The sequence below is a fragment of the Mustela nivalis genome (genome assembly GCF_964662115.1).
Source record: "Mustela nivalis genome assembly, chromosome: 8".
NCBI lineage: Eukaryota > Metazoa > Chordata > Mammalia > Carnivora > Mustelidae > Mustela > Mustela nivalis.
In genome coordinates this window covers 129,094,417-129,324,210 of record NC_139027.1, presented here as the reverse complement: position 1 = coordinate 129,324,210, position 229,794 = coordinate 129,094,417, and the positions used below count along the sequence as shown (strand labels likewise).

The window sequence follows — 229,794 nt, the reverse complement described above, 5'->3', positions numbered from 1 at the left end:
CCACAGAGCAAGGAGCCTGGATCGTGACCTGAGCTGAAGGCAGACCCTTCATCAAGGAGCCACACAGGCGTCCTGAACTTGCACTTCTGAGAGATCCTGCCAGGTTGCCTTCCCTAGGTATTAAGCCGAGTTTTATTTTATTTTATTTTTAAAGATACTTTATTTATTTATTTGACAGAGAGAGATCACAAGTAAGCAGAGAGGCAGGCAGAGAGAGAGAGAAGAGGAAGCAGGCTCCCCACTGAGCAAAGAACCCGACGCGGGGCTCAATCCCCGGACCCGGAGATCATGATCTGAGCCGAAGGCAGAGGCTTAACCCACTGAGCCACCCAGGCGCCCCTTAAACTGAGTTTTAATCCCCCTGGCAATGTATGCGGTTGCATTTCTCTCGTCTGCCCACCTGCCAGTTTGATAGATCACCAGAGCCTGCTTACTGTGGATTTAACTCAGGTTTCTCTGATTAGGAAGGAGCTAAACATCTCTTATTTTATTATATTAAAAAGCCATGTGTTTCCTTTTCTGTGAACCACAGACTCTCCTCATTTGAGGGCTGTTTTGTATTCCTCAGGCCCCACGGGAACCTGAAATGCAGGGGGCGCCCGCCGCCAGGTGTTTCAGAATCCTGTTCCTGCAAGAATTCGGCCTGCCAGGTCCTGGGACGCCGGGTTTATCTTTGAGGACGTGGCTCCCTCTGCTGGCAGTGGTGAGTTTTGCCGCCTCGGCTTGGACCAGCAGAAGAGGCGGGGCTGCTGGAGCCTGGCTCCATCTCACCCTTTACGACCATTTACTGCCCTGAGACCTGGGTGAGCAACCGCAGCCCTCTGGGAGCTGCACCTCCTGCGTGTAACATGGAAATCATCTTCCATTTCTCTGATCCCAGGTTTGCTGGGGGGATAATCAAGTGATGAGACATGAAGGAGATGCCCAGGGTGTGTCATGTCCAAGGACTAAATGAAAGGTACTGAGGGGTGGGGGTTGGTAGGTTTTTGCTCCTGGAGGAGCGAGAAAGGGTGACGTGGAGCCCAGTAAAGGAGGCACAGGTGCAGCTGGACATTCATGGGGAACGGCCTGTTTCCTGTTTGGGGGAATGGCCACCTCATTTCAGAGCAAGAGGCTGGGACGAGCCGCCATGCCTGGGACCCTCACATCCGTACCATTCTATACCTAACCTGGACCCCCATCTGTTCCCACACGGGGCTGCGCACACAAGAATGTTGAACAAACGCAATCTGGGCACCCACCGAGGCATTTGGACGCTCCTAGCCTGGGCCCTCCCTCCCAGGGTCCCTGTAGACAGGATCACCTGAACGGGGTTGGGGGGGGGGGGATGCCGGGGTGGGGGAGGGGGGCACTCCCACAACCACATCGCTTGAGCACCAGCTGTTTGGTGGTGTTGGGAGAGGGCGGTTCTCTCTGAGCCAGTCGGACCCCTGCCACCTCTCCAAAGGGCTCTGCGGTCCTATGTGACATTCAACTCCTATGTAATTGACAATTATACTCAAATCCTCCTTCTGCTCTAAAACTTCCCATAGCGTCCCCACCGCCTGGCAAAAAAATCCAGCTTGTATGCCGCTCTGACATTCAAGGCCACTGTAGCCTAAACTTGGTCTCTCTGTGCAGGAAGCCTTTTTGATGATGCTTTCTCCTATGGGCACCGAGAGGGCTTACCTCCCGGCTCTGCCCCTGTCCTGCGATGTGTCCTCAGTAAGTCATTTTCCCAAGTCTCAGTTTATTTTTATCAAGTGGTGACAGTGATTCCCACCTTGAGAGAGTGATTGCAGGAATTACAGGAGATTAGGTGTCAAAGTGCCTGCACCGGGTAAGCACTGGTGGCAACCATCATTAGCAGCAGCAGGAGCTGCTGACCTCCCCACACAGGCTCCCCAGATCCCTGGGGAATCTAGAGGTTTGCGCTCTTTGCCCACTAGAGGGCACCAGAAATCAGGCACTTGTCCAGAGCTCTGACCCTGGCTGAGCAGGAGGTAAGAGTGAGGGGTTTCTGGGCTCAGAAGAGACCCCTAAGACCATCTGAAAGCTTGGCAATTATCCTGTGTTCCTAGGCCTGGCGCACAAAGATTCCCCAAACCCCAAACTGAGCTTCAGTAAAGTAATGAGAGGCAGCCCAGTCACCATGCCCAAAGCCCTACCATCCTTCCCTGGCTGCATCCCACAGCCCAAGACCGTGTGGGCAAAAGAGCGCCAGCTTCTGAAGCTGACTCTTCACATCTGACTGTGTGCTCTTGGGCAGGTGACTTGCCCTCTCTGAGCCTCAGCTTCATTTTCTGTAAAATGGAAATGTGACAGCAGCCTAGAAGGGAAAGGCCTCTGTGTGCAGAGGGCGGGTCATAATTGCTTTTGTGTCTTTCCATCAGGAACGCTACAGGGTAATCAGCTGTTTTCTGCTGATCACAAATGCGATGGATTGATTACTCCAAATGCTTTTAAAGCATTTCCCCGTGAGGCAAGCCTTGTACTGGCCTGATTAGCAAAATGAAATTAATAGTTTTGCTAGGGGTTGTGAGATTCTGGGTGTTAGGTCTCCCCCACCTCGGCCCCTCTGTATTCTCCAAACTCTCTACAGTGTTGATGCATTGTCTTCTCAACGGTAGACAAGGGTGAAAAGAAGGAACGGGCACCTGCTATGCACTGGATATTTTTCCTTTATCCCTCTCCAAATCCTTAGGCTCCCTGCGTCCAGGGACTGTCTGCCTTGCTCGCTGCCGTATTCTCTGTGCCTAGCACTGTGTGTGGCGCATAGTAGGTCCTCCAAAAAATATTTTTATAGTGATCAAAAGTGATTTCTGCAGACTTTACAAATGAGGAGCTAAGGTTCAGAGAGGTTTTGTGACTTGTCCTTGATTACCCGGCTTGTGGGACGCAGGGCCCATATCCCGAGAAATTTCTTTCTACTCAGTGCCTGTCCTTGATCCCCAAACCTCCTTTGCCCCAAACAGCTTATTTTGCAAATTCCTACTTATATAGTATGTGTAGTACTTGTTAAGCCACAATCCTAAGGGGTAGTTTTAGAATTTCCCCCATTTTATAGACAGGAAAATTGAGGACCCCATCAGTCAACTAACTTGCTCAGATCACACAGCCAGTGAATGGCAGAGCCAAGATTCTAAGCCCCGCAGTCTGTCACTAAAATGCTTGCCATTGACAACTATGTGAAGCCACCTCTAGGTGGGACTCCTGCCTTCCTGATTCCTTGGGGGCCCCTGGAGGGCCTGGATTGTGCCTGTTTTGTGCAGTCCTTAGAGCTCCTGGCACAAGGTGAGGCGTGTTGTCTGTAGGCCCTCAGTTCAGGCCCTCTGGCCGCATTCCTTTCCCCACCCCCCAGGCAGATAACGTCCTCTGGTTGCTGTAAGCCCATCTAGAAGTTAGTAGGTGGCCCTTGGTTTCTAGTGCAAGGTCATCGCTGCCCTTTGAGCCTGTAGACAGGCTCAAAGCCTATAGCCTATGCTTCACCCCGTCCTGTCTACACCACTAGCAGCAGTTGGTGCTTTGAGGGTGGAGGGGAAAAAAAAAAAAAGACAAGAGTTAGACTTTGACCCCTTTATCTGCACTCCTTTTCCCACTTTAAGACGTGAGTCCAAAAGTGTAGGGCCAGGGTGCATATTTACATATGTGTGCGTGGGGCTCCCGTGGTCACGCCTACGGATAGGAGCCATCCTGCATGTGAGTGCACGTGGGAATCTGGGTGTGGCACGAACACCCCCGGGTGTGGCCCAGGGTGCGGATGATGCCGACCTGGGTGTGAACTTGAGTTTCTGTGCAGCTCTGCACATGTAGGGGTAATGCACAAAGACAGACCTCCAAAGCAGAAGGCTTTGCATCTCCTTGCCCTGCCTCAGCTTCCTCCCGTGTAACGTGGGGACAACAGTGGCACCTCGCTGGTGGGACAGCGCCAGGCATACCATAAAGTGCCATAATAGTTACTACTGTATTATCAACCTCCCAAGTTGCTGGAGATTCCAGAAAATAATCGCTTTGAAGGATCTGGCTCAAGAAATATTACACCCATGATCCTCAGCTCAATCTTCTTTCCCTCAGTCTTAGCATTGCACGGGCACTGCAACAGCGTCAAGAGAGTTTAGAAATAGAGGTGGGGAAGGCTGGGGAATCTGTCACCCAGCGTCCCGCCCTCCCCCCACCCCCGTCCCCGCCGCAACAAGCAGTCTCTGCATCATTGCTGTTCCTTTCCAGACCTTGCCCATTTGTCATCTTGCTTGGAGCTTGGAGCCCACCATGGTGGTCAAAACACATTGGGATGAATTAACCAACATACATTGTTTTCAGCGATGGTGACTAAACTGAGTATTTTTGTAATCCTGCCTTTGTTTACTTCTTGCGAGCATTTATTTCCCAGGTGACAACCCGTCTTTATCATTACTGGAGATAATAGAAGAAGATTAGAAACTACCTAATGTCCCCAAACAGGGAAATAACCCTTTTATAGAGAGCCAGCCTAAGGAATGTTACGAAGTCTTAACGGACAGCTCTTTCCATGGAAGATTTTTTTTCCTTTTTGGGGGACAGTTTCGTGTTTCCAAATCAGGAAAGGGATATTCCAAGATTATCTGTCCCTGGCAACGAAGCAGATTCCGTTGAAAAAGATGGAGACATTGGCCATCAGGGAAATGTATGCCCAAAGTCCAGTGAGATCCCACAACACACCCACGAGGATGGCTAAAATCAAAAAAGACAGACCATGGCAAGTGTTGCTAAGGCTGTGGAGAAATTAGAACCAATTAGAACCTTCATACACTGCTGCTAGGGACGGAAGGTGACGCAGTTGCTTTGGACATCAGTCTGGCCATTCTTTAAAAGGTTAAACATAGGGGCGCGTGGGTGGCTCAGTGGGTTGGGCCGCTGCCTTCGGCTTGGGTCATGATCTCAGGGTCCTGGGATCAAGTCCCACATGGGGCTCTCTGCTCAGCAGGGGGCCTGCTTCCCTTCCTCTCTCTCTGTGATCTCTTTCCTTCCTCTCTCCTATTGTGATCTCTCTCTGTCAAATAAATAAATAAAATCTTTAAAAAAAAAAAAAAAGGTTAAACATAGAGTTACCATATGACCCAGCAATTCCTCTCCTAGGTCTGTGCCCAAGAGAAATGAAAACATGTTCATACATAAATACTCACAGCAGCATTATTCATAAGACCCAAAAGGGGGAAAAAAAAAATCTAAGTGTCCTTCAACTGATGAATGGATGTATGAACCATGGTCTTGCCACACAATGGAATATTGGCCAGTAAAACCAAGGAATGAAGTACGGATTCGTGATACAACACGGACAAACCGTGAAAACACTGTGTTAAGTGAAAGAAGCCAATCACAAAAGACTTAGTAAGATTTCCATTGTGCAGGATTCCATTTATTTGAAATGTCCGGAATAGGCAAGTACATAAAGATGGGAAGTAAACTGGAGTTGCCTGGGGCTGGAGGGGGAGGGAGTTCAGCAAGAGAGCGAGAGGATGACTAACAGTGGGTGCCGAGTTTCTCTGGGGGGGGAGTGATGAAAAGGTTCCAAAAGTGATTGTGAAAAATACGCCAAAAACCATTGAATTGCACACACTTTAATGAGTACGTTGTAAGACATGTGAGTTTTCTCTCTATAAAGCTGTTACAGCTTTTTCAAAAAGGCTGGAGACCCGAGGCCACAATGGAAATATATACTGTCATTTATTGTGAGCCTGGACCATGGGCCGGGTACTTGTTAATATCGCTTAACTTCCACGATAAGCCTGTTGGGTTATCTTCCCTATTATATAGATGAGGATGTGCGGTTCAGAGAGTTGGAGTAATCGGCCTGAGGTCACTCAGCGCTTTGGTGGTTCAGCTGTGATGTGAAACCGGGATCCATGCTCAGTACGAAGCACTTTTGCCATCGTTCTGGTTCAAGATGGCAACCAACGCAGAAGAATTCTGAGCTCTCCTCCTCCCAGGGACATGGGGTCTACAGCTACATATGGAAACGATTAGCTGAAGGATTCCCACACGTCGGGCAAAGGAGACCCCACATCAAGGCAGGTTGGAGAGGCTAAGACAGATTCTCGCCACAGACCTTACCCCTGGTGAGTAGACCCACAAAGGAGAGGGAACTCAAGACCTCCGAGCTTTTCCCTGAAGAATGAGGGCGGTGAACCCCACATCTGGTACCCCAACTTTTAAGACCAGTACCTGGAGTCCTTCTGTCGCCTGCTTGGGAGAGGCCAGGAGCTGGTACATTGGGCCAGCTGGACAGATAAACGTAGAGCAACAGGACATGGGGGGCCCAGGATCGGGGACTTCTCCCTGCCCTTTATCTGACCTGGGCACCGGCGGTCATTCATGGTCTGGGTCCTTTATCACTGCCTCAAGCTTTCTCCGTAGCATCGCCCTGTCCAGGACCCCTCAAGTGGACACCCATCACATCCACCAAAGAGCCCGAGGGGCCCCAGGACAAGTTTGGCAAACAGATCTGTCCACGGCGCAGCCCCCAAGACTTCCCATGTTCGTCACAACATATTTTTTAAAGATCTATTTATTTGAGAGAGAGAATGCACATGCACACCTATGAGCAGGGGTGGGGACAGAGTGCAGGGGTGGCGGGAGAATCCTCCTACAGACTCCCCACTGACCGTGGAGCCTGGGGCAGGGCTCCATCCCAGGACCCTGAGATCATGAGCCGAAACCAAGAGCTGGCCACCGAACCAACTGAGCCAGCCAGGCGCCCCATCACAGCATTGTTTATAGTAAGGAAAAACCAGAGAGAACCTAAAGGCCCAGCACTCAGGGACTGGTCACTATGCAAGGGGACAGGCAGTGGAGGGATCAGAGGCGGCCCGTGGAGCTCTTGCAGTAGAAGGCTTATGGACTTAGAGAACGGCTCACAGTACATTCGGTGAGGGCCACAGACCCCTGCTAGCCGCCCCCACTGTCCTCCCGCCACCCAGACAGCCCCAGACTGCATCTTACCGCCCAGCCACACTTAACTCCTTAAGGTCCCCAAATGTACCCCAAGCCCCCGCTGCTCTCTCTCTTCTCGGGCGTCCTTGGCACCTGCCTCTCCTTCTGCCTGCAATGTCCCTTCCTGTCCCTCCCTTTCATTCTCTTTCCAACTGGCTGACTCTGGTTCAGCCCCGGGTCTCAGCAGAAGCTCTCTCTCCACTCCCCCCATCCCCGCCCCCACTGCCAGAAGTGCTCTTTGGCTCCCCGGCTGGGAAAGGCCCCCTCTGTGCTCCCACAGCCCCAGGGAGGCCCACATCAGCACGTGGTCACACTCTCTGGGACTGCCTGCTTCCGACATTGGAGGCCGGAACATGAGGCTATTGTCTTCCTGGCTATTGTCTTCTTAGTATCTATCTACTCTCAGAGCAGGCACCTTCCAGTGAATTCCTCAGCAACTGGAATAAAAGCCAGACTTGTTTTCATGGTCTGCAAGGCCTCATGTGACCTGGCTAGGGCCCACTTCTTCAACTCGCCTGTAATTCTTCTCACAGCTCTCTGCTTACTGACAGAGACTGTGCTCCAACCTGCCAGGAACGTGCCTGCCTTAGGACCTTTGCACCTGCTGTTTCCTCTGCGTGGGATCGAGGACCCATGGATGGAGACCTGGTTCTTCACCTCAGGTTGCTCTTGGTCTGGTGAAGGAGGCAGACACATACACTGGCCCCACTCTGGGCCCTGTTCACCTCAACTATAAGATGAAGGTGGCCATCTGCCAGTCTCTCCCTGCTCTGCCTCCTCCCTTGCTGGCCATTAGAAGGTCCCGTGGGGTCGGAGCAGGAGGTAGGAGGTAGTGCCTGTTTGGGGAAGCATGCAGGGGCAGAGCAGGTGTAAATAGTTGCTGTAATGGGCTGCAGTGGCAGGTGAGACTCAGTTCCGGGGTGGGGGGGGGGGAGCAGGAGGTGTAGGGGCAGGAGAGGAAGGCACACAAAGGCAGGCTGGTTCCCACTTCGCCCCAGGCTGCACCTGGCTAGATTCTGCAGACCCTGCTCTGAGCTCACTGCCTCCCAGTGCAGCCTGGCCTTTAGCAGAGCCCGGCTGAGGCTGGAAGGGGGTGCCCGTGGGGTCAGTGTCGGAGCCAGGAGGGCCTGGGTCAGGCGGCGGGGCACCACCAACCCAGGCGCCTTTCCTATTGTGAGTCTCTCTTTGCTACAAACTTCACTTCTCTCCTCCCAGAAGGGACCCCAGGGAACAATAGGATGCCAGAGGCCCCAAATAATCAGTTCTCAGGGGCTCCCCTCTGCTCTTTTGGACCATTCCTGCCCAAACTTCCCCTCCCCCCCAACCCCAACCCAGTGCTTAAGGAACTGGAGTGTTTATCCTTCATTTCATTCCTGTTTCCCTAGTGGAAAAGAAGATTGTGAGCCTTTGTCTTGCAGATACACTTGCAGTAAATCAAAGCAGTATGTGAGGTCACTAGGAGGTTCTAGGACCGTGTGTGAAGACCGTGGCGCTCCGGGATTGTGACCGCTCTGACTCCGGGAGAAAGGAGACCTAGAAAGGTAGGTAAGATGCGACAGGCACTTTAGAACTAGAATCTAAGTTCATCCTCAGTCCTTCGACGCCGGGATGCTGGTTTTCATTGAGCGGACCAGGACCCAGGCTACGAGAGGTGAAGGGAGTGGCTCGAGGTGCACTCACAGCCGAGAGCTGCTGGACCTCAGAGTCCAAGTCCAGTCACCTGCTGGAGCCGGTGCCCTCCGTTGTGGTGTTCACCGCCTCAGGCTGCATTTTAGCGGCACAGCTGACCAAGGGCTGGGTTACCAGCTCCGTCTCTCAAGGAAGAAAAAAACCTGAGAGAAACTGACAGGTTGTCAATAGCCCACAGCCCCTGGGCCTGCCCACCCGTTGAGGATTAGAAGGAATAACAAGGTCTTTGAAGGTCATCGAACCCCATTTTACAGAGGAGAAAGCAGACTGGAAGAAGGGAAGGAACTTACCCAAGATCACACAGTTGGTGAACTAATACTCCCATACTTTTGTTGGGAAACAAAAGCCAAAGAAAAATTAACTTATTTCCTTACTTCTTACAGCCCACTGACAAGTCCTTGAAACAGGCAGAGTGACATTCTTCTTGGAACTCAGCTGCCTCGATGTTAATATTTTGTTAAGGGCAAGAGACAATCTTAACCCGACCCACCCCCCCCACACACACACATATACCCCAGGATCCTGCAAGTCTACGTTAACATATAAAAAGTCCTATGGAAACTTCCTTTATCTCTAACCCCCAAGATGCATGTTGGCAATCATTCTCCAAGCATATGGCCCACTGATATACATCTGAAGGGTCTCATGGCTCAGGTTTTATTAGACAGTAATAAGTGACATTTTCCTAACCATAGCTAGCCCTCTCAAGGTCCTGGAAACCTTGTTTCCAAAATTCCTTAGAGACTTACACTATCCCTAACCCCCTCCCAACTTGCAAGTATAATCAGCTACTCCTCATGACCCAGCACAGCTCTTTCTGCCCATAGGTCCTGTTCTAGGCTTTCATAAAAGCACGTTTCACACCAAAGACATCTCAAGAATTCTTTCTTGGCCATCGGCTTTGAACCTCAGCGTTTTTCCTACATCAGTTTGATGTCACTGGTGGGGACAGCAGCTCACCGTGACCACCGTTCTTCCATGGGTCAGTGCTCCAGCTCCAAGGGACCCTCTCACCATCCCACAAGGACCACATTGGTCTAATCTATTGGTGATATTGTGCTGGTAGGACTGGGTGAGCTCAGATGCCTCTTTAAGACACCTGCAGGCTGGAGGTGGGGAGACAGGACCATTGCCAGTCAGGTTCTCCAGAGAAACAGAACGAACAGAAGGTGTGGATGCGTGTGGGCATGTGGGTATGTATGTGTGTGTAGGGATATGGGTGTGTATATATAGAGAGTGGAGAGGAAGGTGGAGGACAGAGACGGGTTTTAAGGGTTGGCTCCTACAGTTATAAGGCAAGTCCATCCACAATCCATTGGACAGGTCAACAGACTGGAAACTCAGGATGTCTGTGTTACAGTTGTTTGTTTGTTTTTTAAGATTTTATTTACTTATCTCGGGGGGAGACGTGTAGAGGGGGAGGCAAAGGGAGAGGTAAGGAAGCAGACTCCCCACTGGGCAGGAAGCCTGATGCTGGCCTCCCCTCGATCCCCGGACCCTGAGATCATGACCTCAGCTGAAGGCAGATGCTCAACCCACTGAGTCACCCAGGCGCCCCTGTTTTCCAGTCTTGAAGCAGAGTTATTCTCCTCTGCACACTGGACCCCCTAATTCTACCCATCTAATGCGACTCACAACATGAGCTCTGAAGTCAAAGAGCCCGATTGCACCACCTTCATGCTCTGTAACCTAGGCTGTTCATTTAGTCTCTTCGAACCTCGGTTTCCTCGTCTGTGAAATGGGTTTCATAATTGTACCTGTTTTGTAGGATTGCCTTCATGATGAGGCATAAACAACACCCAGCACAGAGCCTCGTACACAGCTGGGCACTTGACTTGTGTTCGCTCTTATCTCATCATCATATGCGTATGAGCGGCTAAGAAACCATTGAGTTAATGGATAAGGAAGACTTTGGAAGTCAAGTTACAAGAGAAATCTTTGAAGGAAGCCAGGTTATCTTGGGCAAGAATAGAACTTGAGCACCGCCCTCAAGTGTCGCCAGAGCTAAAACGAATGGGCAGAAGTAGGTAGCAACCAGGGGGCCCGGGTGGCTCAGTTGTTAACTGTCTGCCTTGGGTTCAGGTCATGATCCCAGGGTCCGGGGATTGAGCCCCACATCGTGCTCACTGCTCCACGGAAAGACTGCTTCTCCCTCTCCCACTCCCCCTGCTTGTATTCCGTCTCTTGCTGTCTCTCTCTCTGTCAAATAAATAAATAAAATCTTAAAAAAAAAAAAAAAAAGGAAGTAGAGAGCCACCAGTTATTTCTGGGCTTGAAGGAAGATGAGGACCCAAGGGGGAACTGAAGACAGTGGTTAGGGTGCCAGAAGATTGACAGAAGAACTTCCCATAGTTAGGGTTTAGGGAAGGGGATGAGCTCTTCCTTGCAGGAAGTCTGTAGAGATAGTCAAGTGGGCAGCTGTCAGAGAGAGGATTCCTGCACTAGCTGGAGGTTGAAGAAAGACTTATGAGGGTCGTTTCTTTGTCCTTGTTCTTTCTGGATAATGATCCCCAAATTCCTTCCCCTGTTTGGCCATATAGCCAGTGAGAGGTCCAGTAGGATTATGGGAAATAACCTCCTCTCCTTCTCTCCCTGTCCTCTCTGTGCTTCTATTCCTCAAACACAGCCAAGTTCTACCCCACTACCACTGGGCCTTTGCACATGCCACCTTCTCTCCATAGAATTGCATCCAGATTTTGTGGGCTTAAAACTTATAAAGCTGGGAGACTTTCTTTAAGAAAAAAGAACACAAAGGAGGCCTAGGTGGTTAGGTTGGTCAAGCATCTGCCTTTGGCTCAGGTCATAATCCTAGGGTCCTGAGATGGAGCCCCGCTTCAGGCTTCAGGCTCAGTGGGGAGCTTGCTTCTCCCTCTCCTTCTGCTCCTCCCCACTCTCCACCTGTGTGCTCTCATGCTTTCTCTCTCACTCTCAAATAAATCAATAAAAATTTTTAAAAAAAGGAAAACACAAAATCAGATAAAAATGTGAGTATTTTGAATGAGAAACAAAACCACAACATATAAAAAGCAGACAAACACAATACAGTGTCCAGAAAAACAATATTATACTTATATTAACCCCCTTATATGCTTCCATAATACTTTTATTCCTACATTTGGGTCATGTACTTTTGGGATAACCTCTTCACTTGACATTGATTTAGTACTGCCATTTTCTTTAGAGAGAATAAGAAGATATCTCAATTTTCTCTAGCACAGTGGACCCAACACTCCCCCCACCATTGTTAATAGTTTCAAAAGGTTTCTTTCAACTTCATAACTCATTACTGGTAGCGTGAAAAGCTTTAGGATTACTGTCCTATTTAGAAAAACTTCGATCAGGATCGAGGATCTTATATAGACAGTCACAAGACTTTTTATGTTTCCTTGATTTACGAAACTTAAACAGCATTTGAATGGAAGCCTCTACCAACCAGCTTGTTGCCAACATCCTGTTTACATTTTGAGTTTTGTTTTAGATTTTTCATCAATGTCGCATTCTGTGACAACTTCCCCTTCGCTAGAGTCCCCCAAATGCCAAAGCAGCTCCAGCAGCGTCCAAAGGGAGGGCATGTAGGACAGGGAGGAAGTGGCAGGGGAGAGAGGCAGTGAGAATAGCTTACTTTGGCCAACTCGGAGGGCACGTGATCCTGAGTGGGCGTGGCCTCTCCCAAGTCATAGGAGGATGCCCAGCAAGTGAGGGGTTCCAGGGCTTAAGCTCTGTGACTTTCCCAGTAAGCCTGGGAATCCACTGCCCCCTCTCCCTGGCGGGAAATGCCTCCCCCCCACCCATGGGTGCGAGGGCAGCACAGCTGGTCCACCTCCACTCACGCATCACTTCTTCTAGGAGGCCTGCAGAGCCCGTTAGCTGTCCCAGGAGGCGGGAGACCAATCTGTCTGGCTCACTTGGCGCCCTTAGTCTCCTCTGAGCAGTGCCTGGTACACAGCAGAATCCCAGGCCCAGAAGGTGGAAGTGACCTGCCAGGGTCACCCAAAGGGTAACCGCCAGAGCTGGGAGTCAGCCTGGAAGGAAGGAGGGAAGGGAGGAACCCGGCTTCCCAGATGAACTGCGGACCTCAGAGAGATACACTCCTTGCCAGATGCTTTCGGAGCCCTCGCTGGCCGGCTTCCCTTCTTCCTTCCTGCACAGCTGATCAGGAACCCGGAGCGCGGGTCCTCTGAGCCCCTCCACAGAAATCTCCCTCCAGCCGTGCCTGGGAGTGTGAACCTGGGTCTGAACCTCCCGGCCACTCCTTAGCAGCTGTGTAGCCTTGAGCAGTTTGGCCTCACCATTTTGCACCTTGATGTCCTCATCTGTAAAATGGGTTTTATGGCTGCACCTCCTCCCCTGGAGTGAGGGGACTGTAGATAATGTGAACTCAGCAGAAGTTCTCTGGTCCTGGAGCAGCGGCAGCATGTGCAGCGTTAGCTCTGCGAGGTGAGGCCAAAGCAGGAGCCTTTCCCTCTTCCCTCCTCCCTCCCCCGCCCCCACACCCAGCCCAGTGATCTTCCCTAAGCTTCTGTAGATGCTGCCTTGCTGAGGTCAACCAAGATACCAACCTGCTTGTTATAGCCAAGGGACTCTGGAATCCTCATGCATTCTTCCATCTGCCTCTCCTGGAGGGCAAGGGCTGGCTCACCTCCACCAGTGGTCAGGGGAGAGCTAAGATCCTACCCCCCTCCCCGCCCGCCACAGAAGTCAGAAGGCAGCTGCCCCTAGACTGAGCCCTCTCAGTGGGGCCAGACCTCCCTCACCACCTGTCCCCAGCACCCAGCCCAGGGACTGGTCCAGGGCCACACCCTGTCATCGCTGGTTGGGAATTAGGGAGGAGGCTGACACACGGCCTGCCCCCCCAAGGCAGTCACCCCTGACTCACCACGGTGGCCACTGGGGACCGTGGGGCGCGTGCCTACAGTGTTCCACGGGCCCCGCTCCGCTGTTCGACGGGCTTCTCTTGTTTCCCCACAGCCTTGCAAGACAGGTGCCATTATCCCCATTTCCCAGAGGTGAAGACTGAGGCTCAGCCAGGACAAAGCACTTGCCCGAACCTGTCCCCACAAGGAGCACTAGAGCCCGGAGGGGCCTGTCCCCACTGCTCTTCCAGAAATGGAGATGCGTGGCACTTCCCCCTCAGGGAATCATTTCTTTTCCATTAAGGAAAGCTCCTCTGCCAAAATGTACTGCTATGGCAAACCACTCTAACATTTCGCTTTAAAAATTTAATGCTATTTTCTACCCAGAGAAAAAAAAACAGCTGTGAGCTCCTCCAGGGAAGGCATGGCTTCCTCTGCCATTCTCAGGTCCTCACTGCCTGTCGTGGGGCCGGCGTGGAGCAGGACTGCAGCGGCCGTTTGAGGCGAGAGGGTGAGAGCCGCTGCCTGGCCCCCGGGAGAATCACGGCTCCGGCCCGTAGGAGGAGGCCGCCTCAGCCCCAGGTCACAGGCCTGGGGGACCCCCGGCTCACATGCAGGGTTTCTTTATTCTACACAATACCTTTCTGAAGTTCGAATGATTTGCCCATCTGTAAAGGTTAGAAGTTTTCATACAGGATCCCGGTTTCCAGTCTGTGGCCAGAGACGGGCTAGCTTTCACCAAACCCATGTCCTTTTCTTCCAGGCGCACAGCCTCCCTTGCAGTTAGTCGGGACCGTGTGACAAGAGTCCGGCCAATGGAAGGTGGGTGGAAGTAATAGGCACCACTTCCTGCCTGGGCCCCCAAACTTCCCTCCTAGCCCTGCACCCTCTCTTTCCTGCCTGCTACCAGAGACAGAAGATCCGGGGGAGGACCCTGCGTGGGGGGGGGGCATGGGGAGGACTCCCAGGCCTGAGGAGGGGGTGGGGCAGGGCCCATCCAGGGCTGGCCCATGCTGGACTGCGGTGGGAGCAGAATACAAACCGTTGCAGTGGTAAAGCCCTGAGCTTTGGGGCTGCTTGTTATAGCAGCTTTTGCTGACTAATGTGGCTTCCTCTGAAAAGTCAGAGGTGGTGGGGGCGGGGTGCAGCGCTGGGCTTACTTTTCCGGGGGGGCAGCAATGAGCTGGAATTTTCTAGCTGTCGCACCCTCCAGCCTGGCTGGGGTTTTTAGCTCCCCTAATCCCTGATCTCAATCTGCCCGACTCAGTATCCAGGGACACTGAGGCACATGGAAGATAAGGGACCAGCTCAAGGTCACGGTGTATTGGGGCAGAGGTGAACCTGGACTGAAGTTCTCCTAGCTAGTACTCCAGGTTTTTCTCAAGATCTTTCTCACTTGTGAGCGGAGAGGAGGTTTGAGTAGAAAGTGAGGAAAAGAGGCAGAGGTTCAGAGTCTAGCACCCTTTTGGGGTGAAGGGAGAGCAAGGTGACCAGGAAGGGAAGGGGCACCCCAGATGGTGAAGGAGGTGGAAAGATGGGGGAACCGTAACTGCTCTATGATGCCAGTTTGCAGAAGGCTTGGAAATGCTCAGCAGGCAAAACTAGGCCCCTCCCCAAGGGGCTAGACCTGCGTCTGGTGTGGACGCCTGACCCCAACCCTCCCTTTCTCGGTCCCTCTTGGGAAAGGGCCGATGCCCTTCGTTGCCAAACCTCCACTACAAAGAAGCAGAAGACAGTTTTCCTTTCCAGACAATCCAATCCAGAAAGAAATGATTTACAATCAGGATTTACAATCCTGTGTCGAGGGAGTTGGCGAATGCCAGGAGCGGGGTAGGGTGCTCTGTGAGGCGTGGAGAGATGGTCTGGGTGAGCCCCTCCCAGCAGCTCTGCAGGGGTGGGGGAGGAGGGGAGACACTTCTCTGCCCCCTTGCAGCCACTAGAACTCCCTAGTACCCCAGCACCTGCCAAGGCATGCATTTCCTGGAGGACCCAAGTCCTACCCCATCTGGGGACCTCCCAGAGTCCCCTCTGACACTTGCCTGCCATGAGGTGTTTGTAGACACCCAGCAGCTGTGGAAGGACCATGAATCCTTCGGCTTTGCCGCTACCTGCCCAGACCAGACCACGGCCTGGAATCCACGGAAGCTTTGCCAGAAGCTCAGCTTGTTCCTCACTTCCCCACAGCTTATAACCACCCCCACCCCTCAACATGGCCACTGGGCCCAGCGGGCTCCCCAGCTCAGACCAAGAAAGGCACTTGGAGACTTGAATTTGCATCCCACCACCCAACCACCGCCACCCACCGCCAACACCCTACCGTCAACCACCACGGATCGCCAAACACTCCACCGCCAATCACCACCAATTACTGCTAATCGCCAAACACCGCACCACCAACCGCGACCACTACCACCCATCACCATCACCACCAGTAACAATCATCACCACCACCAACAACCAAAAACCCTACCACCAACTACCATCAATCACCGCTAATAACCAAACACTCCGCAGCCAACCACCACCCACTGTCAGCATATTGACAGGAACAGAAAGAATCTACTACACCGAGGATCTGGGTAGAGAAAGAAGGAAAGAGCGTATCCTCCCAGAGCTGCTGTGCAAAGGTCCTACTACGAAGGTTCACAGACCCACGGAGACCTTGGGCACAAAAGCCCGAGTTGTCTTTAAGAAGCAATTATGCGGCACTTACACCAGAGGTGCGTTAAACAATGACCCAGCAAACCCGTACCCGTGTCTACAATGTCTTCCTTGCGCTTGTGAATCCGGGAAATTCTGAAGGAAATAATTGAAGATTAGCACCAAAACTCATACGGTGGAAAAAAATCTAGCCTGAACAGGTATATAAATATTCACTCATTATGTTCTGCAGGAATATTAATGTGTTTAATTATGGGATGTTAATCCAGACCCCACTGATGTGTTACATGACATAGAGTGTGCTCTGTCCTTCTTCCTTTCCCCCTCCCTACTCCCCTTTTCTCTCTTTCTTTCTTTCTTTCTTTCCCTCTCTCCCTCTTGCTCTTTCTTTCTTTCCTTCCTTCCTTCCTTCCAGATTTTATTGTTAAGTAATCTCTACCCCCAACATGGGATTTGAATGTAACAATCCTGAGATCAAGTTGAGCTCAAACGTTCCAGTGACGGAGCCAGGCAGGCACCCCTAGTGTGTGATTTCTAAAAACCTCAAACTTCCAAAATCCCAAAGCATGTGAAGGCCCTGAGGTATCGGGGTTGAGATAAGAGACTGTGGCCTGTGTACATTCTAGGTGCTATGTATCTATGAACTCACTTATTCCTCGCAATAACCCTATGGAGGAGAACTCCTTATTACTATTATTCCCATTCTAGAGACGAGGAACCTGAGGCAGGGGGAGGTGAAGTGACTTGCCTCAAAGCTGGTGAGCGTTGACGCTGGGGCTTGGACGCCAGCATCCTGGCTCCAGAGCCTACTCCCTGGACCATGCCCCCCTCTGCCTGGGGTAGGGCGGTAAACAGCAGCCAGTACACGCCCCGCAGGCTGCGTGGGGAGTAGATCCATACGCCAGGTGTTCTCCAGGCCGCCAACCATCCAGTTTGCCCTGGAACCATCCTGTGTCCCTGGAAAACCCTCAGTCCCACCACACTGGGATGGGTGGTCACCCTAGTTCTTAGGGACCACGTGTCTACCCTCTTATAAGTGTTCCGAGTGTCCGATCCACTGAGGGGGATCCCAGGGTCTGAAGATGTGTATGTTCACATAACATGGCGTCTCAACCCAAACCGGGATCTCCTGCAGGTACTTAACCAAGACACTGGGAGAAAACTCTGGAGGAAACGCGGGCTACGTCAGACTCACCGAGAGGCAGGGTCTGTCTTCAAGGCTGACACCCGCCTCGGGGTTTATAAGGACAAGTGTGACTCTATCCGGCCTTCCCCTTAAGCACTGACTTTGGACGCCACTGTAAACACAGTGGGAATATTCCTTTGCAGAGATTTACTCTGGTACTTACGTTCAGAAATGACTCGCTCTCACCCCTACCTTCTAATTTTAGCTTATTAAAGCCCACACCTGACTTCTTAGGAAGGAGCCACACGCAAGACTTTTATCCACCTGCCGTAGGCCTGCTCAGTCCTGTCCAAGTGCAAAGTGGAGGGAGGCAAGGCGCCTGCCCTTGACAAGCAGGTCTGGGCTATGGAGGCGGGAGAGAAACATGTGCCTGGCAGAGGGAGACAGAGACAAAGACAGAGAGAGGAAGAGGGAGGAAGAGAGGGGGAGAGAGAGCAGAAGGAGGGAGAGAGGGAGAAAGAACAGAGGGAGAGATCACCCCGCATGCTGGGGTGTCCCTGGTCAAGAATGCAGGCCGGAGGCTGCTGCTGGCTTCCCATGGCAGACTGAACACGTGCATTTACCTCCCCTGTTCTCTGCAATTATAATAAAATGGCATAAAAGCATTTTTTAAAAAAATTTATTTGTTTGACAGACAGAGATCACAAGTAGGCAGAGAGGCAGGCAGAGAGAGAGGAGGAAGCAGGCTCCCCGCCGAGCAGAGAGCCCGATGCGGGGCTCGATCCCAGGACCCTGGGATCATGACCGGAGCCCAAGGCAGAGGCTTTAACCCACTGAGCCACCCAGGCGCCCCCCAAAAAGCATTTTTTAAAAATGCACACCTATCCACTGGGAGAAAGAGACCATGTGAAGAGCTAACAGCAGACGAGAGCAGTCAACCAAATTCTAGAAGCTGGAGCAGATGGTGAGTGGGGGCTAACTGAAGAAACCAGAAAGCTGCAACCTGACTGACTGCTCCGGGGAGCCATCAGGACACAGGACGACTGAAGACCGTCCGGTAGGCTCAGGCATGAGGGAGACAAAAAACCTCCACAGACCGAGGTGAGGGGCAGGATGGGAAACAGAAAGGTGGGTGATTATCCGTCGGGCAGACAGCGGGTTTCCGGGGCTCCCTGCCCGGCTGGCACAGGCAGGACAGGACCGTCCCTGCCACCACAGGAGGCTCGCCCAGCAGAGAGCCCCTACGCTGCTAATCTGAGGTCGTGTTTGTGCTGGGCTCCGCTCCCGGCCTGGACTCGAGCTGTCCTTGGAAGCTGTAGCTCTCACTGTTACATTCAGCTGGCCTCTTTCGGGCTGGTCCTCTTATTTCCTTTCGGTCAGACAGAGCCTCAAAGATGTAGGAGGAGGGAGAGGTGAAGTAGACCGCAGAGTCTGGCCACCTGAGGACACCCTCTGCCTATCCGCACGCCCTCCTCACACTTCAGGCTCTTTGATGTGGCTCAAACGGCTCATTGCCTCCCAATATCTACTATCCTCTTCTTGAGTAACCGAACCTCGCTTTTTAGCTAGCTACTTTGTCTCCCGGCTACGGACATTTCTCAGTCTCGTTTTCAGTTAGGTGTGACCATTTGACTATAGGAGTGAAAGGGTTGTGAGGAAATCAGGAATTATCTTTATAAGAGGAGAGCTCTTCCTCCATTCTGCTCTCTGGGTTGCAGATGTGATGGCCAGTGCTCCAGCAGCCATGGTGGACAATGAGGATAAAGGCCACATGCTAGGGATGGCGGAGCAGAGAGGTGGAAGGTGCTGTCTTCACAGAGTTGCCATACCAGCCTGCACTGTCCACCTTTGGACTTCTTTTATATGACAGGGAAATAATCTTCTCTCTTGTTGTGGCTACTGTTATTTTAGAATTTTCTGTTTTGTGCAACTGATCCTAATTCTGTCTGGTTAAATTGGAGTTGGGGACAGCAACCCTTGTCCTCTTTCTTATTCAGAGATCAGAATCAGCAGAGACTTTGGCTGTTATGAAGCCCATAGGGTCAGGGGCAAAATCTGGCCCACTGATATTTTTCTTAGCTCATGCAAAGTTTTTAAAATTAGGAGGTATTTGAATACTTTAAAAAAAAATCAGTCTTGCTTTTTTCTTTCATTAGTAATATTTTTAGAGCTATACCTCTTGGTTTTAATGAATTAATTTTTAAATTCATTATGGAAGCATCATTGTCACACAATGTTATATTAGTTCTAGGGATACAATGTATTGATTTGACAGTTGTATAAATTACTCAGTGTTCACTATACGTATAATCACCAGCTATCTGAACACAGTTTTAAACATTAAAATTGTGGTTTCTAGATTTTCTTGAATGACTGGGGGGCCTGGTATTCCCTGGATCCACATTCTGGCCCGGCGGCATTTAGATGGGGCATCTGTGGTCTTGTTGCGTCGTCCTTCCATTGCTCTTCCATGAGCTAGGCTTGTGTGTGTGTGCGTGTGTGTGTGTGTGTGTGAGCTCACGATAGCTCATGAGCTAGGTGTATATATAGATTGTCCTATGAGCTATATTTGTATATGTGTTATCCTACAAGCTAGGTATTATATGGATTGTTCTAGGTGGTAGGTATATATGGGTTATCCTATGAATTAGGGATGTCTATGTGTTATGTTCTGAGCTCGGTATATATTATGTGTCCCTCCACTCACCAGATGAGGAATTTTGAGGCCCAGAGAGCACTGGCCCCAGTCGTGGACCTGGAAGTGGCAGAGCCAAGACTCCATTCTGTCTGCATTCTATGCTTGCTGTGTTGGTTTTTGCGTTGGCAACACTTGACTTTTCAACTTCTTGGTTGACGTTTCATAGGAGACAATAGAGCCAAGGAGGAAGAAATACTTAATGATCCTTGTCATATCATATCAAATGCTGGTTCCTCTGCTGCCCCGGGAGTAAACCACCTAGAGAACGGATGTTTTCTGCATGTCCTCAGTGCCTGGCGCTGAGCCAGCCGAGGGAAGGACGTGCTAAACAAGTGAGGTGACCCGCCCTCAGTCACACAGAACCGGATGCGGACCCAGGGCTCCCGCCTGCCTGTCCCGAGCTCTTGTCCCAGACCTGGCTGCTCTCCAGCCTACCCTGCTTTCTCTTGGACACCGACAGAGGTCAAGAGCACAGGCTCTGAGTTTAGCATATTCACACCCAAATTCCTCCTTCACCTCTTACCCCTCGGAGTCTTGATTTCTCCAGCGGTGAATAGGGCTAAGTACAGAACCTACATCATAAGGCCGTTGCGGGGGGTGGGGAATCTCTGGGTGAAATCATCCGCATGTGAGTAAGTGACCAGCACGGAACAGGTGCTCAATAGACCTAGATATTATCGTGACACGAGTTTTGTATGAGTGTGTGGGGTAAGGAGGGGTTTGTCTTGAAATTCTTTTCTTAGGCATCATCTTGCCCTTCCTTCATCTAAGGCAGCCTGAGCCCTGTGCCGGCCTGGACACAAGGTCATGCTCAAGCAAGGGCTTCCCATAGATCCCAGAAGCTTGACAACAGTGACCTCAATTGCCCACTTACCTTCTATCATTCCACCAACAGGTAGCAGTTCCTACTTTCCACCAGACCCTGGGTGAGAGCTGGGGATCCGGGAGAAGTTGATCCTGTCCTGCCTTTGTAGAATCTCCACCTGGCGGGTAAGGTAAGACAAGGTCACAGGGCTCTCCCACACCCAGCTGATGACAAGTCTTATGTGAGAGGAGCACAAGGCCTACGGAAGATGCATTCCCACTGCAGCAGCGGCTGCGAACGCTCACCCACATCTGCAGCTCCTTGCCTTCCCAGATGTGCTGCTGGACTACATTTCCCAGGCTCTCCCGCAGTACAGTGTGGCACGTCACCCGGCTGTGGGGATTGAAATGTGGGCTGCAGTGAGGGGTGCCACTTCGGAGCCCTGCCCCCAAACCCACAACCGCTGCTTCATCTCTTTTCCTTATGAATGGCTAGAGCAGGGATGACCCCCAGGACCACCTTGAGACCTGCATATTGAAGATTCAGTCTGAGTCCCAAAAAGAACAGGTAGAGTCCACACCACTCTTTTTTTTTTTTTTTAAGATTTTATTTATTTACTTGACAGAGAGAGATCACAAGCAGGCAGAGAGGCAGGCAGAGAGAGAGGGGGAAGCAGGCTCCCTGCTGAGCAGAGAGCCAATGCAGGGCTTGATCCCAGGACCCTGAGATCATGACCTGAGCAGAAGGCGGAGGCTTAACCCCCTAAGCCACCCAGGCGCCCCTACACCACTCTTGTTACAGAAGCAAGAACTCTTTTTCTAGCATATTGTATTTGTAACATCCTATGTGGAAAGGTGGCTAGGGTTACCCTAGCTGATAATCTACCCTGAAACCCTGGTTTTCTTACGCACGACTCTAACAATTACCTTTACCAATGCTATTGTCTGGCTTAGTTCTTTGTGCAACTGGAGATGACACTCCTGCCTGGTGTTATTTCCATTTGGGACATTCTTATTCATTCTCTGTCTTCATGCATTTGTTGTTGACATTGTTGCCTGGAAGTAGATCTTGAGCTAGATTTTTCTCTACCCAGCCCTCTTCCAAGTCTATAGACATTGGCCTACCCTGGATTGTTGTGGAGAGGTTCAAGACCTATCTATAGTACCCAGGGTCCTGGCAGGAACCAGGCAAACACTCAGATTGAGCCACTGAGGGGAGTTTAATAAAGAAATTATATTCACTCAGTTATAAGATGAATAAGGTCTGAGGCTCTAATGTATAACAGGATGGTTATGGTTGATAACACTATTGCGTAACTGAGATGTTGAAATGTGCTAAGAGAGTAGAACATAAATGTCCTCACCGCTCCCCACCCCAAAAGCGGGGAATATGTGATGAGGAATGTGTTAATTAACTTGATGGGGGGGAATCATTTCACATGTATACGTCCATCAAATCATTGCACTGTACACTTTCAATATCTTACCATTTTATTTGTCAATTATACCTTAATAAAGCTGGGGGAAAAATGATTTACAAAGCTGTGGGTCAGTGAAGCCCTCAGTGCCCAGCCCACATGCCCTCAGCATCACCTCCTCTGCATGGTGTTTTCCTGCTAATACGGGAGTCATGCTCCTGCTCGCTCGCTCTGCTGTAGGGAGCAAGCTTCGCCAGCGTGTTGAGGCAGCCCAGAGTGCCCGGAAGTACTTGATGTCCTGGAAGCAGCCCTCCAACAAAGTCAAAGCGCAGTTGGTAGATAAACTTCCCAGCTTCCTCACTCTTCAGGGGGGTAACTCGGAGAGACACATTCCACACTGTCTCCCAGAGCTCCCCTGAAGGACTGAGCTCTAGGCGCCTTGGGTCCCTAGCCTGCCTGCACTGGCTCATTTCCTGTCTTACTGGCACTGCCCTTCCAGTGTTTCCCAGGATCTCTTCTCAAATAAACAACCTGCACTTGAATCTTTGTTTCAGGCTCTACTTCCGGGGGAACCCTAACCCAGAGCAGAGTTTATGGAGAGCACTAAGGGATGGTGCAGTAGCCTGAGGCTAGTAACAAAAGGAATCCCTGCCTTTGAAGATGGGCAGGAGGGACCGGTGTGAAATGGACAAGACCACCTGCCAGGAGCTGGGGGCTTGGTGGAGAGACACAGCTGACCCGGTGACTGACTGTACAAGGGGGAAGGGAGACAGAAGGAGTAAACATCCTGACTTCTCCCTCCTCCCACTTTCTGATCTCCTGCTCTTGCCCCTTATCGACCAAACCCAACCAGAATCCAGAGCAAACCCAGCCAGAATCCAGAGGGTAAGAGAGTCTGCTGGTGTTTCCATGGAGGTCAGGCTGCCTGGCACACAGCAGCCTGGAGAAAGGCAGGGGGTGCATTTGGAGGGGCAAACAGAAGATATGCAGCACACAGCCTGATTGTTTCCCTTTGTCTTTAAGCTGCTTGGAAGGCAGACTTTTGGTAGTCCAGAATCTGGGAAAAGGCTTTTCCAGGTGTCAGGATGGAGTAAACTTAGGTGCAGAAACTGGAGGGGTTGGCATGCATACGCACCAGCATTCCTGTTACCCTCTGCATAACAATCTGCCCCCAAGACTTGTTGACTTCAAGTAACAATTTTATTACATACCCCAAATCTGTAGGTCTGGAATCTGAGGTGGGGTCAGCTGGGTAATTCTTCTGTTCCACACAGCATGGCTGAAGTCCCATATTCGGCTGGCAACTGTTTTGATCTGGATGGGGGCGGGGGTGTCCCAACGTAGCTTCATGAATGTGTTTCTTTTCTTTTTTTTTTATTTAATTTTTTATTTTTATTTTTATTTTTTTTAAAGATTTTATTTATTTATTTGACAGAGATCACAAGTAGGCAGAGTCAGGCAGAGAGAGAGAGAGGAGGAAGCAGGCTCCCTGCTGAGCTGAGAGCCCGATGTGGGACTCGATCCAAGGATCCTGGGATCATGACCTGAGCCAAAGGCAGAGGCTTTAACCCACTGAGCCACCCAGGCGCCCTTATTTAATTTTTTAAAAAGATTTTATTTATCTGTTTGACAGAGATCACAAGTGGGCAGAGAGGCAGGCAGAGAGGGGCCTGCTGGGCAGAGAGCCCGATGCGGGGCTCGATCCCAGGACCCTGAGATCATGACCTAAGCCGAAGGCAGAGACTTTAACCCACCGAGCCACCCAGGTGCCCTGAATGTATTGTTTCTTGGTGGGAGACGTGGAAAGGCTGGGACCAGCAAGACTGGAGTGACTTTAAGAACTACGGGCTCTCAGGACACCTGGGTGGCTGAGTCGGTTGGACATCGGCCTTTGGCTCTTGTTGTGATGCCAGGATCCTGGGATTGAGCCCTGTACCGGGTTCTCTGCTGGGCAGGGTGCCTGCTTCTCTCTTTCCTTCTGCCTGCCACTCTCCCTGCTTGTGCTCTCTCTCTCCCTGACAAATAAATAAAATCTTACAAAAAAAAAAAAAAAAAAAGAACTATGAGCTCTCCAGCTTGATAGGCTCAAGGTAGTGGGACTTCCTACACAGCAACTCAGGGTTCCTTGGGAGAATGTTCAAGAGGCCCCACTGGAGGCTGAAAGGCTTTTTACAACCTAGTCTCAAAGTCCAGGAATGTCATTTCCACTGCATCCTACTGAACAAGTCCCTCCATCCAACCCAGATACAAAAGGAGGAAAATCTTGCAATGGGAGGAAGTGCAAAGAACTTGTGGTCACCTTTACTGAACCAGCAAGTCACCGGGTTGACCAGTGTTTGGGGAATTTGCTGGGAAGTCAAGGGCCAGGTGTTAGAGAGGGTCTTGGATGTCATGACGGGGGCTGGCGAGACAGCAATTACGGTGGAGAGAGAAGGCTCTAGAGTTGGGTTCAAATTCAAACAGGATGTGGTCTGAGTCTGCGGTTCTAATCAGCTCCAGATATCAAGGCCAACGATTTCCAGACTGCACTCTGAGTAGCTGGAGACTATTTTTTTTCCCCCTAAATAAAAGCTTGATCCCGATTTGCCTCCATTTATACCTTTCAGTGATTTTCCAGTGTTCTCAGGGGGAAAGAACGAACGATCAGTCCTTCACTGTACCCCAGCTGACCCCCCTTTCACCGTGTGATCTAGCTCTCTCTTGACTCATCCTCTTTCCCCCTTATTTATTAACTTATTTATAATATGAAATGAAATAAACCCACCATGCTACCCAAGTGCTTGAACATTACCGATAACCAGAATAGATCTGTAAGCGTCTCCTCCACTCCTTCTTCCCTACTCCCCTGAGATCAACTTCCTATCAAACATGTGTTTACCTTTCCCTTTAAAAGTTTCTTCTACCCATGCATGTATCTAAACATGCATGTTTTTGGTTTTGCTCTTATGGTGTTCTAAAAGTTGCACCATAGCATATACAGTTTTCTGCAACTTTTTTCATGCAAAATTGTTGCCTAGATCTGGCCCCTCTCTGCCCGCGAAATTCATCAATTCCACCGTTGTGTAACAGTGGATGGCGTGAATAATCCGGTTTATTTGCTCACTCCCTGTGAACAGGCACTTGGGAGTGTTTCCGATGTTTTTGTTGTTAGGAACAGTGCTGGCGTGAACATCCTCGAAAAGTTCTCGGACTGCACACAAGTAGGTTTCTCTGAGGGTAAATGCCTAGGAGGATTTTTGCTACGTCCCCCTCTCCTCGCCTTTCCCCAGCTCTGCGGAGTCTCAGAGAACGTCATCTCCCCCTGGGCTGCCCTCTTCCACCCCACTCCCACCCACCCCAACCCCTCACCTAGGAAGCTCAGAAAACCCTCCCCCGACCTGCAAGCTACGGCTGGTCCGCATTAAACCCCCTAACCATACATTTATGTTGTGCGTTTATATGATGAGCGTGTGTCTCGCCCAGTAAAGTGCAAGCCCCACGAGGTCTGTCACGCTCACCATTCCCCTGCTTCCAGCCCAGCTCAGGCCTGGCACGCTGCAGGCGCCTGGGCGGTAGCTTGACTGTTGCTCGAGGGGCCAGGCGGAAGGCAGAGCGGACCAGGCGGCTGGAGCCTGAGCCCACAGGTGGATCCAGCCCGGCGTCCCGGAGCAGGAGATTTCGGGTGGGCCTGGGTCCCGGCAACTCGGACTTATCCCAAGCCAGGCCAGGATTTCCAGGAAATTCACATCCCTGGTCCGCGAGGCGGGGTTCGGGGAGGGGCGGGGCCCGGGCGGGGCGGGGGCTTCGGGGGAGGGGGCGGAACCCTGAGGGGCGGGGCGGGGGCGGGGCCGGGCCCACTTAAGAGGAGCGTGGCGCGCAGCCGTCGCGGCAGGTCCCTGGAGTGAGCACCGACCGGCGGAGGGAGGCGCGCAGGGGCGCACTCTTGGCACCATGACCCAGACGCCCACCTTCGACAAGCCCAAAGTGAGCTCGGACGGGACTCGGGGTCCGGGGGGGTCTGGCTTCTGGTCTGGCTGGAGGGCTTAGGGGCGTCCACAGCCCGGGAGCGAACCGGGGCCCCTGCAGGCGCTTCCTCCCTTCAGCTCAGGCCCTCGCTGCTGCCGGGCAGTTTAATGAGAAACAATGAAGCAGAGAGGGTCCCGAACCCCAAGGCGCCACCGACTGGCTTCCGCGTTCTGCTTCTGCCCCTGATTTGGCCTCTCGGAGTCTCAGTTTCACTACCTGTCAAATGGGCCTGGGACCCCCGCCAGCGCTGGGTAGCTGTGGGAGACTAGGCAGGGGGCTTGACTTTTTGGATCTCGGCTGTAAAATGGGGCCCAGTGTCTACATCCATAGGCACCTCAAGTGTTGTGGAAACAGCTTTACAGCCCAGCACTGTGATGGTTCTGTGAGCCAAGGAGCTCAGGTCTGTGGGTGTGCCGGTCAGGAGGAACGCGCCGAAGAGCAGAGGGAGAGGATCAGGACGCCCCTCTCTCCCCGCTAGGGGCTGAGTGGACCTTAGGTTCATTCGGGGCCAGGCCACAGCCACTGGCCTCAAGGGATAACTCCGTGGTCCCTCCTCCCACCAGCTGTGGCCTCTTGGGAGCGGCTGCGTCAGGGAGGGTCTTGGGCCCACTTGGCCGGCTTTAGAGCACTGAGATTCAGTCTACGGAGGAGGGGAGGGGTCCAGGGGTCTGTCCAGCAGAGTGAGTCAGCTAGCAAGATTTGAGACTGCTGTGGGGGGGTCACGAGAAGGAGTGAGCTGTAATCAGACTCAACTTACCGCTCCGAAAAAGAGGTGTGTGATGATGGCAGGTATCACAAACGTTGGTGAGAATCGCATGTGTGTATCGGAGTGCGGGGGTGTGGGGTTGGGTAGGCAGCCCTGGAGGAGGTATGGCCCAGCCCCCACGGCTGCTGCCCCCACCATAGGCTCAGCTACCCGTGCTGGGGAGCCCTCCTGCCAGACCCCACCCCGTGCCTCTATGCTTTGTCTGGATGTCCCATCACTGGAGCTTCTTTCCTTGTGAAGTTTTGTTGGGTTTTTTTTCTCCTTTTTAAAAAATGCTTTTGGATTCCCCCTGCCCTTGGGAAGGTGGTTCCCCTGATGTGAATCCTGAGACTGTAGACCAAGTCCCTTGACCGGAAGTGAAATTGGAATTTGGGGATTAGTGAGAGGCAGTGCTTCTATAGAACTTACTATATGCATCCAGTCTGCCCTTGCAACACTTGTCACAGCCCATCGAGGGAGGGGCTATTTTACCATTTTTGGGTCTCACCCAATCCTACCTGCTTCAGGCTGGCAGGTTATTTCCCCTCTCTGGGCCTCAGTTTCCACACCTGGGAAATGGGCCCCCCCTGCTTGGTCGGGAGGTGTCCAGAGGGACACCAAGGGATGCTTGAGAGGGAAGGTGAGTGTTCTCCACTGTGTAGAGGAGATGTGATTCAGTTTTACAATGCAAGGAGGAAACGTGCCTGAGCTGGCAGGAGAAGCAAAAACGAGCGTGTCTCAGCCACTGCGACCAGAGCCAGCTCCCTGCCTTCCCGTGGGTGGGGCAGATCCTAATGAGAACTAGTATTAGTAGCTGGAGCTCATTAAGTTGTTATTCTGCTGTGCCGGGTACTGTTCTGAACTCGTTACTTTCATTAATTTATTTGATTCTAGCAAGGACCCTGTGAGGTTGTTATGATCCCATTATACAGATGAATAGAGGCACAGCGAGATTAATGACGGCTCAGATCACACAGTGGGGAAACAGCCAAACTGGGGCTGAGCCCAGGCGAGCTGGTTTCAAACATCCCAGAGCCAGCTTTCCAGCTTTCTGCCTTTGCAGAAGCCCTTGGAATGGAGGTGCTGGTGCCCCTCGTGGGGGCCTCCGGGACAGGAGCCTCTGCTGGGCTGTTTGGCTTCTCATGCCTACTACTAGGTGAGGCCCAGGACCCGGCCAGCTTTAAGAAGGCAGAGCAAGGCTGTGCTTTGTAAACTTCAATGGGTACTCAAGTCACCTGACTGCCTTGTTAACATTCAGATACTGAATTGGGAGGTTTGGGGTTGGACTGGAGATGTTCCCTTCTAACAGGCTCATGAGCAATGCTGACAGTGCTGGACCACAGACCACACTTGGAGTAGCAAGACCCTACGTGGCTGCCTCCCTGGTTTGACTGTGTTATTCTAAGAGATGCTTTCTGAGCACCTGTTGGGCATTGGAGGAGGTACCCAGGAGATGGAGGGTTGGCCCTTATCATTCTATTTCTACATGAGGCAAGGCTGGAAAGCCCGTGGTGTTCAGGAGTTCTTTGTCATGGAGGACAGTGCTGATCACTTGCCTGTTTCTGTAATCACCGTGGCTACCAGGCACCTTCTGTCATTTACATCCCCATCCTCCGGACAACTGGACAAGGTAGATCTCTTCCTGCCCCTTTAACAGACCAGGACACTGAGAAGCAAAGTGACTTGTCCAAGGTCACACAAAATGAGCATCTCAAAGCTGTAGAGCAGCAAGTGAGCTGGCCCAGGCTGGAAAAGCACAGTCTCTACGCTGTCCCTCCCTGACGCAGAGAACTGGGGCTAAGTCTCTCACGTAAATTTAAGTAGGCTCTATGCCCAGCTTGGGGCTTAAACTCACAACTGAGATTAAGAGTCGCATGCTCTACTGACTGAGCCAGCCAGGCACCCTGCCCACATCATTTTTTCTTTCCCCTTTTTTGAATGTTTGCTCCGTACCAGGCACTGTTCTAACTGATTTGCATATACTCATTTAATGCTTGCGGTGTCATTCTAAGATGATTCCTCTTCCCTTCTGTAGGAGGAAATGGCTCAGACAGGGGAAGGCACTTTCCAAAGTCACACAGCCGGAAAAGCAGAGCTACACTTGAACCCATTTCTACCTAAAACCGAAATCAATACTGTCCACTCCCTTTGGGGTGAGGGGTGGACTCAGAGTCACCTTGGGCCTCAGATAGACTGGGGGATAGGTCCCCGCCTCTCTGTTTGGCAGCCACAGAGCTCAGGTGGACATTTCTCTGAAACTCCGCTTTCTTCGCTGTAAAAATGGGTTGATTAAATACAAGGCCATGGGGCGCCTGGGTAGCTCAGTAGGCTAAGCATCTGCCTTCAGCTCAGGTCATGATCTCAGGGCCCTGGGATCAGGCCTCGAATCGGGCTCTCTGCTCAGTGGGGAGCCTGCTTCTCCCACTCCCTTGGCCTGCTGCTCTGCCTACTTGTGCTCTCTCTCTACCTCTCTCAGATAAATAAAATCTTAAAAATTTTTTTTAAAATCAAGGTCATGGGTTCCTGGGGACATTGTGCTGAGTGGCACATGCTGGCTGGCAGGCAGCAGGCCCTTAAGGGTGCTGTTCTTTCCCCTGGGGTTGTAGTACGCCCCCCTCCCCCACCAGCTGGGGCCCTCTGGGAAGCCTCCTACCCCCACAGTGTTTCCTACTCTTGACTTCCTGCCGCAAAAGCCACCGAAAAGCCCACCGTTAGCATGGCTTTGGCCTTCTGTTGCTTTTTGGTTAGCAAAGAACCAGCTGTTTTTATTTATTTTTTACTTACTGTTTAAAGATTTTATTTATTTCAGAGCTAGGGAGCATGAGTTAGGGGGAGGTGTCGAGGGAGAAACAGACTCCCTGCCCAGGAGGAAACCTGATGTGGGGCTCGATCCCAGGAGCCTGGGATCATGACCTGAGCCAAAGGCAGACGCTTAACCAACTGAGCCACCCAGGTACCCAGAGCCACCTATTTTTAAAAAGCCCCTCAAGGAGCTTGCCTTACCCATTATAACTCACAGGGCACTTTGGAGGGAAGGGAATGAATGAGACTGGGTTTCAAGGAAGCCTTTTGTTTGACAGAGGAAGTGAGGACCAGAGAGGGGACCCATGGTCACACAGTGAGGTAGGGGAGGCGGACCACACTCCTGATTCTGCATCCGACCTTGGGGTTGGCCTGGCTTGGATGGCGAGGGGCCCTGTGAGCTTGGAGGAATGTGTCTCCCTATCCAGTGATCCTTGGGGTTGCCCTCCTGGGGCAGGGAAGGGAGCACTGTGACTGGCTTTGGACTGGGGAAAAGAGTAAGCCAGGAGGCCACAGTGAGGTTCAAGCCTATATGTACTCAGAGTTTTGGGGGCAGGCTCATTCTCACCCCTTAGGGTTCTGGGGTCCCAGAGGAGCAAGGTGAGGGGAAACACAAGCCTTGGGGTCCTTGTGACCACGGGGGCAGATCACGAGTTTTCCCATCTTTACAATGGGAATCCAGTTGGTCTCCAGGCCGGGAAGGGGTGGGGCACACCGGTGCTGGCCGCTGTCCATCATTACGCCTGTCACTGTTCTCCGTCCCCTTTAGACTTTTCCCAGCATTGACTCAGCACTGATAGCAGGATGAAGGGAGTGGATTGTGGGTTTACAAGCTCTGGTTTTGACTCAAACAGCTTCCGGCTGTTGGTACTTATTAGTCTGGCCTGAGGCTCATTCCTTAATTTCTCTGTGTCTCCGTCCGGATAGCTGGGGAATAGCTGTGTTGGGGGTTCCTAGGCTGTTACTCCGTAAGATCTGGCCCTGGCTGAGGACCCGCCCTCCCTGCTCTGACACCTCTGGGGGAGGCTCCCAGCAGCGACCGAGAGCTCAGTCAGGCCCCATGACGGCAGGAGGCACCAACGCTGGGCGAGCTGTGGGAGCTCAGATGGGGCTGAGGAGAGGACCTCCTATAGGAAGTGTGACCAAAACAACGTGTCATATCTCAACCCAGGGCAGCTCTGTCTCCTGGCTTTACCTCTCTGCTGACAGGCCATGGTGGGCACTGACCCCTGGCACCCCGCAGCTCACTGCCAAGAGCCCGGCTAAGGAAAGAGAGGCTGGCTGGCTGGTAGGGAAGGGAGGGCTCCTGCGGCTCATCTGGGTTCTGGGTTCTGGAGGCTTCTCTTCCAGGCCCAGGGGCGCTGGTCAGTCCTTTCCTTACCCCGGGGAGAGGACACCGCACTGCTGACCTAAGACAGCTCTTGGTCATTTGATGTGTACTAAGCGCTTTTGGCTGTGCTGGGCATGGTCCTAAACCCCAAAGACGCAGCATAATGATCCCACTTTGAGGAAACTCCTAGGGAGACAGCTATGGTAAGTGAATACAAAAAGTCAGCGTTTTGGAAAACACAGAACCAGATGGTTGGTTGGGGGAGCCTGGGAAGAAGTAGTTTGCTCGCGCGTGCCTTGAAGACACACAGCCTCCCAGTTAGGAGTGGGAATTCCATCTCCAAGTGTCTGGCCCAGAGAGTTCATGACCTGTGGCCTTGCCCTGGATCTGCCCCGACACCTCGGGGGTGTGAATTGTACCTCCCCGGGCCTTGGCTGACTGGCTGGCTTACCTCTCCTGAGAGTAAGACTTAACGTGTTCGCCCACCCCCTCCCCAGTGTGCCCAGCACCTAGTGGGGCGTAGGAAATATTTGGTCACTGGGAATGTTTCCTACTCCTCTCTGGGATTTCCTGCAGCTCTGTGAGGTGCTTGCCAAGTCAGCCTGCTGGAGAGCAAGTGCAGGGGAGTAGGGGTGAGACTCCTCCCCACCCCCCGCCCCCAGAGACATCAGGAGGCTGGGCACAGGGCAGGGGTGTGGCCCCTGGGCAGAATTTGGGCTTAGAGGTAGAGCGACTGCGGTTCTAAGCCAGCTCTGTGGCAATCAGCCTGGGCAGAACAGGGCAGGCGGCCAAGTTCCTACGAGTTTACCATCCCCATGCCCACTCCCCCAACCCCCAGTCAGCAGCCCAGGGCTAACATGCACCTTGCCTTGGAGTCAAGATTAATTGAGGTAGGGGCGCCTGGGTGGCTCAGTGGGTTAGGCCGCTGCCTTCGGCTCGGGTCATGATCTCGGGGTCCTGGGATCGAGTCCCGCATCGGGCTCTCTGCTCGGCGGGGAGCCTGCTTCCTCCTCTCTCTCTCTGCCTGCCTCTCTGCCTACTTGTGGTCTCTCTCTGTCAAATAAATAAATAAAATCTTTAAAAAAAAAAAAAAAAGATTAATTGAGGTAAAGGACCTGGTAACTAGAAGTAGCTTCTGGTACTGCTGAATGGTTCCTGACAGCCTCTCTGAGGCTAGGCCTGCAGGCAAAGCGTAGTAAGAGCGCTAGGACTCAGACTTGGGTTCAAATGCTGACTCGGTCCCTGCTGGCCTTTGTGCTCCTGGATCCCATCCCTTCTTTGAGTTCAGCTTCCCCCTCTGCAGAATGGTCGTCAAGTTCTGCCTTCGCTGTCGTGAGGATGGAATCAGTTCATGTCTGTATGTGGTCCAGCACATAGTAGATACTCAATAATCAGAGGACACTGATGTTCTTTTTCCCTGAATGGGGACAGCCGAGCAGGGTCCCCACCCATCTCTGAGCTTACACCCCATTGTCACCTGGGGGGTGCAGACAGACGTCTTCATGGGTAGTGGCTATTTTCCAGAAAGTTCCATGGGAGGCTTGCCTGAGGTTGAGCTACCTAAGGGTGGTTGTTGCCTCTGCTTCTCCCCTGAAACGTGTCCGGACAGCTTCCCAGGAAGCCCCAGGAGTGAGGGGGACCTGTAGGGCATGATGGGGCATGATGGGGCAGCAGGCTTTCCTCTCGCTGTCTCCGGGGGTGCTCTCACTTCCTGCTTCCCGGCTGGCTCTCCGAGCCCCACTTCCCCTGCTCTGCTGCACTGGGGAGCACCTCCTGCGTCTGGAGCTGCGGGCAGGTACTCCCCGAGGGCGCTTATCTCTTGTCCTCACTACTGAGCAGCCCTGTTTTCTGTTCTGACTTCCCTCTCCCCTACTTAGGGTAAGGCAGCCAGAAAGAGCTTGTACACGGTGCCTCCTGATCCAAAACCCTTCAGTGGGTCCCCTTAACTGTGACCTGTGACCACTCCCTGCCCAACACCCGCTGACTTTCTGTGGCGACCTATCGCCCCATGAACCTCATTCTCCATATCAAGCCAGTTCCCTCCCTGCTTCCTGACCCAAGTTCCTCTGCCCGGGCCCTTCTCTGTCCTCCCTCCTTTAACCCTGTCCGCTCCTCCTCCCAGCACCTCCTGATTTGTCCCTTCTCCGTCATCGTCTCCTGTAACCCCTCTTCGCCCATGGCCTTGCAACCTGCCCCAGTCACTCCCACCGCCCAGAGAAGCCATTCTCTTCACCCCCATCTGCCTCTAGTCCTTTCTCTGGCCCTTTCTTCCCCTCCAGGGGTGAAATTCTGAAAAGGAGAATCTGCACTTTCTCCATTTTATTACCTCTACTTATGTCTTACTCCATTCCAGCATGGATTTGCCCCCTCTGGCCTCTGGAGCACTCCCTATAGGAGAGTAGTTCTCAGCCTTGGCTTTGCGTGTTGAAAACTAGCAACAACTCCATGCTCAGGCCCAGGCCGAAGGACTGTGACATTGCGGACCAGGGTGGGCCCAGGTGTAGGCAACTTTCCAAAGCTTCCCAGGTGTTCCTCATGGTCAGCCAGGGCTAAGCACCTCTCCTCTGGGCCCAGTGCCCTGTGGCCTTGGCCCCAGGGACGTGTGTCTGTTCTCTTGCTTGACCTCTGGCAGGACCTGACCATATTCCTTTTATGTAGCTGCTGTAACGAATTACCACATGCACACCCGGTAGCTTAGAACAATGTAATCTCCCCATTCTAGAGGTCAGAAGTCCAAATCAAGGTGTCGTTGGTAGGGTCTCACGCCCTCTGAGAGATCTGTTTATTGCCTCCTCCGGCTTCAGGTGGCTCTGGGCCATCCTTGGCTGGTGACCACACAGTTCCTGTCTGCCTCCAAGCTCAGGTTGCTGCTGCTTCTTCTAGGAGTTTCTCGCTCAAAACTCTGCCTCCCTCATAAGGAGGTGGGTAATTGCACTATCCAGATAACCCAGGATAAACTCCTCAAGTCCTTAAACCACTTCTCTCTCTCTCTCTCTTTCTCTTTTTTTCCACCACGGGAGTAATACAGGTTCTGGGGATTCGGAAGTAGACCTGTTTGGGGGGCTACCGTCTCACTGACCCAGTGCATTGCCACCACCCCTTGCAATCAGACAGACCCTTGCCTTGTACACACCCTCCTCCTGGTTTCCCTCCTGCCCATCTGGGGGCTCCTCTCTGGGCTCCCCCTCTCCTGCAGAGCCACTGGGTGCTGGTGCTTCTGGAGGCTTCCTCCCCCACCCCTTCCTTGACCCACTCTCCCCAGTGAGCCTGTTCAAGGGCTTGGCTGCAGCTGTCCATATTCGTACTTGTATTGCCAGCCTGGTGTCCGACCGTGCTAGAACTTCCCATGCGTTGGCTCAGTCCTTTTACATTGGAGGGCTCAAAGGCGTCCCAGCCAAACATCCCTAAGATCAAACTGACCGTGTCCCTCTCCCCGCACCCCTGTCCTTCCTTCCCCCTTAGCACTTGTGCTTCTTCCTGGGTAGTGTCCAGAGCCTGGGAATCTCTACCCACCCCACTCAGGCCTGACCTGGGGCTTCCTCCTTGACCCCTCTTTCTGTACCCCACCCCCCTGCTTTTCCATATCTGTCTTGTCACCCTGGTCCAGAGCACTATCCTCTCTCATAAATTGGACCGCAGTAGCCTCCTGCTGTTTTGCTCTGAGCCCGCCTCGCCCTCTAGCTGGCTTTAAACCCTGTCGTGGCTTCTCTGTGCTTTCAGCTAAAATGACTCCTTGTGGCCTCGGTGACCCCGCAGCCTGTCCAGACTCATGATCCCTCCCTTCTCAGAGCCGGGTTTCAGTTCCTCCCCATCCACAGGCTCGCTACCACATGGCCTTTGCACGTGCTGTTGCTTCTGCCTGGAATGCTCTTCCTGCCTTCCTCCTTGGCCTGCCTTTGCCTGGTTGGCTCCTCTTCATATTTTGGATCTTGGCTCAAGCTCTGTTTTCTCTGGGAAGCCATTGTTGGCCCTTGAGCTGGGTGAGGTCTTTTGTTTGTTAGCCCTTTTGTAGGCTTGTGACTGTACATCTGTCACGTTTATGTACTGCCTTTTCCCTGGCAGGACCATAAGCATCACAGAAGTGGGACTCCGTGCCTTGAGCTTTGCTCTCCATCCCTAGCACTTGGCAGTTTGGTGAATTCTGGCCTCTTCACGGATGCCGTTTTAGCATTTGCTGTGTGCTAAGTGCTGGGCTCACACACTACACGCGTGAACGTGGTCAAGCCTCACAAAGCCCTAGGAGGAAGGCATTGTCTCCTCCCCATTGGATCCATGAGGATGCCGAGGCACCAAAAGTGAAGTCACTTTCTCCAGGCCACCAGGGAGTGAGTGGAGGAGCCAGGATTCCAGATGTAAGCCCAGAGTATGCTCCCTCTCTGGCCAGATCCTCAGTAGGGTGGTGTGCTGTGTGTGTGGGTTTAGGACAACAAACCCTGCAGGCTCAGAGAGAAGAGGGCCCCTGTCCAAGGTCCCACAACTCCTTGGCAGTTCCCTGGGCTGGAAGCTTCACTGTTCCCAATGCTGAATGTTTTTTGAGAACATAATGAACATTTAGCTAAGTGGGCATTGAACTTGTTTTGTCAGGGAATCCAACAGTTCCCTTGCTTCTGCGCCCGGCGGGGAGTGTTGCTGGGTCCTTTGCAGGCTGGGTGACGTCCGGAGAGGTCTGGTTACTGGGACCTCCTACTCGGAGGCAGGTTAAGCAGCTCTGCGCCTGCCAGCCTCAGCGGGCCTGTAGTTTCCTCCCTTGCCAGGGCAGTGACTTTCTCCTCCAGGTCCCCAAATTCTAGGGAAGACCCCAACCTGGCAGATGTCAGTGGATTTTCTAGGTCTCCCCCTGGTCCAGGGAAAGTCCCCTTCCCCGTGTCTCCCAGACCCTGTTGTGGTTCCCAGCTCCTGGGAGATGGCCTGGCTGAGAGGCGGACTTATAAACCACCCTTGTCTACCTATGTGGTGTGTTGTTATTGTTATCTTTAATCCTTATGGTTGTTCGCGGACAGGGAGGCAGAAATACCCTGTTGTTTTGCAGTTGAGGAAGCAGAGGGTCTGAGAGATCAAGTGTCCCGGCTGAGATCACACAGCAGGCCAAGGGGCGGAGCTGGGAGTCCGGAGATGGGCTGTCTCCAAAGCCCGTGTCCTTAACCTCCTGGCGTTGTGCACCGAGCAGTGTTTGCGGGGCCCTACGCGCGTAGGGAACGATCACCAGGATGGCCGAGTATCGAGGACCCTTTCTGGAGTACGGAAAGATCCTGTGTTGCGCCTGTTGATTCCTGATAACCGGGCTTATGTAACACCAACTTTGGAAAACAGAGTCTGGGTGTTTGAAACCCACTGTGGGGCCCAGGAAGTCTGCACTCAACACTTTTTGTTAGAGTTGGTTTTTGCTTAGTGGGCGGAGAGCAGACTCTGCCGGCACGGTGGCTGGGGCTCCATGGCTGGCCTTGGGCTGGCCTTGGGTATAAGGGCACTGGCCTTGGGCTTGGGCTAGGGGTTCTGGTTCTGCCATTTACCAGCCGCGGTGAAGAACAGAGGAACTGTGTGGGGTTCCTGCCTCAGTGGCTTGTGGTGTGAACTCGGTCAAGTTACTTAACCTTCCTGAGACTCAACTGTGGTTGAGCCTCTGTGGTCTTAAGCGTGAAAGAGCTAGAGATGACTGTTAACCACCCCCACCCCCCCGCCCAACAGATGAGGAGGAAACAAAATGCTGTGTATTCAGAGCTTAGTGGAGCGTCTGTGGCAAGTGTCCAGTCAGGGGGACTCATGGTTATTGCAGTCCTGCTGGCATTCATGGGTGTTTGTTCTCGCCCCCCCCCTATGTCCTCCCCCTGCCCCCTTGCAGGTGGAACTGCACGTCCATCTGGACGGAGCCATCAAGCCTGAAACCATCTTATACTACGGCAGGTAAGTCCACAGGGAAGAGACCTTCCTCCCCAGCATCTGGGGACGTTGGGTGGTGGTGGGGGGTGCTCCATGGCTCAACCTAGAGGCCTCTGGAAAATTCCAGGGTTGGCATTCCTTCCTGTATCCCCATGGAATGAAGCTGGCCCCCTGGCCGGAAGAAGGTGGTCTGTGGAGAAATGGCGGCCCCTCAGCTCTGAGCCAGAGACCCACAGCCCAAGGCTTCTGCTTTCCCTGATTCTGACTCTTGTCCTGCTGATGCCAAGGGGCCAGGAGGAGCTTACCCTACCTTATCTGCAGGTGCTTGAGTGCGTGCATGTACACACACATACCCCCACAAACACACACACACACAAGAGGAGGCAGTTCCCAAGGCTGAAGCAGTCACTGTGTTGGGACTCTGCAGAGAGGCTGTGGCAGAGGTGATGGCCCCGCACGGGACGCCGGGACCATTTGTTGAGCATCTGCCAGGCTGAGTGCCCTCCTTGAGTCAGCAAATTTAATCCCTCCGCAGAGAAGGACAGTGCTGTTATCCGCATCTCACTGAGGAGAGCCAGGGGCTCAGAAAAGCAAAGACAGTTGCTGGAGGTCAACGCGACAATAAACAGTAGAGTCTAGAATTGGCCCAGGGCCCTCTCCTGTCCAAGGCTTTCCCTGTGTCACCAGGGCCGTCACCTACTGGGGAATGTGGACAGGTAGCCTCTCCTCTGGGGCCCATCTTCACCTTCTAAGTAAAGCTGTGCCTCCTGCCTCGGGTTGCATGGGCAGGGGTGCCTGCCGCTTCCTCCCCACTTCAAGGGCTCATGGTGGACCCTCTCTTGGGTCCACTGTTTAACAGCAGGGATTTTAGAGGTCAGAGGGTCTGAATTTAAATATGGGCACACTGTTTCCTCACTGTGACCTTGGCCTCTAGCTTGAGGGGGAGGAACAGGGCCTCCCTCCAGAACTGACCTAGAAGAGGGGGGACCTGCTGCTCCCCACTCCTCCCTCCACAGACTGTGCCCCCATCTGTTTGCTGGACACTCCCTTCATTTGGAGCTGGAAGGAGTCCGCCTCTCTCATTGCCCGGAGCACTTCTGCTCCAGACCCAGATGCGGACACGCAGCTCCATACGCCCCGGTCCCCCGAGTTTCCAGACACCGCTGCTCCAGAGAGCTGGTGAGGCTGGGCGCCTGTCCCCAGTTCCCCGGAGCATCTCTTCCAGCTCCCTGAGGCAGAGTTCTGCCAAGAACACTTTTCTCCACCTTCTGCTACTTTCACAGACCCCTCCCTCCGCCCTAGGAAGTCGCTACTGATTTTTTTTTTTACCCCTACTGATTTAATTCTTGACTCCCCTACGTCATTTGTCAGCATTTACTGTGCTCCCCGAGGCGCTGCATCGGTGCTGATGTGCTGAATCCTCACGACAACTTGCGGGGTGGTATTGTTGTGGCCCCATTTTATAGAGGAGGACACGGAACTGTGATGGGTAAGGGGATGTACCTAGGGAGCACGGGTGTGAGCCCGAGTCCACGCCCCTGACCATTACTCCTGCCAGCGAGAGGCTTCGATGAAGCAGTGCCCCGAAACCACTTCGCTCCGGGCACTTATTGATAGTCTTAACGATAAGCTAGGGCTCTGGCTAAGTGGGGTGAAGCTGCTTGGCTTATCTCTGCCCGTCCTTTGCCCATGCCAGGTGCCAGCCATTGCCCCAGAGGAGGCTGTTGGGTGGGTTATCAAGCACCAGGTTAGGACTGCCTACTGAGTTCTCATTAAGGGGTCAGAGAGCACTTACTAGTGGAGCAAGAAGGCCGGAGTCCAGGGCAGGGAGGAGGGGGAGGAACCGCCCCCATGGGCAGGCTGGTCGGATCTTCTGTTTTCCCCCACAGCTTGGCATCTCGGGAGCAGTCGAGGTGCCTCGGTGGGCCCATGGGGTAGGGTGTTATGGGTGCCAGCTGGAATCCAAGCTCAAGGACAGCAGGCAGGGGGTCTGGGATTTGGTCAGACTTGGCTATGGAAGCCCGTAAACACACCGGAGGACTTCCCGGTGGTGGTGGGCTGAGAGAAAGAAGGAAGCCCTTCTCTCCCTCTGGCCAAATCCAGTGGCCGGTCTTCTGCCTCTGTGATGTGGGCCTCCGCTGACTATGTTCTTACCTCCTTCTTCCCTTAGCGCCTGTGATTCTGTCCTCTCCGGGGCTTCTACCTCTCTCTCCGTCTCCTTCGTGAGCCTGTCTGCTCTTTTGCCACAGCACATTCTGAATCTGGCCCCGCTTTCCTCCCTTGACCAGCCTGGCCTGAGCCACCAGCATCCCTCACCTGGGCAATGGCAATGGCTTCCTGGCTGGTGTCCAGGCGGCCACTCTGGCCTCCCCTATTCCTGTCTCTGCAGTACTAGAGTCAGAACACCTGTCTTAAAACCTCGTCTGACCAGTCTCTCGCCAGCTCTAACTCCCACACTCCCAGCTGACTCTGAGTCAAAGCCAAGGTCCATTCACAGCCTTTGAAGACCAGCAAAGCCCGAGCTGCCTCTCTGACCTCTCCTTAATCCGCACTTGGTAAACACAGAGAGGTTGAGTAACTCTCTCAAGGTCACGCAGCCTTTAAGGAACCCAGCTGGGATTCAGAACCAGTCCATCAGGCTTTGGGGTTTGCTGTGTGACCCTGGGCACGTAAACTACTTCCTGTCTTCTTCTCTGTACCGTAGCTATCTGTGTTACTGAAAAGGATGCGGAGGTCCCTGGATGGGATGGCTCTGCCCCTGGGTGATTTGGCACATACAGCAGGGGGATGGACTTGGAACTCCATAGCCTGGCTCTTCCTTCTCGTTGGGCTCTCTGTGGCCGGGCTCCCGGTAGGCACATCCCCACCATGGCAGGAAGAGCACTGGCTGAGGCATGGCTAACTGGGAGTATAAGGAGCATCTGATGACCAAACTTGGTCATCCCCAGGGGAGCCTCTGCTGCCAAGTGGCTGTGGGTGGCAGGAGGACCCAGGGCCCTAGGATTAACTCCTTTTTGCCTCAACTTTGGGCCCCAGACCAGAGCATTACAGCTTGGCCTGAGCAGCTTCTGGAGGCCCAGTCCCGTATAAGATCCCAAAGAGTGTCTCATGCTATTTTTTTCCTGCTAGGACTGGTGCAGTAGCTCTCAGATCTGATACCCACACGGCAATCGGAAGGAGCTCTTAAATCTCTTCATGCCGCTCCCCTGCTTGAAATCCTTCAGTGGTTTCCCCGTGCTTTGGGGATCAGGCCCGAACTTCTACGAAGCTTCCACTAGGCTCTGCCTGCCCTCTGGCTCTTCACCTACCACTGACCCCACTCTGAACTCCAGCTGCCCTGCCTTTGCCTCCCCTCCCAGCTTAGGCCTGGAGCCCCTTCTGTTCCTTCTAATTCTGCTTCAATGTCCCCTCCTCTAACCAGCCTTCGCAGACCACTCTGTGTGGTCAAAGATCTCTTGGTGGCTGATGAGGAGAGAGGCTGGAGAGGGTAGGCACAATGGGCCTTCAGGGAGTAAAATAAGTGAGATGTGACTGGCTGGTGGGCAAGGCAGAGGAGCCCGGGGGAGGCCCCTGCCCTGGGTTGGGCAGCTGGGTGGGGGGATGGTGGAGCTATATTTGGAAACATGGAGCATAGGGCAGGGATGGGGAGGTGGGATGAGATGGGGGAGGGTGTCAGACACCTGGGGCTGTCTTGGTCACTGCTATCTGTCCAGTGCCCAGGACATCGTAAGCCCTCAAGTGGTGGTATATGGAAGTAGAGACTTCTGGCTGAAAACCATGAAAGGGGAGGAGCTTGTGTGGGCAGGTGTGTAAAAGGGAGGGTCTGTAAGAACGGTCAGGAGGAAGGGCCCCACCAGGAAGCGGGGGTCGAGGGAGCTGGAGGAAGACTCTAGGGGGCCTCACACATAGCGTGTCCAGAGGACCAAGCACGTGTTGTGGGGAAGGGGGCTGACTGCGCGCTGCCGGGGGCGCTCCTAAGGATTGGGACCCCCAGCAGGGGAGGAGCGCCTGTGTCGGGGGCTCGGGGGACATGCATTTATGTCCGGAAGCATCATAGTATTTTAGGGACCGAGGTCCCCCAGTGTCCCTGGCAACCCCCCCCCCCCCATCCTCTGTTCTTGCTTTGCGGATAACGCGATGCTTGAACCAGATTTAATCACCTCATTTCCATAATTGTTTGCTCCTCTTTTTTTTTTTTATATATATATCTTCTTTTGTTCTACTTGCTGGAGGAGTTTCTCCGCTGTATTTTCCATTCATTTTATTACATCCTGATGACCGGCCCATATTCATTTAGATTTGCAGAAGCTCTCTCTTCCTCTCAGGGTCCCCTTACTGAGAGGGGTGTCTTGTTTCCTGGGAGGAAGCTCTTCTCCGGTCCCGGAGATGCTCCTCTGTAAGGGTTTTAAGTTTTCTTCTGTTCCCTGCGTTGTTTCCTCGGCATTTCCTCCTGTCTCCTGTCTTGTCCCTTCGTGGTGGGAGCATTTCTTGGATGTCTGGTGTTCTTTGCCTGTTCGTCTTCAAAGTGGGAAAACTGAGGCCCGGGTGACCTGAGAGCTGTGGTGGGGGAGGCAGGCCTGGCTCACCCTGGCTGACCCTGGCAGGGAGGAGGAGGCCCTGGGCGGAGGGGCGGCTGTGGGCAGGCCCCATGCTGGGGTCTGTAGGCGGAGAGGGGAGATGCTCGGAGGGAGGGGACCAGTGCACCCATTCCTGGGAGTCTCCGCTGGACCCTCTCCCAGCTCACGGGCTGGGCAGGCCTCTCCCATGCGCAGGCCAGCCGGATGGAGGGCGGAGGTGGGAAGTCCGGCCCCTGCCCCGGGCATTGTGGTGCTGCAGTTATGGCCCTGATAACCTCTGACCTGGCTGGGGACCAGCTGGCTCTACCCACTCCGGGGCTGAGGAGGAAACTGTGGTCTTGCCCTAGCAGCTGCCCGGTTCCCAGGCACCACGGGCGTGCATGTGTGCATGTGAGCATGTGTATGTACATGTATGCATACAGACTTCAACCCCCGGTGTCCCCCTTGAGGTTCCCTGGTTGGTCATGACCTTGGGGACTTGGTGGGGGGAGGGGTGCTGGAAGGATTCCAGCCTGAGTTCTATATGCCCCAGGCCTCTGTTTTCCCATCCGTTCAATGGGAGGAGTTGGAGGAAGAGGTCCCCAGCTTTCCTGCTCTGGTCCCCGGGAGGAGTTTGCAGCCCACTGCCCTCACTGTTTTGTTCCCAGGAAGAGGGGGATTGCCCTCCCCGCGGAGACAGCAGAGGAGCTGCGGGACATCATCGGCATGGATAAGCCGCTCAGCCTCCCGGGCTTCCTGGCCAAGTTTAACTACTACATGCCCGCCATCGCGTGAGTCAGCCCCCCAGCCCTGCCCCGCCCCGGCTGTGCCTGCCACCTGCTGCCCGCGCCTCCCACTGCGGGGTGGGAGAAGGTGCTCGGAAGCCCTAGTTCTGCAGCTTATCCTTGTGTGTACTTGTGTGACTCTCTCCAGGCCTTGATTTTCCCTTCTGGAAAGTGGGCATAATATCTAGAAATTTCTTCAACTTCTACAGGAAAGTGAGAGTATGAGGTCAAAAGCTGGCATCCTAGTGCCTGAATCTTTCACGAAATAACTGTGACCTTGGGCAAATTTACCCTCTCTGGGCCTCTGTTCCCTCATCCAGACCATGGGGCTTGTGATCCTGTCTACCTCCTGGGGCTGGAGTTTAGAATGGACGTAGAACTTTCCTCACCAAGCTCCCCCTTGCCATGAAGCCGGTTGCTACCTTTATGGACAGCCAGTCACAGCTGTTTTTCTAGTCCCTTTTGTTCCTTCCATCTTAGGTCTGGAAGACTGTGCGTACAGCACTCAGAACTGTAGTTTTCATAGTTGTCGATGGTCCCGCCAGGTGGACACGCTCCTCATTTGCAGAGGAGGAAACTAATGCTCAGGGGAGGGTAGCCGCTTGCCCAGGACCACACAGCTGGAAGGGGTGAGGCCCAGATCCCACCTGGAGGCCACCTTGAGCTTCCTGACACGAGGCAGGCCTCTGCCGTCTGCTGCCAGAGCTCAGGAAGGGGACGAGGCAAATGGACAGGGAGCAGTTAGGGAAGGCTGCCTGGAGGAGGAAGCATGGCCCAGGCTTTGGGATAGAGAAGGTGTAATGTAGTCTGGAGGGCTAGACCGGAGGGAAGGTTTGGAGCATATGCCAAGTAGGGGTTGTTGGATGACTGGTGAAGGTCTGCGAGGCAGATGGAGGCCCTTGGCTGGATAAGTGGCAGGACAGGTAGGAGGAGTTCTGTGGAAGGAAGATGTGTGTCAAGGCTGCTTGCTAGAAGCTTTTGGAGTCAGCCTGGAAAACACCACCTGTCCCCATCCCTGGCCCTGGTAAGCAGAGACACACACACACACACACACACGCACGCACATACCTCCCTGGAGACACCGGTCCTATCTCCCCGGGCACCCCCTCCCCAGAACATACACATGGCTGGGGCTTCTGTACAGGCTGAGGCACCTCTCCCATGTCACCCCCAAGGCAGCTTCTGTCTCTCTGGCCACAAGACAGAAGATGCTCAGCTCCTTGAAGGCCCAAGATGACCAGGCTGTTTGGCATCATCTCCTTCTGAATTGCTTGGCCTTTGGGGCTCTGCCCGTAAGACTGATGTCCATACCGTGCCCTTGCCACCATCCACCATCAGACAGGTGTCTGATGAGAGCCCTTATCTTCTGCCCTTATCCTTCTGCTCACTTCTCTCCCACAGCGTGGGCCTCCTGTGGCACCTGGGGCAACAAACACATTCCCAACCTCGGGTCCTCTGTGCATGCTGTTCCCTCTGCCTGGAACGCTCTTCCCTGTAGATGCCCTGTGGCTAGCTTCCTCACCTCCTTCTCAGGCCTGCTCAAGTGTTCCTTTTTCAGTGAGGCCTTCCCTGATGGTTCCGATGAAACTTGTAGTCCCCTCCCCTGTTTTATGTGTCTCCATAGACCATTTCACACCTCACCTACTGTAGACTGTGTGTTTCACTTACTTACCTGTCTCTCGTGCTTAACTGTAGGCTCCGGGAGGGCAGGGATTTTGTCTACCTTGTTTCCCTAGTGCTGGTCACTGTGCAGTGAATGTGTGCCACCGCTCTGGGGGAGGTTGGGCACCCTCTTCCTGGGAGGCCGGCTCCCCTGCAGCAGGCCTGAGGTCCCAGATCCAGGCCAGGGAAGACAGCAGCTGCTCATTCTTATCCTCAAAAGCATGGTGCTTCCAGTGACCCTTCTCCTGGGCATGGCCAGTTTCCCTAAGGCCCTTTGCACGCACACCCCACATTCGGGTGACCATTCTGTATTCACCCTTCAAGGTGGAAACTTCCAGCCAGGCCCAGCTCATGGTCACTTGGTACCACTTAGCGTGGCCCTGGCAGGTTGATGCGTGCCTTACTTCTAGAGCCAACACTCAACAACTAAAATACTTAAAGGGTCTGTCTCTCCGACTTGGAGCACTGGCCTAAGTGAGTTTCAGGAAGTTCAGCATCTTTGTCCTCACAGTAACATTTGCTGTAAGTGTCGGGGGACTAACTGGAGGCCTGTAACAGGTAAGTGTGGGAACCAGGATTCAGGAGTCCGAGGTTTCTCCCCCACCCCAGGGTACCCTCTGGATTTGTCCGTCTGTGTCCTTTCCCCTCTCATTTTAGTTTTATTGGGGTAGAATTGATAAGTAGAAATTATGTGTTTAAGGTGTTTTGATATACATGTATGCTGTGAAACGATCACCACAGTCCAGCCAAGTTAACATATCCATCACTGCAGATAATTACCATCGGCTTTGGCTGCACATGTGTGTGTGTGTGTATGTGTGTGTGTGTGAGAACACTTAACGATTTACCCTCCTAGCAAATCTCAAGTATATGCTACCGTATTTTTTTTTTAATTTTTATTTATTTACTTGACACAGAGAGAGATCACTAGTAGGCAGAAAGGCAGGCAGAGAGAGAGAGGAGGAAGCAGGCTCCCTGCTGAGCAGAGAGCCCGATGTGGAGCTTGATCCCAGGACCCTGAGATCATGACCTGAGCCGAAGGCAGCGGCTTTAACCCACTGAGCCACCCAGGCGCCCCCCCTAAAGGCCTCATTTTAACTTAATTACTTCTTTAAAGACCTTAAATCCAAACTTAATGACTGCCACCCAGGCGCCCAGAATGCTACAGTATTGTTAACTGTAACCCCCATGCTGCACATCCCATCTCCAGAACCAAACTCCACTTGTAGAACTGAAACTTTGTACCTTTTGACCGACATCTCCCACTTCCCCCTTCCCATGTTCAAGCTGCCCCGACTATGTTCTACTTTCTGCTTTTATGAGTTGGGCTATTTTAGATTCCACGTGCAAGTGAGATGGCGCAGGATTTGTTTTTCTGCGTCTGGTTGATCTCACTTAGAGTGACGTCCTCCAGGTTCATCCGTGCTGCAAATGGCAGAATTCCCTTGAGGCTGAATGATCGTTCTGTGTGTGTGTGTGTGTGTGTGTGTGTGTGACATTTTCTTTATCCATTCATCTGTCGACGGACCTTTAGGTTGTAGCCCCGTCTTGGCTGTTGTGGATAATACGGCAGTGAACGACGTGGTACAGATATCTGAGATACTGACTTCATTTCCTTTGGATAAAGATCTGGAAGTAGGACTTCGGGATCGTATGGTAACTTTTTACAACGTTTCTTGAGGAGACTGCTCGCTGTTCTCCACGGTGGCTGCACCAATTTGCATTCCTGCCAGCACGTACAAGGGGTCCCTGTTCCCGTCTGTCCTCAGCGACACTTGGTGACTGTAGCACACTAACAGGTGTGGGGTGATCTGTCCTCGTGGTTCCGATTTGCATTTCCCTGGTGATCAGTGATGCTAATCGCCAGGGAAATGCACCTTTCCACGAAGCTGTTGGCCATTTGTACGCCTGTTGAGAAATGTTTATTCGGGTCCTTTGCCCATTTTTAATATGATGATCTGGTATTTTTGCTATTGGGGGCTGGAAGTTCCTTGGGCATTAGCCCCTTGTCAGATTGGATCTGCAGGGATTTTCTTTCACTCTGTAGTTGTCTTTTCACTCTGTTGAAGGCTCCCCTTGCTGTATGCTTTTGTGTCTGGTGCAATCCTACTTGTCTTTTTGTGTGGTGCCCGTGTTCTCTTGTTTCTCTCCCCTGCTGACCTGCGCCCATGAGCCAGCAAACATCTGAGTGGCCATGACATCCTGGGCTCCGTCCTGAGGGGTCCCAGCCATGACACGATTGAGGGAAAGACCCCTGTCTCATGGAGTCTACATTCTAGTAGGAGAGATGGAAATTGACCGATAAGTAATGAGAGAATCACGCCAAGTGGGGGTAAAGCACTGGCTAATCCCAGGGGAACAGGTAGAGAACGGCAGAGGAGCCCTTCGGAGGCCAGGTGGTCAGGGATGGGCGCTCTGAGTAGGATGGTCTCGGGGAAGAGCCCTGCTGGCTGGGGGATCTGTGAGCATGGAGGCCCCGACCTGGGAACAGGCCTGACTGTAGCTGGGACAGAAAGGCGGCTCTGGTGGCATCATAGAATGAGTGAGAAGGAAGGTCTGGAGAGAGTGACAGGGGCCCGAGTCTGCAGGCCTTGTGGAAGCCATGAGGGTTCAGAGTGGAGGGGCGCATGTTTGATTCACATGTTAAAAAGACTGCTCTAGCTGCTGTGTGGAAAACGGAGTTGGAGGGGCAAGCCTGTAGACTTGGAGATCTATTTAGGAGGTGGTTAGAACCTGGGTGGAGGGGACAAGAAATGGCATGTAGTTTGGAGGTAGAACTGACAGGCCCTGCCTTGTTTCTAGGATCTTCTCCGACAGCTACCAGAACTTGGGGCTGGGGGCCAGAAGTGGGTTTGAGCTGCCACGGGTTGGGAACAGCCCTGTTGCTGCTGGAGCTCCCAAGAGACTTGGGGAAGGTTGCCCCCAACCCCTCTCTTCCCTTCCCAGGGGCTGCCGGGAGGCCATTCAAAGGATTGCCTATGAGTTCGTGGAGATGAAGGCCGAGGAGGGCGTGGTGTATGTGGAGGTACGCTACAGCCCGCACCTGCTGGCTAATTCCAAAGTGGAGCCAATCCCCTGGAACCAGCCCGAGTAAGTGACACCTGCTGGGGCGGCCCGACTCGTGGGAGCCCTGGACCTACTCTTTCTCCCTGGTCCTGTCTGTGGCCTCAGAAAGATGAGTTTAACTCTTTTGCAAGAGACATGGTTCCTAGCCCTCACCTGGGCTAATTTTAAAAATTTTTTGACCTTTGGTAAAAGTGTCTATGTTTCCCTGCCCCGGACACAGGCCCACAATCTAGGAATAGTAACTCCCTTGTCTAGAAGCTTCTATGTGTCCTGTTCTAACCTTGTCACTGACGCGAGTGTGGCCTATTCCTGCCCACTGTCTGGACCCCAGAGAGCTCTGAGTGCCATCAGCCGAATTCCTCGCCCCCTTCCAGCCAGGACTCTGACAGCTGTGGATGCATGGGAATCAGACCTGGCAGGCTTAGCATCACCCCCGTCCGTGGGGGAGGACTGTGCCTGAACTCATCACCCCACACACCTTCCAGTCTGGAAGTGCCCACGCAAGCATGAAGTGGGGGGTTGTGCCAGGGCTGGGGGCCAGGTCTTCCCCCAGAGCCCGTGGGTTCGCAGCGGCTGGAGCTGCTTCTCCAAGAACCATCTTTCTCTTCCCCCAAACCCCCGCCATGTCCCTGTCCCAGGGCTATCCTTCAGACCTTCCTTTATCTCTGGCCCATCGCTGCTCCTCTCCGCACACAGGGGCGACCTCACCCCGGATGAGGTGGTGGCCTTGGTGAGCAAGAGCCTGCAGAAGGGAGAGCGAGACTTCGGGGTGAAGGTGCGGTCCATCTTGTGCTGTATGCGGCACCAGCCCTGTGAGTACCCCTCAGCCCCGCCCCTGGCCACTGCCCTGACACACCCTCCCGCCCCCCACCCAAAGCCTGGCACTGGAGCCACATCTGGTCCCCACATGCCCCCACCCCATGGTATTTGTGGAGCCCACTGGCAGGACCTCGGGGCTTCTTGCAGTCACTAGAGCCTACTACCGTGGGCAGGCTCAGACCTCCTGGCAGCAGAGAGACCCTCCTCCCTGGGCAGACCGGGCCTGCCAGCCACGTGACCTGCATTTAGGAAGCAAAAAACCAGAGGAACCTGAATAATAGGAAAAAACCATCTAAGCCAGGTTCTGAAGAGCCCACAGTCCTCCCTTGAGACCCTGGGGGCCAGGCCTCGTCCTGTGTGGGCCACAGGCCTGGTGGACAGACAGGTCTGCCGTCTAGGGCCTCCAAGGGTCTCCCTCGTGAGGGACGCTGGTCAGGTGTCTAGAGCTCCGGCTTCCATGGTGTGCAGAGCCCCACGGTGTGACTTTGGACACATCCCTCCACCTCCTCAGACCGCAGCTGCGTCACGGCCGGTGACGGTCTCTGCTCAGTCTCTGCTCCAGCGGGCAGTGCGAGCCAAGGGCTTCCCGCCCGCCGACGGGCCCGCAAGTGGAGAGGGACTTGCGTGGGCTTCCGCGGTCCCCGTGGCAGCCTGTGGGGCTGGGCTGCCGTCGCCGAGCCTCCTCGGCTGGGCGTGGGGCTGAGGCTGAGAGAGGGGCGGCCTGCTGCCCCTTGGTCGGGACAGCGTCAGGCTCACACGTGCACACACAGCTCTCTGGCTCCAGAGCCTGCGACTGGTCATTTTTTTTTTAAATATTTTATTTATTTATTTGACAGACAGAGATCACAAGTAGGCAGAGAGGCAGACAGAGAGAGAGGAGGAAGCAGGCTCCCCGCTGAGCAGAGAGCCCGATGTGGGGCTCGATCCCAGGACCCTGGGATCATGACCCGAGCTGAAGGCAGAGGCTTTGACCCACTGAGCCACCCAGGCGCCCCGCGACTGGTCATTTTTAAACTCCTCATGAGGACTTGGTTAGTTAAGAGGCCAGAACAGGTCAGCAGTACAAGTCTGGTTCTGGGCTTCTCTGTGAAATCGCGGGGAGCCTCGGTCTCCTCCTCTGCCAAATGGGGTTAGGCCGTGGCACCGTGAGGCGGTGAAGAGCTAGGCTTGGGCTGGGGGACGGGGAGCAGAGGGACTTCTCGGTGCCACCAACAGAGGCGTGTTGCCCACAGGCTGGTCCCCGGAGGTGGTGGAGCTGTGTAAGAAGTACCGGCACCAGTCTGTGGTGGCCGTGGACCTGGCTGGAGATGAGACCATCCAGGGAAGCAGCCTCTTCCCGGGACACATGAAGGCCTTCGAGGTAGGGCCCCGGGGAAGGAGGCAGGGAGGGGCTGGCACCGGGGAAGCCACAGGAGGAGGGAGGGGGTCACGTGGACAGGGGAGGCTGGGGCCACCTCCATGCTCCCTCCAGTGCGCCGTGGCGGGGTCTCGGGGGTGCTAGAAACTGGGAATTTGTATAAGCAGAAGCTCCCACCCAGTGTGAGCACTCCTGTGTGGGAGCCTGTTACTGCCTGTCATTTGCCGTGTGACCTTGGGTGAGACTGTCCCTTCTTGGGGCTGCTGTTCCATCTATCTGTTGGGATGACCGAGTTGGAGCGAACATTCAAAGCCTCACGACGACGCACTCCGTCCCCGGGCCTGGAGCATGGGTTCTGGGGCCAGAGCTCTGGAGTCTCACTGCCCCGTCGCAGAGCCTGGCTCCCTTCTTCCTTTCTGATCACCGTCCTGTTACTTTCCTGGGCCTGTTTCTCCTCTTGTAAAACAGGTATTAGGGTATTTGTGGAGATTAGGCAACGTGGCTGAGCCCTTTCATACGGTGACTGACCCACGGTCACCGTCTAGTAAATGGCAGCCGTGGCTTAAGTTAGGATCACACAAACAGAAACCCCAGCTTTCCCGTCCTGAAGCAGGTCAGCTAACTGAAGAGCCTGCCGAAACGGGGAGCTGGAGTGTGGCAGGGGCTGGGCCTGCGGGGGCCTCCCCCAGGCCGGCCCTGACCGCCTGTCACCCCTGCAGGAGGCTGTGAGGAGTGGCATTCACCGCACCGTGCACGCAGGGGAGGTGGGCTCCGCAGACGTGGTGAGAGAGGTGAGGAGGTGGGGCCGGCCTGGGGGCCTTCCGCCCGCTCCCCCCCCCCCCACGCCCCGTCCTGGGCTCCACTCCGCTTCTCTGCAGGCTGTGGACACGCTCAAGACGGAGAGGCTGGGCCACGGCTACCACACGCTGGAGGACGAGGCCCTTTACGCCAGGCTGCTGCAGGAGAACATGCACTTCGAGGTGGGCGGCCAGGCGGTGGGAGGACAGCTGGGAAGCCAGGAGGGCACCGGGAGGGCCAGGAGCCAGGCCAGCGTGGCAGGAGTGGGCCGTGGGCCTCAGAGCCGCCCGCCAGCAGAGGTGGCCGGATGGAAGTCATGGGACTCGGCGGCCGGGAGGCTGGTGTGGCTCCAGCCCGAGGGGCTTACGAGGTGGGGTGGGGGGTGGCGTGGCTTGGGGGGGACACGTGGGCCAGCCACCCACCTGCTCTTCCAGGTGTGCCCTTGGTCCAGCTACCTCACAGGCGCCTGGAAGTCGGACACGGAGCACCCAGTGGTTCGGTGAGGCCCGGTCCCCGGGGCCCATTCAGTTTTGTACCAGGAAAGCCGAGGGTGGGAAGGAAGTGGAGGGACTGGGTCCTGGCCCAGGCGGGGCCTCTTGCTAGGAAATCTCTTCGAGTCCTTGGAAGCAGGTGCTGCTGTCCTCATCTGTAAGATGAGGGCAAAGCTCGGTGTGCCGTGACATGACTGAGGGAGCCCAGGTCCTAAATAGCAGAAGTTCTGCTCCTCTCATGGAGCAGTCATGGCAGAACACCCTGCTGCCCTGAGGGGGAGGGGGGCTTCCACACTCTAGACCCTGCCTCCTGGGCATCTGGGAGAGGCGGCTCTCCAGGTCACGTGGTGCCTGCTCCTAACCTAGCATCTAACTAGAGGCCTTGGTCCTTCCTCCCGCTGTTCTGTGACTGGGCCCTGGGAGCCGCATCAGGCCTCAGGAGGGCAAAACCACCCTTTCCTGACACAGGAGAAGGCGGCAAGAACAGGGGGCGACCACGGTCAGGCCAAGCTTAACGGCAGGATCATGGGCTCTGATGTTCTTCTTACAAGGAGGTCCTGAGGTCTGCTTCAGGACAGGGGAGTGCGTGGTACCGGCAGAGTGTCCGCGGGGAGGTTCTTGGAGGCACATGGGCACACAGCCTGTGGGCTGGAGGCGGGTGTGCGAACCAGCCGCCCAGATTCGATGGTTGAAGCGACAGCCTCAGGAGATGGTGGTCCCAGAGGGCCGAGGAGAGAAGCCGGGACAGTGACACTGAAGGGACAGACGGAAGAGACTGGTCCGAGAAATCAAGAAAAAGGGTTTTAAGAACAGTCAACGGTGTAACACTCTACAGAAGCGGAGTAAAGAGCCAGGGGAAGCCTTGCGGGTGTAAGGCGACGGGGATCTGGGGTGCCAGGAGCCCTTTCCCTGGGGGGTGGTTGAAAAGTCGATCTTAGTGGGATTAAGGGTGAAGGGGGCGCGGACGACCCTCCCAGAACATTGGCAGTGAAGGCGAAGGCTGGAGAGGGTCGTAGCTGGGGGGCATGCTGCTTGTTCGGCCTCCCTAGGCCTCCGCTCTACCTGTTCCTCTTCCGCCTTTGCCCGGCTCTGGCCCGCCTGGGTGGGCTCAAGTCTGGAGATGCTAGTTCTGTGCTGTCGGACAGGTCCGCTGAGTTCTCCCAACTTCCTTCCCCTCTACGGCGAGCGGCTCTTCCAGGTCGTAGGGGGCTGCGGGCTCTTGGCGGCAGGCACTGTTCACGTAAGAGTACAGGCGGCTCTTCCCTCTCCCCCTCACCCCTGCAACCAGGTTCAAACAGGACGAGGCTAACTACTCACTCAACACAGATGACCCACTCATCTTTAAGTCCACCCTGGAAACGGATTACCGGATGACCAAACAGAGCATGGGTTTCACCGAAGAGGAGTTCAAGAGACTGGTGAGTGGGCGTGCACTCTGGCGGCCTTGACTCTTGGCCCTGGGAGCGTGTGAGGCCTTCAGGTCTTAGCCAGGCCCCAGGACCTCTGGAGATGAAGTGTTTGCCTCACCAGGCCAACCCACGCCGGTCCTAGAGTTAGGTGCCTTCTAGGGATAAATTCTCGGGCTGGCACACTGATCAAGGACCAGATTTTTCAGCCTTTGCTTGGGTCGAGTGCCTGCAAAGAATCCATTAAAAGCTGTCACCTCTCTTCCCAGAACGGTGTGCTCGGCTATAAAATTCTGCACGCACGTTTCCAGCCATTCATAGATCCCAGGCTGAGCCCTTAATTTTAGGGGCTGAGAGCCCAGATCTGTCCCTGCGGGAATCTCTCTGGCCCCACATATCCTGCCTGGTCTCCAGTTTCTCCAGCTTCCTTCTCTCATCCCTGTGTCATGTCGTGGCACTTTAAGAGCACTGAAACCCACGGTCTGTGCTCTGGCACTTGCTGCCAGGTGACATGGGACCTGTCCTTCCCCACTGTGAGCTTAATCACTGGCCATGCTCATTGAAGAGGATGGCGCATCACTAGACTGTCAAGGCTTTCTTCCATGCTCTCTGGTTTCACATTATTTGCCATGCTGGCCCTTCTAGAACATCAACGCGGCGAAGTCCAGTTTCCTCCCGGAAGATGAGAAGCAGCAGCTTCTTGACCTGCTCTATAAAGCCTATGGGATGCCACCTTCGGCCGCTGCAGGTGTGTTCCTGGCTGGGCTTCTGGGCTCTTGACCTGCCTCTGTGGGATTTCCTACAAGAAGCCCTTCCTTACCCTCTGGGGAGGTGCTCAGGATACGTGAGGCCTCCCTGGTTCCAGGGCTGAGGCTGATGGCCTCCCACTAGACTGGCTTACTTTCTATATAGTGCCATCTTCAGGCTGGTCTTGGGAGAGACTTTCTGAAGGCCAGTCCCAAAGATCTTGGCAACCTGGGTCATCTCCATGGTCGCCTAAAGCCAAGGGCAGGGGAGCTGGGCCCAGGTTCTAGCTCTGTTCTGCTCCTTCCTTCTGATGTGGCTTTGGCAAAGCATTCCCTTGCTCTAAGCCTCAGTCTCCCGCTCTGCAGAAGGGGGTTCCTCTCTGGCTCTGAAGTCCTGGGTACTAGCGGCCGCTAACCTTTCTGTGTCTCTGATGTGGCAAGCAGAGCCGCATCCCTGAAGACATCGTGGCTGCCTCTCCAAGCCCTCACCTGTGGACGGAGCCTCCCCAGCACTGTGAGGCTGGAACGACACTTACCTTGACTCCTTCAAGGAAGACTGGCCTAGTCAGCTACGGCTGCTCCTGAAGCCCGTGTGCCCATTTCTACACACACCAATACCTCGGCATGCCGCATCTCTGCCTACGGGCCAGACTCCGGTTGACTGAAACCTTCCTCCTATGGTGATTCGTGCTGAAAATCTGGTGCTCAATAAAGCAGCCAATGGCTGGTACTATGCAGCGCCATGGTCTAGGGCAGAGTGAGAATGGAAGGAGCCTCTGGGTTCCCAGACTCAGGCAACCGGCCCAGCAGCGGGGTCCTGAGATCCTGGTGCGGGCTTGGGGTGGGGGGTCGAGGGGGACACCGGGGCTTCTAATGCTGGGGGCAAAGAAGGGACCCCAGTCTGCCCTCCCTCCAGAAGAAACCAGGCTTCTCTTGAAGAGTGAATCTGCTTAACTGCTCCCTCTTTGCGTCCTGCCACTGTAGGTTTTAAGGGCTGGGCCTGCCCGTCTGGGTGAGCGGTGGACTGGGGTGGCAGGCGGGAGAGTGGAAGACTGATCAGCCAAGGAGGGTCCCAGCCTCTGTGAAGACAGGCCTCTTCTCAGGTACTTCCTTGCACGGAAGCCCGGGGCACTGACAGATCCCAGCTAACCGTGGACTTGGGGAAACAAGGCCCAGCCCTGCTTTTGCTGTTTAAAGAAGAAATAATCATAAACCAGTCACACAAATCATCAGCATTTATTTCCTGGGTCCTAGGTGTCACTTATCTCGGTAGAAAGGGCAAAGAGTTGATCAGACAGTTTTGAGCACAAAACCCTTGCCTAGAAATGGATCTGCAGAGTTCCACGAGGGGACAGTCAGTTTAACTTACAGTGCCTTCCCAAAAACCCAAACACAGCTCCCGCCCCCTCTGCTGAAAAAAAGTTTAAAGTTTTTAAAAAGTTTAAAAGTGTTTTTTAAAAAAGGGATATGAAGATCTTGACCCAGAAGGTTGGGCTTGGGGGGGCAGTGGGGCAGAGCTGGGCTGGGGTTGCTGCCCAGGCCACCTCTGGAGGTGCGTTCTTGGGGGGGCTGCTCAGGCACCCACTGAATAAATAATGCCCCACAGCTGCGGGGTCCCGGAAGTGTACCTGGGCACAGTGAGGAGGTGGTGGGCGAGGGGAGCCTCAGGGTGCAGGTGGAGGGCCTTCCCGGGGAAGGGGCCGCGGTGGCCTCTGGGGGTGCCTTTTCACTCTGGCCTGGCCTGCCTGGGACCGGGGCTCAGAGAAGAGGCTGCCAGGCCAGTGCCAGGGCTCCCAGTCCAGGCAAGGACAGCAGGTCTCTTTTCCATCCTCCATGGGCAAGGTCAGACTCAAGACGAGGTGGTCCCATCACTGCTCTCGGGCTGGCTGCTGGCTGCCTTGTCTGGGGCGCCCGCCTCTGTCTGTCCTTCTGGAGAGGAGAGAAAAGGAACATACACACCAACATAAAGCACAGAAGGCTACTTGGAAGGGCCCAAAGTGGTAATAGTAGAGCCCTGGGGCACAGGACACGAGCTAGATTGGGGTGGCAGTGACCAAAGGGACCTTTAACCTGGCCTCTAACATGTTAATGTTTACAAAGAACTTGCGTGCGGTGCTACTAGTATGATTACGGTCAGTGAGAGGCCAGGAGCACAGATGACGGCTGGAAGCCTTAGCATCCAGTGAAGGGCTGCTGAGCGACGTTTGAGAAGTCTGTGCAGGTTCTCCAAGAGGAAAGGGCAAAGATGAAGCCCCAGCCGGGAGCAGGTGCCCTGGGGAGAAGGAGGGTGTGGCTGGGGCAGAGCCCACGGCGGTTTCACTCTGCCACGTCCTTACCAGACGGGCCTCACCTTGGCCCACCCATGACCCCCTATCCTGGGGTAGTACCTGTAGCAGAAGCTTGGGCCCAGAGGGTCCTTCTAGACTTCCAGAAGCCTGCCAAACTATTCTGCACTTTGGGCAAATTTTCTAGCTCGTGATGTTCTATTTGACCCTGAGCTTCTTGCCCTGGCAAGCAGAACTTTCTCATCAGATTCCCTAGTAATTTCTGCTCTACCCTTTCCTTGCTGTGGGACCTCAGGCAATTTATTTCCTCTCTCTGAGCCTTTGCACACTTGCACCTGTATGTGACGGGAGTGCAAGGCCCACAGGTGGTCATCTGGCACGTGGGAAGGTCTTTGCCCATGGTCACAATTCCTCTCGGCCAGTCCCAGCTCTCTCTTGGCCAGGGGAGAAGGTTGGTTTTGTGTTTTTTTTTTTTTAAAGAATGAGCACAAGAGTGAGCAGGGCAGGAGAGGAAGAGGGACAGGATCTGAAGCAGGCTCCAGGCCCAGTGTGGAGCCTGAGGTGAGGCTGATCTCATGACCTTGAGGTCATGACCTAAGCTGAAATCAAGAGTCAGACAGTTAACTGACTGAGCCACCCAGGTGCCCCAGGGAGAAGGTTCTTGAACACTTACTTTACCAACCACTACCCTTGGGACCCCCTTGGGGCCAGTTTCAGGACACACTTGAAATGCTTTGTGGTCACTGTTCTGGTAGGGAGTGTACTCCATTCTTCCCATCCTGTCTGTTGTTTCTCATTATTAGGCAAAGTAAGGAAATGTTTGCGCTCTCCACATGCGGAGGGATCAGGAAAGGTAGGATAAGCTAAGGGAGGGTTAACAAGCACCAGCAGGCCCCAGACTTGGCCCCTGTCCTTCAGGATAGGCCAAGGCCCGGCCTCCCCATCCATACGGCCAGGTCTCCATCTCCTGGGCTGTTTTAAGCAATCAGATTCTCAGCCAGGCCTGCTGGGTCCGAATCTCTGTAGGCCCCCTCCCTCAGCGAACCTGGGGGACTGAGCACAGCCCCCAGGCCTGCCTGTGGAAGCCGCTCATGGCAGGGCCCCCTGGAAGGTTCCGTGGCTGGGCCAGCCTACGACTGTAGCATGAGTGCTTCACCTCCTTGCAGGGACCACTGTTCCTTCCTCGGGTCCCCTTTTTAAAGGTCACCGCGGCAGGCTAGTGTCCTAGACCCAGAGGACCCAGACACTCAAGGATTCCAAATTAGAGGAAACAGGTATTTGAAGGGCCAGGGTCCACGGAGTGGCCACCACTGCTGAGGCAGAGGGGGTGGAACAGGTTCCCAGAGTCAAGGAGAAGGCTGCAGAAGCTCAGAGCAAGCCCTGTGGCAGCACAGCCCGTGGCGGGGGCAGGCACGCTGGGCCGTGAGCAGCCCTTGACTAGGCAACCTGTCCCTACTGCCAAGTGCCATGTCCCAGGGCACAAGACAAAGATCCAGGGGGGAGAAGCCCCCAGCCCAGAGGGGTGCTGTGCGAAGTGGGGCTGTGGAGGTGGCCAGGAGGAGAGGGGCCACCTCCTGCTTGAGGGGGCAGGTGGTCAGGGTCTGGGTCTCTGAGGAGGGAGGGGAAGGCAGGAAGAACCAGCTTCAGGGAGCAGCGTGTTAAGGTCCATCAGGGGCTGCTAGAAGCAGATGTGCTTTTCTCTGGCCGGGTCCGTGGCGGCGGGCTGAGCGAGCTGGCAGGGGGTTGGGCCATGGGACAGGGAGGGCGGACAGACCCCCGGAGCAGGGCAGGGTGTGCGGTGTCTTCCTTGCTCAGGGTGCCGTTCTGTGTTCACTTGCTGGTGACCCTGAGCAACCCACCCAGCTTCTTGGGCCTGTTGGTCTGTCTAGAACAGGAGCGCGTTGAGTCCATGTCCCCACAGTCTGTTCTGTACTCGGGGTCACTTCTGGCCAATGCACGCCAAGGGCTCTAGGCTAGAGACTACAAGGGAGGGCGGGGGGTGGGGCAGATGGTGGCTCTCCAGGACAGCTCTGTGGGAGACCCACGGAGCCCTAGAGTTGCAGTCAGCTGTGAGAGGTGATATGACACAGACCTTGCCTTTGAGGAATTATGGGGACAGGGAGGAGAGGGTTCTACACCAGTGCACGAGGGTGAGGAAAGGCCACCCAGAGCAAGGCCCCAGGGCTGGCCGGTGGACGGAGCAGAGGCGAGCCCACTAGGACAGGAAGGGAAGGGGGGCTGCCCCAGGCACGATGGGGGGTTGGCGGCTGCTATTTCCCCCTCCAACTCACTCCTGCAGCCCGTAGTTTCCAAGCACCTGCTCCCCTGGAGCTCACATTCCAACACATGAAAACTTCACTGTCAGGGCGGGCCCCTCTGAGCACCTGGTAGGAATTCAGCCATAGGACTGGGTGGGAAGGTTCTAGCAGAGGAGACCATGACCCAGGAGGCTCTGAACAGGACAGGCTTGTGCCTTGACAGAAAGAGATCCATGGTGGGTATGGCTGGAGGACAGAAGGTGAGGACAAAGGGGCCCCCGCTGAGATCCAAGAGGGAGGGCAGGGCCTGGTCACACAGTAGGGTGCTTCACGGTCGGTGTGACAGGGGCCTTGCCGCAGAGACATGATGGAACGGGACAGTTTGAGTCCTGCTGGCCACAGGCTGGCTGGTGGGGACGCAGGGAAGTAGATGGCCCTGCGACGTGTCTGGGAAGAGAATGGATAGGACCTGTGGATGGAGAGGGCGGTGAGGAAAAGGGAGGAGGCTGGACGCCTGGCCGAGAGTCCTAGGGCCTGAGACACTAGGGCCCTCCAGCCTAGAAACTGGTTGGCCCCTTGGCCACGGACCATGAGACTGGGGCCTGACTTAACGTGGGCAGTCTAGGACTTGGCGGGCGGCCCCGGAGCCCAGAAGAATGAAGACCCGTGCGTTCTGACCTGCCCCCTCGAGTGTCAGCTCGCCCATGTCTCCAGCCAGCTTCCTCACGCTCACGGCCTCAGAGTCCCCCTGGATGTCAGGGACTGCGTTCCGACGACCTGTCCGGTCACAGGAAATGAAGTCCGAGTAGGAGGACTCAACCTCCATCATGCCTGTCGCATCGCTCCTCAGACCTGTGGGGACAGGGGCAGGAGGACCCGTGAGGCCAGGTGCAGCCCGCAGGGAAGACTCCGCTCTGGGCCCAGCACAGACATCTTTTGACAAAATGACAGTTTTTGCCTCAATCACTGAAGACAGAACAGCCAAGAAAAATACGAAGAACAAAATAAATCACCCATCATTTCACACCCAGGAAACCACTAACAACAGTTTAAAGAACAGCCTTTGTCTTTCCTCTAAAAAGTTACTGATGCGCGTCTAGCACTGGTGAGATGAGGCCGTGAACAAGCCCGTCACAGCGTCTGCCCCCATGGAGCCAACCAGCCAGCTGGCGGCCGTAGCGGATTGCCTAAGTCACCCGCGGAACTACGAGGGGGCTCAGGGCTTCCAGGGAGAAGGCAGGGTGCTGGAGTGACTTACCAGGGTCTGACCAAGGCTGGGGATCAGGAAGCAACATTTTAGGTGAGCTCCAAGGAAGAACAGGTGTTATCTAGAGGAGTGGAGGGGAAGAGCGTGGGAAGGCTCGGGGGAAGGGTAGGAGGAGATGCGAGACCCAGAAGAGCTCCAGGCTGGAGTGCGCTGGGCGAGGGGCAGGGACGCCCCGGGTGCTGCCGACCTGGCAGGGCCCGGGTCACATTGCAACTGGCTGCAGCTCTCAAAAGACCAGAGCTGCGTTTTCAAGGAAGACTCTGGCATCTGGGTTGAGCAGGGCTCAGAAGGGGGCAAGTTGTGGGCTCCTGCAGGTGAGGTGTGAGAAGATGGTCAGCAGAGGAAGGAGGCGGTGGTGCAGATTCTAGATGTGACTTGGAGGTTAGATCAGCAGGACCTGGTACCTGACTGGTGGGGAAATGAGCTTTCTGACCCGACTGAGTGGACGTGTGGCTGCCTGAGACGGACAGCAGAGGAGGCATCCTTGGGGCCTGACGGGCAGGGAAGATTAAGAGTTCTATTTGACCACACGGACTTGGAGATGCCTGTGAGCCCTGTGAGGGGAGATGCTGAGAAGGTACATGGAGGGAGGGGGCTGGAACTCAGATGGGGGAGGGTCTGGGGAAGAAAAACAGGAAATTAGAAGTTACTTCTACGGCGAGGATGAAGAGCTCTGCTGGTAGAAAATATAGCCTAGAGACCAAAAAGAGCCACACATATAAAGAGCCATATGTATATTTGAAAACACTGGGGGAAATCGTACTACACATTGTATTTTATAGCCTACTTTGTAGAACTCTAGAACATGTCATTAAGTTTCCCTCTAGATGAGTTTTGTACACATATACTTGGATGTACCACGATTTGATCAGCCTCCTAGAAATGAATATGGAGGTATTTCCGATTTTCTACCATCACAGACAGGACCAGGTCTTCATGTAAGTCTGTGCCTCACTCTAGTTCTCAGAGTAACTCTCTAGAAGTAGAATCGCTGCGCTAAAGAGAAGGATGCGGTGATTTTTGAGCCACACCCTCGAGACACATTTCCAAGTTGCCTTCGCGAATTAGCATAGGGATTATGATGACAAAAAATGAGGGGGGAAAAAACCTTCTTAAATTCTGTACTATGCCCATTTATATTCCCACTTGCAGCATGTAAGGTTGTCTGTCGATCTGCACCCTTGCCAACGGTCAATATTGCTATTACGTAAACAAATGTCCATCTGCTAGGGGGACATGAACATTTAAGAAACTGATTTTCTGAAGCCAGTCAGATCACACCAGGTATACTGACACAGCAAGGTTTCTGAGATAAACTGTTAATTGCAAAACAACACCTAGGACAGAAGCTAGTTTCTGTGGAAAAGAGCAGATACAAGGAAAGAAACCTTATCAAGCGTGTTTTTTTTTTTTTGTAACTAAGGGGAACTTTTACTTCTAAGACTATCTTTGTTCTTTTCAGCCCAAGTTACTGTGTGGCGCTTTTGTACAGTGTTAGGTGACTGACGTTGGCAGAGGTGCCTGGGGTGGGGTGGGGCTCAGTAAGGTGTGTGTGTGTGTGTGTGTGTGTGTGTGTGAGAGAGAGAGAGAGAGGAGAAAGGTCAGGTTGCCAGCGTGGAGGGCTGGCCTCACACCTCCCCACAACACCTAGCTCAGAAGAGATAACTAAGAATACATCTGGGGCATTCCAAGAATGCCCTGCGCCTCCCTGGGCCTGTTACCCCATCTGCAAAATAAAGGCAGGGCCAGAGCCCAAGGCAATCCCCCCAGGCTCCAGCAGAGGGCGTGCTCAGACTACCTTTCCCGGCTGCCTGGAGAGACGTTGCCCTAGTGCTTTGTCTTCTCAGCAAAAAACAACACAGCAAAAACCAAACTCTCCGAAGTCCCAGAAGGGGTTCCTTCTGCAGGTCACAGAAGTTTTACTTCTGCACTCTCCCTCTTGGGAAATGGCTCAGAGCCTCCGAACAGGGGACTGGCCTGCTGCAGTAACAGGAGTTAACAATAACATTTCTGACGATTCGAACGGCAATAATAAAGAGAAAAGTTACGAAATCATTCTACGCTTTCTGGTCCTCATTTAAACTGCCACAAGACTGCTTGCAGTCAGTGAGGCGAGTTTATAACCATGACTCAGGAAGGTCCTGGGTGGACCCCTTGGGCTCTTAGGCCCAGGTGGCCGAGGGCAGGGGACAGACCCCCAGGCAGGCCACACCATTTCCCCAAGCCCTGCCTCTTTAGTTCTTTTCCAGTGGTTCCATGAGAACAGGGATTTCACCAGCCAGACCAAAAGGCCTCTTCCGGGCAGCAGAGCCAACCACTCAGAGCTCAAGACAGTGCCTGGCGAAGACTATGTGATCAATAAAGATGTCTCGGGTGCCTGGGTGGCTCAGTAGGTTAAAGCCTCTGCCTTCAGCTCAGGTCATGATCCCAGGGTCCTGGAATGGAGCCCCACATCGGGCTCTCTGCTTGGCGGGGAGCCTGCTTCCCCCCTCTCTCTGCCTGCCTTTCTGCCTACTTGTGATCTCTCTGTCAAATACATACATACATACAAATAAATATTTCTCAAATTTCTGTCTGTCTACCTATCTATCTACCCTCCATCTCTCTCTCCCTCTCTGTGCGGCCAATAAAGGGACTTGTTAGGACTGCTGGGAAAGGACTCTGTCCCCTGTAGACTGCTGTGATATTCTCGTCTGCTCTCTCTAGGATCTGCCACTGTGGGATGGAGTCACAGGCTTCATCTAAAAGGCCAGCTTCCAGCTGGAATAGACACCCTGGGGCTTTGGCTCCTGCCCTTTCCCTACAGGCTGCCCTGTGCAGGGAGCTGAGCCTCCTGTCTCAGAGAGGGAAGTGTGCCAAGCACAAAGCCCAAGGAAAACACCAATGCAGCCAACATTCTCCATCCTCACCCTCTTGGGGAAGAGGGATTCCAAAGCGATTTTAGGCTATAGTCAGGGGAGCCCCCTGAGCCACAGCACAAGCACACAATTTCACTTTTCTTCAACATTTGAATTCTTGCTCTCTGCTCTTGAAAGTCAATAGCAACCAGGAAATAAATCCTTAGAGATGGAAACTGCATCAGAAAATGGTCATTATCAGACTGCTAATGATAGTATAAGCTCGCCAGAGCCTCTCTGGGGAGTGATTACCTCAGATGCACCAAGAAACCTCAACTTTTTTCATATCCTTGAGCAACTAAGCTCATAATAACAGACTTCTTTTTAAGATTTTATTTATTTGAGAAAGAGGGAGAGAGCAAGAACGCGTAAGAGCACAAGCAGGGGGAGCAGCAGAGGCAGAGGGAAAAGCAGGTTTCCTTCTGAGCAAGGAGCCCAATGCAGGGCTTGATCCCAGGACCCTGGGATTGTGACCTGAGCCAAAGGCAGACACTTAACTGACTGAGCCACCCAGGAGTCCCTCATAATAACTGATTCTAAGACAAGAGTCCAAGTTGTGCATGAAATTAATGTATAAAGATATTCATTATGGCATTATTTATAATAGTCCAAAACTAAGACACCGAAATGAGCTTCTATGGAAAACAGAAATATAAACATATTTCACCAATTTATAGCCAAATGAAATATAAGTAGCATTAAAATGTTTGTGAATTTATTTTGAGAGAGAGAGAGAGAGAAAAAAAACACAAGCAGGGGGAGGGGCTTAGGGAGAGGGAGAGAATCGTAAGCAGGCTCCCCGTTGCTGAGTGTGGAGCCGGACTTGGGGTTCAATCCTGAGAGATCATGACCTAAGCTAAAATCAAGAGTCAGATTCTTTGGGTGTCTGGGTAGCTCAGTGGGTTAAGCCTCTGCCTTCCGCTCAGGTCATGATCCCAGGGTCCTGGGATTGAGCCCCGCATTGGGCTCTCTGCTCAGCGGGGAGCCTGCTTCCCCTGCCCTCTCTGCCTGCTGCTCTGCCTACTTGTGATCTCAAATAAATAAATAAAATCTTAAAAAAAAAAAAAAAAGTCAAGACGCTTAACCAACTAGGCCACCCGAGTGCCCCATGTTTGTGAATATTTTTAAAAGACACAAGGAAATGTGCACAATTGTTAAATGAAGAAAAATCTCAATAATATCATCACGTATTTAAGTTATGACTTAAATTTTTTTGTATTCTTCATAGTGAAAACATTCACCTTATTTTTAAATTATTTCATTTTTGAACATGTGTGCATGTAGTATAAAACTCAAAAAAGGACATGCCCCCCAAAAGAATAAAATCTTTAGAGATAACCAAGGAGGTAAAAGACCTGTACTCTGAAAGTGATAAAATACTGATTAAAAAAACTGAAGATGACACAAACAAATGGAAAGATATTCAATGATCACGGATTGGAAGAATAAATATTGTTAAAATGTCCAGGCTACCAAAGCAATCTATAGATTCTGTGTAATCCCTATCAAAATACCAACAGCATTTTTCACAGAACTGTCAGAAATACTAAAAGTTATATGGAACCAACAAAAGACCCTGAGTAGCCAAAGCAATCTTGAGAAAGAAGAACTAAGTGGGAGTTATCACATTTCAAGACAGATGACAAAGCTGTTGTATCAAACCAGTATGGTACTGGTACAAAAACACACACACAGATCAATGGAACAGAACAGAGAGCCCAGAAATAAACCCCCACTTATATGGTCAATTAATCTATGACAAAGGAGGCAAGAATATAAAATAGGGAAAAGACAACCTCTTAATTAATTGTGCTGGGAAAACTGGGCTACACAATATACCAAAACAAACTCAAAATGGATTATAGACCTAAATGTGTGGCCTAAAACCATGGAACTCCTAGAAGAAACCAAGCAGTAAGCTCTTTGACATTGGCCGTAACTGACATTTTTCTAGGCATGTCTCTTAAGGCAAGTGAAACAAAAATAAAAACTATTGGGACTGTATCAAGATAGAAAGCTTTTACACAGAGAAAGAAATCATCAACAAAATGAAAAGGTAAGTCTACTGAATGGGAGAAGATATTTACAAATGGTATATCTGATAAGGGATTAACCCCCAAAATACAGCCTTATACAGCCCAACATAAAAACACACACAAATAATCTGATTAAAACAGGGGACCTGATAAGACATTTTTCCAAAAGACATACAGATGGCCATATAGATGAAAGGATGCTCACGTCACTCGGTGTCAGGAAAATACAAATCAAAACCACAATGAAATACCACTTTACACCTGTCAGAATGGCTAGAAGAAAAAAGACAAATAACAAGTAGTGTGAGGATGTAGGAAAAGGAGCCTTTATACACTGCTGGAGGGAATATAAATTGGTACAGCCACTGTGGAAAACGGTTGTGAGGGGTCCTCAAAAAATCAGAAATAGAATTGCCCTATGACCCAGAAATTCTACTATTGCAGATGTACCTGAAGAAAATGAAAACACTAATTTGAAAAAGTATATGCACCTTTATGTTCATTGCAGCATTATTCCTTTTTAAAGATTTATTCATTTGAGAGAGAGAGAGAGAGAGACAGATCATGAGCAGGGGGAGGGGCAGAGGGAGAGAGAGAAGCAGATTCCCCACTGAGCAGGGAACCCGATGTGGGGCTCCATCCCAGGACCCCGAGATCATGACCTGAGCCGAAGGCAGACGCTTAACCCACTGAGCCCCCCAGGCGCCCCGTTTATTGCAGCATTATTTACAACAGCCAAGTGGAAGTAACCCAAGTGCCCATGCACAGATGAATGGATAAAAATGTGGTATATGTACACCGTGGAATTACTTCATAGAAAAGGAGATCTTGGTATTTAAGACAACATGCATGGACCCACGGTGTTATCACACTAAGTGAAATAAGTCAGGGAGGAAAAGACAAACACTGTATGATTTCACTCGTATGTAGAATCGGAAAAATGAAACAAGCAAACAAACCAAAAGCAGAAACAGAGGACAAACTGGTTGCCAGAGGGGAGGGGGGGAGGAGGTTGCACACAATGGGTGAAGGGGAGTGGGAGGTACAGGTTTCCAGTTCCGGAATGAGTAAGTCAAGGGTATTAAAGGGAATATAGTCAGTGATATCATAAGAGCACCATAGCAAACATGGCATAAGGCATAAACTTGTCAAGTCACTACCTCGTACCAGTGAAACTAATGGAACATTGTATGTCAACTACACTTAGAGTGCGTGAGAGAAGGAATGAACCTCCAGACAGAAACAGAGCTAGAAAGAGCCACTGCTCCTAGTCCAGGGCTTTCGCATGCACTGCGACTACAGGGTCATTCCTGTCGCACTTGCGGCCACTTCTAACGACATCCACAGAGGCAGTCACTTCAGAGAGGGAGAGAGACTGGTAACAATGCAGACAAGGAATTTGCTAGAAAAACTGGTATAGGTGACTTTAAAAGTCCAGAGCCAGAGATCAAAATGAGACAAGCAAAACCTCGTATTATACTGTTAAACAATTATTTCTGCCTCAAACATTTATAATAATTAATGATATACACTTTAAATTCCACATCAAGAAAATAGTAAGACCCAATACACTGTCCTCCAAAATCATGTCTTGTCGTGTGAAGACAAAGGCTTACTGGTTTCAACTTTCACTTAAATGTCTTGAATATAGTTATAACTTCAAATTAAAATTAAGTTCAGATTTCAGGGGCACCTGGGTGGCTCAGTGGGTTAAAGCCTCTGCCTTTGGCTCACGTCATGATCCCAGGGTTAAAGCCTCTGCCTTTGGCTCACGTCATGATCCCAGGGTTCTGGGATCGAGCCCTGCATTGGGCTTTCTGCTCAGCAGGGAGCCTGCTTCCTCCTCTCTCTCTGCCTGCTTGTGATCTCTGTCAAATAAATAAATAAAATCTTTAAAAAAATTAAGTTCAGATCTCAGATTGAAAATCAGTACTATGGAGATTTAAAAATGCAAGTAATACACATATGAAAATACTTTGAGAAACAGAACATAAAGCTGAAAAATGGAAAGAAACCCCAAACCTCAGAAGGTACAAAAGGAAAAGCACAAGCCGTCAGAGGCCTCCCAGGGCAAACACTTCCTCTGTCCTTCCAAGTATACTGTATACAATATATAAATATATATTCCTTCCCTCACTCCTTCCTTTTTCTTTCATTTCCAACAGAAACTTTTCTTTTTTAATTTTGCTTTTTTCATTTAAAAATATATCCTGGAAACCATTCCAGATCACCCTGACACCACAGCACTGATTATATCAAAACCCAAGAAACAAACCCCAAATCCTTTACAGCTGAAACTTTTTTCTTTTTTCATTGACTGTACGGTATAGTGTTGTCTTACTACTATAGACTGATTATTCCCTTTTTAAAAAAATTGTTTTTCAGATTTTATTTATTTAATCGTGAGAGAGAGAGAATGCACAAGCAGGGGGAGTGGCTCTGGATCACACTCAGAAATATCTTCCCCACTCTGAGATTACTAAAGAATTCTCCCTTGTTTATTTCTTACACTTTCATGGCTTCATTTTTCACATTTAAGTCTTTGATTTATCTGGAATTTATTTACTGTAAGGTATGGGCTAGAGATCTACCTTAATCACTTTTTCCGCTTACCTCAAGATCATTTGTGGAATAATCAAACTGAAGGGGACCCCAGAGCTCATGCTGAGAAGTCTCCCATTGAAAGCTGGGGAAACTGAGGCCCAGCAAGAAAAAGTGAGCTGCCCAAAGTTTTTGCATCTAGGGGTGCTAACTCTTGGTCCAGCGCTCTTTCTCCTATACTGCTCTGCCCTGTTGAGAGCCCCAGTGACATCACAAATCTCCAAGGGGAACGTGTGGTGTGGCAGGAGGCACCCAGTGTAAACAGCCCTCCGGTGCTGCTATTCACTGGCTTGGAGACCTCGGCCAACTCCCCTCACCTCTCTGGACTCGCTCCCTCTGCCGCAGTGTGGGGAGAACAAGAACACCCTGGGGATCGGGGGCTGCTGCCAAGACTGAAAGAGATGATGTGTATAGAGTCTGATAAGATACCTGGAAACGTAAGAGACACACAATTAATAAGTCGCTAGTGCAGCCTGTTTTCATTGGCTGTCTTATCAGTAAAACTATCTTCTTGACGTTTTTATTTAACTCCTTTATCTTTACGTTTTGTGGTACATAGAAGGCCAAAAACTTATACTTCCTTCTTTTTTTCTTTACAGTGCTGAAGGGAATGTAAGTTCTGCACAAGTGGGGAGCCTGGGTATCCCACTACAGCTGAAAGGCCTTGCACACAGTTGAAACTCAATGAATATTTGATGAATGTGTAAATAATAGAAGATGTTCTAGATTCCAGGGCAGAAAGAGCAAAGGGTTGCAGCCCTGCATCAAAACAGTGGCCAAGGGGTGCCTGGGTGGCTCAGTGGGTTAAGTCTCTGCCTTCGGCTCAGGTCATGATCTCAGGGTCCTGGGATCAAGTCCCACATTGGGCTCTCTACTTGGCAGGGAGACAAAGTCTCCTGCTTCCCGCCTGCTGCTCTGCCTACTTGTGATCTCTCTCTGTGTGTCAAATAAATAAAATCTTAAACAAAAAACAAAAACAAAAACAAAAGCAGCCAAAGCTCTGGCTCAGTCTCCATGCTGAAGGGTGATCCCTACACTCTATCCCAGCTTCCCTTTCCCCCATCTGAATATAACAAAGGTCGAAATATGCTCTCTACAGCTCTTCTGGTCCTAACATTTCTTCCTTCCTTCCTCCCTCCCTCCCTCTCATTCATTCATTTCTTCCTTCCTTTCATCCACTCATCCATTCATTCTTTCATTGTTTACTGAGCACCTTCTATATGCCAGGCACTGGCATGCGGTACGCACTGGAGACTAAAAAGACATTTACAGTCTGATAAGAGAAAAAGGAGCTGAACAGGTAAATGCCTGATCATCACAGATAAATGCTAAGTGCAAAGGAAGACGAGACCAGGTTCTCTGCGTCTGGATGTTTAGTTAAGGGTTGTGTGGTCGGGGAAAGCCTCCTTAAGCAGGCGACTTCGTGTTGACATCTACAGAAAAGCTGCACGGGGGTAGTCCCAGCAGAGTCAACAGCCAGTCTGGGGCTACAGTGATCTAGCATCTCCCATCTCATCTCCAACCCTAGGAAGTGCTCAAGAGTGACATTCCTCTGCTCTTCCTCAACCTCAGGAGATTCTGGGGCTTTCTTGGGGTCTGGTCACCTGTAAGGCATTTGCATGACCAGGATGGAAGGGAAGACCCTTATACGCAGCTTCCCAGACCCAGATCCAGAACCTTGGTAGCCCAAGGTCAGAGGCTCTTGCAGGTGCTGGCTCTGGGCACTGTCAAGCTCCCCACAGGAAGCCACCTTATGCCTTCAGTTTCTAACACTCCCCCCCTCCCCGCCCCAGCTCTGTAATGGAAGAGGTTCCCAGACTCTGCCAAGAGCTACATGGTCTGTTCCAAGACTGCAACTATTAGGCCTCATTGCTCAGGCAGATTCCAGTACAACTCTAAATTGTTTCCAAATTTACCAGAAAGGTCATTTCCTGTTTTTTTTTTTTTTTTTCCTTTTCAAAAATTAAATATTTGCAGAGACCGTACAAAAGAAAGCAGATCCTTTTGCAAAGGACACAGGGCACAGAGTGAGACTTGGTCCCGTGGGAGAGGTCTCCTCAGGGGTGGGGAAAACGCTCTTGAAGGTTTCTCTGAGGGGAAAAAAGGGCTGTGGAAACCTGACGGAACTACCAGAGCCTACTGAGCGGGCATTCCTCAGATTTAAAGGGAAGCGGCTTTTCCCTCTGGTGCGCAGCCAGAACCAGAGGGGCACGGAGGCGAGGAGGAAAGTCAGGGCCCCTAACAGCACCTCCCAGAACCTGAGGAGGGGCAGGGTAAGGGATTCTAACCATGGGAGGCCTGCACCAAGAGGCGGACTGGCACCAAGCACCATCTAGTGCCTTGGGCACACCCAGAGCCGAGTCGCCAGAGAGCAGTTTCCTGCCTGGGCAATGCCCGCTGCCCCCTCCAACGGCCTCCGGGGCAGGTGGTGGAGACACAGGCTTTGGGAGGCCGCTGAGGAGGAAAGGGCAGGGTGCAGAGTCACCCAAAGTCCTCAGTGACCTTCTGGTTGTCCGTCCTTGCGGACATCCTTTTTCTCAGATGTCCCCCACACTCCAGGGCCCTCTCCTAACATCTTGGAACATGTCGCAAGCCCGTCCACACAGGTGCCTCCTCTGTTAGGGACTTTTGTGGTACAAGGCCCCTAGGACCGGGAGCAGGACCAGGTGTGGGTCCTCCTCTCTGTTGGTCCCTGGACGTTCTTAACCCTTTCCCGTAATAGTATGTGTTGATGGCTCCCCGTACAGCCCGCAGCCTCCCTCCAGAGCTCTACGATTGCCAACCTGACTGCCTCCTTCACATTTCAAACTTCACACGTCAAGTCGCAAGCCTGCCCCCTCTGGCCTTCCCCAGCTCAGTGAAGGCGCCATCTGTCCGGACCGCTTAGATGCTGGATTCCGCCTCGCGCTCCATCATACACGACCCCTCGCCGGCTCCCGTCACCTCCACCTGCGAAGCTCAGCGTGGATCTGTCCTCCTTCCCCCTCCACGGTCACCACCTGGTCTCCGTCCTGCCTCACCTGCACCTCGGTGGAGCCTCCTTACTGCATCCCTGCTCTGCGCTTGCCCTTGGCCCAAGGTCCATCTTCTGTACAAGCAGCCGGCGGGGATGTCTGCCTATCAGACCTTGGGTCACCTCCCTGTCTCATTCAGCCTTTGATGCTTTTCCATTCCACAGCTAGCAAAATCCAAACTCATCCCCCCCAACCTGAAGTCCTGCTCTGATAGAACCCTGCCTCCCTCTGTGACCTTTATCCTCATTCCCACGGTCTTTTGGCCCATTTGCTCATTAATCCTCAAACTAACTATGTTCTTCTGACCTCAAGGCCTTCACGAGACTGTTTTATGCCCGGAACGCTCTCTGCTACTCTGCTCCTTACAGAGCCTTGAACCTGGATTCCTGGCCCTGCCTTCTCAAATGTTCCGGCTCTAGGACTCTGGCCGGAGAGGCCTTCAGGGCAGGCAGCCTTCAGAGCCCCCCAGCCCACCACTCCTGCTGGTCAGGGAGGCCTGGCTGAGCCACCTGGAGTCTGTGGTATGGTGGACACCGCGGGCTGAGGAGTCACCAGCTTCTTCTTCTTCAAGATTTTATTTGAGAGAGCAAAGGAGTGAGTGAGTGAGACAGACATGAGCAGAGGGAAGGGCAGGGAGAAGGGAGAAGCCGACCCCCTGCTGAGCAGGGAGCCTGACCTGGGGCTCCATCCCAGGACCCTGAGTTCATGACCTGAGCCGAAGGCAGACGCTTAACCGACTGAGCCACCCAGGCACCCACCAGCTTCTGCCCCTACAGCTGGGCAAGTTGCCTGACCAAAGATGCCTCTTCTGGAAGATGCGGGTATGACAGCTGTCTCGCAAGGTAGCTGTGGGGACTAATCAGAGCCAGCCCATACAGAGTCCCTCCTGCGCGCCACACTGTGTGCTAAGCATCTTATAGGCACTACCTCATTTAATTCTAGAACAGCTCTCTAGCATGTGGAAAGCGTTCTTCATCCTGTTCTACGGAAGAGACAGCTGAGGTGCAGACAGGCCGAGTAGCTTCCCCAAAGTCATGTAACCACGGAGCATGGGGTGGGGTCGAGCCTGTGCCATTCGGTTACGAAGCACAGAAATGAATCGGCATCTGCCTGGCACTAGAAAGCATTTGCTAAACGTGGTCCATTCCCTGTTCTCCCCTCTGTCTCCAGCCTTTTCTGGAGGGCATTTCTGAAGGAAGGGCAAGAAAGCAACGGAGTCCCAAGGAGACAGTCTACAGTGCTGCTGAAACACACACCCATGTGTACTTCTCCTGCACTTAAGCAAAGTTCTATTTAGAATTTTCAGCTGGAGGTAAAAACCTTCAGAATCTTTTTGGTGATGTTAGGTCCGTTCTCTGAATTCTGTCCCCAAATTCCATTTTTTGTTATCCTACTTTACGGCAATGGAAAAATAATTACTTGGGGGTACAAAATTTAAAACTCTCACTCCCTCTGCAGCCACATCTCTCCCTGGGACGGGGCAGGGTTAGTCCTGCACGGAGGGCTGGGCACTGAGAGGGGGATACACACTCCTCAGTCCTCGGACACCTGTGCTTCTGCAGCGGTCTCTGCAAAGAGGCAGAAGAGGCCAGCTGGATGACCGCTTGGGGACCGGGCACGTTGGGTGCCCCCTGGGCCTTCTGGTCTTTACACACCATCTCAGCTTGCTGAGGCCTTGGCTAAAGTGGTTCCCAGAGACTGGCAGCCCCCAGCGTACTGTGGAGGGAGGGCAGGAAAGGGAAGCGCGATCATTTCCATTGTGGAACAGCCAAAGGGCCAGAGGGTGGCCTGAGCTCCAGCTCTGCTGGGTACCTCTGGGCAAGGTTCTTTCCCCCTCAGACCCTGGGTGGAATGAAGTAGGAAATGCAGTGGGTAAGCTGGGGTCTTTGTGATGGTTTTGAAACAATCTGCAAATGCTTTGACGTTGCCTCTATCAAGAGGCGGAATCTAATTTGCATCCTTTGAAAGATGTGGCCTCAGTGCCTGGCTCCTAACTAATGGGGTGCAACAGGAGTGCTGCTGTGTGACTCCCAAGGTGGGGTTAGGAGAAGAGACACAGCCTCCACCTGGCTCTCTCTTAGAGCTTTGAGCTGCATGTAAGGAATCTGAAGCTGCCACGCTCTGAGGAGGCCCAAACCAGCCCAGGGAAGTGCCCACATGGAGAGGTCCTGCCAGCGCAGGGAGAGAGGAGCAGCCGGCGGCCCCTGGCTACACTGGCCTCGGGCTGTTCCAGCACCAGCCACCACCCGATGGCAGGTGCATGAGAGATCCAAGCCCTAATCGCCCAGCCAAGCTCTTCCCCAACTTCTGATGCACCGAAATCACAACCGATAATAAATTATTGCTGTTATTTCAAACCACTAAGTACTGGGGCTGCAGTGTTGATCAGCAATGGGTAGCCAGCGTGGTCTCCAGCATGCCGTCTCTCCAGGCCTCCAGAAGTCTATAAAATGCATTCCCTAAATCCACTGAGGAGAATGAAAAGGCAAGATATGATCTCTATAATATTAATTTATCCATCCATTTCGTTCCACAAAATTTTACTCATCACTCAATCTATACCAAGGTTGGGACTAGATGCCACGGACTCAAGACCAGTAGGATATCACTGTGTCCTTGAAGGAAGTTCATGGTCTAGTTGGGAAGATCAACTCATGCCCCAATATTCATGACGAGTGTGGGTGGTGCCTACCAGAATTACCAGGACTGCTAGGAGACCGTTTCAAGCTGTGCCCCTCGCCTCCCACAAGGATTCTACTAACACCAGGCAGGGACAAGGGGCGGCAGGGACATGGGGCGGCGGGGACACAGGGCAGCGGGGACACAGGGCAGTGGGGACACAGGGCAGCAGGGACACAGGGCAGTGGCCTCTGCTGCTGCCGGGAGGGTGTTGGAGTCCACACAAGTAAGAAGAGAGAAGAGAGTTTAGGGACCACTTCTGTATAGAAATCTTTAAAAATTTTAAGACTCTTTAAAGAGCTTCGTAGTTAAGAGCTGTAACAAGAAAATGTATATGGCAGAGTCGGGGCTCGGGATGCCAGTCATTTATACTGTCACTAATTTTAAGGAAGTTCCTCCCTCCCTCCCTCCCTTTGTATTTAGCACTCGCTGGGCACTGGGGATTCAGCAGTGAACGAAACCGACTCTCGGCCCTCATGAAGCTGAAGGTCTAGTGGAGTGACGCTACTAACGAGCACACAGAATAAATTATTGGGGGCAAAAGTACTAAGGGGAAACTAAAGCAGGGCGAGAGGCATGGGTCTCTCTATAGAGGGCACAGGGAGCCTCAGAGATGGGACCCTGGCGTGGAGACCCGGAGGGAGAGAGGGAGGGAATGAGGGAGGCGGGCAGCAGGCAATACCTGGGAAAACCATGCCAGGCACAGGGAGGAAATGCAAGAGGCGGCCTTGCCCAGTGTCCAGAAAGACTACCAGGAGGCCTCAGTGCCGGGGTGCAGGGCTGGTGGGGAAGGAAGACGGAAAGTGGCTGGCGCCTTCCGGGGTCCTGGAGGACAAGGGTGCCTCTGGATTTGGCTCTGATTTGGATTTTACCCTCTCATAGGCATTTCCAATTGGATGCCTTAATGCTTCCCTTCCACGCCAATTTTTGAGCTTTCTCCCTGGTGTGGGGTGAGTGAGGGGACCCCCTCACCCAGTGCACCCGGGCATAGACGCTGCCTGCCAGAGGGCAGTGCCGGCCAGACTTGGATCCTCCTGTCTGAGCTGGAGGAGAAACAAAGTTCTCGGGGCCTCCCTACCGCCTCGAGCCAGGAGTAGAGATAAGAATCCGCAAAACACAACCTAGGTAAGTACTAACTGAACGGCCTCCTGTGGAACCTGGAAGAGCCACGTGTTTATACACTGGGGACCCAGCACCAAAACAAGAACCCTGCTTTGCCATGACACACGTGCTGACACAGTTCACTGACTGCCTTCCCAGCTGGTTCCGAGAGGACGGGTCCCCAGACTTTCGCGTTGGTCACTGTATCGGCGCCACACGGTGTAGTTCTTGAATGAGGAAGGGGCTCAATAAATATAGTCACGTGACTGAGTCAGTCCACAAACAAGATAAAAACTCAAGGACATCCACGCTCTCAAGCCAGTGATTGAAATAACCATCTGAGCCCCGGCTCCTGACCAAGTAAGAATAGTAACAGGAAAATTAAGACGGCTGCCATCTCGGGGGTGTATCTACTGTGCCTCAGGACAGGGTAACAGCCTCTGCGCTACCTCACAGTAGCCCCATATAATTAGATGCCTCTGACACAGAGCTGGGAGGTACTGGAGCCTGGATTCCTCCCAGGACCGGCTGGATCTCAGGCCTCAAAGGCGGTGCCTCTCGGGTTTAGGGAGGCAGAGAATGTGCGAGCCCCCCTAGGAGTAGGTGAGGGGAAGCGGCTGATGCGGCAGGAGCGGGCTGCCAAGGAGAGGAAAGGGAGGTTCTCCTCTGTCGTTTACCCTTGTCTCTACCTACTCACCTGACCTGTTCAAGCTCTACCCTACCTCCGAGAATCACAGAACATTCCCGCATTCCGGTCATTTACTCCACGCTTAATAAGTGCATACTCTTTCCAGCAATGGTACTGAAAGTATTTGAGAGGCACTGCATTAGCTAACCCTCCCCATGGAGAGACCGTGACTCACAGAGGTGGCATAAGTCACCGAAGGCCCCCACCAGTGACTGAGTGAATCAGGACTTGAATCCGCAGTTCCTCGTTGTCCATTCAGTATGTGTCCTTCAGGATGACGCATTCTGGGGATGGCTTTGTCTGGATGTGACGACACTGCACCTGTCTCGTCCCCATCAGAGAACTCCCGGCCCCCCTGGCTGCTCTCAACCCAAATGCCCCCTCCCCAACACCAGCCTGGCTGAAACAAGGCCACAGGCTGTAAAAATGGCACAAGGAGCTTTCAGGGCACCCACCACTGCACCTGTTGCAGAGTGTCCAAGAAATGCTTTCTAAAAGAAGGAATAAACGAACGAGTCAGGAGAGACAAGACAATGGAGCGCGAACAGCTCCAGAGAGCTCGCAGCTGGACATTGTCCGAGGGCCAGGACCCTGCGCGAGCTGTCTCCTGAATTTCAAAGAGTGACAGGCATGTACACAAGCAGCCTTCACGCCAATGACGACTACAGCAAGGCGGACAGAGAAACCACACCAGGGATTCAGATGACAGAAAGAAAGCTCCCATGCCGAGTTACCACTGGTTCTGACACCAGCAGAGAAACACAGCCTCAAGAAGCCACTGCTTTACAGCGGGGCACCGAGAAGAGCCTGCTTGCCGGGCAATGTCCCCAAGTAGAAAGGACTCAGAAAATACTTGCTTCTTGCTTATGTCAACCCCCAACTCGGGCATAACAAAGACATGCTTGCAGCTTCTTAGCCAATAAAGCCATTTATAAAATACGTTAGAGTCCAATTTCATTTGTCTAATTATCCCTTAGGGAATGACTCACTCCAGATCACCAAGATTCCCACACTGTTACTCTTGTAAGATGAAAACCTCATCTGGAGATAGAAAATAGATCAGTGGTTGCCTAGGACTGGGGAGAGATGGAGGGTTGGGAAGGTGCTGGGTACTGAAAATGTTCTAAGACTGATTATGGTGATAGACACATAATTCTATAAACACACTGAAGGTCACCGGATTGTGCACTATAGCCAGGTGAACTGTATGGTATACGAATCATATCTCAGTAAAGCTATAAAAAAGCCCTTATCTGAATTGTAATGGATAGAAATTCTTCTCATATGATGCTTTAATGTACTGCCAACTTTTCCTTAAGGATTTAAGATCACAGCGGTGTACGTGCTATAATCCAGCAACGCTCTCACTATTACAACATACAGGGCAGTCTGTCCTAAACGACCCTGTTTTTGCTATTTAATCTAGTTTTACTGTCGATGCCCTTTACTTTCACCAGAAAGCTTGGGTGATTAAGCTCATGAGCTTGGGTCACGTATCCCTTACTGACTTACTGGCTACGTGATCTCTGGTGAGTGACTAGATCTCTCTGTGCCTCTGGTCCCCCCCTTTATAAACAGCGGTAGTAACCTCACTGGAGGGTTGTGGGAGTTAAAGATGATGATGTGAATAAAGCATTTATTGCTGTTCCGGGCAGTGGGGAGCCAGACTGAGTTCCGGCCATCAACTGTTCTCCCCACTGTCAGTACAGCCACCTAGAGGGATCCTTCTGAGCTACAGACTCAGGAACCGGAAAACCTGCCTGGAGTGTTCAGTACACCCGCTGCGGTCAATGAGATGAAACGGGCTGGGAATGAGGTTTCAGAACTGGACTTTGGGACATCCCCCGGGAAGGCTCTCAGCGTCAGTGATACGGAGTAATCTGTCCCAGTTCAGGTTCAAACAGAAAAACCCAGGGGCCTGGGGAGGTCTCTCAAGATCCTGGATCTGGGAGGCTTGTGTCCAGGGGGACACAGTGGTCTCCAACACTTTAGACTTTCTCTAGACCAGTGTTTCTTAAAATTCAGAGGTCATAGATACCTCTGAAAATCTGAGCAAAGCCAAGGACACTTCTTGGCGCAGGAAAATCTATTTACATATACTGTACCCATAGGTACAGGGGAAATCCCGAATACCAGAAGCTAACCATAAATTCCTGGCTAAAAACCTCAGCTCTATGGGGCGCCTGGGTGGCTCAGTGGCTCAGTGGGTTAGGCCTCTGCCTTCGGCTCAGGTCACGATCTCAGGGTCCTGGGATCGAGCCCCGCATTGGGCTCTCTGCTCAGCAGGGAGCCTGCTTCCTCCTCTCTCTCTGCCTGCCTCTCTGCCTGCTTGTGATCTCTCTCTGTCAATTAAATAAATAAAAATCTTTAAAAAAAAAAAAAAAAACAAAGTTTAAAAATCCCAGCTCTAGACTTCCTACAGCCCCAGCATCCTCAAGTTTGGTGGCCGTGAGCCCCAGAACTCCCATTGCAGCTGGAACAGAGGCCTTCTGGAGGCCTGCCCTCCTAAATGAGCCAGACAAGCGGTCCCGGGAACTGATTGCTTCATCTTAGTCACTGCGAACAGCTGCATCCAGGGGCTTCCCAGGGGGCACTGAGTCAGAGCAGGACACAAGCATGGTAGCTCGGGAAGCTACCGCAGGGCAAGGCCCAGAAGCCCTGCTAATAAGCAGCTGGGGAGTTCCAGCCCTAGGGCAGCAGCCAGACTCTCTCTCTGCCAGCAACAGAGAAGATGAACCTTAGGGGCTAGGGGCAGGCTAGGCCAAGCACAGGAATTCAGAGGTGGAAATCGGGGAAAGTCCCCAAGCTGCTGGGACTACTAGGCCTTGGACAGATTCAGCTCTAACTGCAGGGAGACAGAGCCAAAAGAGGGTAGGCCAGTTGTGGGGAGGGGAGGGAGCTGAACCATGGATCAGAGGCTGTTAAAAATGATTAACTGACCCCACAAGTGTCTAATTATGAACACTGACCCAGAGTGGCCATACTCCAAGAGTACGCCATTCATATTTCATGAAATGCAATACTCTTCCAACTGGGGGTGGGGGGACCTATAGGCACCATCTCTCTTCATCAGACCCGTAGGCTGTGCTGATTTCTCCAGGCTGGGTTTGCTTGCTTTTGCTCCTCTATCACAGTATTAAATTGCCCATAATGTGCCCTAGGCTTTATGAGAATAGCTTTGCAACAATTGGTGGACAGGAAAGCTGGCATCGTGCCCAAATTTGCTAATAATTTCTGTGCATGATTCCATCAGTGTAAGTGGATGACTGGAGAAACCCACGCTCTTTGGAGCCGCCAGAAGTAACTTGTTTTTCTGATGCTATAAAGAAATGGTCTGTAAAACTGGGGTGTGATATTGTATAACTTCTGCAAAGTGCCAGCCTGCTTTACCTCCATGGGACCAGAATTCCTTTCTAATTTCACTTGGGACCGATTTATTCGTTCAAACAGAAAGAAAGCTATTTACACAGAAACGCTTGGGAGGTGACAGTAGAGTGGTAAGAACAGTGTGACTACCCACCTGGTTTAGTTTCTTTTTCCTACTTGCATCTCTTCCGATTTTCCGCTGTTGAGTAATCAGTGTGGAAATTCTAAGGGAACAGAGGAAAAACAAAAATTAGAGCCAGACACACTCTAGGGTTGTAAACTAAAACAATCTTTGGGAAGACAAGTTAAGTGTATCTAGTATCATGTTAAATGTGCACATCCTTTGGGTCAGCCACATATGTAGGCATCTACACTATAGGTATGTTCCCATAAGTAAAAGGATGTTCGGTAAAACATTCTGTGTAATAGCAAAAAAAAAGATGTCTGTTTAATGTCTGTTAATAGGACAAGTTAAGTTACAGTGTCCCAATACAGTGAGAAACCAGGCTGCCATCACAAAGAATGAGAAAGATTTCATTGCACCGACAAGGAAATGTCATCATTTTCATATGTCAACATTTTTAATATAAATATGAACATGATTATTCTAATCATGTTATAAACATGATTGTTTATGCTTAGAAAAATATACCATTCGTATACATACACATTTGTATCTACACAGAACAAGGCCATCAGCAAACTATGAAAAGCGGCTCTCTCTGGGCCTTGGAAACTGGAGGGCGAAAGGAGTGAAAGACGAAATTTCCCTTTTTACATGAATAAATTCTGTTTTGGTTGAAAACTTTTAAAGAGGCACACGTAACTGTCATAATCATTATACATGCTATGTATCTAGAATTCTAAAATATCAAGAGTGCAAAAGACATTTTCAGACAAAGACTGAGCAAAAGTTTGCCATTTAGTCTCCAAGAACATTCTCCAACAGAAAGGAAACCAAACACAGAAAGCAAGTGAGATTTTGGAATCAACAGTGAGACAAATTACTAAGGTTAGTGTATTGGTAAATTTAAAACACTGAGTGAGTGAAACCAAGCTAAGTGGGGAGATCAACACAAATTTGACAATATTACGCATTTGACTGTAAGAGTGTCAAGGATGGAAGAGAGATGAGAACTAAAACCTTGCACGGCCCCTGTGAGCCAGGACAAGCGGTAACACTGTTTAATTGAGACAATATATTCATGATGCCTATTAAAAGCTTTCAAGGTAAAATGACAAAATACAGAAATAGAACACTTAAGTTTCAAACCAGTTAGCATGTTCTCTCCAAATTACTACATAGTTTTAACTAAATTTCAATAAGAATACAAATAGTATTTTGGGGGAGAGTGAAATGGGTAAAATTACTTTGAAGTTCATATGGAATAATAAATTCCCCCAAAATTTAGCCAAGAAATGGGAAAGAAAATTATTTTAAAGAAGTAAATAGGGGAGTTGTCTAAAGAGATAATAAAAATTTACTTCATAAAGACTTAAGAAAAAGATACGGTTGTAACATAAGAACAAACAGGTCTGTGGACTGAAGCCGCAAGTTCAGAAATGGATACAAGAAAGGAACTTAATTACCACAAAGATGGAATTCCAATGCAGAACAGAAAAGATGGCTTATTTAATAAATGGTGCTGGCATATCTAGAGCAAAGCTTGGCCACTACCTCTTCGCTACATATAAACACAATTCCAAAGGGATTAAAGGTTCAGGATTAAATAATTAAAGCCATAAAAGTACTGGAAGAATGTTTAGGAAAATATTTATATAACTGTGAGGTGGGTAAATTATTATTAAACAAGGCAAGAAATCCAAATACTATGATGAAAAAATAGAAGAAATTTAACAAACAACAGATCAGGAAAAACAGCTGCAATACATATAGAATCCTTAATATATAAATAGCTTCTATAACTTGTTAAGAAAAAAAGCAAACAATTCCTAAGGAAAAAAGTGAAGGAAATTCAGAGAAGAGGAAAATAAAGTGACCAATTCACATGAAACAATGTTTAATCCTACTAGTAGTAAAGAAAATACAAGGTAAGCGTCTGTGAGATACCACCTTCTGCCATGACCTTGGTCACAGACAGTACAGACAGAAGACGGGACGGAGGGAGGAGGGGAAATGAGACTGGAGGGGGAGACAGAGGGCTGGAGGAGGAACAGAAAGAATATCTAATATTGGTAAAGATCTAGGGAAATGGAAGGACTCCTATATTTCTGAGAAGATGTAATTACTAGAACTCTTTATAAAGTAGGATATTCTCTATTAAGATGTCAAATACATACAATATATGTATATTATTATTAATATACAATATTATTTATGAAAATGTAACTTACAGAAATAAAAGCACCAGTATAGTCAATGGTATTACCATAGTGGCGTATGGTGACAGACGGTGGCTCCTTTTTTCCTGAGCACAGCATAACTTATAGACTTGTCTAATCACTGTATTATACATCTGAAACTAATGTAACATTGTGTGTCCACTATCATCAATTTAAATAAATAAATAAATAAATGCACCAGTAGAGAAGGCTATGTATATAAGGATATGTAATGCAACAATATTTTTAGTGAAAACAAAACATAACTCGAACATCGGTCAAAGGAGAGACAGTTGAATATATTGTGGACCTCTAGGTCGACAGCCCTGAAGCTATTTTAAAAGGTGCACTAGATTTATCCCTACCCAGGACCTATTATTTAGTGGGAAAAATGAAGTGCAAAATAAACGTATGCCCCCACTTCTGACCAAACCACCGCACATCTACACAAACCCTACACCTGCTTCAACAGGAGCGTGAAGAAAAGACACACACCAAACTGAGTTCAGAAGGAGGGAAATGGGGAGTGAGGGAAAGGAGAGATTATAACTTTTTCTTTTATAACATCTTCAAATTGTTTAGTTACAACGAGCCTATGTATTAGTTTAGGGAAAATTAATGAAGATAAAAACAATAACAAACATATGAGGGCAGAGAAAAAACTCTGATAAGCTGTGTTATACGCTACCCACTTGTCTTTACATCGGATAATTAACTCCATTTACTGTAACTTCTTTTTTGGTCAAATAGAACACGTTAATAGCTCTGGAAGACAGATTTTTTTAAAAAGCTTCATGGGGATGGGGGAGTACTTCATTCCTAAGGATTTATGCTTTTTATTTAAGAAGGGGGAAAATATTACTTAAGGGGAAAAAAAAAAAGAATTTCCCATGTTAAAATCCCAAAGAAAGCCTAAAACTCTGGCTTGAAACCGCCCTGTTTAGGTGGTGGTGTGTGGGTTGGTTCTGTGCTGTCGACTGTTTTCCATGGCTCGGTGCCCTTGCCTGCTTTCCTCCCCGCAAACCAACTGAATACACTCCCGGGAGTGAACTGGCTGCTGGGAATCAGAGCCGTGCAACCCCCTCATCTCTGCTCACAGGCTCTCTTGGTCTCCAAGCAGATGCTTTGGCTTCTACATCAAATGGGTTCCGGAATGCAGAGAAGTGAAATGGCTTGCTTTTGCAAACCATTCTGCTGGGAGGAGGAGAAGAGGAAATGGTTTATCCCAGCGGAAGAAACAGAAGAGAAGAGGACCAGCATTCCCGACAAGCTCTTGAAGGACAGCGACTCCATGGAATCTGCCATTTCAGAGTCACGTGCAAGGTACACTCTGGCCTTCCCTGGTTGAATGCTTCGCTTTTAACTGTTATTTCATGGGTAATAAATATTGCACTGAAATAATAATGATACCTCATGTTTCTACAGCACTTGAGATCTTACAAAGCATTTTAAGATACCTTAAAGGAGCCAGGTATCAGATCAGTATCACTCCCATTTATAGGTGAAAATGACTCAGAGAAGTTCAATCGTTTTCAGTCACGTGGCAAGTTGCTAACTCTGGTCTCCAAACCCCAAGCCCAGCAGGGAGCTCAGGTATGAAATCACAGGGACAAAGGGGAACTACAGGCAAGCCAATGAACAAAAGCAGGCTCTTGGGAAAAAAACAGCTCTTCCTGCCCCTTAGGAAAAAAAAATATCATTTACTGGAATAGAGCTGCTGACTATGGGAAGGAAATCGCAAGCTCCTGGGTCTGCCCACCCCAGCCCACCTAACCTTCAAGGCCACTAGACGGCTAAAGCCCAGGGGGAAAGAGGATGCATATCTTTTGTCTCTACGGCCTCAGGGCCCAGCCCTGGGTCTGGCACAGACTAGAAGCCACTACATTTCTATCTCTAGTAGTTTTGAATCCACCTACCTCTTCCAGCCACCCCCACGCCAATCCTCTCTCCCCTGACTGCTGCGACTGTCCCTCCGTCCATCACCCACACAGCAAATAGCACCCACAAAGGCCTACTGATTAATCATTGTCATCAGGCCCCTGACTAATTCTCTGAAGCCTCACCTCTGCCTCTTGCTCAGATCGCTTCCCCTCCACGCTTCAGCCACGCTGGCTTCCCTTCAGGCTCTCCAACAGTCCACATGCTTTCCTGCCTTGGGCCCTTACCCTCATGTACCTGTCCCTACCTGGATTATCCTTTCCCACAATGCCCTTCTTCCCCACCTCCTGCCTCCGCTCTTGGCCTAATAAGCACCTCATCTCAGTTTAAACACTGCCTTGTCAAGCAAGCCTGCCCTGACCACATTCCTACTTATTTACTTTATAAAACCATACGTCCTTGGCTGTGAATGACAGTGAGAAGAAGGATCCTGCTTGTTTTATGACCTACTGTTCACTATCACCTTGCTCAGTGCCTGGCAGATAAGGAGGTGCTCAGTGAGCATTAGCTAAAACTAGACTGAGCTGAAGGCTGGACTCAGATGCTAGTGTGCTGCGTTCTCAGGCTTTCCACGGCACTGTCCCTCTCTCAGAGCACATGATGACATGTGTGAGAGTTACCGGAGTCTTTTTTTTCCTATCAGATTACAAGCTACTTAGAAGTCTAATATACCTTGGTATTCCCTATCGTGCCTTGTGTAATGCCTGAACACAAGGGTTCTTCTGAACAGTGGATGAATTCTTGCACCGACACAGGGAAATACGAAGAAAGGCTACAGTCTCTAGTCAACCACAGACAACGGCTTCTCCTATTAGGGGACTGACCAGCAAGCCTTGAGCACCTTGGATAGGCAGAGGCTCTGCCCAGAAAATGAGAAGTGAAACCTGGAAAGCAATGGTAGTGTGAGGGTGAGCCAGGACAAGCATGTACTGCTGAAGGGGAGTTTCTTACCCGGGCAGAAACGTTCTGGAGCCAAACCAGAATATGTGTAGGAGATCTAAGCAGTTCCCCTTTGACCTAGCCATGCCCTATTAAAAAACCAGAGACATGAAACCACTGGGTGATGATTTAAGTGTTTTTCTGTACTGTCTAGCTTTCCTTCCATGAACATGTTCTAATTTCATAATCTGGGGGAAAAAAAAAAAACCCACCACAATAAATGTTATAAAAACAAACCAGCAGAAAAATCCAGTGACAATCTTAGACCGCAGAATCATCCGTCCTTATGTCTCCTTACTCGACTTGGGATTGCAGATTCTGGGTCCTCCGGGGTGGGGTCCCCCCCTGCAATTAGTCAGGAAGAGTTCCCGTCCTTCGTCAGATGCCTTGGGCAGGAAGGGGCCGGGAGTAAAAGCTTCTGCAGGGCACAGTTCTCATCTCTCCCTAATGCAGATGCTGGCAAAACTCTGAGAACCAGGAGATGGAGGGTAAGTGTGGGGTTAACCACCCAGCTCAAACAGGATCCCCAGCTGCTAAATGCTGGTGCAGCTCAACTGTTCATTGATGCGAGGAGAACCTCACAAGGCCATGGCTGTCTCCTCACAGCCCTGTTCCTCCACACACCCTAGTGCTTTGTACTAGTCCGCCTCCCGGGTAATTTACTGAATGGCAGAGATCAAGCCTATGAAGTCCTAAACATAATGACTGACCTAGGTCCCTGGAACATAATAAGAAGGCATTTTTATAATGTCCCCGAAGGTCCATTATTCATTTTGGAAAAGCGCAGTTGAGGAGTAGTCATTTCTTGGAAGATTAAAGAGACTTCTTTTAAATCAAGTTAGGAAATGCCGGCCTCCTCAAGCAAGAGCCAATGCATTTCAATCTGCTGTTCACAATCACTCAGCATCGCGGCTTCTGAAGAAACCACTCTGTGAAGGCGCTCAAAGTTTTCATAAGGCCTTTCTGAAAGACTTTCAGGAGGTAGTGAGTTCAGCCTCGGGTCATGATTAATGACTTGTTTCCAAGAACTTGAGATTTTCCACGTCTGTCTCCACTTAGGAATCACTTCTGGCCCCTTGTGAAAACACTCAGCAGAGTTAATTGGGTGAACTCAGCTTCTCGTCACACTCAGAGAATAACACCTGCCACCAGTTTCTTCCTTAAGTGGCTGGGCTAGCATCCTCGGGTCCCAGGAGAACAGCACCTACTTCTGGCTTTGGTCTGAGCACCCGACTGAGTGATAGGAAATGGTGCTTAGGCTTGGCTGAAAGAGCCAGCATAGGAGCTCTGATCAATTCAGAGATGACACCATGTCCCTCATACAAATAGCATCCTGTGACTGACGGGGCCAGGCCCTATATACATTGGCCAGTGTTCTCTTTCTGGAAACCATAAAGTAGGCAACCCCAAGCATGTTTTTTTGTGCCAACCAGGTGCACTATGAGCTTTGTGCCAACCAGGTGCACTATGAGCTTTATCCTGTCTCATCCCCGTGGCACCCCTGGAGAAAGGTTATAATTGTGACCCCCCCCCCAACACTTTTCAGAAGAGAAGCAGGCTCTAGGAGGTAATCTGTACGAGATGTCTCTACTAAGAGATGGTGAGGGCAGAGCTCTCACTGCTTCTGACTGACCTCTACACAGTCTCAAGTTAACAGGGACTGTGGACACCCACCAGCCCAGAGGTCGCGAAGGTAAACCTCCACAGGGGCCAAGTGGCAGGCATGAGACCAGAGATGGTGCCAGATGGGCAAGCAAATGACACAGACAGTACTAAACTGGAGAGCAATCCTGCTAAAGACATTCAAATTCAAACAAAAATAAAAACCCAAACCACATACCTTCCTTTCAAAATATCACCTCCTCCCCACCGTCTCTGGAAGAAGGACCACCTTTTTCTCTTTTTTTTTTTTTTCCTCCAATAGGTGCCGTGCATAACATGTAGCCCAACGCAGGGCTGGAACTCACCACCCTGAGATCAAGACCTGAGCTGAGATCAAGAGTCGGACGCATAACTGACCAAGTCACCCACGCACCGCTGGGACCATTTTCTTAATTAGCCGAAGTCTGGAGATCTTGAGCAGCTGGGCTGAGGCAGAGAGCCTTGGGCCCCCTGCCCAAGACCATGCGTGGCTCCGTGGTAGCAACGGTCCACTTTCAAAGGGTTGAGCCATGGAGAAGACCAAAACACTCAGATACGCCAAGGGGCTTGGAGAACTCTCCTGGTAACCACGATCTTAACTCAAGCAGTTTTTAAATACTGCATTTTCCTGAGGGCTGGAGACTCTGGTAGCCTTAAAGACAGAAATCTCTTAAACTGCCACACCTCGCCCCCTGGCCACTCAAAAATCCAAGATCTGACCACCTTCTGCTTTTCTTTGCACTCTGGCCCCAGCCACGCTGTCCTGAAGCAGCGGTCGTTGTGTCTAGGTGACATGAAGTGGAAGGGCCCAGAGAGATTTTCCCTTCCTCTTCTCTTTATTGCCAAGCTAGGGACTAGGAGGGTGGGCTTTGTGTTAAAATTGAGTATGCCCGGTCTCCTCTGGACCTTTCTACCAGGGGACGGGGTTCTGGTAATGGATGAGACAGACTCACAAGAGGGGACACATGGTCTGGGGGAGACAGTGAATGAAGTTCTGCCAGTAATTATGTGAACCATAATCATTTATGTGAAGTAATCCCGTTCACCTGAACTGGGAAGGTGGTCGGTGATATGGGAACATACCATGGGGATTAACCCTCAGTCAGTGGAGTTAGGAGCAAGGACACTGACCACCTCAGGTTATGGAAAAGGCTGAGCATCACGTGGGGTTGAGCACTTAAGAGACACTCAATAGGGATCATTCTTTTTCTCCCCAACCCCCCCCAACACTGTGCATGCGCCTGCACACCATGCTCAATCTTTCTTGAAGAATACCAAACCTTACAAAACTATAAAAAACTCAAAAGTAACTTTGTTGCCTGTTTTATATCCTCTTTTAATTGTCCTTCTAGGGGCCGGTTTTTAGCCACTCTGGGATACTGGAAACCAAGAGTACTTTGATCCTCAAGCCCAGGATTCTCTGCAAGCAGAAGAGATACGGATGGTTCATTTCAAGCTGAATTCCAAAATATAGCGATCATCTAGTTTTGTCCCTTTATTTAGGTACAAAAGAGGAAAGAGGCCTAGAGTGTGAAACACTCGCTCAGGCTGCAAACCTTCCATGGCTGGCCCTTTGTTTCTTAAAGTCAAAGTCTTTCCCCTTTAACCGTGATTTCCCAACTGTTTTGACCTTCAGGCAGGGGAGGTGGGTCGCAGGCAGCAGCTGCAAACCCTGTACCGCACACACGCACACCCCGGGAGGGAGAATGGTCAGCTCGGGCGCCTGTGGGTGAGGGGCCCAGGGCAACAAGGCTCTCCCCTCTCCTCCGCACCGCTTGGAAGGGCGCACCTGGCTTAAAGACCTGAGGACAGACCCCAACAGAGAAAATGCTGAAGTGCTAACTTAGACGATTGTTCTGTTTACTTTCTAGGCATCAACAGCAAATTTTAAAAAGGAAGCAATAAAAAGACCACGAAGCCAAAGTTAAAGTCTCCCGACGCTTCTTTCCGTCTCGGGAGTCCGCCCAGCTGCTGCGGCAGGGGGATGCCTGTGATAAGCGAACTTGAGAAACCCAACCCTTTCTAGATCTTGCATTTAGAATACCAATCTTGTATTTGTGAGGGGAAGATTACAGGGAATTGTCACTTTCAGAGACACTTTTTTCTAGGATGTCTAAAATTGTTTGTACTGCCTTGGTTATCGGAGAAAAAACTAAAGGTTTTACAAACCCCATTGTCTAATGAAGGACTTCTTCACCCATCTTCAGGGCAACGAGCTGCTTTTAAAGCTCTAGCTGATCTGTCAGTGTTCTTGGGGTAAAAATTCAAACAGCGTTTGAATGGAGCCCATCCGTGGAACTTGAGTTCAGACTCTAGCTCCAGGCAGTTGCAGACAAAGCCATAATTTGCAGAGCAATAATATATCATAATATAAAAATAGACACTTTCTGACCGACAGGCTGTGAAGCAAGCCAAGCCCTCCGGAGAGCTCTGCCTCCCTCCCTGCTCTCCCCAGGGCTGTGGGGGTGATGGTGGAGAATAAAGTTCTACTTACAAGAGCAGAGTTTCTCCAAGGTCCAGGGCTCCTCAGTCCAAGCCAAGGGAGAATTTAAGAAACCAGCATTCAAAACGCCTCCCTTTTGAGGGTTAGCGAGATTAGCAGACCAGGCCAGCGGTGCAGTCTGGATTCTTTCTTGCCCTCTCTCCCTCTCGGCGTCTCTAAATGAAATGCACTTCGAGGTTTTAGTGGGTGTTTCCCACGTCCCGGGCCAAGTAAGTCCCCATTTGTTGTAACCCAATGCTCAGCCTGATGATGTCAACCACTCAGCTCCCTTGCTCGGTTTCCACCTCTCTGTCCACGGGGGAGATCCGTTTCCTCTGGACAGTGAGCTGGGAGACCGTAACTTCATCCCACGCAGTCACATTTGCCTAACATCCTTCCTTCAATTTTCAACAGCGCAGACGTAGTGACAAAAGGCTTCCTATCCACTCACTGGGCCAGGGCTCCTGGTGTAAGTCCCTTTGCCTCTAGTCACCACTGAGTGAGAGCGATCTGGTTTGCTTTGCTGTGTTTTAACTCACTTTTCTGGTGTGTAATACCGTCGTTAGGGTGGAGATTGGCACCCCCACTCCGCCCCACCCTCATTTCTTCCAGTTCGATGTTCCAAGTTGTTCCGTTTCCCCAAGTTTCCGAGGTGTGTGTTGGGCACGGTCTTATGTTTGTCCTTCACTTAGGGGAGGTGACATGTGCCCGAGTGCAAGGCTCAGAAGCAGTACTGGTCTGTTGCTCAGAGAACTCCGTTCTTTCTGGCCTCAATCACACTCCTAACTGAAGGAATCACACTCCTAACTCCCGTGACCTCAGTTTCCCCATCAATAAAATGATGGTCTGGGGGTCTTCCACTACTGAAATTCAACGACTGAGGAGCTTATACGCAGACGCAAGATAAGGACTTATACTACAAGCTGGCTGATTACACGCTTGAGGGAGGGAAGAACCCTCGGCAGGTCAGAGGCCAATGCCCACGATGTCAGGCTCAGCCTGGCTCCTTCAACCCCCTTTGCGGTGGAGCTAAACTGTTTCTCTGGGAGAAAACCCCAAAGAATTCACTGAACAAGGCCTGCGGGACATGGAAAGAGGCAGCATAAACTACTCGATAAGATAAAGAAGCAGGAGAGCTGTCCTTAGGGATTAACATGGAACAGCAGTGATTAGGAGCGACCATAATAATCTCTTGCATTTGTGAAGTGCCTGCAGGCGAAAAGAAAAAAAACCTCTGCGCTTCTGGGTACAGAGCGAAGCAGTGTGACATGTACACTGCCTATGGGAACAGCGATCTGGGAACCAGAGCTATAGATCTGAGTCCTGTGACTTCATTTCTCTGAACTTTTTTTTTAACTGTAAATTGGGGTAATAGGGCCTCCCTTTCAGGACTGTGAGGGTTAAAGAACACATGCAAGGGCCAGAAAGCACCTGCACATACTAAGTGCTGATAGACGGTAGCTTCGCTGTGCTACGTAATCTCATCTGATTCTCATTTTAGGAGAATTAGTACCCAGGGGCTGAATTACTAATCTGCTTTTCCTGGATAGGAAAATGAAACAGAGACGCGAAGTGACATGCCCAAGGTCACACAGCTCAAGATTAAAGGGGCAGATATGGAAACTGAATCTTTAACTCCTACTTAGTCCAGCACACATGCCAATGCTATTTCTTTTTTTTTTTCTTTTTAAGATTTTATTTATTTATTTGACACAGAGAGAGAGATCACAAGTAGGCAGAGAGGCAGGCAGAGAGTGAGAGAGAGGAGGAAGCAGGCCTCCCCACTGAGCAGAGAGCCAAACATAGGGCTCAATCCCAGGACCCTGGGACCATGACCTGAGCGGAAGGCAGAGGCTTTAATCCACTGAGCCACCCAGGTGCCCCGCCAGTGCTATTTTTAAATGGAATCATTTCTACTTAGAAAAATGAACTAAGCTTATTTTTTTTTAAATGGGGAAGAGGTGGGTTCAGCCAGGTTGGGGCCAGGGGTTGGGGGGAGTAGTCAATCTATTGCCTAAAGGAAACCCTACAGGCCACTAGGTAAGAGGGGGTACTCGCTTTGCTCCCCAAATACCATGTGACCTGAAGGAAGTCTGGGCTTCAGTCACCCCTTCCTCCAAAAGGCAGATCTGATTTGTCTTAAACTTACTTGGATGAGAAGCTGGGATTGGAGTTCTTTAGAAAAAGAAGAAACTACTTAGAAGTGGAGGTAAGGCTGTGGGAGTTTGTGACTTAACCAAAACTTTAATTCTCAGAACTCTTTGATGCTGTAATCAGGAAGGACCAAGCAAATAGACTATACGTTAGGAGGCAGATTGCCAGTCTGAAGGCTCTCCCATAAGCCTGTGTGGGGCTGTGGTGGAATGAAAAGAACTCCAGTTAACGGGAGTTAACTCAGAGCCTGCTCCCAGCTCAGAGAGACCTGAGTTTCCTTCCTGTCCCTGGACCTTCCAGCATTGGATGACCTTGGGCAAGTTAACTTCTATGTAAAGTGAGAATAATAATGGCACTTAACATAAAAGGTTCTTGTCTGGATTAAGTGCCTGGCACACACTACAAGTTCAAAACTATTTGAAAAAAAAAAATTGCAAAAATAAGCTGTGACATCCTAAAGTAAAGGCATTATTTTCTAATTCTGACTCAGTGTCACCATCCTCTACCCTGAGGATGATGTAACAGTGAATGAACAAAGTCAAGAATGTCAGGAAGCCAGAAGAAGGACCCACTATTTCTTGAGAACGTCACAATGAATAAGGAACAAAAGGCCCACCGGGAACTGTGAGGCGTGTTCTCAGCAGCAACACGCAGCTTGGAGGTGGCAGCTGGGGCCATTATTTGCCGGGCCTTTATTCCAGAAGCCCAAGTGCGCATCAGAAAATGAGCTGGACCCTGGACAGGTCAGTTTGCCAAAATCACTCTCAGTGCTTTGTTATTTGAACAAAAGTAAAGGTAAGGAGCCCAATTATAAAAACAAAGATACAGTTTTCTTCGACCACATACATTTTCTGACCCTCACCTGTAACACTGAGTAACCGTACACCGGTCACAGAACCATGGAGAACAGACAAGGCCGGGCGCTCCTTCTGCCTTTGGACTGCCGACGACAGATGACGGCAGGGACATTGTGGCCTGGCGCCACGCTCTGTGCTGAGTTCTCTCGAGACACCACCTTCCATTAGCCTTACACCTAGGAGGTGAGGAGGTTTAACAGCCCCTCCACTCACGGCTGCGGAGGCCGCTGCTGCTGGGCTGACCGACCCACACGAGGCTCACGGGACTAAGTGACAGAGCCTGGGCTCCTCGCCAGGGCTGCTGGGGCCCGGCCGGGACTCGGAGTCCCTTCCTCCACTGCCGTCGGGAGGGTTTCCCTGCAGGAAAGCTGGCAGCTCGTCACAGCCCGCAGTCTCAGCTCCATCTGAAGAGGAAGGAAACTCCGCCTGCTCCTGCACACAGAGCTGGTCTGACGGGCTCAGACAGCCGCCCCGCCACAAGGCTGCCCTCGGCTCCCACCCCTCACCCCTGTCTGGAAGGGGTCTCCCCCTCTGATGTTCCATAGGACTTTATCTGTTCCTCTATCAAGAAACTTACCCTTTTCTCCTCTTTGAGGCTTATTTATTTCTGGACAGCTCTTACTTATGCTGCTGCTAGAATCTGAGCTTCTTATGGAAAAGCTCTGTGTTTAATTTATGAGCATTTTGTACATAGGAGACACTTATTAAAATAAGGAAAGCTATAAATAACGAAGACTTCTAACGGATGCTTACCATATGCCAAATAGTATTCTAACTGCTCTACAAAAATCATCTCATTTAACCCCCATGAGGGTCCTGTGAGGTAGGTCTTACTACCACCACCCGACCAACGAGGAGATTCTAGACCTGTCAGTCACGGAGCCCGTTCAGCTGGGAACTGACGGGCACCTGCTGAAAGGAGTATATGATGAATGAATTCTGGGCCCCGCGACTGACCTCCGAGTCCAAACAGCTGCCGCAAAATGCAATGACCTCCTCACCCTACCAAGACAGGTTTCAGCTGTCATGCCATTACAGACTTATCCATTGAGAAGGACGCGGATTGAGACTTCAAGTTGTAAACACAGATTTTGTTTTCTTTCCAATTACAATTGTTTATTGTAAAAAAAGAAGAAGAAGGAAGGAAGGAAGGAAGGAAGGAAGGAAGGAAGGAAGGAAGGAAGGAAGGAAAGATAAAAGAACAGAAAACAGGGAGGAAAATCATCCATCATTCAACCACCCAGAAATAACCACTTAACTTCCTGGCATACAGACTCCAAAAGAGCCACACCTACACTGAAAACAATGTTTGGGGGCACCTGGAAGGCTCAGCTGGTTAAGTGTCCAACTCTTGATTTCAGCTCAGGTCTCGATCATGATTTCAAGCCCTGCACTGGGCTCCACCCTATATGTGGAACCTACTTAGAAAAACAACAACAAAATTTTTCTTTAAATCAGACACACAAGTCATTTGGGGACAGAGAGGAGTCAATCCCACAAAAGATGACAAAGAAATGTTTGATGTTATTTTTTCTTCTGGTTTTGGAGTACCCTTGGCTGCTTTCTTTTCTTTCTCTCTTTCTTTCTTTTTTTTTTTTTTAAGATTTTATTTATTTATTTGACACACAGAGAGAGACACAAGCAAGAGAGAGAAAGCACAAGCAGGGGGAGTGGTTGAGGGAGAAGCAGACTCTCCATTGAGCAGAGAGCCCCATGTGGGGTTTGATCCCAGGACCCTGGGATTATGACCGGAGCCAAAGGCAGATGCTTAACGACTGAGCCATCCAGGCACCCCACCTGCCTGCTATCTCTACAGGGTTTGATATCCGGAGGGTCCACCTCCTAGGCCCCCTTGGACGGTTGCTGATGTAGCCAGTGTACCCAATGAAGGGATCCGGCAGGAGGGAAGCCTGATCCCAGAGAGTATGCACCTAAAAAATGGGTAAGTTCACAGAATACCTCCCTTCTAGTATGAGACTGGGCATCCTTATCCTGTCCTTTGAAGGACCCTCAGTCTCACTGCTGCTCAGGTGCCCTAAAGCCAACTGTACCCATTGGTGTGGTACACAGAGCTCCTAGCAGCCTTCCAGGCAAGGCTGAGGCCTATGCGGCAAACAGACACCAATTCCAGAGGAAACGGAAGGCCTATCTCCTAAAAGGAGGCTTTTATTATTGCTTATGATTGGGGGGAAAAATTACAGAGCATCTGAGGAAAACCAACAGCATGACAGAAACTAAAGTAAAGAGAAAATGGACTCTTATGGGAAAGAAAATTCAGACAAGTGAAAACCTTTAAAAAAAAATTCTTATATTTTCAGAGACATTCTGATGATATCATGTCCACATAATGAAATAAGTTGATAAAACTGGACTCTTGGAAATTAATAACATTTAAATTAATAGTTCAGTAGAAAAACTGGAAAATAAGAAAAGAAAATCTTTCAAAATACAGTATAGGGAAAAAAATAAAGGATGAAAAAGAATTTTTATATAGAACAATAATCCAGGAAATTCAACATCAGTCTGAAACAGGAATTCCAGAGAAAGAATACAAAGAAAAGTACAACAGGAAATTATCTAAGAAATCACGAGGGAACATTCCTAGAATCAAACGTTACATTTTTAAGACTTTTATTATTTGAGAGAGAGAGAAAGAGCACATGAGCACGGGGAGGGGTAGAGGGAGAGGAAGAAGCAGACTCCCCACTGACCAGGGAGCCCAACGGTGGGACTCAATCCCAGGACCCCGGGATCATGACCTGAGCCGAAGGCAGATGCTTCATTAACTGAGCCACCCAGGCACCCCCAAAATTGCATCTTTTTAAACTGAAAAGTTTATCAAGTGCTGAGAAGAGAAGAGTCGATCACGCCTGCATGTAGTCGCCTAACCTTTCAGAATTCATAAGGAAAAAAATCCTACATGTTTCTAGAGAGACAAACTGTTTCAAAAGAAAGAATCAGACTGGTATCACACTTCTGAACAAGAATGGCTGCCTGAAGACACCGGAGCAACGCTTTTGAAGGTAAACGTTCTAGGATCGCCTGGGTGGCTCAGTGGGTTAAAGCCTCTGCCTTCGGCTCAGGTCATGATCTCAGGGTCCTGGGATAGAGCCCCGCATCGGGTTCTCTGCTCAGCAGGGAGTCTGCTTCCCCCTGTCTCCGCCTGCCTCTCTGCCTACTTGTGATCTCTATCAAATAAATAAATAAAATCTTAAGGAAAAAAGAAAAAGGTAAACGCTCTAAAGGAAAATGACTTGGAACCTAGAATTCATCCTCACCCAGACAAAATAAAACCATTTTTGAGGCATACAAGGACTCAGGACTGTTTCTCTCTTGTGCACTGTTTTCTCAGTAAACTCTTGGAGAATATGCTTCACCTAAATGAGGGTTTAAGCTATAAAGTAGGATTTGAAAGCAGGGATCTAACAATAGAGATGAAAGGAATGCCAAGGCTGAAGGTGAGGGCAGCTCTGGACCTCAGCAGACCTGCGGACCTAGAGAGCACCAGACTCACTACCGCGTGACGGTGGCAGCCTCTAGGACAGCAGAGCTGAAGGACTGAAGGACCCCCCCCCCGCCCACCCCCCCGAGACAAGAGTCCATGGGGAAGCAAGGACAGCCTCTACAGGAAGAAACAAGGAAAACTGAGCATATTAAAGAAGCTGTTATTAGTCCAGGAAAAGTCATACAGAAAGGAAAAATAACCAGAAAGTTACTGGCTCAGCAGGAGATAGTATTTATGATGCCATAATGCTATAAAACACTGAAAACTGACTTAACCAAAAAACGATGATATTCGGAGAAAAAGGTAAAGGAGAAGTGCGAAGGGGGCTCTGGTGCTTGTGAAAAAGCTAAAGTCCCCTTGCTCCATCCTAGCAGGTCCAAAGATAACACCTAAAACTGAAAAACGAAGAAAAAGCAGTATATGATAGTGTGTGCTCCTTGTTTGCCTCTGAATGAAAAAATACGTGATCAGCGATTTCTGCAAGTAATAAGGGATTATTAATTATTTTATGTGTGATATGGTAGTGTAATTACGTTTTTAAAAAAGCAGTCCTTGTTCTCTTAGAGATACACGCTAAAGTAGCTATTAATGAAATGACATGATATGTAAAACTTACTCCAAAATTATCCAGTAGCAGGGGGAAAAGTGGCCACAGGCATAGATAAAACAAGGCAGGTCGTGATTCTTGAAGCTGGCTCATTAGATTATTCGAATATTGTCCATGTTTGAAAATTTCCATAAGAAAATGTTCACAGACAGAGAGAGAGAGAGCTGTATAAGCATATTATTTGGATATATGGAAGTAACAGAACAAACAGCCAGGAGGATCAAAAGTGAATCCTCTTGGGACCAGGGCAGGAGGCAGGGCACTAGTGGGAGCAGGAGACAGCGGTTTTCAGTGCAAGTTTATAACGATATTTGATCTTAAAAAGAATAAAGCAAACCTATGTGCATGTGCCATTTTGACTAAAACAAAAATTTTAAAAATTACTGGGGCACCTGGGTGGCTCAGTGGGTTAAAACTTCTGCCTTCAGCTCAGGTCATGGTCCCAGGGTCCTGGGAGCCCACATAGGGCTCTCTCTGCTCAGCGGGGAGCCTGCCTCCCTCTCTCTCTGCCTACTTGCGATCTGTCTGCCAAATAAATAAAATCTTAAAAAAAAAAAAAGCATATTTATTTTAGGGAGAGGGAAAGAATAGGGGGAAGGGGCAGAGAGAGGGAGAGAAAGAATCTCAAGCAGATTCCCTGTTGAGTGTAGAGCCTCATGTGGGGCTTGATCCCACCCCTGAGATCATGACCTGAGCTGAAATCAAGAGTAGGACACTTAATGTGCTGAGCCACCCAGATGCCCCAAAACACAAGGCATTTAATTTTTTTGAAAAGATTTAATTTGTGAGACAGAGCATGAGCAGGGGGAGGGGCAGAGCGACTTCCTGCCGAGCGCAGAGCCTGACATGGGGCTCAATCCCAGGACCCCGAGATCACAACCTGAGCTGAAGTCAGACACTTAACTGACTGAGGCACCCAGGTGCCCCAACACAATTAATTTTAAAAAGGAAATGGAAGGGGTGGGGAGGGCGCCTGGCTGGCTCGGTCAGTGCAGCATGCGACTCTTGATCTTAGGGTTGTGAGTTCAAGCCCCATGGGTGTAGAGATCACTTAAAAAAAAAAAAAAAAAAAGAAATGGAGAATTAAAAGCGGATGTCACCTCAGGTGAGGGGGTAAGCAGAAAAATGATGTCTTTTTGGACTTGCAGTTTTTTCAACTGATGTTCATATACTATGATTTTTAGAAAATATTATCTATTTTTATTAGTTATTGCCATCAGCTTGTAGCTGGGCCTTTTGCTAATCTCGACGTTTACAAACTAAATCTGTTTCTCCAGGTAAAGAATCCTGAATAACCCAGAGTGAGTATCTCTACATTAAATGTAATAATAATTACTACTGCAGTTTAATAATTTATCTACCATTTATCAGTGCTTTATATATGTTATTTCTAATCTTTATAACACTGTTGGTAGACTGATATCATATTCCCATTTTACAGATGGTAAGATTAAGGGTGAGGGACACATCAGTCACATGCTTGAGGTTACAGAGCAGAAGGCCAAGCTTAAGACTCTTTCCACTACCCTATCTCTCCTTCACAGCCCACTGGTTTGGGCTCCAGAATGTACTTTTGCATCCATTTTGTCATCCTATCCATGAAGCGGGAGAGACAGAATGATCTCTACCTGACAGATGAAGAATGAAAGCTGAAAGTCAGGTAAGTTGCTGAAGCGTCCAGGTTTCCCGTTCCTTAACTCAGGACTTCTCTGTCACCCCCATCATCTGTCCCCTCTACAACAAAATGCTGTTTTCATAACCTCCTCAGAGGCATGTGACATAAGAGTCACTGTAAATGAATGCAGCTGAAGCAGGAATTTTAAAAAGAGACTTATTTTTTCCAAAGGAAATATAGTAATGAACCATGGAATGTCCTTAGTTGCTCTAATGTCAGCATTTTACTCGAGTCCTCAAAGGGGTTCTTAAAATGTCAGCAGCCTGTCTTCCTGGCAGAGAGAGATGGGCGGCTGGCAGGGGCAGCCTGCAGCAGTTCTGACAATCGGTGCCACGTTTCTCGGCTCCAAAAGAAGGGAATGAGCCAGGCATGCTTTGGCCCTGGAAAAAAAAAAGAAGTATGTCTCCATCTCCTAAATCTACTTACATCAGTGGCCATGTGGCCCCAGGGCTTTTGATAGTTGCCAGGAAGCTTAGATTGGTGCTACTCTAGAGCAGAGCAGTTCCTAAAGCTGTATGACAGGCTGGGGCGGGGGGCGGGGGGTGAGGGAGCCCAAAGTGGGGAACTGAAGGGCTTGAATGTCTGTCCTCTGGTCATCTCCAACCCTGGGTAGCTGATGGCCCTGCCTGGCAAAGAAGCAGACTAAGAGCTGGGCCCAAGGGCCATGAGCTTGGCTTGAAAGCCTGTTCCCTGGCTGTTCTGGCATCTGAACAATGGCCAAGCAGCAGCTAGGGGGAAGGAGCTGTTTACTCGAGTTCAAACTATTTATAGGACCAGCAATCTGCACATATTTGGATGACAAATCTCTGGGTTGCAAGTGAGCCATGCTTTGCTCCTGGACAATTTCATCAAACACACTCCCTCCCCACGCCGCCCCCGGGCCCCTTCGTGTTGCCCTTAGGATGTTTTATTTAAATTGCTGAGTTTAAAAAAAAAAAAAAAATCAAGATCATAAAAAGAAATCACATTTTAGGAACAAGCGACTTTTAATCCATTTGCCTAGGAGCTTAAACTACATAGTATCATTTTCTTTCAGGCTAGAATCAGAGATTAAATTCTAATACATGCATACATTTTAAAAATAAGACAAATTAAAACAGTATCCACATGAGCTCTGTAGTTTCACGGGTACTCGATCACCGTAATGATGCTGAGCCCCAGTCAAGCCCTGCAAAAGGAATATTTCTGACAACGGTTCTAAGACGATAAAAGGCCCCACAGAATAGATCCACAAACGCTATGCAACCAGATCCACGTTACAGGCAAACAGAGGAGGCACTACACCCCGAGGGCGCCTGCAATGCTGCCCCCAGCGTGTGCCACCCAGGAAAGGGTTTGATTGGAACAAAAAGACGTACAGAGCCTTCCGCACTGTTTCAACACACAAAAGGTTACGGTACCCTTGCCAACGTATTTGTTTGGAAAAACCAGCGTACCTCCAAATGCTGCCTTGTTTTTATAGCAAAGGCAATGCTGATCAGCTGCCTCCCCTGAGCCAGGCACTGCTCATTCCGAAAGGGAGATGTGGATGGTATTCGACATGCATGTCCCCGCTAACGTGTTGGCGGCCTCCAGTCCCATCGCCCTACTGGGCAGGAACTGGTGCAGAGAGAAAGGGCGCTGAGTGAGAAGAAAGGTTAAGAGTACAGGGGGTCATGCTGGACAATTAAGAGATTCCTCCAAGGGACCAACTTGTTTCCGTATTTTTAGCCCCTGCTAACGAAGCTCTTTAGAAGACAAACACGGAATGTCTCCAAGATAATCTTTAGCTAACCCCACTTTTTTTCCCCAAAGATTTAATTTACTTATTTATTTGTCAGAGAGAGAGAGCATGAGAGAGGAAACAGAAGCAGGGGGAGTGGGCGAGGGAGAAGCAGGCTTCCCACCCGCGTGGAGCCCGACCTGGGGCCTGATCCCAGGACTTTGGGATCATGACCTGAGCTGAAGGCAGACGCTTAATGACTGAGCCATCCAGGTGCCCCTAGATTAAACCCACTTTTTAAAAAATCAGGAGAAAAGTAAAAGTGGTAAAAGGGTGAAGGACAGAAGCATGTTTATATAGAGAGGGAATGTAAATTATTTTTGAAATATTTTGCTGGTCAGTTGGTAATATTTGGGCAATATGTGACTAAAGGCTTTAATGTGCGTAATTTTGTTCCCATGAGTCTACGAGGAATTTAAAAAATTTCCTCATCATTCAGACCTTAGCTAAAATGTCACCTCTTGGGGACTTCTCCACCCCACTCCACCTAAGGTAACTACCCATCTACCTATCACATCACTTTCCTTTTTAAAAGATTTTATTTATTTATTTGAGAGAGCGAGCACCCAAGTCGGGGGAGAGTCAGAGGGAGAGGGAGAAGCAGACTCCTTGCTGAGCATGGAACCTGATGCAGAACTTGATTTCAGGACCCTGAGAGATCATGACCTGGTGCCCCAGATCACTTTCTTTTAATTGTCTGCACAGCGCTGCTATTTTTCTTATTCACTAATTTGTGTACTGTTCATCCTCACTGCCATTCCCTACCACCCGCACGAAAATGTCAGCTTTAGGGGCGCCTGGGTGGCTCAGTGGGTTAAGCCGCTGCCTTCGGCTCAGGTCATGATCTCAGGGTCCTGGAATCGAGTTCCGCATCGGGCTCTCTGCTCAGCAGGGAGCCTGCTTCCCTCTCTCTCTCTCTCTGGCTGCCTCTCCGTCTACTTGTGATTTCTGTCAAATTAATAAATAAGATCTTTAAAAAAAAATAAAGAGAAAATAAAATGTCAGCTTTATAGGAGCAGGGACCAGGTTTGTCAAATGTACTGCTTTCTTCCTATGTGCTGGGTACTAGCCACAGATGTTACATGTGTCATCTCATTCAGTCCTCACAGCCGTATGAGCTTTGTTATTATCCCATTCTACAGATGAGCAAACTGAGGCACAGTTTTAAGTCTAGTGAGTGGCCAGCAAATGGCAGTGGGAATGTGAACACTGCTATGACCACAACACTGTATGACCACAAAGCCTTTGTGCTTAACTACCTCCCTCAAAACAAACCAGAAGTTTCAGACTACACACTTTTTGACCAAGCATTACAGTTCTGGAAATTTGTTATATGGAGATAATTAGACAAGAACAACAGTGAGATACATTTTTATTTACTGCAGGCTGCTTACAAAAGCAAGTATGGAAATATGTTTAGGCAAGTCATCAGTTAGCTATAAGCCATAAGTTTACTTTTTGGTAAACAGGAGGCCCTCTCTCAGAGATACTGTGAAGATTTAATGAGACAGAGCACAGTACGTGGCTCATAGGGTTTTACAGTTTGCTATACGCATTTACATCTCTAAAAGGATACACAAGAAACCAAATTGTTATCAGAGGCCATATCTGGACAGCAGGATTATGGGGGAGGGCTTTCATTAACTAAATTGTGTACTTCCCCATTGGTCTAATTTTTATAAAATTCATACTGATGTCATAGTCATCAAAAATAAATATATTACTACTAAAAAAAAAGAATATGAAGGGGCGCCTGGGTGACTAAGTTGGTTAAGTGCCTGCCTCCGGCTCGGGTCATGATCTCTCAGGGTCTCAGGGTCTCTCTTGAGCCCCACGTCTGGGCTCTCTGTTCAGCGGAGAGCCTGCTTCTCCCTCTCTCTCTACTACTTCCTCTGCTTGTGCTCTCTCGCTCTCTGTGTCAAATAAATAAAATCTTAGAAAAAAAAAAAAGAACATGAAGAAAAAGTAAAAGAAACTTGGAGAAGAAAACTTGGTTTATGGGACAGTGAGGCAAATTAGTTTAGTAGATCTCAAACTAAAAATGTTCCTCCTCTTTTGTGCTATGAAAGAGCAAGATCTTCAGTGGGCTTATGGGTCCTACCCCACTGCAAAGGCCTGCATTCACAGTGAAGTCAGAGAGATTTTTAATAAGAACTCAGACCTATAGAATTTACTCAGATGGATTCAAGAAATTTAAAAGGATGCTAAAATATATACATATATATTTTAATATTTTATATTTATAAATTTTTTATATTTTATATTTATAAATATAAAATGAGAGAAAATCTTTATAGCCACATCTACCTTCTAAAGAGAAAGACTGTCAAATATGAGGCCCTTTTAGCTACCAGCCGCCTTTTTGAGTTCAGCTATGCAAAAAAAACCCGACAGAAATAAAAGCCAAAGGTTGCCAAGTTGCTCTGCAAAATAAATAAAGAAGAACAGAATTCCAGGGGGAATCTGTGAGGAATAAAAGAAGGGGAAGGAGCAAGGACCCAGGGAGATGCCAGAGGTCCAGGGTCTGGGGTTCCCAAATCACCAGCAAAGCTGGTAACTATGAAAATTCTTTTTGTGAGTGTATTCTTTGTTCTGGGTGGAAACCAGGAAGGGACCAAGTTTCAATTTTGAACTGACAGGCTGAGAAACAGAGGAAGAGGAGGCAGAGATGACCCAGAGAACACCTTCACCCCCTAGGAACCTGCAGAATCTTGGGGGAAACCTCAGATTTCGACCTGGCTAGAAACAAGGGGTCAGGCTGATCTTATCTAGATCTTAAAGTGCTAACACATCAGAGTTTATATGGTTTATTTATCAAGAGGGATATTTATTTATCAAGGAACAAATTGATATGTATGTGAGCACAAAAATAAATTAACTCGACTACTCTTCCATACCACTGAAAAGCTTTTCACAATTCGTGTAGCGTTGCGAACTCACTTTAGGTCATGTATTCCTTTGAGGATGTGATGAAAGCTAAGATCCTGCTCTTTGGAAAATGTGTATCATTTCAAAGGGTCTGCAGACCTCTCTGGAGGCCATCTCTGGGACATTCACTATAGGGAGACTGTAACAGCATTGACAGTCATTGCTTGTTGTTGACAACGGGTACCCCAAGTCACCTTGCAGTTTATGCAGAAAATATAAGAACACTCCTGACATTCATTGATTTATAAACATAATACACATAATCCTGAAGGTATAAACAATGCAATGAGATCTCTGTACTGATTTATAGTTAACTGAGGGAAGGAAAGACAACAGGCGGCTACAATAGGGTGGGATAAGTCAGACCGTACATTTCAGACTAACCTCACCCCTCAACTTCCTTTTTGGCCCTAGGACTCACTACCTACAAATGGAACAACAGGTGGAAATGAGTGACATGAATACAGAGTACAACAGAGGAAATCAACAAGAGGCCAGGGCACTGGGGCCGTTTATTTTATTTTATTTTATTTTATTTTATTTTATTTTAAGATTTTATTTATTTATAGGACAGAGAGAGACACAGTGAGAGAGGGAACACAAGCAGGGGGAGTGGGAGAAGGAAAAGCAGGCTTGCCGCCAAGCAGGGAGCCCCTGGGATGGAGTGGGGCTCTATCCCAGGACCCTGAGATCATGACCTGAGCCAAAGACAGACACTTAATGACTGAGCACCTCAGGTGCCCCTGGGGCTATTTTATTTTATTTTATTTACTTATTTATTTATTTGTTTGTTTGCTATTTTAAAAAATATTTTATTTATTCACTTGACAGACAGAGAGAGGACACACGTAGGCAGAGTGGCAGGCAGAGGGAGAGGGAGAAGCACGATCTCTGCTGAGCAGGGAGCCCGATGCGGGGCTCGATCCCAGGATTCTGGGATCATGACCTGAGCTGCAAGCAGCCACTTAACTGACTGAGCCACCCAGGTGCCCCATTTTTTTTTTTTTTTAAAGATCCTGGGGCCATTTTAAATAGCCAGCCTGCTCTTCTGTGGCCTTTGAGTTCCGTGTGTCTGCATACAAATATCTCCAAAATCCAAACCAAGCCAAAACAAAACAAAAAAACAAGAGTTCTTTTCCTTAATAAACAGTAACCATGGATATTTTTTTAAATGCCACATTAAGAAAAAGGAATTGACAAACTGAGATTGTTCTGAAAACTCATCTATGCTAAAAGAAATCTACAATCCACATTGCTGGTTTGCATTGTTAGATCAGCAAATATTTATTGAGTTCTGAAATAATCATGTCTGCTGTTTGCGTTACATAAGAACTTTCACACGAGACTGTCTCATTTCTTCTGAAAACCATCTTGTTGTAAATGCTTACATTCAAGGGCACGATGACTTGGTAATTTACAGCTTGTTAAGTCCTGTAGCCAACATCAAAATACAGACCTACCTACCTTTTCCTAAACTCCCAGGGAAAATGACAGCCCGTGCCAGACACAGGAGGGGCAGAGGAGGTAACAGCCTTGAAGGATAGAGTGGAGAGAATATGTTAATGTAGCACTAGGATAAGCTTGGGTGTTGAAATCAGATGCACTTGGGAAAAAACCCTAGCTCCCTCCCGCATTTACGAGCTATGTGATCTCAGGCAAATCACTTGATCTCTCTGAATTCTGAGATCTCATTTGTAAAATGAAGACAATAATAGCATCTATCTCATCTGAATGTAGGAAGGTAGAGGGAGGAAAAGAGGGAGAGTATAATGAACGGACGCTAATTTATCTTTTACAGAGGGGAATCAGAGACAGCGAAGGCTTCAGGACTGACTGCCATTTCAGCCAACATGATGGATTAAATATCCCCAAACCTTCCTGCCATCACCCTAGCAAATATGTCGAATGCATGCCTGAGCTTAAGAGCCTTGATGGGAAGTTTTCTGAGATCAAACAAGCACAAGTCCGGCAAGATAAGATAAGCACCAGAAGGTTTAAAGACATTGGCCATTTAATGATACAAAGCTACTTTAAAGTTAACTGTCTAAAATCACAAATAAAGAAAAAATATGTGTGTGTATGTGTGTGTGTGTGAATCTTATTTACAATTTCGGAGGTAATCACCACAATTACTAAAAACCTCTAAAGTAATAAAGAAGTGGTGGCGCCTGGGTGGCTCAGTCATTAAGTGTCTGTGTTTGGCTCAGGTCAGGATCCCAGGACCCTGGGATGGAGCCCGGCATGGCATAGGGCTCCCTGCTCAGTGGGAAGCCTGCTTCTCCCTCTCCCACGCCCCCTGCTTGTGTTCCCTCTCTCACTATCTCTCTCTGTCAAATAAATAAAGAAAATCTGGAAAGAAAGAAAGAAAGAAAGGGAGGGAGGGAGGGAGGCTGGCTTTCCGGAGAAAGCTGGGTAAGTGAGCAGGGAGACTCTGCCCCATCCTTTTCTGCTTCTATCTTTCTGTTCTATATTGGTGTTTATTTTTATGTGCAAGTATTTACTTTTCTAACTTTTGTTAAATTGGCAAAGGAAGGAAGGTTGGCCGAACTCTGCCATCACCCACCGTAAAAAATAGAAATGGGATGAATAACATAAAAATGAATTTCAGAAGAAAAAAAAAATCAGTCTTAAGGTGACTGGAGAAGGTATTCTCCTCTAAACATACCTCATCAAGGATTTCTTTTGAATGATAACACCCAGTGTTGTGGAGATCCGGGAAAATGGTGGTTAGGAATGAAAAATAGTACAACAGTCCTAAAACGCAATCTGACAACATGTACTGAAATCCTTAAAACACTCCCACCCCCCGGGGGAGGGTGGAATATGAGAACTTTCTGTACTTTGTGCTCTGTTTTACTTGAACCTAAAACTAGTCTAAAAAATAAAGTTTACTGATTAAAAAATATGTATACATGCCCTTTAACCAGGTCATGTGACTTCCAGGGCTTTAATCCTGCGAGAGATCATTATGGGGATGTTTGCAAAGACTGGACTCAGGGTGCTGACTCACAGTGCACAATTAGCGAGTGGCAAATACATTTTGGTATACCTGCAGAATGGCATACTATACAGTTACCATGTGATGCTATAGAAGAGTATCTCACAGCATGAGAAAAATAGTCTCTCTAATATATTATATTATATATATAATGTAGTGTATATAATAGGGGCTCATGGTTGTAAAGAAAAATTCTGCATAAAAAAATAACTGAGGAACCTAGTAGTAACATTGCAGGTAATTTTTATTTTCTTCTTTTGGTTTGTTGGTATTTTATTTCATTTTTTAAAAAAAATTTTAGGGGCACCTGGGTGGCTCAGTGGGTTAAAGCCTCTGCCTTCGGCTGGGGTCATGATCCCAGAGTCCTGGGATCGAGCCCCACATCAGGCTCTCTGCTTGGTGGGGAGCCTGCTTCCTCCTCTCTCTCGCTCTGCCAGCCTCTCTGTCTAGTTGTTCTCTGTCTGTCAAATAAATAAAGAAAATCTTTGAAAAAAAAATTTTAGAGATTTTATTTACTTGAGAGCAAGCGAGAGTGAGAGAGAGCACAGAGGCAGAGGGAGAAGCAGAGTCCCCACTGAGCAGCAAGCTGGATGTGGGGCTGGATCCCAGGACCCTGAGATCATGACCTGAGCTGAAGGCAGACACTTAACCAACTGAGCCACCGCAGGAGCCCTAGTTTGTTGGCATTTTAAATGTTTTCCGCAAAGCACTCTTTTTGTAATAAAAATATAGTATTCTATAAAAAGAAAAAATATAAAAAGCTATTTTTAAGTTCCTTTGGGCAACACATACCAAGAAAAGTAAAGGGAAATAAAATCGGGAAGAAAAAGGAGGATCTTTAATAAAGCAAGATGGAGAGGAGAGGGAAGGGGGCGAGGTCCTGCGGGATGGTAATGCCCTGGGCAGCGTCTGGGCTCCTCAGCCACAGCCCTTCTTCCAAATCTTTGATGGGAAAACCAAACAGAAAGGACCCCAGAGCTTTCCTCTCATTTCCCATGACTGATCATATTGCTTCTGACAGGTCGATGGTAGGCAGACATCCAGTGGATTTCAGTACAATGAAAGATGAGATCGAGAACAAGGCTATTAGCCCACAGAACTAAAGGTTACCTCAAACCAATGTGCACCAATGCCATGATTTCTAACCAACAGAGATGATTATTTATGCAGAGCTGCCAAGAAGCTATTGTGTCCACAGATGAAAATTCTTAGCCAGGAAAAGATTCCAGGCCTGAAGCAGAGCAGTCTTTAAAAGAGAACAGGCTTGCCGAAGATAAAAGGGATTCTTCCCTCCCCCCTTGGGGAGGACTGAGGCTGTTGGCCCAGAGATAAAATGACTCTGTACAAACTGATGCTGAAGTTTCTAAAAAGTCCCAGTAAGGCAAACAAAGAGAAAGATGATGTGCTTGAAGATTAATTTAAGCAGCAACAAATTAGAAACCAGAAGAAGCGGACTGAAAGGCTCATTAATAGTGTGAATCTGAAAGAAGAAAATCAGATGGGACAATAATACTGGAAGTTCTCCATTCCATGGACCCTATGACAAGAGAACCAGGCTACTGCCTTGTAAGATCGGGCATTAAAAACGAAAGCCTTCAGTGTGAACTAAGTATATTACATGGGCTCAAAGAAGAGAGCAAAGTCATACCTGAATTACAGTCCCTACAATTCTTTTGCAGCCTAACTACTTTTCTGTACTAACTCCATATTGTGCAAATATCACCGAGGAGAATTCTGATTTCATCTGGCTTAACATATAGGGAAGACTGATCTTGCAAGCACTCGCCAGCATCCATTAGTTTCTGGCCATATCCCCAAATTATCCATATGTTTTGGCAGAGAGTTTACTGGATGTCTAACAATAGAATCCTCTGTGAGCTGGAGATAACATCATCTGAAGCTAAGGACTAGAAGAGGCACCTAACAGAGCAAAAGACAAAATAAAATAAAATTTAATTACAGACGTTGAGCCAAATAGGCCCTTTGGACTGGAGCGCTGAAGGCAAGCCTTCAGCACGAATGCTGCACGGATGAACCCCTGCTTGAAGACCCAGGCTTGTGACGGAAAGGGCTGGAAGGTCTGAAAGGAACCTTGTTGAGAACATCATCTAACTCCAGGAGCTCCAAGAGGCCGATTATGAAAGGCGGGGCACTGACTGCTGGCCCAGGCCCTCGGAATGCTCTTACTTGGTGAGTATCTTTCTGAACAAGGAACTGATAAGGAACTTGCCCAGCAAGTAATCCCTGTTACAACTGTCCGACTCTTTAAGGAGCCATAAACAATGTGTAAACAAAGGCATAGAGTGTATTGCAGTCACACTGCATTTACCAAAACAAGTGGCAGGCTACCATTTGCCAATTCCTGCACTAGAGGACGGGATGCTGGTCGCCGATAGCATGAAAGGTTGAAAGAGTTTTCAAAATAATCACCTACGGTCATCTGAAGTGAAGTTTGAATTGAAGGCAAAGCTATTCCAAGCTCAGTAAGTTGCTCCTCCAGACCCACGAGGGGCATGACGAATATACAGATCAGGAATTGGGTTTTCTGCTTCTTACTGCACTGGAGACCTTCAAGTCCATTTTAAGCTCATGTTCCAGGGCTGTTCTGGAGCATAGTTTCTTTTTTCTTTTCTTTTCTTTTTTTTTTTTTTTAAGATTTTATTTATTTATTTGACACAGAGAGAGGCCACAAGTAGGCAGAGAGGCAGGCAGAGGCAGAGAGGGGAAGCAGGTTCCCTGATGAGCAGAGAGCCCGAGCCTGGGACCCTGAGATCATGACCTGAGTCGAAGGCAGAGGTTTAACCTACTGAGCCACCCAGGCACCCTGGAGCATAGCTTCTAATGTCCAGTATCTAATGCCACATGTGCTGAAGAAGTGAGTCAAGGCAGCAGTTGTGTTTTCCCTACAACAATCCCTCTCAGTGTGGCTGGGCATTTCTTCTGGAAATATCATCCCTGATTGCTCTGTTTCCATCTGGGTAAACATTCAAGCCCAGATCTATTAGCTACCCCCTCAACCCCTGATTCTGCGAACTATCTTCCTACTTAAACCAGCTGGATTGGACTTTGTCCTTTGCTCTGAAGAACCCTGATCAATATGATATGCCACCAATAAGCATCTCTATTATAGAACCCAGCATAGTACATTATCGTTACATGTGATATTTCTGTCTCCCTTAGCTGATGGAGAAAGTATTTTACTCATTTCCATAGACATACTACCCTAGCACAAATGCCAGGCAAAACAGAAAGCACCTAATAAATGAGTAGTGTAGATGAACAGAAAAAAAAAAACCCACAAAAAGATGGAAACCGTGTCTTTAGAGTGGAGAGATGAATTTTTTTTAAATGATGTTGTAATATATTTTCTTAAGAGCTTCACTTGGTCGAAGTTACTATTGTCCACTCAAAACCAAGTAGCACAGCAGTATTCATGCTCAGGACCACAAGTCCCAGTGAAGAAGAATGATGTCTAATTCTCTTTATTTCCACTGCTAAGTTTGAAATGAATTTCAAAGGTTTGGAAGATTCTGTAAGACTTATGCTGGAACAATGACAGGAATGTGATATCATGATCAAGGAGGTGTGATTCCTCCTGTGCTCACAACCTGTCTTTTATATAAAGTGATAGGGGGATGGAGAGTTACAAAAAGTTAAAGAAAGATCACTGGAGGAGGTGGATTTGGGACCAGATAAACACAATCACAAAGGAAAGCCCTTGGAAGCAATAATCATAAAAATAATGACTAGATGCACTGTGACTCATACTACATCACAGTTTAGAGAGCTTAAAAATGAAATGAAGCTGTGCCCTTTTGTGACATCAAAAAACAGCCACTTTACTGTTTGTTTGTTTGTTTGTTTGTTTGTTTGTTTGTTTTTAAAAACAGCCACTTTAACATGGAATAAAAGCGAATCAAAATTGTAACGCCATGAGGCCTCCTAGTACTGCAGTAATGGAAAGTTTTGAGAAATGAAATGTAACACCGGAAAAGCATTCAGTTTAAAACTATTTTTCCCACCTGCTGTGGGAAAAAGGGAGCTCTGGCTTCAGGTGCTCAGTCCAGTTCCTCTGAGTGAAAGGAATTCCATACCCTAAAAGATTATCAAGACTCTATCAGACCTCTCTCACCCGAAGTCAAAATTCATCTCTCCATCTGCCCGAGAAAGGTAAGGTTAATAAGCAAAGTCTTAAGACATCACACACACACAAAACAACTTCCAATGGATCTACAAATTTAAATGCAAAAATATCAAACCACATAAATATTAGAAAAATACACAACACAATGCTTTGTAGCCTCACAATGTGGAAGGCCATTCCAAGTATGAAATAAAACCCAGAAGTCATTAAAGAAAAGAGTGATAAATTTTACTGTATACAAATAAAAATATTTTGCGTGGCAAAAATCATGATCAGTGAAGTAAAAATCACAAGTCAAACTGGGAAAAATTACATTTCATAGCATGAATAGCCTATTTCCTTAATCTACAAAGAGTTTCTAGGAATTGGTAAGACAAAGACCAACAACCTAAGGAGGAAATAAGCTCAGAATATGAACAGGGAATTTAGAGAGATGTAAATACATATGGCTCTAACTATATGAAAAGTACTTTACCTTAGTTGATATTTTATTTTTCATCTACCATTGGAGAAGATCAAAAAGTCTAACACACTGATGTTCAAAAACAGTAATTCTCATCCATTGCTGATAGAGTCATACATTGGTATAGTATCATTTGGCAATGAATACAAAAAATTCACATATCATCTGCCATGGCAGATCCACTTTTAGGGATTTATCAGAAAGGCATACTTCCAAAAATGTGAAATATGTATTCATTATAGCAAAAGATTAGAAATCATCTAAACATTCATAAAAGGGAGGTTAAATAAAATCAAGGTACTTCCCAAAGAAGCCTATACAGCCATAATAATTTAGATACACAGTGATATTTAATGATACAAAAATAATTCCAAAAAACATATGTTTGAGGGCGCCTGCGTGGCTCAGGGGGTTAAAGCCTCTGCCTTCGGCTCAGGTCATGATCTCAGGGTCCTGGGATCGAGGCCCACATCAGGCTCTCTGCTCAGCAGCAAGTCTGCTTCCTCCTCTCTCCTTCTCTGCCTGACTCTCTGCCTACTTGTGATCTCTCTCTGCCAAATAAATACCTAAAATCTTAAAAAAAAAAAAAAGACAAAAAAACCCTGTATATTTTACAAAGCCTGATGCAGAAAAATATGAACAGTATACTATCTACTTCATAATAAGGAAAGAAACAAATATGTGTATTTACTTTTATACACATGGAATATTTCTAGGATGCATGAAAAACTGGAAATGGTAGGTCTCTCCAGGGTAGCTGAAGGATAAGGATGACAGAAGATTTTTCTTTTTTCTTTTTAGGATCCAACTAGAACCCTACTTCTTGAATCTGATGGTTTTAGTTCTTAAATCCCTTCTAATCTAGACTAGCACACCATGTCTTATGAAGAACAAATCTCTCTGCAGTAATGAGTTTTCTAATATTTACAACAAGATCTATTTCCTTTTATGTGGGTGTTCTTTAATGTCTCTCAATAAAATTGTATAATTTTATGCCTAGAGGCCTGTGGTTTTTGATGTTGCTGTACAAAGTATCTTTTAAAATTTAATTTTCTACTTGTAGCTGGTATGTAGAAATACAATTGATTTTCTATATTGATTTAGTATCCACCAAACTTGCAAAAACTGTTAACTTTAATAATTTCTTTGTAGAAATCTTTTATAATTTCTACATAAATAATCATGTCATCATAGAAACAGTAAGTTATTAATTCATCCTTTCCCATACTTTTATTTTTCTTGTCTCATAGAACTTCTGACAAATGTCAAATAGAAGTAATGTTATGAGGGCAACTCTGATTTCCTGATCTCCAAGTGAAAACTTCCTCAAACTGAAAATTCTCCATTAAGTATGATGTTTGCTGTACATGCTTTATAGTTTTCTTCACCAGGTTAAGGAAGTTCCCTTCCTATTTTCCACCTATCCCTAGGGGGCTGAAATTGTTGCTACTGTTTTAATCAGTAATGGATGCTGAATTTTATCACACAATCATGATTCTTCTCTTTTAATGTTAGCAAATTACACTAATTGAGTCTATGGTGTTGAACCAACCTTGCATTTCGGTTATAAAACCAACTTGGTCATGATGTATTATCCTTTTCACATCCTGCTAGATAGGGCAGACTATGTTTTCCAAAGATGGCCTTAACAATACTACTCCATCCTGACTGCTTTTTTTTACAACGTGATTTTGACACTCCTTCAGTTGGGTGGTGGGGTCTTTGACACATTTGCAGGAATCTAGACTGACCTCTGTAATGGTCTCAACCAAGAGAGTACTGGAGGGGTGGTGGTATGTGAATTTCAAGATTAGACCATAAAAATGTTAAGCACTTCCAATTAATGACTTAGAACCCTGCACTTAGAACCCAGCTGTCACACTGTCAGGAAGCTCAAACTAGTCCTTGCAGACAGACAGAACACAAGAAGAACCCTATGTAGGTGTTAAAATGGAGATGAACTGAGGTTCTATACAGCAGCCAGCTGATGGTCTACACAACAGTTGGTACTGACTGTAGGACATGCAAGTAAAAACCAGCTCCAGATGATTTCAAGCTACTTTGAGTCTTCTCAGCTGGAGGCCCAAACAAAATGGAGCAGCAGAGACAAGCCACCCTCACTGTGCTCTGATCAAGTTCCTGACCCATAGAATCTCAGGTATACAAAATAGCCACTTTAAGTCACATCTGGTCAGCTTCCTACGCCACAATAGTAAGTGAGAAATTGGATTTTGCTTTGCTAATATTTAGCTTAGGACTTTCCATATCCATGAGTAAAACAGCCTGTGAATTTTCCTTCCTCACAATGTTACCATCAGGTTTTTTGTTCTGATCATCTCTTTTATTATTTTCAGGAAGAGTTTGTATACTATTACCTCTTTCTCTCTTATTTTTTTTTTTTTTACCTCTTTCTCTCTTAAATGCTTTATATAACTTTCTAGTGAAGCCATCTAGACCTGCAGTTTTCTTTGTGGGAAGGTTTTTAAACTGCTGATTCAATTTTTATTAATAGTTACAATACTAATAAGTTTATCCATTCTCCTAAATTTCCCAAATCTTTGGCATAAAACTGTTCACTATGTCTTATTATCTTGTTAATGACTACATGATCCCCCTCTTTTCACTTTTTTTTTTTTAAGATTTTATTTATTTATTTATTTGAAAGAAATCGCAGTCAGAGAGGCAGGAGGTGTGTGTGTGTGTGTGTGTGTGTGTGTGTGTGTGTGTGTGTGTATGAGACAGAGACAGAGAGAGAGAGAGAAGCGGGCTCCCTGCTAAACATAGAGCCCGATGCAGGACTCAATCCCAGGACCCTGGGATCATGACCTGAGCTGAAGGCAGATGCTTAACTGACTGAGCCTCCCAGGGGCCCCCCATCACTCTTTTCACTCTTGATATCGATTATCTGTGCCTTTCCTTCTTTCCTTTCTCCCTCTCTCCCTCCCTTCCTTCCTTTTCTTAATCAACCTCACAAGGGTATATCATTTTTCTTAATCTTTTCCAAGATTGTTAAGCTCTCGTTGATAAGACTATATTACATATTTGCTCTATATTTCATTGATTTCTACTTTTCTTATAACTTGTCTTTATTTTCTTCAGAATTACTTTGCTGTGCTTCTTCAGACTTCTTAAGATAGATGCTTGCTTGCTATTTAGCCTTTTTTATTTCTTAATATATGCATTCTGGGCTATATACTTTTGAATCTCTGAATTCACATCTTTCATGTTCTGAACATGAAACATAGCTGAACATGAAATGTTCAGCTATTACCTCTTCAAATAACTGCCTCTGTACCATTCTTGCTCTTTTCTTTCTGGGATTCCAATTAAATGTTTATTAGACCTTCTCACTGGATCCTCTTAATTCTCTTACCATCTCTTCATATTTTGCATATTTTTTTGTCTCTTGATGTTTGTTGTGGATCATTTTCTCCTAACCTATCTTCTAGTTCACTAATTCTCTCTTCAGTTATTTTAAATCTACTGTGTTCTTGTTTCTGGTTATTATATTTTTAGTTCTACAATGCCTTTATTTTTCAAATCTGTTGTTTGTTATTGACAGTGTCCAGTTACTTACTGATATTTTCATTCTTAGTTTCTATTTCTTATTACATAATAAATTAGTTGTTTTACAGTCCATGTCTTAAATTCCAATATCTCATAGCTTTGAGGATGTTTTTGCTGTATGTTGTTTCTTCTAGTTCTTTTCATGGGTATCTTGTTTCCTTGTGAACCTGGTTTTCTTCTATGAGCTGATCATTATAAAACAAATTACTTTAGAGGTCTAGTTTGATATGCAGGATAACATATTCCTTTAGAGAGGATTTTTGCTTGCTTCTGCTGGTTCCCTGATGGCATCATTAGCTTAAGACCATCAAGATTAAGGGTTCCGCAGAAGCTTTGGTTGCAAAACTGTATCAGGACTAGTTTAGTTCAAGATCCCCCTTCATGACCTCAGCAGTCCCATTTAAATTTGAAAGGTGGTTTATTTGAGTCCCTTACCTTGACAGGCAACAAGCTATGAATTTTGTCCTCACAGATGAGGCCACCAAAATTATCACTTAACTTCACAGATGCTTTCTAAGGATAAACAAATGCCTCTGGAACAAAAATGGCTTTGGTATCTAGCCTTACCTCTCTTAGCTTTTTAACCTCTCTTACAACCCTTCAATATCTTCTAAACTTTTTGAAGCTTTTGAGAAAATGTTCCTATATCTTGTATATCTTTCCATACTGTCATCAGCAGAGCTGATTCTAGGGATCTAGTCTGCCATTACTGGAAGTAGAAATCCCACCACATACCTTTCAAGTAACTTGGGAATCCTGTACCATATATAATGGTTTGTTGTACCATGTACAATATAATGGTATTGCCTATTCAAATAAATAAATATAACAAACCTTGAAAAGATAAGGAAAATGATCAAAGAATCCAACATTGAAGAAAACAAACATGTAAAGGAGAGAAAATAAGGGAAGTTTATTTACCTTTTAGTATTTCACAGAATGTCTGCAGGAATGTCTTGGGTATTGATAAACATGTTAGTCACCTCATGGAAAAATATAATCAGCCAATTAAAGCCTCTCTTAACACACTTATTGCTTGGTTAATGTTGAAATTCTATACTCCAGCCACTTGAATTTGGTTTCCCACTTGTTTCGATGCTTGCAGTTTTTATGGAGTATATAGTTATAAATAACGTTGTACCTTCTAAATTAAAAGAAAGCCAGTTTCCTCTGTAGAATGTAAACTAGTGCAAACTTCTAATGAAGAATTGGCAATATTCATCAAAATTTAAAATGTACATATTCTTTGATACAGCACAGTCTTCCACTAGGAATTAATTCCACAGAAACACTTAAACAAAAATTCACAAAGACTAAACTAACTTTCTTTGCAACAGTTTTTTCGCTGGTAAAAAACTGAACATGACAACTTGAATATCTACCAAGAGGTAGCTAGTTAAATAAACTACAGCATATTTATACAACAGAATACCACTGCAATGGAAATTTATCATTTTTTAAGCTGTCCAGCATCCAACTGCCTCCTCCTATTTGAACATCCACTTAGACTCTGAATAAGCCGGTGACACAAAGACAAAGGGACAGTTGGAATTCATTCCTGACTGAGTCCTAATGTCAACATACGGGTCTGGCTGCTTCAGCTAAAAGAGGCTCACTGAGCCTATTTATTTCATGGTTCTCAGGCCTGCCTTGGTCCTGACCATTTTCCAAACTTTGTCCTACATCCCTCCAGGATACTCTTCATTTTCTGTTACTTGAAGCTGAAAGGTTTGTAATGGATAGAATCATGAAGTTGTTTAAAAAAATAAAATGGAAGAAAGTTAAATAAAATAAAATGGATCTATGTGAACACTAGTGGCAGAACAGTATGTACAATATGAGCTTATCTAAATAATTTTAAAACAAACAACAGATCTAATAATTCTGCCTGGAGATACAGTTTCTGGAAGGGCTATCCAGGCAATTTATAATGGTCATTTCTGGATATGAACCACGTACAATTTTTTTTTTTTTAAGAAACAGCTTATTTTATTTTTTATTTATTTCTTTAAAGATTTAATTTATTTATTTTACAGACAGATAGAGAGCACAAGTAGGCAGAGCGGCAGGCAGAGGGAGAGGGAGAAGCAGGCTCTCCACAGAGTGAGGAGCCGGATGAGGGACTCGATCCCAGGACCCTGGGATCATGACCTGAGCTGAAGGCAGCCGCTTAACTGATTGAGCCATCCAGGTGCCCAAGAAACAGTTTATTTTATTTTTAAGATTTTATTTACTTATTTGACAGACAGAGATCACAAGTAGGCAGAGAGGCAGGCAGAAAGAGAGAGGGGGAAGCAGGCTCCCTGCTGAGCAGAGAGCCCAATGCGGGGCTCAATCCCATGACCCCGGGATCATGACCCGAGCCAAAGGCAGAGGCTTTAACCCACTGAGCCAACCAGGTGCCCCAACAGTTTATTTCAAAAAAGAAAACAAAAACCAGAGGAGATGACTGTTCTGAAGTTGAGATACACTGAAATCTCTAGGTGCTTATTCTTACTGAGGGCCATTTGAAGCCGAAGTCCATTATCATTCCATAGGTGATAGGTGATTTAAAAAATGACTGAATTGGGATGCCTGGGTGGCTCAGTTGGTTGAGCAGCTGGCTTCAGCTCAGGTCAGGATCCCAGCGTCCTCGGATCGAGTCCCACACTGGGCTCCTTGCTCAGCAGGGAGCCTGCTTATCCGTCTGCCTCTGCCTGTGCTCATTCTCTCTGACAAATAAATAAATAAAATCTTTTTTAAAAAATGACTGAATTATTTTAAATGGCAGAGTGACATGTATAAAGTAGGATTTAGGCAAAATTTTGGAAGAAGGAGCCCCACTAGAAGCACTGAAGTAAAGAGAGGCTAGAAAAAGGCAAACTGATGAAACTGGAAGAAACATGAGCTCGAACTGGCAGTAATATGAAATATGGCAGTAAGAATGAAATAGAAGGGAGGGGCACCTGGGTGGCTCAGTGGGTTAAGCCGCTGCCTTCGGCTCAGGTCATGATCTCAGGGTCCTGGGATCGAGTCCCGCATCGGGCTCTCTGCTCAGCAGGGAGCCTGCTTCCTCCTCTCTCTCTCTGCCTGCCTCTCTGCCTACTTGTGATCTCTCTCTGTCAAGTAAATAAATAAAGTCTTAAAAAAAAAAAAAAGAATGAAATAGAAGGGAATTGTGCAAAAGACAAGATGGCTTTGTATCTCACACAGTTATTTATTACTCAAGAACTTACTGAATGCCTACTACTGAGTGCCAAACAGAGGGCAAAAAGAATCTGAACTTTACCGAAACTAACCAACCAACCAAATTATACACAGCCTGTTTAGGTCTCAGTTCTCTTGTAAAAGGAGAGAATACCTAATGTATTGGATTGTTATATGGACTAAAGGAAACTACGCATATATAATATACTAACTTCCACAAACGGTAATTACTTCCATAAATGTTAATTATGTAGTCCATAATTAGTTAATTATTAGAACTAATACAATGGAGAGGATGATAATTTAAATAGCAAAAATAACAAAGTGTCTCTTTCAGGAACATAGCTACATTATGGAATGAGGTCTCATATATTCATTCTGCTGTATTAAAATATTGTGGGTCATTTAAAGACCCAAAGTTTTGTTACTAATGACTCATGGCTTTACAGGGGTCTCTTGCAGAAAGCTGGTCAGCTTCAAGAAAAATAGAGATGTTTCTAGCCCCTCTGCTACAAAAGCCTCCTCCTGAGTTCTCCAGCCTCCGACATGGAAAGTCTTGGGAATCCAAAGCAGCACCACATCTCACGTTTGCATTCTGTACTCTGCTACAGCTCTTTGAGACTAAAGTTTAAGAGTGTAGCCTCTTTTTAAACATTTACTCTTCAGGCAAGATTGGGGAGATGACTGGCAAAACAGTATACAGAAAAGGTCAGTTTCGTTAAGTACAGATTACTCTAAATACACTGAAAATCCCAATAAAATCATTTGTTTATATCTGATTCTTACAAGATAGATAAGATTCATGACCCATTTAATTGTAATGAAGTAAGATATTGTAAGACTTATACAACCCCTGAAATTTACTTTGAAACTGCAAATAATCCTTGAAAGCTTGAAAAGAAAGAACCTTGGCCAAGGTAAAAACTTTTATTACACTACCATAAAAATAATGACTGGGGGGGGGGGGCGGCGCGTGGGTGGCTCAGTGGGTTAGGGCCTCTGCTTTTGGCTCAGGTCATGATCCCGGGGTCCTGGGATCAAGCCCCACATCAGGCTCTCTGCCCCATGGGAAGCCTGCTTCCCCCTCTTTCTCTGCCTGCCTCTGCCTACTTGTGATCTCTGTCTGTCAAATAAATAAATAAAATCTTTAAAAAAAATGACTGGGACCTTTTGAATAACAAGGTATATTCAGACATGGTGAAAGGAAACATACAGGAGACTTAAACCTACCCTTCCATTAGGATTTCACATCCCAGCTTGAGATAATTAGTAAAAAATAACTATCTCTCAAATCTACACTTTGCTGTAAATGAAAATGTTATACTTGGGAATCCCAATTCAGTACAGATCTTTACAAACAATACTATTATTAGCCAAAATGTATAATTATTACTAATATTTAACTTCTGAGTGTCACATATGAAGAACAAGGTATTTACCAAATGAAATATATGTGAGAAATATTTTTCTAAAACTTGGAGATTTAGCTAAGTGAGGACAAAAAACAGATTATTTTAGGCAGTAAAAGATTTAGCTGTTAATAATAATTAATCAGCAATAAACCTTAAAATTAATGCAAGCCTCTAATATTTCTCTCAAATCCTGGGTTCTGTGAGATAAATTTCATCATGTAAAAAATATTTTTTTGTTAAAAAAACATATGGGAGTGACATTAGCAAAATAGCAGAAAGGGTGTTGTACCATCTTTTCCCGAAACAACAATAATTTTGACAACCACCCGTGGATAGGAGTAGCTTTGTGGCGGTCCAGGAATTCAGCAGAAAATTTTCAGCGCATTTGTTACAGCAAAAAAAATGTGAGACTAGACTCATTGAAGAGGTTAAAAGAAACAGTTTCGCTTTACCTGAATCATTCCTCCTCTAATACAACATAGCTCAAAGCCCAGAGAGACCTTTTTGGCCCATGATTTTTCCCAAGAGGAAAAATGAGTGTGTGTGTGTGTGTCCAACTTCCCTAGCTGTGCGAAATAGTGCCTAAAGGCCTACTTCTTTCTTGCTCCATCCAGAAGACTACAGTGTTCCATGACTGTGGGGTAGGGGAAGGGCTGAGAGAACAGCCCTGAAGGCTCTGGGAAGGCATCAAAGGGATACAGATCACACTGTCCCTTCTTGGACTCCATCAGGAAGCCTGCCCACAAGCCTCTGGCAACACCTTATCTGAAGATCACCCCCCCTCAACTGGCCCATGGGTACCCACAATGTCCCATGAGCCTCACCCACACACACACACTGTTCCACTGCTGGCTCCAAGGGCACACTGGGAGAGCAAGGGGTAAAAACCTTTACAGATGGCAAGTGAGCACATGCAGAAAACTACCTTGACAATATGGCACTGGGAAAAAGCACACAAACTAGAGCATTGAGAACTACCTAAAGAAAAGCAAACGAGAGGCTATGAGTATCCAACCTGGCTTCACAGGATTGAGAGAAGGCATACATTTTACAAACTCCTCCCCAAAAGGGAACAAGAAGTGTGGAGCATGTGTATCCATAGAAAAAGTCCAATAAAGCCTCAGAATTCCTGGACAGGTGGACATGAGATGTTTCTCTCCTGAGGCCACTCAGTAAAGGCTAGAGGAGGTGACTGCTTCTTTGAATGTGAAGAGAGCGACTTAAGACTTCAAGGAACATGAAAAATCAGGGTAACATAGTATCACCAGAAGAACATAATAATTTTCAAGTAACCAACCCCAAACAAATGGAAATTTGTGATCTTCCCAATAAAGACTTCAAATAGTTGTTTTAAGGTGGCTCAATGCCACAAAAAAACCCACAGAGAGACAATTCAATGAAAATTGGAAAACAATACATGAACAAAATGAGAATCTTAACAGAGACAGAAATCATAAAAAAGAACCAGAGAGAAATTCTGCACCTGAAGAGTATAGTGAATGAAATACAAAATGCAACGAAGAGCATTAGCAGCAGACTTAATTAAGCAAAAGAAAGAATCTGTTACGTCGAAGATAATTTGAAACTATGTAGTCAGAGGAGAGCAAAGAAAAAAGAATTGAAAAGAGTGAAGAAAGCCTCTGTGAATTATGAGATGTCATCAAGAGAAAAAAAAAATCTACGTATTACTAGAGTCACAGAAGGAGAAAAAGGAGAAAAGGGGAGAAAGCTTATTTGAGGAAATAATCTAGGGAGAGATTTGGATTTCCAAATTCATGAAGCTCATAGGCACCCAAAAAGGTTTAACACAAAAGATGTTCCCCAAGATACATTCTAAAACTGTTGAAAATCAAAGGCAAAGGGAGAATTTTAAAAGCATCAAGAGGAAAAAATTCCTCACATACAAGGGAAATCTCCAGAAGGCTATCAGCAGATTTCTCCACAGAAAACTTACAGGCTAGGAAAGGGTGGGAGCACAGTCAAAGTAATAAATGTGTGCATGAAGAAAAAAAGAAAAATCTCCATTAAACAATCTATTTCTATACCTCAAGGAACTAGAAAAAAGGAACGAAGTGACCCCAAGGTTAACAGAAGGAAGGGAATAACAAAGATCAGAGAAAAAATAAATGAAAAGATAGACCAGGAACACAACAGAAAAGATCAACAAAACTGAGAGCCGCTTTTTTGAAAAGATAAACAAAGCTGACAAACCTTCATTCAGAAACCAAGAAAAGAGAGAGGACTCAAATAAAATTAGAAATGAAAGAGGAGACAGTACAACTGATATCAGAGAAATACAAGGATCCTAAGAGACTACTATGAACACCAACAGTTTGGATAACAAACTGAAATTGGAAAATTCCTAGAAACACACACAACTTACCACCACTGAATCATGAAGACACAGAAAATCTGAAGAGACCAATAATGAGTAAGGAGATTATTAAATCAGTAATCTAAAAACCTCCTCACAAAGAAAAGTCTGGGACCTGATGGCTTTACTGGAGAATTCTATCACCAACTTTAAAGAAGAATTAATAAATCCTTCTCAAACTCTTAAAAAAACTGAAAAGGAGGGAAGATTTCCAATTTATTCACAAGGCTAGCATATCAAAGCCATTCAAAGACACTATAAAAAAAGAAAATTACAGGCCAACATGCCTGATGAATATAGATGCAGAGATCTTTAACAAACTATCAGCAAACTGAATTCAGCAGCACAGTAAAAGATCATACTGTGATCAAGGTGAATTCATCTGTGGGATGCCAAAATGGTTCAGCATATTTGAATCAATAAATGTGATACACCACATTAATAAAAATGAAGGATAAAAATTATATGATCGTTTCAATAGATGCAGAAAAAATATGATGAAGTTCCTTTTATGATAAAAGGAATACTTAACAAATTCAGTATAGAAGAAATGGTGCCTCAACATAAGAGAGGCCATAAAAGGCATGCCCAGAACTAACATCACACTCAACAGTGAAAATCTGAAAACTTCCTCTAAGATCAGGAACAAGACAAGGATACTCCACTCTAGTCACTCTTTTTCAACCATAGTACTAGAAGGTCCAACCAGAGCAACTAGATAAGCAGCAGAAAGAACATGTATCTAACTTGGAAAGAAGGAAATAAAACTCTTTTTGCAGATGACATGATTTTATATCTAAAAAAGAAAAAAACTTTAAAGGTGCCACCAAAAACTTAGAACTAACAAATTCATTAAAGTTGTAGTATATAAAATCAATATACAAAAATCAGTGCTTTTTATTTTTATATTAACAATGAACTATCTGAAAGAGAAATTAAGAAAACCACCCCATTTATAATAGCATCAAAAATAATAAAATATTTAGGAATAAATTTAACTAAAGAAATATATGATCTATACACCAAAAACTGTACGAAATTGATGAAATTGAGAAAGATACAAGTAAAAGGAAAGATAGCTTGTGTTAATGGATTGGAAGAATTAATGTTATTAACTTACTTAATTAATGTTATTAATTGAATGTTATTTAATTTGGGCTATACTACCTAAAGTGATCTACAGATCTAACACAATCCTTATCAAAATTTCATTAGTATTTTTCACAGAAATAGAAAAAAAAATACTAAAATTCAAATGAAAGCAGAAAAGATCCCAAATAGTCAAAGTAATCTTGAGAAAGAAAAACAAACCTGGAAGCAACACACTTCCTGATTTCAAGCTAGAATAGAGAGCTACAGTAGTCAAAATGGTATGATAAATTAGCATAAAAACAGACACATAATCCAATGGAGTGGAACAGAGAGCCCAGATATAAACTCAGGCATATACAGTCAACTAATCTTTGACAAAGCTCCAAGAACATACAACAGGGAAAGATAATTTCAATAAATGGTATTGGGAAAACTGGATATACATATGCAAAATAATGAACCTACCATATATCACTCATGAAAATGAACTCAAAACAGATTAAAGGGGGCGCCTGGGTGGCTCACTGGGTTAAAGCCTTTGCCTTCAGCTCAGGTCATGATCCTGGGGTCCTAGGATCGAGCCCCGCATCGCGCTCTCTGATCAGCGAGGAGCCTGCTTCTCCCTCTCTCTCTCTGCCTGCCTCTTTGCCTACCTGTGATTTCTATCATATAAATAAATAAAATCTTTAAAAAAAAAACAGATTAAAGACTTAAATATAAAACCTGAAACTATAAAACTCCTAGAAGAAAACATAGGGAAAAAGCTCCTTGAAGTGGCCTTGGCAATGTCCTTTTGGATATGATACCAAAAGCAAAAGCAAAACAAGTGACACTATATCAAACTAAAAAACTTCTGCATAGCCAAGTACACTGTTCACAGAGTGAAAAGGCAACCTATGTAATTGGAAAAAATATCTGTAAACCATATATCTGGTAAAGGGCTAATATCCAAAATATATAAGGAACTCAATAGCAAAACAGTAATAATAATCCAATTCAAAAATAGACAATGGACCTGAACAGACATTTCCCGTAGAAGACAAAAATGGCCAATAGGTACAGGAGAAGGTACTTGACACCACTGATGATCAGAGAAACACAAATCAAAACCACACTGAGTAACAGTATAGAGATTCTTCAAAAAATTAAAAATAGAACTACCATGTGATCCAACAATCTCACTTCTGGGTATATATCCAAAGAAGAAGAAATCGCTATCTCAAAGAGATGTCTGCACTTCCACATTCCCTGCAGCATTATTCACAACAGCCAAGATACAGAAACAAACTAATGTCTTGTCAACCGATAAACAGTAAAGAAGATATGGTGTATATACATACAATGAAATATTATTCAGCCATGGGAAAGAAGGAAAATGTGCCATTTGAACACCATGATGAATCCAGAGGACATTAAAGTTGAATTCATAGAAACAAACAGTAGTAGTTACCAGGGACTGGAGGTGGGGAGACAGTTACGTGATTAAGCTCTAGCGATCCGATGAACAGCACGATGACTAGAGTTAGCAATATTCTGTGTGAAATTTGCTAAGACCTTAAGCATTCTTAGCACACACACACACAAACACACACACGCACACAAGGTAACTATTTGAGGTGATAAACGTGTTAATTTACCTGACTGTGGTAATCACTAAGTACACATATGTTAAATCAACACGTTGTGTTCTTTAAATACATACAATTTGATTTGTCAATCATGCTTCAATAAAGCTGAAAAAAATAAAATAAATACAATAAATGTTTAAACATGAGGAACAATAACAAATACGAGTAACAATAAACAAAATACATACACACACACACACACACAACAAAAATACTAAACAAAAGTATTTTCTTTCTTTTTTTAAAAAAAATATTTTATTTATTTATATGACAGAAAGTGATCACAAGTAGGCAGAGAGGCAGGCAGGGGGTGGAGGGAAGCAGGCTCCCCGCTGAGCAGAGAGCCCGATGCGGGGCTCGATCCCAGGACCCTAAGACCATGACTTGAGTCGAAGGCAGAGGCTCAACCCACTGAGCCACCCAGGCTCCCCCAAAAGTATTTTCTGAGTTAGACCAGGATGCTTCTCAGAGGAAGTCCTCAAATATTACTAAAGAACTGTGGGTGAGCTTAAACCCCATGGGCCTGAACTGCTCTGTAATCTTCCCCAAACCAGCAAGATGGTATCTCTGAATTTAGACACAGAAAGATACACCACAGTATGGAGTTCAGGTTAAGCCCGATATGAACAAAAATATTTATAAACTTCGATTAAACCTATTGAGCTTGTCAAGCTTGGAGAAACAAACAAATAAAACCTGATGAGAAACAAACTTCTCGAAAATATATTTTAGGGTGTTTTGGCAGTAAACTGGTTTTACACACTGTTCTTTACAGTTTTTTAAAAGGGAAAAAGAGGAGGTAGAGAATACACCTGGATCTCCCAGTACCATTTTTATGTTTGCTTGTTTTTAATAGAAAAAAAAATTTCCTGATCAGAAAATACTGAGGATAATTAGTTTTATACATAGTATCTTTTCTTTCTTTCTTTAAGAGTAACAACAACAAAAACCGCACAGTAACACATTAAATGATTTCTGGCACTATGTCAAAAATCCAGATTTTTTTTTTTAAGATTTTATTTATTTATTTGACAGAAAGATCACAAGTAGGCAGAGGCAGGCAGAGAGAGGGGGAAGCAGGCTCCCCGCTGAGCAGAGAGCCCGATGTGGGGCTCGATCCCATGACCCTGAGATCATGACCTGAGCCGCAGGCAGAGGCTTAACACACTGAGCCACCCAGGTGCCCCCAAAATCCAGATATTGAAATAATCAGAACACTGAAATGAATAAGCTTCAGTAAACCCCTAAAACCCAAAACTGTTATAATATTTTTAATACCCTACTCTTGAAAAGGAAATTGTTGGGATGCCTGGGTGGCTCAATTATTTTAAATGTTGCCTTCAGCTCAGGTCTTGATCTCAGAGTCCTGGGATCCCACATCGGGGCTCCCTGGCTCAGCGGGGAGTCTGCTTCTCCCTCTCCCTCTGCCCCTCTGCCCTGCTTGTGGTTCTCTCTCCCTCTCTCCCTGTCTCAAATAAAATCTTAAAAAAAAAAAAAAAGAAAGAAAAGGAAAATGTCACAAGTAATGTAGGTAACAAAAACACTTCTGTAAGGTAATTATTTTCTTATGTTTCATCAGTGTGGTTGGGAGGAACACTGCCCCTGTAGCTAGCTAGGCACGCTTTCAGGAGGTTTTCTCCAAACTGCGGGTGGCCTGCAAGTCTTTCCAGGAAGACCCTGAAAAACAACAGTATTCTGTGCTCTGTGTAGATATTATGAATCCTACAAAGCACTTAGGAATTTGACCTCTGCTAAAAACATCTTAGGAGGGGTGACTTGGTGATGCCACTGGCTCGAGTCATGATCCCAGGGTCCTGGGATTGAGCTCTACATCAGGCTCCCTGCTCAGCGGGGAGCCTGCCTTTCCCTCTGCCCACTGCTCCCCTTGCTTGTGCTCTCTCCCCCTCTCTCTGACAAGTAATTAAATAAAATCTATATTTAAAAAAAAAAAAAGAATTTTAGGAAATCTGAGATCCTGGTCCATCCCCAAGCTGGGTCTCCCCACTGACCCGCAGGCAACCACTTATTCCAGCCCGACCCTTACTAGTGCCCTTGCCACCCAGACGGTTCCAAGCCAGCAGTTAGCATCAAGCCTGGGCCCCACGTGAAACCCATTCCTCTCACTGCCTCAGTATTAAGCTAAAGGTCCTTACCCATAAAGGGACACTGTTAACAAAAGTACAAAAAGTAAGCTGATCCATAGTGCTCTGCATGATCAAACCCTGCAGCTTCTCCTCCAAATGTTTCTTGTGCCAAACTTCTCTCTCACTCAACTGTCCTTGGGTCACCCTGGAGCTTATTTCAGTTCCCCATGAGCAAGCTCTTTCTCCCACTTCAAGGCCTTACACATGGAGCTCCTTCTGCCTGGAATCTCGTCCGCTCTCCCTGCCCCACCCTGCCCCCTTCCTTCTAGTTAACGCCTACTGGGTACCTTCTCCTCCCCCACCTTCATGCGTAAGCACACGTTCAGGGGTACAGGCCAAGGCACCTCTCTGCTCCCTTAGCATCTTCCACTTCGACCACCATAGCATTTGTGGCAAATACGTTAGATAAGGTCCATGGCAGCAGGCTCTGGGTCTTTCTTCCTTTTTTTTTTTTTTTTTTTTTAAGATTTTATTTATTTGACGAAGAGATAAAAGAGAGAACACAAGCAGAGTGGCAGGTAGATGGTGAGAGAGAAGCAGGCTCTCTGCTGAGCAGGCAGCCTGATGTGGGACTGGATCCCAGGACCCTGGAATCATGATCTGAGCCGAAAGGCAGCCGCTTAACCAAATGAGCCACCCAGGCGCCCTGCTCCATGTCTTTGTTATTCACTGTTACAGCACTAGCGCCTACCATATCAGAGATGATCAGTAAATTCACTTATTGAATATCAAAGTGATGTGGAAAACAGAAGCAAAAGAAGAATTACTAAATTTCCTTACCCACTGACAAGCCCTTAAAACAGGCAGGGTGACATTCCCCTAAAGACTCAACTGCCTCCACCTTAACACTTTGCTAAGGGCAAAGGGCAATCATAGTCTGACCGACCCCTACCCCCAACCAGGATCCTGTAAGTCTATTTCAACAATTCCTTTGTAAATTTCCTTTATCTCTAAACTCTCCAAGATTCGTGTTGACAATCATTCCCAAGCATATGGCCCACTGATATATATCTAAAGAGTCTAACACCAAAGGTTTTATTACCATTAATGAATAACCTTTTTCCCAACAATAGCTAGCTCCTCAAGGTCCTGGAAACCTTGCTGCCAAAATTCCTCAGAGACTTAATGCCATCCCTAACCCTGTCTCAAGAATTCTTTCTTGGTCATCAGCTCTGGACCTCACCCCACCAAACCTCACTCATATTCTAAGACTTCATCAAAAGGAAGGCACAAGGGTATTAGTCATCCTGATCTATAACCTTTCCCCATTGTGCTGGCTATAATGTACTGCCTGAATTCTATTGTCTGTCATCTCAAAGCCAACTGTGAAGGTATCATAGCTCTGGCTTTAATTCTGTTCAGGTTTCCTACCTCAGAAGAAGACATTTTCTATTCAACAGAATGCAAGTTAAGGGGCCAACATGTGTTTAGTCAATTAACATGTACATTTCAGGCACTTGTCTAATCTCCCAGCCAAGAGAACTGGTTTGTCTAGACAAGGTTTTATGTGAAACCTTCAGCTACATGGCACTGGTCATTGTGGCTACTCCAGGACAACAGTCCTTCCTGAGATGGAATTAATGACGTGACACCATCAAGCTTTCAACTTTGGAAAGTTAAAAAAAAAAAAAAAGTAACCCGACTGATTTCCCTAAAAATTCTCTCCCTTGCAAGGTTGTTATGAGCGGTGGGAAGGAAAATGAGAAGGATGAGTCAGTGTGAGTCAGTGTTAAGAAAAAAGCTCTGCTTCTGGTAAACAGTTTGCTCTTTTACAGACAGGATTAGGATTACCCGACTCCCACTGCTAAAAATACACAAATAACAGGTGGTATACATTATATAAGTAGTTCCAAAACAGAGACTCAGATCACTGACTCTAAAAAGGGAACAGTTAATCAGCGATTGGTCAGACCTTCTCCAGGGCCTGCTTCTTCTTGGAGAAGCCCCAAGACTAACTAAGCATTTCCTTTAAGATGATTAAGATCTTAAATACTTCTACTGCTCACTCAACTGACCTAAAGGAATAACTGAGCCTCCCTTACAAGAGCTACCACTGAATGAGCACCTATTTTGTGCTAACCTGTGCCTGACACTTACAAAATTCATCTTTAAACTTGCAACAATCCTGTAAGATAGCCCTTCTTATCAGCATTTTATAGATACCAAAACCTGGAGTTCACAGGAGTTAAGTGATTTACTCAGGTTGCATAATGGCAGTGCCATGATTTTAACTCAGATCTGACTTGGAAGTGCTTGTTTCCCTGTATCCCAAACTCAATTCAGAAATACATATGCATCACCATGTGCAAAGCAGTATACCAGGTATCATGAAGGATACAAAGGAATCAGAGGTTCTCCGATTATCAAGAAAGCAAAGAAGGAAATGGGATTATCTATGGGAGATTTATCTCTATTTCTAGAACCTTGAACAAGGCCTGCCACATACAAGCTGCCTGGGGAATTATTACTGAAATATATGTGGAAGGTAAGGGAAACACACAAATGTAACACAGGCAGTCTGTGGTGAGTATGAGCAAGAAGGTAGTATGAGGTTTAGATTATATCCTGACACGGGATTCTGAGGAAGGTCCATGAACAAGATGGCATGCGAGATAAACTTGACAAATGGGACTTTGACAGGCAACAGTGAAAAGAAAAGAGATGGTGGAGTCCAGGGAGCAACACAGCATCTCTAGCAAAACCAGGAAAATAAAGCTGGAGAAGAAAACCGAGCGGGCCCTCAGTCTGCTTCAAGTCCTTTTATACAGAAAAGCACAAGAATTATAGATATTTTAGGGCTCCTGGGTGGCTCAGTGGGTTAAAGCCTCTGCCTTCAGCTCAGGTCACGATTTCAGGGTCCTGGGATCTCTGCTCAGCGGGGAGCCTGCTTCCCCTCTCTGCCTGCCTCTCTGCCTCCTTGTGATCTCTGTCTGTCAAATAAATAAATAAAATCTTAAAAAAAAAGAGAGAATTACTGATTTTTCCTAGTCAATTCAGGTCAATACAGGAGGAGACACACTTACTGGTTAAATAAATCAAGAACTGTCATACAGCCTTTCTGGAACAGAGTGGTCGTGGTGGCAGTGGGGGACATAACGGACTAAATGAATGTACGCATACAAATGCAGAACATATATCGTAATATCACAATAGGAACATTACAGGTAAGTTTTACCACTTTCATTACTTCAACACTGAGTCATTACAGTACAGGTTCTGGGAGCATACATTTTCTTTTAATTTAACCTACAGCCCCATCATTAGGACCAATTAGGTCAATGTTCTCAGGCATAGTCACTAGAGGGCTTTCTGGAAGAGGGGAGGGGGAAAGGGCATTCTTGGTTTCACAGTATTTGATTACCTACTCACTCAAATGGGTATTTAGTAGGTGGGGACCCGGACACTAAATGTCCAGCACACTGTGAGGCAGACTTACAGAAACAAAATTGCCACTACCGTGCCTGACTTGCAAATACCAAGACATTCATGTAAGCAGAAAACTTATTTATAATGATGAACCTAGAACTTACTCCTTTTCATTTGTAACAGTGTACTTTCATGTGGTTTTAGAGGCAATGTATTGGAGAACACATGGAAAAAGAAGGAAGTAAATACCATACAAAAGGAAGATGATGCCATTTTATATTCAAGAGGGAATTGTCATGCCTGTACCATACTTTCAAACAGTCCGGTAAAAAGTTGAAACACACATACTTATAATAGAGCGTATGCACCAAAATGTTAGCACTGTTTCATCTAGGTATTTGATGCAGATGCTCACTATACTTAAAAAAAATTTTTTTTCCTGTATGTCTGAAATGTGTCATAATATAAAGTTGAGGGAAAAAAATCCACCAGGCACCCATTAAGTGGGAGGTCATAACAGAGGCTAAGAGCACAGACTCTGGAGCTCTGTAACCTTAGGCAGGCCACTCTCCCTCCTCATGCCTCCGTTTCCCCATCTGTAGCATGTGGATCGTAATTGTAACTGCATCCCAGAGCTGTTTTAAGGATAAAACAGGCTACTCTATGGAAGCTGCTTAGAACAGAGCCTGGCACAGAGCAGATGCTGTTGAAGTGACAGCTATTCTCATCATACCTCAGTAAACAGTCACCCACCCATGCACCTGCCCATCTCTCCATCCTGAGTTATTTGCACAAGCAGAAGAAAGGGGCTGGACATTCTTGACCAAGAGACGGTCACACCTTCTCCTTCCAATAAGATCCTTTCCCTCTTTTTCCCTTCTCGAACCTGCTCCCGCCAGACGGAGCCTCCTTAGCCTCCGCTCCTCCTTTTCTCCGATGCCTCCTGACCTTGCTCTCTCTTATCCCACCTAAACACCATCCCTCCTTTCTCCCTCCTAATTCTTACGCATCCTTCAGGACGTTGGCCAAGCACCAGCTCCTCTGTGAACCTTACCAGACTCAGCCACACTTGGCTGACCTCCTCTGGAGTCCTTCTCCCAGGTAGAAGACCACTTTGAAGTGTCAACTACTTTTCAATTTGCAGGCGTCTCTCTAAACAATTTTGAGCTCTCTGAACAAGGGCTACACCTTTCTTTGCTAACTGTTTTCCTGGGCTTCTCACGGTTCCTCACAGCAGAGACAGGAGGAAATCTTTCTTCCATCTCGGCTGCTGCATTTGCTCTCTGAAGAACTGCCCTTGTTTTTATTATTTTTTTTTAAAGAATTTACTTATTTATTTGACAGAGAGAGATCACAAGCAGGCAGAGAGGCAGGCAGAGAGAGAGAGGAGGAAGCAGGCTCCCTGCTGAGCAGAGAGCCCTATACGGAATTCGATCCCAGGACCCCGAGATCATGACCTGAACTGAAGGCAGAGGCTTAACCCACTGTCCCACCCAGATGCCCCTGCCCTTGTTTTTAATGCCATGTCAGGTAAAAACTGGATCCAAAGGCTTGAGCTGACAGTATCTTCTGTGCTAACATAAAGCCGAGGGTGGTCTAAAAGAATTCCAAGCTGCGTGAGCTACACCTCCAGAGGCCAGGGTACCCTGGCTGTCACGTGGAGCCTCCTCCTGAACATAACCAAAAGGGAGAGGCAGCCTCCCTTCCCTCCCAGCAAAGCCATCATTCTGCCTGAACCCCTTTATTGGGAGGACCAATGTGATTAATGGGTGATATTCTGAAGGTGACAGGACCAGAGTCCTTTTCCTGAAGTGGTCTCCAAGAGAAATGTGTACACATGGGGGCAAAGCAAGGAACAGGAAAGCTTCACTCTAGACCAGGGTTTTGGTCCCAGATCTCCCATGAGCTAAGCTGGACCACAGTGTTCATAGCACTGCCTTGTTAGAAGCTTCCAGCACTGTACTCAGAACGAGATCCACTCTCCTCAACGTGGTCTGCAAAGCCTGAGCTGACCTGGGCCTGGGCTATTTCTCTAGTCTGAAACTGTATCACTCTCCCTCTCCTTGCCTATCCTCCAACATCATGGTCCTACGTGTTCTTTGAACAGGACAAACTCAACTCTACTTTAGGGACTTCGGGCCTGTAGCTTCAAGTCATGGTTCCGCTCTGTACCAGCTGTGTGACCACAGTTAAGTTACCCCATCACTTTGAAACTCAGTTTCTGCCTCCATAAAGTTCAGTCACTTCGGAAATATTTATCAAGCGCCTACCGTATGCATGTCCTTTACTAGACACTAGAAATAAAGCAATGAACAGAATGGGTAAGGTTCCCATTCTCTTTAGCTTACCTCCCACTGGACAGAAGGCAACTAAGCAAATAAATAAGATAATTTAAGACATTAGCAAATTTTGTGGAAAAAATTAAGCAGAGTAATAGGACAGGTGAATGACAGTGGGGAGAGCAGCCTGTATCTGCGCAAGGATGCCTTGAGGAGGGGAAATGGGAGCTCAGATCTAGTACTAAGGGAAACTAGGCAAAGGGTACATGGGATCTCAGTAATGTTTCTTACAACTGCATATGAATCTGAAATTAGCTCAAAAAGTTTAAAAAAATATCACCCCAGCTGCCATGTGGAGATTTATATACATACATAATATTTAATCTATGTATAAAATCATTTAAAATTTTAATGTTTTAGAGTTAACCCAGTATTTCCAAAACATTGTTGTATTGACATGTAATTGTTATAAAATTATTAGTAATATATTCTTTATCTTTGCACTAAGTCTTTGAACTCCACCGTATGCAACACATCTCAGTTCAACTAGCCACATCTCAGGTGCTCAAGAGCCACATGTGGCTAATGGCTACCATACGAGACAGCACAGCTCTAGAGTTCTACCTAAGGCCTCGAATCATGGGCATTTAACGTCAACCCTTACTTCTCTCTATACTCACTCCCCTGTGTAGTTTTATTGAGATATAATTGATACACAATATTGTATTAGTTTTAGGGGTAAACCATCAATCTTATAGTAGGTTTAAAAAAAGCGGGGCGGGGGGGGGGGGGGAATCAGGGAAGTCCCAGCCTCAGCAATCAGACAACAAAAAGAAACGAAAGGCATCTGAATCAGCAAAGAAGTCAAACTCTCACTTTTTGCAGATGACAAGATACTCTATGTGGAAAACCCAAAAGACTCCACCCCCAAATTGCTAGAACTCATACAGGAATTCAGCAAAGTGGTAGAATATAAAATCAATGCATAGAAATGTTCATACACTAACAAGGAGACAAGAATTTAAGGAGTCAATCCCATATACAAGTATACCCAAACCCTAGGATACCTATGAATAAACCTAACCAAAGAGGCAAAGAATCCGTACTCAGAAAACTATTGAACACTCATGAAAGAAATTGAGGATGACACAAAGAAATGGGAAAACGTTCCATGCTCATGGATTAGAAGAACAAATATTTATAATGTTTATACTACCCAAATGTTAAAATGTTTATACTACCCAAAGCAATTTACACATTCAGTGCAATCCCTATCAAAATACCATCAGCATTTTTCACAGAGCTTAAACCAATAATCCTAAAATTTGTAGGAAACTAGCAAAAGGAAGATTGAAAAAGAAAACCAAAATTGGCAGCATCACAATTCCAGACTTCAAGCTCTCTTACAAACCTGTAATCATCAAGACAGTATGATACTGGTACAAAAGCAGACACATAGATCAATGGAACAGAACAGAAAACCCAGAAACGGGTTTACTGCTTTGACAAGCAGTAAAGAATGTCCAATGGAAAAAAGTCTCTTCAACAAATGGTGTTGGGAAAATTGGACAGCCACATGAAGAAACTGGGCCATTTCCTTACACCACATACAAAAATAGACTCAAAATGGATGAAAGACCTAATGTGAGACAGGAACCCATCGGATAACACAGGCAACAACCTCTTCAACCTCCCACCACAACTTCTTGCTAGAAACGTCTCCAAAGGCAAGGGAAACAAAGACAAAAAGGAACTACTGGGACTTCATCAAGATAAAAAGCTTTCACACAGCAAAGAAACAGTTGACAAAACCAAAAGACCAAAAGACTACGATAGAATGGGAGAAGACATCCATGAATGTCTTATCAGAAAAAGGGCTAGTATTCAAAACCTATAAAGAACTTACCAAAATCAACACCCAAAGAACAATAATCCTATCAACAAATGGGCAAAAGACCTGAACAGACATTTTTCCATGGAAGACATGCAAATGGCCAACAGACACATGAAAAAATACTCGACCCCACAGGCATCAGGAAATACAAATCAAAACCACAATGAGATCCCGCCTCCACCAGTCAGAATGGTTAAAATAAACACATCGGAAAAAGATCTTGGCGATGATGCAGAGAAAGGGGAACCCTCTTACACTGTTGGTGGGAATACAAGCTGGTGCAGCCACTCTGGAAAGCAGTATGGAGGTTCCTCAAGAAATTGAAATTAGAGCTACCCTATGACCCAGGAATTGCACTACTGGATATTTGCCCCAAAGATACAAATGTAGTGATCCAAAGGGACACCTGCATCCCAATGTTTATAGCAGCAATGCCCACAATAGCCAAACTATGGAAAGAGCTCAGATGTCCATTGACAGATGAATAAAGAAGATGTGGTATATATATACAACAGAATACTACTCCACCATCAAAAAATTAAATCTTGCCATTGGCAATGACAAGGATGGAACTGGAAGGCATTATGCCAAGCAAAATAAGTCAATCAGAGAAAGACCAGTATCATATGATCTCACTCATATGTGGAATTTAAGAAGCAAAACAAAGGAGCATAGGGAAAGAGAGGTCAAAATAAAATAAGATGAAATCAGAGAAGGAGACCATAAAAGACTCTTAATCACAGGAAACAAACTGAGGGTTGCTGGAGGGCATGGAGGCAGGAGAATGGGGTAACTGGGTAATGGACATTAAATGCAATGAGCACTGGGTATTATCCACTGAGCCACCCAGGCGCCCCAGCACTGGGTATTATATAAGACTGATGAATCAGTGAACTCCACCGAAACTAATAATACACTATATGTTAACTATTTGAATTTAAATTTTTTTTAAAAAGCGTATCAGGGAGACCTGCAAGGAGACAGCCAATGCTGCTTGACAGCTCACAGGTTACAGAAGGAACAGGGTGTATTCTGCTATTAGGGGATTAGGGGAAGGTAGACAAATGGAATGGGTGTGGACAGGACAGTAAGAGGGATCAAGGAAGAGGGTTTTCAGCTTAAGCAACTGGGTGTTTAAATCCTGTCTACCTACCCAGTGCTTCTCTGAGAAGTGAATGAACTCTACTTCATTTATACCCAAGATAACACCAAGCACATAGCAGGTGTTCAATATATGTTGAAAGAAAAAAATTCATCCTAAAGTTCTAGTACATAAAAAAATAAAAGTACACCTCATAAACGGGATAAAAATCTTCTGATTCCTTCAGAAGTTAAAACTAGTTCCAAATTTCACTTTTCAATGATCAACAAGTTAGATCACGGAGTACATTCAGCCCCTTTCTAACTTCCTTTTCACTCAAGGAGATGTAAACATGTATCACAGAGAAGAAGCATTCCCATGATTCTAAAAATCCAACATCTTTCCTGTCAACATCTCTAGAACCAATCTGGGAGGTTAAATTAGAAGAAGCACTGGAGTGCCTGGTGGTTAAACATCTGCCTTTGGATCCAGTCATCATCCCAGGGTCCTGGATGTTGGGCTCCCTGCTCAGTGGGGAGCCTGCTTCTCCCTTTCCCTCTGCCCCTCTTTGCCCCTTACTGGCTGTGCATTCTCTTACTCTCAAATAAATAAAATATTTTTAAAATAATTAAATAAAAAAAATCAGAAAAAAGGCCACCTTCTTATACAACATTAGCTGGATGACTACTAGAGATGATTTAACTTAGATCCTTTCAAAAGAAATATCAACAAAATATACTGGAAGCCCAGGAAAAAGCATCTTTTCAGAAAAGAAACTGTGTAATAAAACATGTAAACAGAACGGTCTATGGGAAATAAAGCTAAGAGAGGTCATATGTCACTGGGGCCAAATAGTGGCATTAGGATATTGCTCTTTTTGAGATAAAACTGCACTTTGTATTTATGTTATTTGTGGGTACACAATGGGGGGCTTAGTTTGTTTGAAGGAATTGGTTTATAAAAGTCCAAGATGCTATAAATCACAAATGGTAACAAGGCCAAATTTTATGAACTATAACAACAAAAATCAAACTTTTAAAAAGTCAAACCTATGGCAAGTAGTAGTTTGAAAAGAGAAAATCTTCCTGAGAATGTTAAGTATAGGACACTGACCCTCAGAATGGAATTTATAGAACTCTCATGCTCAGGAGACTTGTCAGCTGATTGTCCCATCCAAACACTGCAGAAATGTATTATAGCCACCAGGGATATTCTATTTCTCTTCCCACAGCATCTACTAATTCTTATCTCAGACAGATATGTATGTGATTTGGATGAATGTTCTGCATAATTAGAATTCTTTGCAGTGCTAAGGAGAAAGCCAAGTGTTTCAAACTTAGACTTCATTTAAAAGAAAAAGAAAACTGATTTTTTTTTTAAGAGGAATCCTGGAGGAATTTGGGAAAGCTATTTTTAATTAGGAGTTGAGCAAAGTGTTATAAGAAAAATAAAGACAAATGAAAATACTGTTTATATTTCAAAGATGATGAAACAGATTCTGCCACAACATTTTGCAACACTAATTCCCAGCAAACTGTTCCTTAGGAAAACTATTTTTATCCCTTTATCAACTTAGTTGATAAGTATTTTATTTCCAGGGCATATTTGGACAAGCTATATAAAGCAAAATTGTTTTCATGCTTTAGAAACAAATATTTTGCAAATGGAAACAGAGCTTATTGTGCTATAATATTTATTTGCTAGGCTGACAAATGACTCTGGGGCCTGTTAATATCATGAAGTCTCAGAACAAGAATCCATAATTCCAGAAGTCTGGTCCCTCTAGGCATCACTCTGGAAAATTGTGATTAACATTAATTAATCTAGAAGACCTTTAACATGCCTTACTGCACTGCCTTATGTGGTATATAACATGTTACTATCATTCTCATTTTTCAGACGAAGAAACTGCAGCTCAGAAAGGCTGATGTCCAAGGTCACCAAGTTAGTGTGTATTTTGGCCACCAACCTCCGCTCCCTCAAGCTACACAGTGGCAATAGTAATGGTGTGGCAGTGGCAGTTCCAAGTTGTACTCACCTTGCGCTGGGCCCCATTCTTTGCCCTGTTCACATGTGAGCTCACTCACATAACCCTTGCACCAATTCTAGGAGGGAGGTAGGAAGGTTTGTCCTGGGCGCATCACCACCTTTTTTTCCCACCCTGCCACCATACTTGCCCCTCTTCTTTCCCCATAAATCAAACGAGTACTCCAGAATCCTCATGTTCTCTTTATCAAATCAAAACTGATTCTAAGGGGCGCCTGGGTGGCTCAGTGGGTTAAAGCCTCCACCTTCGGCTCAGGTCATGATCCCAGGGTCCTGGGATCAAGCCCTGCATCGGGCTCTCTGCTCAGCGCCTGCTTCCCTTCCTCTCTCTCTGCTTGCCTCTCTGCCTACTTGTGCTCTCTCTCTGTCAAATAAATAAAATCTTAAAAAAAAAAAAAAAAAAAAACGGATTCTAAAATGTTGATAAGTACTGAAACTAGATGACGGGTAATGGGGTTTTCTTTTTATACTATTCTACCCTTGTTTATGTTTTAAAACATCCTTACAAACATTTAACACGATTTGCTCTAACATGGAATCTGACCTATTAAAGAGCCTAGAAGACTAGCATCCACCAACAAGGAATTTGAAGGCAGCGTTATGGAAGATTGCTCTGTCATAATAGAAGAAAGGGACATTGATGCATCCATTCTTTTCATGAACACAAAGTGGGGGCCCACTATGTTAGGATATAGAAAGGCCCAATGAAGGACTCCTGTCCTTAACAAGTTAAGAGGTTAGTAGCAAATACAACACAAATGCAAAAATAATTAAAGAGGAGGGTTATTTATGAGAAATGCTATAAAAAGCAAAGTCCAAACAAAGTTCAAACAAAGCCACATCAGGACATATTCCATTACGCTGAACTTTCTGGGACAGTCCAAACTTTTTGGTGTACTGAACATTAAACATTACCTACAATCAGTGAGTGGCCCACAAGAAGAAATGGAGCTAAATCCAAAAGCAACATTAGGGCTGGAATGTCCACCATGCCCTCTTCTATGGTATTCTCATCATTTCCAGACTAAAATCCAGGCCTCTCAATGAAAGGGGCAGGATTCCCATGAACTGCTGGGATCAAAACATACTAGAGAAGACTTATCTGTAAAGAAGCTCACCAGAGCACCAACTATAACACTAAAAAGTGACCAACAATATAAATGCCCAATAACAGGGTTTGGTCTCCTTTCAACTAGTGCACACTAATCCCTACAAAACAATTTAAAAAAGAAAACAGACACTCTTCCCTGATGGGATCAGGATTAATCATGGTAAAATTCATTAAAAAAACAAAAACAGAAACCGAGCCACTTAAAGAGAGAAATCATTAAAAAATGTATATTCCTTCGCCTAATGCTTGATAAGGGGCCAAGACTTTTTCTTTTCTTTTTGAAGGCTTTTTTTTTTTTAAAAGATTTTATTTATTTATTTGACAGACAGAGATCACAAGTAGGCAGAGAGGCAGGCAGAGAGAGAGGAGGAAGCAGGCTCCCTGCTGAGCAGAGAGCCCGATGCGGGGCTTGATCCCGGGACCCTGGGATCATGACCTGAGCTGAAGGCAGAGGTTTTAACCCACTGAGCCACTCAGGCGCCCCTGAAGGCTTTTTCTTTGAAAATAAGTTCTAGTTCTAGGAATTAAAGTTCCTGCATGAACCACACCCACGGGGAAGTAGTGTGAAGGCCAAATCCTACCTTTTGATGAACTGTTTTCCTCAACCTCTTCAGAGGTCTCTTGTACCTCTCTCTAATTACACCAGAACTTTCTTTTCGTCCTTTACCTTTATCAGGTCTTTCAGACATATTAAACTTATTTTTCACAAGAACAGTGTCTTTTTTTTCTTTTATGTTCTCAAATCTCATTAGCCAACATAACACTTAGTTATTCCGCAATTACAAGATAAAATAAAACCAGCACAAACAGATCTGGGATCAAAGCCAGCTGACTCTTACTGGTTATCACCACCATCACCACCACAACCACTACCACCACCATCACCACCACCACCACCACCGCCATCACCACTACCACCACCACCGCCACCACCACCACCACCATCAACGCCACCACCACCACCACCATCGCCGCCACCACCATCACCATCACCACCATCACCACCACCACCACCACAACCATCACCACTACCATCATTACCACCATCATCACATTATTGCAGCAAATACTTAACAGTTGTTTATTACATGCCAGACACTATTCTAAGCACTGTGCATACACTGAATCTTTATTTATCCCTCATAGTCTAGGTACCACTGTGACCATCGCTTCACAAATAAGGAGACTGAGGCACACTGAATTAAGGAAGTTACTTGAAGTCACACAACTAGTAAATGGCAGAGTGGGAATTCAAACACAGGCAGTCTGGTTCCAACTTGATGACTTGAATCCCTACACTCAAACTCCCTAAACCCACACAGGCAAGAGCTGCAGTGTGTTGGTGCTGTGGAGCGGAGCTGTCCAATGGAAGTTTCTGCAATGATGGAAATGTTCTGGACCTGGGCTGTTCAACACAGTAATCTCTAGTCACACGTTACTCTTGAGAGAGAGAAACTGAATTTTTAATGTAATTTAAATTAACTAAAATTTAAACAGCCACATTTACCTAGTGGCTATTGTATCGGACAGCATAGTTTACTGGCCAAGAACATTCAAAGGACCATGGGAATTAAACACTATATTTTATAGTGAAAAAGTGAAGAGGATCTGTTAATCTAGCATCTGTTAAGTGGAGATGAAGAAACTTCTATTGTTTATTAACTGACATGAAAAGATACTCAAGATGCTGTTAAATGGAAAACATGAATTATAACACGTGTAGAATATGATCTCATTATTTGATTAAAAAGTCATAAATAGACAGTAAACTTATACAAAATTGTGGTTTCCAGGATGCCTGGTGCATTGGTGGGTGAAGCATCTGCCTTGGGCTCAGGTCATGATCTCAGGATCCAGTCCCGCATGCATCAGGCTCCCTGTTCAGTGAGGAGTCTGGTTCTCCCTCTCCTTTTGCCCCTCCCCCTGCTCCTGAGCACGCATGCGCACTCTCTCTCTTGCTCTCGCTCTCACTCTCAAATAAATAAATAAAATCTTAAAAACAACAACAACTGTGGTTTCCTCCAAATGAAAGGTATAGTGGAGATTGCTGGCTGCCTTCTTTGACAGGCACTGCATGTTGCAAGGCCAACAGCCATTTCCCTTTCTTCCACAGCAACAAAATCCCTAGGTGGCTGTGTCCAGCTGAGAAACTACATTCACCAGCACCCCTCGCCTGTAAGAAAGGACGATTAAGATGCAAACTGAATGTGCTGCTTGGGACTTCGAGTACTTTAACGCACGCCCTTTTGGCTTCTCCTTTCCTACTTCTTCCTGCTTTGAGGAAGGACTGTTTGGTTAGAGCCAGAAACCCACTGGTGACCACAAGGTGACCATGAGAGTGACCACCACGTGATACAGATGGTGAAGCAGAAAGAAAGAGAGGTATAGACGGCCGGATGGCACTGTGGAACCACCATGCCAGCAACAGACTAATGTTTTTTTGAAAGAAAAATAATTTGTCTTATTTAAAGTGCTGTTAGCAGCAGACAACAATAATTCTAACTAACCATTCTCAGAGGCCATTCCTCATGCGCACAGAGAAACATCCTAATAGCAACACAGTTCTGTTCCTGACTGGCCTAAAGATAATTCCATGCCCCTTGTAAATAACTTGTTTAAGAACCAAGCCTAAGCCCAAAGGCATTGCATTGCCTCGGTGACAGGACTTGGTTCAAGAATGGGCCCATGAGCCAATGCAGGCCGGTGAGATTCTAGGATTAGTATTCTGGGAACTTCTGAGAAAAAGTCTCACTTAGGAGAACAGAGGAAGAAAGAATCTTTCAATTCCTTTGGTGGGTTCATACATGAACCCACCAATGAACCCATGGGGCCCAGAACTGCCACAGCTATTTTGCTGCTGGTCTGAGGATGGAGCCAATGACCTGAGGAGGGCACAGCCAAGACAATCTCAGGGAAAGAACCCTGGCAGTGGGTTAAGTTCGTGCTGAAGTCTGTCCTTCTCTGGAACAAATACAATTTATGTGAGCCAAAAAATATCCATACTCTGAAGAGATCATCTTAGAGGCAATAGAAAAGTTTTTCAAATACTGTGAGAAGGTCAGGCCTTCCCCAAGGGCCTGCCAAGTTAGCCACTGGGTCTTCAAAATATTTCTGCACCTTTTCCATAGCAGGCCTAATAAAGAAGTTATTATATGATAAGTTTTTGTTCTTCTACAGGCTTTTGCAAAAAAGGTACTAAATAAATGCACCTGTTTCAAAGGCCTCATAATAAGGACAACAGTTAACATTTATTTGTCAACTACTTACTACTTGGCAGGCTTTGTGCTGGGCGGTTTATCTCATTCAGTCCTCATGAAACAAGGAACTCTTGTTCTATCCATTTACAAATGAGGAAATGCTGAAGCTCAGAAAGGCTAAGTAACTTGTAGGAAAGTAGATAGTGCCTAGGCCAGGATTTGAAGTCACATCCTAAGGATTCCAAGGCCTCCTCACCATGACTTTGTACTGCTGCCCTCAGGATACATAAAAGCACATCTAGGATTTCCCCAAGACTGTACTATTTTAAAATATGCTGTTCTCTAGGGGCGCCTGGCTGGGTCAGTTGGTAGAGTACACGACTCTTGATCTTGGGGTTGTGAGTTCAAGGCCCATGTTGGGTGTAAAGATTACTTTACGAAATCTTAAAAAAAAAAAAGGATGCTGTTCTCTTGATCCTGTCAGTATACTATACTCATCAAACCAATTTTTTGGTTTGGAAAATATGGCTGTATGGACCACATGTAACATGCAGAGATCATTAAGAACCACTGAATGTGAAACCCTGCACACACAAAAAAGCAATATAATTCCATATGTTTAACTGATGTTGAAAGTAGGATGAGACCACCAACTTTTCTCTGTTTCAAGTTTCCTTTTGGTGATTCGCAGAAGCACATTATTAAGTAGGTTTGTAGACATGGGAATGGCAGAATTGAAGATAACTCATACTTATTAAGCCCCTTCTAGTGGCCAGGTTTTATGTAATGGTTAATTCTCAAAGGATCTCATAAGACATTTCACTGATAAGGGAACTAAGACTCAAAGATTTTGCCTGATCTGCCTGAAACCCAACTTGTTGTTCTTCCCACTATATAACTCTGCATTCCTATAAGCACTAGCATTTCCCAAATGTTGACTAGGAGAGAACAGTGACTCTGAAGCCACAAGAAACCTACACCATTTTATTGGCTTCTCCCTGGAAATATTATTTTAATTAAGTTTCAGTGACTTTCAATCATGGTGTCTTTAACTTTAATAGATTATCCATAGGAAATAACCCAAATTGAAAAGATCTAATGCTTCAAGTTTTAAGCAAGGAAATAGGTGTACAGGTTTATACAGATAAACAGACTTAAGATAATACATGTAGTATATCTTTTCTTAGGCAGTAAAATACAAACAGAAAGCAGTAGAATGCTAAGCTTCGGTACAAATATTCAAAAAGTACACTGTTGGGGCGCTTGGGTGGCTCAGTGGGTTAAGCCTCTGCCTTTGGTTCAGGTCATGATTTCAGGGTCCTGGGATCGAGCCCCGCATCGGGCTCTCTGCTCAGCAGGGAGCCTGCTTTCCCTCTCTCTCTCTCTGCCTGCTGCTCTGCCTACTTGTGATTTCTCTGTCTCTGTCAAATAAATAAAATCTTAAAAAAATTTTAAAAAAGTACACTGTCCACAGACAATCCCTCAAACAAAACAAAATAAAACACACTCACCTGAGGGGCACCTGGGTGGTGTAGTCAGTTACGCCTCTAACTCTTGGTTTCAGCTCAGGTCAGGATCTCAGGTCTGTGAGACTGAGCCCCACATGGGGCTAAGCACTCCGCACAGAATCTCTTAAGATTCTCTCTCCCTCTCCCTTTGCTCCCCCATGTGTGCTCTCTCTTTCTCTCCCTCTCTCTCTTAAAGATTTCATGAAAGAGAGAGAGTAAGCAGGGTCTGTCTCTCTAATAAATAAAATTTTTAAAAACCTACCCAAATTGGCCTCATGTACAACTAATGTTATCATATTGTTTATGAAAACTTAGGAGTTATATTTTTATTTTTATTTATTTATTTTTAATTATTTATTTGTTAGAGAGAGTGAGCACAAGCAGACAGAGAGGCAGGCAGAGGCAGAGGGAGAAGCAGGCTCCCTGCTGAGCAAGGAGCCCAACGTGGGACTCAATCCCAGGATGCTGGGATCATGACCTGAGCCGAAGGCAGCCCCTTAACCAACTAAGCCACCCAGGCGTCCCAGGAGTTATATTTTTAAATGACACGTGTATGATACTCTCATTTTCCAAGCAGCTGGAGTGCCTGGGTGGCTCAGTCGGTTAAGCATCTGCCTTCAGCTCAGGTCATGATGCCAGGGGCCCTGGATTCCAGCCCGCATTGGGCTCCCTGCTCCGTGGGGAGTCTGTTTCTCCCTCTCCCGCTGGCTTGTGCTCTTTCTTGCTCACTCTCTCTCTCTCTCTCATACACAAATAAATAAAATTAAAAAACAAAACAAAACAAAATATTTCATCTTCCAAGCAGCTGAAATCCCCAGAGAACGTTAGAGCACAGAAGAAGTCTTTAGTATTACTTTGATAAAAATAAAAATTAAAAACAAAAAATGGCTTTAGGTGCAATATATTTTTGCTCCATTTTTTGTACAGAAGTTGCTGACCACCTGCCTACCTCCCCAAATTCTACCACTTTCAGAGTCATCCCAACAAGGTGCCAGTTCCTCTCTAATATCTTGTAGCCATTAGTTGTCCCCAGCCAAAGGAGTGCTCATCGCTTTCGCGGTTAGAAGGGCGTGTCAGCAGTCCATATAGAAGCAAAGGCAGCAGCTGAAAAAATGAAACCAAGTAGGCGGTAGCAAGAGGCTTCTCCATTTTACATTTTGAGACATTCGGAAATAACAGACACACAGATCGACAGAAGAGAATAGAGAGCCCAGAAATAAACCCATACATATATCAATTAATTTGTGACAAGGGGCTAAGAATATACAATGAGGAAAAGGATGGTTTCTTTAATAAATGGTGTTGGGAAAACTGGGCAGTCACAGACAAAAGAATAAAACTGGGCCACTTAAACAATACACAAGGATCAACTCAAAATGGAATAAAGATTTGAACATAAGACCTAAAACCAGAAGACTCCTAGAACATAGGTGAGCTCCTTAGCCTTGGTCTTTGGCAATGATTTTTTTAGATGTGACACCAAAAACAAAGGGGACAAAAGCAAAAATAAACATGGGAGACTATATCCAACAAAAAGCTTCTACACAGCAAAGGAAACCATCAACAAAACTAAAAGGCAACCTACAGAATAGGAGAAAGTATTTGCAAATCATATATCTGATAAAGGGTTAATATCCAAAATACACAAATAACTCACACAACTGAATAAGAAAAAAATGCAAACAATCCAATTAAAAAGTAGGCAGAGGATCTGAATGGACTTTTTTCCAAAGACATTATTTACAAATGGCCAAAAGCTACCTGAAAATGTACTGAGCATCACTAATCACCACGGAAATGCAAATCAAAACCACAATGAGGTATCACCTCATACCTAATAGGACGGCTTTTCTCAAGAAGACAACAGATATTAAATCCTGGCAAAAATAAGGAGAAAAGGAAACCCTTTACACTGTTGGTGGGAATGTAAATTGGTACAGCCACTATGGAAACACTATGGAAGTTTCTCAAAAAATTAAAAATAGAACTACCATATGATCCAGGAATTCCACTTTTGAATGCTGATCTGAAGGAAATGAAATCTCTATTTTGAAAAGATATCTGCATCTTCCATTTTCACTGCAGCATTATTTACAATATCCAAGACATGGAAACAACCCAAGTGTCCACTGACAGAAGACTAGATAAAGAAGGGGCGCCTGGTTGGCTTAGCTGGTTAAGCCTCTGCCTTCTGCTCAGGTCGTGATCTTGAAGTCCTGGGAATCTGCTTTTCCCTCTCCCTCTGCTCGTCCCCATGTTTGTGCTCTCCTGCTCACTCATTCCCTCACTCTCTCAAATAAATAAATAAAATCTTAAAAAAAAAAAAAAAGAAAGGAATAAAGAAAATGTGGTGCATATACACAATGCAGTATTATTCAGCCTCAAAAAAGAAGAAAATGCTGTTATTTGCAACAACAAAGATGGACCTTGAGGATAGGTCACTGGGGTAATGTAATTTTGGTGAACTGGCAGTCATCCAAAAAAACCTTCAGAGGAAATTCTAAAATTAATCAATATACTGTACTATTTCTTAAGCAGTATGCTGGAACATGTAAGTGAAACAAGCCAGAGAAAAACAAATACCACATGATATACCTGAAAGTTGCTAAGAGACTAAATCTTAAAAATTCTCGTCACAAGAAAAACAAAACAAAAATCTGTAACTATGTGTGTTGATGGATGCTCACTAAATTTACTGTGGAAATCATTTCACATATTAATCAAATCATTATGTTGCTTTCCTAGAACGAGTACAACGATATACATCAATTCTATCTCAACAAAAACAAAAGAATCCTTGTAATACAGCTTTAATCATTTCGGGAATAAGGAGAGATTAAAAACAGACAAAGTAAAATGGGTTCATTATTTTAAAAGGAAAATAATGACAGCTAATATTTACCGAGTGGTTCTCACAGGAAGGCTGTGCTAAGTGCTTTTACTACTTACTGTGCTCAGTGCTTTAACTACATATTCAATCTTTATAACAATTCCGTTCAGCGGGTACTATTATTAAGGAACTCACTCAGCATTCACATTTATTCAGAATATTTCCAGGATCTGGTAAACCCCTGAAATTTATTTCTCCCACTTAGGGCTGATTCGGAGCATCTTACTCTCTGAACCTCAGTCTCCACAGCTTTAAGATGTTAGCTGTATACTCTAGTCCAACATCTGCATTTCCGAATCCCGTATTACACTGTCACTAAATATCCCATTTGCCCACGTCCTAAGCCAATTCCAGTCAAAGTCCGAATAGTATTAGGGCTATCTATGTTACCATCATGTGCATGGGAGATCTGGCTGCTTTACCCCCATGCCTCCTAAGCCAGCCAAAGGGCTTGTCAGTTTCTCCACCTTCCCAGTCCTGATGTCTTCACCCTGTCTAACCAACTCATGTGACTGAGGCTTCAGCATTACTTTTTTTTTTTTTTTTTTTTTTTTTTAAGATTTTAGTTTTAAGTGGTATCTACCCCAACATGGGGCTCGAACTTACAACCTGTTGATTAAGAGTGCCAAGCTCCACTGACTGAGACTGCAGGTTCCCCCTCCAGCACAACTTTTAAGGATGCCAGGGCTGACTGGAAGCAACTATATTACGCTCAAGGGTAGAGGAGAATATATTTAAAAAAAAAAAAAAAAAAAAATCCCTGAAGAGTTCACATTTCTTCAGCTTGAATACTAGAGGATAGGTCACTGGGGTAATGTAATTTTGGTGAACTGGCAGTCATCCAAAAAAACCTTCAGAGGAAATTCTAAAATTAATCAATATACTGTACTATTTCTTAAGCAGTATGCTGGAACATAATTGAATCCTTGACTGAGAAACTTGCCATGTCTCAGGGCGGTCATCTGAACACTCAAACAATGTGGTTTTGACCAAGACCTTAATAGGAAATACATTCTATACCATGGCTCAGACATACCTAAAAAGAGCTGAAACAAAAATTTTACAAACCAAAGGTTAGTCTTACTATACAAGATGCACTCTGAATTTTTTGTTGCTCTTCCTAAAAAAAGCTTTTCATTTAAAAAAAAAAAAAAATGCTGGAACATCTCCCCCCAAATAATTCTTTACAATACTAATATGTAACAATGTGTGGTTTAAAAGCCACTGGTATAGGCAGCCTTTCCACGGCACTGTGTGGTTTTGCCAACATGTGACACGAACCTAGGAATGCAATGTTGTAAGCAACCAGTACTGGACACAGCATATGGGCTCTATTTGTTAACAAAATGCATTAAGCTGAATTATTAATTGAGGGATTCTTCTCCACCTATCAGAGCAGCGAATACGGGACAGTGTGAAAACACTCCTCTAATAAGGAGACAGTGGGATTTACCAGAGTATATGACTTAGCATCAGAAAACCTAGATTTATTTTCCAACCCCTAAAGAAATAATAGATCAGGACAATGACCTTTAATAGACGCTAAAACCATTCTGTAAAAGCCTGATGAGAGACTTATAATGGGTGGACCATGCTAACAATACCTGAACCCCCAATTAATCTTAAAATCACATCCAGTGAGAAAACTAGACTTTATTGCCTGCTGATGAGATACACAGCACCACCCATAAAGTTTAACAGCCACAAAAATAAAGGGAAGGGAGGACACATTAAAGGGATGCGATCAGGCAAATCCAGAACGTGAGAAGTTGTACGGGACAAATAACCCGTTTTTTTTCAACAAATAATAGGCAAGGAGGAAAACGAAAAGAGGAGAAATTGCTATAAATTAAAAGACTTAAGAGACAACCAACCAGATGTAATAGGTGGACCTTGTTAGGATCCAAATTTAAATAAGCCAGTTGTAAAAAAACATTTATGAGATAGTTGAGGAAACTGACTACCAAATAAATATTATTTTTTAGGAACTGCTACTGTTCATTTTTCATGTGTGATAGTGGTATTGTAATGACAGAGAAAAAAGGAGGGGAGGAAAAGTCCTTTCTCTCTTAGACGCATATTGAGGCATTTCCATATAAAATGACATATCGGCTAAGATTTGCCTTAAAATAATCGGTGCAAAAAAAAATCCAAGGGAGGGAGCGGGTGGGCATTATAGATGAAATAAAACTATATGTTGAGAACTACTGGGTCTGAGTACATTGGTATTTATTAACTATTCTTTGTACTTTTGTAAATGTTTAAAATTTTCCATATTAAGAAACTATAGGGGTGCCTGGGTAGCTCAGTGGATTGGGTCTCTGCCTTTAGCTCAGGTCATGATCTCAGGGTCCTGGGATCCAGCCAGCATAGGGCTCTCTGCTCAGCAGGGAGCCTGCTTTCCCCCTCTCTCTCTCTGCCTGCCTTTCTGCCTACTTGTGATCTCTCTGTGTCAAATAAATAAATAAAATCTTAAAAAAAAAAAAAGAAAGAAAGAAAGAAACTAAACTATAATATATAAAGAAAAGAAAACCTGGATTCAAATTCCAGGTTTTAGTAGATGTAGGACTTTGGAGGTCTCTTGAATCCTTTGATCTTTAATTTTGTCATCTGAAAATGGGATGATCGCTTCTCGGCCTTTTGGCTAAGATCAAGTGTTGAAAATGGGATGATAATCCTTGCCTCACACAACTGTTAGGAGGAAAGAAATGAGATCAGGGGTTCACCTCTTTGGAAAATCCAGCCCTTACTGATGACAATTTTGTCAGAGTAGAAATAGGTTATTGGCTGAGTCTGTTAGAATTTTCCAGAATTTTTGTTTTGTTCTATCTCCTTAATATGACAGTGTTTGCTGAACACTGGCCCTTTTCTCCCAAAAGAAGAGTCAAAACTTGTTAGCAATATATTGAAGTTCTCTAACGAGTTGTTTTCATTTCTTGTTTACTTCCCCAATTATTCATACTTCCTCTGCTAAAGGTAGAAAATAAATTTACAGGAGACTGTGTCGTTGAGATAAAACAGAACACAATTAGAAATCAATGTAATCTACACAGCACTTTGTTTAAAATATTCCAGGTGCTTTTAGGAGAGTAGATATATATCTTTCAGCACCAATGCTTCATATTAAATAAAAGGAAATAAGCAGAGGTCCAAGCCTAAGTAACACAAAGGGAAACTTGGCACTATCTGGCTTCAGCCTGCAGAATGGGTTGGAGGGAATCAGGGTGATCTTTCTATAACCCAGTTCCGATTAAGTCATTTCCCTTCCTTTCAATGGCTTCCCTCTGCTTTCAGGAAAATATCCAAATTCCTAAACAAAGGCTCAGGTGCCTCTCCAGCCTGACATCCTCCCTTTTCGCCTCCAAGACTGATGTCCCTTCTTACCACTGGCACAGTCAGTCATCCACTCCCCTCTTCTATACCTTCTAGTTAATTCTCCTGAAATGTCTCTCAAATCTGCCCTCTCCATTCCATTCCTGCTTCCACTGTCCACGATCAAGGACCCCCCCCCCTTATTTTTTTGCTTTTACTCCCCCATCTCCCCAAACATGACATATCCTTATTGCTTTTTCTGATTACAAAAGCAATTCATGCTCATAAAAAAAGAAAAATAAGGCAATAAGGAAAGGAATAAAAGTCTTCCCATGATCTCCTGACACAGACATACAGAACTTCTCTTTCTAGTACACTCCTGTTTAAAGCACCATTACTGACAACAGCCAGAAGGTGGAAAAAAACCCAAGTGCCCTTCTGTGGAATGGATAAACAAAATGTTTATACATACAATATATATACAACATGTATATATACCTACAATAAAATATTATTCAGCCTTAAAAAGGGACAAAATCTGACACAGGCTACAACACAGATGAACTTTGAGAACATTATGCTAAGTGAAATAAGTCAGTTCCAAAAAAATGTATTGCATGATCCCATTATATAAAGTATCTCGAGTAGTCAAATTCATAGAAACAGAAAGTGGAAGGATGGGTGTCAGGGCTTGGGGGGACAGGGGGGTAAATGAGAAATTCGATGGGTATAGAGTTTCAGTTTTACAAAAAGAAAGAATTCTGGAGATCAGTTGCACAACAATGAGAATATCCTTAACAGTGCTGAACTGTACACTTAAAAATGTTTAAGATGGTAAATTTTATGTTATGGGTATTTTACCACAATAAAAAATTTATTATGGGTATTTTACCAAAATAAAAAATTTAAAAAAAACTTTTTTAAAGAACTAACCTTTCTACATATTTTTCCTATAAATGTGTATGTATACATTTAAAAAAAAAACAAAAATGAGAACACACTGTACCATAATGAGCTTTTCACATCAAACCATAAGATGTAGACGTCTTTCTCATGTATATAGCTCCCACCTCATTCTTTTTTAATGGCTGATAGTATATATCATATGACTGCACCATAATTTAACCAGTCTGTTTGCAGCTTTTCATATAATAAAAACATAATCAATAATGAATACTGTTACCCTGAAAAAATAAAAAATTAAAAAAAATCTGTTGCTTAAAAAAAACATAGTCAACATCTTGCATATTTTCTCATGTCTTATGATAAACATTTTTGTTTGTTTTTTGTTTTTTTAAATGTGTCCTGTTTCCGATATCAATACTCTGAGTTTCCCAAACAAAAACACCTCCTCCTTAACCAAACACCCATCTGTATCCAGTGACCTCCCCTCCAGCCACTCTTGTTCTCTATGTAGCTAGTATGGGCACATGTATTTGAAAGTCTGTTCTCAGGTATTTATTTTTCATGTTGTTATTCCCATGTCTCCTACAGTTACATTTTGTGACTATTACTATTACTATTCTATAAAGCTATTGCTTTTTGTCTACGTTCTACTTGCTTGTTTACTTAACCTTATTATACCTAATTATTTTTAACTTAATTCTCTTGAATTTTCTCAGCAGATCATAGGTTGACAATATATTGTCCACACAGTGATTAAAAGTAAAAGCTTTGGGCTCAGGAGGCAGACCTGGATTCAAATCCTATATGACCTGGAGTAAGCATTTTTTTTTTTTTTAAGATTTCATTTATTTATTTAATTGACAGAGAGACAGCAAGAGAGGGAACACAAGCAGGGGGAATGGGAGAGGGAGAAGCAGGCTTCCCTGCCAAGCAGGGAGCCAGATGAGGGGCTCAATCCTCCTGGGCTCCTGACCTGAGCCAAAGGCAGACCCTTAATGATTGAGCCCCCCAGACGCCCCTGGAGTAAACATTTTACACCTCAATTTTCTCACCCATAGACTGGAAATCCTATTAGAGGTTATCTCACAGGATTGTTGTCAAGATCATATTATTAAAGGAGACAAGTACATGAAAAGCGCTTAACACGTATTAGTTCAATAAGTGTCTACTATCTGACGATAATGAAAATATAATTTTCCCTCCACACTTACGTACACCTTTTATTTATTTTTTGTTGTTGCATTACACGGATGCACTCCTTGTCGGCAACTGCCTTGTTTCTGGAGAAGCCGGCAGGCTCCTCGTGAAGGATCTGTGCTGTGGACATCACCCACTCTTTCCTCCTCGGGAAAGGACTGCCATCGGTTTGCCCCTTTCATCTGGATTTTCTCAGCCTTTCCTCTCACTATTGGCTCTTTGCCATCAGCCTTTAAATCTGCTCACGTCTCTCTCTCGTGCTTAAGACTCCACCTTATTCCTGTCGCTCTCCAGCCTTCTCGCTCTCCCTTCACAGTCGAACTCCTGCGAGCTGCCTACACTTTGTCTTTACTTTCTCACATCCCACTCTCTCCTCATCCCACTGATACATTACACTGAACCTTCGGGAGCTGCCGATATTCTAGATTCCACCCCCACCACTTTACCAAATCTGCTCAATTAGGTCCCCAGTGACCTCCATATTCATTTACCCGAAAGACACGTTTTAATGTTTAACTTCTTTTACTTGAAACCTAAGCAGCATCCAGCAAAATTAACCTCTTCCTTCGGCCTTCCTCACTGCATTCTCCTAGTTTTCCTTCTAGTTTTCTAGCCATTCCTTCTAATCTAAGTGAATTCTTCTTCCAACTCCAAGAGTATACAACACACTGGCCTTGAATGATCTAGGCCTTTCTTTTTTCCTTTTCTTTTCTCTTTTTAAAAATCTCTTCCAATATTAAGTTCCAGCTGTACCAGATTCATATCTGTACCCCACGAATGTACCTTGGAACGTGTTTGGAGTACACGCCATGAGGGCAAGGATCTGTGTCCTTACTGCTCCCACAATGTCTGGTACATAGCAGGCGCTCAGTAAATAAATAAATATTTTAAGAAATATTTTTTTGAATCGCCATAAATGAATGGCTGCAGTGTGAAAAACAGATTGGAGGAATGAAGACCACGAGAGAACAACAACAACAAAATCCCCTGGAACCCTGATCTTTCAAAACCATACCTCTGATCAAACACATGCAACATACACACACTGCCTGACTAAAATCCTCTGACGACTCCCCAATGCCCCCAAGCTAAAAATCCAAACTCTTCAAAACTTACAAGGAGATACAAGGAAAGTCTTTCAGAAGGGACACCTACTTCTCTCTGAAACATAGTCTAGCCAGACCATTTCAGCTGCTTGGAATCAGCCTCTACCCAGCCTATGAAATCCTTGCTGAGGCCCAAAAAGCCTGCACTCTATCCCTTGGGCTTTGCACATAAAGCTCTCTCTGCCTAGAACATTGTGCATTTCACCAGCCTCACCTGGCCAATACACCACCAGCCTTCATGTCTCATTTTGGAAGTCCTTTTAGAGTCTCCCTTTGACCACCCTCCCTAGCTTCAGTCCCTGAAATCTAGGTAAAATGCCTTCTCTAAGCGTTCAGTCCCCTGTAAGTCCAAAACCATGGCTCAAATCGCAATGAATTCTTATTTCTACTGTAAAACTGGAGCTCCCTGAGGACAAGATACCTCACTCACTTTACCCCTGGCAATCACCCCAGGCCCTGCCATACAATACACGCTCAGTGATGGACTTTCTTGTAGTAGTAGTCATGATAAAAGCTCCAAGATACGGAGGACTTACCTGCAAAGGTTTTAAATATAATTTGCCTTATAAGACAACCATTATCATGCCCATTTAGCAGATGGGAAAACTGATGCACAATGAAGTCAATCCTCTCTGGTCCCAGGAGAGTCTCAAGGACACACATTTTCTGCGGTTTTGAGTTATTCCCAGAGCCCCAAACAAGGGGGGGGGGCTTTTTTTTTTTTTTTTTCCTTAAAGAAACTTTCTGTTAAAGCCATGCAATGGGCCCAAAATAAGCAAACAGCCTAACGCGCACAGCAAGCCAGCGCCGAGCGGGGTTAAAGAGCAGGAGGGGGCGCCGACCGGGCGCGGCGGATAAAGCTCTGGCCGCAGCCTCCCTCCCGGGGGTCCCCCGCACCCCAGCCCCGGCCTGCGGCGACGAGTCAACAACCGAGCGGCGCGTTTGGGTCGCCACTGCCCGCTCGGCCCTGCTCACCTGCAGTTCCGCCGCCTCGCCGAGCCCGGGCCGCCGGCCCGCAGCGCCTCCGCTGGGCTGCTTGGCGCCCGCAGCGCGCAGCGGAGCGCGTTGCCTTGGCGACCGGAGCTGCCGAACTCCCGCGGCGGGCGCTACGGCGGCTCGGAAGGGACCGGGAGGGTTCGCGTCCCGTTCCGCGGCCTCCGAGCGGCGGCAGAAGGGAAAAGGAGGGAGGAGTTGGGGTCCTGTGCCGCGAGGGACCAAGGTGGGGTTTGGCAGCCTGGATCTTGGCCCCGGGAGAAGGGGAAAGGAAAGAAATGCTGAGGGAAACGGGGACAGCAGGGCGGGGGAGGGGTGGGGACTTGTACCTCGGAGCCTGCCTTTGCCTCAGTTTCTCTCTCTGTAACCAGATACGGAACCGTTCGAGAAGAGAACAGGGCCATAGGCAGAAGCTTGCTAGCCTGGGACTATTTAAAGTCGAGAAAACTGATGTGGGAGGAGTGACAGATGCATTTCCCTTTAATCTCAGACGGGGTCGTGTGGCAAAGAATGAATAAACTTGTTTCTTGGGGCTCGAGGTGAGAATTAGATCATCAGATCTCATTTCAATGTGGCAAGTTTACTTTAGCTCCCGACCAGCAATTATACCTCTTGAAATAATCCTGCAGATATACTGGAAGGTGAGCACAAAGGATGTCCATTGCTCCTATAAAATGAATGACTACAGCAGGAATTAAGAGAGACCGAACGAGGGTACCTGGGTGGCTCAGTGGGTTAAGCCGCTGCCTTTGGCTCAGGTCATGATCTCAGGGTCCTGGGATCGATGCCCGCATCGGGCTCTCTGCTCAGTGGGGAGCCTGCTTCCCTCTCTCTCTCTCTGCCTGCCTCTCTGTCTACTTGTGATCTCTCTCTGTCAAATAAATAAAAATCTTTAAAAAAAAAAAAAAAAAAAAAAGAGAGACCGAACGAAGTAAGTACAGATGTGGGTATAGTTTCGATAAAGACCCATCTTCAAGCTATGCTTACATGAGTGGTCTGACTAGTCTTGTCTTTGCTTCTACTCTTACTTCCAACCTTACCCAACTCTGTCCCCAGTCTGTTTTCCACCTTGCAGCCAAAATGTCCTTTTTAAAATACGAGCATGATCGGGGCGCCTGGGTGGCTCAGTGGGTTAAGCTGCTGCCTTCGGCTCAGGTCATGATCTCGGGGTCCTGGGATCGAGTCCCACATGGGGCTTTCTGCTCAGCAGGGAGCCTGCTTCCCGCTCTCTCTCTCTCTGCCAGTCTCTCTACCTACCTGTGATCTCTCTCTGTCAAATAAATAAATAAAATCTTTAAAATACGAGCATGATCATGTCCTTCCCCTGCTAGAAATCTTTCAACACATATCCCTGTGTCACATTCAGAATAAAATCCAGAGTAGTAACCACGTTCAGCTTCATCTGTATTCATTCTTCCTCTTGTTCATGCTCCAGCCACACACTGGCCATGTTTTTAGGCAAAGCATGTGTTTAAACACACACACACACAAACACACACACACACACACATTGAGAGACCACCAAAGCCCAAGACCACAGAGGCACAAAATGGTGTCATTTAGAATTCCCAAAAGGTGCTCAATACATAATCTAATTGCAGTTTCAACCTCCCCTAGAGATATAGTCTTAACCAGTCAGCCAGGAATTTTTCAATCCTCACGGAAGTGTCTGCCACCTGCGCCCTCCCCATCCCCCAAAGAAGGACAAGGTAATGAACGTAGGACAACAGGCTTTCCCCTTAGAAAGCGGCCTTGCCTAGAACAATCCTTTTCTTTTACTAATGACGTTTTCCCTCTCACTCTCCTTCCGGGAGATAACCAACTTTAGACTTTTATCAGTGAGAGGAATCTACATAACAATCCAGAGTAGTACTAAAACAATCCTTATCTTCCATTAGTTTCCCGGGTGTATTTACCTTCCTGCAGTCCGCTTCCCTAACACCCTAAACTCCTTTTCATTGTCTTATCTCTTCTCTACAAATTTAAAATTTATCATCCTTTGTCAGAAAGGTATAAAAGCCTCCAGGCCTACTCAGCCCCATCTCTGAAGCTAGACTGTAGAGGAAAAATTTCCCCCTTAGAGGGAAAAAAACAACCTAATTTTGACAATCAACGTGCAAAGATAGGAGGGGCTGCCTTGGTTTGCTGTGAGCTTCATACCCTAGAGGAAATGTGGTTCCTGCATGATGTGGGAAGTTGGAGATGATCCACTTTCCCCACTTTTGTCACCTAGAGGAGGAACACTCAACAATTAGTGTCAGAAACACCGAAAGATGGACAGGGTCCCACTGACAGAATGGTGCAGACCAGAAAAATGAAACTTTTTTTTTTTTTTTTAAGATTTTATGTAGTTATTTGACACACACAGATCACAAGTAGACAGAGAGGGGGAAGGGAAACAGGCTCCCCGCCGAGCAGAGCGCTGGATGTGGGGCTTGATCCCAGGACCCTGGGATCATGACCTGAGCCAAAAGCAGAGGCTTTAGACGACTGAGCCACCCAGGCGCCCCCCCAAAATGAAACTTCTGCTGCCAGCTAGACCTAACATTCCTCACTGAACGTAAACAGTGCTCACAGAATATAAAAAAGTATCAGGCAAGGCCAGTCATTGGAACAAGGGAAGGACAAGGCCACTGTGTGACAACATCCTCCTCATCTAACATGAGAGTGTCCTGCTTCCTTCTCAATCTTAACTCCTGGTCTCACTTCAATCCTCCCAGCTCCCGGGTAAAACAGTAAGATCCCTATCCATTGAATTGCTCCTGCTTTTTGACTGTACCCAATTCAAAACTGTTCTCCGCTTGCTTAAACCCTCCTTACAGATACCCTGTACAAACCCAAATCCTACAATAAGCTCTTCCCAATTCCCTTTTAGGAAGATACCTCATGTTTCCTCTAATGTGAAATTCTCCCTTGCCCTTGCCGAACAAGCTAAATAAATCTGATTCTTTTTTGCGTACAGGTTATGTTCCTGATGGGATTTGATTGTGGACTCTATCACAGTCTTAGGTTTCTTCAGCTCAGTCCAGCAGTATCTAAACAGGAAGACGTAACGATTTTAAGGGTTAATGTTATGCCCGAGATTTCGCGTCTGAGAGACCACCAGAGCCAAGCACCGAGGCAATCACATGAAGGTTTATTTGACAAGCTTAAGCTTGGGCCCAGCCCAAGTATACCTGGCACAGCAGAGTAGGGACTTGGATCCCGAACCAGATTACAGTCAGAGTTTTTAAAGGCAGAGTAGGTGTGGACTCCCCAGTGGGTGAGGACAAAGGGGATTATGGATGATGTAAATCTCCCAAGGATTTTTGGAAGCAAGGTCTCCAGGACCTTAAGGGGCTAGCTATTGTTGGGAGAAAGGTTATTTATTACCAGTAGTAAAAATGTTCCCGTGAGACCTTTTAGATGTTTATCAGTGGGCCATATGCTTGGGAATGATTGCTGACACTATCTTGGAGGTTTAGAGATCAAGTTTCCTAAAGTAGACTTACAGGATCCTGGTGGGACCTGTCGGGGTAGGTGGTTGGTCAGGCTAGGACTGTCCTTAGCAAAGCCTCAAGGTGAGGGCAGTTAAGTCCCCAGGAGAGAATCACTCTGTTTCAAGGGCTTGTCAGTAGCTAAGGAATTTTAATGATTTTCTTCTGCCTCTGTTTCCTACATCAGCTAAAGCTGAGGTAGGATGGCCTTAATTTTCTCCACCTCCACAGTTACCTGGAAGGGTTACTTTCTGTGACTGCAAAGCAACCTGACTTGAGCAGGTATTTTTGTTGTGGTGAGGTGAAGGGCTCAGGGGGGGAATTAGGAAAGCTTGAGTAATTCGCCTTCCTCTGCCATCAGCCTTTTTTTCTGTGGCCTGGGGTGAACCATTGCACTTTTGAGCCTTTTCCATTTCTGTAAAAAACCAGATTCAAATATATTACTAAGGCTTCTTCCAACCTAAATATTCCAGGATTCCAAACTACAGGTTTTTATATACCTAGGTAAATGTTCCCTTCTTAGTCATCTGTATCACACTCTTATCATTGTTGCCATAGCTGCATACTACCTGCACTTTGATGTTTATATCTCAAAACTTTTGCTTTAAGTAGAGGCTCATTTTTTACTTAAATTTACAAAGTTAAATTTCCATCACTTCTTTTTTTTTTTTTTAAAGATTTTATTTATTTATTTGACAGAGAGAGATCACAAGCAGGCAGAGAGGTAGGCAGAGAGAGATGAAGGGAAGCAGGCCCCCTGCTGAGCAGCAAGCCCCACGCGGGACTTGATCCCAGGACCCCGAGATCATGACCTGAGCCGAAGGCAGTGGCTTAACCCACTGAGCCACCCAGGCGCCCCAATTTCCATCACTTCTTAAATGAAAGACCAGCATTGCTAAAGCTGCCTCCGCCCCTCCAGCCACCCCAGTAATCTAAATAAACTTCAGCACACACCCTAAGCCTGAATGACTGATTAACTAACCCTTTCTTGTGTATCTATAGATCGTGCATTCTTTCCTAGAAAGAACAGAGTACATCTGCACCTCACTCACAAAACAGAAACCAGACCCTCTTGCACAAACCCCCCGGGAACTAAGGAACCAGACCCCCTCCTTGCACAACCTCCCAGCACCGCGATAACGTTTGCAACCTGGCACCATCGAGTCTGCACGTAATCAAGAAATGTTGGGGCCACTGCACTCCCTTTACTGATTAACTGCCCTAAACCGTTTTTTAAGTCCCTGGGCCAGGCAGAAACCTCGGAATTGGCCTTTGGACAAGACTGTGCCTTCTCTCCAGGTGGCCAGACTCCTGAATAAGGCTCTTACTCCTTTCCAAGCAGAACTCTCTTGAGTATGGGCCTTTGGAGCAACCGGCAGCCAACCTGGGGTTCAGTAACACTTCTTGAGAGAAATCAAAGAATTTCTGCAAGTACACACACAAACCCTAAAACAAAAAGTGCTATTTAACTGTGGATGGGCTTACCTTTTGGAGAGATCTGGAAAAGAAGCCTTCACTCTGTCAAAAATGGAGATAAGCAAATGTTAGATGTTAAGTCCTAGTCTCAAACCCTTAAGCAAGACTTCCTGACTCTGCCCTTGGGTGCTAGCTAATGTGTTCATGTGCCCCGAGGCCCTTTCGTGTACCCCGAGTGGCATGAATACCCCTCATTTTCAGAAACAACGCCCATCCCTTCCCCGATTAGCTTGGACTCATCTTTTGGTTCTCAGACTAAATGTAAATTCCCAGAACTCCCCTCCAGGGAGTCACCTGGATGGCTCAGTCCTTAAGTGTCTGCCTTCCCCACAGGTCATGATCCCAGAGTCCTGGGATCGAGCCCCGCCATCTGGCTCCCTGCTTCTCGGGGGACCTGCTTCTCCCTCTCCCACTCGCCTTGCTTGTGTTCCCTCTCTCGCGTCTCTATCAAATTAATGATATAAAATCTTAAAAAAAAAAAAAAAGACCCCTCCGGGATTGCCCCCGACCCCCAGCGACATTACTTTCCCCTCACACAGTAAGCATTAAGTAAACGTTTTTTTTCATTAAATAAACTTTTATTGAAAAGGTGGTCCCTCATACTACTTCCTGGTACTCATCACAATGTGTCGTGGTGCATGTGTGTTCAGTGTCAGACTCTTTTTTTCAAGTAGGCCGAAAATTCCTGAGTACTTCTGTACGTCAGATGTCGACACGTAACGAGCTGCCAAAGGAATACAGGTGAGGTGAAGGAATAAAACCTTCACAGCTCCTGCAGCTCTGGGCCGCGTTTGCGCCATCTCCCACCTCCCCGCGGGTCAGTTAGCCCCGCCTCCTCCGTCCGCGCCAGGCAGGGCTAGCCCCGCCTTCTCCTACGCCTCCTGGCGGGCTTAGCCCCGCCTCCCCCTAAGCATCTGGTGGATTTAGCCCCACCTTCTCCCTCGGCCCGCAGCAGATTTAGCCCCGCCTTCTACCTTTGCCAATGACAGAGGCTTTCCTGGCAGCGGTGGCCTAGGGCGGTGGGCGGGGCCACGCAATGACGCCACCCGCGCGTTTCCGGCCTGAGAAAAACGTCGCGTTTCTGAGGAGACGCCTCGTCTGGCAGTTACCACCGCGCTAGAAGCCTCCCGACCGGCCGCCTGCATCACCAGCGTCACCATGGGGGCTGTGCTGGGCGTCTTCTCCCTCGCCAGCTGGGTGGGTTCGGGGTCTGGTGTCTCCGTCGGACGTGTCGTTTGGGGGAGGGCGATAGGGATCCCCAAGCCCAGACGCGATCGGGCCTTGGCCGGGAGCTTGGGGGGACGGGCCCTGGGCTGCAGGGAGTATCCCAGGCGCAGACCAAAATCCGTGATGTCCCCGGCCCCCCCCTCCCTTCGGGATCGGGCGACTCGCCTTCCGGGTTTGGGGGAACGTCGGAGGCCGGGCCGTCATTGTTTACAATTTCGATTGCCCCGCCCCCGCGAGGCTTCCGTCTCTGGGTTCCTCTGGAGCTGGAACCCGGACCGCGGAATGAGAGTTCCGGGGCGCGGGCGCTCTGCTTCGTTTCCAAGTACCCTCCTAAGGTGGCGTCGTTTCATTTGGGGCGGCTTAAGTGATATTTTTATCCCGGAGCATGGATTTGCCTTTGTTAGAGACTATGTGGGAGATTTGGGATTTTGACCCAGGCTTGTGTGCAGTTGTGGTGCAAAGGAAAGGCGGCCTTGTGGATTATTATTTAAAATTGGAAACCGTGGCGTGAACGTTTTGGGACTTGTCCAAGGCATTTATCTCTGGCTTCCAGTAACATGAAGCAAATAACCCCAGCATTCCTCCTCTTGAGAGCTGCTGTGAGGAGGATAAAGTGAATAAATGGGTGGAATCGCTTTGTAGATTGTAAATGCCTTACTTTAAAAAAGGAAGTTTTAGGATCTGTGGAAGAGAGTATGGTGAGTTCCCTCATGTAGTTTCTCCTGAGGAGCACGATTCTTTAAAATCACTTCTTGTCTCATAACTTTCCAACGGTTTAATTGACCAAGGACTCAGTCTTCGCTCATTGCACTACCATTTCTTAGGGACAAAGTACGAAGTGTATTTTCCGTTCTTTAAGGTTGTTGATCCTAAGTCAAAAGGGTATTTGGTCATTTACAGGTTCCTTGAGAGCAGTGGCTTTCCAATTTTTTGGCCTTGACCCAAAGTAAGAAATATATTTTACATAGCTGATTTAATATGCCCATTTATACACAGGTTTCATGAAATAATTTTTATTTTTATCATCTGCTGTACAATTTTTCTGTCACATTAGAACAAATCCAGGTAAGTTGAATTTTACAGTCCAGCAGTAGGTCAAACTGTTTGCAAAGTAGATTTAGGAAAAAATACACAGTTAAGAAGGTAATTAAGGAGTGAATTTGTAATTTGAGACAAAGTGGTCTGTCTTACTGTGATAACCTGAAACACATTTTGTCTTTGATAACGCTAATATTTATATTCATGCCATCAAAGCATTTCTATCTGTAAATTGCTTTTCTATATTTTTAATCCCCTTTATTCAACAGGAATAGCAAGGAGTGCAGTGTACCAGAGAATGGAATGAGTGAGGGGAGGAAAAATAGGAAATGAAGTCAGAAAGGTAGCAGGGAGCCAAATCATGTAGGCTCACAAATCATATTTGTATTGGCCTTTACTCTTTTCTTCTTTTTTAAAGATTTTATTTATTTATTTGACAGAGAGATCACAAGTAGGCAGAGAGGCAGGCGGGTGGGGTGGGGGGGAAGCTGGCTCCCTGCTGAGCAGAGAGCCTGAAAAGGGGCTCGATCCTAGAAGCCGGGACCATGACCCGAGCCTAAGGCAAAGGCTTTAGAGCCTAAGGCAAAGGCTTTAACCCACTAAGCCACCCAGGCGCCCCTTGGCCTTTACTCTTAACAGATATGGGGATCCATTATAGAAAAGAAGAGTGATGTGATCTGACCAATGTTTTAACAAGGTGGTTGTTGGAGAACAGACTATAGAAAAGAAAGGGTAAAGCAGTGGAGAGGAGAAAAAACTTTGCCCGCATCCTCTGTTGGGATAGTGGCCTGTGAATTAAAGTGATAATCTTAGCGAGAGAAAAAAGAGCTATATGTACGTGTGCTACACACATACTGGCAGGATGTTATTTATCACTCAGTGATGAATAATGCAAAGGGATGGTAGAAAATAGGGCTTGTTATACACCTTACTTACTAAGGGAAAAGGAAGAAAAGGCTTCTAGTTAGAACAAAGAGGAGATAAGTAAGTTGGGGATAATACTTGTTTATGTAGTTGCAGAGGTCTTTTTCTTCTTTATGGCTATAAAACTCCTTTGGAGAGAGAATTGATGGCACCCTCATATCTCAGAAGTTTCAGCTTTTAGTCACATGTGGAAACCTCCAAGATTTTTTTCCCCTGTATCTGTTGAATCTCAAATGTCTTCACCTTAAAACAATCTTTATACTACCTCTGCTTGTGTGGCTACGGGAGACAGGAGCCATTGCATTTAATCCAGCTTGAAAGATGATAGTAGTGGTTTGGACCAACGCGATAGCTAAGGGTGCTAAGAAAGTGGTCACATTCTGGAGATACTCATTTTTTATATTATTTATTTATATTATTCTTAACTATTACTTATTATCTTAAAAATTATGTAGGCTCCATACCGGACTTGGGGCTTGAACTCACGCCCCCGAGATTAAGAGTTGTATGTGCGTGCTACCGACTGAGCTAGCTGTGTTCCCCAGATTCTGGATATATTTTGAGGATAAAACTGTTGTGCTGACAGTTTAGATGAGAGTTTTGGAAAAAGAGAAAAAACATCAAGGGTGACAAGGTTTTTGGCCTGAGTAACAGAAAGAATAATAGAGTTGTTACTTACTGAGATAGGGAAGTGACATAACATACAGTAGGACAGCTCTGGTCCACAGATGAAGTAGCTCCTGTAAAGGCTCAAGAAATAAAACAGTAGGTGGTCTCTCCAAAAGGCACTTATATTTTCATGATATTTACAAATAAATGGGTGTATTCATTTGCTAGGGCTAGATTTAAAAAAAAAAAAAAAAAGCCACAAATTGGGTGGTGGCTCAAGCAACAGAAGTGTGTTGTCTCTGTTTCTGGAGGCTGGAAGTCCAAGATTCAGATGCCAGCAGGGTGACACCCTCATCCTCAGCGTGATGAGGCAGAATCTATTCATGCTTCTTCCCCAGTTCCTGGTGGTTTGATACTCCTTGGCTTGCAGATCTCTGCCTTTGTCCTCACTTGGAGTTCTCCCTGTGCTGCATGTCTATACCCCAATTTCTCCTTTTTATGACACCAGTCATATTTAATTAGGTGCCTACTCTTCTCCGGTATAACATCATTTTAGCTAATTACATCTGCAATGACTCTATTTCCAAAAAAGGTCACACTCTAGGGTACTTGAGATCAGGACTTAAACACATGAATTTGTGTGTGGGGAGGTGGGGAGATTACACACACAGTTCAACCCATAACAAACAGTAGGCAGTTATTGTGAGATTATTTGATAGGTCAGAAAATAAATAGAGTTAAGAGTATGAGAATGCAGACAAAATAAATGTAAAGCAATTAGTGTTATTGCTTTTTATTTTTTTTTTAAGATTTTATTTATTTATCTGACACAGAGAGAGAGATCACAAGTAGGCAGAGAGGCAGGCAGAAAGAGAGGGGAAGCGGGCTCCCCACCAAGCAGACAGCCTGATGCGGGGCTTAGTCCCAGGACCCTGAGATCATGACCTGAGCTGAAGGCAGAGGCTTAACCCACTGAGCCACGCAGGCGCCCCAGTGTCACTGTTTTTGACTGTAAAAACTGTTTCTGTCTGCAGCCAGCTATAGACCTCTATTATGGACTTTTGGTCCAGACTGTAGTTTAGAATTGAAAACTGAAAATGGATGATCAATTTCTGATGGCTCTTGAGGTTACAGATGTTAATGGCTACCATGATATATTGAGCCCCTTCTGTGCCAGGCATCATGCCAGCTGTTGTCTGTTCCTGACATTAGCTCATTCTTTGTATAGTAACTGTTCAGGTAGGTGGTGTTATGCCCATTTTTACAGATGAGCAGACTGGGCTTTGAAGCTAAAATGACCTTAGCATCTTGTTCCAAATCACACAGAACCATGATGAAGTTCCCCAAGGTACCATCTATAAAAGGTAGGGACTGGGACCATACTGTGAGACCAGCATCCCCCATTATTTACATCTGCTTCTGCTGATGATTCTGACTTCACCTGCCTTTGTAATGTGACTTAATGTCATCTTTAAAAGCAATTTGAGCGCTTTCCTAATTAAGCCTACATAAAACAACTCAAGATTATGCCGTTATCTGAAATGCTCGCCAGATATCCAGGTTATTTTTCTTTTTTCAGTTGAGGTAAAATTAACCATTTTTAAGTGTATAATTCAATGACATTTAGGACATTCACAGTGTTACATTGTTGTTGATGTCATCACATCTGTGTAGTTCCAGAACATTTTCATCACCCCAGAGAGAAGCCTGATTCCCATTAAGCAGTCACTCTCCATCTCATGTCCCTTCTCCTCCAACCTTTGGAAGCTACTAATGCTTTCTGCCTCTGAATTTACTTATTCTGAAGCTACTAATGCTTTCTGCCTCTGAATTTACTTATTCTGGGTATTTCATATAAGTGAAATACAACATGTGATCTTTGGGTCTGGTTTCTTTCACTTAGCATGTTGTTTTCTAGGTTGACCAATGTTGTACCAGGTATTAGTACTTCATTCATTTTCATGACCGAGTAATATTCCAGTATATGGCTATATCACATTTTGTGTATCCGTTTGTCACTTGGTGGGCATTTGGGTTATTTCTGCCTTCTGGCAACTACAAATAGTGCTGCGTTGAACATTCATGTATGAGCTTTTGTTTGAGTACCTATTTCAGTTCTTTTGGGTGTGTGTTTAGGAGAGGAGTTGCTGGGTCCAATGGTGGATTCTGTGTTTAAATTTTTTGAGGAATCTCCAGATTACTTTTAAATTGAGCTAAATGGCTCTTGTTATCATTATATATAAGGGTTTCCATGTAGTGTTACTTGGTGCTATAATACCAGATTTGGTAACTAGGATTACTTAAATAGTAAGTGGAGGTAGATTTTTATGTTGTTTTTAAATAAAATATGCTCTCTGTATAAGTAACATTTATCGGGCTCCTCGTATGTTTTAGGCACTGTTCCGTACTGCAGTGTCTGAGGGAGGAAGATTCTGTTATTCAGTCTATTTTGCAGATGGAGAAATTAGCTTAGCTTATGTAACTTGCTGAGTTAGAATGACAGAAATAATATTGACTCCAAAACCCATCCTTCTTTTTTTTTTTTTTTTAAAGTAGGTTCCATACCCACTGTGGGACTTGAACTCATGACTGTGAGATCAAGACCTGAGCCAGGATCAAGAGTAAGACACTCGATTGACTGAGCTACCCAAGCGCCCCCAGCACCCAAGCTTTTAGCCACTTCCTCCCAGCCATAACTCTCTCATTTAAAGCCATCAAAGCCTGGTTTGCCTCATCTTCTACTCTGTGACCCTTATGACATGAAGGAGTCCCCTGAAAGAGGTCTCAAATGGCTGTGGTGTGCTTATTACAGGTTCCCTGCCTTTGCAGCGGTGCATCATGTCTGCTGTGTAGCTGCTGCCCCAATAGTAAGAATTCCACAGTGACTCGCCTCATCTATGCTTTCATTCTCTTCCTGGGCGCTGCTGTATCCTGTATCATGCTGACAGAAGGGATGGAATCACAGCTGAAGAAGGTAAGTAGAAGTAACAGTAGACTTAATGTACTGGTTATTTGTATTATTTTTCTAATTTGCACAATTTTAGTTGTGATTGACATTCTTACTTCTTTACGGTTGTAAATCTCAATCAAGTTCGTTGAAATTGTTGGGTTTTGACATTACTTTTGGGGTATGGTCAAGACATAGAATATGAAAGTTTTAGTTGTTTTCCAAAAATGAGGGTACTCAGAAAGAACATGCTCAGGTTCTACTTTAACAACTAAGAGAAAGATTTTCAAAGAATGGCAGGAAAATATTATCTTCCCATGTATGTTTCAGATTTAAACATTTGACCTAGACTAAACCTACACCTGTGGAAGGAATCAGTTGTAGCATGAAAATTCATGGCAGAATGGGAGATAAACCACGTCAGTAAGAAAAGCAAAGACGAGAACACTTCATTTTTATTTGCAAAATGCAAATTGTTTATACTTTTTGGTGACAAGATTATAAGCGAATTGGAAGGCAATGAGAAAAGTCCCTCAGGGCAGTCTTGCACTTGTTGAAGTAGTCAGTTGTATAAATTCAGGCTTTCTTACGATGGGATATAATCTTTATTTAAATGTGAATATTCCCATAACACTGAAATTGCTTTTTCCAGATACCTGGATTCTGTGAAGGGGGATTTAAAATCAATGTGGCTGATAGAAAAGTGGATAAAGATTGTGATGTTCTGGTCGGTTATAAAGCTGTGTATCGGATCAACTTTGCCTTGGCCATCTTTTTCTTTGTCTTCTCTCTGCTCATGTTAAAAGTAACAACAAGTAAAGATCCCAGAGCAGCTGTACACAATGGGTATGTTCATTGATTTTATTATTTACTTGTTAGATTATGGTGTAGATCCTCCCCTTGAGCAGTTAATGTTGCCATCCTGATGGAAGCAGTAGAGTATTTGAATCAGTGCCTCACATACATTTCTGACCCATTGTACATGGGAAGTTGTTTGAGTGTCATTTTCAGTTGGGAGTTCTGTAGCACAGAGGGGCTGAGGGGGAAAAGGAGAGTCTTGTCCTTTTTTTAATTTAAATTTTTTTTAATTTATTTATTTTTAAAGATTTTATTTATTTATTTGACAGAGAGAGCAATCACAAGTAGGCAGAGATGCAGGCAGAGAGTGGGTGGAAGCAGGTTCCCTGCTGAGCAGGGTTCGATTCCAGGACCCTGGGATCATGACCTGAGCAGAAGGCAGAGGCTTAACCCACTGACCACCCAGGTGCCCTTGTCCTTTTTTTTTAATACCTTTGTTTCAAGTTCCTAGATCTTTATCAGACACCTGTGAAACAGTTCAAGGATTGTGCTAGGCACTGCATACACACAAACATGTATACTTTTTATTGTTAAAAGATAAAAATGTATCTGATTTATTAAACAGTGTACAGAAAGATAAACTATATATGTTTGGGCCATGGATTTACAAATCTTTTGTTTCCCATTCCTGACTGCCCCCAGTTCCCCTTTGACACATAATTCTTACTTGAACACTGAAGGAAGTTTTGTACACTTTATATGTATTATAATCCTCTTTTTATAGATGAAGTAGCTAAATTTCAGAAAGGTCAAATAAAATGCCTGAGATCTCTGAGCCAGTGAGACTTGGAGTTGGGATTGAAACTCAGGTTTGTCCAGCTCTAAAACCTGATTCTTTCCATTCTGCCATACAAGGCAGTCTTTAAAGGTCATGGACTGAAAGGGGCGCCTAGGTGGCTCAGTGGGTTAAAACCTCTGCCTTCAGCTCAGGTCATGATCCCAGGTTCCTGGGATCAAGCTCCAAATGGGGCTGGGGTGGGGGGCTTTGCTCAGTGGGGAGCCTGCTTCCTCCACTCTCTCTGCCTGCCTCTCTGACTGCTTGTGATCTCTCTGTCAAATAAATAAATTAAAATCTTTAAAAACAAAAAGACATTTGGGAAGATATGTGCTATGGTGAGTGCTGTGAAGTATATAAACCTGGTGATTCACAGACCTATACCCCTGGGGCTAATAATACTATGTTGATTTAAAAAAAAAAAAAATCATGGACTGAAAGCCGGGTTTGGTCCTAGCTTCGCCAGTGATGAACTGTGTGATTGTGGGCACAAGGTACTTTGTCCTATGTTGAGAAAGAAGGATTAGGTGATAACTTTTCCCTAAATCCAAGAGTTAATTGCTGTATATGTAGCTAACATTGTTTGTTTAGAATACTCCAGAGTTGGGGCGCCTGGGTGGCTCAGTGGGTTAAAGCCTCTGCCTTTGGCTCAGGTCATGATCTCAGGGTCCTGGGATCGAGCCCCACATCGGGCTCTCTGCTGAGCGGGGAGCCTGCTTCCCCCTCTCTCTCTGCCTGCCTCTCTGCCTACTTGTGATCTCTCTCTGTCAAATAAATAAATAAAATCTTTATTAAAAAAAAAATACTCCAGAATTGTAGAAAAATTCTTGTCTTTAATCGCTAAATGTAGGGAAATTCCTAAGTTATATGTTTTTCTCTTATGTCTATGAATTTTGTGTTCTTTGGGCTAATATTTGCCCTTGAATTGTATGAAAGATTGAGTGGGGCAATTTCATGTCAAATGAAGAAATAAGCCCAGACAGTCATGTTGGAATGCTACTGAGTCCCTATTTTTGCATTTCGGAAATTAATTTTTCTCAGTATAAGGGCAAAAATTAACACTTAATAAATGTACTTTTATATTTTAATAGGTTTTGGTTCTTCAAAATTGCTGCCATTGTTGGTATCATGGTTGGCTCTTTCTACATCCCTGGGGGCCATTTCACCACAGGTATGGCTCACTACTAAGAGAGCTAATTATATATACACAGTCTACAAATGATGGAGTTGAAGCTACATTTTCTTTACTGGTTGTGCAGAACTGGCAATTAAATGAGGTGGTGTTCAATTATACGACTTCATACTAATATTAAGGGAGTAATTACTTGATTAAACCCAGGAGGCATTCAGCCCATTGTTTCTTAGCTGTTTTGGAACCATAAGTTGCCAATATTTTAATAGTTTACCTCCTCACTTGGCAGTACTAAGTTAATCCAAGAGCTTGTCAACATGGGGACCTGTAACTCATATGTGTTCTACTATCCCTGTCTTAATACACTTTTTTTTACCATAATATCAAGTGACATCTGTGGATTTCCACTGTGATTTTTTATTCCATTGTGAAGGGAAGGGCTTATTGTACCATTTGGAATGTCAGCTCCCAGGCTACCTTGGGCACAAGGTAAACAAGCTTTTAAAGGTCTGAAACCCAATCAGACTTCTCAGAGAATGCCTTTGAATTTGGAATAATGTTGCTGTACTGCTGGAGACAAAATATGTATTGACCACCTCTCTCTTAATTGAATGGAAATTGTTTTAAAATTGAGTAATAACATCTGAAATGTTACTCCTATGGTAAGAATAACGTCTTTCTTTTGGGTTCTAGCTTGGTTCATTGTGGGCATGGCCGGGGCCTTTTTGTTCATCCTCATCCAGCTAGTGCTGCTGGTCGACTTCGCTCACTCTTGCAATGAGTCATGGGTAAATCGAATGGAAGAAGGAAATCCAAGGTGCTGGTATGCTGGTAGGTATCTGAACTCACCTGTAAAAGCCATACTGCATTATGCTATCTTAAGCAGGATGTACAGTAAACATCTCCATTGATTTAAGTGTGTAAACTTCCAAATTAGAGCTGACTTTCTTAAAAACTATAGTCTCCCAGTTGAGTCAATTCTGAGTTATATGCATTACCGGAAGGGGGAGGCACAGATTGTAGAAATCATTGGCTTCTCTCCATTCATTTATTTTACGATTCATAACATAATCAAATGTGTTCGGATAAGAGAAAAATGTTGTGTTAGTGATGTGTAGTTCTGGTTTTGATTCCCTTGTTTCCACTGACAGGGAACTCAGGTGGATTATACATAACGGGACATCTGCCCACCTCCCTCAAGCAGATAGAAGTGAACAGTCCTTACTGCTTTCTTCAGAGTATGACCCACACTCCTTGTAAAAGCTTTCTGGTGGAAAAGGGGCACTTAACATTTCTAGGGTGGAAATACAGAATTTATAGCTGGTAATAATGGGGAGGGAATTTGGAATCCTCTACTACTAGGGGCGATGACCCAGCCATACCTCATTTAAAAAAAGCAATAGTTGAAATTCCTAGCCCCTGCACCCCACACATTTTAAACGTATAGCTCCTCTTGTGTCAAGAACTTGAAAGGCCAAAAATCACAGAAGAAAACAAATTCCCCCGTTATCCAACTCTCTGGTAATTAATACTTAACTGTTAACATATTAGTCTGTATCTTTCCAGTCTTTTTTCTTGCATATGTATCTTCTATGTATAGAAAAAAAGTCACTGAAAAAGATGTATACTTGTATCTTTTTTTCCTTATAGATATTTATTTATTTATTTATTTATTTATTTATTTGACAGAGATCACAAGTAGGCAGGGAGTGGGGGAAGCAGGCTCCCTGCCAAGCAGAAAGCCCGGGGCTGGGCTTAATCCCAGGACTCCGAGATCATGACCTGAGCTGAAGGCAGAGGCTTAACCCACTGAGCCACCCAGGCGCCCCTGAATATTTTATCATATGTCTCTGAGCACATTTCTGCCTTTTCCCTTAGAATAAATTCCTAAAAGTAGAAGAGGGGAAGGGTATGGATATTTTAAAGGCTTTTAGTACACATTATCAAACTGTCCGGTTTTCTTTTTTTGTTATTTATCTAGCTTGCTTTTTAAAAAATAACTAAAGCAAAAAATAAAATAAAATAAATTTAAAAAATAACAAAAGCAAAGCCAAAAAACCCCAAAAATGAATACTGTGTTCACCATAAACACAGAGGACGGAACTTAATAAAAAATAAAACATGCAGATTTCCACCCATTTGCAACCCACCTTCCTCTCCAGATGTAACCATGCCTATTGGATCTTTATAATTTGTGCACACATACATGTTTTTGTTATTTAGATGTAAATAGGTTCATATAATACATTGTTCCATCACTCGCTCTTCTCATCAACTATATGATGAGTATTTTCTAACATATCTGTGAGTACAGATACATCTTAACTCACTTAATGGTATACAGTTCCATGGGGTTCTGTGGTGTGGTATACCGTAAGTTATTTAACCATTGCCCTATTTTGTTGGTCACTTCAGTTATGTATAATGACTATTTATTTTAGCATGAGATTTAAGAAATTGTTTTATTTTGTGACACGTTGGAAATCATGAAACACCTCCCCATTTCTGACTCATAAAAATTTATTGTTTTAATCAGTTTATTTCCTTTTTTATAATTCACTTGAATCCCTCAACTTTAGAAGAATTTAATAATGAGTTGCAGACTTGTCCTCCTTTGGAAGTAACTAAAAAGTAGAGAAGTCTTGCATATTCGTATGGAAAAACATTAAGAACTGTACTAGTACTTTGACATACAATACCATTTTATACCAACATCATATTCATCATTTAATTTTAAATATGCAACTGTGGAGGTTATAAGTAGAAACTGGTTTTCTTACAATTGTGCTTTGAATTAAGTACAGGTTAATCAAGCTCATCATTGCTACAGTTGGTCTGAGTATACTCTTACTCTTCCATGTTTTCTAATCTTCAGAGTTACATAGCTGATTGTTGCCTATCCATGTGAACAGAAAGGAATATTATTTTTGAAAATAGCAAATACGCCACTCTCCCACAGTGAGGTGGTCTCATCGGGACAGGAAGTGGGCTTACGTAGCCCATGGCTGCAGAAGACAAATGACATAAAAGATGCCTGTCTGTTGTTTTCTGCCGACACCATCCCTGGCGTTTAGCTTGCTGGAACTGGGCCAGTTTGAGGGCCTACAAGTTTTGCAAGTTCCTAAGAAAAGTTTATAATACACATTATTTAGCTGAATTTACTCTAGCTTGTTTTTCAACCCATGGAATCAAGGTAGATAATCCAGAAAGTGAATCCACTTGCTTGAATTGAACACCAGGCCACCTCTAGTGCGCGGTCTGAGATGTCATCCGTGGGTCTTCTGTAATTTCCCTGTAAAATGTTGACCACCGTAACAGTAAAATAATGTCTCTATTTTTATATGGGGTAGAAGAAAATTGGTCTTCATTTGAAAAGCTTGTTCCAGTTGTGAGCATTGCTGTGGGTTTCCCTCCTTCCAGCTTTGCTGTCTGTCACCAGCATCTGCTACATTCTGTCTGTCGTCTTTGCCGGCTTACTCTACACTTACTACACCAGACCGGACGGCTGCGCAGAGAACAAGTTCTTCATCAGTATTAATTTGATCCTTTGCTTTGTGGTTTCTATTATATCCATCCATCCAAAAATTCAGGTATGGTTTTCTGCTTTATCCTCCTGTGAAAAAAATTTTTTTTTTAGTATATGTTCATTTGAGAGAGAACATAAGAGAGAGAGTACAGCCAGGGAGAGGTGCAGAAGCTGATGGAGAAAAAGACTCAGGGAGCCCGATGTGGGACTCGATCCCAGGATCCTGGGATCATGACCTGAGCTGAAGGCAGATGCTTAACCAGCTGAGCCACCCGGGCATCCTCCTGTGAAAAATTTTTAATTATTGCCAGACTTAAGCTGATGTAATCTTTTATGTGAGTTTATTTTTATCTACTTAAACATTTTCCCATATTATAAGTTCTTCATAATTCTAATTTAGTAACTGTAAAATGTGCCATTGAGCACCTGTATCATGATTAAGTGAATTGTTTCCCTATGAAAAAGTGAATAATTTCCCTAGGAAAAAAAACCCTAGGTAACCTGAGAATTTTATAGCTCTTATAAAATAGTTTATGTTGGGAGAATGATTCTTATGAATCATGAGCTAAGCTGTTTTAGGGGAGTTAAATTAGAAAATCACTGCTTTAAAAAAAAAACATTGCTTTTAATATTTAAAAACAAAACTCATGCATGTGAGTTTCATCATTTAAACACCATACTTTAAAAAATTTATGGAGGTTTTTTTTTAAAGATGTTACTTATTTGAGAGGCACCTGGGTTGCTCAGTGGGTTAAAGCCTCTCAGTGGGTTAAAGCCTCTGCCTTTGGCTCAGATCATGATCCCAGTGTCCTGGGATCGAGCCCCTCATTGGGCTCTCTGCTCAGCGGGGACCCTGCTTCCCCCTCTCTCTCTCTCTGCCTCTCTGCCTACTTGTGATCTCTGTCTGTCAAATAAATAAATAAAATCTTAAAAAAAAAAAAAGATTTATTTGAGAGAGAGTGCAAGTGGGCATGAGCTGGGGGAGTGGCAGAGAGAAAGGGAGAAGCAGACTCCCCGCTGAGTGGGGATCCTGATGTGGGGCTTGATCCCAGGACCCTGGGATCATGACCTGAGCCAAAGGCAGATGCTTAACGACTGAGCCACCCAGGTGCCCCAATTCATGAAGTTTTAGATGAGAAATATGAAAAGAATATAGAACACCTCTCCTTTCAAAAATGAGAAAACTGAAGTTCCAGAGAGATGATCGTCACTCAGCTGGTAAGCACTGCTGTGGAGCTTTGCTTCTATAATTAGTAGGGACGAGAGAATCAGCCTCTGCAGGATACACGGGAATTCCAGGGCTGTCAAATGCCTCAAGAACCACTAGTACACAGTTGTCTTTCTTGGTTCTTTTTCAGGTTAACTCACATTGAAAGATTACTTACCCTTTTTCAAATGTCAAGTAGAATCAGAAGGTTCTCAGTTGTTAATATCTCAGAGCAGGGTGGGGGGTGTTGGGGAGAGGCCAGGGATGTCCGCTGGGTTTTAGAAAGTCAGCCTTGGGGCGCCTGAGTGGCTCAGTGGGTTAAAGCCTGTGCCTTTGCCTCAGGTCGTGGTCCCAGGGTGTTGGGATCGAGCCCCACATCGGGCTTTCGACTCAGCGGGGAGCCTGCTTCCCTTCCTCTCTCTCTGCCTGCCTCTGCCTACTTGTGATCTCTGTCTGTCAAATAAATAAAATCTTAAAAAAAAAAAAAAAGAAAGAAAGAAAAAGAAAAAGTCAGCCTTGCAGTTCCCATGGCATTGCTTTCTTTTTGATTCCACAGGAACACAGGCCTCAGTCTGGTCTCCTGCAGTCCTCTGTCATCACCCTCTACACCATGTACCTCACCTGGTCAGCCATGACCAATGAACCAGGTAAGGGAATGTCAGTAGTACATGCACTTGATAGAGAGAAAGCAGGAAGTCACTCTTCCGGCTGGTGCAAACACTGGAGGTAGAACAAAGGGCAAATAGGAGAACACACAAAAGGCTTTGCTTAAATGTACTGTGCTCACCATGTGGTGCAGATACTCGCGTTTCAAGTTTTATTCTCCATATCTGTCCGTAGCTCTTCATAGCTGACAGCCTAAAGGGCCACAGTCTTTATACAGTCCAGGCTTTTCCTGGGACTAAGTCAAACTAGTTAAGAATTGGACAAGGCAACATTGTTTTGGCCCTTTGTGGCATTGTTGTAATTGAATTTCACTTTGGTGTTACAGGCTCTAGAGGAAATGGCTGAAAGAAGTTTCCTTTTATAATTACTGCATTGTGTCTCACTCAGTAGGGTATTCTACAGACTTGTTTTAAAGGAAGACGGTTATTCCAGACCCTCCAACGATGACTCACTTACTGTTATTATACTCTCTATTTAACTGTAAAAACAAAACTAGGGAAAATTTCCCTGTGGATAAAGCCTTTGTACAAATACAGACCCCAAAAGATTTGCCAGTTCAACTTCAAGATCAGTAAAATCAGGATTGACATTTATGAATTTGGCAAGTACTTTGTTGTCGGGTCTTTTCTTTTTTCCTTAAACTATGTTACTGATTGCCACACAAATACGTAACTAGTTGCTAAGTTTCCAGGTTCTTCTAAGTATGGCATCCGCATGTTTTACATCATGACTGAAGGATGTGTGAACCCTTCCCTCACATCCTTTCTCGGAACAAGAGTTCTAACTAAGGACAGTAAAAAAATATCCCACTTTCAGATCGTTCCTGCAACCCTGGCCTATGGAGCATCGTCAGGCACATGACGGCGCCAACATTGGCTCCTGGGAATTCAACTGCTGTGGTCCCTACCCCTGCTCCACCCGCAAAGAATGGGCATTTTTTAGATGCAGAGACGTTCATTGGGCTGACAGGCTTTGTTCTCTGTCTTTTGTATTCTAGGTAAGTTAAAAAGTACTTGGGACAAGATTCTCATGAAGGTTAATCGTAGAGCAAAGAAGCTATTTTGCTTTCAGAAAGCAGTGTGAGGGATTGAGAAAAAGAACTTAACTCCTTTTAATTTTTTATTTATTTATTTTTAATTATTTATTTGACAGATCACAAGTAGGCAGAGACGCAGGCGGGGTGGGGGGTAGTGGGGAGCAGGCTTCCCACTGAGCAGAGAGCCCGATGCGGGACTTGATCCCAGGACCCCGAGATCATGACCTGAGCCGAAGGCAGAGGCTTTAGCCCACTGAACCACCCAGGCGCCCCTTAACTCCTTTTTAATGAAAGCCCCCGACTTATTTCATGTCCCAAGTCATACATATTTCTTAAAGCCTAATAAATGTTCTCATCAAATACTTCCTTCCAAACTGACATAGAGATACCATCTCCCTGGATAGGATTAAGTCTTCACCTGACCCCACATTGGCTAGAGTAGTGACTCTGAAAATTGGTTGGTTTCTCTTTTTTTTAAGAAGGTCTTAATTTCCTGATCATTGTAAAAAATACTTAGAAAACTACAGAATTCTATACATCTAACTTTAAAATCTCTAGTTAATCCAGGGCCTCAGATAGAACCTGTGTTAGCACTTTTCATTCACCCTCTTACCCATTTTTAATTGATATTTTCTATATAATGGCACATATCCCTTGAATAATTTAAAAATAGATAAAAATGAACAAGGGTGAGTGTATATTTATATAAATTAATAATATAAGTGAGATAAGTCTGAAGTGGGAATTGAAAGTAGCCTCCCTCCAAATTTACCTCTTCCATGGTTAAGCATTTTGGTACATATTATTTGCTACGTTTTTTCCTTCGCTTACACTTAACTACCTTATTTATCAATTTGTATTTGTGTAATTATACATAATTTTATTTACAGTTATATATGTAATTTTATTTATATCACTTTATATAAATAATTTTTAAAAATAGGAACGTACTATATATATATACAGTATTCTCAAATATGAATTTGTCGTAATTTGGACAGTTTTCCACAGTATGTGTAGATTTATCTTTTTTTTTAATGAGTGTTTAAAAGAAAGATTGGCAAACTGTAGGCCTTGTAAATAGAGTTGTATTGCAATACAGCTATGCTTACGTGTTTTTATATTGTCTGTGACTTTGTTTGTTTTGCCTTTGGCCTAATGTGCTTTGTTTTGTTTTTGAGATACAGTTTCCTTACTATAAAATCACTGTGTACAGTTCAGTAGTAGTTTAGTCTGTTCACAGGATCGAGCAACCACCACCACAGTTCATTTTAGAAGATTTTATTTTGCCATAAAGAAACCTCATGTCTCCTTAGCAGTCACTTCCCTATGCCTTCCCACTCCAGCCACTGGCAGAAACTTGTCTCTCTAAACTTGTCTCTTGCGTATTCGAGTGTTTCATATATGTGGAATTGTAAAACATATGGTCTCTTGTGGCTGGCTTCTTTCATTTAGTATGTTTTCAGGGATCATACATGTTATATCAGTACTTAATTCCTTTTCATCGTTGGAAAGGATGCTCCATGGTGTGGATATATACCACATTTTGTTTATCCTTTGTCAGTGGATAGACATTTGGGTTGATTTCACTCCAGAACTGTCATGAATAATGCTGCTGTGAGTATTTGTGTACAGGTTTTTGTTTGTTTGTTTGTTTGGGTTTTTTTTAGATTTTATTTATTTATTTGAGAGAGAATGAGTGAGAGAGAGCATGAGAGGGGAGAAGGTCAGAGGGAGAAGCAGACTCCCTAAGGAGCTGGGAGCCCAATGTGGGACTCGATCCCGGAAGTCCAGGATCATGACCTGAGCTGAAGGCAGTTGTTCAACCAACTGAACTACCCAGGCACCCCTGTGTACAGGTTTTTTGTGTGGATGTACATTTTCAGTTTCTTGGATCTATACCTAGTTGTAGAATTGCTAGGCTATGTGGGACCTCTTTTGAAAACTGCGAAAGTGTTTTCCAAAGTGTCTGCATCATCTTCCCGATCCACCAGCAACGTATGAGGCTGCTGGTTTCATCACCTCTTAACTGTTAGATTATAATTGTTTTTTTTATTGTAGCCATTCTAGAGAACATGAAGTGGCATTTCATTATGGTTTTAATTTGGGTTTTCCTCATGACTGGTGATGTTGAGCATTCTTTTCTTGTGCTTTTTAGCCATTTGTATGTCTTGAAGTGATGTCTATTTAAATCTTTTGCCTATTTTTAAATTGGGCTTTTTATTGTTTTGTATATGGCTTGGAGTATGGGTACAACTCCATTCCGTTGTAGTATGGTTATCTAGTTGTCATAGTACCGTTGCTGAAAAGAATATTCTTGCCCCCATTGCTTTGTCTGGTATCCCTGTCAAAAATCAGTTGAACCTAAATGTAATGGTTTATTACTGGACTCCTAACTCCATGTCATTGATCTGTATAGGTATCCCATGCCAGTACCACACTGTTTTGATTACGGTGGCCTTGGAGTAAGGTTTTTCTGTTTTTTTGTTTTTTTTTTTAAGTTTTTTTTTTTTTTAAGATTTTATTTATTTATTTGACAGACAGAGATCACAAGTAGGCAGAGAGGCAGACAGAGAGAGAGAAGGGAAGCAGGCTCCCCGCTGAGCAGAGAGCCCGATGCGGGGCTCGATCCCAGGACCGTGAGACCATGACCTGAGCCGAAGGCAGAGACTTAACCCACTGAGCCACCCAGGCACCCCTGTAGTAAGGATCGAAATCAGAAAGTATGAGGCATCGAGATTTGTTCTTTTTCAAGGTTGTTATGGTTATTCCAAGTCCCTTGCATTTCTGTGTAAATTTTGGGTTTTGCTTGTCAGTTTAATTGAGATTTGGTAAGGATTGCATTGAATCTATTCATCTTTTGGGCATTACTATCTCAACACTATTAAGGCTGGTTCATAACATGGGATGTTTCATTTGGTCTTCAGTTTCTTTCAGTAGTAATGTAGTTACTAGTGTACAAGTCTCAAACATGTCTCGTTAAATTTCTAAGTGTTGTTTTTGATAGTTATGAGATTGTTTTCTTAATTTATCTTTAAGGTTTTGCATTGTTACCGTATAGATGTGGAATTTTTGTATATTGATCTTGTATTCTGGAAGATCATTTATTCTAATAGTATATATATTCCCTAAGATTTTCCATGTATAAGGTCTGGTTATTTGCCAATAGAGATAATTTTACTTCTTTCCCAATCTGGATGTCTTTTTTTCTTTTCCTTGCCTAATTGCTCTGCTTTGAACCTCTAGTACAATATTGAGTAGAAATGGTGACAGTGGGCTATTTGTCTTATTCTTGATCTCAGGGGGAAAGCTTTTAGTCTTTCACTATTTTTAAAAAATATTTTATTTATTTATTTGACAGAGAGAGAGATCACAAGTAGGCAGAGAGGCAGGCAGAGAGAGAGAAGAGAAAGCAGGCTCCCCGCTGAGCAGAGAGCCCAGTGTGGGGGCTCGATCCCAGGACCCTGGGATCATGACCTGAGCTGAAGGCAAAGGCTTTAACCCACTGAGCCACCCAGGTACCCTAGTCTTTCACTATTAAATGTGATGTCACCTGTGGGTTTTTCATAGATGCCCTTTATCAGTTTGAAGAGGTTCTTGTCTTTTCCTAGGTTGAGTGTTTTTATCAGGAAAAGGTATTAAATTTTGGTCAGGTGATTTTTCTGTGTCTGTTGAGATGATTATGTGGTTCTTTAGTTGTACGTACTTTCTTTATTCAGTCATTTTAACCTGCAGTGAGCATCTGCTATGTGCTAGAAATGCATAGATGACTACGGTCATTGTTGAGTTCTAGGACTAGCAAGAAAGACAGGAATGCTAAGTATGGCAGAGGGGAGCAGAAGGAGCTGTGGGACTTTAACCCAGTGTAGTGATGACTCGATGCCAGGAAGGCTTTCTAGAAGACATAGCACATAGAGAATTGAAGAAAGAGGCTCACTGGGAGAAGGCTGGTGGCTGGTCCATTCCAAGCATGGAGGAGACTTGTGAAGTCACCGAAGCAGACATGGAGAGCACGATGAAACTCCTAAGCAGTTAGTCATTAAATGGTAACCGACGAGAGTGCTCTCTGTCTTGTGATGACAGGCAGCAGTTGAGAACGTTAAGCAGAGCCCTTCAGGAGACCTTCAGTCCCCACATAGGGGCAGTTCAGAAACAACCTGCATGTATATAGGCCAATGGCAGCGATTCATCTCATGGCCCCTGTTGATCTGTCTTCTCTCGGATCACTTTCCAGCATCCGTACTTCCAACAACAGCCAAGTAAGTAAGCTGACTTTGTCAGGAAGTGACAGCGTGATCCTCCGTGATACAGCTGCCAGTGGTGGCAGCGATGAAGAAGAGGGACAGCCTCGGCGGGTTGTGGACAACGAGAAGGAAGGAGTGCAGTACAGCTACTGCTTGTTCCACTTCATGCTCTGCCTGGCTTCCTTGTACATCATGATGACCCTGACCAGCTGGTACAGGTAGGAGGCACAGACAAACCAGGTGGAAGACCACTTGACACCCCACCCACCTTGGGCTGCCTGTAAAATCTACCTCCATTGCTTGACCTCAGAATCCCCTTCATTTACCCGTATAGTGAAGTTGTGTTCAGTGCGGACTCTTTTCTGAAGTACTTTTGACTTTCTCTCCTTTTGGATTTAAAATCCAGTTGGAATTCATGTTATTTTTTTATTTGCAAGAGGAGAGGGAGAACAAGCAGGGGAAGCAGGCACCCCGCTGAGCAAGGAGCCCAGTGCGGGACTTGACCCCAAGACCCTGGGATCATGACCTGAGCTGAAGACAGATGCTTAACTGACTGAGCCACCCAGGGGTCCCTAGTTGAAATTCTTAGAGTACGAATCATGGAGAATTCTTCTAGACTTGAGTTACTTACAAGAGAACATCATAACATAAAGCAGTCTGACCCATTTTTGTTCACGAATTTTCCCTTGTGTCTAGAGATGGCCATATGGAGTATTCTGGTCACAATAATGATGTGATAAGGAAAGTTTTAGGGACATCATTTCAATCAAGACTTTTGCCAATACTTAGAACAGCTAGGTATTCCTGAAGAGCTTTGCTCAGCAAAGAGTTCTTTGTGCTGATAAGATAAAAGCTTTTTGAGAGGCAGAATCCCCTGCACATGTAAACTAATAATAGCAGCTTTCATAAGTTTCTTGTAGAACCTTACTGCATTACAGTGTTAGCCAACTTTCTTTGCTTTCGCTGGGGGGTGCTACTGGATGCTGCCAACAGGCTCTTACCTGACCATTGTCTGTTTTCTTAGCCCTGATGCAGAGTTCCAGAGCATGACCAGCAAGTGGCCAGCTGTGTGGGTCAAGATCAGCTCCAGCTGGGTCTGCCTTCTCCTCTATGTCTGGACCCTTGTGGCTCCACTCGTCCTCACCAATCGTGACTTTAGCTGAACCTCTGAGAATTCATAAAGGTCTGCTTTGCTGAAAGTCCTTACCTATTTTACTTTTGCTTCAACTAAAATATTAAGTGAATACTTTGCAAATTTGACTGTATCCAAGTTTATATCAGAGAGCAAGATTAAGTAATGCTTGACGCAGGATCTGAACTTTTCATTTATATGTATATTATGTTTATTTGTAAGGATATAGCGCAAAGGGAACATTTTGCGTTTTAAAATGAACTACAGCTGTGCTGTGAAGAGACTTCTTTATTAAGATCTGTAGGATCCTACAACTTTGATTTAAAATGTAAGAGAAATGTTGGGTATTTGAGGCCAATCGTTAATATATTTCTATTGCAGTCTCCTTTAAAAGCAAACAAAACAAAACAAAAAACACCCCCCACCATTTCCATGACAGGTTTCCTCTGTGAAAGTCTTAACTTGTGTGATGCAAGCAAGCAGTGTGTTCAGTCCTTCATCCCCCATGAAGTGTAGCATCGGAGTATGGGGTGGGGGGCAGGGGCGGGTTGCGTGCCGCTGGCTTCTTCCCCAGAAGAGCAGAGTGGCTGATCGGGCTACAGCTTCTACAGCTTGAGTTGGTCCTTCTGGTGTTTGACACTACAGCAGCGATGCCGCGCAGTCCCAGCTTTGCCAGAAGTGTCCGTCTCCATAAGCGCTTTTGTAGGTTTGGCGAAAATGAAAAGTCACTTGGGAAAACAGTGCCACTTTGGTCTATGTCGTTCTCTTGTTAATGAGTATGTAAAAGCAAAATGCATGTGAATTTATTATATTTGCACTATAAAGGTATTTGATTAAAACAGAGACTTAAGCTTTTAAGACCCTTTCTTTTACAGCTTTTATGAGTTAGTAGCCATTCTATGATTTTTAGACATTCATGGGCAGTCAGGTTTATCAGGGATCGAGCAGAATGTGCCTGTCTCTTCTAAAACTTGAGGTCTGGCTAGTAAGTAAAGTCTGGAACTCATCCCAAAATTGTACTCCTAATACCTTGCCTGGGGAAGACACTTGCGTATATGAAACACAAGGCAGGCACTGTCAGGAAACTTTGTCAAGAGAGGGTAGTCCACAAGGATGTCGACTAGAATAGTTCGTTCTCTGAGCACCATTTATAGAGTGTCTGCTCTGCACCCGGCGCTGTCAGATTCGGGGCTTCAACATTAAACACAAGATACCAGCTCTGCCATCTTGGACTTAGAGTTTAGAGGAGGATGAAAATGAGCGGACAGGTGTACAGCCCGGTGTGGTGAGAGCTGGGATTGGGGAATTGCAGAGAACTTAAAGGAGAGTTGCCTGGGGTTGGGCTGGGGAAGTTGTCCTGGTAGGCTTCCTGGAAAAAGTGGAATTGGAGGCCGGGAATTATTAGGAGTTTTCCGAGAGAGAAATGGGGCAGAGGGCTGGCATTGCTATAGGGTAGACAGAGCTTCACGTTAAAGGAAGGGGATGCAGACTTGTTCAGGAAAGCTGGGATAGGGAGAAGAGGGCAGGACCGGGTCATGAAGGGCTTCGCAAACCACAGCGAAGAGTTTGAACCCTAGTTGAGAGCAGCAGGAAGCATATTGATGGTGACGTGAACACACGGTCTTTAGTCACTGCAGCAGACACGGAGAGAGGACGTTGAGAGAAGAGACCAGGGCAGGCCATACCCCGCTTCAAACAGCAAAGTGGAAGTGAGGATGGGGAGAAACTGACAGCTGAGAGCTACTTAGTAATTAAAATTTTAAAACTGGCAATTGATTAGCTGTAGAGGAGAGGCCAATTCCTGAGTGATGCTGGTTTAATCACCTGAGTTGATGGGGCTTTCGTTTATATGGTGAGAGACAGAAAGAGAAACACATTGTGCCAGCAGGATGGAGTTGGTCCCTTAAGAATGGCGGAGAACATGGTCTTGGAAGTCAGACCCGGTTTGTAGCCAGCATTGCTTTTTCTGTCTGTTAACTGGTCGGCTAATATTTATTGAGTATATACTATGCCTTATGATCTTGGGCAAATGATTGTGTGACCATCTGTCTGAGCCTCAGTGTTTGCCTTGTTTGAATAAAAGCTAGTACCTAGTACATGTTATTGTTTAAAGAGTTAAGTTACTTTGCAAAGTGCTTAACTCATTTTAAACACTCTGGTGGCAGCTGCTAATCTCACTATGGGTTAAAATGACACTAGACAGTATTCAGAGGTCAGAGATGTTCAGCCACAGTCCGATGGAGGCTAGATTTGAGGTGTTCATACAGAATTAAACAGATGGGACACAGAGGGGACAGTCTCAGTTGGGATGGAGGTGGGTGGGAAGCAGGGCTTGATAGGAATCATTGGAACCACCTGTTTTAAACCAGCATTATGTCAAGGTACAGAGATAAAGTTGCAAGGGAGGTGCAAGTAGGAGAGGCTTAGCCCCTTACTTTGCCAGTGTAAAGCAGATACCCCCCACTTTCCTTAATGGCAGGGTAGCCAGATTAAGACCTTTAAAGGCCGTAAACTTCAGAAACAATGAGGGTTTTCCATCCCCTACCTTATGTAATGCAAAATAAAGCAATACTAAACTGTAAAATAAGTGTAACAAAGTCCAATAAAGTATTTTTTTCTCATGATAACTTTTGATATTAATTTGAAATAACAAAATTTCTTTAAAAATTAGGGGACAGTATCCCTGTTTGCTGGACTGTATTCTAAGTTAAGTTGGTCTGTTGCTAGGAAACCCAGGATTACTCAAGACTCAAGGGAACCATACTCAGGAGTGCTGAATTACTCACAAGTATACACAGGTAACATCAGCAGGTTGACCAAGAGAGTATCTTGACTCATCAGACCTTGTGGTGTCCTCTCATTCCAGATAAGTCATCTGGTGTTTCATCACCAGGAATGGGCCTGTCTGTCCCTCAGGATTGCAGATTGACAGCCTGGCTTTGAGGTTAGTGATACGGTCTAGGAATTCATCAGAGGCAACAGCAGTGGCTGCTACGTTTACCTGGTTGGAGCTAGCTGGGAGAAGGCTTGTAGGCCCATGTGGCCCCTGCCAGATGTTTACTCTCTGGACTGGTCTTGTAAAGTACTTGGTTGAGAAATAAAAGCTTCTCTTATCCATCAAGGATCCTGCCAAGAATGGCCATGGACCTGTTTATCGCTGCTATTGATGTTCTGGACCAAGCTGTACACCAGCACATGGTTTGTTTGTTTGTTTGTTTGTTTTAAGATTTTTATTTATTTATTTATTTGAGAGACAGAGATCACGAGTAGGCAGAGAGGCAGGCAGGGAGAGAGAGAGAGAGGAGGAAGCAGGCTCCCTGCAGAACAGAGTCCGATGTGAGGCTCGATCCCAGGACCCTGGGATCATGACCTGAGCCGAAGGCAGAGGCTTTAACCCACTGAGCCACCCAGGCGCCCCCCAGCACATGTTTTTGTCCATTACAGGTCCTTTTCCTTTTTATGCACCCAAGTGAGAGTGTTGTTACATGAGTCATGTTTCAAGCTCTACAAATTGATGATGGGCGCCAAGCTTATCAATGAGAGCTGCTGCTCCTTTCTTTTATCCTTTCTTGTTCTGTCCATCCGATTACCTAGGAGCCCAAATCAGGCAGCCTTCCCAGTGGCGTCCTAATCACTGCTGAGTGACCTGAGCTGCACGTGACCTCCTCAGGTGAAGAATAGCAACATGAGACAGTGCGTGTGCCCAGCTGTGCATAGACGCTGTCCACGCCCCAGAAGGTGGGGCAGCTTCTCCCCGTTGGACAGATCAGACTGAAGTTTAGAGGAGTCAGGAACTTGCCTGTAGTTACTCAGTAAGAGGCAAAACAGAGAAATAAACCAGGCCTTGAGAGTTCCTTTTGCAGTTAGACTCCATTGTCTCTTGGCATAAGGTCATAGGCACCAAATAACTGGAGACTGCTTAGGCACGAACTGTCATACCCATCAGCAACGAGGGAGGATAAGCAATCCCCCCTGAAGGCAGTAACGACCAGGTCACTTTATCTAATGGCTGGCACCTTATTAGGTAAGAGGTGGAATATTTGGTTAAAACGGTGTGTTTCCAGAAAAGTGGCAATCATAAAGGATTTTCTTCCTCACCATCTCCAAATGCAGTGGCAGGACGCATGTGCTGCATCAGGTACAGGTGTACTGGCCCAGTGCCTTGTGAGGGGAGGGCACTGGGAAAAACAGGTGTTTCAGAAAACAAACCAGAGAGCGTGGACTCATAACATGGGAAATACCTCCCACGGCTTGTAAACAGAAGCATTTGCTGATCCTTGTGACTCTGTTGCACTGGTCGGAGCCAGTAGTCCGTTTTTCCCAGATGTGGAAATGGACTGAGTTTAGGGCTGCAGCTTCCTCAGGAAGGCTGAGCTGAAGAGCTGGCGTGTCACAGTGTAAGGACTTACCTGCCACATCATCAGAGGTCAGCAGTAAGTGTATGGACATCCTGCATGAGACCTTCTCAGCTGACCCACCACCAACACGCCAGACCCACCATGGTGCCTAGCTTGTGCCTCCTGTTGGGGAGACACAAGCTTCTGTACAGAAACCAGCAGGGAGCAGGTAGAGGAACAGCTAAGCATGTGTGGGACCAGAGTGGATCAAGCCAGACCTAGTCATCCCCCCAGGAGTCTGGTTTCCTTGTAAGTGTTTCCAGAATAAAATGTTCTCAGAGGCTAAGAACCTCTGCTTTATATTTTATAAGAAGCCAGGAAACGATCTAATTTTTAGACTGTTCCCCTATAAAAAAAAAAAAAAAATTCTTCCCTTCTTTCTTTCTGTGTTCTGTTGGAGGATGAATGACAGTTAAAGGCAAACAGCCTGGTTCTAACCATGAGGAGAAGTCGGGCTAGAGTCTGACTACTTGGCTTTGGAGCCCAGCTCCACGTGTGACCTTGGGCGAGCTGCTGAGCTTCTCCGGATCTGGTTTCCCCCGCAGGGGGCAGTAATGCTATTTAAGATGAAACAAGGTTATCTACCTGAAGCACCTAACATCATGGACGCCTAACCCTTAAACGTCCCTGGGAGTTGTTAGCTGTGTGAAGGATTCAAGGCCAGTCTAGAAGGGACAGCTGGGCCTTAAGAACTAAAAAATGCGCCTGTCATCTCTACCACTGTGTAGACCCATTGCTGTTCTTCGCATACGCTGGCATCTTCTAATGGTGTGTGGTCCCCGGAGGCGGCCAGTCCAGACCACAGGTGCACGGTGTTGCCGCAGGGCCTCCTCTCCCTGCCTGACCCGGAGTGACGCTGTGCTCGGGCCTTCGTGTACCGTGAATAATAAAATTTCAGAACCTTGATCCAAACTGTCATTGTCACAAAAGGACTCCACACATAACCTTACAGGGATTTTTATTAAGACCCAGTCATGCATACTAAAATTACATGTTTTCACCACTTTGACTTAGAAAATGCACTAGAAAAATAAACTTTTGGTCAAACACTGAAGTTAGATGAATCCACCACCACATGTCTGTATACTCAGAGCTAAACTGAGTTTCAGTCTGAAGCGAGGAATGTGACCAGTGGCTGAAATGGTGCCCCAGTCTGGTGAGAAAGTGAGCCCGACTCCCCCTGTCAGAGTGGGATCAGAGGCTCCTGGCCCCGAGCGGCTTCAGGCACTTCCTCCCTGTACCAGGTTACCACGTGATGTGCCACAAGGTGGAGGCACAGCCACAATCCCCAACAGTGGCTGACCTGCCCAGCTAAGTGTGCCGCCCAGTGAGGCCTCAGGAGAAGTCGAGAAATGGCAAACAGTTCATCGCTAGCATCTCCGTCCATGAGTCACACAGTCTTTCTGTGGCACAAGCTCTGTTAAGGAATCTCTGACTGATGATTCCTGTCACTTGGCATTTTGAGCAAACCAATTCTAAGTCGGGAAAGCAGAAAGGAATTTACTTTAGATTTACGAAGTTAATAGGCCCCAATACTGACAGACATCACGGGATGGACTTCCCTCCCGAACAGTTGAGACGCTTCTGTTTGGTGTCTCCACAGAGCCCCAGAGCAGCTACACTTGCACCATGACCTATGCGAATACTTCACTGCCTCGATGAAAGAAAAGGCTTCAAAGGTAAATCTTAAAAGCTAAAAACTTTACAATGAAGTATTATAATAATGCCACAGCTTTTGCCTGCCCAAGTGGAAAAGTAATCCCATGACTGGTCTGAGAATCTGGTGGCATTTAAAGAAACTGCCCACTGGGAGAATTCACAACGGCTCAGTGTCTCATAGGAATTTGGGGAAAATACCTCTCATTGTCTTCTCAAGTTCGGCAAAAATGTATCTTACAAGCTGAAGTGTCTGTAAAACCTCTAAAGACAAGTGGGTCCTTGTGAAAGCGAGATGAAGCTAAAGCCACTTCTGCCCAAAGCAAGTAAGCTCGGGAGAGGAAGCCAGGGTTGCACAGATGTTTCTGTACGTTTCTTGCGGCCTGTCCCCGTGAGGGTAGACCAGGATTCCAGGAAGAGGCAGTTTCCCAGATTCTGTACAAGCGAAGAGGGAGAAAAACCCCATATTATCTTAGCTTACAGATTCACTTGGGAGCAATTCATTCAGACCTACATCGCCTATAAAATAACCCTGATTTTGGGGGGGGGGGGTCGGAACAGGCCTCTAAAAGGTAGAGTACAATGTCCTTGTGGCAGTAAAGCCAAATGATGCCTAAAACAGGGTTCGGAGCTCAGAGTGGGGATCCCTTTAGCATGGGATTCAGGGGTGGTCAGTGGCTTATTCTAGGCCACACAGCAGTGTAAAGTCAGAACTCGGGTCTCCTGGTTGACTCCTTTCCCTTTCCTGTTCCACAGTCTCATGAATTTAGGGAAAAGTTACTTTCCAGGTGTTCATGAAATGGGCCAGGCCTTCTCCTGAAGGAAAACACTCCCGGTTCTCCCGATGCTCGCTTGTTGGCCCCACTGGTGCACCCCCACTCCCGAGCCAGGCTCACCATGTGCTCGCTTGATATCCTACCACCCTGCTGGGGGGGCTCTACACAGACACCTGGTAAAGCCGCATAGAAACTGCCTTGATTTTCACCCAGGGAGCTCCTGCTTTCACAGCTTGGTCCAATCCTCCTGAGGTATCCACAAACTATTTGATCTCCCTCTGGAACCAAAACCAAGCCCAGCAGCTGCAGAAGGCAAACAGATCTTGGCTCTGACTCCTTTCAGAAGCTGAATGAAAGCGCTCCCTGGGCCACCTGGAAGGGCCTAGGAAATGGGCAACGTCCTGGTCTTGGAGATCCTTGTCTAGATGAGCTTACACACACGCAAGCTTTTCGAGTCAAGGGACATGGGCCACACGGGCCAGGAACGCAGTGCAGCGTGTAAACGGGAAACTTGGTGGGGCTGACCAGTCCCTCTCTCCCTCCGTCTAGCTTGGGGGTGGTGGGGAATCTCTCCTTCCTCTCTGAGGTCTGAGAACACCTCTAACCACTTCCCACATCCAAGCAGTCGGGTTCTGAACCTTCTGCTTGAGCCATCCTGCTGGTGCTGTCAAGGTCTTTTCAGCAGAGCCGGTCACGCTGTTCCTGGCAGACGGAAGTGGGGGCTGCCAGGGGCCTGCATGCTGGCACTTCCAGCTCGGCGCGGCCCCTAGAGGATCCAGGGTTGGTACCCACAGGGCAGAGTGTTCCCTGGACTTGGCACTGATGAGGTGAGTCATTTCCACCTTCTCCAGGCATTTTACACAGCGTATGAAGAGGACGAGCTTATTCACAGTAGACGGGCCTTTGCCTTTCAGAGCGCTGCCCTCCTCCTCACAGATGGTCCCCTTGCCTGCTGGTTTCAGAAATGCATGAATTTTTAAGGAATTAATATGAAAGGAAATAGGTCAAAAGCCACCAGAAGAACCACCTAGTTCGATGGTTGGGCTAAGGCTGAAGTTCTGACAGGAAGGGTCTGAGGTGCTGAAATGCAGAGCTAACACTCGGTTTCGCTGGCTAGACGAGTCTGTCCACCCGTACCAGAGAGAGAGAGAAATGCAAGTGTGTCTGGGAGGACGGGGGCCCCAGAAGTGACCTGGCGATAGCACGCACTTAACATTCGTTTCCAGAGACCAAAATCTAAGAATCCCAAGTAATTAGCCATTCCCTGCTGCCAGGTTTCCAGTGTATGGCCAGAGCCTCAGGGATAGAAGGAATTCACACAAACCTAGGTCATCTCACCTGCCCTTTCCAGTTTAACCCTCCCTACAAAAAGAAGTTGGTTATCACCAGGTCCCAAGAATACACATACACTTTCCTTAAAAGGCAGGGCCAGATGGCGACACAAGCCTCTTGGAACGGCCCAGGTATACCACAAAAAAAGCGGGATCCAACCACTTGCCTCTCTGAGAGCCATGAGAGAGCCATTTGAGAGCCATCTAGGCAGAAGACAAATGGCTGGCACTCAATTACTAAACCAAATCCCAAACGTCAGCCAAGGCCCTAGGCGTCATTTCATCCAGCTTCACTTTACAGATGAGTAGGGTGAGGGCCACAGAGGTCCATGAGGTCTTGTCTACAGTCCATACTTCTGAGGCTGGAGTCCTGGTCTCTTTATTCTTGGGCCAGAATTCTTTCAGCTCCTCGGGCCTGGCGTCTAGCATTTTAGGTTAAGTAGAATCACCTCCCTCTAGGATCCTGTATGATTGTATTGAGAACCAGGGCTAAGGCTTTGTGGGTTTGGGAAAACTTCCGTTTCTATTGCAAGAGTCAGTCAATGAATCCCAGAGGTTCTCTGACGCCTCTGGCTCCCAAATTTGATCAGGAGGTGCTGCTTATGTCCTGATGCTCCCATGAGTCGATTAAGGTGCTTTCCAAACCCAGTGTGGCAGCTGGGGTCTGGGCCTTCAACTGGTGAGCAACCCAAGTCTGTCGTTAGGGTTCAGATGAAAGACACAAACTCCTGAAGTCTCCTGTGTGGCCATCTTGTAGGCACAGCCAGGTTCTTTCACAGGAGTGTGCTGACCGGCAAGTCAGGTGGTTTTCTCCCTGAATGGGGGACCAAATTGATTTGATCCTGATTTCTCTTGTTCCAAGATCTCCAAGAACCAGATAGCTTCCCGGTTAGTGGCTGCAAACTGGGATTCCAAACGTTTGGGAATCACTGGGGACATCTTCCGTGTCTTCCATGGATTAATTCAAGTCACCAAGGGCTTACCCCATGGCTCACCCTCAGACTCTATAGGCTTTAATTTAATTACAAGGAGCAAGACAGACTCCACGGCACCTCAAATTCTCCTTGCGCCTCTCCAAAGAAAAAGGAAAGGATTTCAAGAGGGTGGCCCTCACAGGGGACTGGCTAATAGCAGGAGTAGAGCTGGGACTTCACGGCCCGCAGGGAATCATCACACTGTGCGTCCGAGGTCAGCCCCTCAGGCGGGAGGGCCTGGCCCAGGATGCTGTCACACACAGAGACTGGCTGGCAGAACTCCCTCACGAAGTCCTCCTCCGAGGCCAGCAGCACTGCATTCCAGGCGCTGATGTCCAGCTCTCCGGCCGTGCCCCCGTACTCCTTGGGGAGAATGCTTCTGGGAAGACTTGTGTGGAGAGAGTTCAGGTCAGACCCATGGAGGAAAAACTAAAGGGGAAACGGAAACACATGTGTCCTCAGGTTAGTCAGGCACCTGCGGGCCAGGTAGGTGCTCAAGCATCTGTTGAATGAATAAAGGAACAGCTGATGGCAACTGGACCCTTCCAGTTCCTCAAAAAGCTTGAGGATCCATAATTCCCTTCCATATATGCCATGCTCTGCGGGCTGCTCCTTCAAAATGTTTCCAGGATCCAGGCCACTCTGTGCCCCGCCTCATGGAACCCTGCCACCCCTACCTCTCCCCTGGATTCCCAGGACGACCTCTGCCTGGTCTCCCTACTCGAATCCTGCTCTGCAGTCTCTGCTCTTCCTGGCACTGGTCAGATCATGCCAGTCCTTTCCGTGGGACCTGCCAATGCTCCCACCTCACATGAGAGGCTGAAGCCCTCACGCTGGCCTATAGGGAGGGCCTGTTGCAGTCTGACCCCTGTGACTCCTCTGCTGCCCCTCTGTCCTCTCTCCCTTCCCTCTGCTGCTGCTCCCAAGCCCGATGTGCTCCCGCCTCAGGACAGCGTCGCTGCTGGTCCTCCGAGGTCTGCCAGCACCCTCCCTCACCTCTGCCAAGTCTTTGCTCAAAGGCCAGCTCCTCACTGACGCCATCCCTAACCCCCCTACTGAATGCTACAACCCCTTGCCCCTGTTCTATACTGGCCCCTTTCTCTGCTTCATTTTTCTCCACAGCACTTATCACATCTTAATTCTAGATAATACACATCCGCTGGCCATGTCTCTCTCTCTCTCTAGCACGCAAGTTCCCCCGGAAGCAGAGGCTGTAGTCTGTATTATTCATTTAGAACATACTTGTATACTATAGTAGTTGATCAATAGATATTTTTGAATGAATGAATGAACATATGAAGGGTGAAATGAACAAGATTATGGACCACAAATCAGGTCATTTCATAGATATAAAAGGCCTCTTCCAAAGGCTGCTTTGGCTTTAAAAGCAGGTTCCAAATGGGATCTCCAGGTACTGAGATAGGTTCAAACCCAGACAGGGACGCCACTAAATTATTCTCAAACCTGGCTAGGTATCAGAATCACCTAAGAAGATTTTAAAAGCACAGACTCCTGGGCTCCACCCCTGAACTGGAGTTAAAATCTTCAGGGAAAGGGCCTAGAATCTGGATTTTACTTTATTTTTGTAAAGATTTTCTTTTTAAGTAATCTCTATACCGAACATGGGGCTCAAACTTCAACCTTGAGATCAAGAGTGGCACATTCCACCGACTGAGCCAGCCAGGTGCCCCCTGTCTCTATTTTAAAGTCCTTCCCTTGTAACCTTGAGATTCTCTGTTTATCCTTTGGAAAAAAAAAAAAAAAAAGGTACAAAATTTAAAACCCAGTCTTTAGAGGGACCACAATGTTCCTAGGCCTCGGGAAGAAGAGGAAAAAAACCAGACATCACATGCAATCACAGTACTAGCAAAGGGTGACAAGTGGCTCTTTTAGGTCAGAGAGGAAACCATCTTTCAGTGTGCCATCTCTCCTTTCTTAAATAACAGGTAAGCTAAAACTCACCTATCTCATAAACCAGGAATTATTCCACAAACTTGATACAGCAAGACAACAAATTTGGTAAACAGAAGGGCTTAAAATAGCATTTTTAAACCCCAAGGAGCTGTAGGAAGACATCACCATAACTTTTTAACTACCTGCCCAACACTACCCTTCTCATGCAAGAAATACAATGTTGGTTCACAGTGCCCAGGTCAAGATACTCAATACGAGTCTAAATGACTACACAGCATTTAACTCTCAGGAGAGCTGCCCTCTCTGCTTTCTCCTCTGTCAGACATTATATCCTATTAATTTTATCATCTTTTCACAGAAAGGATTGCTCATTCATTTTATCTGTAACTCCGTATTTTCCAAATTAATCATCCCATGGCAAAAATAATAAACTAAGAGAAGTTTATTGATGTCACAAATAAGGGAGCCAAAAAAAAAAAAAAAAAACCCAAAAGGATCACGTCAATAGAATCATCACTTACTCTGTTCGCTATTTTCTCCTTCAGAAATGGTTTTATGATGGCAAAAATGCCTTTGAATATTCGAGGTTCATTCACTACATGGACTGCTTTTATCCGAATGGGGAAGCCATCCTGTGGGGGAAGGGAAGGAGATGTTAGAACATGTGGGGCATCCACAGACAGTCCACAGCCTGCCTCCCTCCTTTAAATCTTCTGTAGGCCCCCAAATCAGTCTGATTGGTCTGATTCTCATGGCCTCCTCAAAGCCAGCTTAAGTGGGGGCTAACCAGGAAGATAAGCCTCAGAGAGACGGTCTTTCTTAGGGCCTAGTCGTGGGCCAACAAATAGAGGGCTGCTCCTCTTGTGGCAAACAGAACAAAATGGGACAAAAAACAGAGTCTGTGTAGCTGGATCTGGCAAACATCAGACCTTCAGGATTGGTGTTACCAAAGGGTATTTCTTAGGACAGTGTTAGGTGTGATGCAAAAAAACGTTCCATGGTAGGTAGGTAGGTTTGAGAGTAGCACGCTATGTAGTCATACGGGTTTCCTGAGCTGCAGGACTGTCATCTGCAAATGTGTTCTCATGAAAGGGACAAGCTAAACCACATTTCCCAAACTTCTTTAACCCTGGAACTTTCTCCCCCCAGATCACCTTAGGAGACTAGAAAACACTGATCCAAACTCCTTATCCTGATACTTGAATCTACAGGGCATCAAAAGAACAGAAGCTAAGGGAAGCTAAAGTATTGGCTCCACATTTTTGATAATGAGCAAATGGGACACTGATGTTTAAATAATCAGCCTGGCACCTAGTAGGGGCTCACATGCATTGTGGGATTCACAGAGGAAACTCTTTTATCGCTGGTGCACCACAGCTCATGGGAGATAGCACCCACGGGCCGGTCAGAGGGAATGAAGAGCCAAACTGTTAGAGCTGTAAGACTCAGGCCAGGCTACCCCTGTGAGGGCTGGGTCCCTAACCATAAAAAAAGAAAAAGTAATTCATGCTTGCTTCAGCAGCACATGTACTGAAAAGAAAAAGTAATTTTTGCCTTGTCTTTCTAGAGGAGTCCCTGTAGGACCAAATGAGTTATGATTGTAGGAGCACTTTGCAAACCATTGAACATTGTGCAGACAGGGGAGGAGCTTTCTGGTTCCCCACACTTTTTTTTGTGGGCAGTAAAGCAAGGTTTATTGAGCAATAGCAAAGTGATGCACAAAGCTCCCGAAGAGGAAGGGGACCTGAGAGGGTTGCCCTGCACTTAAGTTCTAAAACAGGGTGCCTGGGGGGACTGAGTTGGTTGAGCATCCAACTCTTTTTTTTTCCCCCCAAATTTTATTTATTTATTTAACAGAGAGAGAGATCACAAGTAGGCAGAGAGGCAGGCAGAGAGGGAGAGGAGGAAGCAGGCTCCCTGCTGAGCAGAGAGCCCGATGCGGGGCTTGATCCCAGGACCCCGAGACCATGACCTGAGCCGAAAGCAGAGGCTTTAACCCACTGAGCCACCCAGGCGCCCCAGCATCCAACTCTTGATGTCGGCTCAGGTCGTGATCTCAGAGTCATGACATCGAGCCCCGCCTCAGGCTCTGCACCGGTGGTGGGGGATGTGTCTGTGGGGGGGGATGTTGGGGGTGGAGGGTGGTGGAGGGTGGAGTCTGCAAAGATTCTCTCTCACCCTCTGCCCCCACCCCCATACACACGTGCGCAGGTGCATACTCTCTCTCTCAAAATAAAAACAAAAAACCACACATAACACACAAGATGTTAAAGCACCTGTCCAAAATAGTCCAACAGGCTCCCTGTCCCCAGGTCCCAGAGGGCAGGGCAGGGTCTAGCACATCAGACAAATTCTGATTGCTACACAATTGAAGCACAAGTTCTCAGTTTCATTTGTTAGAATTGCTCCTCTGTCTTCTGAAGAAGGGAAAAGAAAGAGAAGGGGGGAGGGGGAAGGAGGTGGGAAAGGAGGGAGAAAGAAAAAAATATACCTAAAGCCTTGCTCTGGCTTAGGGCTCTTGCCCTAAAGCTGATCTTGCCCAGACTAAAGGGACCTCAGAAACTACTGGAGAATCTGATGAGAGTGAGCAGTAAACAGGACATTTACATTTCTTCCCATAATGTTTTTGGATCTTTCAGACTGTAGGGGAAGTGGGGTTTGTGTACTGTGTGGGCCCAGCGGTGAATAGACAGGGTCCCCTGGGAAAAAGCCCAAACTGACACGGAATAGGTACACGACAAACAAGGGCCGTACCTGAAGGATGCCAATCACCTTTTTGGCTATAAAAGGGCCAAAGTGAGATGCTTTTGATAAGCTCACTCCTTTGTAGTCCGCAAGAATCACGATTCCATTCACTTGAGTTTCTTCAGACTGAATGAGTTTTTCTAACGTCAAGTATATAGCACGGATGTTTTCGGTAATTGGGTAGTTGCTCGGTATCCATCTGTCTGAGGTCGTAAGAAATGGACGGAATGTTACAGAGATGAATAATGAACAAGTCATCACATGCCAAGATTTATCTCCTTGCTAGAACTCTTGTTTAAAAAATGGAAAGATACTCTACCGGCATGACTCTATTCAGGTTAGTAAATGGGACACCTTAGCAGCAGCTGATGTTAATTCCAAAGGCAGCAGCACGTTCTGAAATGGAAATGCAACTGAGCGCTGAAGTTAGAAGCCGGGGCTCTGAAGTCAGACACATCCCAGGGTTTGAATCTCACCAGTTGCGGGAGTTGCTTCCTCACGCTGAGCCCGCATCTCCTCAGTAGAATGGGATGGTAATCCTAAACTTAACGGTCATCTGTGCTGTCTGCCAACAGAGGTGCGCCCAGATTTTCATACCACTGCCCTAGGCCACTTCTTCCCACGCTAGCCCTTCGGTGTGGGTACCAGTGACCTGCCTCCTGGCGGCAGAGGTGGACATGGTCAGTGCGGGTCTTACATCCTCCTGGCCACAGTGTGTGACCCCAGCCTGATCAAACAGCCAAAGGGGACTCAATTCTACAACCGTGGAAGAGGCTCCCTTAGTATTCCCTGTATATCTAAGGAATCCTTCCTTTCTCTGGGAAGAAATGACGACCTTTGACTGTTAAACTGCTGTTCTCAAGAAAAATCCCACCATCCCTGTGTGTCCTTCCCTTAGGAAGATGAAACTCCACATGACTGCCACCACCACGGGGATATGTAGTATGTGCAAAATTCCTATGAACAAAGTCTTTGTCGGAAAGCTGTACCAGCTTGCTGTGGGATGTGGCTGCCTAACCCTGTGTCTGCATAACCGGAGGTCATCCTTCTCAAGAACGTATGTCCCCAAAGAGGCAAAGCTAATACCCAGTTGAGAACAAAACCTCCTTAGCGTGCCTCCTCCTGAAGAGTTGCATTGGTGGGAAGGGTCTAGCTCTGTTCCAGACACACAGGGGGAAAATTCATCTCACGAGCAAGGGGTTGAAATCGCGCAAACGCAAGTGTTGAAACCACATAAGCCAAGAGGTGAAACCAGTGTGCTCATCTGTTTTGTAATGTCCTTATGAGTTGAGTACAGAGGAGTCGTGGGAAAAACCTGCTGACTGGTTCCTAGGTCTGCTGGTGCCCTAAAATCTCCACTGCGCTGCTTATTTTAAAATAAACCACCTTAATTTTGGAAAGGTAAAAACAGCAGGTTAAGCAGCTAACACTGTGCCTGGTATACAGCAAAGGCTCAAGAGGATGGTCTGGTTTCCAAAAAGGGCTTGGTAAACGACCGAAGTGATGTGGCTTTAAGAGAGAGGACAGTGCAGGGAGGTCTCCACTCCCCGTTAGGCGTCCCTTCAAGAAGACTAGGTACGCGTGAGCAGAAGAGGGCTCCCGGCAGGCATGTTCTCCTGCTCCTGGCTTTGGTTGGGAGAACACTGCAATCTCACTTTCAGATTTTGTCTCTGCTCTGGTCTGACAGAGAATGATAAGGCTGTGGGGGTGGACAATGCCCCTTCACTCCCGAGTTGATAGCACATTTGGTCCCCCTTATTAAAACTACTGCCAGAGAAATGGAAGATGTCCTGATTACCGTCATTAAGTACGGAGATCAAAAAGTGAATCCAGAGTGAATCAATGGCTTAGCAAAGTAGAGGAATGGCGGGAGAGGAAAGGAGGGAAAAGTGGAAGAGGCATGTGGCAGATGGCCGGACACCCTTCCAGTCACCCGCCCAGCCCCCACTCATGCCTGCCTCACCTACTCACAAAGGAGGGACGCGGGGCAGGCCTGTTTGTACCCTATGATCAGGGCTGCTTTCTCAGCCCACTACATTCTCCATGCTAGAAATTCGGAATTTCCACGGAGAAACTTAACTGGGTGGCCCAGGAAGCCTGGGCACTAAGGGGTAGGAGACCTCGCCAGGGGCATGGAGACAGCAAAAGCCAGTCTACAGAAGAGCCAAGAAGATACGCACGGCACAGCAGAAATATGTGGCCCAGAGGGGTACACAGACGGACAGAGGCAGAGACAGGGAGAATGGCTAGCTTAGTTCCTGATCGGGGAACGAACTGGATTCTGGTTCTGGGGCCCAGGGCCCTGGGAAAGCAGCTATGCTTTTGGCTCGCTGGTTCTGCGGGAGGCTCCTGTTTCATCAGACTAACTCCTTCCTTTCTTCCTAAGCCAGGTTGAGTAGCTTTTTGTCATCTGTCATCAAAAGAGCTTTGAGCAAATCAGGGAGAAGGCAAGGAAGACGAGGCATGGGAGAGAGGGTGTGGGACACACGCATCCCACACAGAGCAGGGCACGCGGGCCCCTGCCCACCGTCTCGGGGAGTACCTGGGCGCATGCACAGGATGTGGCAGCCCCGGGGGTCGGTGTGGGGCAGCACGGTGAGGAATCCCGAAGCGAGGACATCCTTTAAGGCCGAGGGCTTCAGGTTGTTGAAGACCTCAGGCCAGCTTCTCCTGCAGCTGTGGTAACTGACCAGGAGCTGCAGGGCTCGGTCGTAATCGAACTTGCGGGCCCGGAGGAAGCGCAGCAGGAAGGCGTCGTCCAGGGAGGTGCTCAGGTTCGGGCACTCCTTCCGCACCATGTCACGGAGGGCCTGCACGTCTCGAAGTCTCCATTCTGGCTTCTCCTGCAGCTCCTCCCTGGCTTTGGTCACCAGGTCCTCCGTCAGTGAGCACACGTAGCCGGGGGGCTCGGCCGGTGGTGGCAGCTCATTTTCTGAGAGCGAGGCCGCAGAGGGGCTGGTTCGCAGAGAGTCACTTTCTTCTGACATTAGCTACCAGGATCCCTGCCAAAACACAAGCCCTGAGCCATGTGAACCAAGCCTGGAGCTACTCACTTCAGGGCAGCCCCATGTGGGGCGGGGTTGGGGGGGGGCACTTTGGTCAGACTGGGGGCGCTCAGCTGGAATGGAGTGGCTCAGAACCCTGTGCCCAGGTCCCACCCCAGACTGAACAGAGGGAGGATCCCCACCGAGGCCCCCTGGGCAGCTGCAGCAGGAGACACACACTCGCCACCCAACGCCGCGGCCTTGCTTCCAGATGTACGGATGGTTGCTCGACCTATGTGTAATTCGAGAAATGTGAACTAAAACAACTCTCAAAGTCAAATTGACGAGAATGCAAAATGGGCGCTGAGATGCTTGCTGTGGGTCAGAGAACAGACTGGCCTAGCCTGGTCAGAGGGCAGTCTGTCGATCTCTATCAAAATGTAAAACCACACACCCTTTGGCTCAGCATCCTACTTCGGGGACATATACTTGCGAGTGTGTGTGTGCAAAATACACACAAGGAGGATCACTGCAAGTACTGATAATAAGGGGAAAAGACAGGGGATACTTTAACTGCAAACCAGCTGGAGACTGGTTATATAATATCATCCCAAGAATGGGATACTATCACTCATGGAAAGGAATTAGGCAGGTTTTTACGAACTGACACATTAAAGAAAAGAAAGCAAGTTGCAGAACAGGGTGCATAAGATCATTTCATATTTTTATAATATATATCTATATGCTGAGTGCACCTAAAATGTCTGTAAGGAAATACCAAAAAAACTGTTCCCAGTGGGTTCCTCTAGGGAAGAGTACTGGGCCACAGGACACTTAAGGAGGGAGAGAGACTTTTTCCTGTACTGTTTGACTTTCTTTTTTTTTTAAGATTTTATTTATTTATTTGACAGAGAGAGATCACAAATAGGCAGAGAGGCAGGCAGAGAGAGGGGTAGGGAAGCAGGCCCCCTGCTGAGCAGAGAGCCCGACGCAGGACTCGATCCCAGGATCCCGAGATCATGACCTGAGCTGAAGGCAGCAGCTTAACCCACTGAGCCACCCAGGCGCCCTGTTTGACTTTTTTTGACCACACACACATAGGACTTATCATGATGGCTGTGAAACTGGGCTGACTGGCTCTCCCTGGAGCATTACTGAGGGACGGCCCCAGCTGCTGTCCGCCTGCATCCTTCATCCAGCGGACGCCACTTTCCACAGACTGTTCCCAGTGACTGAGTGAAGTGTGGGCCTCCTCTAACTTTGCCTTGAGGTTCAGCCTGAACCTTCTGTGGAACTGCCTGGCGGTCCATGACTCCCTGTCCAAACCTCCTTCCCAGGGGGGCTGGACTTCTGTCATTGTCTGAAGCTCTCCCTGCAACTTCTGCAGCTCCCCTCCCTTTTCTGCTTCACAGGTGCTTCCTCCAATTGATTTCTTGCATGCCTGATCTCACCCTGATCCTGGTGTCTGCTTCTTGGAATATCTGAACACATTTGTTGAATAAAAAACAAAAACAAAACAGCTGCTTTAGATATCCCAGGAATAAGGTAGCAGCAGCTGTCCAGTTCTAAAGCCCAAGCTCCTGTCCACAGACACCACCGGTCCCTGACTCCGAGCTCAAGGAGAACAGAGCGCATCTCAGGAGCCTCTGCACATAGCTAGTGCCCAGGTCCCTCCCCCTAAATCTTAGAAATGCCCACTCCATTCCTCACATTCTAACCTCCAGCCCCACCCAGCTGCTTTCATTTCCTCCCAAAGCTGTGTTTTCTTGTCTTGCTCACATCCTGTTTCCTCTGGCTAGCTGCTTCTTCCTCTGGTTCCTCACCTGACCAATACTGATTCATCCTAAAGTCCCAATTAGATGCCACTTCAAGCATTCAACAAATACTGAGTACTTACCAGGCCCTCTTCCTGGCACCAAGGACGCATCAGTGAACAACAACAACAACAAACTGTGCTTTTGTTGAACTTAGATTCTAGTGGGAGAAACAGACCATAAACAAGCTAAACTGTATAATCTAACAGGTGAAAGTGCTATGGGGAGAAATAAAGCATGAGGAGGGTTAGAGGTACCTGGGAATAGGGATTACAATTTTAAATAGGATGGTTACGGATGATTTGTTCATGCAAATGACATATGAGGAAAGATGAAGGAGATGAAGCAAGCCAGTAGGACATCTCCAAGGAGAACAGGGCAAAGCCAGAAGCAGGAACACACCTGGTTTTTTTTGTTTGTTTGTTTTTTTCAAACAGGGAGGAGGCCACTATGGCTACAGCCTAATGAACAAGGTGGAGAATATTAGCAGATGAATTTACAGAGGTCCGAGGGCCCCACTGGTAATAGAGTTTTGAGGGCAAGTAAGAACTCTGACTTTTACGGAGTTTGGTGGGACCTGTCTGAGTAGAGTGACATGATCTGATTTCCATTTTAAAGGATTGCTCAGCTGTCTTGCAAATGGATTGTAAAGGGACAAGGACAGAAGTAAAGAGACCATTCAGAAGCTACTGCAGTAACCTAGGTAAGAAATGATGGTACCTGAAGCAGGAAGCCTTCTCCAACCTCCAGGCCAGGGTAGGAGCTTCCCCACCAGGAGGTCTTTGGCATAGCACTCTCCTTCTGTTGTAATTGTCTACAGGCAATTTGTGGGCTACATCTGTATCTGTCTTGTTCATCACCCTAAACCCATCATCTAACGAAGTGTCAGACACATAGTCTGCACTCCATAAATATTTGCTGAGTGAAATATATTTCATTCTGAATTAAGTATTTGGTTGGCGGAGGAATGCTAAGTGAGGAATGAAACAACCATCACAGTTCACAAGACCCCCCCTGGGCTGTTTCCACGGGAGTCACCAACAGATGCCTGTAATCCCAATGTAGTGCTTACCTGGGAGACAGACTGTAGTGTCCAGTACAGTGTGCTGACACACTGTACAGTGTCCACTGTCGTGCCCACTAGGCCTAGTGTCTAGAGGCCTAGCCTGGCACATGACGGTGCTCTGCAAATATTAGCGGACGACGGGAGGTTAAGTGATGTGCCCGGAGGGTACACACCTAGGGAGGCACAGCGAGGATGTGTCTAGCCCCACTCTGGGCTCTACCCTCCACCTGGAGATTCCTGTTTAATCTCCAGGGCCTCGGTCGTTATCAGGCTCAGAGCAGGGCTCAGTCTCGAGAATGAAATGATGGGTGGGCGTATGGATGGGTGCAAACACCATTTGTTACGGTGAAGCCTGGAATCTTCCTCACCTGCAGCCCATCATGTTCTGAGCATCGCCTTCCTCCCCACCCCACCAAGAGGCCTGAAGGCCATCGCTCCTGGAGCCCCAGAGACCCCACGTCCCGTTGACAACCTTCTGAGGCCCCCCACTTCCGGCTGTCACCCCTTCCCCAGGTGTCCCCATTTCCTGGGGTCTCAGTCCTTGAGTCCCTTAACTTCCGGTTATGCCTCCCCCTCAGGGGTCCCTCTCCCCGACCCCCATGACACACGGAAGGACCCTCAGGCACTCACCGGCCGGGCTACCGGGCGGAGCGCGGGTATATCGGCTGCGGGAGCCTCGTCCGGCAACGCGCACAGAACCGACCCGCACTCCCTGCCCGGCCGGCCCGGCCCCTCGCGCCGGAAGTGACGTCCGTGGGGCGTGGGAAGGCGAGGCGCCGCCCGTGAGTGCGCATGTGCTGCAGTGCCGCCGCAGTGCCGGCTCTCTGCCTCCACCTAGCGGCCAAGTCCGCGCGCTGGAGGAGTCAGGCCTGCGGAGAGGCTACGTGGGAGGGTCAGGGGAACGCGAGCCGCTTTGGGTGATACAGATGGGGAAAATGATGCCCAGAGAAAGAAGAAAAGAAGCTGCCGTTTCCGAGAACATCCTACTATGTACCTAGTGTTTTACATCCGCTGTCTTATTAAATCCTCGTATTTATGGAATCCCCCTATTTCATGGAAGGGAAATTGGCAGTCAGTGAAGTGTCAGGGGCTTCCGACCTAGACCTTGGGGGATTGGCGTTCCAGGATTCTTCCCACAGCAGCTGCCATCAGGACTGGCTGCTGCAAAAGGGGAGATGCCAATCCAGCGGACATCCGTCTGTAACTGAGTGGCTGCAGGCCTCAGTTTCCTCATACGTTACATGATTCCTGCTTTGAAATCCCCATTGAATAATTACTTGTGTCCTGCTTTGGGACTCAAAAAAGTCCCCTTCAGAAAGTGGTAGCTTGAAAAAGTGTTCCTGCCGCACCCCCAGTTCATTAAACCCCAGCGCCATCAGCCGGACATCCGCCCCAACATACATTTCATGCAACTATGGCTTTGAGACCAAGCTCCTGGGTCGCTCTTTCATGCAGAGTAAAGACTCGAAACTATTTCTAGAGAGAAATTCTGTGGCCTGGGAGGACTGAGAGCCCAAAGGTGTATCCAAGAGATGACCTGAAACAATCCTTTCCTTTCCTGACTCCAGAGGCAAGAGGAGCTCTAGGAGGTAGGAACTGACCCATGAGGACCACAAGAAGATGGCAATTTTTGCCAGATCCCAGACTGTTGAGGAAGGTAGCGGAGCCCAGGAGTCCTAAGTTTTGACTTCTGCTTCACCACGTCTAGGATAAAATACAGAGTACTCAGTTAAATTTGAATTTCAGATAAACAACAATTTCTTTTTAAGTGTAAGTATGTCTCATGCAACCTTTGGGATATACTTATACTAAAAAATATATTATCTATCGGAAATTCAAGTTTAACTGGACATGCTATGTTTTGTTTATTTGGGGTTTTACCCCCCAAGATTTATGTATTAGTTCCCTATCAGTGCTGTAACAAATTGCTACAAACGTGGTGACTTGAAACAACACAAATTTATTCTTTTATAGTTCTGCAAGTCAGAAGTCTAAAATTAGGGTGTTAACAGGGATACAGTCTCTTTGGGGACTTTAAGGAGGGAATCCATTTCGTTACCTTTTTAGCTTCTAGAGGCCTCTTGCATTCCACAGCTCATAGCTCATTTCTCAATGAGCTCCAGCCTCTTACTTCTGTTGGAACATTTACTACCAACTCTGAACCTCAAGTTCCTCTTTTAAATCTTTTAAAATTTTTTCTTGTGGTGAGAGCACTTAACATGAGATCTACCCTCTTAACAATTTTTTAAGTGTGCAATACATTATCATTGATACAGATACAATGTGTCCTGCCTCCCTCTTATAAGGACTCTTGTGATTACACTGGACCCGCCCAGATAATCTCGGATTATCTCCCATCTCAAGATCCTTAACTGAATCACATCTTCAAAGTCCCTTTTATCATACAGGATAAGATAATAACAGGCTCCAGAGATTAGGACAAGGATATCTTTGCATGCCATTATTCAGCCTACCACAATCTAGCAATCCTATGTCCAACTATGTGACCATAGCCAAGTCATTCAAATTTCTAAAGCCTCTAGTTCCTTACAGGCAGAAAAGCTGATTAAATAAGTCATGGGGGGGAAACCTTGCTCTTTGCCAGGCAAACAGAAAACAGAAAGTGTTTTTACAAATGGCAGCTTTCATGGTAAGGGGTGAGGGATGATCCTCTCCAAAACATGGCATCCTAGTCATTGGAAAAAACTCCCCCCCACCCCAGACCAGGACCCATTGGTGGAACGTCCAGGTTGCAATCCCAGATACTGCCAGCAGGAGGAGAACCTGTCTCAAGGGCTGGGGAAGGTTGGTTGGGAGGCAATTCTGAGATGCCCCAGAAGTTCCTGCCCCATCCTCAATTGAGGGCCATTATTTTTGGTTACATATCACGACACCAGGTTATTTTAGGATTAAAAGAGTCGCAGATAATTGCTTTTTGAGAGATTATACACACCAGGTACTAGGTACTGTGCTAAATTGTTTGTATGATTTCAATTACTACAACCCTGTGAACTGGATGGGGAAACTGAAACCCAGAAAGGGAAAGACACTTGCCTAGGGGCTCAGTAGAGTCAGTGAAAGAACTGGGTTTGAGCCCACGTCTGTATGACAGCACAGCCCCAAATTTTACTTGGCCTTAGAGGCTACTTTTCCTCTTTGTTCTCACAGATTGGGAAGCAGGCTCAGAGAAGGAGAAGAAATTGCCCTTGGTCACATGATGATGACTCCAAAACTGAGCTGGGATTTGAACTTGTCTTTTACTTTTCTGCACTCAGAAGTAACTCACTTGGAATTACTCCTCGAAAGCTCTATTCCTTTGTGGGTAAAATGGGGGTATGTGTCCCACTGTCTAGGGAGTCCTTAGAAGGAGTCAGTAGAATGGCACATGCAGAGTCTTGTACATTGGATCATGACATGTCTGCTAACTCCTGATGACTGCCCTGATGAAGAGCAGAAAAGTGACTGGAGGGCGGGCAGCTTGTCCTACATCTTGGTTCGGAGGGCTCCACACACCCTGCCCTCCTAGGTTCACCCAGTCTCCTAAGAAAGAAGTCTGGCCATTGGATATATGCTACAGGAGGCTAGAAATGCCTGACCTACCACTGTTCTCTATCTTTTTTTTTTTTTTTTAAGATTTGTATTTATTAGTTTGAGACAGAGAGGGAAAGAGACGGAGCATGAGTGGTGTGAGGGGCAGGGGGAGAAGGAGATGGAGCCTCCCTGCTGAGCCTGGAGCTCAATGTGGGGCTCAGTCCCAGGACCTGAGATCATGACCTGAGCTGAAGGCAGGCGCCCAACTGACTGAGCCCCCCAGGTGCTTCTCTATCTCTTTTTCAAAGCATGCAATTCTCACTTCAGATGATCTGCTAGAACCGGTTTTAGTATTGATTCTAAGGTAAGGGCTATTTAGGATAGCACCATGATATAGGACATAGTTTCTCATCCACAACATTATTGACCTTTGTGGCTGTGCAAGTCTTTTTTGAGGGTAGCACCCCACACTTACAGTGGTGAGAAGCAAAAATGCCTCCAGACATTGCCAAATACGAGCTAGGGAACAAAACTGCTTCAGCTGAGAACCACTGGTATAGAAAAAGAAAGCTGGCTTCTGGTCAGACAGACAAGAGTCATCTGGGGAACCTCGGAACAATTACTTACTTGGTTTCTTCAACTACAAATGCTCTACTAACAGCTACCACTGATTCAACACCTTTTCTTTTCTTTCTTTCATTTTTGTTGGGGGGGACAGTGCCATGAACTCTTCGCCCGAATAATCTCATTTAATTGTCAATAACAGAATCCTGGCGGGACACTGGCTGGTGGAAGCAGGAAGGAAGAAGTACGAGTCAGGGAAACAGGGAGAAAGTAGGCGGTATTAAACATCTGTGTACCATGCTGGATGGCAGGTGCGCTCACATATATCTACCCCCGGACATTCGCTGTGTGATTTTGAGAAACTGACCGTGGGGCTCAGTTTCCTCATCTACTTCCTCAGCTGGCAAGTTCTGGTAAAATGATGGCAATGATACCCAACCCAGATTTAAATCCTCCCAAGTTCCCACATAAAAACAGAAACAACATTCCATACCCACATTTGCAACAGAACTAGGTGACAAGGTATATTCAGGAACTCCAGGAACAAAGGACTGAGGACAAATCAGCAACAGCTAGGAGGCCTGATTGCCACTAGCGCCTCTGGGAGGAGGTTCAACAGGGAAAGCAGCAAGGTGTCTGACAGACCGAAGACCTGGAGTCCCCAGATTGCAACATCTCTTCGTGGGAGAGCACGACCCGGCCACTTGAAAACAGCAGCCCAAACTGGGAAAGGTTTTGCTAACTCCAACTGGGGAAGAGCAAGGGGTCTGCCATGAGCCCTAAGGGCTGACAGAGTTCAAGGCCCGCGAATTCCAGAAAAGACCACCAAACCTTCCTTCTAGGACAGGCCCCATGCTGAGAAACTCCTGGGAAGGAGATTGCAATGGAGCAGGATAGGGAAGCAGAAAGCAAGGAAATAACTGAGCTAGATGAAAGTCGGGGAGAAGAGCGCAGAGCCAGAAACCTCAGAGGTAAAGCCAGATTTTTGTTAACAATATGCAGAAACAACAGAAGGGGGAGCTCTGTGAAAATACAAAAGTTTTCTTAACCAAGCCTCCTCTTCAATGTCCAGAAAAACTAATTTCATGTAAAAATGAGCAATGGAGGGGCACCTGGGTGGCTCAGTGGGTTAAAGCCTCTGCCTTTGGCTTGGGTCGTGATCCCAGGGTCCTGGGATCGGGGCCCGCATCGGGCTCTCTGCTTTGCATGGAGACTGTTTCCTCCTCTCTCTCTGCCTACTTTTGATGTCTGTCAAATAAATAAATAAATAAATAATATTAAAAAAAAAAAAAAAGAGCAACGGAGGGGCGCCTGGGTGGCTCAGTCATTGGGCATCTGCCTTTAGGTCAGGTCTTGATCCCAGGGTCCTGGGATCGAGCCCCACATGGGCTCTTCCAACCCTCTTCCAGCCCTACTTGGCTGGAAGCCTACTTCTTCCCTCTCCCACTCCCTCTGCTTGTGTTCCCTTTCTCACTGTGTCTCTCTCTGTCAAATAAATAATAAAATCTTTTTTTTAAAAATGAGCAATGGAAAAGTACTGAAGTCAAATCCTGGGAAAGCAAGATGGCTTAAAGAAGTAGGAGGAGGAGGAAGAGGAAGAAGAGGAGAGAGAGAGAGAGCAGCAGAGAAAAGAAGGAGGAGCAGAATAACATCCCTACAGACAATGAAAGCCAACCAGAAAGACATTTATTTAAAAAGAGAGAGAGAGAGAGAGTAAAGCAAGATAAAAATATGAACAAAATGATGTAAGGAAAAAGAGAACAACATAAATCAGAACTACAGAAATTCAGAAACCAGGTGCCAACTCATGAAAGAACCAGGGATAAAGGAAGAATTATTTTTAAAGTGAAAAGTGAACTAAATGAAATATAAGAGCAAATGAAAAATAAAATCAACAGATAGTTGAGCTAAATAGAAATTGAAAGGGGGGCAATTTTTAAAAATTAAAGTAAAATGAGGACATAAAAGAATTTGAGGGAAAAGGACAAATACTGAAGTTTGGAAATGAAAATCTAACTTAGGAATAAGAGGAGTCACTGAAGGGAAAAGTATGACAAAGAAACAGCAAAAAAACAAAAACAAAGCAAGGAATACATCATAAACCCAGAACAACCAATACCAAGGCACATGTTTTTAAAATTACTGGTTTTTAAAGAGAAAGAAAAAATTCTTTAGGCACCCTGGGAGTGCAGGAAAAAAAGAAATAAAATGATATTCTCATCAGAATCTTCAACAGCGATACTTAAAAAAAAAATCATTTATTTATTTATTTATTTATTTGACAGAGATCACAAGTAGGCAGAGAGGCAGGCAAAGAGAGAGGAGGAAGCAGTCTTCCTGCTGAGCAGAGAGCCCGATGCAGGGCTCTATCTTAGGACCCTGGGATCATAACCTGAGCTGAAGGCAGAGGCTTTAACCCATTGAGCCACCCAGGCGCCCTTCAACAGCAACACTTTAAGGCAGAAGGAAATGGTATAATATAGGTAAGATACTCAAAGAAAGTACAAACCAAGAATTTATATCTAGCAAAACTGACCTTCTATGAAGACCCACTATTACCTTGCAAACACTCAGTATTTTTCCCATGAACTCTTCCTGAGTTGTCTACCAAGAAAGAGTGGAAGCCCAGCGACACGTTGGAGAGACATTGCCACCAGGACTGGTTAAGAACTCGGTATTTATTTACTTGGAAAAGTAACACTAGATGATAGTTAAAAGAAAAACAAAGTTTAAAGTGCCTATATGCTCTAACAGTGTGGTTATAGCACAGTCCTCCAAAGTGGTGGGGAAGGGGCACAGTGGATGTGAACAGTTTTGTATCCATTTCTGGTATTCTAGCTGGTAGCAGCAATTTTCCCTTTGTTATTCTGAGATTGTTGCATGTAGAGAATGGCAAATCAGTTATTGTAGAACCTTTCGAAAAAGTTTTAAATATGTTATTTATTTATTTATTTGACAGAGATCACAAATAGGCAGAGAGGCAGGCAGAGAGAGAGGGGAAGCAGGCTCCTCGCTGAGCAGAGAACCCGATGTGGCGCTCGATCCCAGGACCCTGGGACCACGACCTGAGCCAAAGGCAGAGGCTTTAGCCCACTGAGCCACCCAGACGCCCCGAACCTTTCAAATTTTGCATCCCTTGGCATATATGTGGGAGGTTTACATATATATACTCTATAATCTCTATTAATATATAAAATCTAGGTCTATAATTATATAAAATACCTAATTCTATTACTAAAAAGGCCTAGAAATAATGGCTAATCTAGTAGCAGTGAGCATACATAACACTCATCTTATAGTCTCGCGATGCCTTTTTTACTTAAGAAAATAGAGGGGCCTTTTGGAGAAATTGCTGATTCTAGATGTGTGGCAGGAAATATAAAAGATGAGCCTGAGATATCTTGTCATACCAGTTAACAAGGAAGCCACCGAGCTATCAAGTGGACTTGGAAACCAGCCTGATGTTGGTACAACTTCACCTGCAGCAAAGATTGTAATTGCAATCGAGTTAAATGCATCAAAAATTTAATAAGCTCATGGTGATCTTCGGCTAAAAACACTAACTGATCACTTTCTGAAGATGGTATAGAAACAAATTACATTCTTAAAAGTTATGTAAATAAAACAGAAAAATCAAGTATTTGTTCCACTTTTCTTATATGAACTGTACTACTTAGGCGACCAAGTAATAGATAAAGAAAAACATCTTACAAAATTTATTACAAATGATACAGGAAAACACAATGATACAATATTGCGGTTTTGCGCCCTGCCATGAATTAGTGTATGTAGCCCTTGTACACAATAGCAGCTAATATCAAAGAACAGCAAACTCTAGCCATGTATGTGCTTCTTGATAAAAGAATACAGAACCACCAATGATCATGCCAGAGAAATGGAAACTGGCTAACTCAGCTGCTAATACACAGGAAATGCAGAGGGCAAGGGCCATGTTAAATTGGCCTGTGAAGATGTAGTAGACAAAAATCCAGACTTTGAGAAGGGCTATGGGTCAAACAGCATAACAGATAGACTACAAGGAAAAGAAAGAGATATGGGGGGAATCTATGGGTTAAAACACAGATTAAGTTGTTTGTTGTTTTTTTTTTAATGAGCAAAATGGAACTATAATATCTAGGGATCACACTCAAATGATTAGCAGGAAATAATTACTATAGAAGTCAGGCTAGGAATTACTTTTGTGGGGAGAGGCTATGATTGAGATCAGGGAGGGGCTCCAGGGGTCACTGGCAAAGTTTTGTTTCTTGACCTGGGTGGTGGTTACTGGGATGTTTGGCCCCCAAATAATCACTATGCTACAAATTTAATTTGTATGATTTTCCACATCTGTCATTTATTTTATAATATAAAGTTTTTTAAAATATATTTTTTAAAATTTGACAGAAAGAGAAAGAGAGACAGCGAGAGAGGGAATAGAAGCAGGGGGAGTGGGAGAGGGAGAAGCAGACTCCCAGCGGAGCAGGGAGCCTGTTGTGGGGCTCAATCCCAAAACCCTCAGATCATGACCTGAGCTAAAAGGAGACACTTAATGACTGTGCCACCCAGGCACCCTCGTAATATAAAGTTTTTAAAAGATGAAAACAGAACTACCTACTTCACAGTGCATGTGTGTGTGTATGTCCACATGTTTGAATATCTGGCTTCTGGTACATAGTAGGTACTCAATAAATAGGTTTCCTTTTTCCTGTTAATCCTATCGAATAGCCTTGCCTGTGTGATTTTAGCACCATTGCTAACATTACTAACTTGTGGGATTAATCAAAAACAGGTAGTACTCATTAAGTGACTGTTATGTGCTGGGTACCGTTCCCAGTACATCTAATCTAAGCATCCTCACAATTCTATTATTATTACTCCCATTTTACAGAGAAGAAAACTGAGAGAGAGGTCACCTGTGGCCACACAGAAGGTGGTAAAGCAGCCTGGTTTTGAACCCAGGCAGTCTGCCTCCACAGTCCCTACTCACACGCACAGCATATATAACCCACTGGTTTTCATCTGGTGTCCAGTGAATGTTTGCAGGCATAATGTCCCCCTACCAAGCACCTGTGGATGTGGGTGCCATCTCTTGAGACTCACTATCTGAATTTCAGAACAGCCGTGGTGGGTGAAGGTACTGGCTAGTTTGCATTTGATGGATGGGAAAACCAGACTGAGGGAGGCAAAGGAACTTGCCCAAAGTAAATGGCAGTTGGGGGTGGGGGATGGTAGTTGTGGATGGGGAAAGTTCGTACTCTTTGGCGCTTGGGATTCTAAAGAACAAAATGTTCCATACTCTTAAACAGAAGCTCATCTGATGAATCTGACCCAGTCTGAGGTCACGGATTGCCCAACCAGCCATCCAGAGCCTGACTTGGCTTGAGAAGTGTCCAGACGAGGGCTGGGAGAAGTCAAGAGCTTGGCAAGCACCAGACATGCCTGACCCCAACCAGGGGATCATGCGAAGCTTGTGACCCATGGGCCTGGTGTGCCTCAAGGAGCCAGAGGCTTCTCTTACTCTCTGTGCCAGACTTTTTGCTCACAAGCCTTGGAGTCAGGGCCCAGAATTGGGCTGCCACTTCTCTGAGCTAGAGATAAAGATGTGAGTGGAGCTGGCTGTGCGAACTTTCCACAAGAGGTGAGAGCACAGCTGTGTTGTTCTGGTCACACATTGATTTTTAAATCTGAGTCAGCATGACTGTTTGGAGGTACAGGCTGTCCTCTCTGTTCCCAGGGGCCTTAGAGCCCAGCTGGGCTGAAGCATTTCCAAAACAGGGCCTGGACTAGTAGGGGACCAAGAGGGGTGGAGATTCCACATCCCCAGCCCCAGCAATGCCAGCATAAAAGCCCACCCAGAGCACCCTCCACTGTATGAGTAACATCCAGCAGTACTGCATCCTTACCACTGTGAGGCGCTGTGCTACACGCCTCATATATATTCATGCCGCCAACCTTATGGAGGTGCTGTCAGGTGGGGGCTCTTACCAGTACCATTGGACGGGTGGGAAAACCCAGACCAGGAGAGGAAAATCACTTGTCATCAGCGGTCACACAGAGATGGGATTTCAGGTCTTTGATTGTGGGATCCTAGAGAGTCAGATCTGGCAACAACCTATATATGTCATTCAGCCCTCACAATGACCCACCATGTAGATATGTCACCCTCATGAAGATATGAGACAATGGAGGCTTGGGGAGGCAGACAGGACTTGTAAAGTGTTGCTCTAAAGCTTGGCTGTGTCAGCCAGCAATAGCTTTTCAAGAACATACTCCAAAGCCCACAAGTGCTAAAACTTGGCCATGACCACTTAAAACCCTGATATATATTATTACCCCTGCTTTCACCCACAGTTCTCTGAGGACAACGATCCTTCGGTGGCCATCTTCTTGGAAGAGTGGAATGGACTGATGGTGGCTCTTGGCAGGAGGGCAGAATTTGAAGAGCTTAATGTGGGCAGGGATGTCTGGAGGTTGGGAGAAATAGGTTGTCCTGCTGGGCTGGTGAAGGAGCTAGAGCATGGAGGTGTGCTGAGGTCAGCCCACACGCCCACATGCTCCAAGGCAAAGGCTATTGCAGTGTTTCCCACGGACCAGCATGAGCAGAGAGTACCTACAAGGGGTCCAAGCTTACTTCTTGGTCACTGGGGAGAGTGCAGTCATATCCCACAGGACCCTGTGGAAGGGCAAAGGGGTGGTAGCAGCAGAAAGCTAGAGTTGGATGCCAGATTCCGAGTTCTGAACAAGGAGTTGCTAGAGACCCCTAGAAAGACAGGTGGATCTGTCAAGGTCAATGTAGAAGGGCCTGTGGTATTGGCCATCTCCACGAGCCCACAATAGTGTCCCATGACAGAAAGGGGCAAGATAAAATGTGTCCTAGAGAGCTCAAAGCCATCCAAGATGGTGGCAGGTCAAGGGAAACCCTTCTTCTCCCCTCTCCATCTCTACCCAGCCCTCTAAGCATCACCTGTGGAGAGGGGGAGGAGAAAGAGAGGAGCCTCCCACACCACCTCCCACCACTGCAGCAGGCTGCCAGTTTGAAGCAGGACCAAGCTGGCCCAGGGGAGAAGCTTTAAACCCAAATCAAGCTGGGAGTTGTGATCAGTAGCTTTACTGGACATTCTAATTTCTAAATCAACAGTGTGTGTTTGACCTAAAGTGATTACAGAATTGTCTGTTTCCGAAGAATGAGCAGAAAAGTAACTGGGATGAGTTTTCACCTAGTTGGCAGAGAAAATGTCTCTCCACTGAATAAATTTTGAAAGGGACACTGGGAGACAAAAATAAAGGTGTGTTTAGATTACATCACAAGTCCAGTCTGTTCCACATGATGGTTGCAGCATGACGGACAATTCTCTGAAACAAGCCTGGAGGCTTGTTTGCCCTATAGTTGGCTTCATGAGGCAGGCAAGAAGTGTGGGTGCCTCTGGGGACCTCTTGAGTCCTTCCTCTATGGGGCCAGCACCGCCCCCAGCACCCCCCAGATGCTCCAGTGGTTGATGTCTGATGTCTCATTCCATCTCCTTCTCCTGAGCACCGTGACCTCAGACGTCACCTCACCCAAGAGGTTTCCCTCCTCACCCACAGGTAGTTCACAGTCAATGACCCATAAGAGGTACAAAAGGCCAGCCCCCTTGCCAGACTTTACCTGAGAACAAATCTCTGCTTGGTTCCATCCCACCTGCTTTCCCCCCTCCCTTATGGGTGCCCACCTCAATAAATTGCGTGTACCTCATCCCTGCCTCAGGCTCTGTTTCCAGGGAACCCGACTGAAGACCACCCTGAGCCTTGGGAGGCATTCTGCGATGGGGCCATGTTGCTAGCCCTGAGCCAGATACTCCATTAGCAATTCTCCTAGATCCCAAATCAGACAGACAGACCTAGGTTCGAATCCCAGCTCAGTCCCTTAACTGCTGAATGACAGTGGCCAACGGTTGTTTTCCACACCTCAGTTTTCCAATGTGGAAAATAGAGGAAAAAAAAAAAAAAACCCAACCACTCCCCTCGAGGCTTTATAAGAATGGGCTATTCGGGCGCCTGGGTGGCTCAGTGGGTTAAGCCGCTGCCTTCGGCTCAGGTCATGATCTCAGGGTCCTGGGATCGAGTCCCGCATCGGGCTCTCTGCTCAGCAGGGAGCCTGCTTCCTTCTCTCTCCCTCTCTGCCTGCCTCTCAGTGTACTTGTAATTTCTCTCTGTCAAATAAATAAATAAAATCTTAAAAAAAAAAAAAAAAAGAATGGGCTATTCATCCACCCCACCCCCTAGTCCCCTCACTACCACCCCCACTACCCTGCGCCTGTGACAGTCACTATCTCTCCTATTCCTCTGGGTTAGGAGCCCTGACTCCACACTGAAGGAGGCAGCTGTTACCCTCTGCTTTGAAGGTGTGTCTTGGGGTAAGGCCCCGGACCATGGGTTAGAATTAACCCTCATCTCTTAGAAACACCTGCGATCTGCTTGTCCCGATACTGTATGTTCCCTGTGTGCTCACTCCCTATGTCTTCACTACCCTTCAAAGCTGTTATGGTCACTTCTGCTCTATACAGGAGAAAACTGGGATCCAGAGGGCTAAAGGACCACCAGTGGGGGCCACAGGAGAAGAGACGCTGGTGCGTCCACCTGGAATGGCCAACATGAGAAAGCCTCACCCTGGCAACTGGGGACTCTTTGTACACTGCTGGTGGGGATGCAAGATAGCACAACGAGTTTGGAGAATGGTTTGCAGTGGCTTTTGAAAGAGTTAAACATACACTTACATGACTCAGCAGAGCCACTCCTTGGCACTTGCCCTGGGTAACGAGAGTGTCTGTCCACTTGGAGACGTGCGCAAGAATGTTCTTAGCAGCTGTATTTATGATGGTCCCCAACTGGGGAAAACACTCCATCCCCAGGGGAGTGTGATAAATGAACCGATATACATAAAATAAGTAAAAAGAGCAATAAAAAGGAACAAACTATTGATACGTGCAACAATATGAATAAATCTCAGAGTAATTATGCCCAGGGGTGAAGCCAAACAAAAAGGGTCCATCTTGTACGATTCCATTTCTATAAAGTTCCAGAAATGTTAACATAATCTATAGTGAAGAGAAAAGTATTCCACGGCGACCGTGGTGGCTTGGGGATGGGAATGGGTGTGTTAAGGAGGAGATGGCTTACACCAGGCTACCAAAAAACTTCTAGGGTGATGGAGACGTTCATCCTCTTGATTGTGGTGATGGGTTCATGGGTATGCACATATGTCAAAGCAAATAAAATTACGCAGTTTAAATAGGAATTGTTCATTGTACATCAAGTATGTCTCAATAATGCTGGTTTTTGTTTGTTTGTTTTTAAACTGGAGAGTGGCGCAATTAGTCTTTGAAGCCACGTAAGTCTGATGTGAAACCACTTGGAAGCTGGTGAATTATTAAAAGCCCCCCTTTCTGGGCTGGAGATATATAGTCAGCCCAAACGGCACCACTTCCAGGAAGACTTCCATCCCCTCCATGGTAAACTATGGCTTTTCAGAAATTGCCGCTCCCATGGCCTTGGGTCCACAATGCCCACTACCTTTGGGATTTTTGTCAGTGGCTCCTTGCTCCACTTGGGGAACTTCCCTTGCAGTCTCCCCCATATTGTCCTTCAAATGTGCCAGTGGAGAGCCCAGGACCAGTATCAGACCCACCTGGGTTTGAAGCCCAGCTCTGCTATTTACACCCGCTGTCCGTCTGTCTGACCTCGGATGGCTCCTTTACTTCTAGGAGCTTCAGATTCCTCATCTGAATAATGATAGAAGCTACCTTGAGATTGCCTCCAGGATCAAATGAGAGAGAGTTCGAGTTAACCAATTAGCATAGGGCCTGGTGTGTAATAAAGCACTCAATAAATGTTAACTATTACTGATCTTCACCTGGGCAGTGGGGCTGACTGTTTAAGTTTCTCAGCCTTTGAATCAAGTCCTTACCGCCCCAGCTATATTTATTGACATGGAAGGAGGCCCAAAGCATACTCTTGGGGAGGGGAGGGTGGCTGAAAGCAGGCGACAAACAAGATATACCTCCCAGGTAAGGATTAAAAGTGGGGGGAAGCGGACCCATAGCTCTTCGCCTGGTGTGTGACACAGCACGAAGCACTCACTGAAAGCTAGCTGGGATTCTTGTTGATGTGAAAGCATTTTGTAGTCTGTCCGGTGCTACATTCAAATAGATCATGTGAGTTCCTGGGAACAAGATGTTCGCGATTGTGCTGGGACAGCGAAACACAGAGACCTGTTCCTCACCTTCTGCTTGCCTTCTCACGAACTTCAGGGGGCTATTGTCGGCAGGGCTAGAGTTGGACTTGGGACCCATTAGTTCGATGTGGATTTGGGCACTTTCTTCTGTGTCCTGGAGCGAAAGAAAAGGAAAAGCACTGCACTTTCAAGCAGCGAGACTCCAAGCTTGGCTAAAGGGTGGTAACTGAGGTGTTATGACAAAATGTAAACACTGGAGGGCGCTCCTATGAACTCGAGATAGAGAAAATCACAAAAGGGAGTGACGATGATAATAATATGAATGCTGTGGTTACATTTATTGAGTTCTTACTATGAGCTCCTCAAATGTGCTAAGGGACCCACAACCTTTCTCTCATTTGAGCACCCCGTCAAATACTGTTTACTTAGGATTGTATAGAGTGTTTTGTTCCTTAGAATTTTTAAACATTTAAAGAGTCACAATTCACAAATCTTTTAAAATGAGCAAATATTAAGGGTGCAGCTTGGTGAATTGTTACAAGTGTGTATACACAGGTTACCCGTATCCAGATCAAGACATATGACTTTTCTTGCCACCATTCCCCCACCCCCACTGCCCACCACTTCTTTCCTAACTTCTACCATCATTTATTCCTTTTGCTTCTTTTTGAACTTCGTATAAATGGGGCCAAACATATATGATATTTAGGTTTCCAGCTTTAGCACATAAAAAGCCAGGATGCCATCCAAATTTGAATTTCACCTGGGAAATATTTGTGCTAAAAAAATTCACTGTTTATCTGAAGTTCAAATACACCTGAACATCTCGTATTTTTTCTGGCAACTCCAGTGTCTTTCACAACTGACCTCTTTCAACATAATAGTGAGATTCACTCCTGTTGTTAGAGTTATTGGCAATTCACTCTTTCTTCATGACTAATTAGTCTTCCACTCTACGTGTATACCTCGATATATTTACTACTTCTACTGTTGATGGAAGAGAAGGTTAGTCTTAGGCCCTAGAGATTCGTGTTAAGCAGGTGTACCCTGCAGGTGAATCAGAGGTCTGGTGGATTTGAATTCCAGTTCCATGTCTTACTGCTCGTGAGACCTGGTGACAATCTCACTGTGCCTCCCTGTGACAACCTTAATATGGGCTAATAATAGTACCTCAAAGGGTTTATAAGGTTTAAAGGGGACTTACTGTTGGGAGCTATAAACCATTTAGAATAGGGTCCAGCACACAGCTGGTGCTCAATAAATGTTGCCAGTGTCATTGTACCCATTGGACCCAGGAGAAAATGGAAGTTCAGAGACAGAAACTTGCTCAAAGTCACATACCTAGTAATAGAACCCTTTTGTCACTGATATCGAGAAAATTGGACTCATTTATTCATTCAACAATTTTTGTTGAGCATCTGGCACTGTTTAGACCTTGAAGTTATACACTGAACAAAACAACCAAAGTCCCTGCCCTTATGAAATATATGCTTATTAGTTTAATGAAATACTGTCTGGAAAGCACTTAACATGGAGCCCCACAGGCATTGCTGTTCCAAAAACAGCAGCTATTAGCCAGACCGGAGCCATTTCTGTGGCAACGCTGTGTGATGGGTATCAGCAGTCCCACTTTACAGATGAGAAAACGGATGCTTAGGGAGGTTGAGGCACTGGCACAAGGTGACACAGCTAGTAGCAGCAGAACGGGAATTCAGGGTCACGTCCACCTTACTCCAAACCCTCTTGAATTTCTCTGGGCTTGTTTCTCAGTCTTGAGCTCTGCCTCTGGACTCGAGATGTTAGGAGGCTCAAGTCGCAGCTTTGTCACCCTGGGTAAGTGACTTGCTCTCTGCAAGCCCTAGTTTCAACACTTCTGCACGAGATTGCCTTAGGGATCTGCGGAGAGCTCTTGGTGCAGATATAGGCAGAAGATAAACAGCCTCTCGAGGGCGCAAGTGTGGACCCACCGTGGGGAGGGGTCCTGCCTGTGCGAGCTGCTCCGCCCTTAAATCAAAACCTTACTTCCCTAAAGGAGCTTACGGGTGTGGAAAGCTGCCTAGAATATCTTGTTGGGTCTTCTGCAAGCAGGTGTAGTGCGCATGAGTGGAACAGTGGCAGTGCTGTGCTGAGTGCTTTCTAAGTAGTTAGCTCAGTTCTCCTCGCACCGCTGGGTGCCAGGTGCTGCCATGGGACAATTTTGCTGGTTGGAGAAACTGAGGCAGAGCAAAGCTGACCGCTAGCTCGTGACATTTTGGCTTCAGTATTTCAACGCTACCTCTGGGGAGGGTGGTCTGTCTCTGGGTGGTAAAATTTCAGTGTTTTGAACTTTGAATCTCTCTGTATTATTTGAGCTTTGGGGATAGGTCGGTTTTGTTTTTAGAAAAACAACAATACGAGGCTTTTTAAGGAGGGTGTTTGCTGTCTTTCAGAATTAGCTGTGAACACTTCTAGGGACAAACCACTTCCACTCTTTTTTTGTGGTGAGGAGACCACAGTTCTTGGAGTTGGGGTCTCAGGTTCCAGCTATCATGTCCTCCTACCCCAGGGTCCGGGGTCCGCCAGGAAAGCAAGGCCCCTGGCACAGGGTAGGTCCTCAGCAAGGGTCCTCTGGCTCTAGGGGGAGGGGGGGATCATTGTGCCTGGATCTTGCTCTATACTTCCACCATCCAGATCTGTGTCCTGCTTTCCCCTGGGGCCCTGAGAATTAATGAATGAACCAAATCACAAATAGTTTACAGGTCCTAAGAAGTGGCAAGAGACACAAGACCCAACGAAAGGGATGATGAATGGTGGCCCACTGGGCTGGGAGGGCATGGCCATCTGAGAACCCCCAAATCCCTGTCCAGGCTGGTAGGATAGGAAGTGGCTGCTGGGAGTTTTCTGCCTATGACCCCACTCATGACCCCAGCTCCTATCACCCCAGCCTCTAAAAGACTGGGCCCACAGGGCCATAAATTCCTGCTGTCGTTAGTCAGTATCTCTACAGCCCAGGCTGTTTGCCAGGAGCCCTACAATTATTTTTTATCACTTACGAGTCCCATAATTATTTTTTATCACTTTTTTTCTCACAGCAGCCTTGCAAGTAGGGCTAGTTTTGCTCTCTTTTTGTCTGGAGTTAGGGGAATCCAAGTCCTGGAAGTTTTCAGAGAAGCTTCTGGATTTGCCCCAAACTCCAAAGAGGGTCAGTGTTCAAACTCACAGCCCCTCCGTGTCCCAGCTGGAACTCTGGGTCCGCCAGGGCTGTGGGGGAATTGGGAGGTGGAAACAGGGGAGCCTTAGGAGCCAGAGAAAGACCTGAGGCTTGGCTACTTCCAAGCTGTGTGACCTAGGGCAAGTCACTCAACCTCTCTGTGCTTCAGTTTCTCCATCAAATAAGGATGTAATAATAGTACTTATCTCATATGTTAGTGCATATAGGTGCTCGGTAACCATGAGGTTCTACATAACCTTGAGTTGGGACCTGGATTCTAAACTCAAATCCTTGCCTACTGGGCAGCTTGGGTCCGTCTCTTGCCCTTTCTGAGTCTCAGATTTCTCATATGTAACACGGGTGTAGTCTTGCCTGCCTCACTCCCTGGATTTCTTGTCCCTGGTTCCATCAGCCTGATCTTCTCAGAGCCCTCAAACTGCCAACTCTTCCCTCCTGCTTGGAGCTATGCCCAACCCTTTCACCTCCTGCTTTGTAGGGTAACTCTCCATTATCAGCCCAGGCATCCTTCCTGCCCCCCACCACCTTCTTTTCATCACTGTCAATAAATATTGAGCACCTACTATGTGCCAGGACTCTAGTAGGTGGTAGGTAAGACAAGGCAAAGTCCATGTCCTCACAAGGGGGAGAGACAATAAACTAAAAAAGAGATTAAAAACAAAACAAAACAACCCATGGCAATTACAGACTGTATTATATACTTCATAAGGGAAAATTATCGCCCCATAAGAGGAAGTAAGCAGGGAAGTTTGCTTTCCAGAAAGGAATGTCTCCAAGGAGACATTTTTATTTGAACGAACAATTTATTTGAATAGACACATGGTATGAAATTCAGGCAGTACTCGTCATCCAGCCAAAAAGGCCCGTGTTACCAGTTTCTTGGTGAGGAGAGGGGGGACAGTGACATCTGTGGCAACATCTGAATCAGAGAAACAGCAGCAGGAGTCCAGGCAGAGGGAAGGGCCAGAGCAAAGGCCCTGAGGCAGGACCCGCACGCTGGAGAGAGGGAGAAAAGAGAGCAAGCCATGGTGATTGGAGGCCTGTGGTAAGGGGGCTACCACTTTGCTTCATGGGTATAACTCTCGAGCTAGGGGTAGAGCGGGAGTGAGGCCTTCTGATTTGTATTTTATAAAAACAGCATGGAGAATGGATTTAGGGATCCGAGTCGGACAAGGAGACCAACGAGGTGGTGACAGCAGAGCTGGGGATGGTGAAGACCAGCTAGGGTGGCCCAGGAGCGCAGTGAGAAGGGGTGGGTTTGGGTGGTTTGGGAGGCAGGGTGGAGACCAGTGAGGGTCCCGGCACTGCCACTGCTGGTAGTTCCGTCTTTGTGATGACCGGATGAACGTTACACCCTGTAAGCTGGTACAGAGTAGGTGCTTGGATGTTTGCTGAAGAGATGACTACAGATGAAAAGGCCCTTTGTAAGTGGAGACACGCCCATGGAGAGGTGGCTCCGGTGGCTCCTGGGTCCTCCCTCCACCCCCAAGGGCGGGCACTCCCCTGCCACCCAACCCTGTGGGTGAATCACCCCCAAACCCATCCTGCTGTGTGAAGCCTGCTTCTCAGAGGCAGAATTTTAGAACCTTAAGGTTCTCACATTTTAAATGTTAGCCACGAAACCCTTTTCCCAGGAAAGCCTGATCGATAAAATGTATAGAATTTTTTTTTTATTATTATATACCTCCACTTCCAAAAAGGGTACACCTGACAATCGCTCTATTTGCATCTTTTCATCAAAGAGCCATCGGTCACTTCCTGCAGGGAAGCCAGTCCCCAAAATCCAATTGTTTCAGTATTTGGTTTCCTTCACATCCAAAGGCATTTCTGCTTCACCCAGAGACAAATTTCCAAACGGTAACAATCTGTGTGTATGTGTGCCTTGAAAGTTTTATGTGATGTTTAAAATATGCATTTTAAAAATGCACAAAGCCGGGACACCTGGGTGGCTCAGTCTATTAGCGGCTGCCTTCGGCTCAGGTCATGATCCCAGACTCCTGGGATCCAGTCCCGCATTGGGCTTCTTGCTCAGCGGGGAGCCTGCTTCTCTCTCTGCCTCTGCCTGCCTGTGCTCTCTCTGACAAATAAATAAATAAAATCTTTAAAAAAAAAATGCACAAAGCCTAGGTGGACAGCTCGGTAATCCTTACGAACACCATCACCACCGTGTCAGGGGCCCCCGATGAAGAACAGCAGCCAGCCAGCATCCCCCCCCCCCCGAAACCGTGCTTGTGAATTACTTATAAATATCTGAGTGTTCCACTCCAGCTACAATCCTGCAGAGGTGGCCCTTTTTTCCTGAGATTTTCAGATCTTTAGGCTGCTCCAGCAGCCTAAATTAGAATCCTAAACTCTCTCCACTGGATTAAATGTTGGGATGAATATCCAAGGGCTCCAAAAAATGTATTATCATTATGATTATTTGAAAACATGTTTTAAAAGGATATTTCTACTACCACCACCATCATCATTATCACTATTACTAATACCATTATCATCTCAAAGTTTCTTTTAAAATATATTCATATGGGGGCGCCTGAGTGGCTGTTGGTTAAGCGTCTGCCTTTGGCTCAGGTCATGAACCTAGGGTCCTGGGATCAAGCCCCACTTCTCTGCTCAGTGGGCAGTCTGCTTCTCCCTCTCCCTCGGCCACACCCCCTGTTTATGCTGGCTCTCTGTCTATCTTCCACACTCGCTCTCTCTGTGTCAAACAAATAAATACAATCTTTAAAAATATAAAATAAATTTATAGGTCTCATAGAGGTCATTGTTAAATGTGGGTACACTGGACCCAGACAACCTGGAATCAAATCATGACTCCGTTACTTGGGAGCTGTGTATCCTCAGGCAATTACAAAACCTCTCTGTGCCACTGTACAAAGAGAATGCTAATAATATTTATCTCACTGGGTTCTTATAAAGATTAAATAAGATAATACTTATAAGGTCATTAGAAAAGCAACTAACACAGAGTAAACATTTAATATATGTTAGCTACTTATTATTTTAAAAATCACAGAGGCAGACTGATCATCTGACTTCCTAGGGAGACGCACCCTCTCAGCCTGCCTGAGACGGAGGGGATTTTCAGAACACAGGACTTTCAGTGCTAAAACAGGCAAAGTCGCAGGCAAAAAAAAAGATGGATTGGTCACTTTAACCCTGTCTGACAGTTATATCTCCCTGTAATTTAACAGACTGGGCCTTTTACTTTTATTAAATTAGTAATGGATTAATTAATATTATTTATTTATTAAATTTATTAAATTATAGATTTGGTTTTGAAAATAGTATTTGAGTCACATGCCCCATTTAAGCATCCCTTATGATACAGTTTCTGCAAAGCACTAATCTTGCTTACATTTTGCCCATTTTACAGATGCCCAGAGATGCAAAGGAGCTCCCTCTCTGTGGCAGCCCCCACCTTGACGAGTCTCCTCCTTCACTTCCTCCAGACAGCTGACAGATACAGTTTCTTTTGTGCTCACCAGGCACTGAGTAACATACTAAGTGCTTTCCCTTCATTTGATTCTGACAGTAATCCTAGGAGGTGGGTTCTACTATGACACCCATTTAAGAGAGGAGACACCTTCTTGCCTTCTTGCTTTCCATCTTACCCATCCACCCATATCTCCAGGACTATCATTCATTCATTCTTCGTTCATTCTGTATGTATTTGCCTAACTGTGGTTTCCCTGAAACTTCTGTTACAGGGGGGAAAAAAAAAACACAAAACACCCAGGTTCCCTGGGTCTTGTTTAGTCACTGAGTCTAGACCCTTGTCGGCTGTAGCCTGTTTTAAGACATTGTGGAAGGATTATTTGATTGAATCAGCAAATGTCTCCTACCCCTGGGGCTATGTGGTGAATGACACAGAGACCTTGCCCTCAAGTACTTGAGTCTGGTAAGGGACCCAGTTCCCGTGGTTCTCGCCCCCCTGTAGAGGGGGTGGCTTGAAGACAAAGACTGGGTCTTTTCATCTCTCTGTCATTAAGAGTGGGTTGAGTGGGTCACAGTGCCGTGAGGGACACTGGTGTCCAGAATCCCCAGCTGGGAACTCCCAGGCTCCCAGGAGGGAGCGGTTAGCATCTCAGGGGTATAAATCAGGGTTTTTCAACTCAGCAACATTAATATTTGGGGCCAATTTTCGGTTGTGGGAGGCTGTCCTGTGCACTCTAGGATAAACAGCAGCATTCCTGGTCCCCCACCCCCAACTAGGGGTAAAAAAAGTAGCACCCCCACACCAACAATGACGGCCAAAAATATCTCCAGACATTGCCAGGTGTCCCCTGAGGGGCAAAAGTATTCCAAGTAGGGAACCAATGACTTAACTGAAGCAAATTTAACGAAGGAAGTATATGGGCAGGCTCGGGGAAACTTTAAGGAATATCGAGGCACCCAGGGACTAGAAACAGTGGGGAGCTGTCATCACCCCAAAGCTTGAAGGGGCAAGACAGGGAACAGTGTTGGTGCTCCCGGGGAGAGCTGGAACTGTAGAAGCAAGGCTAAGGCAAGAGCGTAGGTCTTGGAGAAATGTAGCCCTCGTGAAGATGAAGGCAAAATCGGGTGGTGACGGGTCACTTCAACACCTCATTCTTTGTCATCCTGCCCTTTAATCTATCACTGACTCCTCCCTCTGCCAGATCCAGTAAGGAGTCAGGAGGTGTGGGCGCCTCCCAGGGCACAGAGCAGGGCAGATGAGGGCATGCCGAGGTGGTGGGCAAATGGAAGATAACCGTCACAGGGAGTGGCAGCAGGCCCCAGACACTGGGCATCTGAGCTCAGTCTTGTAACTTGTGCAGTTTTCCAGATGGGGTAGACCGGGAAAGGGCATTTCCACCAGCGGGAACAGCACGTACAAAGGCACGGAGTTACAAAAGAGCCTGGCTCACTTCATTGTTTATTTAATTATGATTGTTTGTTCGATTGATTGACTCCGATCTATGAGCACTGGGTAAAAATATAAACCCTCCAATGGTACAAAAGGGCATAAAATGAAAAGTAGGTCCTCCTCCCACCCCTGACCCCAACTACCCAACTCACCTCCCCAGAGGCCACCTTTCTCTCCAGTCTCTTATACCACCTACTAGAAAGAATCAAGGCAAATGGTAGCTGGGAAATGTATAAACTAATTCAACTTAATTTCATGGGTGTTTGTGGAACCCCTACTGTGTGCAAAAAGATGGACCCAGAGTTCTGGCTTTGGGCTCTCAGCTCAACCCGTCACCAAACGCTCTGTGGCTTCCCATTTCCTCCTCCAAGCAAGCAGTGAGTCTCCAAGGATCCTGCCAGCCCTGTGGGGTTTGCCCACAGTTGTGTTGTTCAACTGATGTTTTGTGGATTAAACTGAATGAAAGCTGAACCACTGGCAAGAAGCATATTGTAACACAGGAACACACATTAGCCTTGGGTGTGGTTCCAGAGACCACGTGCTTGTTTTGGGGAGACAAGTGAGGTTTCTGTCTCCAAAGACCTGCTCTTGCTTGAGTCAATGGAGCAGTTGCCTGAGAAGGGAATACTGCGGGATGGCCTCGAGGGTAGGTGGGTTGGAAGCAAGTTGCATGGTGCTTGGCCTGGCTCAGACCTGCCCAGGAAAGACCAGATCCTGCTTGGCTACCTCCTGCAGGTATCTGCAGCCCCAGGGAGAGTTTAGAACCAGAAGGAAGATCTGGGAGGGCCAGCAGATGACAGATGTGGGGAGTCCTACAGCCAACTGGTATACCAGCAAACAACCAAATCTGGGAACCAGATGCCTAGCCAGAAGCCTGGAAGCCAGAGCAACCCAGGTCACCGGGAGCAGACAACAACAGGGCTCTTCCATGCGGATCTCTCTTTTTCTCTCAAGACCCACTTCCTTCCGGGCAATGCCTGTATATCATGCACTTAGGGCAAACATGCCTCCCATGGACCAGATGCCTGCTTCGTGCAAGGATGGACCACGCACCAGCTCACCCTTTCTGGCTGCTCTGCAAGGAAGGTGTTGGTGACCCACTTTGCAAACAAGGAAAACAGGCTCAAAAAAGAGGGGGTGGAGTATAGGGCAGTGTGAGGTCAGGGATTGTCAATGCAAAGTGATATCAACAGGCATCTTGGGATGAAGAATTATGGAGTGTTGAGCACAGAATCCAAGAATCAGAGAAGTCATGAGGTCCAGGAGACCCAGACTCACAGGTTAGCAGTATAATCCACACCCCCCCCCCCCCCATCCTTTCACCACACCATGGATAAAACAGCTCTCTTTGGCCCATCTCCCATCTGTTTAGGTTTCTTCTTCTCTCACCTGGGGTCTTGTTCCAGGCCTCTCTCTGGGCTCTCCTCTTCCCGAACTTGCACGCAGCAGCTGAGGCAACTTCCCAGACTCTAGGCACACTATGCCACTCTTCGCCTTAAAACCCTTCACTGGCTCCCCTTTTGCCCTCAGGATAAAGTTCAAACTCCTTAACATGGTTTACTAGGTCCTCTGTCACCTGGCCATAGTCTCTTGCTACTCTGCTGCTCTCCAGCACCCCTCCACCGGCTCTATACCAACTCATACAGACCTCATCTTACCTGATATTATCCACTCTTTCCCTCTTCCTAACCCCTGGACCTTTGCACTTGCTGTTCCCTCCACTTGGATCACCAAGTGTGGTGTGCACCAGCGCCACCTTCTTTGGTTAGAATCCTCCCCTCTCTCTTCCTGTCTCCTCTGGGAAGGAATTTCTGCTCACACTCCTCTCAAGGAGGCTGGGTTAGTGCCTCTTTCTCCACTTCCACTCCCTATCCCCAATTCCTGTGCCTCCCCACATGACTGTTCACTATGCAATGTATCACATATGCCCATGGGCTTACCTGTGTCCCCATCAGCCAAATGAGCTACAGGAAGGCAGAAACAGGGGGTCACCTTTTCTCTACTGAACCCTAGCTCCTGCCTTCAGAAAGGAGTCATTGAACAAAATACATATTGTTAAATAAATAATAATATGTTAAAATCACAAAATTTGAGCATCATGGATTCGGTGAAACAAAAACCTGAAATCCCAGAATCGTAGACTCATCAATTAGACAGTATTAGAAATGCAAACTGAGAACCCCTAAAACAGGATCTCAAAGTTGGAAGAATGTTTGTACAGGTAACTCATCTAAGGGGTGTTAGTGGATTAGGAAACTCTCAGCTGTGCTCTTCTATATATTTAATTTATATTTTAACATATATTTATATAATATTACATTCACATCTTTCAAATGTTTACTTTTATAATGTATCCTACTATAATATGTATTAAGCACCAAAATTATTTATTAGCCAATATTTGTTAAGCACATACTATGTTCAGATACTGTGCTGGCAACTGTATTTTATCTGTGGCTACATAATAAATTACCATGATTTGAAGAAAATGTATTATCTCACAGTTTTTGCCTGGTAGGACTTCAGGAGGGGCAAGCTGGATAGTTTGACTTAGCGTCTCTCATGAGGTTGCAGTCAGAGTGTCCGCCAGAACCCTGGTCACCCGAAGGCTTGATTGTGGCTGGAAGGTCCACAGTCAAGATGGCTCATCCACGAGGCTGGCCCGTGACAGGAGGCCTCAGCCCCTCTCTGTGTGGACTTCGCCACAAGGCTGCTTGATGTCCTTACAACATGGCTGCCAGCTTTCTCAGAGCAAGTGATCCAAGATGGCAAAATGGGAGTCCCGGTACATTTTCAAACCTGACCTTGAAAGTGACACTCCTTCATGTCCAGAGTATCCTGCTGATGACACAGGCCAGTCCTAGACAGTTTGGGAGAGGACTTCAGAATGTGTGAGTATCAGGAAGTGGGGCTCGTTGAGGGCCATCTTAGAGGCTGGTTACCACGGCAGTGTTCAATAACAATGACAAGACCCTGCTCTTGAAGTTAACAGTCTAGGGGGAAGAGTAGAGGAAGACAATAAATCAATATACAAATAAGTAGATACTTTCAGATAGTGGTAAGCACAATGAAGGAAATCACACGAGATAATAAATTAAAGTAGAGGCTGGCAAACGATAGTCATTGACCCAATCTGGCCCCCTGCCTGCTTTTGTAAATAAAGTTTTATTGGGACTCAGTCATACTCATTCACTTAGGTATCATTTTTGGTTGCTTTCATGCTGTAACAGAAGATTTAAGCAGTTGTATCAGAAACCACATAGCCTGCAAAGCCTCGTATATTTAGCTAAGTTGGTCAGGGACCGACTCTTTTTAAGAGGTGACATTTGAGCAGAGAGACCTGAATGGTTAGAAGGAAGCAGCCATGGGAAGAGCTGGGGGAAAGAGTGAGTGTTCCAGAAAAGGGAGACACTGGGGTGAAGCCTGTGAAATGAGAACAGGTTTGGTGTGTTGAGGAACAGGGAGGAGGCCAAGGGGGCTGCTATGGAATGACTGAGGGGTAGGGAGGTAGGAGAGGATTTTGGAGAAGGGGTCAGAGCCATGTCATATAGGCTCTGGGGCCCCAGTAAAGGGTTTGAATTTTGTTCTAGGGATGGTGGAAAGCCACTGGAGGGTTTTAAGAGGGAGAGGTAGGGTCTGGTAGGGATGGAAGAGATGCCTGGTGCAGTTTGTCCCCATCTTCTGGGCAAGACAGTGCTTCTGCTGCCCCTCTAAGTGCAGCTGTCCCAGAAGTTGCTAGTGTTAACGAGACCCAGGTCAAGACATTTTGCATTATTTTGCTACATGTTCAGGACTCAGCAATCCTTCTTGTCATACTGTCCTTTCTTTTATTTTTTTAAATTAGTATTTTATTTTATTTTTTAAGGTTTTTATTTATTTATTTGACAGACAGAGATCACGGTAGGCAGAGAGGCAGGCAGAGAGAAAGGAAGGGACGCAGGCTGCCCGCTGAGCAGAGAGCCCGATGCTGGGCTTGATCCCAGGACCCCGAGATCATGACCTGAGCCGAAGGCAGAGGCTTTAACCCACTGAGCCACCCAGGGGCCCCCGTCCTTTCTTTTGATCCACGTTGAGTCCCTTGCTCTCCCATCTCTGCGTCTCTCTTCTGGACCTAGGAGAGCTGCAAAGTTGGAAAGAACACTGGATTTTGAGCCCTGGATTCCAGACTCTTTTTCTGACATGGACTTGTGTGTGACCTTGAAAGAATCAGGTAACCTCTCTGGGCCTTAGTTACCTCATCTGTAAAATGAGGTGAAAGTCCAGACTGCTTGGAGCAAGACCAGGTGGTCAGAAGGGGGGTTGTATTGGGCACATACACCACAGTCCGAGGGAAAGCCCAAAGGTCTGGTTCACGAGCTTGGCCAGGCTGGGGTTGCTGACTTGGGTGATGGGTCCCAGGAGTGGTTGGTCCATTGGGCAGAAGGCTCCCTGCAAGCTGTCTCATGCTTGAATTTTGAACAACAGGGCAGCTTGCTGCCTCCCAGAGCCCCCTGGGATGGCAGGCAGGCATTATTTGGCTGGGGGCAAGGCTTTGGAGGGAGAAGGGAAAGTCAACGTCTATGTCCAAGGCAGCATTGGATATCAGAAAGAACACACCATCTGTTGTTAGAATCCTGGCTCCATCACTTACTTATTTCCCCTATGCCCTGTGTTCTCAGTTTTCTCGTCTATGAGATGAGTAGAATCTAACCCAAGATGCTTCAGCTGTAAGAGGCTCTCCCTTGAGAGTAGCGCTAAGAGAGAAAACTGCCCCCCCGATCTCACCGCCAGTGATCGCAGGATGCCCCCGACTTACAGACCTATCCTACCTTCAGAGACATAAGGTGAAAAAAGGTGCTTCATAGAAATATCACAATAACCACTTTAAATTTTTTAAAAAAGATTTTACTTCTTTATTTGACAGAGAGAGAGAGAGAGAGACAGGGAGAGAGGGAACGCAAGCAGGGAGATCACGAGAGGAAGAAGCAGGCTTCCCACCCAGCAGGAAGCCCAACACGGGGCTTGATTCCAGGACCCCAGGATCACGACCTGAGCCGAAGGCAGATGCCTAAGTCTCCTCAGGTGCCCCAATAACGGCTTTAAATTAATTAAACCGGGTTGAATGATCCTCCTGGGGTTTACGTGAGGCCAGAACATGATAAGTGTGTGACGGGCCCTTACCGCAGGCCCCGCGTGCCTGGCTTAGCAGTGGCTGTCTCTTGCTTGGCATTGCTCAACTGTCCCCTGACTCTCCTGGCCCGGGGCATCGCCCTCACAGGGCTGCTCAGGTTTATGGCGACAATCACTGCCTCTGCTAGACGTGATCTCAAGCTATAAAGTCTTTTATAGTTTCACTCTCCCCCCGAGATAAGCCTGGGAGCCCTTCCCAAGGCCGGGGAGCAATTTCAGAGCCACGGGGCCGGGGGAGAGGGGAGGTGGGGCAGGACATTACACAAGTCGGGAAATGGAACAAGTTTTATGGCCCCAACTTCTCTAAAAATACCGTGTTCTCATATCCTCAGCGTGAACCTGGGGGGCGGTGAGACCAGCACCTGGAGCACAGTGATACTGATTTGGTCACTCATTCATTCAACAAACAGGGAACTGGTTGCAGGGCAGACCCTTACAGAGCTCCTGATTTTGCCACCACGACAAGCCATGGGGCCCCGGGGCAAGTCACTTCCTCTCGTCTGTACAACAAAAACAGCTGATGTCACCTGCCTCACAGCCTCACTGAGGCGCTGATACCAGACGAAGTGTCGGCGAGCACTTAGCGTGTAGCAGGCCTGCTAGGAACGTGGCTAGAATCCCTTTCCCTCACCATCAACTTCCATTCCATTTGTTGTTTGTGCCTCTTCTTCTTCCAGCCTGGGTGGTAGTGTGGACCAGGGTAAAGTCTTCCCCTCATCACTGCTGGCTACTTTGTTTTTATTTATTATTTATTTTTTAAGAAGATTATTTATTTGACAGACAGAGATCACAAGTAGGCAGAGAGGCAAGCAGAGAGAGAGGGGAAACAGGCTCCCCGCTGAGCAGAGAGCCCATTGTGGGGCTCGATCCCAGGACCCTGAGATCATGCCCTGAGCCAAAGACAGAGGCTTAACCCACTGAGCCACCCAGGCACCCCATACGACCCTCTTTAAGCGAGTTCCGGGGCGCCTGGGTGGCTCAGTGGGTTAAAGCCTCTGCCTTCGGCTCAGGTCATGATCCCAGGGTCCTGGGCTCGAGCCCCCCAATGGGCTCTCTGCTCAGCGGGGAGCCTGCTTCCCCTCTCTCTCTGCCTACCTCTCTGCCTACTTGTGATCTCTGTCAAATAAATAAATAAAATCTTTAAAAAATTAAAAAAAAAAACGAGTTCCACCAACTACCTGGCTTTTTTTTTCTTTCCTTTTTAATATTAAGGTATACATTTCCAGATTCTAAGCCTTAACCTCTTTAATGGATGGTTCTGCAAGTTTGGGCAAGTGTACATGGCCGCGTAACTACAACCACAGTCAAGATACAGAGCATTTCCGTGACCCAAGCCCCCTCCTCTAGGACACTTTGTATTGGACCTTCCACCCCCGTCCCTGTGCCTGGCAACCACATCACCTGACCCTAGAATTTTGTCTTTTTCAGAATATCAGACAGATGGCTATTGCGTGTAACCTTTGCGGTCTGGCATCTCACACTCAGAATGATGCATTTGCAATCCAGTTGGCTGGGATCTGCCGTTTGCTCCCTGTTCTTGCTGAGCAATATTCCCACTTGGCTTTTAAATTATATCTATGCTGATGACTTGGCCTCCTCCCCAGCCCAGCTTGGCCCTGAGCTCTAGGCTTGTATATCCATCCAATGATTTCTTGGATGTTTCATTGGCACCTCACACCAAACATCCCCAGCAGAATTCTGCTTTCAAACCCAGATCTTCAGTCCCCAAATCTATGGTTTCTCAGCTCTACGGCCTCCCAGACCTATAGCTCCCCAGATCTACAGCCCCCCTCAAATCAGTGGCTCCTCAAATTGACAACTCCCCAAATCTCAGACCCCAAATCTGTAGCCTCCAACTCTGCAGCCCCCCCCACCAATCTGCAACCCACAGTCTTCCTCATTTCAATAATGAGGACCATGGGTCCCACAGCTACTTCCCATCTTTCATTCACACATCCCACCCATTAGCCAGCTCTTGGTGGTGCTACTTCCCCGAATCCCAATCTGGCCATCTTGTCCCTTCCACCCCATACATTCCTCCTGAAAACATTATTCCAGACTTAGTGGCTTGAAACAACACTCACTTACTATCTCAGCATCCAGTCAGAAGCCCAGGCATGGTGTGACGGGGTTCTCTACCTGGGGTCTTACAAGATTGAGTTCCTACCTGAAGGTTCCAGGGAAGGATCCACTTCCAGGCTTATTCAGGTTGTTGCCTGGATTTGGTTCCTCGCGGTTGTAGGATTGAGGTCACTGTGTCTCAGCAGGCTGTCCCCGGGAGGGTTACTCTCCTTTTCTAGAAACTGCCTGCGTTCCTTGCCATAGGGCCCCCTCTGTCTTCAAAGCTGGCTTGAAGACACTCCCTTACCTCAAATGCCTCTCATGCTTCTCATTTCATTTACCAGAAAGAGAGTAGCTCCTTTGAAGGGTTCAGCTGTTTAGGGCAGGCCCACCAAGGGTGATCTCCCTATTACAAAGTCTGCTGGTTTGGGACGTTCATTACATCTGCGGAATCCATTCATAGCAGCACCCAGATTAGTGTCTGATTGAATAATTGAGAGACAGTGTGTATAACCCAGGGGGCAGGAGTCTTGAGGTCCCCTGTGAATGCTGCCTACCTGCTCTTGGCCCAGCGGCCATCCTCTCTCCCCTGGACCACTGCACACACCACCTCTGGGCTTTGCTGTTTCCACCCCTCGGAGAGTGACCTTTAATGAACACAGATCGCATCACCTCCCTATTTAAAAATTTTAAGAGGTTCCCATTGTATCTAAAATAAAATCCAAGATCTTTCTCATGACCCAGAGGGTCCCCCCAACCCTGCCCCTCCCTGCACAGACTTCATATCCTCTCCAGCCACACTGACCTTTCTGCTCAGCCTCCAGTGCTCTTAGCTCTCACCTGAGCTTTTTTTTTCTTTTCAGCATAAGAGTATCCATTGTTTTTGCACCACACCCAGTGCTTCATGCAATACGTGCCCTCCCTAATACCCACCACCTGGTTCTCCCAACCTCCCACCACCCCCGCCCCTTCAAAACCCTCAGGCTGTTTTTCAGTGTCCATAGTCTCTCATGGTTCACCACCTCCCCTTCCAATTTCCCTCAACTCCCTTCTCCTCTCCATCTCCCCATGTCCTCCATGTTATTTGTTATGCTCCACAAATAAGTGAAACCATATGATAATTGACTCTCTCTGCTTGACTTATTTCACTCAGCATAATCTCTTCCAGTCCCATCCATGTTGCTACAAAAGTTGGGTATTCATCCTTTCTGATAGAGGCATAATACTCCATTGTATATGTGGACCACACCTTCTTTATCCATTTGTCCATTGAAGGGTATCTTGGTTCTTTCCACAGTTTGGCAACCATGGCCATTGCTGCTATAAACATTGGGGTACAGATGGCCCTTCTTTTTGCCACATCTGTATCTTTGGGGTAAATACCCAGTAGTGCAATCGCAGGGCCATAGGGAAACTCTATTTTTAATTTCTTGAGGAATCTCCACACTGTTCTCCAAAGCGGCTGCACCAACTTGATTCCCACCAACAGTGTAAGAGGGTTCCCCTTTCTCCACATCCCCTCCAGCACATGTTGTTTCCTGTCTTGCTAATTTTGGCCATTCTAACTGGTATAAGGTGGTATCTCAATGTAGTTTTAATTTGAATCTCCCTGATGGAGAGTGATGATGAACATTTTTTCATGTGTCTGAGAGCCATTTGTATGTTCATTGGAGAAGTGCCTGTTCATATCTTCTGCCCATTTTTTGATATGGTTACCAGTTTTGTGTGTGCTGAGTTTGAGAAGTTCTTTATAGATCCTGGATATCAACCTTTTGTCTGTACTGTCATTTGCAAATATCTTCTCCCATTTCGTTCTCACCTGAGCTTTTATACCTGGAGTCCCTCCACCAGGCTGGCCTTCCCCAGCCAGCCCAAGCTCTGCGTGGCTGGCCCCTTCTCCTCCTTCAGACCTCAGCCACACTTCCATGTTACCTTGTTTTAAAGAATTTGGTGGTTTCTCTGAGAGTCTGATGTTCAACTATCTGAAATCACCTTCGTTTATTTATTCACCGAAAAACCCTGTCTGCCTGCTCCTCCCAGAAAGCCAGCTTCGTGGAGTCGGGGACTCTGTGTTGGTCACCTGTGCGCAGCGCTCACTAAATAGATGTGGTGAGTGAGTGAATGCACGGATATGCGGCTTTTGGGGGCTGGTTCCCTCCCCTCCATCTCTGCTGCCACCTTCTGTCACCTGGGCCTGCCCATCTTCCCTGCTCTCTCTGCTTACTTTTGCAGCTCCTCCTGTCTATCCTCCATGAAGCTGCCAGAATGATCTTGGGGTGCCTGGGTGGCTCGGTTGGTTAAGTGTCCAACTCTAGATTTTGGCTCAGGTCATGATCTCAGGGTTGTGGGATCGAGCCCTGCACTGGGTTCCACACTGGGGATGGAGCCACCTTGTCCCATTTGCTCTGTTCCTGTTCTCCCTGTCCCCCACCCCCCATGCTCCCTCTCTCTTTCTTTCAAATATATAAATAAAATTAAAAACATATATATACAGACCTGGCCAGAGGCTTGCCCCAATTGCAGATCTGCAGGTGGTTTCCTGTTTCCCCCAAAGAAATTCCATTTGCCCAGAGTTTGGGGTCCCTACTGCCTGGAGGCGATGAGCCACAACAGCTTGCTTCCAGGTGAAGGATGAGGACCTCAGTAGCATGCTGAATGATCTTAGGGACATCTAGGGACTTTAGGTGGCATATGCAATGACCATGGGGTGGGAAACTGGTCCCTGTCCTTCTTCCTGCCCACAGGCTGCACTTTCTGCTGCTTGCCCTGACTTCTGGTTCCACTCCCTCTCTTCCACTTTAAATGTGCTTCTTCTCTCTGCCTTCCTAGCCCCTGAATCTTACCCCTGTAAGAACACGCCAGTCCTTTCCCCAACCACAGTATTCACTCCCTCAAATTCCCATCTCATGGCCTATCGCTCTCACTCCTTGGTCTCTTCATATCTGCTTGGTTTTTTCTCCTACAAATGAAAAGCATAAGATTCAAGAAGGAGGCCCCTTGTGACGTTGCTTTATCATAACCCCCAGGATGCTTTGGTGCAAGGCTTTGCCCGTTGACTATTTCTATGCCCACCATGCAGTGACCAGTCATCGATGTCCTCCTCGATCCCCATGGCCCCTGGTATCAGACGACTAGCACTTTCAATCTCAACGGTTACATCACTTGCAGACCTTGGGCAAGTCCCTTCCTCATGTGTAAGACAGAACAACAGGGTACCCAACTTGGGGGTTTATCGTGAGGATCAGATTCTGTCCATCAAAGCCTGGCAAAGAGGCAGAAGTCAAATGTTGTCCTTGGAATCAGAATTTGGTTTTTAGTTCCACTGTCATCAGGAAAGGCTGCTTGGGATCCTGGGATTCTGGTCTCTTAGATCACATCTTGGAATTTACATATGACATTCCGATTGGAGAAATGTAGATCAAAGGTGATCTGGGTTCATGAAAGAGGAAGTAGGGCATCGCTGCCAGTTTGGGGTGATGGGTCATTCACACCACACGGTTGTTCTTGGTTGTCCTCCCAACCCTTGTTTCGTTCTCCAGATTTTGTATCTTAGGACTAGAACTCAGGTGGCAAAGAGAGAGATAAAGATCTTCAAATGCCGTTCTCTCTACTTTTAGAATAATGGGATAAGCAGCTTTGAGCATCATGGCTTTGGAAACAACCTTTGTGGGGTGGGGGGCGCAGTTCCCAGTCCTCAGTGAGGCCACATGGGCTGGTAGAAGCAGCATGGATCAAGTTCTGGCTCAATGGCTCCTGAGCTGGGCACCTTAGGACAAGTTCCTTGGCCTCTCTGAATCTTGGTTTCATCTACTCTAACCTGGCGATGATGGGATTCGCTGTTTGTCACCCAAGCTGATGTTGTTTTGCAACTGAAATGGAAATCAAACTGGGAGCTCTGGCCACCCACGCAGAGATCTGAGATTAACTGGGGCAAAGGGCTGATGAGGTGGAGGAGCCAAGGCCAGATGGATTTATGGGGCCCAGGGTTTTATGGTTTTGATATGGGTTTATTAAGCAGAGTCTGGGACTGTGGTAGCCTCCGCTGGTCCCCAGCCCCCAGGTCCATGCTGGCAGCCACATGGACAAGGCTTGTGTTGCAACACTATGGAAAACATTTCCTGGATCTCTGGAGGTGAGGGAAGGGACAGGGTAAGGCGGGAGTGGCCTCAGGGATCTGCAGGCAGCTCACAGGTGCTCTTGAGGCTGGAGAAATTGATGATTGTATCTCATTAGAAAGGGTCTGGATGGAGGGTTCACACTGAGCCCCTGGTGGTGGGCACCTCGCACCCAAGAGCTCTTCCACTTACTCTGGTCTCATTCATTTTAATCATGACAACACTCCCAGAGGGAAGTATCATTCCCGGTTTCCAGATGAGGCTCGGAGAAGTGGAGTTTACACTGATCTGTGACTCCCGGGCCCAGAACTGTTGTCACCTCCCTTGGGGAAGCTGAAAAGGGTTGTCCTGCTCTACTCTCATCCTTGAGTGACTCCACACCTGGGCCTCCGGACTCCAGCCACCCCACAAGCCCTATCCCCCATCCCTGAATGCTGTGGCGTGCTGGTGATGTGTAGTAACCGCTCCCCAGGGGCAAAGCCTTGATCCGTAGCTCTTGCCTGTACCTGTCTCCCCGTCACCATCCATGTCACACTGCCAAATGCGAAGTTGGGAA

The 229,794-nt window shown here is 46.8% G+C and overlaps 5 protein-coding genes across 14 annotated transcripts; 2 read left to right on the top strand and 3 right to left on the bottom strand.

The window, feature by feature from the left end:
• Positions 1–5,560: 5,560 nt before the first annotated feature.
• LOC309870661 (uncharacterized protein) lies at positions 5,561–26,129 on the bottom strand (the record flags this gene model as incomplete). The annotated part of the gene is made up of 6 exons (XM_082743024.1): positions 5,561–5,962; positions 20,850–20,958; positions 21,086–21,173; positions 23,409–23,511; positions 25,695–25,926; positions 26,118–26,129. The coding sequence occupies 5 exons, from the start codon at positions 26,127–26,129 to the stop codon at positions 20,881–20,883; spliced, it is 513 nt and encodes a 170-aa protein (XP_082599150.1). The 3' UTR covers positions 5,561–5,962; positions 20,850–20,880.
• On the top strand, positions 26,023–53,868 carry ADA (adenosine deaminase). Of its 2 annotated transcripts, XM_082744695.1 has the most exons (12): positions 26,023–26,160; positions 36,919–36,980; positions 42,181–42,303; positions 46,906–47,049; positions 47,722–47,837; positions 49,077–49,204; positions 49,921–49,992; positions 50,080–50,181; positions 50,434–50,498; positions 51,779–51,908; positions 52,542–52,644; positions 53,087–53,868. In XM_082744695.1, exons 1-12 carry the CDS (start codon positions 26,128–26,130, stop codon positions 53,098–53,100), a joined length of 1,092 nt encoding a protein of 363 aa, XP_082600821.1. In that variant the 5' UTR covers positions 26,023–26,127; the 3' UTR covers positions 53,101–53,868. The 2 variants fall into 2 exon arrangements, with proteins under 2 accessions (XP_082600821.1, XP_082600820.1); XM_082744694.1 differs by having other exon boundaries at positions 49,921–50,181.
• Positions 53,860–155,614, bottom strand: PKIG (cAMP-dependent protein kinase inhibitor gamma). 4 transcript variants are annotated; one of them, XM_082744711.1, is made up of 5 exons: positions 155,486–155,614; positions 154,521–154,553; positions 76,989–77,058; positions 57,864–58,037; positions 53,860–54,571 (listed from the first exon to the last, which is right to left on the bottom strand). In XM_082744711.1, exons 4-5 carry the CDS (start codon positions 58,012–58,014, stop codon positions 54,492–54,494), a joined length of 231 nt encoding a protein of 76 aa, XP_082600837.1. In that variant the 5' UTR covers positions 58,015–58,037; positions 76,989–77,058; positions 154,521–154,553; positions 155,486–155,614; the 3' UTR covers positions 53,860–54,491. The 4 variants fall into 4 exon arrangements, with proteins under 4 accessions (XP_082600837.1, XP_082600836.1, XP_082600834.1 ...); XM_082744710.1 differs by lacking the exons at positions 154,521–154,553; positions 155,486–155,614 and adding exons at positions 120,604–120,634; positions 149,542–149,625; XM_082744708.1 differs by lacking the exons at positions 154,521–154,553; positions 155,486–155,614 and adding exons at positions 86,190–86,353; positions 149,542–149,608.
• SERINC3 (serine incorporator 3) lies at positions 155,581–178,965 on the top strand. Of its 2 annotated transcripts, XM_082744693.1 has the most exons (11): positions 155,581–155,708; positions 161,122–161,283; positions 161,909–162,102; positions 163,981–164,060; positions 164,715–164,852; positions 167,442–167,611; positions 169,311–169,401; positions 170,237–170,417; positions 174,691–174,918; positions 175,725–175,883; positions 178,699–178,965. In XM_082744693.1, exons 1-10 carry the CDS (start codon positions 155,670–155,672, stop codon positions 175,861–175,863), a joined length of 1,422 nt encoding a protein of 473 aa, XP_082600819.1. In that variant the 5' UTR covers positions 155,581–155,669; the 3' UTR covers positions 175,864–175,883; positions 178,699–178,965. The 2 variants fall into 2 exon arrangements, with proteins under 2 accessions (XP_082600819.1, XP_082600818.1); XM_082744692.1 differs by lacking the exon at positions 178,699–178,965 and having other exon boundaries at positions 175,725–176,675.
• Positions 178,966–181,170: 2,205 nt separating this feature from the next.
• Positions 181,171–219,384, bottom strand: TTPAL (alpha tocopherol transfer protein like). 5 transcript variants are annotated; one of them, XM_082744700.1, is made up of 6 exons: positions 219,283–219,384; positions 209,843–209,948; positions 192,168–192,627; positions 189,635–189,828; positions 187,402–187,512; positions 181,171–185,395 (listed from the first exon to the last, which is right to left on the bottom strand). In XM_082744700.1, the coding sequence occupies exons 3-6, from the start codon at positions 192,610–192,612 to the stop codon at positions 185,117–185,119; spliced, it is 1,029 nt and encodes a 342-aa protein (XP_082600826.1). In that variant the 5' UTR covers positions 192,613–192,627; positions 209,843–209,948; positions 219,283–219,384; the 3' UTR covers positions 181,171–185,116. The 5 variants fall into 5 exon arrangements, with proteins under 5 accessions (XP_082600826.1, XP_082600825.1, XP_082600827.1 ...); XM_082744699.1 differs by lacking the exons at positions 209,843–209,948; positions 219,283–219,384 and adding exons at positions 195,496–195,607; positions 196,120–196,253; XM_082744701.1 differs by lacking the exon at positions 209,843–209,948 and having other exon boundaries at positions 219,283–219,371.
• Between the last annotated feature and the right edge of the window lie 10,410 nt (positions 219,385–229,794).

Coding starts and splice junctions, on each gene's coding strand:
- ADA (XM_082744694.1), top strand. CDS start 26,128: ATGACCCAGACGCCCACCTTCGACAAGCCCAAA. Junction 36,981..42,180: donor ACCATCTTATACTACGGCAG/GTAAGTCCACAG, acceptor TTTTGTTCCCAG/GAAGAGGGGGATTGCCCTCC. Junction 51,909..52,541: donor AAGAGGAGTTCAAGAGACTG/GTGAGTGGGCGT, acceptor TGGCCCTTCTAG/AACATCAACGCGGCGAAGTC.
- PKIG (XM_082744711.1), bottom strand. CDS start 58,014: ATGATGGAGGTTGAGTCCTCCTACTCGGACTTCATTTCCTGTGACCGG. Junction 54,572..57,863: donor GCTGACACTCGAGGGGGCAG/GTCAGAACGCAC, acceptor TCTCCTCTCCAG/AAGGACAGACAGAGGCGGGC.
- SERINC3 (XM_082744693.1), top strand. CDS start 155,670: ATGGGGGCTGTGCTGGGCGTCTTCTCCCTCGCCAGCTGG. Junction 161,284..161,908: donor TGGAATCACAGCTGAAGAAG/GTAAGTAGAAGT, acceptor TGCTTTTTCCAG/ATACCTGGATTCTGTGAAGG. Junction 170,418..174,690: donor CTCTGTCTTTTGTATTCTAG/GTAAGTTAAAAA, acceptor ATCACTTTCCAG/CATCCGTACTTCCAACAACA.
- TTPAL (XM_082744700.1), bottom strand. CDS start 192,612: ATGTCAGAAGAAAGTGACTCTCTGCGAACCAGCCCCTCTGCGGCCTCG. Junction 189,829..192,167: donor CATCCTGTGCATGCGCCCAG/GTACTCCCCGAG, acceptor TTACGACCTCAG/ACAGATGGATACCGAGCAAC. Junction 185,396..187,401: donor AGGAGAAAATAGCGAACAGA/GTAAGTGATGAT, acceptor TTTCCCCTTTAG/TTTTTCCTCCATGGGTCTGA.